This window comes from Xyrauchen texanus, chromosome 47, assembly GCF_025860055.1.
Source record: "Xyrauchen texanus isolate HMW12.3.18 chromosome 47, RBS_HiC_50CHRs, whole genome shotgun sequence".
Taxonomy (NCBI): Eukaryota; Metazoa; Chordata; class Actinopteri; order Cypriniformes; family Catostomidae; genus Xyrauchen; species Xyrauchen texanus.
In genome coordinates, this window is record NC_068322.1 from 22,447,442 (window position 1) to 22,735,037 (window position 287,596).

General features: G+C 40.7%; 2 protein-coding genes across 3 annotated transcripts; one reads left to right on the forward strand and one right to left on the reverse strand.

Moving 5' to 3' along the window:
• Nucleotides 1-30,603: 30,603 nt before the first annotated feature.
• On the forward strand, nucleotides 30,604-187,268 carry LOC127639212 (IQ motif and SEC7 domain-containing protein 3-like). Its single transcript, XM_052121121.1, has 15 exons — nucleotides 30,604-30,659; nucleotides 39,889-39,903; nucleotides 85,702-85,753; nucleotides 104,032-104,895; nucleotides 105,019-105,254; nucleotides 123,129-123,290; nucleotides 146,663-146,785; nucleotides 147,882-148,048; nucleotides 152,487-152,626; nucleotides 161,323-161,448; nucleotides 165,778-165,877; nucleotides 167,703-167,864; nucleotides 180,903-180,995; nucleotides 182,231-182,277; nucleotides 186,749-187,268. Exons 1-15 carry the CDS (start codon nucleotides 30,619-30,621, stop codon nucleotides 187,214-187,216), a joined length of 2,796 nt encoding a protein of 931 aa, XP_051977081.1. The 5' UTR covers nucleotides 30,604-30,618; the 3' UTR covers nucleotides 187,217-187,268.
• Nucleotides 187,269-205,675: 18,407 nt separating this feature from the next.
• On the reverse strand, nucleotides 205,676-232,542 carry slc6a1l (solute carrier family 6 member 1, like). 2 transcript variants are annotated; one of them, XM_052120848.1, is made up of 15 exons: nucleotides 232,215-232,542; nucleotides 230,402-230,749; nucleotides 227,125-227,256; nucleotides 226,767-226,861; nucleotides 224,885-224,994; nucleotides 224,519-224,651; nucleotides 221,272-221,406; nucleotides 219,836-219,939; nucleotides 219,405-219,529; nucleotides 219,088-219,200; nucleotides 211,995-212,126; nucleotides 211,756-211,858; nucleotides 211,380-211,480; nucleotides 211,118-211,285; nucleotides 205,676-209,973 (listed from the first exon to the last, which is right to left on the reverse strand). In XM_052120848.1, exons 2-15 carry the CDS (start codon nucleotides 230,637-230,639, stop codon nucleotides 209,872-209,874), a joined length of 1,791 nt encoding a protein of 596 aa, XP_051976808.1. In that variant the 5' UTR covers nucleotides 230,640-230,749; nucleotides 232,215-232,542; the 3' UTR covers nucleotides 205,676-209,871. The 2 variants fall into 2 exon arrangements, with proteins under 2 accessions (XP_051976808.1, XP_051976806.1); XM_052120846.1 differs by having other exon boundaries at nucleotides 226,767-226,867.
• Nucleotides 232,543-287,596: the final 55,054 nt, after the last annotated feature.

Genomic DNA, 287,596 nt, shown 5'->3' on the forward strand with positions numbered 1-287,596 from the left:
TTATCCCTGCTCACCCCCTTCATTGCTGCTTGACTTCGACGAACTTGAGCACTTGATAAAACATTTTTAAAAGAAATTTTTTTTTTGACATCTGGACAAACAGCTGTATTACCTTTTCATGATTTATAATTAGAAACAAAATTTTAGCCGGCTTTTGCCACATCCCAAATCGAAGCACTTTGAAGGTAGATGAAGAATCCTTCTTACATAGTGGAGACTACAAGCTTAGCCTAAATTAGCATAACATGGCGGTCCCATAAACTTTCTATGGTCGGTACGCTGGTAGGAGACAAGAGGCTGTTTTTTAATGGATGTCTATGTAGGAGATGCTTCATTACACTGAATAAACTACTTTTGTGAGGAAACAGCTCATCATTTAATGAATTGACAGCCTGTACACTAATCTTCAGCATGTTTTGCACTAAACAATCCTTTTGGAATTAACTGTGTGTGAAGTTAACTACAATAAAATTGGTGTTTTAAAAGAGAAGACATGGAAAATCCTGTGACAAGAAGGTGCCAGTAGACTACACTCCACATTCGTTTGTATGGTATCCGCAATCAGTGACTTAACACACTAGTTGACCGTTACACTCTCTCCAATGTTAAAAAAAGGAGGTTGTAATATCTGTATAGAAGACCTGTTTAAAAAAATGGAAATTATGGGCTAGCCCATCGGCACATTTAAAGAGAGCACAGGTTTAGAGTCTTCACAGTGTTTGGAAGCTGTTTGAATATGCAGCCTCAATGATGCTTGCTCATAATGTCTGTATTAAAATACTCATAAATGCTAATTCTCTCTAATGATATGTGAATGGATAAATGGAAACAAATAAGTCCCGATGCGTGGGCTGCCAAGTGAAACACTGAATGTTGCAGGAAAGTGTTTATCATGGTCTCCATTGCTGCATCCCTCCAGCAAATCAGTGATTGTTCTTCTACTTCTTCCTCTTTTTCTTCTCTTTTATGGTGGTTGGCAAAACAAGCTAAATTTGCCCTTACCGCAATTGAGTCTAGAAGGGATCCTGTTATGTATAGTCTAAATATGTGTAACTACGCTCATCAGTTAACTAGGTTTATCAAAAGAATGACATATAAAGTTCAAGATCAGTTCAAGATGGCTAGACAGCATGCTCATAAACAACATAAGCGTTAATAATATAGTATTAAGAAGATAGCAACCAAGATACCAAGTAGTGATGTACTTCAGGAATCGAGAATGGACGGCAAGCGCTCCTTGTTGCTGCCTGTTCTGCAGACTGCAGAATTTCCAGTCAAATTCTATAGAAAAATGCAAACAAATCTGTCCCCACTCAAGATATACATCCACTGAGGTGCAGATGCAATTTTTGTTAATTAAAATATATAAAGTGGCATATGGGCTTATTAGAACCCTAAACCTCTTATGCATAGGGCGAATTAGTCACCGCTAGGCCACCCAGTCAGACTCTTACTATCGGTGCTGATTGATGTACTGCTTCACTGATTTATAATATCGCATGAGCGACATTAACACACATAGAGATAAAGTTCTCAAATGTATTAAGTGAAATATGTATATTAGAGCTCGAATTGATCATCACGAATGACTATTTCTCAAAACAGACAGTTAAAAATAATCTTTTACAAGTACTCATCATTGCTGTGCGACAAACGGCATTTATAATCTGTAGAATTGTATAATCTTATGAGATTGACGAAAGAGTGATCCCTGCACCCATGCTAGTTTTTGATGCTCTTTGCAGGTGATGGCCAAGTAAACTATGAGGCAATGTTCACACAGGCAGGAAAAATTATTATTTGGCCTATCTAATTCAAATCTGTTTAGGTCTGCACAGAACAAACACACATAAAATCTGACCCTGAGCCAAACCACATTCATAGGTGGTTTAGAATCTGATAAAAATAGATTTTTGTTAATGGTTGTTTATGTTGACAGGTTGTCAATCAGCTTTTACAACAAGCAGACATACTGCATTTTAAATGGCATACATGATGTCTTCACAGGACATTTAGAATGGAAAACGTCATAGTTACTGATGTAACCTCCTTTCCCTGAGATGAGTTGACACTAGGGGTTCACTTCTGGGAGCCCAGACATCTCTGATCTTTGAGAAAAGGCATATGAGAATTGGCTTGTGGAATTTGCACGCCACTCTCGGACATACGGGTATAAAATGAGTGCCGCTTGCAAACACACACTCACTGAGGAGCCGAGCTAAAGACCTGGCCATTTCAGCGGTTGGTTCAGTGTTGTGGCAAGAGGGACACAACGTCTCTGTAACGGTATTCAATGGAAAGGAGGAGGCGAGAACTGGCTTTTCAATATAAATAATATTTTAATGAGAAACTTAAAAGACAACATAAACACACATGACGGACATGTCCGCTAACAATCTCTCTCTCCCGCACGACACCCTGCAGTCGACCTTTATACCTCAGAGGCTTGATTAGCCTAATACGGGACCGGGTGTGTATGAGCACGACCCGGCACCGCCCTCCGCCCTGCCACATTCCTCCCTCGTTCTCTCAGGGGAGGGAGGGAAACAGAAATAATTAAAATGAGGGGTACTTCCTGTAACAGTGTAGTACCCCCCCAAAACACTGTAAAATTTAAAAGAGGGTAAAGGCCAACGCAGAGCAACAGTGAGAGAGAGAGAGAGAGAGAGAGACGAAAAAAAAAAAAACCTTGCTAGTTCTCCGATACGCCGCAGCTTGTTCCTCGGCCACTCCTCCACCCTCTATCGGACGACAGCCGCGCCTCTCCGGGCGGATCAGAGGCAGTCCTCCAGCCCCTGGCGGACGGAACGCCCCGCCGCGTTCTCGGGGAACAGAAGGGGTCTCCCCCGCCCCTGGCAGCGGTTCTCTTGCTCCAGGCGGTCGGCAGTGAGCCCCTCAGAGGCTTGATTAGCCTAATACGGGACCGGGTGTGTATGATCACGACCCGGCCCCGCCCTCCACCCTGCCACTGTCTCGTTCCCTCCATCAGGGAATGGAGGTTACATCAGTAACCATGATGTTCCTTATCTGTCTCTCACTCGATGTTGTGTCGATGAGTTGACACTAGGGGTCCCAATGGAAAACGGCACAAGAACTGAACCGAGTTACGCAGACTGGCGGTGCGAGACGGGCAGAAATCTGTGTGCCTCGTAGCCAGCGTAGCAAGCCGTCGTGTAACTACCCCCAACACACTGGCAGGCATGAAGCGGTCCCCTACACCTTAGGGAGCGGCTAACTGCTCAGAAGTTTAAAGTCTGGCTGGCCCAGCCGTAGCCTTCTCTCTATTGTTCTCCCCAAAATAGTAATGAAATCGTTCAGCTGGGGGCCATATAAGGTCCATGTTGGGGGGTGTCCCTCCAAAGAGGAGGACACCGTGGAGACCACACCTGGCCCCGAGGGGGGGGGGTATTCTAAGTGGAATAAACACACGGTCTTACCGGATCGGAGCAGAAGCACGTCATGCAGAGCGGCGCCATGGTAGATCCTACCGAAGGAGGGGAGGTGATACTACAAACACGGTGACCAAGGACAGAGGGCCCTCTGCCCAAGGAAGATGCGGTTTACTAGCGGGGAAAACATTTGACAGAATATACATCACATGGGCTTACCTAAGGAGACAACCAGCACCTGTGGAGCACTTAATTCAGTACGGGGTCCTAAGTGACGCATGTACTTAGCAGCGGGGCTAAGGGGGAACGCCACTGGGAAAAGTGCGCACATCTTCGCCTCAAGGGAGGGGAAAGCCAATATGCACAAGCATTACACCTGGGCAGCTAACAAACGGGACGAAACTGGCTCAACCCTGAGGTTATAAAACCTGGCAAAAGTGTTAGGTGCTCTACAGATGTCTGCTAGAGAGGAGCTACGGGACAACGCCCAAGAAGCCGCAACACCCCTGGTAGAATGGGCCTGCAGGCCAGCAGGGGGCGGCACATGCCGGGCATCGTATGCCATAGTGATATCCAGTGGCACTGTAGGCTCAGTCGTGAGTGACGTCGTAAACCCAAAGGCCCTATACATCATGACAAAGTTTGAGTCACTATCTCACAACAATCAGTTAAAATTTTCACATACATATTGCATTTAGAAATGCATTTTTTTCTGTCTAATTAATGCAAAAGCAGTTTGGGGAAAGCACTAAATCTAATGGTAAAGAAATAAAAACAAAATTATATAGAAATGAAAAATATTTTGCCCTATATGTCCCAAAGCTTGGTCTCTTTCGATTCCTTAGGTCATACAGTGGACAATGATAGCAATTTTTCATTGGTCGGCCTTCCATCAGTCATGTTGGTAACATTTTTGATGGCACCAAACAAAACTTGTGCAGGGAATCTAAACTTGAGACCATGCCCTGGTTGTTAAGTGAGACTATTGCCTGGTTATACTGGATTGTTAGTGTTTAGCGATTAGAGTAGGTTAGGGTTAGCTAAGGTTTAGTAATAGTGGTTAGGGTCAGGGTTAGTAAATAAGATGTTGGTTATTGCACTGAAAAAACCATTGAGGGTTTTCAACCCTTAATTTCTCTGAATTCGTGTTTTCCAGTCAATACCATTTTATACTGTCCCTCACTTTCTTAGCTCAACCATTTTGTTTCACCTCTTTCCCCTTCCCCATTCTTTTCCTCCATTCCACTAACATTAGATTTGTTTTTCATAGAAACATAATTTGTGTTCCCCTGCATAATCCCATCCTCTCTCAGATGACAACTGCGTGCGTTTGCCTGTTTTTCTTTCTCCAGAAAAGGTTGAATGCTCATTATCACCAAGAATTCTGAAGTCTCACTGCTTTCAGCATGAAAAAATTTAAATAGAGACAACAAATTTAAAGAGCTGTGTGCACCCCACATTCTTGACAGAAGAGTGAACCAGTGGCATGAGTAGGAAGCCTTCACATCCAGAGCCATAACATCATAATTTGCCTTGCATCGGTATTGCATGTGGTTGGTCTCAGTGTGTGTAGGTGCTCAGGTCTTTTGTGAATGCAAGGTGGTGTTTAGAGCTGACAGTGATTTCAAAAAATGTTTGATGTGTTCCTCTATCAAAGTCCTTGTATGTTCTGGAACAGCATTGCAATACAATTTGATTTTAGGATTAGGCTTAAGGCTGCGGTTGAGTCTAGAACAACATTCTTATAAACCTACAATTCCCCTCTACCTTTAGGGGTAGGGATTAGTGGAGGTTAGGGATAGGATTAGGACCAAGGGTCAAAGTTTGGATTATTAGAATAGTCCAGTTAACTCCTGTTGGAAGATGCTATAACTGCTGGTGTTGGGGGTTTTATCAAAATTTTTATCAACATATAATTTCATTTATAATACCCACTAAATATAGAGGTTTTTATTGGAGTTTGGTTTAGGGATAGAGTTTGGACTGTTTGTTTTATGTTCGTTTGACAGTAATCTTGTTCAAGGACAACAAAATATCCAGGAACATCTAGGAAGTGTTTAAAGCCCCAGATTAGAGTGTAAATCGTTTCTAAACTGTACTAAGGACACGTAAATAAAGACACGGTGGTGTAAAGGCATAAACCTTTTGACTTATACACTGTCCTGAATTTTTTAAGTATAAACGCCCAAACTTTTGGTCCTTTCTCGCCCCAGTCCTGTTTTGCTTGTGTTGTGGGGAGAGTGCAGAAATGTCTGAGAGCATTCCAGCCTTGCTGCAGATAAAAATCTTTCAAGGAGGCTTAGTGCATTAATACTGAATGAGTTAAAGTTTGTGTTTGCATTTATTTGTGTCGGTTTGTGAATTTTAGAGATGGAGCTAAGTTTTTTAAGTTGATCCCCAAAGGACTATCCAAACGCTACGTCTATTTTTTTTTTTACTAAATAATCCACTTTATGGACTGAGTAACATGCCTTATGCATCATTTTCTGTTCAACAGGACAAATTTAGCTATGAATGTTTTCACTACAGCAGACGTATTTAACGGACAATTTCACATTAGAGATTTTGGTGCGAACATAGGTCAGTTTGATGTGAGAGTTCAGTTTGTTTGGTTGATGTGAAGGCTCATTTCTGAACTCAGGTAGGCACCGGTCTTCTTGAAAATTATCGTTTGGGTTTTCACAATTGGAACGAACTAAGTCTGTCAATCGAACAAGTTTTAATCTAATTAATTACATAATATGTATTAATCAAATAAAGCGCAAATAATCACATATCGATATTTGCTGAGAAAGGCTCCAAAATAAAGATATTTCATACTTAATATAATTAATACATAATCATTCAAAGAATGATTCATATAAACTATGTAATTATAAACATAATAAATCAGATTATTCTGACATTACATTATTGTGGCAAATGAGTCTAGCATTGATTAGACACTACAAAGTGTTGTTAGAAGTCAATAGATTGTTTTTTTTATTCCCATATACTTTAACTTAAGTCTGAGACTGACAACCCGCACATCTTATCACATGGCTTGTTGAGCGCATTGCCACGGAGACATAGCACAGGTGGTGGCTTCATAGCATCCACCGTGGCATCCACGCTCAACTCACCATGCGCCCCACCAAGAACAAACAACATTATAGCGACCACGAGGAGGTTACCCCATGTGACTCTACCCTCCCTAGCAACCGGGCCAATTTGGTTGCTTAGGAGACCAGGCTGGAGTCACTCAGCACACCCTGGGATTCAAACTAGTGAACTGCAGGGGTGGTAGTCAGTGTCTTTACCACTGAGCTACCCAGGCCCCCAATCCGCACTACTTTTAATCTATGGTCTATGTACATATGCTTCAGATGGACCTTTTGGAGCATCTCATTGGTTTTCAGCATCATAAATACCACATTTTTAGGATGGTGTGTCATGTTAAAAAAGTAGATGAAAGAGTCTTGAGATCCCTGCATTCTGTTGTCCCTCATCCAGCAGTCAAGCGTCCTGTGAGACCGACTCTCATTCTGTGGCTTTGCTGCTTGTGAGGTTTGTTGAGGCGTGCTGGCTGTCCCCAGCTGATGCAGCTTGCAAAAACATGTACTTCAAGCTTTAATTGCTCCAATGGTGGGAAAATACTTACTTGTACATTATAACAGAATTTATGTACGGGTCGGTATCGTTTATTTGCTTAGCATGTTAAAAAATGCATTTTGGAGATTAATAAATATTTAATAGGAATGTCATAAAATATCGATATTTGATCAGCACATTATTTTCTCAATACGTTTTTGAGGTATCATGTATTAACATTTAAGTTAGAAGACAGCTTTGTGTGCTTTCCAATTCACAGTCAGTTGGCCTTCCGTTTAATGTAGTCTGGTTTAATAGCTTTGGGAGACCACAAGGGGTTGGTATGACATTTATCGTATATCTGTCACCCTAACATTTTTATATCTGGTGTTTTGATTAGTGTTTCATTGTGGGTAATGTTATGGAAGATAAACAAATAGGATAGTTTTGGGGAAAGGGGAAAAGTTGTGAAGTTTGTAATCATTTCGGATTATGGCTTGATGGAGCTGGCCATTACCTGAATAAATAACAGTGTGTAAAATGTGCAAGGCAGAATGTCTATATTCTGGGAACACAACTAATCAAATATCCCATATGAACAGATATCATGGTGAATGGCAGGGATGTCCAGTGAAAGGCAGTAAACTGGTACGACCTACATACAATTGCAAATGCTTTGATTCAATTGATTTGCCACAGGCCAAAAAGCTTACAAATTTTTGTTGTTAAGTTATAGTCAGAGATATGCAGCTGCTTAAAGTGGCGGAGAGTCCCTTTTTGAAACATGTTAGAGGAAAAGTTACCCTGCCTTTCAAATTTTACTAGTGTTGTGTTGAGAAATATGTATAAAGAGACAAAGACTATTGTGCATACGCAGCTTGAGAAGGCAGAGGGCATCGCTCTTACCACCAACTCATGGACCTCATGAGCTACCACTGACTACTGTTAAACCATTGCAGTAGATTTAGGGGTTCAGTGTAGCAATGAGTTGCCCTATTTATATCTGACAAAAATGCATAGATAGATAGATAGATAGATAGATAGATAGATAGATAGATAGATAGATAGATAGATAGATAGATAGATAGATAGATAGATAGATAGATAGATAGATAGATGTAGATAATCATCAGGAAACTTTCAGATTATTGATTTGTGAAAAAAGTATCAATCACAAGCCTAATATTTAAAATTACGATATCAGAAGCTGGGGGTAGATTAAGCCTCGGATATAAATGTGTTGGCCTACTGGAGCTTCATACATTAGTTTCATGAGGAATTAGGGGCTTAACCTTGCAAGGTGGGTGGAATGTTCTGATTGGAGATCAGATATTGTGATATTGTTTAATCTGGAATACTAATGCAGGTCATCAAGCCTGCCATGAGCTCACATAAGAATGACCACATCATAGAGGACAAAAATTATGTTTATGTTGAAAAGAGTTGAGTGAAAATGTAAGTGGTGCCTGCTCGTGCAAACTTTCTTTCTTTCAAGGCCCTGATCTTAAAGATGATATGTGTAATTCAAAAGTTAAAAGTTCAAATAAGTTATCCTATCCCAGTTTAATATGCTGTTACTAATACTAGGTTAATTTCCCGTTTGTTTCAAGTCAAGTGTTTTTTTATTGTCGTTCAACCATATACAGTTAGTACAGTACACAGTGAAATGAGACAACGTTCCTCGAGGACCATGGTGTTACATAAAACAACATAGGACAGACTAAATAACATACCTATATAAAGTGCACATTCAAACATGTGCAAAAAGTACGGGACAGTACAATAAATAAAAAAAACGTACAGGACAATAGGCACAGTGAGAGACAGTGCAGCACTGACCAGTACACAGTAGTGCAAAAAGTTTCTAAAAATGCCAAATGTAAACATAACATACTATGAGATGAGTGTTCTGTGCACATAGCAGTTATTGAGGTAGCAGCCAGGTATAAAGTGACAATAATTAAAGTGCAACTCAGGACACGTGTGTGTGTGTGTGTGTGTGTGTGTGTGTCATTCCAGTCTCTGAGTATTGAGGAGTCTGATGGCTTGGGGGAAGAAGCTGTTACACAGTCTGGCCGTGAGGTCCTGAATGCTTCGGTACCTCTTGCCAGACGGCTGGAGGGTGAAGAGTTTGTGTGAGGGGTGTGTGGGGTCATCCACAATGCTGGTTGCTTTCTGGGTGCAGTGTTTTATATAAATGTCTTTGATGGAGGGAAGAGAGACCCCGATGATCTTCTCAGCTGTCCTCACTATCCTCTAAAGTCGGATATAGTCCAGTTTATTGTCCAGGGAGCAAACATTTGAGAGCAGGATAGATGGGAGAGCCGGCCGGCTAGGGTTTGTTTTTAGCCTAGCATGGACCCCCGGCCTCTTGCTGCGCTTTCGTTTCCTCACACACCGCTTACGACGTCCCCTCCCCCGGGCACGGCATTAGGCGATGCAGAGGAGTTAGCGTAGTAACTCCTGCAGATCATCATGCAGCTTGGTTGTTGCATGAATCTTATATTTTAACAGTGTCTGGCGATGGTAGATACGAACACCAGTTGCTCTGATGTCAATGTGCCGTAAAAGACGGGCTTAGTGACAAAAATAGCACCATTTTGGATCCGGAGTGGCTGCTGCGTGCTACCGCACCGCCATCTTGCATCATCTTGCATCCTGACCAGGACTGCCTTTCCCAGAAGCATCAAAGCTTAAGTTGATCATAGAGACTATTTGCGCCAATGGATTCTATGCTCTACTTAGGCTTACAATGCTTTTGGGAAATGCAGCTCAGACCGACACTGCAACATTAACTCAACCAATGGCATGAGTTTAGGGATTATGTGATTGTCTGACTAGTAGAGGATAGGGGGTGTTTAGGAAACCTGTTTGTAAACAGAGAGGGATTCGATTCATCATTTTATAACTAGCCTGGAACATTCTTGAACCCTCATTTTTTACAAAACAGTATAATGCCTAGTCTCCTGCCCTATGGCTTCAAAATCATTTAAAATATACATTGTAAATAAATATGATCTTTTTGTGTAATTTTTTCATTCATAAACTAAAAGTATTTTATTTCCTTTTCACAGTTAGCAAAATTTGTCTAGCACATGACCAGAGGTTGAGCTAGAAATATCTTCATCCGTCACAGCTGGAAAATGTCCGTCATGATCTATTTTTATCCGTCATACTTCATTTCAATTAATTTTATAAGTAGCCTACTACATTCAGGGGCATAACATCCATTATAATGGCATATACAGTACATCACAATGGATAGGCATTAATTATATATATATATTCCTCCCCAAGCTCAAGTCAGAAACCAAGGAGTTCTAGGGGAAAGTTCTACCTGTCAATCAACCATGCTAAAACAAGATTATTTAAACTTTGCAAGTTACAAGAGGCTTAAAAAGGAAATTAAATTCCGATCGGAAATGTTTTAAATGTACATACTGTACATACTTGCACAAGTTCATGGAAAGTTTTCAGCGTGCTTGATATCACAATAAAGTGTCACGGATAAGAAGCACACACATACTCCTCTAAAATAACTGACAGTTCTGATCTAAATGTCTGATTAAATGCAAGTAATTTGCAGAAACGATGCGAACCGCTTTTTTCATTTTGTTATTATACTTTTTGTGCTTTAATCTAATAAAGTAACATACTAATCATGCAGTAACACACTAACGTAATGACTGATTTATGCAAAAGAGACGCGTATTACCAGGTGTTAATGGTGGTGGTGCCTGTTAATAGACATCTCAATGCCAGGCAATAAACAGAGCACACACACACTCAGTGGGAGTGTGTGAAAGACACAGTGAAGTCAAAACTGATGGTTAAAATGTTTTTCTTATTACATCATTTAAAATTATCCATCAATATTTGAAAAAATTGGTAAATGACAGAGAATCTTTGGTAAACGCAACCCCTGCACATGACTGCATGCGTTTAGACTTTTTAATCTTCACTCTTATGCAAACCATCGGAGATGGCATGCACTCCTCAGAGTCACAAAGAGGCATTTCTACTCCATGTTCTCAGTTGCATTACTCTCCAAAATGAAATGCAGCAGTGTGAAGCAAATATCAGAAACCTGCAATTGTTGTCTTAAGGACCTATTTCTACTTGATCTAACCCTAAAAACACTTGTTTGTGTAACCCCTGTGGTGGTATTAGATGGTAATACTATGCTACTTACTGTAGATGCCTACCATGGTAGAGAAATTCATGGACCATGGTATTTACTCCAAGGTACCATGGGAAATGTCCAAAAACCCATGGTAGAACCAATAGTAGTTTGTATATTAAAATTAAATAAATTTTTGAATAAATATCATTTTATTTCATTTTGACTAAATTTGAGTTATGCCATTGACTGTCTGGAAAAGGGTGATATCTATTTATCCTCATAGTCTGGATTGCTTAGACATTTAGACCCTACACTCAACACAAACACACACATACACACACATCGATCCCACTCACCAGGCCTAATCCTCTGTGAAATGGGTTTAAACACACTCTAAGACGCAAGTGTGTGTGTGTGTCCATGTGTGTTTTTGAGTGAATCAACCAAAACCTTTGTAATCCCCACTGATTTATTATGTGAATTTCCATTTCATCTTTGATTACAAAATGCTCGACTCCAGCTCGGCTACCTGTCGCTGTTGTGAGGGTAAGTGAGGACCCAAAAGCGAATTAACAAAAGGAGTCTTTTAATGTAGGTTCAAGTTGCCAATAATGAAAAACATAAATCTCTCCTTGAGAGAATAAAAGTGAACATAAACAACCCACAGAGTGGGCGATGCAAAAAACAGAAAACTTCTTAATACGCTGAGAGGCGAAACAATGTAGCAGCCGAGGGTAGCAGTGAGCGGCAACTGGCTGTAGGTCTCCCCAGGGTTGACAAGGGTCGAGGAAGCAATAGTGGTAGTCCGCTTCTCTGCAGCGCCAGGCGAGCTGGACAGAATACAAATAACGGGTGTTAGGAGTGAACAGGTAGTTATGTGAGGCGGATGCCTACAGGACAGGACTGGACAGCGACAAACCCGGACAGAGCATGTATTCCTAGGAGAGAGAAACTCAAGTGAGAATTCGAGAAAGGAAGCAGCGAAAACAGAGAAAGAAGTAGAGAAGACAATCAGAGGAAAACGGGAACAGGTGGGAAGAAAATTAGCGGAGTATTCAGGGAAGATAGGGAACAGCTGGAGAAGGAGAGAAGAGGGAAAGGAGAGGTAATGAAAGAGGGCAGCAGAGGGCTGACAGAGTAAAGAGAAAGAACAGGGACAAGACATACCATGACAAAACATAACACGACATAACAGTACCCCCCTCAACGAGCCTCCAGGTGCTCCCGAGGAAGAACCCTGGCGGCTCCGGAGGAAATCATCGATGAGCGAGCGGTCCAGCACGTCCCGAGAGAGAACCCAACTTCTCTCCTCGGACCGTATCCCTCCCAGTCAACCAGATACTGAAGCCCACGACCCGAGAACGATATCCAGGATCCTCGCGGACCCTGTAGATTGGAGCGCCCTTAACCAGAATAGGGGAAACAGAATGAGTGGAAGAACGCACAGCGGGTTTAATGCAAGAGACATGGAAGACCGGGTGAATGCGCCAGAGGTGGCGGGAAGGAGGAGTCGTACCGCAACGGGCTGATGATTTGAGAGATACTGAACGGACCGATGAAGCGGGGTCAATTTACTGAGGCGGATTTGAGGGAAGGTTGAGAGTGGAGAGCCATACCTTCTGGCAGCGGCAATATCGAGGGCTCTTAGTTCTACGCTTGTTGGCAGCTCTCACGGTCTGATCTCTATAGCGGCAAAGGGCAGACCGCACACCCTCCAAGTGCGCTCGCAACGTTGGACAAAAGCTTGGGTGGACGGAACGCAGGAATCGGTGAGTTGGGACGAGAAGAGCGGGGTTGGTACCGAGGCTACACTGAAAGGGAGACAAACCGGTGGCGGACGAAGGCAACGAGTTGTGGGCGTACTCGCCCAGGGAGGTTCTCGGACCAGGACGCGGGATTGCGGAACGAAAGACTGCGCAAAATGCGACCAACAGTCTGATTGGCCCGTTCGGCTTGACCGTTAGATTGAGGGTGGAAGCCGGACGAGACTGACGGAAGCACCAATCAAACGACAAAACTCCTTCCAAAACTGAGACGTGAATTGCAGACCTCTGTCGGAGACGATGTCGGATGGGAGGCCATGAATTCTGAAAATATTCTCGACGATGATTTGCGCCGTCTCCTTAACAGAGGGAAGTTTGGCGAGGGAATAAAATGAGCCGCTTTAGAAAACCGGTCGATGACCGTGAGAATAACGGTCTTACCCGCCCGACCGAAGGAGCCCGGTAACAAAGTCTAAGGTGATGTGCGACCAAGGTCGAGAGGGGATGGGGAGCGGTCTGAGAAGTCCAGAAGGAGGAGAGTTCCCAGACTTAGTCTGCGCGCAAAGCGGAGCAAGCAGCCACGAAGCGACGCATGTCACGCTTCCGAGAGGGCCACCAAAAGCGCTGGCGAATGGAAGCAAGCGTGCCCCGAACGCCGGGGTGACCAGCCAGCTTGGCTGAGTGGGCCCACTGAAGAACGGCCAGGCGAGTGGGGACAGGGACAAAAAGAAGGTGTTTGGGGCAGGTGCGTGGCGTGGGCGCTGGCGAGTGCTTGTTTAACCTGCCTCTCAATACCCCAGACAGCCGATCCGAGGATGCGTCCCTCAGGGAGAATCCCCTCGGGATCCGCGAGGACTTCTGAGGAATTAAAGAGGCGCGATAACGCATCAGGCTTGGTGTTCTTGGAGCCAGGGCAGTAAGAAATAATAAATTCAAAACGGGCGAAAAACAGGGCCCAACGGGACTGACGGGCGTTAAGACGCTTGGCGGAACAAATATACTCAAGGTTTCTATGGTCGGTCCAAACGACAAACGGAACGGTAGCGCCCTCCAACCACTGGCGCCACTCGCCTAGAGCTAAGCGGATGGCGAGCAGCTCGCGGTCTCCCACATCATAGTTACATTCAGACGGCGATAAGCGATGAGAAAAGTACGCGCAAGGGTGGACCCTGTCGTCAGTGGAGGAGCGCTGAGAAAGGATGGCTCCCACGCCTACCTCGGACGCGTCAACCTCGACGATGAACTGTCTAGAGAAGTCGGGAGTAACGAGGATGGGCGTGGACGTAAAACGGTTCTTGAGAAGATCAAAAGCCCTCTGGGCGGAAACGGACCATTCAAAACGCGTCTTGACAGACGTAAGGGCAGTCGGGGGGAGGCCACTTGACTGAAATTACGGATGAAACGTCGATAGAAATTAGCGAAACCGAGAAAGCGCTGCAGCTCGATGCGTGATTTAGGTACGGGCCAATTAATAACCGCTTGGACCTTAGCGGGGTCCATTCTGATACCCTCTTCAGAGATGATAGTGCCGAGAAAAGTAACAGAGGAGGCATGAAAAGTACACTTCTCAGCCTTCACGTAAAGGCGGTTCTCTAACAGGCGCTGAAGAATGCGGCGAACATGCTGGACGTGAACTTGAAGTGATGGCGAAAAAATCAGGATATCGTCGAGGTAAACGAAAACAAAGATGTTCAACATATCTCTCAGGATGTCATTAATTAACGCCTGAAAGACAGCCGGGCGTTAACGAGGCCGAACGGGAGAACCCGATATTCAAAGTGTCCTAGCGGAGTGTTAAAAGCCGCTTTCCACTCGTCCCCTCCCTAATCGCGAACGAGATGGTAAGCGTTACGAAGGTCCAACTTAGTAAAAAACTTGGCTCCCTGCAGGATCTCGAAGGCCGATGACATAAGAGGAAGCGGATAATGATTCTTAACTGTTATGTCATTCAGCCCTCGATAATCAACGCAGGGGCGCAAGGATCCGTCCTTCTTCTGAACAAAAAAAAAACCTGCTCCGGCAAGCGAGGAGGAGGGAACGATAGTACCGGCAGCGAGAGAAACAGATAAATAATCCTCTAGGGCCTTACGTTCAGGAGCCGACAGCGAGTAAAGTCTACAAGGTGCGGCGGAAGAGAAGTGGCCCGGGACCGACAGAACACCGCCCGCAGATCGTGATACTCCCCAGGCACTCCCGTCAAATCACCAGGATCCTCCTGTGAAGAAGAGACAGAGGAAAGGGGGGGAACAGCAGACATTAAACAATTCACATGACACGACACGTTCCAAGAAAGGATGGTATTCCTAGACCAATTAATAGTGGGGTTATGCAGAACTAGCCAGGGATGGCCTAAAACTATAGGGGTGAAAGGGGACTGAAAAATAAAAAAAGAAATAGTCTCGTTATGATTACCAGAAACAGTGAGAGTTAAAGGTAGCGTTTCACGCTGAACCTTGGGAGGGGAACTACAGTCTAAAGCAAACAGGGCCGTGGGCTCATCTAACCTCTTTAGAGGGATATCATGCTCTCGTGCCCAAGTCTCGTCCATAAAGCAGCCCTCGGCCCCAGAGTCAATCAAAGCGCTACAGGAGGCAGAAGCGCCGGGCCAACGGAGATGGACAGGTAGGGTAGTGCAAGACCTCGAAGGAGAGACCATAGTAGTAGGCTCACCAGTAGCTCTCCCTTTACTGGTGAGCACTGGCTTTACCGGGCAAGAGGAAACAAAGTGGACAGCAGAACCGCAGTAGAGACAGAGGCGCTTGATAATTCTTCGCTCCCTCTCCTTAGCGGATATGCGGATGCCCCCAGCTGCATGGGCTCGGAAGCCACGGTGCCGGAGGAGGATGGTAGCACTGAGAAGGGGAAATAGTGGTAAAGCGAAGTCCTTTCCACGAGTCCGTGAAGCAGGTCGAGCCTTCTCTCAATCCGGATGGCGAGCTCAATCACAGAGTCAACACTCGAGGGAACCTCTCGGGAGAGAATCTCATCCTTAACCTCTGCGCAGAGTCCCTCTAAAAAACGAGCGAGTAAGGCCGGCTCGTTCCAATCACAGGAGGCAGCAAGGGTGCGAAACTCAATGGAGTAATCGGTGACGGATCGCATACCCTGACGAAGTGAAGACAAGACCCGTGAAGCTTCCTCACCGAAAACAGAGTGGTCGAAGACCCTTATCATCTCCTCCTTAAAGTCCGAATAACGGTTGGTGCATTCAGCCTCTGCCTCCCAGATCGCTGTTCCCCACTCGCGAGCCCGTCCGGAAAGGAGAGATATCACATAGGCGATGCGTGCTCTGCACTGGGAGTAAGTAGAGGGCTGAAGAGAAAACACAACGTCACACTGAGTGAGGAACGCGCAGCATTCAGTAGGCTCGCCAGCGAAGCACGGGGGGGTTATTAATCCTGGGTTCAGGTGAGCCGGAGGGTCGTGAAACGGTGGCTGAGTCGAGGCGAAGAAGGTGTATCTGCTTGGTGAGATCGGTGACCTGAACAGCCAGGGCTTCGACGGCATGACGCGCAGCAGAGAGCTCCTCTTCGTGTCTGCCCAACATAGCTCCCTGGAACTTGACAGCCAAGTGGAATGGATCAGGAGTCGCTGGGTCCATCTTGGTCGAATTCTTCTGTTGTGAGGGTAAGTGAGGACCCAAAAGCGAATTAACAAAAGGAGTCTTTTAATGTAGGTTCAAGTTGCCAATAATGAAAAACATAAATCTCTCCTTGAGAGAATAAAAGTGAACATAAACAACCCGCAGAGTGGGCGATGCAAAAACAGAAAACTTCTTAATACGCTGAGAGGCTGAAACAATGTAGCAGCCGAGGGTAGCAGTGAGCTGCAACTGGCTGTAGGTCTCCCCAGGGTTGACAAGGGTCGAGGAAGCAATAGTGGTAGTCCGCTTCTCGCAGCGCCAGGCTGAGCTGGACAGAATACAAATAACGGGTGTTAGGAGTGAACAGGTAGTTATGTGAGGCGGATGCCTACAGGACAGGACTGGACAGCTGACAAACCGGACAGAGCATGTATTCCTAGGAGAGAGAAACTCAAGTGAGAATTCGAGAAAGGAAGCAGCGAAAACAGAGAAAGAAGTAGAGAAGACAATCAGAGGAAAACGGGAACAGGTGGGAAGAGAATTAGCGGAGTATTCAGGGAAGATAGGGAACAGCTGGAGAAGGAGAGAAGAGGGAAAGGAGAGGTAACGAAAGAGGGCAGCAGAGGGCGACAGAGTAAAGAGAAAGAACAGGGACAAGACATACCATGACAAAACATAACACGACATAACAGTTGCTTGATCTTCATATTTAGCGGTGATAGCTAAGGCTGAATGGTATGACGGTATATACTGTGCAGAGGTTTAAAAGTGGCAACCAGTAAATAGTTTGCTATTCCACTTATATCACAGTATATATCCATGGTGAGATTTTTACAAATCCACCGCCAAACAGAGCACTATAGCCTTCTGTACAAACTGTGTCACAAATGGGCAGTTTAGTTTTTCCGCAGGTACAGTAGTTTAAACATATTCCACTCAAGTTTGATATTGTGCGTAGATGCGTTTCAAAATGTTTCAGATTGCAATTTATAACACAACACAAATATGCGTTGCATTCTCAATGTTGCTACTAGAGGTGCTATAGTGAGATTAGTGTGAACTGTCCGCTTCTACTGTGAGTTTTCTCTTTCATGTCAACTACTGTCATGGATGGAGCAACAGTTCGAAGAGAATACTGAAGATCAAGTAAGTGAAAATGTATATTTTTATAGCAACTTACCTGAACAGGAACATATCTAGTTAAATGGTTGTGGCAGGGCAGAGGGCTGGGCCGGACGTGATTATACACACCCGGTCCCTTATCAGGCTAATTAAGCATCAGAGAGGGATAAAGGCCGATTGCGGGCAGTGGTGCTGGAGAGAGAGATCGTTTATGGACATGTCCGTCATGTGTGTGTTTTGTCTTTTGTTTAAGTTTATTATTAAAATATTATTTATATTGCCAAGCCGGTTCTCGCCTCCTCATTTCCATTGAACTGATTACACTGGTGCCGAAATCCGGGAAGGAGGAGAGTCGCGGAGTCCTCGATACTGCTTTCCATCCGGTGGGAGCACCGCTGCCTTCCGCCGGGGGAGGGAGTAGCCCGACCGCCCGGACGTGGTGAATGGCCGGCGTCCGCAAAGAGAGTGGGTATTGGACTCCCCGACCGCCTGGAGCGATGGAGCTGCTGCCAGGGGCGTAGGAGTGCCCTGCCATCCCCCAGAAACGCGGAGGGGTCGACCGAAGACCGCCGTACATGAGGGGAGGTAGGGCCGCTGCCAGGGGCGGAGGAGTGTCACCAGGAGTCGCCGTGGGTCGTGGGTCTGACTCCGGTCCGTCCGGGGAGGAGTGGCTGTCATTCGCCTGAGAGGGTGGAGGAGTGATCGAGGACCATGCGACGGTGTATCAGAGAACCGGCGAGTACGTTTTTTTTCATCTCTCTCTCTCTCTCTCTCACTGTTTTTCCCTCTCGTTTAAATGTTACAGTGTTTTTTGGGGGTACTACATTGTTACAGGAAGTACCCCCAGTATTTAATTATTTATGTTTCCCTCCCCTTGTGCCCTCCCTCGTCCTGCCGGCAGACGGGGCAAAAGGCACGCCCCTCCCTAGGGAAAGGGGGATTTATGTCATGCTAGGGGCTCCCCTGCCTGAGAGAAGGAGGGAGGAATGTGGCAGGGTGGAGGGTGGGGCCGGGTCGTGATTATACACACCCGGTCCCTTATCAGGCTAATTAAGCCTCCGAGAGGGATAAAGGACGATTGCGGGCGGTTGTGTGGGAGAGAGAGATTGTTTATGGACATGTCCGTCATGTGTGTGTTTGTCTTTTATTGAAATTTCTCATTAAACTATTATTTATATATAATTTATATTGTCAAGCCGGTTCTTGCCTCCTCCTTTCCATTGAACTGCGTTACAATGGCACAGACGTTTGAAGGTAACTCCATTGCCCCCTTGAGTACTGAGGTTTTTTACGCATGAACGCACATTAAGCATGTTCAGCCGGAACACGCGCTAGTAATTTGCATCTGCATACGCGTACTTGCGGTAAGTATGTCTCTGGCCTTAACTTCTAGATATAACTTAAATCTAACTGATATGCCATCACAGATGGCAGTTACAGTATTTAAAGGTGGCTTCAAATGTTGCTCATCTAGCCAGTTTTTGAATGAATTATTGTTTTAAGTCATTTGTTTTTAACAAATGTCATATGATGTAAAGCTGTATCTGCACTGGTGCCATACTTGTTATTTGTGATGAATAAAATTAACTTTGGTTTGGATCCATTAAGGTCCAAATAGAAAGATAAAAAATTCAGTCGTTTTCATTTGTAAAGCATTTGACTAGATTTTGGCTTATGGTTATATAATCTACAATATTTTAGGGTTGATCCCCAGTACAATAAACTTTGTGATACCATTATCATTATATAGAGTTATTCATACCATGATATGACATTTTGGTCATACCGCCAAACCTTTGTGATAGCTAACGTCACAAAAAATAGCATTTTTTCATTTTATAGTTAGACAGTCACTCAAACCATCAAACTGTTGATTGAATGGACATATCACCATCAAACCAGCCATTTATTTATTCACTGTGAATACAAAGGGAAAGAAACAATAAGATGCACCCCATTGCAGAAATAGCCATTGGGCATTTTAGAGGCTGTACGTGTGTTAGAATGTGGAAACAGATTGCATTTTACTTAACATTATACTTTAACATTATAAAAAAAACCTTGTCTTCAACTACACAAACTTGGGACTAATGCTGTGTTTATGCAATTTAAAATTATAAATTTCTTCCCCTGCTGTCAAAAACATTCTTTCATCTTTCTAAAAGCCTCAGGCTTTCCTTTGAGATGCCTTTGAAACATTCGATTTAATTCAAAATCCGACTATGATTTGATCAGTTTGATCTGCATATCTTTAAACAGAACTAGACTTTTATATTTTCTGAATAAAATATGTGGCTTTAGCAAGCACCACAAACTTTAAGGTCTTTTGGAGTGTTCATTTACAGCCAGTTGTGTTTTTAAGGTCATTGATTTTCATACATGCCTAACCGGTTTTATTTGCACAGCTGTCAATTCACTGGCCATTGAGTCGATATGTTTCCTTTATTCTAAGTCATTATCCGTGTCAACACAGCAGTTAGATTTGCTCTAGTAATCCACTGCCTTTTGAGGCCCAGTGTGTTTATTGCATGACCTAATAAAATCCAGAGTCAAGTCATATCCATGAATGAAAACACATTTAATTGGGCCATTAACAATCATAATTAATTAGCTACTGTCCTTTTATGCCCACTACCTTGTATTGCCCACAAAGATACCATGTCTTTCCCAAAACCTATTGAGCTGCCTTGCTGTCTATAGTCTACACAGGAAAGTGCCTTCTAAGGCAGAATCTTACTTTAAATGAAACCTTATAAGTGACTGATTAGGAATGCTGTAGATATGCAACCACTTTGCACGTCATAGAAACAATGCTACTTCTGTATGTTGTGTCACTCAAGCACATGATAACATCCAAAGATTACGTAAGTTAAAATGTTTCCAGAGTGTTGTTTTGGTGGTGTGTAGCAACGTTTTCCATGTGAGAATGAGCTTTTAAGTTTTTTCTAAAAGTTGCTCATCCACACTGAAACATATATGAAAATGCTTAAATCCCCTTCCCTATCTGTCATTCACTCGACGTTTTGTCCATGTAGTGACACTAAGGGTTGCTCTTGGGAGCCCCAATCACTGATCTTTGAGAAAAGGCGAGTTGGCGAGTGGAATTTGCATACCACTCCCCCAGACATACGGGTATAAAAGGAGTTGGCGCACAACCACTCATTCAGATTTTTTCTTCAGAGCCGAGCGGTTGATTCACAGAGAGCTGAATTCCACTGCCGGTCCATTCAGCTCACTAAGAAGCTTATGCTGTTAGATATACAGTGCATTTCAGTGGCTTTCTGTCCCTCTGCACGATTGATGTTCACCCCAGAGGACGCCCCTGGGTGCTTTGACAGCTAAAAGAGTATATATTCTTGCAAATAAAAGAGTATGTTTCCTCTAAAAGAGCGCACACTGAAGGATAGCGTCTTTTAAAATATGTTTTATTCAAGTCTCTAGCATGTCCTAGATATCCTAACGGTCATCTACTGATCTCCTTAAGTTGCCATTGTATTCAAAATGAATCACAACAAATTGCTCAGAAAAGTTAAAGGGCTGAAGTAAAGGAAGAGAGATAATCTGTCTAACAAATGGGATTTCTAGCCCCTATATGTCCAAAGTTCACAGAGCTAAAATAACATAACCTTTACTGACTCAGCCATATGACATCTTGAGTAATACTACTTTCTAATGCTGTGCCAGAGTTTGTTTTAATTTATGATGACACCCTCATCATACCATCACACCATATCTGAAGATGATGCACAATCGAAGTGGCACTCTCTTTGTGTTTCATATTATTGAGGAAAGCGGGGCGTGAGTTGGATTTAAATTGAAATGGCCAGTTTTCCTTCATTGTCCTTTTATTTTAGCATTGAAAATGTTAACATCTTGAGTGGAAAAATAAATAAATCTGCTGAGCCTGAGTGGAATGGCACCATTATTTATAATTCAGGTCAGCCACTAAAACTTTAGAAGAGGGTTTCTCCAGTTTATATAACACTACAAAACTAATTCTCATCTACAGTGTATGTGGTATAAGATATTGCCTTGTAAGTGTACGCACCCCAATACTGTACGTGCGGCATTCACATTGTGGGATCTCTGGATGTTATGTGCAGATATTTGTCAAAAATAGATCTTGTTTTTTTAGGCTCATTTAACACACCATTGCGCAGCAGAAAACAGGACAGTCCCCTGTGACATTGAGAAGGCAGTTGCACTGCTACCCGTCTAAAAAAAAGCTGTTTTAGGACACGTCCCTGTCTATTTGGCATACCACTGGCATACTAAGTATAGTCTGCATTGATCCGGCCTGGTGCCTTTATTATTTGTACAGTAGGTATTCATATGTAACATTTAAAAATAATTACAAATATATTTTTTGGGGGCCTGCATGCTCAGTGAGTAAAGACGCTGACTATCACCACTGGAGTACGCCAGTTCGAATCCCAGGGCTTGCTGAGTGATTCCAGTCAGGTCTCCTAAGCAACCAAATTGGCCCGTTGCTTGGGAGGGTAGAGTCACGTGGGGTAACCTCCTCATGGTCGCTATAATGTGGTTCGCTCTCGGTGGGGTGTGTTGTGAGTCGTGCGTGGATGCTGCGGTGGATGGCATGAAGCCTCCACACGTGCTTTCTCTGCGGCCACATGATTAGATGCGTGGACTGACGGTTTTAGACGTGGAGGCAACTAAGATTTGTCCACCGCCACCTGGATTGAGGCGAGTCACTACACCACCACAAGTACTTGGAGTGCATTGGGAATTGGGCATTCCAAATTGGGGAGAAAAAGAGAAAAAGTATATATATATATATATATATATATATATATATATATATATATTGTTTTTATAAATGGTGAATAGTAAATGTTTTTACATATTTACAACTTTAGAAACATATTTTTTTAATAAAAAGTGTTGTTTTATAAAATCCTTTATATAATAAATATAATTTATAATAAAATGTTTTACTAATTTATAGATATTTTAGATCCCTTAACCCGACTCCTACACCAACCATACCTCTTCTCAACATTATAAAAAGCATCACAGACAAATAATTTTAAATATAATAATTTTATTACAATACGATATATATGTATATATATATATATATATATTTTTTTTTTTTTTTTTTTTGTGTTTTTTGGAGCAACTAATTCCACCCTAATCTCTGAACATAAAACTACCCATTTCTTTATGACATAACAGGCAGATAAATTTAACCACAACAAATTACAAAATAAAATAAAAAAATATAATAAATAAATAAAAAAAATAGCAAAAAATAAATAAATGTAAGCGCAGCGTAGTTCTAGCGGGAAGACTAGCAGCTGTACATCATCGCACCATTAGCTGGGTAATTCTCAGCCAATCACATGTAAGCCATTGCTTTATAAGTCTGCTCACAATCTATCACATTGCTGTTTCAGTGTGCTAACACGGCAACCTCCACTACCCCACCACCACCAGTTGAATCCCGTCCTGCATGGGGGTAGTCTCCTCACCCCTGCCTCCTATCTCCAGCAGGATATGACAATTCCGAGTACAACTTCTTCGGAACGCCAGTCATAACATCTATGCCAAATAGAGACATTACATTCTGTTTTATATTTTCATCAAATAAATGTAATCTTAAATTAAAGTCTACGAGTCTTCCTGATAGAAGTGCTTTTGTGTGTATTTTATGGTTATGTTTCATGTGTCCTAAAAAAAACATTGCATCCAATAGCAAACAATATAAAATTAAATGATGAATTAATGTCTAAATTATTACATAATTTTTATTTTAGCATTTTAAAATGTATTTTATTCGTTAAATTGATTATCTTTAGTTGAATATAGCACCAAATCTCACACAACAGAACGAACACAGTTCACCTAATTTGACATTATAATGGTTATACTGCCAATTGTGTTAAATAAACGTAATGGCTTTGAACATTTAATTAAAGTCATTGATTATAAATACAATAAAATCAGCTGATTAATTCCATTAACTCAATATTCATGGACTCAGTAAGGATTCAAAAACATTTGTATGGTCTCTACAGTTTTTATTACAAAAAATGACTTATGTTTTAGATTCTGTCAATACATCAATATTGTACATTTGTGTGCTAGCGTATCAGCTTAATTTCCAGCATTGTATTCTATTATGTGCAGGAAATGACACTGTGGTGGAAATTTTCATGACTTTAAGAAAATAATGACAAAAATGACATACATTTCCTGTGACGCATGTACATACACTGTCTGCAACACTGTTAGAAGACAACAAGTCTTTTAAATATATATATATTGGAAAATTGACTTTTTTTTACGAGACTTCACATTCTAAGTCCACAGTGCTAAAAGTGCCCAAAGTTAAAGAAACACCAACATATATAAGATTAAGATTCAACTTTATTGTCATTGTGAAGAGTACAGGTTCAGAGCCAATGACATGCAGTTGTTTTCGCATATCCCAACTAAGCTGGGGTCAGAGCGCAGGGTCAGCCACGAACAGCACCCCTGGAGCAGATAGGGTCAAGGGCCTTGCTCAAGGGCCCAACAGTGGTATCTTGATGGTGCTGGGGCTTGAGCCCCCAACCTTTCGGTCAGTAACCCAGAGCCTTAACCGCTGAGCTACCACTGGCAAAGCTACACTGGTTTTATCAGACGACTGTATATTGCTGATATATTGATCAATTCCGAATGTTTCAATTTCTCTCTTTCTTTATTTCTGACAGGAACCAGACGGTCCTGCATCAGTTCTGCTGTCCCGCCCCGGACGCCCCAGAGTCTGACTCCCAGGCGTGTGTACCCAGGTAGGCCAAATATTCTGTTGCCACAGCTAAGACTGTGCTTTTCTGGTTTCCGATGGTGCTATGCAACGCAACTGCCCTAGTTACACCCGTCTTGAAGTGGTTGTGAGTCTTTTCAAAACTTTTCTCCCTGAATTTAGCTCCCATTACTGCACACTGTTCAACTGTAACCTTGACAGAGGAATGACTGATCCTTTTCTTATTAATCAGGCTAAATTACAAAGAAAATCTTAACTAATGTTTCACTGCCATGTTTGTGATTAAAATATGTTCCCCTCAGTTGGCTCAGGAAGGGTAATGTCTTATTCTGTTAGCGTAGCCTTGTGTACTCGAGTATTATGATAAGTATCTTGCTACGTGATGATCACACAAATCAAGCAACTAGAGATCCTCATCTCTGGCCAGCACTTTAGTAAATTAAAGTGCATTTATGGAGGCAAAGATACAAAAAAGGGCTTTTTTTAATACTGCAATATAATAATTATGAATTTGAATCAAGAAATACTTCAATTATAATTACACATTCAAGATCAATCTACAAGCCTTCTAACAGGTTCAGAAATTAAAGCCATTATAAAATACAAAGGGCTCTAAATGTCTGAGACCACACTGTAAATCTGGGATTTTAAATATAATCTTTTAGCATAATATAAGTAAAAACATTTTTGTTTATGTTTTTGCAGTTTTTTTAAGTCTCTAATTAAATAAGCAAATGTGGAGCATTGACCATGTTAACTTCTTTATAATAAAGGTCAGATTTCCTTGCTTCCACTGAAGCACATAAGATGCTTTTTGTAACATTCTCAAATCTACTGGGATAACATGACTACTGGGATAGTCATTTAAACAAGTATTATAATTCATGAATGTGGAGTTATAACAACATGAATAAAAAGGGGGAATTTCCTGCAGTACTTTCCAAACAGTGCACATTTAACTTGCATGATTTAAATGCTTAATAATTATAATTATTTATATTAATAAAAACATATACATGGTTTAATTCCTGATTCATGTCACAAGCAGCAAAAATAAAAAACAAACAAAAAAACATATATATATATATATATATATATATATATATATATATATATATATATATATATATATATATAATTTTACTAATTAAAAATATACAAATGGGTAATATTTTATTTTTATCCCCTTTCCCCAATTTGGAATGCCCAATTCCCACTACTTAGTAGATCCTCGTGGTGGTGCAGTTATTCACCTCAATCCGATTGGCGGAGGACAAGTCTCAGTTGCCTCCTCTTTTGAGAACCGTCAATCCGCGCATCTTATCACGTGACTCGTTGTGCACGACACCACAGAGACTCACAGCATGTGGAGGCTCATGCTATTCTCCGCGATCCACGACAACTTACCACTTGCCCCATTGAGAGCGAGAACCACTAATCATGACCCTCCCTAGCAACCGGGCCAATATGGTTGCTTAGGAAACCTGGCTGGAGTCACTCAGCACACCCTGAATTCAAACTCGTGACTCCAGGGGTGATAGTCAGAGTCGATACTCATTGAGCTACCCAGGCCCACGATGTTATACATTCTTAATAACTACACTTACTCATACTTTTATTAATCAAGAACATAAATTCACTTATTTATGATTAGTCACAATCAGCAAAAAAAAAAAAAAAAGAAATAAATAAATAAAGGTTTATTATACTTAGATTAAAAGAAGGGATTGTAATCTCACTATAATAGAAGGGTTTACTAATGTTGAATACTCGCTATTAAGAATTTATAACACGTGAGATAAAATGGCTCAATATTTGGCAGATATTGCATAAAAGACGCCCTTTTATGCATGTTGTTATAACCACAATTCAATTATGTTATAAATGCTTATTAAATACAATAAATCACACTTATGCTAATCAAAACATACCGTAAATGCCCTTATTTATAATTAATAACACAATCAGCAAAAAAGAAAAAATTAAAAGAAAAAAAGGTTATTATAGTGAGATTAAAAGTACTATTCACTATTCACTATAATAGAAGGGTATTACTATTGTTCGATACGTGCTATTAAGCAGTTATAACATGTGAGGTAAAATGGCTCACAATTGGGCAGGTTTTGCATAAAAGTAGCCATTTCTGTTTTAACTGCAAATCAATTATATTATAAATGCTGAATAAATTCACTCATTAACACTTATATTAATCAAAAACGTAATGGCCCTTATTCATGATTTATGTCACAAGCAGCAAAAATATATCATTAAAGTGATAATAAAGGAGCTATTATAATCTCACTATTATAGTGAGTGTTATTAATCATTTATAACATGTGATCCAAATTGACTCACCATTTGGCAGACATTGCTTGAAAGTCACCCTTTTATGCATGTAATTATAACCGCATATAAATGATTTATAAACGTATTAGTCATCGATGAACACCTTAACGATTAACTAGTTCTAAACGTTATGTTTCTAATTAGGAGGATGGTATCATTTGTAATGGAAAAAAAAAATATTAGAAAAATTCTAAATGCAAGCATTGTTCCTAGTGGTCTTAGACATTTGGACCCTACTGCATGATCAGTCTACATTATTTTCCCACATTCTTCTTATATAAATTTTAAAATAAAGATGTTTATTTTAAGACATTCTAACCCATTTAATTCCTGCTGTTGTGCAGTTTTACAATTTGGCTTGAATTGGTATGAAGACATCAATAGTTATTAAGGAAAGCGGTCCATGTTGTGTAGATCTTGGCTTTTGCAAAGGCTGGGCTATATCGAAAGGGATGGATTGCAGAAGAGATGAGCACAGCAACTAAAGCAACCAAGTATTGATAAATGCCTTTCTTCCTGTAGCACTGGCCTATGTTAGCGAGTTTGGAGAACCGTACTTGCCAACTGAGAAGCCACTAAATCACAGTTTGAATGCCACAGAGGACAGAAGGTATCGAATTAGACCCTAGAAAGAGCTCTAATGGCTCCTACACACTACACAACTGTCTGTCTTGTCACTGAATTTGTGGTGTTTTCAAATTATACGAGGAATCTGCGATGGAGGTGAACACATTACAAGACATTTCACTACTGATCCAGATATTTAACATTTTAGATATCTCGCTGAAATCGGCGACGTGTCGGCGCTTCTCTCAAATTGCGTCTTTTATAGTTCATATAGTTCATATATTGCGATCTTCGCTCACGGGAGCGAGCCCTGATTTGCCCACGATTTCAGGCTTTTGTCAGCGATCTCCACAAAACTGTCGGCGAGCAAAATCGGCCTTAAAATCATATAGTGTAAACTCGGCATTAAGCGAAGGAAAGAAGAATGATCACACCTCTCCTGTGGTCAGGGTTGGGGAGTAATGAAATACATGTAAAGGGATTACGTATTTAAAATACAAAATATAATTAACTATTCCACTACAGTTACAATTTAAATTATTAGTATTTAGAATACAGTTACATTCAAAAGTATTTTGATTACTGAAGAGATTACTTTGCATTTTATTGTCATTTGTTTCATTTAATATTTAGTCCTTTCAGATGGAAAACATTTATACATATAAACGATGTGATCAAAATCACATAAACATATACAGAGTGTGTTTAGTTACCTGAAAAGCGAGAAGCAATCTGATCATATCTGAGTAGCTCTAGGCCACAGAGAAGCAAACCACTTCAGACAGGACAGTGACGGCAGTCCACGGGTTGCTGGTTGCAGTTTGTTTGCTTTGAGTTGTTGAGTCGTTGTTTTCTGTTGTCTGTTTCTGTTGTCACTTTTGACTGTTTGTCAATGAGTCAATGTTCATGCTACCCATCGCACTGCTGCATTCACAAGCACCAGTTTATTCATGTCATATTCTGCTCACTCATAATTCACTGTCTGTGTTATAAATGTTATTAATGATGTTATTACAATGTAATAGCATCTGCATTGTGTAATAACAGATCAACTCTCGTAATGCTCATTCTCACACATGGCTCATTAAACCTCAAGAGCAAAACAAATCTCTGATTTTCCAGTGAAGCCACTTTATGCAATATAAACAACATTTTTCATCAGTCATAGCTAGCTTTGAGGGGATAATAGCTGTGATGTTATAGCTGCATGCTAACAACGCTGTAGAGTAGCGGCTTCTTGTTGTATTTCTGCTGTTTTTACACACTCCTGAAATAATCAGTTATGACACAGTCAAGCAAGCTCTCTTACATTTATATTTACTGCATATTAAATGTATGTTAGACACTTTTTGTCTATTCGGTGCATTTAAGGTGTACATTTTATCAGCACATGTGTTCCTTAGGCATTGAACCCATGACCATGCCATGCTAGCGCTATGCTCCACCAGTTGAGCCACAGGAACAGAATTAAAAGAAGAAAATAGCAAGACAATACACCTTGGGGATGTTAAATGTAGCATTGCCTTGACACTATTACTCATTTGAGGTGTGTGAAAATCGGTTTGTTTCATTAAAGGGGCTGTCAGACTACACTTGCTACTCCTTTCTCTCCAATTCAAACACTTCCAAACATGGAAGAACGGAAATACAAGCTAATGCAAAGAAATTCTGCACTAAAATGCAGAGGAAAGTGCAAGTTTAGTGAACTCTGACATGGTGAATTTCAGTTCAGTTCATCCGGATGATGAGAAGAGATGTGACCAATAGAAGTTCGAAACTTCGCACACTGACCACTTGGCTCCATTCAAAGGATACATATTTCAAAGCTCCATGTTTTTGTTGGTGCTAAAAAGTGAGGAGACTGTATATTCCAACATTTTGAATCTAACATAATTGTGATTTATTATTTGTTAAAATCCGAATTTTTCTGTGACATCATATCCTTGTCCGTTGTGATGTCCGCAATAATTTTGTATGGTGTAATCGGGATTTAATGCAAATGGAAGGTTTGGTTGTTGGGGAGGTTGTTGGTCATTATCGTAATGTTGATGAGGTTCTTGTGATCACAAGCCAATAAAGCCAACAAACAAAGCCAGCACACTGTCATTCAAGAAAAGTTTCTAAATTTTTTCCAAAATCCCTAAACAAGGATCAACATTAACTATATCTCCAAGAGCTTTCAAGCTACAATCACCAAACACAAGGAGTTTGATTGGACACACATCCTTGGGTTTCATCAACAGATGATATAAGGAAGTGTTTTTAGATATTGTCCAACTTGTACGAAAATATACAACTTTTAATCCCAAAGAGACCAACCAATCAGCAAATAGAGTTTCAAACTGATGCAAAACAGGCATCAGATTTTAGGCAACCTACTATCCAACACTTCAATTCAAATGACTAATGTATGTCAATAACCTCGCTTCACTTGTCTTGTTCCAACCCCGATGTTTTCTTCCTACCTAAAAAAACAAACAACAAGTCCAGGTATATGTTTGGGGTTAAACTTGGATAAATCATTATTAGGGTTAACATTGTTCATTGGTTTGTTACATTTCTCTATGGGAGTAAAAGTCATCGATTTTTGTTCAAGCCAACTCAATTTCTTACAATTTTGCCATCTCGTACTATTATTACAACTTGTCATGAGATCGGGATGGCCGTATCAGAACAGGCCTGCAACCAAATTTTGTGTGAATGAGTGATCTGGGGCATGACAATGCGGACAAAAAAATCTAATAAAAAATCAAATGATCTCAAAGGTCATTCCATTTCTTTCAAGCCTCTTTCAAAGTGTCAAATATTGAGAAACGTTTGCTTTGTTTTTGTTATTTCAGAGATATTAACCATAATGCATTTTCCTGGTGAAACGGACACTATCACCTTATAACCGCGTCTGAATACAACACCATTTTACTTGCTTTTGGCACCCCCAGCTGGACATTTCAATGGCAACCTGCAGCCAAACGTGTTATACAACACATAGATTTTGAATAGCAAAAAATTTTGTCATGTTCACAAAAATTTTATGAGTCCAGGCTGTGAAATTTGAATTAATTTCCTCAGTGGCCAAAGTTGAAAGGTTTGTTGAACGTATGACCACCTTTGAGCTTAGATTCTGGTTGAAATGTCCACCAAGTGGTGCCAAAAGAGAGTTGTATTTTTGGCTGTAAATGATCTAGTACAGCTAACATGGATGCATATTTTATTTACCATTCACAAACCCCAACCCTAAATCTATCCATCAGTGGGGAAAAAATGCACCCTCTGAATTGCTCTTATGTAAACAAGATTACTTCATGGTTTCCGTGGCACCAGAACACATATCTCTGAGGCTGCTCAAGCAATGTGCAATCAGTAGCACCACAGGACAAGGTAAAATCATGAATATTTATGTAAAAATGTCTGAGGGTGGAAGGCAATTGTCAGTAATTTAGCAGAATAGGGTTGATTTCAGAACATTCATTAGCAACATTTCCATTTCCTGTTAGATCATGTTGTATTTGCAAATACATTTGCACATTTATTGTTTCAGTTTAGTTTTTTTTGTAAACTTCTATTTTGTTTCAGTTAACTAACATAGTTTTTTCCATTGATAGTTTTCATAAAAATGTAATAACCTTTAAAAACAATTAATAAAATGATAATATCTTTGAATAAAGGATTTTATAATTTTTTTCTTAGATTTTTTTTGATTCACTAACTCCACCCACTATTGCAAATGACACTTAAGTACAAATAGCGTATTACTTCTGTAATAACAAAAATGTTCTCTTCAGTATACTTCAGTAGTCACTAGAACACCGGGGGTCATACACTGGAAAATGGTCAAATTTATTGTACAACCACTTTAAAACAAAGCTTAAGCATTCCTATCAACCCCAATCCCTTATTTTCTTACCCCAATACGATGCAATTGGTCAGTCTAACAAATCCCACAGAGTGAAATATCATATAAGGTCACACACAGTGAATATTTCTATACACATCCACTACAAACTGTCACAATATTTGGAAAGTTAACATTCACTAAGCAGTGCACACACAATAAACACACACACACACACACACACACACACACACACACACACACACACACACACACACACACACAGTAAGAATAAGTAATGTAAAGAAGGGAAAGAAAGAGGTACAATATCAGTGCACTCACATGACTTTTATGACAAAAAAAATTATAAAAAAAACAAACACATACACAAAAGGAAAAACTCAAGGAGATCAAATGAAATGAAATTGAATTGATTAATTAAATTACATGAAATTAAATTTGACGAAGTGAAGAGATCACCTGAACAAGTCTTTCAGTGACTCAGCAACAGTTTGCCAGCTACAGAGGGTTTTTCCAATCGCACCATTAACTCGAGCAGTAGACAATTCTAAATAAATCACAAAAACAATTTGAGGATCCAACGTTTAACATAAAGCGAATGAGGGGGTTTCCATCAAATTACAATTGTCTTTTAGCAGCTGTGAGGCCAGCTAGTACTATACGCTTATGCAGATTGTTGATGTTTAACTCAATTTGCTTATTCAATATCAAGACGGGGACAGTTACAGGCAACATTGCTGAAACAAATCAGATAATCTGGATGCTACCTCAGTCCAAAACCAAGCATCTGGTGGACATTCCCACATCATGTTTAAGAAAGTTCCTGGGACCTTCAGAGCGTATAGGGTACAAGTGGGATTGTTTATTCTTTTCATAATATGGAGCTTGCAAGGGGTTAAAAATATCACAGAACTAAAGAAATGAAGTCGGGGCAAAATATTCATTTTAACAATAGAGATACGGGCCTGTAGAGAGTTGGGTAGGTTAGCCCAACTGTCCAGATTTCTGTTGATGTTCTTGCATACTTCGGAAAAGTTGTGCATTACAATACGGTTCATAGAGGGAAAAATGTGTATCCCAAGATACTTAAAATGCCAGACAACGGGAATATTGGTTGGAAACTGCAACGTGTTAGCAGATTCATTTAAAGATATAAGGGCAGATGTAGACCAGTTGACCTTGTAACCAGATAGATGGCCAGACACTTCACAAAGAGATAGCAGATTAGGAATAGACTGTATTGGATTTTCCATGAAAACCAAGACATCGTCAGCATATAATGCCACATGGTAGGAAGTATCGTGAGCAGAAATAGATTGTATCATAGTGGATTGTCGAATCATCTGGGCTAGAAGTTCAAAAATAGCTGGACTAAGAGGGCACCCCTGTCGAGAAGAATTAGTGATAGGAAATGGAAAGTAGTTGTCCTGTGAGTTCTAATGCTGTGGGGTTAGAGGAAAGGACCCTAATTATATGTATAAAACCTTTACAGAAACCCATGTTTTTCAGAATGGACCAAATAAATACCACTCCATTCTGTAAAAAGAATGGGACAGCACTTCTGAGGAGCCTTAGCACCTCCTGTCGCATTGATAACTGAGATTGTCAGTTGCCAGTCTAGACTTAATAAATCCTGTCCGATCACAATGGACTAAAAATGGCATGAAATCCTGAATGTGTCAGGAAAGAACCTTAGGATAATTCTTAAAAACAGAATTTAACAGACTTGAGGGCATATAGTTTGCACATTCTAGATCTTTATCTTTCTTAAAAAGTAGGGATATCAGGGCAGTATTGACATCTCCAGAAGCGCTGCCTTTTTCAAATGAAGCTGTTTAAGGACCTAATTTATTCTAGAATACAACATAAAACTCTGGAGGTATCCCATTTAAACCAGTGCTCTTTCAATTCCTCTAAAGAAATAGGGTTATCAAGAAGAGTGGAATCACCTGCTGCCAGCCTGTCATCTGCTGCCAACTCTGACTTGTATAAATTAGAATAAAAGACACGAAATGTCTCATTTATTTGTTTGGGTTTAGATGTATTTTTGCTTGTTGAAGATTTACTGGAGGGGATATCTGCAAAATGTTCAATCATCCTGATTTTTCATAGCCAACAGACGACTGGGTCTGGATCCATGGATTTAGTATTGCTGCCTAATTCTGTGGACAACTGTTATTTGTGGAGAGTTATTTGTAGAATGGAATTTAGTCTAGTAAAGTCTGCTTCAACAGCTTTTGCATAAATTGGAGCAAAACAGAGTGGCATTGCTCCTTTTACAACCTCCCAAAATATTCTGGGGTCCTCAACTGAGCCTATATTAAACAAAAAAAAACTCCTCTAACTGAGTGAGGAATTGTGACCTATAGTCATCGTTCACCAATAGGGTGGTATTGAAGCACCACCTAGTGGCCCACTTGAATAAACAACCCAGAGTAGCACAAAACTGTACTCCGTTGTGACCCGAAAGAGCTATTAGCAATAACACAGCATGATACGTTTTCTGAAAAAGTAGGGGAGACGAAAAAGAAAATCTATCCATGAAAAAGATTTGGGTCTGGATGAGGAAAATGTGTAGTCTTTTGTAGTGGGATTAAAGACTGCCATAAATCTACAAGACTCACATATTTAGCCCAAGATTGTAAAGCGGCAATAGTCAATTCCTGCTCCCTGGAAGCAGTTGAACTTGAATTATCGTAATTTACATCCCATACTGTGTTCATATCTGCTCCTACTACAAATGAATATTCAGTAAATTCTAACATCCTGTGTGTTAATGTATCATAGAAACATTTATCAAATGTATTTGGTGCATAAATAGATACAAGAGCAACCTTTATGCTGTATAATTCCACTTTAGCAATCACAATCCTGCCTGCCCCATCCACCCATATATGCAACACATTCATTTCAAGGTTGCATCTGCAAACAATGGCCACCCCTTTGGTTTTGGTTCCAGCCGTGCAGGAAGCAATAGTATGGTAACATTTATTAGCGATATGCCCAGAATCTTTATTCATCAAATGAGTTTCTTGCAAAAGCAAAAGATCAATTTTATTTAGCCGGAGCAAAGATAAGACGCTGTCCATTTATGCGGTGCGTTCAACCCATTGCAATTCCACACAAGAATAGATAGTTCAGCCATGATCATCATGCACTGTTCTCACGGCAACCCCCAACAATCTAAATACGACAATAAATTGCCAACAGCCAGATTCACTGAAGTTGCATATAGGGTGCCTAAAGTATAAGAAAATTACACTTTCCTCGCCAGACATTGCTAAGCGCTGTGAGCATTTCAAATAGTTTGACAAAAACATTACAAAGACCAACATGTTTCCCTGGTAACACAAATACATCAATAATGCAATTTTTTTTTTACAATACAATACCTAAATGACTGAAAAGATAAATAAAACAAACATTCAAATCATATTGATCTGTGATCATTTATGGGTATGGGGCAGCAAAGACTAAATTCCAACCCAGCCACTAAACAGATTAACAAAACCGTTGATATCAAACTTTAATATCAAAAATTCTAATTTAGATAAGTGACGAAGGGCTTTATCTCACCAGCATGAGAAAATATCAATAGGTCAAAAACTAAGCACCAAACTGCATTCCTTACCATTGTTCTAGAACCATGACTGGCAAAACTGAGGACAGGTAACTATGTGAATTTATTAGTGCTGTGCTGGAACAATATTAGACATATAATCGCCACTTGACAGCTTAAATAAATGCATGTGGTGTGAATAAATTGCAATAAGAAGTACACCAAAATGATCCAAGTTCGAAGGTAGACAACACAGTCATGCCATTAAATGATTGCAACTGAAAAACAAATGATTTGTAGATTAAACTAGAACATAGGCTTGTTAATCCAAAGAACAATATATGTACGAAGCAACTTAGTCCAATTAATGCAATAAACCAGATAAATGAGTCCAGAACAGCATGAAAACAAAATGAGACAACATGAAGTTGGTGGCTTACGTGGCGCAATGTCCTCTTGAGATGCAACGCACAGATCTGCTTCAGTCCAGATAGTCCATACCATCCGATTATGTAGCACTAGATCAAGTAAATGAGCAATAGGGTGAATCTTGGCCAGGCCAAAGTTTTAAAAAGACCTGATGAGGTGCTATTCATCCAATTCAGCATGCATACCTTCAGTTCCCAACGGTGTTCCACCATCTGCAGTTGGCGAAAGGAGCAGCACTGCCGGTAGTATATGGAGGAATTCCTCATCATCTCCAGTAGACTCGAACGACTCAACTCAACCATCAACCTTAATCTTCTTAATGGTGGGGTACATCAGGAAAAATGTCACCCCTTGGCTCGAGCGCTATCCACTGCCTGAGAGAAGGCTAGGGAGCGTTTAAATGTGTAGCTGATATAACCAGGCGAATATCTCACCCTCTGACCATCAACAGTGAGAGAATTTTTCCTAGCAGCACAAAGAATGGCTGGTGAATGGGTGGTGAACCGGAGGATATTCAAAATCATTGTGCAGGTGTTCACTCGCTTCTTGTTATCATTATACACTCGATGAGTGTGCATTATTTCGCCCTGGAGGTTGCCAAGGGAAGGGAGCCACTTAGGGAGTGACTTTGTCAGGAATTGGATGGCACTAGACCCTTCCAGACCTTCTGTCAAGCCTGTGATGCGAGTGTTGCACCTTAGGCTCCTGTCCTCCATGTCCACTAGCTTAAGCTGCATCTGTTGTAACATCGTATCTTGGCTAGCTTGCAACTTCGAATTGTCCTTGATTTCCGATGTATTTTAACCATCTCCACATTTATGGTGCCAATGCTCTCAGACGAGGTCATTAAATGCATCTGGATAGCACATAATTAGTGTTACAAAAAGTACCGGTACTTCAGGACCAAGTCAATACTAAAATAAAAAAGAAGTAACGATACCAGTATCGGTAGTACCGAGCACCGATTCAATCCGGTTCCAGCATACAGTAGACTGACACGCGACAGCTTCAAAATGCTCATTTTGAGTGCGTGCTCTGTTACTTCTTACACTGAAATGGACAATTTATCAAATTCTAATTATGACATGTCCTAGCGTGATTAATTAAACCGCTAAAGTCTGCAATGGTTGTGTGATAGAGATGCGTACTTTGAATGAATGTATAAATCCGACCGCTTGTCCACTGGAAACTCCACAGACATTGAGAATAATTCACGTTGTATCAGATGACAAAGCAGAGCACTAATCTACAGTGAATCACGCAGCATGTAAACTACATATTTATATAATTAAATCACAACATTTGTGCTTTAATCTCAACTCAACTTTATTTTTATAGCATTTAAAACAACAGAGTTCACCAAAGTGCTTCAGAGTAATACAATTTAAAACATAACATTCTTAAATGACAATTAAATGACATTTAAAAATGTACTTCATACATAAACATTAGTAATCTAAATCACACTATACAAAAACTCCAAAACTGTGTCCTACATTTCATTTGTCAGACTCAAATGCCAGAGTAAAGAGATGAGATTTCAGACGTGACTTAAAAGTCTCTGTGTCGCAAACTGTTGATCTGGAAAGTGAAGATTCCGGCAAAAAAAATACAGCTCATAAAAAAAGCACGTTTCAAAATATAAGCTAGAGCCCTAAAATTGAAGAAATTGTCACAGAAATATATTAAAACTGTATAGTTAAATGTAATATTTACTGTAATGTTAAATAATAATAATTAAGCACTATATCACAAGTAAGACTGCTGTTGAATAAAATTTTGTTTAAAAGTTCTATTTTATCTTGTTAAAAGTTTTAAGAATTAATTGACACCATTTTGATTATGAAATTAAATTAAACTCTAAAACATGGAGTTCTGGAAAATAATAATAATAACAAAAAGGAAAACAGGATTTGGTAAAGAATAAAACCGGTTTCACTAGGGCGCTACTTGAAACTCTTGAGCAATGCGTCCTTGATTGAGAAACACTTGAAGGAAACATGCATTTCTTTTCATTTATTATATACATTGAAATGTACATTTTTAAATGGGCTATATGGGTGTGTTTAATAGCACATTTTCATATTAGCATATTTATGAAATTGGTATCGAAAACCATGAAATTTCACTGGTATCGGTACAATTTCCATTCTGTATCTTTTCCCATCTGTTGAAGCTGGTCAAAGCTTGATTCAAGGTACTCACGCTGCCTCTCCAACACTGACTCTACAATGGCTTCCATTTCCTTTGCTCTTCGAAGCATTAGACAAGGACTTTTTGTTCGATTCAGCCATCCTGTCCAAAAGGAGCTAAATTTAACTAAATTAATAAAAAGAGGGTTGTTTCAATGGAAATGACCGACCAAATAAACAGTACTGGGTGAGGAGAATCTATCTATGCACCCATCTTATCCAGCTGATCACATGGTCCGATCATTCATTTCAATGCTCACATCCCAACACAAAGAGGTTTCACCCAAACAAAGAGCATGTGGGACAGAGGACAGAACAACTCCCATTAACCACACCTCTAATACATAGTGTTCACTTCGTTTAAATGAATAGAAGTCACAATAACACCCTAGACATACAATACCATTGTTCAGGAGCTAACCATTGCATCTCTGGTCTCACACGCTCTGCACAGCATTCAATCTAAAGCAGATCTTTGGAGGTTTTCATACCTTCTGGTCTGTGTCACAGGACAACAGACAACCAAAGCTGCAAATAATATCTTTTGCTGTTTTTATTCTGTGTAAATTACATCTTCCATTTTTTAAGTCAGTTTAAATAGACAGCTTGTACCATGGATGAAAGCATGAAAACACTTTCAAACTGAATAAATTCCAGCTACTTACATTGCAACCGATTGAAGGTTAGAAAATAAAGTACATCAGTCAGCACAATTGAAGACACACTGGCAAGCCCCCATTTGCAACTTGTTAATGCTAGACTGAGTTTGTTTATGCCTCAGCGTGCAAGATAAATCAATCTAAATATTACATGTGAATGACTGCTAAATTTATGATACTTTTAGTAGTACACTTGGATATGGATGGCCTCAAAGCTAACAGACATCCAATTTTGATTTCATGGGGTCTATCATGGGTGGTGAAGGCACCTAACATTAAAGCAGTTTGTCTTTTATAATGATATGGTCAGGTGTGCAAATGAAACAGAGCAATTATGCAGCAATTTTGCAGCAATAAAGGTCACCTTTCAGGAGCTGTGAAATGGCCACTCAAGACACAAAGGTTAATGAACACACAAATGCACCTGTAATTACAACCCCAAATGTTAATTATTCTTAATGACTGTCTCCTAAATTTCATTCACTTTCATTTTCTGTCTGACCCTCTCTCACTCGGCTCACAGTCTCAGAATGATTTTGCATGTTGCCGCTATCCAGTGACCTTGCTGGCTTGTCGTGCTGTTGTCATGGGAACAGAAACCACTGTGGGAAGATGTGCAGACATGTCTACTTTTGCAGACAGGCTTTAAAATAAGAGACAATCTCAGGTGTGTGTGTGTGTGTGTGTGTGTGTGTGTGTGTGTGTGTTTGTGTTTTAGAAAGTGAGAAATAGTCTTCTTGAGTCAATGCTTTGAAATATATGCTCACTTTATCCTGTTTCAACAGCAGTTTTGGTTGTAATCTGATTACAATTTAATTAGTTACAGTAATCTAATTAGATTTAAGTAAAAGTAGTTTAACACATAACATTTTAAATTCTTCAATTACTGACTTTCAATGGAGTTAGCTACTTTTAAGGACATCATTGCGATAACATATATTCCAAAGAAAATGTTATTTCTGTAAAACATGAATTATGTTAATATGTACATCTGTTTGCGTTTCTGTGACAACTGAAGGGTGTGCGCCCCCAGAGTATTCATCGTAAGGGACCATGATGCATTGTCAGCTTACTTAAGCTAACATCATATAAAGCAACAACAAAACAGTCTCAAAGCACTAGTAAAATGCATGAATGTGCATGGATTTGTTTGGAACTGTACATCGAACAAAAGGAAAACAAAAAATAAAGTCCAATGATAATATGAGATTCAACTTTTATAACAAAAGCAAATGAATGAACTGATAAAATTGTCAATTACACTACTGCTTGAACATTCAAAGGAACTTCTCTAGAGTGGGTTATGTTGGGTTGCCAAATGTCCCATATTAGCCAGGATGTCCCACATTTTGGCGGAAATGACGATGCACCCTCCTTCCCATGGGTGGACGGCGAAAAGTCCCGTATTGAAGGCTTTGTGTCCCATATTGAAGCAAAATAATTAGTCAAGGGGGAACCCTTGCTGAAGGGGAAAATTGCTTATCGTGTGGCAAAAATTGGCAACCCTAACTGTAGGTGCATGTTACATCATTTGTCCAGTCTTTGTACGAAGAATATGCACACACATGGGTATGAATATGATATATCAATCTGCTTACAATATAGGGGTCAGGAATTCATGCATCACCTTGCAGTCGCAATGCATTAGTGCATTATCTATGCCTCAAATCTGCCTAAAACAGTTCACGTCTGAACAACCTAACCCTTGAATTACCCTGGATTCAAAATGCACTATTTCTTTAAAAGTCACATTTAAGCAAAAGAGTGTTGTACTGAATGTCAGCTTTGCTTTGATTTGGCTGTAGGCACGAGGCCACATGTTTGATATTGCTTGTATAAAGTTCTAGTTAACAGTTCTTCAAACAAGAAGTTCATATCAAGTCACTGATATTTTATACACATTAGGGCCAGCTACATTGGTTATTTTTGCTCTGCCAATTAAAATATATTGACTTTAAAAAAAGGGGCAAGGGTTTAAGGTTAGTGTTAAAGTTTAAGGGTTTGTAAAGAGTTTTACAATGACAAATAAGTGATTTACTAATCTTTATAAATATTTATGCAGAGTTATGGCAACATGCATATATAGGACAACTTTATGCAGTACTTGCCTTAGTGAGCATTTTAAACATACATGTTGTAAATATTTAATAAATACACTTATTCATTCTGAAATTATTTAGAATCATAAAATGCCAATATTGAGGTTTTATACAGTTCTAGCGAACAGTTTAATAAACAAGAAGACAATTAAAATATATCCAAATTAAAAAATAGGCAAGGGTTTCAGGTTAGCGTTAAAAGTTATGTGTTTATAAAGAGGTTCATTTATGACTAGGACTGTCAATGCAAAGACGCGAATGAAGTGAATGGTGCGGAAGTTTACATTTTTCAACTCGAGTGGAAAATCCGCCTGACACGTTGTCGCGAAAGCCTCTCAGCGTTGAGATTGTCCGGATGTCACTGACGTACTACCGACATAGTATGGAAAAATTTATGAAAAAATTGTAGCGGTGTGTGGGCACCCAGAATTGTATGACACAACGTCATACATGTACCGAGAGTGGACGAAAAAAGACATCGCTCGGGGGAAAGTGAGCAAGAAAGTTGGACTACCAGGTAAGTTCTGAAAATATGCGCGTCTACTTGAATCCAGCTATTGATTTTATTTTACTATGAACCAAGTCGTAGAAGCCCCTCTTCCTGTCCATTTCAGGAAGAGAAGAGGGAATACTCGTGCAGACGCGAGTTTAAACACACATTTATAATCCAGCGGTCAAACTCGCGTGAGCAAAGCAAGGTGAAATTTTTCTGTGCGTTGTATGTGAACGCACCATAAGCATCAACGTACACATGTCAGAAGCTCACTGTTGGAGTGCCTCACTTTGATTGTTTCGCATCATAAACATACAATTTTTTGGTTGCTGTGTCAAGGTAAAACGTAGTTTGAAACTTAGAAAAACATATCTTGAGATCCCTGCATTCGGGTTTGTGCTCCATTAAGCTGTATTTGAAAGCAAGAATGGGTTCTTCTCATCTTTTGCTGTCACTAGTGTCAAGCAAGCCTGAGTGTGTTTTGTTCTCTGTACAGCTGCGTATTCCCCATACAGCTGGAGTTTTGCTTACTGCCCCCTGCTGAAAACAGGAGGTAGTTCAAGCTTGAATTGCTCAAATGGTAGGAATATTCCTTATCACGGTCCAGAAACATGATTAAATGCGTTAATTGTTTTAACACATTGATCTTGTATAATTAATCACACTGAATTAACGCATCAAATCGACACTCCTACTAATAAGTGAATTACAATTAATTGTAAATCATTTATGTGGAGTTATAGCAACATGCCTAAAAGGGCTGTGAGCATTTTAACTTACATGTTATAAATACTTAATAAATAAATGTATTCATACATAAAATGCCCTTAATCATGATTTATATCAAAATATAGCATAACAGACTACTGTTGAAGATGAAGAATGGTGCTTCTTGAGTGGTGTCCCAACTTACCTAGTCCTGGTTACCTTAGGTCCTCTGCAAAAATGCTTTTCAGGTCTTCAATTAAGCCTGATGACCATTAAACTATGCTGAACTTTATTTAATTAGGTTTCTAATGTTGGCAACTCCACTTTAAATTAAACTACAATTATTTTAATAAGTTAGTGATGCTGAATAAGTGTTATTTAGCATGTGAGGTAAAATGGCTCAATATTTGACAAGTATTGCATAAAAATATCCCTGTATGCATGGTGTTATAACTAAATATATTGGATTTATAATGCATTTTTAAATTAATTATTAGTCCTTAATGAACCTCTTTATAATCCCTTAAGATAGGGAACATAAATGTAAAGTGTTACCACACAATACACTGTTGAAATTCTATGTACGAACACAGACAGGCAAATTGATACACACAGAGAAACGTTCCAGTACGAAACGCTGCTTGTCAAATGAAATTAGTGGATTGGAAACTGTTTTATGAATCACAGAAAATAATGTTTGATGAAAACTTTCATAGATGATTTTTCATCATGCTGTTAAATTGGTCTGATGGTGTACTAAGAAATGTCAATTCACTCTAACACACTTATAACCATGCTGATGAAAAAGCAAGTTACTTTGCCAACACCCTTATCTGACTGCTTAGCGTATGCATACTAACTGCATTCATATACTTTCACTGATGGGAAAATGCACCTGGGAAGCAATAGCTATTTCTAAAGAGCCCTTGATAAATCTTCAACTCTCATTGAGTTTAAAGATCTGCATTAAAATGTCAAATACTGCTAAACACACAGAGGGCAGGTGCTCACCTGCAATGCAGCACAGTGTTTGGAAGCATTTCAAATGCCATTATGATGCAGAGGGAGTGCACTTAAAAATATAAGTGTTTGTTTGGGCTAATGGTGCACTTGGAAGCATTTCCACAAGTCTCAAAAAAACTTTTGTTACCACTTAACCAAAGTGTCCTCTAAATGAACGTCTGACCTTCCCAGTTATTTTTAGTCAGATATATGGTGGTATTTCAGTGCTACTGAATAAGAATTCCATAATGAATAAGAATAGCCGATAAAGAGTGTTGAGATGAGGGACAGAAAGAGACAGTAAAAGAAAAAAGAGAGATAGCCTATCCTAATATTTCTGCATTTTCAGTGTTAAATTGGGTCCCTTGAGAAGTCTCATGAGGGGAGGTGAAGATAATGAGGAGGAGACCTTTTACCGCGGTGAAGCGTCCTTTGACTAAAGCTCAGTTTTGGTCACCAAGCTGCCTGATTCGACTGCAGGTTTACACTTTACACCTGACACACTTGTCCATTCTGTTTTGTATCTGTGATATATTATAACAGCATGCATAAAAGCAATACTTGACAAAAAGTGAGACAGTTTACCTCACGTGTTATAAATGCTTAATAACACTTATCCAAAATAAGTAACCTTAGATGAGAAGTTATTAAATCAGAAATCACATGACAAGTGTTCCTCATCCCTTAACATAGTAGGGTATAAACTCTATGTAAAATCATAAAAATAACTTTTGGACTGAGGAAAGATGTTGTGAATAAATAGACGATAATGAAGAATTTATGGTTTGTCTATATTTTCCAAGCAATCGCTGGCATTTTTATTGGTTTGATGCCTGTAAAAGCCTGCTGTTTGCTATAGGCTGCATATTATTTAAATATTTTGATTTCTGCTTCATTCTATGAATGGAATCCACATGAGATGAGTAAAAGAAGCTGTTATAACCACTCAATGATAATTGAAACTAACATATATGTAGTGTGTTCTGTTTAATATGTATTGTTTACATGCTGCTGTCATGGAGCTAAGCTAATGCTAGCATGCTAACCTTCACAATAATATGCACCCGTTACCCTCTGTTATTTCATTTTATGATGTTTTTTTTAAAGAAAAACATTTGATGCAACAACAAAGATGAGGGTTGGATGCCAATACAGGTGTTACTATGGCAGATATATAGTCAATTGGAAGAATTTAGACTAAAGAATACAAATTAGAGGCACATCATGTGGCTCACAAACTACAGACAAACACATGAATGGAGCAGCATTTATGTGTGCATTTGACTACATTTCATTACTTTTGTTAACTTCATTTTGTAAATCTAAAAAAAAGAAGCATGGCATGGTCTTAAATAATGTTCAATGAAGCTCTTGAGTTTTAAAGTTATCATCTTCTATACTATAAACAATTTGTCTTTATGACTTAATTCTGACTTAATTGTCTTCTGTCAAAACAGACCACAGTTGTGAATGTAATGCAAAGAGGTGATGTAATACAGCCATTAATATTGAGTATGTCCAATTCAGGCCTGAGCTCAGAAAATAGGGGCAGTGTGAGGTCAATAATGAATTGGGGCATTTTTACTCAGTACTCAAAATACAGATACAGATACTCAGTACTCAAAAAAGCAATTGTGAGATGAAAAATGCAATTGCTGAAGCAACCACATCATTTTGTTGTGCTTCTATGACACTTTCGGCTTATGTGTCGACTGGCACCCAAGTCCTTTACATCGCAAGTGCAACGCTCTATCAGTGCACTATTTTATGACATTTCTACAAGCTTATAAATGTAGTTTATTATATCATGCAAATATAAAAAACATTTCACCTTACAAATCATGCACTACAGTAAAAGTGTTAAGATGCCATTAGATAGCAATGTGTGAGGAACAGGATGAAAAGTGCTTATGTACTAATAATCTGGTGTTTTACTCATGAACTGCCTCAATATGTACAGCGAGCCATGTAAAAATTATTTTGAAAAAATGTAGGTACGTATATAATGCGATTCTGTGAGAACAGGTCGACTGTATTGCTGTACTGTATTGCATCCTCTTGACTGTGAGTGGCATCCATGAACTACAGTTTGTCAGGCATGTTTGCCATCTGCCCCACAGTATGTATGGCACATTTGCAGATTGTTTGGAGAAGTGCTATTGTCCCCTCCTTTGCAAACTCATGCCAGATTGCACCAGGCTGATACATGAGAAATGGATTTAAATGGGCTCGTCTGAATCCTTCCTCTTAGGACAGGATCTAGAAACAGGCACTGAATGATAAACTAAATCCTCCAAGTCTCTGCAAACAACAGAAGTCTGTAATACAGCAGCAAATATTCTAGGACCCTCTGTGAGTACAAATTGAATTGGAAATGAGAAATAATTCTCAGAGGAGAAACTGATAGACATGGAAATGTAGAGCTGACAGGAATGTTGTGTGAATGTGCCAGTTAAGAGCTGCTATGAAACCATCAATCAAATAAGAGGAAGGGGAAATGACACACGATACAATTCGCTGCACTAGAGAGATGTACTCTGAAGGTTGTTGTTGAACATGGTTATTGGTTCATTAGAGCTCCTTGCACAAAAATAAATTAAAGTTCCTTTTTCTCATTTACTTTAAGTTCTGACCAGATGTTGTACTACAAATTATCATTATTTGAGGTGCAGTTGAAGGTGTAGTTGATGGTATTTTCCCATCTGTACTGTGCTATATTGAAACAGAATATTCAAAAGGAAAAAACATAGGGTTAGACTTGATTTAAATAAATATTTTAAACCTCACAAAGCTGAGGATCTTAGCTTTCCAATGACCCCTAGATTAAGCTTCTAGTCCACTCAGAGGCCGAGATTTTTGATGAATAATTGAGGAAGGTGCATTGGATCACTAAATAGACTGAATGCCTATGGCCCTATAGCACATGGCAAGTGCTTAGGTACATTAGAGCACCATGTTAATTTCAGACCTGTGTATTGTGATGGAAGGTGATAGAGGAAAATATGTTTTCCCTAGTTCTTGCTGCCATCTAGTGGAATGAACTAACATTTTTTTGCAGGGACAAATAGCAAAAAGAGTCTGAATCACAGACTTTCAAAGACAGGATGAAAAGTGTATGTTCATAAGATTGTAAACATATTCAATATTATTTATGAATTAATAGAATTTTTTTCTTTCTTTCCTTCTTTCTTTCTTTCTTTTGCTCAATCTGTACTATGAGACCAATATTTTGCAATTTGTACACCAGATATGTGCCCGAAGCCGAATACCTTTTTCGGAAAGGACCGATTAATGACTTTAAAATGAATTACAAATTAATCCGAATAATAGAAAAAATATTTGGAAGACTGATCATCCAATGAGCACAGGCATAAAGCAATTTTTTAAATAAACATATAGATAATTACAAAGCAATATTGAGTCTATGAATCCAATGTTACTACAGTGTAAACCTTAAGAATGAAAATGCACATGGTGATTTGAAGTTCAGATCGGATTGCCGCATTCTCGACTCCGTTTGCCGTCTCTGTAAATTTTGTGTGTTTTAGGAATCTAAGCTTGTAAAGAGTATTAACTATATCATTCACATTTTCTACTTCTTAAAATGTCTGATCACATTAACAACAAATGTTTCAGACGAACCAACCTGAGCGTGATGTTTAATTCCTGACCAAAGAAGTGATGATTTTATAGTGGAGCTCGACTGTAAATTGATCACATTTATATCCACATTAAGGTAATTATCTGGTTAATCCTTTATTCCAAAAATGTGTGAAGAGGTTTAAATACTTAAATACACAGAGTGTAAATCTATTCAGAATTTTCCTGCACATAGTGGATTACAAAATTCCCCTATTTTCCACTATTCCGCTACATTTATTCCACTGCATTTCTATTATTCTGCACATGTAATTTAACTAATTATTTATGTCCTCCACATATATGTGAACACAAAATAAGCCTCAAGTTTATCCTAACACTTTGTGATAGAGATTTACAGTGGTTCAGTTTGTAGGCTATATTAATTTATTCAAATTTATTTTAATATTCATATTTTTATTTAACATATTCACAAAACAAATTGTGTTTTACATTTTACAATTGCTTCACACCTCGTGCCTCCAGAATAGCATTGTTACTTGCACACTGCACAGACATGAAAGAAAGTGTCCGAAATACCAGGAGAAACCACAGTTAACAAGTTGTGGAGTTTGTGGTTTCAACAGTTTATGTAGCCTACAGCTTCATCTGGTGAGACAAAAATAAAGAAAATATCAATAATATAATTAAATAATAATAATAATAATAATAATAATAATAATAATAATATATATAATTGTTTTAAATAATAATAATAATAATTAATAATTATATAATAATAATAATTATTATTATTGTATTATTATTATTATTATTATTAATAATAATAATAATAATAAATATTATTATTTATAATAATACTATTATTATTATTAATAATAATAATAATTACTAATAATAATAATAATTATTATTATTATTATTAATAGTATTATTAGTATTAATAATAATAATAATATTTCTATTTAAGTACTTAAATATTTAAAGGCATACTTTATGTACAGAAGCTATGTCCTAAATGTAATTGATTTACATTTTTAAATCAGGTTTGACGCATTTCCGGTTTAAAACATCCGGTTCTATCCGAATACAGATAGCCTACAGTTATAGATAATTTTGACATAGTAACAGATACAGATAATGGCGTTGTTGCACACCCCTATTGTCCACTGTATGCAGACAATTCAATTTAGGTGTGAAAAATGCAGGCGGGAGCCAAAATATGCCGCAGAGCTTAAGAGTTAAGATGTGTATGAAGAAAGTGAATAGAATTGATTTGGATTTCCTGTTGACTTTATTCAAAACCACATCAAAGCTTTTTATCAACTTTATTTATATAACGCACAATCTGTGATGCATTTGAAATTTTGGGAGTCTCATGTTCATACAACGAATTGCTTTAATTATACCTCCTTGTTTTATTTCACAAATGCTATTTCTGTTAAATGTGACATCTCTCTTTTGTATGCTGATGACTTGCTTTAGTTAGATCACCTCGACATGTGTTATTTAAACAGAAATCTGAAATTATGCTCGTGATGCAGGAGTGTCACCGTACAGATATTCATGGTCGCTGTCCTTTTTTTCACAGTATAACACACCAATCGGATTTCAAACCCTGTAATAAAATGTTAGTCACTGTGAAATCTGCCAAGCGCATCTGCTTTAATAGACACAGTGCGCAGCTGATTTGTCGACTAAATCATGAGTCAGTCTTCATCAAAGATGCTCCAGCATGTGTTGATTTGATGTCACTTACTCGTTGTCCTGTCTTTGTTGTATGTGCATGTCAGCTGTTTGAACGTGTCACTTCATATACTGTCACAAGGAGATGGTTGCCAATGTGATGAGATGCTACAAGCCTGAATATGCCAGTTAAGAGACGTGAATTACAATTGTTATATTCTAGATGGAGTGTCTCTACAGAAAATAACTAAGAACGTGTGTAAGCAAGAAAGCTGAATCTTTACAGTAATGAAATGCTGTTTGAAAGATGTTTGTTCACATTGGCTAGGGATTTCAGATCGCTTGGGATCTTTGGTTTTTAAGCACATTCTAAGTGCAAATGAAATTATTCCACTCAATTTGTTTCTCAAACTGCACACACAATTTGGACTGGATAGAAATACAATGCACAATAACTTGGTCTCATAGGATCATTTTTGCACATTTATTTTTACGTGGCTCGTTGTTCGTATCACATCTGTTTCCTGCGGTATCTTAACCTTTTGTTCTATTTCATTAAATAAAATTTCTTCATCCTTTTGAGTTCTTTTTCATGCTTTTTCATCATCCTTTTTCCGATGCTTTTATATTGCTGTTTGTAGATTTCCAAATTCCCTGTTGTGCCATTTCTCTCTTTCTTATTATTCGTTCATCCATTTATTGCCTACTCTCTCTCTCTCTCTCTCTCTCTCTCTCTCTCTCTCTCTCTCTCTCCATCTCTGTGAGCACACACAGTGTGTGATTTGTGATTTGCTCACAGCTGATTGGATTGTGGTTTATGTGCTCTCAGATGAATGTGCCACCTGTGTGTGAGAATCGTGAAATTAATGGAACAGTTCAACCACAAATGGAACCTCTTTCATTATTTGCTTACTTTTATGTTGTTACAAACACATATTTTTTGTAAATCTTTAAGCATTTTTGTGCAACTTTCTTAAGCACTATAAAAGCACCATGAGAGTAGTCCACACAACTCATGCACAATATTCTGTGTTTTCATATTTGCTTAATGTGTGGAACAGACCGAATTTAAATTAATTTAAATCATTATTCAGGGATAACCTTCCACTCCGCTGTAGCTCTACAATTGACTACAAAAGTGAAATGGACTGCCAAAATGGCTTGATGAAATGCCCATGCAAGGTATCACATAATTTTCACATCATTAATTTGCATTTTTGTTAATAACTTTGGAACAGGAAGGGCAAGAATAAAAAATAATTTTTCCTCTGAATCATCACTACCCCCAAAATAATTTTTATTTCAATTTCCACAAGAAAATATTTCTACCACCTAGGCCATTTTTCCAATTTACACGGAATATGGTACACATCATTTACAGATCCTTCTGACAAAAACTGGTTCAAAGAATTGTATTCCTTTTTATTCCAGCAGATATGACCCAATACATTGTTTGGGTCTAAACAATAACTACTAATATGACTCTTGTGTCATATGTACAAGATACATATTGTACATATGCACAAAACATAGGCACACAATGACGGTCTCAGGACAAATTCATCAATTTCTATTGGTCAACAGAAAAAAAGGGCATGAAATTAAATTATTTCAACTGTGATAAGAGAGATGAAATATGCACTACCAATTTTTCCCAGTAGATGGAGCACCAAGATGAAAAATCCTTGTAAATTCTCTTTTGACTTTTGTTTTTGCTCTTGTATTGTGGTGAAATGTTTAAAACAACAGGAAACATCAACAACTATCAAACAACAGCAGGGCCACATTTTATTTGTATTAATTAACTAATTAATTAATTAATTTATTATTCAGTTGTCCTGGATTCTGTGTTTTATTCAGTGTCATGGTTTAAAATAATAATATCAAATGAATATGCAAAACTTTGCCAATTTCACAACAGTTTGTTGTGTACAGTAATGAATTGATTTCTCAAATAAAGTGATTCAATAATCCAAAATATACTCTTCCTCTCATAATAATAAGTATAGTCTAATGACTAAAATATAATCAATATCAGTTTGTCAACAGGAAATCAAAATGATCAACAGTGAATGACAGATGATGGATGTACTACTGATTTTCTCCACTAAAGGGAGACACAAGATAAGAAATCCTTGTAAATCTTGTTTGACTTTGTGTTTTTGCTCCAACTAAGTAACGCATAAAAATTATATGAAAAATAAATATATATGTAGCAATATTAGGGCCCAAAGAAATCTGTTTTACTTTTTTCCCAAATTCAGTTTTCTTGATTTAATGCTCCTGTTTTCTGTTTTATTCAATTTAATAATCAAAAATAATTTCAAATGAATACTCAACACTAAAAAACTTTAATAATACATTAACAACTGATTTAAAAAATATATATAACTATTCAAAATAACTTTTTGATTAAATATACAGTAAATAATTAAAATTATAACAGAATAATTTTTTCTCTAAAAAAGTGGTTCAATAATCCAAAATATATACCTCTTCTTCTTTTCTTCATTTAACACATTGTGAATACCACATTAGGTCTATACACTTAAACACAAACTAGTATTTACCACCACAACAACAATAATAACAACAATAATAATAATGATAATAATAATAATAATTAGAAGAAGAATTAGGGCTGTCGATTTAACGCGTTAATTCAGTGCGATACATTTTACAAAAAATAACATGTTAAAAAAATGTACGCAATTAATCGGAATTAATAAGGAATATTCCTGAGAAATGCAAGCTTGTAGTACCACCTGTTTACTCCAGAGGACAGTAAGTGAAATTTCAGCTGTATGAGCAACGCACAGTTTATACAGTGAAGAAAACACTTCAGTAGGCAGAACAACACAAACATGCGTTACGATCTTGTGTTCAAAACACTTGAAGGAGTGCAAATCCGATCTAAGGGATCTCAAGATGTGTTTAAAGATTGAGTATTAAACTATATTTAACTTGAAACAGTGAACTATGTATGTTTATGATGCGACACACCCGAGATGCTACACAAGCCTCTTAAACAAGCCCTCATAATAAATCTCCAACTGATTGACAAATTCACTTGTGAAATGGATTGGTGTAAACTGTATGCCAATGATTGACTTATGATCAATAATATGGTAGTAAACAATACATTGTATTCTAAAGCCACTTTTTGTATTGTCTTATTAATGATTTACTCTTCTGCCACAAGAATGTAATGCATTTTAATTATCTGAAAATTTTGTATTTTATATATATATATATATATCATTTTTAAACATTTAAAGATAAATATGTATAATTATATATTGATATAAATAAGTATAATAATTTTATATTGAGTTATTGTTATATGAGGGGCTTTCTCAGCAAATATTTGTATATGCGATTAATCGTGATTAATTAATCGTGACACCATGTAATTAATTCGATTAAAACATTTTATCAATTGACAGCCCTAATAATAATAAATTAAACATGGGTTTAGTAGCTGTTAATATTTTTTTGTTGTATGTGAATTTAAATGTTATTTATGTCCTTTGGTTAAATATTGAGCTGGAATGCACTTTATGATTTATTTTGTATTCCTGAGTTTAATTAATTAAGGGTAAAATATGCATCAAATAGTTACTGGTATACGTAAATGTATATGACTGAAACTGCAAGTGAAACTATGGTAGCTGTATTAAATTTCTTTTTCTTTTAATCATTCACTATTGAAACTGCAATGTTGAATGTTTTCCATTTGAATGAGTTATCCAATCGTAATTATGACTTGAGGAGGCATTCATGTGCATCTTCTGAGTTGGAAATGCGTATTTCTAGTTTCGAGTAGGAAACTCAGAAATTCCAATAGCATAGGAAGGCAGCATAAATCAAGCTCTCTTTGTTGGATTTATAAGAGAAGACCTTGAGAGTATTTTGATTATCTTTATTTATTTAATCCTTTTTGTGAAGGACAGCATTTTCATTTGGACTATTGGACTCACTAGGCCATATAGGGACTATCTGATATGTCAAAGTTTTTGTGTCTGGCTGTGAAATGTTTCAGTTTGATAATATAATGTATATGTTTAATCTGTCTGCACTATTCCAGAATATCTGAATCTTTGCAGTAACTATTGTGAGTATGTGCAAGCCTAAGACAATTTGTTACAGATGGTTGCTCATACTGATAATGCTGTGAAATTAATAATATCATTCAAATTAAGTGCATTTTATAATTTGCAGTACAACTTCCTGAATAGTATTTCATACACAAAATTAATATGTCTGACACTGATAATGTTAGGGGTCAGCAGTAGTGTAGTCTAGGGCATATGCAGGCATGTGCTATATGCCCACCTATCTTTCTTGTGATTTTATGTTTGCCCACTTAAAATAAGTGATGATACGTATGGCCAGCAGAACAAAAAGAAGTGATGCTGCAGCACCATTGAGTGAATTGTGTGTGTGTGTGTGTATATATATATATATATATATATATATACACACACACATATATATTAAATATATATATTTAAGTGTACAGAGATTCTCTCTAAATGCTAACTGAGCAGCGGTAGGCAGGAGCGCAACTGATGGCACGAGCAGGACAGACAGTCGACAGTTGCTAACCAATCATATTTTCCATTTCAGTAAGGGGTGGGACATTTCCAGTGTCTAATACTGTTGCACAAGCAATTTATATATATATATATATATTTATCCTATGCAATTAAACTTTGTGAAAATAGAGTGCTAGTTTTTCATGCTCTTTGCAGATGATGGACAGCTGTTTGTTTTGTTTTGTTGTTTTGTGCATTTTACTGCTATCAGTCGTGCCTTTTTATTGTGATATAAAATCGAATTATTAATGTATTTATTTATTAATTTGTGTTATTATAAAGTATCACTAATTTTCATAGAAAGCAACATTAATGAGACCTATTCATTTGAAAACTTAACATCAAGATCACATACCATGGTTTTTAATATGTACTGTATAAATTTCACATTAATTCACAGAATGCCCACTTCTTCAGACACTTCTACACTATTGGGGATCAGGTTGAGTCAACACTTGATTCTACATCTCATACAGTAGGTGGTGCAGGGTCCTACAGTAAACAAACAAAAAAATGACACATTTTTGGTTTAACTTCTGAAGTACATGTCACAGACATGAGAAAAGTTCCTCACCTCATTGTAATCGTTGGCTCAAGCAGAACAAAATGTTTATCTCAATTTATGTCATAAAACATTTTCTGCCGTATTTAATTTTTTGTAAAACCTACTTTTTCGAAATAGTCCTAGGATTTTCGCCTGATAAGAACCAAACCAGTGCAGAAAGATTATCTGGAGTCCCTAGTCATGCCAAAACATAAGAAGTGGGCATGGACACATTACTTAAATGGTTATAACTCTTTTTTTTTTTTTTATCCCCTTTTCTCCCAATTTGGAATGCCCAATTCCCAATACTTAGTAGGTCCTCGTGGTGGTGCAGTTACTCACCTCAATCTGGGTGGTGGAGGACAGGTCTCAGTTGCCTCCACTTCTGAGACAGTCATTCAGCGCATCTTATCACGTGACTCGTTGTGCACGACACCACAGAAACTCACAGCATGTGGAGGCTCATGCTATTGCCGCGATCCACACACAACTTACCACTTGCCACATTGAGAGCGAGAACCACTAATCGTGACCCTCCCTAGCAACCGGGCCAATCTGGTTGCTTAGGAAACCTGGCTGGAGTCACTCAGCACACCCTGAATTCAAACTCGTGACTCCAGGGGTGATAGTCAGTGTCAATACTCTTTGAGCTACCCAGGCCCACGATGTTATACATTCTTAATAACTACACTTACTCATACATTTATTAATCAAGAACATAAATTCACTTATTCATGATTAGTCACAATCAGCAAAAAAAAAAAAAAGGAAATAAATAAATAAAAGTTTATTATAATGAGATTAAAAGAAGGGATTGTAATCTCACTATAATAGAAGGGTTTACTAATGTTGAATACTTGCTATTAAGAATTTATAACACGTGAGATAAAATGGCTCAATATTTGGCAGATATTGCATAAAAGACGCCCTTTTATGCATATTGTTATAACCGCAATTCAATTATGTTATAAATGCTTATTAAATACAATAAATCACACTTATGCTAATCAAAACATACCGTAAATGCCCTTATTTATAATTAATAACACAATCAGCAAAAAAGAAAAAAATTGAAAAGAAAAAAAGGTTATTATAGTGAGATTAAAAGTACTATTCACTATTCACTATAATAGAAGGGTTTACTATTGTTCAATACGTGCTATTAAGCAGTTATAACATGTGAGGTAAAATGGCTCACAATTGGGCAGGTTTTGCATAAAAGTAGCCATTTCTGTTTTAACTGCAAATCAATTATATTATAAATGCTGAATAAATTCACTCATTAACACTTATATTAATCAAAAACATAACAGCCCTTATTCATGATTTATGACACCACGGATATTCACAGCACGGGAGGTTCACGCTACTCTCCACAATCCATGACAACTTACCACGCACCCCATTGAGAGAGACTCTTAAACGAAATGAGATAAGTGTCTTTGTCAAGGTGCTATTAAGGTCTTTAAGGACAGTCACATACCTTGAAAAATTGACTAAGGCCGCCATTGACTAATCAATTTCTAATCTAGCTGTAGTAAACATAATAAATAAATAAATTTAAAAAACTTACCTGGGTTGGTTTGTCTTCAACAGGTGTTGAGATTTTGGAATTGCAGCAAATCATTGTCCTTGCCCTAAACAGACATGACAAAAATAGCTATTAATAATGGTTTAAAAAGCATCCTAGGTGGCAACTCCTGAAGCTGGTTGAGAGAATGCCCAGACTGCACAGAGCTGTAATCTAGGGGGCTTTCACACTTGGTTCGATTCCCTGTTCCGAACCCGAGTTCGATTGCTGCCCCCTCCCCCTGCCCCCGATGGACTGTGTTCACATTATATATTTGTATCCGAACCGCGGTACGCTTGCGTCATCAAGCTGCAGCTGGTGCGTAATCGTGTTGCTTGATAACCGCGAAATGAAAAGGCGTCAAAATTCAATGAATAGACTTGCTCGGTTCACATTTGTTCTTTTTTAACCTTTGATTTTGTTTTCAACATGAAGATACAGAAACACACTTGCGTCTGTCTGCCGCAAAAATACTGAAATCGTTGAAAAGACAGCAGGCTGTCCGCCGAAGACAATTTTTGCGAAGGCAAGCAGAAATCATCTCTCTGCTTGCAGTGCGTGTGCGTGTGCGTCAATCCCGCTTTTCGTCAAGGTAAGTGTATACACACGCACGAAAGTAAACCCTTTCCGCTCATTTTGAAAGCGACGCGTGTGAGACTGACGACCACATTATACGTCATCAATAGCGGTTCACTTCCGCGGTTTGGTTCGATTGCGTTCATATCAGCAGCGAACCGTACTGGAGTTCACATGAACCGTACCCCAGACCACCTTTTTAAGCGGACCCGAGTACGGTTCGCGGGTGCGCACCCGAGTTCGGAAGACAGCGTTCACATCATCCAAACGAACCGAACTCTGACGTCATTCGAACCGGGGTGCGCACCAAAAGTGCTAGTGTGAAAGCCCCCCTAGACAAAGACCACAACAGAACTCCCATACATCAGTTAGTGTTATTACACAGTTTTGATGACTTAAGTTTGATCCTAAAATATGGAAAATAATAATAATAAAGAATAACTTTTGACTTATAGTTTGTGATATAAAAGTAAGTCTGAGATTTTGACCACAATGCACACACAGTACCTGCATAGGTCTATACATAAAATGGCAAACTACTGAAGTTAGTGTTTACATCCCATAAGGTTAGGGTGAAATGTTCCTTAAATTTATAGCTACAGACATTTTCACATTGAAATCTATTTGATCTAAGCTCTGGTATAACTTGTTGCCACAAAGATGCTCAGGAGGATGACCACTGTCAATGTCCTATTGTACGTCATGGCTTCAAAACTCCAGTCAACTCCACTTCACTCACAAGAATATTCCTTTAATATTTTTCTTTGTTCTCTAACCTCTTGTGTCCAGGTTTACACTGCTATGCACTTGCCGTTGGTCTTTTTCAAAAGCACTGAAATTCTTTTTTAATTTCTCCCATATGGACTCACTTCACCAGTCTTAAGAATAAAGCAATACATGTTTAATCTGGATCTGCAACTGTATTTCTGTCTTTAACAATCTCTCACACATTCTCTCTCGCCCCTGTCGCAGCTCTCCTCCTTTTGTTTCCTAAGCAGTGTGACGCTGTTGCATTTTATTTATTTTTGTATAATTTCTTATTATTCTCCTGCATCTGAACATGCTGACTTCCTGCCTTATTATTCATATTACTTTACTGATTACATCATTGGAAAAGCAATCACATTACTAATTACTTCTATGTTACTTTCTAAAATAATTTTCGCATAAACCTTTTTGTTTTTACCGGTCGACAAATTCAAAATAATGTTTATACATTTTCTTCACTCGCATTTCAATTTCATTTCATATTTCCATCAAACTGAGCAAACATAAAAAAATAATAATAAATAAATAATAACATAAATCTTAGATATTTTCAGTTTAATTAAATTAATGTATTAATTAATTTTCTTTTCATCTGATTTTGTTAAAGGTTATACAATTCAATTGAATGTGAAAATAATAATAATAATAAAAAGAAATGGCTTACATTTTTTTTGTCTTTTTGTTTTTGTTTTGTTCTTTGTCGCACACACGTCTTACTCACTGCACTACATGTCTCACCCTTCTCCCTTTAATGTTTTAAATGTATTATACGTAATATGTATTTTAGAAATGTGCAATCCAAGCAATGTGATGAAAAGTTTCAACTGAAATGAAAGTCAATGTCTGTAATGTGCTTATAAGAATTTAAAGCTGCACTGCTCTCTAGCGACATCTGTGCTTGAAAGGTAAAATTGCAAGGAATTTGCGGAAAAATACATTATTATTCGAGTTATAAGTAAGACTTCATTATCTTTACATTATTAATCTTGTTAATTAAAAATTCTGTTGACGAAAGGTTTTTAGATTTTGTCAACAATAACGAAGATGATACAAAAAAGGTACATCATTAAGATTATTAAATGATTTTATTAAAGGGGTCATATAATGGTACATGCACTTTTTCAAGTTGATTGTACTGAAATGTGTGTTGGCTGTGCCTGTACACAACCATCCTATTATGATAAAAATCCATCCAGTGTTTTTGTTTTAATCTCCTTATATATTTTCCCCTGCCTCAAATCGAGCCGTTCGACCGTGTGACGTCACACGGACGGACGCCCCTCCCAGGATTGTTGATTGACAGCAGTGTTTCAACACAGACCCGCCCTCGCTCGTGAGCGAGGCTAGCTTTCAATCATAGTCCGTCATCATTGCTGATACACTGGAGCAGAATGGCCCCTAAGCGATTGTGGTGTTGTGTTCTTCGGTGTAATAACGAACACAGCAGTCATTTTGATGTTCCTAAATCTGAACCGCTGAAGACGCAGTGGCTGAGTTTTGTTTACGATGGGAATATTCCCCACGAGCAATGTCAATGCGTTCATGTTTGCGCGAATCATTTTTCACCAGACTGCTTTATAAACGAGGGTCAGTATAAAGCTGGTTTTGCTAAGAAGCTGCTGCTGAAAAAAGATTCGGTACCAACTATTTATATTCCCTCTGCACCTCCAGAAGAAGTAAGTGTAACGTTTTATTAACCTTTATATTAATCTTTGCAAATCGCTTGCACGCTTCACAATGAATGTGGCTAATGTTTACACTCAGGGTACATTTACGGCATGTTTTCCATAACGTTACGACGTTCTCAATATAATTCATAATCCCACGTTTATAATGAACAACGCGTTATGGTTATTGTGTTATTAAAAACTGTGTACGCAGGTGTTACAGTTAACATGGTAATACTAAGTTACACCTGGTTTACTTGTATGTTACTGATTAAGAAGTAATGACAAAAAAAAAAAACAGTTATACGGAGAATAACTCCAGAACGGAGGGGCGGGGTGACAAAAGCTCATTATCATTTAAAGTCATATGCACTGAGACGGCGTGATGAAAACAGAGCTGTTTTTGAGCAGGTAAAATTAGTGTTTTCTTAAAATACTAATGAGAATTTTTAATAAAAGTATATTACAAAGTTTTCATTTAGACCCTAAAGATTCATATTAACTTGTACAAAAAATGGCATTATACGACCCCTTTAAAGCATAAATAAACAGAAAATATATTACATATGGATGAATTTAATCCATTAAGCCAGTGTGTTCGGATAATTCTCTGCTTGAGCTGCGTGAATTGAACTGGCTAACACCGGCAAAATGAATCGCTTTAAAATGGGGAAAATACCTCATTTAAACGCATCCTATTTATACATGAGATTTATCAGTATGTCCACAACATTTATGAAGCAACTTACATCTGCACAACGAAATGAATGAACACGTGAACAAATTAAATGATGCGCTAGTCAGAATAATCGTAATTTGCGTTGTGAATTAACTGTTTCCGTAAAAAACACGTTACACACAAAGTAATATCCTTTCATGGAAAATGAATAATTCTCTAAAGCATGAATAATTCAGAGTACAGTATTCTAACTTCTAAAAGCTAATACTTAAGTATATTCATTATTATGTGTTTACTTTTATATATAGACACATTTTTGTCCATTTTGCATGTCATCATCAAGTAGGCTAAACAATATTACATTCTTGACCTTTTCATGTTATGTCATTTTTGAAAAACTGACTAAAATGAATGGATATAACATGACAAAATTTGGACTATTTTTAAAGGAATTTTCTGACAAAAGATTAAAACTCACTAAAAAATAAACAGCAGTGAAACTGTAGGCTATGCCTAATAACACTGTAAACTAAAAACACAAAACAAGCAATAATGGGGATAAAATATACTTTATTAAACATTTAAATAATATGTACAAAAAGTCAATTTCAGAAGTCATACATTAGTAAACATGCACAGTAACGTCCCCTGACAACAAATCGTGATCAGTAAATGTTCAATTCATAAAAGCATGACAACCCTACCGACAACATACTGTATCCAATTCCAAGCATTATAGCAGGTAAACAACTTCGCCAAAAGGATAACAGATAAACATTCATCCAGACTGCAGCGATGTCATCCTCATCACACGTGACAGCCGGCACCTTTTTTCTGTGTTTACGCACCTGATGTCATGACCTGATGTCATGATGCAAAGAAGAACAACCATAAACCAGCGATTTCGCACCAAATCCGACCAGACAGCTCAAAATACAAATTATTTTTATAGGCTCACCGAAATGAATCGGGGTAAGAACATTGTTTTGAACACTGATTGTTTATGTACTTTTGTCAATAATGTCAACTTTTTCATTTTGTAACCAAAAAATCTTACATAGTACAGCTTTAAAATGTGAATCTATTTTTAATCTTATTCTACCAAAAAAGTAATTAGATTACAGTAATTAGACTGTATTCAGATTACACCCTACACTGATTAGAGCTTGACAGACATGATCACCTATTTATGTTACAAAAAATGAGAATATGGGTTGGAATGACAGAATTATAATCTTTAAGTAAACTATTCCTTTAAACCATTAAAAATAGCTAAATAGGGGCCTGGGTAACTCCCCTGTGTGCTGGCTATCACCACTGGAGTTTGCTAGTTCAAATCCAGGGCATGCTGAGTGACTCAAGCCAGGTCTCCTAAGAAACCAAATTGGCCCGGTTAATAGGGAGGGTAGAGTCACATGGAGTAACCTCCTCGTGGGCTCTATAATGTGGTTCGCTCTTGGTGGGGTGCGTGGTAAGTTGTGCGTGGATGCCACGGTGGATGGCGTGAAGCCTCCACATGCACTATGTCTCCGTGGCGACACGCTCAACAAGCCACGTGATAAGATGCGCGGAATGACGGTCTCAGATATGGAGGCAGCTGAGATTCGTCCTCCGCCACCCAGGATTGAGGCGAGTCACTACTCCACCACAAGCACTTATAAGCACATGGGGAATTGGGCATTCCAAATTGGGGAAAAAGGAAAAAATAATAATAGCTAAATATACAATACAAATAATAATACAACAAATCCTGTTCAGATGACCATTTCCCAACCATGCTAATAATACAAGTTCAAAATTAGTGAAATTCAAGGAGCTCATCTTTATTTGGAGAAGAAAAACAGGAGGTTAGAAATGATGCTTAGACCTTTCTCTCCTCCTGACTCATAATGATACTGTCAAATCAGGTTTCCGGTCCTCTGCTCTCCCCCGCAGAAGCGGCCAACTTCCTCCCTCCCTCAGTGTGTGAGGGCAGTAAAAATAGCCCAGCATGGTTGTGTTTACTGGGATGCACTGTAAATGAACAAATGTTGATTAAAAATGAATATAGTCGTTTTTAAAGCAATGCTTAATTTTCCTACAATTCCATGTTTAAGGGATAGTTCACCCAAAAATGAACATTCTGCCATTGTTTACTCACCCTCATGTCATTACAAACCAGAATTAAGTTGTTTAAAAAACTTCTGAGCCGCTCTTTTAAGTAGACAGTGACCAGTGGCTGACAAGCTCCAAAAAAGGACAAATAGCACCATAAAAGGATCCTAAAAGTAGTACATGCGATTTGTGCAGTATATTCCAAGTCTTTTGAAGCCATACATTATGTGTGAGGAACAGACTGAAATTCCCATATTTGCACTTTTTTTTTATTTTCAAACTTGACAATTCCAGACACGTCACATTAGGCTTCACGTCAATGACATCAAATACTATTTGGTTCTCGTGACCAGTTGTGATATGACGACTTTATAAATGTGCACGCGTGAGTCAATTTGGCTTCAGCGAGGATAAAACCATATTTTAAAAGTTAGTTTCTTTTGTGTCAGATGAAAGCTGTGGGTGAGTTGTAAATATTTCCAGTTCTCACTTTCTTTGTTGAAAAGTCTTAATGATTTTCAGTTCTCTGGAGCGGTTTGAGAACTCTAGAGAGGTTCAAGTTGTGCCACCTTCCTAGCTTTTTGGATAATTTATTTTATTTTTAGCTCATAATCCATAAAAAGCCCATTTAGCTGCAAATCTTGTGTTATTTACAAATGGGTTTTTGAAATCGTGTCTGCTGTGCACCTGCTCTGGCTCAGTTCGACCTTCACAGGGCCAAAACTGGCTGAATCATGCAGTCCAACAACCAAACGGCGAAATGTCTTATGTATGCCAGATCTAATAATTTAATTTAACCTTTCAATTATTTAATTACATTATTCAAAGTACATCCTTCATTTTATTTGTTGCCAAAAAACATTTCAGATCATAAGCAATTTGACAATAACACTGCAACATTATAAGGACTAGGGAGTAGAATCTAGAGTTTGGTCTCATGAAAATAACGTGACTGTGGCGACATTTTTGCGAAATGATAATTCATCCAGTTCTGTGGTGAAATGTCCACTGTGTGGCACTAAAAGCAAGTAATGTTTTCTCCTAAACAGATGAAACCTACCTCCCTACCCTAAACCTTAACCTTAACCTAAACCTAACCGATAGTGTCAGAAAAGCAAAAGTGAGAAGAAAAACACAATTGCTGAAACAACCACAGCTGGGTTTCTCAAAAGCATCAGAAGCTTAAGTTGATCGTAGAGACCATTTGCACTAATGGTTTCTATGATCTACTTAGGCTTAATGATACTTTTGGGAAATGCAGCCTATGTTATTTTGTGGTGTTTCTGTGACACTTTTGGCTCACATGCTTTTCAGTTGATCTACCGCGCTCTAGTGCTGTCACTGTGCATTTTAATGATGACTTCAGACCAATCTTGCACTAAAAAAGGCTAGATGCAGCGCCACAAATACAATTTAACAGATCCAGAATGACACGCTGAATACACAACAAAGCATGGTGAAACATCTAGCACTTAAATAGAAAACAAAAGGGTAAATGGACGGTTGCAAAAGCATTTGGTGTGAACATCCTTTAAGGTGGAGATCTTTTGCGGTTGCGTCTTGCTGTCTTATCAACATTTCTCAGATAAAGCAATGTGTTTTGTAAATGCTTTTTCAGGAAAAGTGTTTAATTTGGAAATGTGTGTCTCGAGATCTTCACGTTCTGTTCCATTCTGTTGTGCTGTTTGAACAGCCCCTGGGCTCATCGTTTGAGCACTGCTATCTGGAAATATTACTACCATACATATGACTGTATTGAATGAAAAACACTGTGTTATCGCCGCTATTATTAAGCTTGAGCTTGAGGTAGTACTGCTGCACCAGTGTAACACCATGCCATCATAGAACTGTCTATTGAAGCAGTTTTACCTATACTTTTGACTTAATATTTTAAAGTATAAACCAATTAAAAAATGTAATTTGTATTTGTATTTTTATTTATGCTAATTCGTTTAAAATGTAATGCTCTTTTTGAACAGCCTGGGATGCTCTTAACAATATTTGACACAATGCTGTATGGGTTAAATACTGTATGTATTCATTGCGCCCTCTTGTGGACTAAGGAAACAATGTCAATTTAAAAATAAAATAAAGACTTTAAGACTTTTAAAATTCATATTTAAGGTAAAATTAAGAATTTTGTTTTTCAGCCCAGTTGACAGCCCTACCATTGTAGAAATGTAGTTGGTTATGTAAGGCAAACATTAAAATGTATTGCCTTACAAGTCATGAGCGAAAAGTCACTAGTCTGTAAATAACAGCAATATGTTCGGCGGATATTTATTTTATTTTCCTCAATCAATTCCTTTTTTCTTGCCCTGTCAGCTTGCTGTAGTTATCCTGAACCAGAGCGCTGATGGCAACACTTCAGCACACTCATTACCAATGCAGCTCGTCTCATTCACACATCATGTGTTATCAGTCAGGTCAAGGGCTTGACCCCCATTCATCTAACCAAGGACCGACCTTCTAATGACATATCTTATGTTCCTCTTTTTCTTTCTCTTACACTTGCACAGGACACTGTATTAGCATGAACCAGTGAGATGGACACGGGTTGATAAAGAAAGAGGTTTGCAGTTGTCGCACAACTAACAAGGCCTCATTAAAGGAACAGTTCACCCTAACAAAAAAGAAAATTCTACATTGTTTACTCACCTTCATGTTGATTCAAACCTGTATGACCTTCTTTCTTCCATGGTATACAATTGGAGATTTTTAGCATAACGTTAGAGACTGACAGCTTTAGTCACATTCACTTTCATTGGTATAAAAATAATAATACATTTGAATAAACTGATAATTTTGGCTAACATTCACCTCCTTAACATTCCACAGCAGAAAGTCAAAGAGGTTTGAAACAACATGAGGGGGAGCAAATGATGGCAGGATTTCATTTTTGCTTAAACTATCCCTTATATATGACACGTTCGCTTGAACAGGTCATCCTCAAGATATATGGGTGCCAACAGCAAGAATACAGTTTCTGTACATCTCATTTGTCTTGTGTCTTATGTTAAGCAATTTGTGTATCGGAGAAAGCTTTGTTAGCATCATAGTTACAAGTTCAAAAATGGAAAGAAACATTAGACACAGAAAGTTCCGTCAGTTTCTAGATTTATTCTTTGGCACATTTCTCTTGACAAGGCAGAATTTTACGTTGTCATTACGTTATAAGAGTTGCTTGAACCTTAACTCTTGTTTGCATTGTGGAGCATTTGTGAATATCCTTTGAACATATTAATAATTACAATAAGATTTTAAATTTTTTTAAGCTAATGTGAATGGGCATGCATATGCTCCCTTACAAAAAATCCAGAGTTCTGGTATTGATGGGTCGTTCATGAACGTTTCGTTCATTTTGAGTTTACAGTAGTCCCAGAGAGTGATTCATTCCTGTTTGTTCCTGCATGCGCAAAATTCGTGAAGAAATAATGTATCTCTCATGTCAATACCCCTTTAAAAACACCCCCACAAATTTCCCTCTTGCATGGGTGGTGAATGAATTCCCTTTGAGCAAGGTCATCACTTGTAAATATTCATTCCCTTTGGCCATGGCTTTAAAAATATATCCCCCAGTAGTAAGGAATGATGTTCAAAAGTAATCTATCCACACGACGAATTACTGATGACATCAGCACTTTTCGCCAATAACCACTCGGAGAACTCACTTTCTGGATCTCTGGTGTGTTTCAAAGACGGTTTATTACATCATAATTCCACTGGGAATATGAATTACTCATTGCATTCTCATGACCACTGGCTATCTTTTTGTCTTTCTGCTTTTAAAGCACAATCTCTCTTTATTTCCATCTCCCTTTACTCTAGTTGCATACTTTTCTGCAAGGATGCAATATGTCCATTCCACAGATCAGAAAAATTAACTTCGGTAAAGAGAGATTGCTCAATGCATTCTTGATTTTTTTTCTGACTTTTTTCTTTTGTGCACCTTTCCAGGCATTTTTGATTATTGGATACAGAATTTTAAAAAGCATTTGATTTAGTACAATTTGCTTATGAATCAGACAAACTGATTTGTAAGCTGTTTCGACTTAAAACGAACGATTCTCTCACAAATCAGACATCACTTGTGAACAAGTTTTAGGGGACGCTCAAAACGAACATGTTTTTCCAACAATCTGCACAGTTTTTGATTGATTTTATGTAAACAGGCATACTGGCCGGACATCTTTGACTCATGTGTTTTTTTTCAGCATCACACGATACAGCTGTGTGTTTTTTTTAAACACTGGGCCCTGTTTTAAGAGTCCTAGCACTATGCATAAAATCATACATGCAAAGTCAAAGATCATGGCCATAATATTTTGGTATTTTCGTACAAGCGTTCATTAAGTCTAGGCGCAAGTGGGTTTGGCGAAATTGTGCACAAAGTGCTTATGGGCTGGATGAAGTACATTTTAATTTGGAGGTGCTTCTCTGGTTACTGCAGCATCTGCATCCTATTATATAGTCCATTCCTTCAAGCTCCAGTGATATAAACAAAGACAGTACTCTACAAACAATACCCCATAATGACAACGTGAAAGAAGTTTGTTTGAAATCTTTGCAAAATTATTAAAAATAAAAAACAAAACAAATCACATTTACATAATTATACACAGCCTTTGCTCAATACTTGGTTGAAGCACCTTTGGCACCAATTACGGCCTCAAGTATTTTTGTGTATGATGCTACAAGCTTGGCATACCTATATTTGGGCAGTTTCTCCCATTCTTCTTTGCAGGACCTCTCAAGATCCATCAGGTTGGATGGGGAGTGTCGGTGCACAGCCATTTTCAGATCTCTCCAGAGATGTTCAATAGGGTTCAAGTCTGGGCTCTGGCTGGGCCACTCAAGAACATTCACAGAGTTGTCCCGTAGCTACTCCTTTGTTATCTTGACTGTGTGCTTAGGGTCGTTGTCCTGTTTGAGATGAACCTTCACCCCAGTCTGAGGTCCAGAGTGCTCTGGAGCAGGTTTTCATCAAGGACGTCTTTGTACATTGCTGCATTCATCTTTCCCTCGATCCTGACTAGTCTCCCAGTTCCTGCACTGAAAAACACCCCCACAACATGATGCTGCCACCACCATGCTTCACTCTAGGGATGGTATTGGCCAGGTGATGACGCTTGCCATTCAGGCCAAAGAGTTCAATATTTTTTTCATCAGACCAGAGAATTTAGTTTCTCATGGTCTGAGAGTCCTTTAGGTGCATTTTGGCAAACTTCAGACGGGCTGTCATGTGCCTTTTACTGATGAGTGGCTTCCGTCTGTCCACTCTACCATACAGGCCTGATTGGTGGAGTGCTGCAGAGATGGTTGTTCTTCTGGAAGGTTCTCCTCTCTCCACAGAGAAACGCTAGAGCTCTGTCATTGTGACAATAAGGTTCTTGGTCACCTCCCTGACTAAGGCCCTTCTCCCCCGTTCACTCAGTTTGGCCGGGCAGCGAGCTCTGGGAAGACTCCTGGTGCTTCCAAACTTCTTCCATTTATGGATGATGGAGGCCGCTATGCTCATTGGGATCTTAAATGCTGCAGACATTTTTCTCTACCCTTCCCCAGATCTGTGCTTCGATACAATCCTGTCTTGGATGTCTACAGACAATTCCTTGGACTTCATGGCTTGGTTTGTGCTCTGACATACACTGATAACTGTGGGACCTTATATAGACAGGTGTGTGCCTTTGCAAATCATGTCCAATCAACTGAATTTACCACAGGTGTACTCCAATCAAGTTGTAGAAACATATCCAGGATGATCAGTGGAAACAGGATGCACCTGTGCTCAATTTTGAGTGTCATGGCAAAGGCTGTGAATACTTATGTATATGTGATTTGTTTTGTTTTTTATTTTTAATAATTTTGCAAAGATTTCAAACAAACTTCTTTCACGTTGTCATTATGGGGTATTGTTTGTAGAATTTTGAGGAAAGTAATGAATTTAATCCATTTTGGAATAAGGCAGTAACATAACAAAATGTGGAAAAAGTGAAGAGCTGTGAATACTTTCTGGATGCACTGTATGTGATATTATAGAGTTTGGACATTAACTTTTTTACCACCTCCTGGTGGAATTTCCAAACTGCAAATGTAGGAACTGAATTTAGGCTTTGCGCTGAAAACAAATCTGCTTTTGAAATGTCCTAACCCTGAACAATGTTTCTCAGGAAAAAAGAAATTGCTCTTTGCGCCACTTCATTAACATACAATGCACAGCAAGACGTTGCACACTGTTGAAGTGCATAGTGCTGTGCTTTGCACGCTCATGGAAATAGTGCCCTCTGTGTTAAGTTAAAGAATATCAACTTTTAAAAACAGATATCGAGACACATTTGTGTTGTTTTATTTGTTGTGCTGTTTTTTTTTTTTTTAGCACAAGAACCCCTTTTTTTACACAATAGCAATATCTTTTAATATCAATATCAAATTTTATTAATTTCAATGACTTTTCCTGGGCTGGAAATCAAAACATTTTAAATCTATAATTTTCCAGGTCTTCCATGACCGTGGCAACTCTGTCAATGGAACACTAATGGAGATGTAAAAAAAAAAAGCTATTTTTCTCCCCAGGCACTTGAGCTGAATCTGTGACAGTGTGGAGGCTGAGAGAGCAGCAGGGAGTCACACACATGCAGAAACACATGCACGAGCAAAACACACACCCCTCAAAGTGCAGGAACATAAACATCTCCCACACACTCACTAATGATGCCTGCATTCTGTCGCAGTAGTTATCCAGCTGGGTACTTTGCTAGTTTTAAACCTCTAACATTTCACATCTAGTGTCTTGTATTAGGGGCCATTCACACAGGATATGTTCTTGCATTCAGAACAACTAAACACAATGGAATTAAATGCAAGTGTCTTGAAACACACATTCCAAACTACTTTGAACTTGACACGTTGTTTAAAAAACGCAGTGCTTAAAGATGACAAAGATATCTGTCTGCAGCATACTGTTTGTACAAAATGTTTTAATTGAAATGTGAAAATGTGTCCTGTTTGAACGGCCCCTAAAAGAGCATCTGCTCTCTCTCTCTCTCTCTCTCTCTCTCTCTCTCTCTCTCTCTCTCTCTCTCTCATTTTGTGGAACCAGTACAGTGTTTTATATTTTATTTTTATTTCCTTAGAAAAGAAAAGGTTACTGCTGAACTAGTGCCTTCTCAGGACAAAACGTACTTGGTAACTTTTCGCCATGCAAAATTATAAGCTTGGGCATAATGAATGTGTAAATATGGGATGGGGGGTTCCATCAAGAATTTCATTGGTGGGATAGGAAGGTGGATCAAAAGGCACCCCATATAGGAGATCTTCATTTCGGCCAAAATACAACATGTCCTGGTTAAAGGGACAGTTGCCAACACTGGGGAACCGCTTTTTTTAATGGCCAAATTCCTTTAAATATTACCCCTGATCCTAATTATGAGGTTACAGCCTTCCAAAATACCAATAGTTATTTTTTGTTACTAATTCTATAGCACATCAAGTTTGGAATTCTGATAATTTGATAGATAACGTCATGGTTACTGACGTAACCTCTGTTCCCTGATGGAGGGAACGAGATGTTGTATCGATGAGTTGACACTAGGGGTCACACTTGGGAGCTCAGACATCTCTGATCTTTGAGAAAAGACCAATGAGAATTGCCGTGTGGGATTTGCATGCCACTCCCCCTGTCATATGGGTATAAAAGGAGTGTCGCTTGCAAACACACACTCAGGTTATGCACTGAGGAGCCGAGCCAAAGACCTGGCCATTTCAGCGGTTGGTTCAGTGTTGTGGTAAGAGGGACACAACGTCTCGTTCCCTTCATCAGTGAAAGGAGGTTGCATCAGTAACCGTGACATTCCCTATCTGTCACCTACTCAACATTGTGTTGATGAGTTGACACTAGGGGTCCCAATAGAAAACGCCACAAGAGCTGAACCGGGTTACACTGACTGGCGGTGCGAGACAGGCAGAACGCAGCAAGCCTGATGGTAACTACCCACGTAACTACCCCCAACACACTGGCAGGCATGAAGCGGTCCCCTACACCTCGGGGAGCGGCTAACTGCTCAGAAGTTTAAGGACTGGCTGGCCCAGCCGTAGCCTTCTCTCTATTGTTCTCCCCAAAAAAGGAACAAATCGTTCAGCTGGGGGCCATATAAGGTCCACGTTGGGGGGGTCCGAGAGGTCTTACCGGGTCGGAGCGGAAGCACGTTGTGCGGAGCAGCACCGTTGTAGGAGTTACTACAAACACGGTGACCAAGGACAGAGGGCCCTTTGCCTAAGGAAGACGCGGTTTACCAGCGGGAAAAAATTTTGCGGAAATATACATCACATGGGGTTACCTAATGAGACAACCAGCACATGTGGAGCACTTACCTCAGTACGGGGGCATAAGTGATGCTCGTACTGGGGTAGCGGCGAGCCTCTCCAAAGACTTTTTGCGTATACAGCTGGGAAAAGAGCACATGTCTTCACCTCAAGGGAGGGGAAAGGAGCTATGTGCAAGCGGTACTCCTGACCAGCTGACCCGAACGTACCTGTTTGTGTCACCTGATAACACACGGGATGATACTGGCTCAACTCTGAGGTTATAGAACCTCATAAAGGTGTTAGGTGTTGCCCAGGCAGCAGCTCTACAGATGTCTGCTAGAGAGGCGCTGAGGAACAACGCCCAAGCAGCTGCTATGCTACTGGTAGAGAGGGCTCGCTGGGCATGGTATGCCATAGTAATAGCATCCATGTCCCAATGAGCGATCCTCTGTTTGGAGACAGTGCTTCCTTTCCGCTGTCCAGCCAAGCAGACAAGAGCTGCTTGGAACTTCTAAAGCTCTGTGTCCAAGTAGACGCGAAGAGCACGCACCGGACACGGCAATGCCAAGGCTTGGTCTGCCTCCTCCTGGGGCAGCACTTTCAGGTTCACCCCCTGATCTCTGAAAGGGGTCATGAGAAACTTGGGCACGTAAGGAGAGCGCCTTTAACTCAGCTGACTCAAGGGGCTCTAAGGGAGATCTCCGAAGGCCCCGAAGGACCACGGAAAGGTCCCATGAGGGAACGAGGCACGACCTGGGGGGGGGGTTTAACCCCCTCGCAAATCACAGGAACTAGAGGATCAAGTCATGCTTCCCGAAATACTTACCTTCTACTGCATTGTGATGTGCCGATGTAGCAGCTACACACATTGAAGTTGAAAGGGGACAGCCGTCCCTCCAACCTCTCCTGCAGAAAGGAAAACACTGATCAGACTGTGCATCTCTGGGGGTCTTTGCATCGGGAAGAACACATCCAAGGGCCAGCCATGGATATTCCAGAGGTCTGGTTGCGGGTGCCAGATGGTGCCCCGTCCCTGAGAAAGAAGGTCCTTCCTAAAGGGATTTCGCCAGGGGGGGATTTCGCATTAGGTCTGAGAAACAAGTCCAGGGGGGGCCATTGAGGTGCCACTAGAAGGATCTGCTCCTTGCACAACGTCTGTGCAAGTAGGCTCACTTGGGGAAAACACACTCTTGCGTTGCCTCATGGGCCAGCTGGGTGTCATGTCATCTGTGCCGAGGGGAGCTTCGGCCAGAGAGTACCAGAGCGGAGAGTGAGAGTATTCTGAGGAAGCAAACCGGACTACTTGTGCTAGGCTGAATCGACTCCAGATCAGCTGGACCACCTGAGGGTGGAGTCTCCACTCTCCCCTGAGCGTGACCTGGCACGACTATTCATCTGCTGTGCTGTTGAGTTGGCCCGGGATGTGAGTGGCTTGCAGCGACTTGAGCCGCAGCTGACTGCAGAGGAGGAGACGACAGGCGAGTTGTGACATTCGACGAGTGACACATGCTTGCCCCTGCAATAGCCTCCTCTACAGCAATAGCCTTCTCAGGGTAAGTAGAACCGTCAACAACTCGAGGCAGTTGATGTGCTAATGCAGTCGCGGGGCTGGTCCAAGTGCACATTGTGCCCTAGACACACTGGGAGGCATCTCTCCTAGGGGAACTCCTGCCCGTAGGGATGCTAGGTCTGGCTAGGGGCTGAACAGACGGCAACAAGCTTGTGTGACGAGAATGCGGTGCGTGCCTTGGTGCCATGTTTGTCTCTCGATTCGGTTCTGAGGCCAGTGCTGAGGTGGCATGATCCGTCCACAAGGCAGTACCCAACACGAGAGGCAGCGATAGTGGTTGTGGGAAGCGGAGAGGTAACAGGATAAACACACATAAACGAAGAGGCTTCTTGAAAAAGACGCTTTCGTTTGCGCCACTTTTTTAGAGGAAAATCTACTCTTTTATTTGTGTGTATATTTATAAGAAGCTCTGCTCAGTTGCCGAAGTGCCCAGGGATGTTTACTCAGCACAACTATTGTGTGTGAGGGGGAGAACCGCTGTAATGCGCCGTAGATCCAACAGCCTTTCAGAGAGAGAGATGAATGGAACAGCAGGAGGAATTCAGCTCTGTGAATGTGTCCGCTCGGCTCTGAAGAAGAAATCTGAGTGTGTGTTTGCAAGCGACACTCCTTTTATACCCGTATGTATAAAATGCAAAACCCCACACGCCTTTTCTCAAAGTTCAGAGATGTCTGGGCTCCCAAGATTGACCCCTAGTGTCAACTCATCGACACAATGTCAAGTGAGTGACAGATAGAGTACATTCTTTGGGAATCATACGTTTTAGTGTGCCTTGTTTATATATTGATATAAACCATACATTATATATTGAAAAGGCATTAATGTCCCATGACATTTCTCTTTCAACCCTGATACATTCAAAATGTTACAGTGTTGAAGATCAGTGCAAAAATGGCTAATATTGGCCGTAACTGGTAAATATCATGACACCACAAAACATAATGTGTCAGTATTCTAGTGATTTGTCAAGAACAATATATTTCATGTCAAAAAAAAAATGGAACCTTATAATAGAACAAAAGATGGATTTGTGCATGAAGTAAAAGTAGGGTGAAGAAATTGGGGAAAGGAATAAGAATCGAGGTGATAGAAACAGGAAAAAAGAAAATCATAGTGAAAGGAGAACGTTTTGACACTTTGCTGAGAATGGGTCAGAAGTGAGAAAAAAAGGCGATGGGGATGTTGAAGGTGATGACAAAAGACACTCTAGATTTCATCTAAGTTTTACTGAAGCTTCAACTTACAAAAATAGAAGGTACTTTGCTTGCTTTTACTGCCATTGTGCTTTCTCTAAATTTCTTTGTTTTAAAATGTAGTGAGCTGACTACAGAAGCAGCTTTTTAAGGCACCATAGGCACACTCCTAAGATACCTCATTTAGGGCAAAATGTAAGAATGCATAGCATGTATACTTCTCAGAAAAGACATTGCCAGGATACATTGCAACAAGCTTGGTGAAAAAATAAATCCAAGATGGCTGATGAAGCGAGAAAAAATGTCAAATAAATGTACCTTTAAATGTAGCATTAGCTTAGCAACATGCTTACATTACAATCTATTGTGAATCTCTCGTAGACAACACTATTTGTATGATGTGTCAAGTTTCTGCCTATGTAGAGCACTAAAAGTCTGTAAATTATAAGGTACCATGACAATAAGTGTGATCCCTTAGAAGGCAGCTGCCTAGGCAGTGAACAGCAGTGTTGTGAAAGGTACTTTGAAACTGTAGCTTCTTTAGATATAATTAATAACTTGAAGTATTTAAACTACAGTTAAGCCACTCTTAATTTTGTAGCTACACTACAGTCTACTAACAAAAAGTAGCTAATTTAAATACACTATTTAAATAGTTGTATTTATTTATTTAAACTGTATATAACAATCGGGTGATATTTCTGAGCATATGGGGGCCCTAAACCAAATCCTACTTGTAGGCCCCCACCGCCAGAGCCCACATCTCCCCGACCCCGGATCCAGGCCCACCTAAGAATGACACCACAATATAGTCTCAAATCTGAATATATTAACTAGACAAAATGCTATGATTACAATGGGACACAACTGCATAATGTTAGATAACTATTTGTTTCAGTTTAAGGCATGACAAAGAACCACTCTATCCTTGCAGTTACGTTCTCCATTCCCTCTCAGGCCACAAGGGGGCCCTCTCCCTTAAAAATTGAGAGTTCACTGCAAACTTGTGGCAAAGTGTCCATTGTTGCCAAAAGTTTGTTTTCGTAAGGGTTTATCAAATGGGGTGACAATATCAAATTGAACATAAATCTATACTTAAAATACATAAACTACAAAACACCCTATTTTATTTAACTGATGTAGTGACAAACAGCTGCAATACACTAATAATAATAAATAATGAATTACAAATAGGAAAGATTCATTGAAATGAACCATCTGAAAAAAAACAAACCCATTTCAGATTTCCCAAAGCGAAATAAAACAGAATCGCTTTTTTAACTTGTTCGATTACATGAACTATCCGAAAGAACAGATTAACTTCAAAGTTTTGGATTTTTTAGCGCTACATGAGAGAGCGAGAGCGAGAGAGAGAGAAAGAGAGAGAGAGAGAGAGGCTCCATTGCTGCATTCACAATACGATTTAACAAATAGTGTTTTGTGAAGCTACAGCTCCAATCATTGGAAAATGGAGCTTGTAACTTTAAACGTGACACTATTTTGAAAATAGCTCAACTATTGCTAGTTTAATACTCCCCAACACTGGTAAGAAGCGACACAGCTCATAGAACACAGCTAAAATCTATATCTCTGTTGTTGTTTATTGTCCCACATGGCACTTGTCTTTCTGTGCCATCTCACCTGGAATGTGTTTGCGCGCTCTTTGGTTCTTATGTTTTGTGTTATGATTTCCCAGTAGCCCCGTATCTCCTCACCTCTGTATGGCAGCTCTCACATTCTCTCACACCCCTTCCATCGCTCTTTGTTTGTTCACTGTTTTACAAAAAAAAATAGTTTGTAAATATATCATGTAAATAAACTGTTAAAAATTTGTCATTTGAGAGCAATGCGGCTGCACTCAATAAAAAACAATGCAAATACAGCGGGCACTCTGTGTTTTTAGCATCATCTATTTTTATTCCTTTGCTGTGCTACCTGCTGAGGGGAAGCTTTATTTCAACATTAATAATTTACAGCTTCCACTGCACGGAACTTTCGGATAAAATGGATTCTACTTACACATCATCTCCAATCACTTAAAATAGCTCTGAACAGCAATGTGTGTTGGTGTATAGAGCAGAGTTTCTCTTTTAAGAAAACAAGAAATCTAAATTGTCCCTGTTTACTTTATTATGCTGCCCTCTAGCACACCCAGTACACTCCAAGTAGGCAGTTATTACCCAGATAGTACACATGGATCTCTGAGAGGTCTGATTTAGATCTTTTCATCTGGAAAGCACATTTTAAATAACATCTTCTAAACATCTTAAAAAGGTCAGATTAACAAACATTCTAAATCAAAACGTCTCAAAGACATCTGATGAATGTCTTATTGGCATCCGAACGGAAACATTTTATAGACGTAAAGGGATTCATGGAAAGTAGGAGCCGAGAACTGGCTTGACAATATAAATAATAGTTTTAATATAAAACTGAAACAAAAAAACAAACACACAAATGTGTCAGGCAGCTGCCCGTAAATCTCTCTCTCTCTTTCTCTCTGTCTCTCTCTCACTGCAGCTTCCAGTTGACCTTTATCCCTCTCTGAGGCTTGATTAGCCTGATACGCTCTTAAACAGATATCTCGGAGATGTACGTGTGCCACTTCGTGGTTCCGGGCATTGATAATCGGTGGTATATGCCTCTGTTTGAGCTATCAGTCTACAATATTTCAACTTAAAAAAAACAATTGTGCTAAGAAGTGTAATTTCAGGTGAAAAACTACACTACCCATAGTCCTGAAGAGACAGATCCACCAATCAGAGAATGACAGCCAACAAGGCATGTCAAAAGAGCACTGCAGCATCCGTCCAATTCCATGACGCATTGCAAGTTACGTAAATTAGTCTGTCTCTCTATAATATCAAACTACGTATATATTTGTTTAAATCAGAATATTTTGCAGTTCATTAAAACGTTTTGTTTCTATACTTACAATTAACAAATCAATAGTTTTACATTTTTCCATTGTTTTTCATTTGCAACGCTTCATGGGATTCTAGTTCACTCCCTCATGAAAGACGATAAGTATATATTCTTTTATCTAACCCTAACTGATTTTCAAATACCTTTTTGCTTCTAATCAAAGTTTGTAATGTTGTGATTCTCCTTGGTGCTGGTTCCCCTTCTGTCGCTCTCTCCACGTTGTGTCGGAGAAGCGACACTAGGGGTCTCTCTTGAGCGCCGATATTCACCTCTGAACTATGAAAAAAGGCCAATGAGAGTTGGCAACCAGTATTTGCATGTCCGTCCCGGACATACGGGTATTTAAGCGGCGCAAATACGGGAGTTCATTCAGAAAATTTCTTCGGAGCCGATGGTCGTGTTTGCAGACTGCTGCGTTTTACACACCGAGTTCCTGCTATCCTCTGCTGCATGCTGTTGGATTCTACGGCGCACAACAGCGGCTTTCTCCTGTTTGCACGGCTGTGCACTTCCTGCCCCTGAGCGCATCGACAGTTGCAGATAAGAAAGATCTCTCACGAGTTCTTTCATTCATAAAAGAGTGATTTTATTTAAAAGAGTAATTTCCTCTAAAAGAGCAAAAAACACAGCAGCGTTGAATGTCCTTTTAAGGACGCGTCTTTATAAAGATGCCTTTCCGCCTCTGTGTTGTTCCTGGATGCGGTAGAGTACTCTCCGCTTCCGATGGCCACAGGCGTTGTCTCGTGTGTCTGGGCAGTGATCACACTGAGGCTGCGTTTGTGGATGGTTCATGTTCTCATTGCGAGAACATGACCATGACTAACGTTAGCGATCGCGGCTTGCTTACAACCGTAAGCAAGCCACTCCAGCCACCCCACGTCGCTCCTTCTTCCCACGGGATTGAGGACGATGCGGCTGGCGATGGAGGCGATCCGGGGATGGCAGCGGGTGCAGCTCGCCGGTGCGCCCCTCGGACCACCCGCGCCCCGGCACGCTCGTTGACTCACGTCCCCGCTCCAGGTGGCGGCGACTCGCCTCACAGCCAGTCTGCCTACCCTCTTGCGATGGAAGCAGATGAGTTCGCCGCGACATTGGAGGGCGTGGGCTCTGATGCTGAGGGCTCCTCTGGGCTGCCGCCTTCGGGCTTGCACGCCCAGGAGGAGGCCGACGCACAGATGTCCGATATGCTATCCTGGGCAGCCAACAGCGTGGGCCTGGATTGGAACCCTCCATCCTCCCCACAGCCATCACGACTGGACGATTGGTTCTTGGGCGTGGGGCACCGCTCACAGCCTCGCCACCCCCGGTTCCTTTCTTCCCGGAGGTGCATGATGAGCTGACGTCTTCGTGGAGAGCACCCCTGTCCACTCGTCGCACCGCCACCTGCTCATCCGCCCTCGCCACCCTCGACGGCGGAGCGTGCCACGGGTACACGGAGATCCCCCAGGTGGATAGAGCTGTTGCGCTCCACTTATGTCCTGGAAGCACTACCACCTGGTGGGGCCGCCCTGTACTCCCTTCCCGGTCCTGTAGAGCAACATCCTCGCTCACCGCGAAGGCCTACAGCGCTACCGGACCCGCCGCTTCCGCCCTGCATGCCATGGCTCTCCTGCAGGTCCACCAAGCCAAGGCACTTCGCAACATGCACGGGGGTGGCCCTGATCCCAACATGCTGCAGGAACTGCGCTCAGCGACCGACCTCGCCCTGAGAGCGACGAAGGTCACAGCGCAGGTGTGGTGAAGAAGCAGACGGAGGCCATTTCACACATCATGCCGAGCCGCAAGCTTGCCGCCACGCCCCAGGCCCCACCTGCTCGCCGAGGGCGTCCTCCCGCAGCCAGAAGACCTTCTGCTCCGCCCCAACCTGGGCCCAGCTCTCAGCCCCGGCGTCGAGCAAACCAGCAGGAAGCATACGACCCCTGCCTCACGGACCGCTTCGAGGACCCGGAAGGCTCCCAAGCGTCCCTGAGACAGCGGACCCAGAGGACAAGAAGTTAGCTCCGGAGGTGGTAAGACCACTCCGTCCCCCGGTGGAGGGCCGGGAGGAGAATCTTTTGTTTTTTCTTTTGTTTGGGGCTGCGGTACCCAAATTCTCAATAAAAGAGCTATTTCCTTTACCTCTGGGTCACATGGCCCGCAAATGCCGTTCTCACGGCACTGTGCTTTCAGGCCTCAACAGTCTCGGCACCCAGGATGCGGTGCTCCCGCCCTCAGCCCCACGACTGTTCCCCGGCCGGCCGGTTCAGACGAGCCCAGAGGACGCCAGCATCAGACCTCCTCCTCAGTCACGAACCCGCCCCCTGCCGGGTGCGCGGAACAAGGTAAGTGCTTTGAGTTTATTCTCAGCACCAGAGCCTCGGGACGCCACAGCGCCTCCCGACGGCGCGTTACCTGTTCTGCACCGCTGCAAGCCCCGCCGGGTACATCCAAAATACTCGCCCCTTGGTGCCCCTAGCACGGAGCTTAGAGGCATGGCTTTCACTGCCCAGCTCGTCCACGGTGGCTGCACTGGACCATCCGACTCGGTTACGCTAATTCAGTTTGCCAGGTCTCCGCCCCCTTCGTTGGCGTTCGTTCCTCTGCAGTGCACAGCTGAACATGCCCACTCCCTGCGCTGAGGAAATCGCCTCCCTTCTAATCAAGGATGCGATAGAGCCTGTCCCTCCGACCAAAGCGAAGAAGGGTTTCTACAGCCCTTACGTCGTTGTACCCAAGAAAGGCGCGCATACGACCGATCTTGGACCTCGCGAGTTTTCAATCGGACCTTGTCCAAACTCCCATTCAAAATGCTTACCCAGAAACAAATTCTATCTGGCGTCCGGCATCTAGATTGGTTCGCAGTGGTAGACCTGAAGGACGCGTACTTCCACGTCTCAATTCGCCCTCGACATCGACCCTTTCTACGGTTTGTGTTCGACGGCCAGGCGTATCAGTACAAGGTCCTCCCCTTCGGCCTGTCTCTGTCCCCTCGCGTCTTCACGAAGGTCGCAGAGGCGGCTCTTGCCCGCTACGAGGAGCGGGCATACGCATACTCAATTACCTCGACGATTGGCTCATTTTGGCCTCCTCGCAGGAATTACTATGCGCACACAGAGACCAGGTGCTCGAGCACCTCGGCCGCTTAGGGTTTCAGGTCAACTGGGAAAAGAGCAAGCTCACCCGGTCCGGAGCATCTCTTTTCTTGGTTTGGAGTTAGACTCAGTCTCAATGACAGCACGTCTCTCCAACGAGCAGTGTGCTCAGTCAGTGCTGGAATGCCTCGCTTCTTCGAACCAGGCACCGTGGTCCCTCTGAAACGTTTCCAACGGCTCCTGGGGCATATGGCATCCTCACGGCGGCGCGCCACTGGGGTTGATGCATATGAGACCACTTCAGCATTGGCTCCGGACTCGAGTCCCGAGATGAGCGTGGCGCCACGGCACGCACGGCGTGGAAGTTACCCCCGCCTGCTGCCAAACCTTCAAACCCTGGACAGACCTCTGCTTTCTACAGGCAGGAGTACCAGTACGTGCCTTACGTACACAGAGCACCAGACGCTCTGAGCAGCTCTTCGTCTGCTTTGGGGGACAGCAGAAAGGGAATGCTGTCTCCAAGCAGAGACTCGCCCACTGGGTTGTCGACGTCATTTCCCTGGCTTATCACACCCAGGCCGTGCCCCCCCTTTGCGGGTCCGAGCCCACTCCACCAGGAGTGTTGCGTCCTCGTGAGCACTGGCTAGGGGCATTGCCCTAGCAGACATTTGTAGAGCAGCGGGCTGGGCAACACCTAACACTTTTGCGAGATTCTACAATCTCCGAAGTTGAGTCAGTATCGTCCCGTGTTCTCTCAGGTACCGAGCCCGTGAGAACTCGGTGGCACGCCCACGATCTGACCGGGTGAATCGCTTGCACCCAGCGCTCTTCCCCTAACCAGGGAAACAGTGCGCCTTCTTTCCCAGGAGATCCCAGGTTTGGGACACTGGTTGACTCCTCCCTAGCCCTCGTGGGTCGCAGTTCTGCAGAGGAACTCGCCGACCCAAACCACTGCGGGTACCACTAGCTACCCTGTACTGGTATAGGTGCCCCACAGGTAAGGCCTCCTGTTCGGACTCCCCCTGTGTGTAAAACCACGGTTCTGTCCCCTCACGAGAGTTGACTCCGTGTTTTCCTTAGGCAGTTACAGCTGCCTCAGGTGCCGTGCTGTATGCTTCCCCCCTCTGCGAGGCTGGATCTACCACCGCACTACTGTTCCGTATAAGACCTAAGTATAGGCCATGCGATGTATTTGCCACTCAAAATTTGCCTCCCCTCCGGGTAGGTGTGGCCTCCAGAGGGTCTTCTCCGCCCTAATAAGGGCTAAGACCCCCTTCCCTCAATGCGTGTAAGGGCCCCGGCCGTAGTTGCTCTATGCGAGAAACATATAGAGAAAAGAGGCCCAGCCAGGCTGGCCCGTGGTCCCTCTGAAACGTTTCCAACGGCTCCTGGGGCATATGGCATCCTCCGCGGCGGCCGCGCCACTGGGGTTGATGCATATGAGACCACTTCAGCATTGGCTCCAGACTCGAGTCCCGAGATGAGCGTGGCGCCACGGCACGCACGGCGTGGAAGTTACCCCGCCTGCTGCCAAACCTTCAAACCCTGGACAGACCTCTGCTTTCTACAGGCAGGAGTACCCTTGCAGCAGGTGTCCCGTCGTGTTCTGGTTACAACCGACGCCTCCAAATTGGGTTGGGGCGCCGTGTGCAACGGGCACGCAGCCGCAGGCCTGTAGAACCGAGGCCCGTTGCGCTGGCACATCAACTGCCTAGAGCTGCTGGCCGTTTTTCTTGCCCTGAAGAAATTTCTTCCGTTGATTCGTGGCAAGCATGTCCTAGTAAGGACAGACAGCACCACGGTGGTGGCCTACATAAACCGCCAAGGCAGAGTACGCTCCCTCCACATGTCACAGCTCGCCCGTCGTCTCCTCCTTTGTAGTCAGCAGCGAATGGAGTCACTGCGCGCCACTCACATCCCCGGCAACCTCAATGTGATAGCGGACGCGCTGTCAAGGCAAAACTTGCCCGGCGGAGAGTGGAGGCTCCACCCCCAATCGGTCCAGCTGATTTGGGACAGGTTTGGCAAGGCCCAGGTAGACCTGTTTGCCTCCCAGGAAACCTCCCACTGTCCGCTCTGGTATGCTCTCACAGAGGCTCCCCTTGGGACAGATGCTCTGGCGCACAGGTCTGGGTCTGGTCCCTGGACGGGACGTGAAGGATCTAGCCGGCCTACCTTCGGCCGTCATAGACACTATTAACCAAGCCAGAGCCCCTTCGACCAGGCATCTTTACGCCCTGAAGTGGCGTCTGTTCGCGGACTGGTGTTCTTCCCGAGCCAAAGACCCGCAGAAGTGTGCAGTTAGGTCAGTGCTCGTGTTTCTTCAGGAGAGGCTGGAGAGGAGGCTGTCCCCCTCCACCCTCAAGGTGTATGTTGCCGCTATCGCGGCCCACCACGACACGGTAGATGGCAAGTCTCTTGGTAAGCACGACTTAATCGTCAGGTTCCTAAAAGGTGCCCGGAGGATGACTCCCTCCCGGCCTAACCGGTTTCCCTCCTGGGATCTCTCGGTCGTCCTTATGGGACTCTGGAGACCCCCCTTCGAGCCGCTTGACTCAGTTGGACTCAGGGCCCTCTCTCTCAAGACCGCCTTGCTAATCGCGCTTGCTTCCATCAAGAGGGTCGGGGAACTGCATGCGTTCTCTGTTAGCGACGCTTGCGTGGAGTTCAGTCTGGCGGACACTTTCGTGATCCTAAGACCGCAACGGGCTACGTGCCCAAGGTTCCTACCACACCCTTCAGGGATCAGGTGGTGAACCTGCAAGCGCTTCCCCGGAAGGAGGCAGACCCAGCCCTTTCACTGCTGTGTCCAGTACGTGCCTTACGTACACAGAGCACCAGACGCTCTGAGCAGCTCTTCGTCTGCTTTGGGGGACAGCAGAAAGGGAATGCTGTCTCCAAGCAGAGACTCGCCCACTGGGTTGTCGACGTCATTTCCCTGGCTTATCACACCCAGGCCGTGCCCCCCCTTTGCGGGTCCGAGCCCACTCCACCAGGAGTGTTGCGTCCTCGTGAGCACTGGCTAGGGGCATTGCCCTAGCAGACATTTGTAGAGCAGCGGGCTGGGCAACACCTAACACTTTTGCGAGATTCTACAATCTCCGAGTTGAGTCAGTATCGTCCCGTGTTCTCTCTGGTACCGAGCCCGTAGAACTCGGTGGCACGTCCACGATCTGACCAGGTGAATCGGTTGCACCCAGCGCCCTTCCCCCTAACCAGGGGAAACAGTGCGCCTTCTTTCCCAGGAGATCCCAGGTTTGGGACACTGGTTGACTCCTCCCTAGCCCTCGTGGGTCGCAGTTCTGCGGAGGAACTCGCCGACCCAAACCACTGCGGGTACCACTAGCTACCCTGTACTGGTATAGGTGCTCCACAGGTAAGGCCTCCTGTTCGGACTCCCCCTGTGTGTAAAACCACGGTTCTGTCCCCTCACGAGAGTTGACTCCGTGTTTTCCTTAGGCAGTTACAGCTGCCTCAGGTGCCGTGCTGTATGCTTCCCCCCTCTGCGAGGCTGGATCTACCACCGCACTACTGTTCCGTATAAGACCTAAGTATAGGCCATGCGATGTATTTGCCACTCAAAATTTGCCTCCCCTCCCGGGTAGGTGTGGCCTCCGCAGGGTCTTCTCCGCCCTAATAAGGGCTAAGACCCCCTTCCCTCAATGCGTGTAAGGGCCCCGGCCGTAGTTGCTCTATGCGAGAAACATATAGAGAAAAGAGGCCCAGCCAGGCTGGCCCGTTCCCATGTTGGCGGCCGTCACCTTGTTCCCCCCTCCAGGGTAATGATAAGGAATCCTGATGGCTTAAATGGGGCATTGGGGAAGGGTACGTGCAGCCTGATACAGTTGGTTGTTCTGCACGTAGGAATACCTGCTCGCTCCTGTATCAGCGGATCACGCATCACGGCTCAGCGCATGGCTCTTTTAAGTGGACCCCTAGTGTCGCTTCTCTGACACAACGTGAAGAGAGCGACAGAAGGGGAACGTCTAGGTTACGTATGTAACCTCCGTTCCCCGATGGAGGGAACGAGAGGTTGTGTCTCCCCTGCCACGTCGCTGAGCCGAGCCCCTGTTGTGGCCGGACCATTTCCGGCTCCTCAGAAAAATCCTGAATGAACTCCCGTATTTGCGCCGCTTAAATACCCGTATGTCCGGGGGCAAATACTGGTTGCCAACTCTCATTGGCCTTTTTTCATAGTTCAGAGGTGAATATCGGCGCTCAAGAGAGACCCCTAATGTCGCTTCTCTGACACAACGTCTCGTTCCCTCCATCGGGGAACGGAGGTTACATACGTAACCTAGACGTTTGGTTCATGTCTTAGAACTCTTTAATGAAGGTGAAGATTTTTAATGCAAATTTTATGAAATCTTTATAAAAAATAAATAAATAAAAAATTAATGGAAAAATACTTCCTGAACCAAGACCACTGCAGAAGTTGGAGGGCACTGTTGCACTCTATGACGAAATGTCACAAATTCAAGTTGGAAAGAAAATCCGAAATAATTCTTTAATCTTTCTAATCTTTAAAAAGCAAACAATCTGACAAACGCACGCATTTCGTTTTACTTAACCTATGTGATTTATTTACTGACGTAACTTGTCTTATTGTGCACACCTCATCAGTGCATGTGATTCTAAGATTTTTTTTATTTATTTTTTTTGGAGTTCAAGTCCTCCTAGAAAGTTCTTAAGTTTGGAAGTCATAAATATGATGTGATGCGTGTTCAGTTATTTAAGTTGGAAAGAATTGCCCCATTTTACTATTTCCGCCTTAGTTTTAAACCGATATGCCCCAATTTGGGCATAACGAAAATCCAGAGTTTCCTACTGCTAATTACGACTTTCTGGAGGTGTGCTCAATTTGCGACACTCATGTGCACTTATTTGATATAAACAGGCTTTATAAAGACTTTGGATGAAACAAGTTTCTATTGTCCTATTATAGTTGGAGAAGTGGATCTGTGTTGCAATATAAGTCTACATACCTGCTAATATATAACATATATGACGAATACTGCATTACTGAGCCTGAAAGACTGTTTTTTCTCTTATTCTGAGGGTGAATGGATTAGCAGTATTTTCTACCTGAACTCTAGTATTACTCTGTCAAGCTCTCTTCTTTTCTCTTTTATTCCTCCAATCCTTTAACCCCCTTGGGAATATCCAGTGTGCGCGTGCCGTGCTGCATATGTGCCCTGTAATGTTCTGATTTCATGCTCACTGACTCCTGTCTTATCGCCCTAGTCATTTCTGGAAGGAGCTGATCTTTATCGCTCCTTTCAATCCCGCCAGAGATGCCAAAAATGCTTAAAATAAGATACAGGCACTTCTAAAACAGCAAGCTATGTGCAAACATTGGACATTGTGTTTTATTTTTTCCCAGTTTTTCTAGGTTTATTCTTTCATACAAGCTTGTCAACCCCTCTCATGTCTGGGTAAGAAGGTTTTGATCAGGGTTTCTCTTTATTCTCTCTTGTGTGCACCAGGCAAGCCATTAAATCTTGCCATTTTGTGTAAGGCTGAGATTAAGAACAGTTTGCTTGGATCTTTTTTAGCCTGAGAAACCAAAATAGCTCTGTTCTAAAATGCAGTGAACTGCCTTGCTGTCTACTCTCTACATAGGGAGTGTCTTCAAAGCAACATTCAAACCCAAATGAAACCTCATAAGTGACTGATTTGAAACGTTCTTTCTGGGTAGCTACCATGTACCACACAAATAGAGCTCCTAATGTATTGTGCACTTCACATGCAAATTTTACATGGGATTCCTGGAGAGTTTAATGTTAGCATGTTGCTACTTTAACAACGCAAGATGAATTGTAATTAAATGGAACCATTTTCAATAATTGTTGGTATTATGTAGACTATGTAGATTTTTTGGGTGTCAAGCACTCTTCAGATGTGACTCACAATGGATTCCAAAAGAGTTTGATGTTAGCATGTTGCTACACTGATATTACAATACTCTATTCAGCATAAAAATACATAGCACACAAAGACTTTGGGTAAAATCTTAAAGCCTATCCAAAGTTAAATCTGATTCCATCCATGATCTGCAGATTTTTTGCTTTTCTTGTCCCCATAGCCATGCCATCTGGATGGGAAGATAATTGAGTTTCGCTGCTTCATGCATAAATTGATGCCGCAGACCCTTTTAAAAGCCTGTCTGTGAGCAAAACTCTGTCTATGACCTGTCCAGGTCCACCAGCACTCTGATATTAGACTGTGCTTAGACAAATGCATACAGGCCCTGAGTGCGTCTAATGCATCTGAGTGGCTTACATACCGCACATACACCTAGGCTATGTTCAGAATAACATACTGCCATATTAGTCTTAATGTTGCCACAGTATATAGTTGTTATAAAACAGGCAACGTAATGAGGTCATGTGAAAGCAATGTAGCATACAAATGGAATAATGGCTACAGTTACGCTTAATAGTTTTAAAATAGCTTACTGCATACACTGTGCAGTACTCAGTAAGTAGTAACCTTGAACTCCATTCTGAACATAGCTATAACATGACACTATCACTCCTTTAAATCCTGTTGGTGACACCAACAAGATGAAATAAGATGAAAACAAGATGCAGTCACTACTCAGACTGCAAACATGGGTCAATGTGTTTTATTTTCCCAGTATCGGTTGAAGTGCAGTATTCAGGAAGTAGAAACATTCTATTCCATTCTGAACATAGCCAATCACACACTCACTATTCTAAAAATTCTAAAAAAGATAGATAGATAGAGAGAGAGAGAGAGAGCGAGAGAGAGAGAGAGAGAGAGAGAGAATGAGTGTGGGTAGAGGACACAAGGGAATGCATGGGTAGAACACCAAGAACTAAATAGAGAGGTGGAAAATAATGGAGAGAATGATCTAAATTGACATGGTGAAGGACAGACGCTAAAACAGACAGGGTAATCCATGGTCCCTTACTAATAACAGCCTCCCAACTGTAAAGGAAAACAAAAGCACCCACTGTCATCTACATCCCCAAAGACTCAACAGAAAGGCGATTGACCTGCGGGACACCCACTCAGCCCCTGTGGTGCGGTAGCTCCCTCATGGGGTTATGAGTCTATTATATGCTTTTTCAAAGCTGTCTATATAAACACTAGAAACACTAGGTGAAATAAACTCAAGAGGCACTACAACAATCATGATTTTTATTATAGCTCATTGTTAGGTGGTATATTTAAATGTTTGAATTAAATAACCAACAACAGTTATTGTACAAGCTTGATGAAACACAATCAAATTGTTTGAGCATTGCACTAAAGCAAAAGACCAGGGTACGAGTCCTGAAGAGCACATGAATCGACACGTGAGCCGAAAGTGTCATATAAGCACCTTGAATTGACGTGGCAGCTTCTGCAATTGTGCTTTTCATCTCACATTTGCTTTTATGACACCATCGGTTAGATTTAAGTATAAGGTTTTGGTCTCGGGAGGTAGGTAGGTAGGTTTAATTGATTTAAAACTCGATAGAGCACCTTGAAAATTGTTTCTGTTTGTTGCATACAGCCAGCTAAAAACAAAATGTGCTCTGATTAATAATGGCAAGTTGGCAAGATATGATCAAGTTTATAAACCGCCAGATTTAAACTTTCTAAATCATAGAAATACAGAAATATATAATCACCTAATAGGATAGATTGTTAGATTTCCCAGAATAACCATCAGTTCAAACGGTGCTGGTGCATGTTTCGCCAAAATTTCACCCTTCTTGCAAACGTTCATGCAGAACATCTTAGTTTGTGGGTCTGTCTCAGTGGAGGGGCCCAAAAGATTTACTGAATGCAACTGAATTAGGCTGAAAAACTACATAGGCACTTTTTACCACAGAGCATGCAGAACAGCACTTGTGAACTGCTGTGAAGAGCTGCAAAATGTACCACACTGATGTACTACACAGCTGCATGATTGTGTCTTCTATCTGTGTGTCACATGTCAGGTGTCGCAAGTCACTGTGTGTCTCACCCTTCCCTTCTGGTTGTCGGGTAACTCTATGGGGTCCATCCTGGAATGGACAGTAGGGGCTACTGACCCCTGACAATCACTTCTTCTCTTTCTCTTTGCCCCAAAGGGCACAGTTGATGAGAGAAAAGTGAGGGAGAGATTGATGTTGACCCATTTCTGGGCCACACCAACCCCCCCCTGAGCTGGAGGACAAGGTCAAATGGTGCCCAGGCTGCAGGCTGACTCTTCGTTTTCTCCTCCTTTCCGCAGTGAAGAGCCACTCCCCCCTTCCCCGATTGCGACACCATCACCTGGGGAGTTCACAACTGCTGCATCGACTAGGGAAACTGCTGCCAGCCCTGCTCAGCCGGAGGTGAAAGTTGAACCTCAGATTGTAGGGAGAGCCATAACACCGTCTGTCGATGGAGGAGGAGATGATCAAGGTGAAGCACAGGAGATTGTGGAGGTGGAGAAGGAAGAGGTGAAAGTGCAAGAAATGGCCGAGAAGGAAGAAGAACTGCAGGTGCAACCACCACAACAACTGCAACAGGAGCAAAAGAAGGAGATAGAGGAGCAAGAGAGAGAAACCTCAAATACGGGAGCCGCAGGAAGGAGACCGAGCTTGCATCACACAGCTTCACCAATCAGAGTGCAGAGGAATGGAGCATGCAGTCACTCCACCACGTCCGACTATGAACTCTCACTCGACCTCAAAAACAAGCAGGTAGGGAGCAAGGCAGTGTGGGATTGTGGTCTTGGGGAAATGTGAGTGAGTCTTTCAGGCTCATGGGGATTGGTGGCTGGTGTGTTTCCGATGGTTGCTTTTTTTGTGTGTGTGTGTGTGTGTGTTTGAGGTTAAGTTGGACTTTACCTCAAGGTCCAAAAGGATGCTGGAACTTGGTGGAGTTCATCATTCATTTTCATCTCATACACATCCATCACCATCTCCATCAGCTTTCTAACATTTCACTAGGCCTACATGGAATCTGTGCCGATTGTGGTGTAAAATCTGCAGAATTCTAGTTTTAAAGACAAAATTTGAGTTTTGTGGCTTTTCTTTACTACGGCTGTTGACTTCACACTTTAATTCATTCTGACTAATTATAAAACATACAACATAAAAAAAACACAATTATTCATGCCCCCTTACCATACATAAGTTCCTAATATGGTCTTTTTTTCTGGAGCAATTCAAGCTTGAAGTGCCACCTTTATATTTTTGTGAATGCTGTCTGCAGGGGGCTGTAAGTGCAAACTCAGCTCTACAGGCAACAACTCGAAAGCTAATCAAATACACCTGGAGACACACAGTGTGTTTTGTTTTTTTTTAGTTTCATCTACATTAACTACATTTTGCTTGACACATCGTTATGAAAGTGCAGCGTTAATGACTAGAAAAGATGAAAACTATGCAAATATAATCGGTTGACAGCCCTAATCTATATACTAGTGTACTCATAAAAGTTGACATAGGAAATAATAGGAAACACATCAACACAAACTTTTCTTGTCAAGGGATTTCATAGAGTTTTTAAATATGGTAGCATGTTTAAAAATGAGCTGAGAATGCTAGATTTTTTTATTGGTAGCTGTAAGCAGCATCAAAGTAGCCACAACATGCAATGAACAAATATGCAGAGGAGAAATTCGAGAGATTCACAGATTCCATGCAGCCCTACCTATCAGTCTTATTTTGATGTGTAGGAACTGGAAAGATGTTTTATATGTACACATAATGCAATCATGACAGGAACTGATACTTCAATCTAATTAAAAATCAGCTAATTTGCCCAATATCTGCTGTGTGTTTTTATGCTTATGAGTGTATTGTGCTGTTAGCTTAGCAACATGCTAATGTCAAACTCTATTCAAATCAATTGTGAGTCCAGTCTCCCTAGTGCTTTACATAAGGAGCGCAATTTGTGTGAAGTACAGAGGACAAAATTACATGTGAGGTTTAAAAACAGTTAGGATGCAGTCTAAGTAGGCAGTTGTATGCTAAGCAGCTCACTGGGTTTTGGAACAGAGGGATATGTCAGGCTTCAGTTAGAGCACAGACATGCTTCTTTAGTTTAAAGACAGAACACGCAGGCAGACTCCTTCAGAAGCAGAAGGTTCCTGGGAAAGGTACATAGTGATGTTGGAGAGAAAGGGACTGAGATGACAGAGATAGAAAGGGCAAGAGCGGCAGAAAGGGAGATGGATGGTGGTGGAGAAAAGGTTGTGTTGTCATGGTAACAAAGAGGCAGCCTAAAATCCCCATGCCTCATTTTTTCTAATTTTGTTGCTGAGTGTTCATATTGCAGATTGGATTCCCATTCTCCCCTATTGTTTTTGCTCAGATGATTTATCTAATAGGGTTATGTTTGCATTACAGAATGACTAACAGTGATCTGTTCTGCTTTTAATATAACTAAAGGCCTTACACAATCAAATTGCTTAAAACCTGTTTTAAAGTGCAATTCAGTAACTCTTACGATTTTTTTTTAAACTAAAGATAAAAAAAATGATTAGAGCTCTATCTGGTTTATTTATACAGTATATATACTGTAAAAAAAATAAATAAAAAAATAAAAAAAAAATATATATATATATATATATATAGTGGCCAGTGTGTAAACCTGTCATTTGACAGCGTGTATTGCAGAAAGATTTGCTCCTTTTAACAATGATGCTCATATGGATTGGTGGAGAGTCAGCTCAGACAATGCTTAGACATTATATAGAAATGTATTGATCTAATATTAAATTATGGATCTCTGTAATTGCAGAGCATGCCTTATTATTCTTTATTTTAGTGAAACAATTTTCACAGTAAATAGTCCACAGTAGTGTCATGGCTATTTGGACTTGTACCTTGGTAATACCATGGTAGTCTTTGAATTACCTTGGGGTACCATGTAACACTATACTAAACTGACTATGGTATATATCAAAGAACGATGGTATTATCATCTGATGTGGTCACTGTTCAATGGAAAAGCCACTGTTCTATTTTTTTATTATAATAGGTCAGAATGCCTCTATTTTTAATATGATCTAATGCTACACAAACACATGAATATCACATGACACTTTAGTTTAAATAGAAATGATACAATTCAGGAATTAGATATATTAGGTTAATTTTGCACCAGATATACAGTATCATTATTTAACCTAAACAAATCAGCTATACATAATACAGAGATTAACCATCCAATCCACTCTGTCAAATCCCATGCTTGATGCAAATGCAGTTCTTCTTGAAGTCATAGGTTCAAATGGTATTTTTTCAGGTAGGAACAGGATCTAGAATAGCTCTGACATCACAGAGATTTAAGTTATGATATAAATAGGGTTGCAGAAGTAAAAGTCAGATTTGCTTTCTTCCTATATAAATAGATTTCAGTCTGATTTCAACTAAATTTTTTAATGAAATGTGTATAATTGTTGAATTCCTGGTGAAGAAATACTGTACACTACCCATAATGCTGAAGAGAGCTCCACCAATCAGAGCTCTTTTCAGATCGCTGAAACGAGAAAAGCGTCAAAAAAGCTCAGCAGTGAACAGACAATCTCATGAGCATTGTGGATGATGTAATTGAGTCAAATTTTCTACACTCTTTAAACAACTAATCCATTTGTATGTATTTGAATATTTTGCAGTGTATTTGAATATTTTGCAGTGTATTTGAATATTTGAGTATTAGTTTACACTTTTAGTAACACTTTTACAGCACTTAATCATTTTAATGTTAATTTCATAATATACATTTCTAAAATTAAAAGGTGTAAACGTTAGCATTAGTTGATGCATTATGAACTAATTATGAACAATTCTAATAATTATTTAACAAAATATGATCTAATAAAATAAGATGAAATGCTATAAAATCAAATCAAATAAATGCTGTAAAAATAGTGCTTGTTTTTAAAGGCATTTAATAATGATACAAAATAAAACTTTTGAAAAGTGTTACTCTTATAACCCTTATGCTCTCTTCAATTTTTTTACCTAATTTGGTGTTCCCGGTCAAAAATGACCGGCCTGTTAAAAATTGCTTATAAATCTCTCATTTTTGGTACATTATCTCAAAAATATCGTTTTCTTTGAATTAAGAATTAAGAATTAAGAATTTGAATTAAAATTAAGAATTTGAATTAAGTTTTTTTATTTCTGTTTGGAACTTACTGATCATAGGACCTCCTTGACCTGAGCTTTTGCACGTAATTTTTGAGTGAAAAAATTATTTTGTGGTTAATTTTATTTTAAATATATTAAATATTACCGGCCTATTAAAATAGCTTATAAAACTCTCATTATGCTATATTATCACCAAATATTGGATTAAATCTTTTTTCAACTTGTTTTCTTTTAATTACAACAGGTCTTGTATTTCTTTTTGGAACTTATTGATCACAGGCCTCATTGACTGCGCTTATGCACCTCATTTATTTTGACTAAATTAAATACCATAAGAAAACATCTGTGCTATAAAAATTATAGACTAGTATGTTTTAATTTTTCACAGGGAATTTAGCTTTGAATAATTTTTATTATGTAAAGGAAAAAAAAATGTCTGTTCCTATTCTAAAATATCTGACCATTGAAAATGAATGGGGAAGATCACAAAAAAACAAGACTTTTATTTTGAAATGATCCAGGGCAAGTGGTCTAGTGTGATGATCAAGGATGTGATCAAGAGTCTCTTGCACTGAGAACCGCTTGGCCATTGTGCTGCCACAAAGTGAATGATGAGCAAGGCCGTAGGAGGCTTTATGTACCTTAGCTGTGTGAAAGCTAAACATTAGCCGCTTTTCCACTATCGGGCCAAATGATGGTGTGCTAGAATGTACCAAGGCCAGTTCCATTGTCTGTCACTTCCAGGGCTTCATTGTGCCTCCTCCGGATTTTCTCTGGGCCAAAGGCCTATGTGTGCACAGTGCAAATCCATTAAAACACACAATTGATAAAGCGGTGCCCAAAGAAATTACTTTCCATCGTTCGGTGAACTTTCATAGATGGTGTGTTGGGACATCGTCCCGCTGTTAGTGGAGAGACCACTCGGGACATCATGGCAGTTACAGCCGATGAGTTGTTATCGCAAATGTATCTTGCTAGCTAGCTAATATTTATATTCTATATAAACTTGATATTCTTGATAACTAGATAACATGATACCTCAGCTTGAGCTTCCCTTTTGCTTGTGAAATGGGTGAGGGGTGTGACGTTGGCACCAGCTATTTGCCCCGGCTGGCCAGTTCATAGCCCTGTCTCGCACTGACCCAATAGTGGAAAAACGGCTAATAATCTGCTTCTTTGTGAAAGCATGAAAATTCCAAAACACATTGTAACAATATTTTGTCTGAAATGTGTGATGAAACAATGATCATGAAAGAAAGATTCTATTGGAGAGTGGTCACTGTGGGGCAAAGAAAGTGTGTGTGTGTGTGTGTGTGTGTGTGTGTGTGTTATTTGCTTAATAACACATTAGTGGGGGCCTGGGTAGTTCAGCGAGTAAAGACTCTGACTATCACCCCTGGAAACCAGGGCGTGTTGAATGACTCCATCCAGGTCTCCAAAGCAAAGCAAGGTCTCGTGGTCGCTATAATGTGGTTCTCGCTCTCGGTGGGGCATGTGGTGAGTTGTCCTTGGATGACGTGGAGAATAGCACGAAGCCTCCACACTCGCTAGGTCTCCGCGGTAACACACACAAGGAGCCACGTGATAAGATGTGCGGATTGACGGTCTCAGACGCGCAGAGGCAACTGAGATTCGTCCTCCACCACCCAGATTGAGGCGACTCACTACGCCACCAGGAGGACTTAGAGCGGATTGGGAATTGGGCATTCCAAATTGGGGAGAAAAGGGGAGAAAAATGACGCATCAGTAATGTGAACTTGAATGTGTGTCAGATAATGTGACTGAAGGAAGGAGCTACTGATTGGCTTACTCGTTTATGTATCTGCTGGTCATTAAGTGCTAGTAGTTATTATTGATTTAACTTTATTCCATCTTGATGTATTTCAATGAGTTTTGTATGGGTCTTCCTACATTATCATTGACAATGCACATGTGTGAATGAGTTTATGTATCTCAACATCTATGAGAATGCTTGTGTGCACATAAATAGTTGTTCATTGAAATCTGTACTGAAATCAATATTTTGACATAAACGTGGCTGCAGTGTGACTCACTATGTTACGTATCGTTGCTTTTGCCTTACATAGACGTGTATGTACATAACAGTGTTTGTGGATGAGAAGTTGAGTATATGCATTTACTCGCACAAATCTGTGTGTGTCTGCATTATGCCATTGATCTTCTGTCTGCAGAGGTGTGAAATCTCTCCAGAGGCAGATAAGAGGGTAGAGCCTGACACTGCGGATTACTACTAGACAATACTAGTGCTGTAGATTTATCCAAAACCACTCCAGATGCACAAAAAAATAAAAAAGATAAATAGAAAATGTACAACACAAACACAGAAACATTAAGATACTACTTTTGTATTGTGCAATATTAAACTTTTGTTTTATTTTAGGATTGTTTTCTCTTTTGAATTACATTTTTGATGACGAGGCATTAAAAACTTTATTTAATTAAAGCTATAGTATCACATTCAGATCCTAAACCATTTGATCTCAGTCAGAGCTGCATTATGGGATTATGGACTGGGCAAATGGGGCCAATGCCCTGGGGCCTACCACTGTCAGGAACCACCATGAACTAAATGCAACAATTTATGAAAAACAAAAAGGATACAGAAAAACTTAACACAGTAATTTTTATTATTATTATTATTTTCTTTTTATGTATTTATTTTTGCTTGTGTTTCATGAATATGGCCCATTGATTGTAAAAACAAAAATAAAAATTTGACAAAATACAAGCCCGAAATATGCTTACTTTCGGGACTATTTCGGGACTCTTATTTTGAAATGACAGAGACTTGGCTCTGTTACAATGCTCTAGATTTAAGTATTCACAGAATTAAGCTTTTTATAGCCTATAAATTCACCAGATTTTGTGTCTATGTATTTCACCAGATGAGGTTTTTAGTATTATTATTCAAAAGATATGAAGTTGGAGACACAACTTATGTGCTGAGTGGTCACGTTTTCAGATTTCAATCACATTTTTTATTTTTATTATTTTTATTTATCTAATCAAAATGACCAATTTAGCCTTTAAGTGAGGATAAATATTTGAATGAATATTATAAGTCAGTTTATATAATTATAGACTCCTCCAGCACCAGCCACAGAGGAACACAAAGGAATAATAATAATAATCATAAAAAATAAATTAAACTAGTGGCATTTATCGACTTAATTTTATAGATTTTTACAGATAACCAATAGTTCCAAAAAGCAACTATCGGCACAGATTAATCATAAAACCGCCCGTGGAGCGGAGGGGGGCGGGGCCGGTCGAAATATTGCGCGCCGGTCCCGAATCGGCCTGATGAGGCGCGCGAGGGATAAAGGCGACTGGTGACGATGGTTCGAGAGAGAGAGAGAGAAATACAGGCATGTCCGTCATGTGTGTGTTTGTGTATGCTTTTGGTTTAAGTTCTCATTAAATATAATTTATATTGACAAGCCGGTTCTCGCCTCCTCCTTGCCCATCATTAACTGTTTTACATTGGGGCCAAAACCCGGGAAGGAGGAGGGATGCCCTTCGCAGAGTCCTCGACACTGCCGTCCACCCTGGGGAGCGCCGCTGCCATCTTCCGGGTGACGGAGTAACCCGACCGCCCAGATGCGGGGAACGGCCGTCGTCCGCGGGGCAAATGGGGACTGGATAACCCGACTGCCTGGAACGAGGGAGCCGCTGCCGGGGGCGGAGGAGTGCCCTGCCGTCTCCAGAAACGCGGAGGGGTCGAGGGAGACCGCCGTCCGCGAGGGCAGGAGGGAAGAAACTCTCCAAACGCCCGGAGCGGTAGAGCCGCTGCCAGGGGCGGAGGAGTGTCCCCATTTGCTGCCAGAAAAGCAGAGGCGTGTTCTGCCCGCTGGGGGTCGGAGGTTTGACTCCGGTTCGCCCGGGGTTGGAGCGGCTGTCGTCCGCCTGAGTGTGGAGGAGTGTTCGAGGACCACGTGACGGTACATCAGAGAACTGGTGAGTGAGCTTTTCTCTCTCTCTCTCTCTCTCTCTGTCGCACCGTGTTGGCCTTTTCCCTCGCCTATTTTGTTTTTGTTGTTGTTGTCTTCCCCTCCTGTCTCCTCCCAGGGCGAGGAAGGCGGGGATGACCACGCGGGACGCAAGATACACCCCGCCCCAGGTATAGGGGGGATGTACATCATGCCGGTGGCACCCCGGCCTGAGATAATGCCGGGAGGAGTGTGGAGCGGAGGGGGTCGGGGCCGGTCGGAATATCGCACGCCCGGTCCCCAATCGGCCTGTTGAGGCGCGCGAGGGATAAAGGCGACCGGTGACGATGGTTAGAGAGAGAGAGAATTACGGGCATGTCCGTCATGTGTGTGTTTGTGTATGCTTTTGGTTTAAGTTCTCATTAAATATAATTTATATTGACAAGCCGGTTCTCGCCTCCTCCTTGCCCATCGTTAACTGTTTTACACCGCCTTTTACCTCTAATGCAAAGGCTTTTCGTGTTTATGTATGTACATGCAGGAAGTCTATACAATCAGTAGATTTTACTGTTTTATAGGAGTTCTTATTAGGAATATGCTGACAGGCCATCCTCACAACCCTTTCAAAATAATTCTTTACCTCTCACATTTGGCTTTCTCAAGTGCTCTGGAGACTTCGAGAAAGACAGGGCATTGGTCTTAGAACAGATCATTGTTTATTAAAACACAAGTGTGTTACAAGGGGCATTGGAATGAGCTTCCTCTTAAACCGGTGGCACAGTGCTCTCTTCTGTGTCCTTTATTGTTGTTGTTCATATAATACGACATGACCCAGGTACATGGGTGGACTGGCCATCGGGAGAACCGGGACTTTTCCTGATTGTTCGGCCGCGAAACTGGGCCGAATGGGCCGCAATATGCAGAAAAGGACAGCGACACAATCAGCAACTTTTGGGCCAGATTTTCTCCCCCCATTCAATAACTTTTGGGCCAGTGTCTATGTAAAATCCCGGGCCGATTTCTCTTCCCAGTCCACTGGAATCTTGCATAAAAGCCAAGGCAGACTGTGCGATATGAACGGTCTTTTATGTCAGACTGTACGATATACTGTACATCTTAGATTGACAATGTTGGCTGGGTGATCAATCATGTTGTGTTACGACTTCCTCATCAGCATGCAAATTAAAATGGTACCACACAAACCCAAACAAGCTCGGAGTGCTTGTAGTCATGACATGGCTGGGTGTAAGAGGGAATTTATGGTTAACTCATGGTAATTCCTGTACAATAATTTTAATACAAACATGAAGGGATGCTAAATATCAAGATATTATATTGCTATCATACAGACTAGCTAATATAAAAATATTAACCAAGTCTGTTTATTTAACATTAATCAATTAAGTGCAATTAATTAATTATATATATATATATATATATTTTATAAATAAATGATAATTTCCAACCAATGGAGCAGTTCAAGCTTGAAGTGCCCCCTCCATTTTTTTCATAGTCAGCTGAAGAACAGCTAAATGAAGTACATTGCAGGAGTATCAAGATGGGTTTTTTACAGTTTCAGACTGCATGTAACTTCACATAATGTCCTAAAAGTGCAGTGTTTAAGGCTTGTGACACTGAAAACCAGTGAAATGTGACACAAACACAGTGACAGGTCTGGACTGGTAATCTGGCATACCGGGCATTTTCCTGGTGGGCCGACGCACTTTGAGGCCTATCAGCATGTTGGCCATCCGGACGGTGGGTCGGCAGCGAAACATGCTGAATTGGCCGTGATAGGCTCAAATGAGCCATCATGTTATGCAGAACGGACCACAAAACGGCACCGCGATATGCAGAAAAGGACAGCGAACACAACCCACTCAATAACTTTCCATGATTCAGTTCTAAAATCCACGGCCCATTTCTCTTCCCAGTCCAGCCCTGCACAGTGCCACTCCGAAAGCATCCAGCTAACGCATGTTTATTGATGGAACCCAAAAACGTGTCCTGTACAAACAGCCTAAGTTAAACAGACACCAAGATTTATTGCAAAGACATTTAATTGGCTGTTGGTGAACTTGTGAGACAAAGCAATAAAAAAAAAAAAGTTCTTGCAATTTGTGAAATTTTTATAAAATGGCAAAACTCTGGTATAAATAATACAGTGTTCTCTGGGATTTACCTTTACCACTGTGAGATGCCCACACTAATGAAAGATGGGTATTTGTTAGAAATGGGTCCATATTTCAGCCTACCGGTTTATAAATAGAACTAATCCTCATCCCCTCACAAAACTTTTTGACAGACTTTTCTTGGCAGCGACACACAGGAAAAAGTTTGAAGTGTTTACTTGCACTCTCGTCTCTGAACTGCTGATGTTTGACAAAAAAACAAATAAACTGTGGATTAGCAAGTTTGAAGACTGGGTGCTGAGAACAGTGTAAATAGATCCTATCTTACGTTCCCTCTCCAGTCTTTGTTACAGTATACACTAATATGTTTTGCCAGCATGAGATTAATACTTTGAGAAGTGGGCAGATAAAACTCATCCAATGAAGCTCAGTCAGTATATATCTAATTTTGTATATCTAAAGTGTTGTAAGCAGTTTTTTAATACCACCCATAATATGTCCCTATTACCAGACAGTTATCTTGGCAATAGTTGTCCTGAGAAATCTGTCACTGACAGCCCTAGGCTATGTAAACAGTAAAAAGAGCCAGGGGAGTGACCTTTTTAGCCAATCAGAAATTATCTCTGCCTTTATATTATTTTGTACTTTCAGCTTTGTTGACATCGTGTTGGCTGACATGTCTTTGGAAGGTGAGGTTTTGGAAAGAAAGTGTGTGGTTGAAGTTATCAAAATGATAGAAGTTCCCAAAATGTCTTGAACCACTTAGAGCACATTTTGTTAGAATTTTCATAACCACATGTCAGTTTTTTTGTTCAGAAAATGTCATTATTAAGTGTGGTTTCTATTGTTTTTTGTTAACTTACTATGAAAGAAATTACAGATCAACGTTTGAAGATTTCCCATAGTGTTCTCTTTCTTGGATCTTTTTAACAATCTATGGCTGCCTAAATGGCTCAGAAGGTGTCCAGTGTTGGGTGCCATTAACACATTACATTTCACAATCCATAACTAATTCTATAAATGTATAATTTTATGATTTTAAATGAAATTAATTTATAAGCAACTATTTTATTTTAGCAGACTTGCAAAAATGTCCCTCAGGAAATGTACATCTTCCCAGCAAATGTTTCTTTTTCATTACATTTCCAAACATAAATCATGAACACGCCTCATCCAGTCAGGTTTAAGAGGCGAAACTGTCCTGACTGACAAGGCTGTTGAGCTGAGCAAAATCCCATGAGACGTGATCCACTGTCAGCAGTCAGCTCCCACAGAGTGTGCCTGAGTGCTGATAATCTGGCTTTAGACATGATCTCTCAGAGGCTGATGGCTCCACAGATAACCTATACTGCACCTCTTCTGTGTGATTGCCTCCTTATGCTAATGAAGGCGTGCCTAACCCCCCAATAAGACCTTTGATTATCCTGTCTTACGCTGATGGCCTCATAAATATGTATCCTTGAGACACAAATCAATGCAAAGGAGAGAGTAATGTCAAGCATGTGATAGAATGCAGCTAAGACCAACTGAGCTAATGAGTTGCATTTACAGAGTAACCTTTTCTAGTGGGTGCCCTTTGATTACAATGTGAGATGTGTTTTCAGATTGTATAGTTATCGGGAAGACAGGCAGGCTTGAGTGAAGTTTAAGATGCCATTTATTTGCTAAATGTAAAACAGGAAGTAATGTCTCTCTCTTTGGCTTAGGCCCCGTCCGGCGGTCCGAGGGAGTTGTACCCGTAACCGTCATGTCCTGCTGGAGATAGGAGGCAGGGGCAGTTGAGCCCCCGTGCGGGACAGGGCTCAACCGGTGGTGGTGGGGTGGTGGAGGTTGCCTGTGTTAGCACACTGAAACAGCAATGTGATAGAATGTGAGCAGATTTATAAAGCGATGGCTTACATGCGATTGGCTAGGAATTACCCAGCTAATGATGTGATGATGTACAGCTGCTAGTCTTCCCGCTAGAACTACGCTGCGCTTCCATATGTGTGAAGCAGAGAATATAAGGATTGCTGCAGACAGGGCTGGACTGGTAATCTGGCATACCGGGCATTTTCCCCGGTGGGCCGATGCACTTTGGGGCCATTCAGGGGCAGACTGTCCATCGGAAGAATTGAGTGGGCCGGTGGGTCAAATAAGCTAAAATGAGCCAACGCGCTATGCATAACGGACCACAAAATAGGGCCGAAATATGCAGAAAAGGACAGCGAAAAGGACTTAAAATCCTGCCTTCCATTTAAAAGAGCCAATCACATTTTTGATAGACACCAGCCTGAAAAACAATTATTTTGTTATTTATTTTACCATGTGCTTTGAGCTAAACAAGAACACTTTATGACACCATAGTTGTCAGAGTTTATTGCTGATTTTTGTTGTTGAAGCTTAATCTTGACAAACAGTTTTGGAGATTTCTCTCATTCCCCATTCAAGTAGATAGGAGCTGACTGGGGGTGTTGCCAATTTGGCTTCTGAGGAAGTGATTGTGCAACAGGGACCAAATTGAACAGACTACCCCAAAAAACTTAATCCAGCCAATAGAATAGTTTAAGGTTTCAAGGGGAGTAGGATATTGCCGATGTGCTAAGATTTCCCTTGACACCAAACTCCATCGCTATTCTTGTAAAGTGGATGTAGATTGTTACATAGTGCTGTCTTGTTTTAGTATGTTTGAAATGTAATTTTGAGATGGGATGGTGAAGAACTGAGCTTGGACTGAGTGCTGATCCAGCTGTCAATTTGGATTTGTCTGAGCTGAGTTGACAGAGAGTGGTGTCATCGCGAGACCCCCTTTCCTTTACGGCTGCAGTGGTTCCGGAATGATCTCTCTCCCTGGCGCCGCTAAGTGAAGTGATCAGAAACAGACCTGACAGCTGGCTAATGTGTGGATTTGCAGCAGGACTGCATTTGTTATGCGTATTCTCTCTTTTTCTTGTGCTCATCCCCAGTTTAATGCCTCCTCTCTAATACACACTCATTTCTCTATTCATTATGTTCTAGCCACACCTCAGGGTTATATAGATCACAACTATATTTGTCTGTTCTGTCTATTTTTCTTGTATTCTTGTTGCCTCCTCTCTATGTAATTTAACTGGTTAGGACCCTATGCAATCCATTTTATTTAATATTTATCCTCCAAATTTTATTTAATCCTTTTTTGTCTTCTTCTGAATTCCGTGTTTCAAAGTTTAATTACATTTTATCATAAAAAAATAACAATAAAAACAAACTGACTGATTACATTAATTCATAAAAATGTAATAAAATGAAAACAGATCAATTAGTTTTCAACATACCATTGCATTATTTTTATGTAGTGCTCCTATACAGATTGGACCAGCTTGGACCCACTAATGATTAGCTTGGATGAGCTGATGACCAACTTGGGTTAGCAAATGACCAACTTAGACCAGCTAATGGCACCTTGGACCAGCTAATGGCCAGTTAAGTATCAACTTGGACAAGCTAATGACTAACTTGGATGAGCTAATGATTAGCTCTGGCCAGCTAATGACCAGCTTGGGTCAGCAAATGACCATATTTGACCAGCTAATAGCCATATTTCACCATCTACCATCTTACAAAACACAGTTTTGTGTGCAAAGCTCCATTTTCTGTTGGGGAAGGCCACCATTGGTCTCTAATTCCTTGATTTCAAATTCAGGGTGTGGAGCTTGTGTAGCTCTAGGACAACCTTATGTAATTGGCACTATTTTGTCACTTTAGGGTACACATTTACTTTTGAAGAGAGGCAGCATTGCTGTATGTCTACACTAATGGAAAATCATAGGCTTAAAAACAGTTAGAGTGGGAGCAGTTCTGAAATCAGCTGGCTGACTGTTCCAAAACTATGGGCCAGCAAAAGCAAAGGCTCAATCACCTCTATGCTTTAATGCTTAGATGTGGGAATGTAGAGTAATCCATGGTTGTGAACCATTTGGCATAGGGTGGGCAGCTCATAGCTCTCTCTGATAAGAAACTCACCTTACCTTTCCAAGGGTTCTGGAACTGAATAGCACTGAATGTCAGAGAGATTGTGCTATGTGAAAAAGTGGTTACATCCTGAAACAAAACCTGTAGTAAACAAAAATGGATCCATGGCTATATAACCTCTTTTCTGAGACCCCATCTTGTGTATTAATTCTGGTTGAGAGGCTCATACAGGCCTTGTTTGATTGCAACAATGATGCCATTTTAGGGTTTAAATAGAATTTTGATGCAGCATTGCTGTTTATATGAACCAATGGAAAAGATGATGAATATTCAACTATCTAGAGGGGCAGAGATCGGCAGCATTCCCTGCTCATAGCTCTATCTGATAAGAAACTCACTGTAGCTTGGAGCCCAAGCCCTATTCAGAGACAACTTAATATTCCCCAGACAAAACCTGTCTTTCTCACCTAGTCTGAAACAAATGTAGATTGCAGAGATTAGATGGCTTTTCAGTATTATTCAAACTTCTCTCTGGGAGTTTGAATATTTTCAAATGATTCAGATTGCATCAGCTCAGTCGCTCTTATCACATGTATGTGATTTTATGTGATGGTATTGTAATGGACTCTAATCTAAGCTCACCCAGGAAAGGGCATGACCACTGACAGCTGATGGGTGCACAAAGGGAAAGGAGGTACAATTCAGCTTTGGGTATCAGCTGGGAGCTTGTAATTATCTTTCAAACCTTTCCAGACAGAATTCGTGACTGACAGAGCAAATTATTGCTCTTGTCAGCTTGGAAGGCAAAGTTGAGGCTACAGATGGACAATACAGGTCAGAGATACTCATAGATGGTCTGGAAAATGATTATAATTTCCTAATCTGACTCTCTGTGATAAGAAGTGAATGTAAAATAATATCTATATTAACAGAACAATCTTTTTCAAACTCCTTAACCCAATATTCTGTTCATTTCTAAAGATCTTGTAGCATTTATGAATATATGATTCCGTTCTTGAATATTCAACATAAAATCACAAAACCGGGAAAGGCTAGAATGGGCATCAAAACTTTCCCAGTCTGATTTTTTTTTTTTAAATATGAGAGTAATACATTAGCAGGGACAGTGTTGTAAATGTAATTTGCAATCGTATTTGCTAATGAAAATGTGCTTTAGATTCCACTGTCTGTCAGACAATGGTTATTGGCAGAGAGAGCCAGATGACTTGAAGAAAATGACTGTGCCTAATATGCTCTTAATAGAAGGAAGCCGCTAAATGTGTAAATGGTCATTTCAGCTTAACAAGGTGCCAGACAAAGGCAAATCTTTTCTGACCGCATGGGTATGCAAAATACAATAATTTATGAAAGCAATAGTAGAAAATGACTTTCTTTTTGAGTTTCAGCCGTACAGCTACCACAGTTTGTCCTTGTACAAGAAACACTAGAAAAGTGAAAGACCCTCCTCTGAGATAAAGCTTCATGATCTGAAGGATGTGTGTGAAGCTACAGTATATTGAACTTTTGGCATGTGTGTTATAGTACAGGATCTTCTTGATATACTGAGTCAAAGATTATTATTGTTTCAAATAGGGGTGTGCCGCAAAGCCATTATCTGTATCTGTTCATATGACAAAATGATCTGTATCTGTCTCTGTATTCAAATAGAACCAGATGTGGGCGGGGCTTAAACTAAATGAAATGTGTCAAAACTAAATGAAACTCCAATTTTTATGTTACTCTTACATTTATAGTTTCTATAATAAAACATACCTTGTAAATGCCTTTTCATAATAATAGCATAATAATTATTATTATTGTAGGCTACAAAATATTGTTATTATTTTTTCTTAACAGATGAAGCTGAATTTGTAGGATATATTATCTTTGGAATATGTTAACTGTGGTTTCTCCTGGTATTTCTGATATTAATATCTTCTGAGACAGTATTTTCGTTAATGTCTGTGCGTGTATAATATTACTTTGGGGGCAGGAGGTGTCAAGCAAAATGTAAAATATCAAGCACATATTTTGCAGTGAATATTAAATACAAATTAAAACATTAAAAGCTATTAAAATAAATGATTTATTAAAATAAAAGTTTATTTGTTGAGCATATTTTAAAGCAACCAAAATTGACCAAATATACAGTACAGTATAATATACAGGGCAATAAAATCAAACAAATAATGGACAAGTTAAAAAACAAACAAACAAAGGAAAACACACAAGCCAAGTTATCAAGGCAAGTTAAAAGCCAATGAAAAGAGGTGGGTTTTTAACTTAGACCTAAAACAGGTAGAGTGGGAGCAGTTCTGAAATCAGCTGGCTGACTATTGAAGAGCTATGGGCCAGTAAAAGCAAAGGCTCAATCACCTCTATGCTTTAATTTAGATGTGAGAACGTAGAGTAATCCATGGTCCCCAGATCTTAGGGAGCGAGTAGACATGTGGGGATGCAGCAAATTTGAAAGGTAAACAGGCGCTTGGTTGTTTAGAGATTTGTAAACAAATGGTACCATTTTAAAATCAATTCTGTATCTGACAGGTAGTCAATATAGTAAGATTAAAATTGTGGTGATATGCTCATATTTGTGTCTGTTCATTAAAAATCTGGCTGCAGCATTTTGGACCGATTGAAGACGTTTGAGGGCAGATTGATTGATTCCAATGTAAAGGGAATTGCAGTAGTCTAAACGAGACGAGATGAACACATTAATTACTTTTTCCAGGTTTCTCATAGAGAGAAAAGTTTTGACTCTGGCATATAATCATAAGTGAAAGAAACGTCTAGGTTACTGTTGTAACCTCCATTACCTGATGGAGGGAACGAGACGTTGTGTCGAGTGAACCGGCTCTTGGGGACTTTCTCGAAGGCCTTGGTGACCTCTGAACTTGAGAAAAGGCCAATGAGAATTTGGCATACAGAATTTACATGTCCCTCCCCCGGACATACAGGTATAAAGTGAGGGAATTGTGCATCTGATCATTCAGGTTTTGCACTGAGGAGCTGAGAATAAGGTTTTGGACATAGCAGTGGCTCGGTTCAGCATCGTGGCTGGGGGGACACAACGACTCATTCCCTCCATCAGGGAACGGAGGTTACAACAGTAACCTAGACGTTCCCCGTCTGTCGCTCACTTTGACGTTGTGTCGAGTGAAGCGACACTAGGGGTCCCTATTCAATTACACCATGCGCTGAACCGTGTACGTGTGCTGCTGATGCAGGTGCGGACAGGCAGTTGCGTGCCAAAGCGACAGGCTGCATCAAACTGCACCTACCCTTCCCCAACGCCCCATAAAACCATCATAACCTTCTGGTTCCCGGCACCCCGAAGGGGGGGGGACAAGGCGACGTGCCAAGCATGGGAGCAAGCCACGCCAGCCGGGGCCATCTTAACGCTATCACACGCATTGGGGAAGGCGTTCTTTTCCAACTCCTATTCTTTCAGGGGGAAAAGATAAGTCTGGGGGGAGGTAAAGAGTGGCGAAATAGCACATGATATATTAAAAGGCTCAAGAGTACCTAACTTGAGGTTACATGAGTGATTACTGTTGTTAGAGCAGAGTAAAATAACTTCTGTTTTATTCCCGTTTAACATTAAAAAATGTTGTGTCAGTCAATCTTTCAGTTCTTTTAAACAGCATAGAAAGCATAGGAGCCAGATATTTCAGTTTCTTAATTTACATTTTACATCCGAATATATGAATTCTCTATGGAGCATTTAAATCTTTATGGGGCATTTTAACATTTATTTTCAGAATAAAGTCTTAACCAGATAATTTCCTTAATTACTAATGTGGATATAAATGTTGTCAAATTTAAGAGATGGATATACAAGCTCCGACGTGAAATCACTTCAGTTCAGGAATTTGACATTGTGCTCAGGTTTAGGCTATAAATGAATACATGGGAATCACATGGGAATCATGTGATACATTAACATACATATTTAAATAAGTGGAAAGTGTACATGATCTCATATCTTAATTAATGTTTAACTCCAGATGCACACAATTAACAGAGACCGCAATGAGTCGAGATCACACCGTGTACATTTTCATTCATAAGGTTTACATTTTAGAAATACTGGCTGCATAGATTCATAAATTCTTTGCAATTTTTTATGTTTATTTAAAATATCCCTTTATCCTTGTGCCTCTTGGATAAAGTGATATTTTAAAGTCATTTTTGTGCCTTTTCAAATACGTTATTCAGCTTCAGGAACATCCCTAGTGTATATGATGATGTATCTTAAATATTGTTACATTTGACAAGCTCCAGATATGCACAATTAACGGAAACTGCAAACTGAGTCGAAACTTCGGGCATCCGATCTGAAATCACACCGTGAGCATTTTCATTCATTAGGTTTACACATTAGAAATATTGGCTTTATAGATTTATAAATTCATTGTATTTTGGATATGTTTATTAAAAATGTCACTTTATCCTTGTGCTTCTTGATCAGTCTATTATTTTTTTATTATTTGAATGAATCCGTTATTCGTTTTGAAGTCATTAGTCATGCCTTTCCGAATAAGGTATTTGGCTTAGGGCACATCCCTAATTTCAAATAACTCAAAACTTGCATTTCAAGTGATAAAAGTCATGTTTAATTTATTCCAGAACTTAGTATGCGGTCTTGTTAAATTAATTTGACATGCACTGTTGACCATTAGAACTTGGAGCCTATTCAGAGATCAGGAGATTGGAAAATTGGTTTGTCTCAGCATGATTTTTAGTTATTTGTGGTTAGTTTTATTATTGATTTGATTTCATGTTCTACCATGCTTTTATTGTCTGTATTTGCTAGTGTTTGCCATAGTGTTGCCTTATCTTACCTTGTTCTCTTTCCTTGCAGATCGAAATGTTAGAACACAAATATGGGGGCCACCTCATCTCACGTCGTGCCGCCTGCAAAATCCAGACGGCCTTCCGCCAGTACCAGCTCAGCAAAAACTTTGAGAAGATCCGTAACTCCCTCCTTGAGAGTCGCTTGCCACACCGTATTTCCCTGCGAAAGGTGCGTGTGCAAAATACAGAGGGAATTTCAGCTGAACGGGCCCTGGCCCAAGGCTGCAATCTGCCGAGTATTCCGCTTGTCCGATCTCCATCCTTGCCAACCACAGTGGGCGGTACACTCACAGACCTGGAGGATTCCTTCAATGAGCAAGTCCAGTCTCTTGCCAAATCAATTGATGATGCTCTCAGTAACTGGAGCATGGAGACAATGTGTTCCCTCCAAGAAGGTGGTACCTACCAATTTAGCTCAGAGTCCTTCAGTACAGCTGGTGACAAAATTGGGGTAGCAGGGAAAGTCCGTGAAGGTGGCCCCATGGACCCTGCTTCACTCCAGAGTGGAATTGGCCAAGCAGACAACTCTGAGAACACAGCCCGGAGTGCCAGCAAGCTGATGATGGCCTTCCGGGACGTGACAGTTCAGATTGACAGCCAAAACTTTTGCATGTCGTCTACCGTTATGGAATCTTCCACTTCAGTCTCTCTCAGTAATTGTGTCCAGCAAGAGGCCATGGTTAATGAGAGCCCACCACAACCTCCAGTTAGTGAGGCAAAGGAACAACCTCCACAAGGGCAACCACCACCACCACCTCCCCAGGATCCAACTCCACCACCTCTAGAGCTGGATGCTGAGGAGGTGCCTGATGGTGACTTCCCGGCCCCTCCACCAAGTGAGGAGGAGCTTTGGGAGGAGCCACCACTTCTGGTGCTGGAGAAAAAGGAAGCTCCAGAACCTGCAATTCTGGCACAAACAGCAATAATCTCTGATACCTTGTCTTCACAAGGGGTTGCAGAGACACCGGTCACCCCTACCATTGAGGTTCTAGAGGCTAAGTGCATTGAGTTGGACACAGCGGATAATAGCTCAGAGCAGATGAGTAGCAGCAGTACATCCACATCTGCCCGCTCAGCTTCGGAGGTCTCGCCCAAAGAGCCTCTGCAGGCCATGATCCTAAGCTTGCCCCGCTACCACTGCGAGAACCCAACCAGCTGCAAATCTCCAACCCTCTCCACTGACGTAATGCGAAAACGCCTGTACCGTATTGGTCTCAACCTCTTCAACATGTGAGTACCCTGAGAGCCTCTTGTCTCAATTTACTGTAAAAGGGCCCTTTGGCCCCAGGAGAAGGGTTGCCTGTTATGGTTACAACACTCTTTACATCATACTTGTTTAAATGGACTAATTCAGATATTTTAGGCAATACAATTATTTTTTTCTGTCATTTAATGAAGCTCTTCTCACCTACCACTAATATAGCCGCATTAGGGTTACTCTTCAAAACCTAAACATTTCTCTCTCTCTTCACCTCTATCTCTCTCTCTTGCTTTCTTTTCTCAATCCTGTCATCCTATCCTGTCTCCAGCTGTGGCTAACACCCCTTCCCTGATGCCTGTCACCTTGAGTTTGTCTGACCCTATAAATAGCACTGATTGTAGTCTCACTCCCTTTATCTAATCTCATCTCACTCCATTACACACATGCAGACAGTTTAGTCTTTGTAATCTAAGCAAATTTAGCATACTGCAATAATGTCACAATGTGGTGTTTGGGTATAATTGTGTGTGTGTGTGTGTGTGTGTGTGTGTGTGTGTGTGTGTGTGTGTGAGAGAGAGAGAGAGTGATAATAGAGAGAGATAAAAAAATGGAAATCGGTAGGTGGGCAAAGGTGAGAGGACAAATGTGTCCATACATATCTTATTATTCTTCAGCTTCTGCTATTTAAGAGAGCCTATAGTAACTCCAGAAATCAAAAGCGAAACAAAAGCGAATCAAACCTTGTTGATGCAGCGAACCATTTGTATGTAATTCAAAGAATTTGATGGTAAAGCCTGATTTTTACTATGGAAGAAGGCATTTTTATCCTTGGACAAACTAAAGCACCCTAGGCGAAAGAATCAGGCATTTAAAAATTAGTTAGTTAAGGGTGATGTCATGGTGTTTAACGTACTGTTCTAGCCATGGAAGTGTTTGTTTTACTAGTTTTATTAAAGTTGTCAGGGAGCCCTTGGCGACAAGTTATTTGATCCGAGTTCATAAAAACTCCAATCTCTCTCCACGCATTTGTCATCGCCATGCTATTTTTGTGGAGTTCGTGCTGATAATCAGACAAAAAAGTAATCTTTGAGAGATTAGCTTTAAAGTTATCCATTTTAACGATAGTAACCTTGGTAACAACTCCTCAGGTGGCACGCGTGATTGTAAAAAAAAAAACATTTCACGTCCAAACCACACCCCCGATTAGTTTTAACCAATCATCAACGCTCTTCAACCAGCCGAGTTCTCCTAGGTCAAGAATTTCAGAGATGTGCATGAACAGGAGATATGAACACATTAGCAGAGCAAAAATATCACTGTGTTTCATCAGCATTTGTAGGTGAACTAAGCAAGCCTGTTCGCCCAGTAAGTATAAAATAGCCTTGAGGATGCAAACATGAACTGAGCCTGTACCTTCGCCAATGTTTAACTTGTATAAGACTTAAAATTTTGACTTTTATGAGACTTGAATTGATTGCAAGAGCATACATTCAAGCAACTCCTTATAGGTTATATAGGTTTATAGGTTCAAGCATACAGAGCTCCACTACTGGTCTAAATGTCATAAGACTAGTCAAGGATCACTATTACTTTGGAATAACTTTGGCAAAAATCAAGCTAAATGTCCTAATATTCCTTTATGTTTGCAGAATATTATGATTATAAATGTTTCCAAGTTTGCTATACGCCTTTCCGATTTTTGGTGTTTGTATTAGCACAAAACGTTGTAGGTATCATTTTTACAATGCGCTGAGAATAAGTTTGTCCAGGGATAAAAATGCCTTCTTCTAGTGGCCAGTGGTGGCTCAGCGGCCTCTGGGTTACTGACCGAAAGGTCGGGGGTTCAAGCCCCAGCACTGCCAAGATATCACTGTTGGGCCCTTGAGCAAGGCCCTTGACCCTATCTGCTCCAGGGGCATTGTTCATGGCTGACCCTACGCTCTGACCCCAGCTTAGTTGGGATATGCAAAAACAATAGCATTTCATTGGTTCTGTACCTGTACTCTGCAGAATGACAATAAAGTTGAATCTTAATCTTAATAACACATTATATGGTATAATAAGTTTAATATATAACACACAATATAAAATGTAACACATAGCCTCAGAACTATTCTCAGAAATCTGATAAACAGATAAATCAAGTAGTCAAAATGAGTTTCTTCCAGTTAAGATTAGTCGCTAAAATTAAGCCCTTAATTTGTAACACGGAGGACCTGGAAAAGATAGTTCTTGCATTTATTTTCTCAAGATTGGACTATGGTAATGCATTGTACTATGGTGTTCAACACAAAAGCTTAAACAGATTGGAATTAATCCAAAATGCGGCCGCTAGACTCTTGACAGGCACTCGAAAAAATGAGCATATTACTCCTGTATTAAGAGAACTACATTGGTTGCCGGTTTTCTACAGGATTAATTTTAAGATACTTTTATTGGTTTTTAAAGCACTACATGGCATTGCTCCGACATATATAGCTGATCTAATCCAGGTGAATAAACCAAAGAGAGCATTGCGCTCCGAATCATTGAATCTCTTGGTAGTCCCGCGCACGTACAGGAAAATGAGTGGAGGCTGCTCCTTTGCAGCGGCTGCTCCCAGGCTGTGGAATAATTTACCTCATTATATCAGGGAATGTTCCTCTCTTACAGAGTTTAAACGACATTTAAAAACTTATTTTTTCACTTTGGCGTTTTGATCATACATGAGTATTGTGCTAGTGGTGTAATAGTTTATTATTGACGCCGCTTAGATTTTGAGGTGTCTGTGACAATGTTTAGAATTTAATTGTGATTTTATGATTGTTATCTTATCCTATGTACAGCATTGTGGTGAACTTCTGTTGTGTTAATATGTGCTTTATAAATAAATTGAACATTGAACATTGAACTATTCAAAATCCCACCTAAAATCACATTCAGGGATGTTAGGATCGACAAAATAAATCTATTTGAACCTAAACATGTGCCATTGGTGTGCTTGGCCCAGCAATTGCTGCTTGCAGGTATGTTCATTATAGTAGGTTGTTTTATTTTACTAAGGTCTGTTCCTGTTTCCTGCATCATTTCCTGTTATATCCAATTATACATAGAAACAGTTCCAGTCCACGGTGCATTTTTCTTTTATCTAAATATCTTCTACTAATATTCCTAATGCTCATTTCACAGAAACATGATTTGAAACTCTATTTGTTTTTCATATTTTATTTTTAAAACAAGACCAATTTACTCTTTTATTTCCACATAATTCATTTTATAAGGATTAGATAACATCAAGATCATGTCGGTTTTAAATCTAGGAACATAATTCATTCAGAAATTCATGCATGACTGCAAATGGCAATCTCCCTGAAGGCTTTTGAATATTGTGTTTGTGCCACACCCCCAAAAATAGTGGCGTAAATAAGATCAAAAGGTTTTTAAAGCTTATGAAAAATGTAAGATCCATCCAATTTAAAATCCAACAATTTTCCCGCTTATCATATGTAGGGTTTCAGGGGATGTTAGAGCCTATAGATAGAAAAATATTCATGCTTATTCATGTTGTATTGTTTTGCCTCATATCCTTTATCTCTTTCTCACTTTCTTTACCTTTTTCCTCTTTTCAAATCACTGATAATAACATAGTGAAAATGAAAATCTTGTAACTCTCACTATTCTATCCCCCACATACACCATCCCTCCAAGGACATCCATCTGCAAAACTGAAGAAATGCAGCTCTACTTTACAAATCCTATCGGCTTTATTTCTGTAGTGCTCAACGCTGTGCATTAAAATTCTGCTCCTGCACGTCTATTCTCCATATTCAGCCATGAGTAGCTAAGGAAGAGTTTAAGCGCTCTCTGTATGCAAACATCACAGAGGTGCATGAAGGGAAAGGTTGAAATGTTGAATGTGCAGGGGAAAGTGCATGTGTCATATATGCTACAGATTTAAAGGGCAGCAATATGCTTCTAGCAACATTGAAGAAAAAAGGTATGTGATGTCATATTTAACAAAATCTAGCAAAAGAAAAAAAATCTAAATGACAATAAAAACACCATACAAGTAGTAGTCCATATGATTTGCTATAGATTACACGTCTTGTTGAGAGTTTGATGATTCTTCATGTTACAAATTATATTATCTTTTATTTTCTAGTACCATTCGTATTTAAAGAATAATAAAGATCTTGCTTCAGTAATTGAAGAATTAAATGAGTTTTATCCTTAGTTCTGTATTCATTCCACATGACCTGGCAGAGGGACTTCAATGCCTGTCATTTGTAATTCCTTTAAAGTGTGAGCCGTAATCAGAAGATAGAGGGCCTAATTAAAAGTTCCTCATCAACTAGGAAAGGCCATCAAGGGAACATGGCTTTAAAAAGTTAGAAGCTTATTCAGATGAAGCACTGCTTTTCTGTAGGCTATTAAATCATCTTAGATCTCCATGTACCGGGCTCTGTTTATTTTCCCTTTCATTGCTGTTTCCAAGGTGAAACACATTGTTCCTACCTTTTAATGAATGCTTTTTGTACTGGAAGCAATTGTGCACATACAATAGCACAGATGAATAAAGGAGTAGAAGATGCAAGAATCTGAGTCACGAGCAACTGGCACTTAAAAACATTCTTCAGATTTACAGACAGCATTCGACAGTGTGTATCTGACATGGTACCATGTGTAACTGACAAATAGGCTCACATCTATATATAGCATCTTTATATCCATCTTGCGAAAGGAGAGGTGGTAATCTACTTATTTATTTTCCACCTTCTTCATGTAAAATCTTCTTTATACTGCATTGACGGCAACAGTATTCAAGGGACAAGGCACAGAAAGGATTCATCTGTTTCATAAGGGTTGAGTGAAAGTGTGTGTGCTTGTTTATGATTCAGCTGGGAGAGATACTGGCTGTCAAACTGAGTGGGAGGCTGTTTATTTTCCTTCAGATTTCCTTTAAATAAAGGAGAGTACAGTGAGAATTTTTAACATATGGTTAAATCCCTCAAATGACTCAGCAGAGGGATAGTTCACCCAAAAACTATTTCAGTTATTCGGGGTTTTGAGGGTTAATTTTAAAGTGTATTACACTACAGATTACAGAATGTGGAATATCTGATCTGGAATATCTCATGCTTCTGTGTCGACCATTCTGGCTGCCGAGGGAATTCACAGCGGCCATCATCACAGCTGTGTACATCCCCCCCACAAGCCGACACAGACCGGGCACTCAGGGAACTGTATGGGTGTATAAGTGAGCAGGAAACCGCGCACCCTGAGGCTGCGTTCATTGTTGCCGGGGACTTTAACAAAGCCAACTTCAAAACAATCGCTCCAAAATACCACCAACACATAAAGTTCAACACACAAGGGGACCGGGTTTTAGATCATTGTTACTCTCCTTTCCGGGAAGGCTACAAATCCCTCCCCCGCCCCCCATTTGGCAAATCGGACCATTCTTCCGTTCTACTTCCACCTGCTTACAAGCAGAAGCTGAAACGGGAAGCACCCACCCTCAGAACGATCCAGTGCTGGTCGGACCAATCAGACTCTGCGCTACAAGACTGTTTTGATCACGCGGACTGGGAGATGTTCCGGTCCGCCTCTGATGACGACATCGAGGTTTACGCTGACAGCGTAACGTGTTTCATCAGGAAGTGCGTAGAGGACGTTGTTCCGACCAAAACTATACGGATATACCCCAACCAGAAACCATGGGTTAACGGCGATGTTCGCGCGGCACTCACTGCGCGGACCTCCGCTTTTAATTCTTCTAACACGGAGGAGCGTAAACAAGCCAGTTATGCCCTCCGTAACACTATCAGTACAGCCAAACGCCAGTACAGGCACAAACTTGAAGGTCAGTTCAACACAACTGACTCCAGAAGTATGTGGCAGGGAATTAACACAATCACGGACTACAAACGGAATAAAGTCTCCGCCATGAACACCGCTGCATCTCTCCCGGACGAACTTAATACATTTTATGCTCGTTTCGAGGACAACACCACCACCCTTGCGGAGAGAGCACTCGCGGCTGACGCTACAGAGGTTGATTCACTCTCCGTCTCTGTTGTGGATGTAACCCGATCATTCTGACGGGTGAACATCCGTAAAGCCGCGGGTCCAGACGGCATTCCGGGCCGCGTCATCAGAGTCGCGCGAACCAACTGACTGGTGTTTTTACGGACATTTTCAATCTGTCCCTCTCCCTGTCTGTAGTCCCCACATGCTTCAAAACATCAACCATTGTGCCTGTACCAAAGCAAGCTATTATCACTTGCTTAAATGACTGGCGTCCTGTTGCTCTGACCCCCATCATCAGCAAATGCTTCGAGAGGTTAATCAGAGATCACATCTGCTCTGTTCTGCCCCCCTCTTTGGACCCATTGCAGTTTGTCTACCGCAACAACCGCTCCACCGATGATGCCATTGCATCTACAATACACACTCTCTCCCATCTGGAAAAAAGGAACACATATGTGAGAATGCTGTTTGTAGACTACAGCTCAGCATTCAACACCATAGTGCCCTCCAAGCTTGATGAGAAACTCCGGGCTCTGGGCTTAAACAGCTCACTGTGCAGCTGGATCCTGGATTTCCTGTCAGGCAGACGTCAGGTGGTTAGAATGGGCAGCAACACCTCGTCATCACTGACCCTCAACACTGGAGCCCCGCAGGGCTGTGTTCTCAGCCCACTCCTGTATTCCCTGTACACACATGACTGTGTGGCAACACATAGCTCCAATGCCATCATTAAGTTTGCTGACGATACGACGGTGGATCACTGACAATGATGAAAGAGCCTACAGAGAGGAGGTGCACACTCTGACACGGTGGTGTCAAGAGCACAACCTCTCCCTCAACGTCAGTAAAACCAAGGAGCTTGTTGTGGACTTCAGGAAGAAAGACGGAGAACACAGCCCCATCACCATCAATGGAGCACCGGTGGAGAGAGTCAGCAGCTTCAAGTTCCTCGGTGTCCACATTACTGAGGAACTCACATGGTCCGTCCACACTGAGGCCGTTGTGAAGAAGGCTCACCAGCGCCTCTTCTTCCTGAGACGGCTGAGGAAGTTTGGAATGAACCACCACATCCTCACACGGTTCTACACCAGTACTGTAGAGAGCATCCTGACTGGCTGCATCACCGCCTGGTACGGCAATAGCACCGCGCACAACTGCAAAGCCCTGCAAAGGGTGGTGCGAACTGCCAGGAACATCATCGGAGTTGAGCTTCCCTCCCTCCAGGACATATATACCAGGCGGTGTGTGAAAAAAGCTCGGAGGATCATCAGAGACTCCAGCCACCCGAGTCATGGTCTGTTCTCACTGCTACCATCAGGCAGGCGGTATCGCAGCATCAGGACCCGCACCAGCCGACTACATGATAGCTTTTTCCCCCAAGTAATCAGACTGTTGAACACTTGATCTATCAGGATCAATAATTAGCACTGCACTTTATTAATCTATAATCTCACACTGGACTGTCAACATATTCTCCTCAATATACATTTCATATACTCCTTACTTATTGTATTGCATATTGTGTATTCTATATTGTGTGTATTGTATATAATTATTGTGTTGTGTAAGTGTGTGTACATTTGATATGTAAATTGTGTTGTGTAAGTATGTTGTTTACTGTAATTGGTATATGTCTCGTCACTGTCATGACTGCTATGTTGCTCGGAACTGCACACAAGAATTTCACCTACTGTTGCACTTGTGTACATGGTAGTGTGACAATAAAGTGATTTGATTTGATTTGATTTGACAACAAGGAAAAGGCATTTTTATTGAACGCCCCTGTGTCGCAGTCTGGTCTGTTTGGTGATTCCAAACGGTAGTAGAAAAGTTCAGCGCAGTGAAACAGCAAACTGCTTCATTCCAGCAGATGCTTCCTCTTTGTGAAAGAGAGAAGCCTGCTACAGCTCCGGTGCTTTCACGTTCATCGTACATTCGTACATTTCCCCCATCAAGGGCACACACACGAAGTCATTTGGAGGTTGGCACAGCTCCTTTCAAATGGTCAGTAGGACATCAGAAGTGAGCCTGATGAGCTTGTGATGAAACGAAGGGTGAGCCCCCATTCAGCGGATGAACCGTTCAAACGTATCAGTTTCTGTCTGATACGGTGGCTATAAGCACACTTCAGGATGACAGTTATTTATGCCTAAACACAAGAAAGGCAAAAACATTGTTAAACCCCGTTCAATCAACCACAATGTTAGTGGAGCAAATGCTCCCCTCCACTTTGCGGCCGATTGCACGGTAGCCCCCAAAAAGAAGCCAACAGCACCATCTTGTGGTTAACCATTGCACTACAATAGAGAATCATGCATCCGTCTGCCCATTTAATGCCATGGCAGCAGTTACAAGGCTTTTCGAATTAGGTAATTCGGATGATAAATCATTGTTATTGGCCTTTATAGAGTCCTTTCAACAGAGGTTTCTGTTCAGGAAGCTCTGGTTTTGATTCAGGAAATTCACTCTCTCTTGCAAAAAGGGGAATATAAGAGGTTCCCCCTGCATAGAATCTTTTTTTTTTACAGCCTCTATTTCCTTGTCCCAAAAAAAGATTGCTAATTGCGTCTTGTTCTGGATCTGAGGCATTTAAATTTCACTCTAATGAAAGGCAGTTTCAGAATGTTGACACTCCAGCCGGGGGACTGGTTTTGACAATAAATTTGAAGGAGGTTTATTTCCACATTGAAATTATGCCGAAGCACAGACATTTTCTCAGGTTTGCTTTTGGGGGCAAAGAGAACCAGTTTTGCATCCTGCCGTTCGGACTTGTGTTAGCAAGTACGTAGTTCGTTCACAAAATGCAAGGAAAGCCTCGCCATATTTTTGGTGGATGGTAGGGGTCTCCCTCGCCCCTGGCAGCGGTAACCGCTCCAGGTGGTTTGTTTGGAGCTGCTCCTCCCCTCCCAGTCGGCGGCTGCTCCGTGGCTGGGCTACTCCGTCCTCCGGTGGATGGCCGCGACTGCTCCATTGGGGTGGATGGTAGTGGCGAGAACTTCCCTACGGCGCATCCCTCGTCCTTCCTGGATTTCGGCACCAGTGCAAAGGGATTAATGGAAAGGAGGAGGCGAGAACCTGTTTGACATAAAGGTGAATAAAGTTTCTATTGGAAGACATTCCTTTGTCTCTCGTTTTATGTGCGGAGCACGCAGGCTTAGATCTTTTTATCCTGCCCTTGTCCCTTTATGGGATTTATCTATGGTGTTAGAGTCGCTCTCGGCTGCTCCGTTTGAGCCTTTAACATCAGTATTTGATACATTTCTGACTCTTAAAACAGCCCTGTTATTTGCATTGGCATCTTTTAAGAGGGTTGGTGATTTGCATGCCCTGTCAATCAGTGCTGTCTGTCATGCTAAGACCTCTTTTGGGCTATTTTCCTAAAGTCATCTGTACATCCTTTCACTTGCAAATTATTAATTTGCAGTCCTTTTCACCTCCCCCATTTGAGTCGGAGGAGCACAAGAGGCTAATATGGGCTCTGCAGGTTTATATTGACTGTACTAGCCAATGGCTTAAGTCAGAGAAGTTGTTTGTGTGCTTTGGTGGCTGCAACATGGGTGTTTCGGTGTCCAAAAAAGACTATCCCATTGGATTGTAAATGCGATTTCGAGTGCTTATGAGGCATGTGGTTTGCCTTCACCTCCAGGTATTCCAGCCCATTCCACAAGGAGCATGGCATCCTCATGGGCATTGGCTAGAGGTGTGTCCTTGGAAGATATTTGCATGGCAGCAGGATGGTCCTCTCTGCATACTTTTGTTAGATTTTATAACTCGGAAGAGGTTTGTATTTCTTTTTTTCTCCCATTTTCTCCCCAATTTGGAAGTCCTTGTTGGGAATAGTGACTCACCTGTGACATGGCTATCAGTTGATAAATCGTGATTGTATACAGGCTTCAGAGCTTGTGAGATAACTGTCATATTCCCAACTGTGTCATTACGCAAAGTTTTGTTCCCTCTCAGGGACCAAGGTTGCGTTCGTAACCGAGACATTAGCATTTCTCACATACACATACTTTGTTTTAAAAAAAAAAACAATCTGAATTTCATTTGTCAAAGCATTTATAACTGTTTTCTGCTAAGATGTATAAACAAGCTCCCAAGGTTAAGTTCCTCAATGTCATCAAATCCACCTTTTTCACAGTGTCAAATCGCCCACTGTCTGCTGTATGAAAGTAGCTCAGGTAGCACAGATAGACCTCTGAGATGTCTAAGAGTGTTTAATCTGGGAAGCATCACATTCTAATTAAATCAAAGACATCAGATGAATGTCCTTTTGACACCCAAGAGGAAATGTCTTATAGACGTATCGCAGATGAACAAACAATCTCACATGTGTTCTCATAAAGTGTTTCACTGCCATTTAAAGACTCTTCAGATTGCATCATTTATATGGATTAAAGTTTTCAGACTGAATAGACTAAATATTAAATGAAACAAATGACAATAAATGCAAAGAAATCTCTTTTTGAATGTAACAGTATTCTGATTACCAACGATTTATAACTGTTACTGTAATGGAATACAGAATACTAATATTTGGTATTTTAAATACATAACAACATTACATGTATTCCATTACTCCCCAACCCTGCATTTATTTCATATATGATTTAAAACTCTGCTAGATCACATATATCTCTGTTTACGAGCTACTTTTAATATTATCAAAGAAAGTGAAGCAAAAATAAACTAGTCTCTCCCATACCCACACCTCATCATTTCAAACACCCTGGCAGATAAGGATAAGCCTATTTTTAATCAAATTGATGTTTTGCTTCAAGAGAGTGAGAGAAAGAGAGAGGGCTGTCATTAGTTCCATCAGGTAATTTTTTGCAGGGTAATACCTGTGACAGCTCACGCTGAATCAAAAGCAGCCGTGTGTGAGCTGTGGGATGAGATGCTAGCCTCAAATCTGAGTTTGGATTAACAGAGCAATTTGAAGACTGGAATTTGCTTGGAATTTACCTAAACAGGTCATTAAGATAGGAGGGGGACTACGGTGCCTCAGTATTTGCCAGTGTGGGATAGAGGACAAATGGGGGACACTGGGGCTTGAACGGAGGATGGGTTGGTAAATGGAGTGAGTATACCAGCCTAAATTGAGTTTTCACCTGCCTCGTGAACAGAATAAGAATGTTTCTTTTTCCCAAAGAGAGAAAAACAAACCAGCTGGATAGATGAGAAAAGGTCAAAGAATGGAGTGTGTAGCTCTGTTTCAAAACCTATTGAGCTGTCTGTAGAGACATGCATTATAAAGTCTTTTTCAGAAGGTAGGCACTTATTTATGCTGCATCCTACCAAAGTATACTTTGGTTTTAACGCAAATGCTGAGCGACTACATACCTCTGAATGCTAGCCCTTCAAAGTACACTTGATTTGACTGCACGCATACACGGGCAGTTGGCGCATGCATGCTATGACTGCTATGAGATACTGGACTATTTGTCTTCATGTTTTTAGACCCATAAATGTCTTTATTTTATATTCCTTCAGATTCGAGTTATACAAATTCAGGTATCTCCTGACCTTCTCACACGCGCTCTTGACGTGCACATCCACTGTTGTTATCTCCTGATGTTTACTAGCGATTACATCTTCTAGCTCTTTTTCATGAAAGCAATGGCTCAACTGTGAGTGTTGTCACCAATTTGGGTCACACATCCTGTACATCTCACTGAAGTATACTTTGGGCTTAAGATACAATGTATAGATACAGGGACATGCACAGACATTTTGAGGGGCAGCGGCTCTAAAGCATTTTTATACAACTTGTATTTAAGAAGTTTGTACAGAGAAGTTTGGTTCATAATAATAATATGAGTAAATAATAATAATACTGTTGGTACATTAATTATTGAGCCAATATGAAATAAGAATAAAATGTCTGACTATGCAAACTTACATAAACAGATGGTAAGACAATGATTTTAATCAAATGGTAGATTTGCATATCATCATTTACTGAAGCAATAATTGAAATTGAAATCTGTCATCTATACAGGCAGATTTGATCTTTAAATCAAAACTTTAAGGACAAATAATGATCATGAGTAAAGGTGCATTACAGTATAGCCTATACCTTTCCAAGTGTTCCAAGTGTGTGTTTCACAGTGTTCATGATATATCAGAATTGGGATAGAAGAAAAAAACAAAAACAATGAACTTATTTTGCTGATAGATACATGCAATTCTTAAATTCGTAAGAAATCCAAACTAAACATTCTTACTTTAAAGTGCCGTTTGTTTCCTCAGTCACGTTTGCCGCGAATGTGCGAGTGTAATCTGAGATATTCTCTTATTGGGTATTATTATAGTCATAGTAGCTGATCATTTGCTTACAAAGTAGCTTTGAAGTTTCCTCATTTCTATTATTAAGCATAAAAAAAACAGTTATTTAATTTGGGTTGCATTTGAGGGGCACCTCAGCAAAAGGGCAGGGGCTCGAGCCCATAAAGCCACCCCCTCTGCACGTGCCTGTTTTGGACAAAATCTAAGGTAGCACCCATGTATCCTTCACAGAGATTGCAAAGCCAGAGAAAAATAAATCCAAGATGACAGAAAAAGTGAGAGTAATGTAGATTATAAATATAATTCATTCAATATCAAAAAATAGTAGTAACTTATTTAAATCTAATAAAAAATGTTATGATTTAATGATGTGTGTGTGCTTATATATATATATATATATATATATATATATACAGTATACTGTATTCCAGTGCGAGCTTGTGCTTTTACGTCCAGGCCTTCAGTGTGATTCATGCCATTAAGAAAACAGTTTCACAATGAATAAGACCCTGTATGCCATATATTATGTGGCAGTCAACTAATAATACCAATTGACATTTTAAAAACGCATCCACGCACGAAAGCCAGAACCAAGGAGGTCTAATACCAAGAAAAAGATCTCTAATAATATTTGCGATTTAAATTTTGCTTGCAATAAATTTAGTTTCGTCAGGGTACACGGTTACTTTTCAAAACTTGATCCGACACTGAACGCTCAAGCAACCTAATTTACACTTAGAAAACTCCTGATGTTGCTATAACAATGCAAAAAGCACTTACCAATTTACTTGAAGTGAAAATCAGTCCTCATTTCCTGTTTAATGAATCACACGGTCATGCAGAACATCTCTGGTTTTTAAATCTATAAGGATCTCTTTCTCAACGGCAATAACAACAGCAAGATCTCGTCTCTTCGCTTTCAAATAACATACATCACTTAAAGAGTGATTGCGTCACTCAAGGCCAGCTAGAAGGCCTTGACCGTGAAAAATCCTAAAGACCACACCCACCAAGAACAAATAAATCAATCTGATTGGCTGATGAATCTGACTTTAGTCTCTCATTCATTTGCACTGTTGAGGGATTCTGTGGAAATTCTGAAGGCCTGATGGGGTGGAGCTCAGACTCTCGCGCTGCCTCCAACATGTGATTTGTGAAACAGTTGTCACACTTTGCTCGTAAGCATCAAGGAATAAATTCTGACTGGATACACTTTTTTTTTTGATATTCATTTGTAGATGAATTAGGAGTGGAAAGTGATTAAAAATACAAAGGCAAAACGGTTGACTGGTCTTAGTTAAGAAAACCTGGTTTTATGTATGTATGGATTTTTATTTTCTTGGATGGTTTTGGTTCAAGCCATGTCTCTCTCTCTCTCTCTCTCTCTCTCTCTCTCTCTCTCTCTCTCTCTGCGTGCATGTGTGTGTGTGTGTGTGTGTGTGTGTGTGTGTGTGTGTGTGTGTGTGTGTGTGTTTTAAGGTGGATCTTTGCTTCTGTTTGTGTGTATTTACATTAGTGTTTGTAAGGTGAGGATACTAAAAAGCCTCCAAAAAGCCCTGCTCTTCCTCTCTTGTAAGTGTCATGTTTTATGCAGGGCTTGTGCCTGCAGTTCTGTCTCTCCCTCCTACAAAACCAAAATAGAATCGAGAGCACAGTTGTTAGTTGAGTGTCACGTGAACTTTACATGTAATATAACCAAAGCTCTTTTTTTCTCTCTTTTATAGGGTAAGATGGGGTAAGATGCCCCCCTTAGGAATAATGTGCATTTATTTAAAATTGTAATATATTCTGATATACGTTTATACAGGAGCAAGATGCGTCTTACCCCAGGGTAAACTTGTCCCAGGGGTCATTTGATTTTTAAAGACTGTATAAAATACATCTGATATTATTTTCAGTAATGTATTTTTTATATTATTTATAGTGATGTATTTTTGATGTTATATATATATATATTCAGGATTTATATTTATATTGAGATTTTCAGATTATTATTGATAGTTACATTTATATATTCTGATTTATTGCTATATATTCATGATTTCTACCTATATTTGTATTTTCAACTAAATATTCAGGGTTTATAACTTTATAATCAGATTTTTAGCTGCCCATTCAGAGATACTTTTACAGTATATTAGGTGTCATATGTACTAATATTAAATACATACAAGACTAAGTATTTACTGTGTAACTACATGTTGTTCTACTAAATGCTCAAATTTGCTGCTACTGATGTTGTGGTATGGATAGGTTTTTGAGTAAGGGTAGAGTTAGGGCTAGGATTAGGGGGTCAGTGTACATTGTATCAAATGGTTAAGTACATAGCAGTTAAGGCCACCTAAAATAAAATGGTTCCAACATCTCCCTGTGGCAGATTATCATGAAAGGAGTTTTAATCTCACACAATCACACAGACACCTCCCCATTCCACACAAGTGAAGCAGACATAAATAACCTCTATTTTTCCATTCAGTGTCTTATCAATAACTACAATGTGAAAGCTCCCCTGCCTGACGACAGTAAAAGAGGTGAAGTGGGACTGAAATAAACTTCTAGGCTGTACTTTATAGAGTTGCATTATTCACTCTGTCAGCATTCTCGATTCCACATCTTTGCCCCTGGGGGGACAAAGTATATGGATTTATTGTAGAGGCCAGTAAACTTTCATTCATCCCTATGTTGATAGAAACCCTGGTTTCCCTAACTGCATTCCACAATCTCCCTATTTCACTCTCTTTCCTATTCATTACTGTGATTTACTCCTCATAATAAATGTGTGGCCCCTGCTGACACAGTCAAGCTTTACTGAAGGGTACATGATGTAGTCATGAACAGCCTGTTTGTTAGTTACATTAAAAGACCTGCCACTTTATTGTATTTAAGAGATCTGAAATGACATATGGTTCTTTGATATGTGGTTCCGAAGGCTAATTTTATTTTGTCGGTTTATCAGGAAAAAGCAGCATGACAATATCTTGTGGTGGTTTATTGAAACTTGTTCAAGGACCCATAGATCAAGTATGCATACTGCCTCTAGTCTATGTCTGCCAAAGGATGTGAGCGATGCGGAGAGGGAGCGGAGTGAGAAGTGGCGTTTACATTTAAATTTTAAAGTGCATGGATACAAAAATAGTCATATGTAATACCATTTGAAAGCTTAGAATCTGAACTTTTCTCAGAACTCCAGCACTTTTGCATTTATATTACATACAAAAACAATTTAAGACCTGAAAACCTCTGCGTCACATATATATATACAGTATATATAAAGCTCTGGAAAAGAAAATAAGAAACCACTGCAAAATGATCAGTTTCTCTGGATTTACTATTTAAAGGTATGTGTTTGAGTAAAATGAAAATGTTTGTTTTATTCTATAAAGTACTTGCAACAATTATCCTAAATTACAAATAGAAGTATTGTTATTTAGAGCATTTATTTACAGAAAATGACAACTGATCAAAATAACAATAAAGATGCAGTGTTTTCAGACCTCAAATTATGCAAAGAAACAAAAAAAACAAGTTCATAATGTTTTAACTTATGAAGAGTTCAGAAATCAATATTTAGTGGAATAATCCTGATTTTCAATCACAGCTTTCATGCATATTGGCATGTTCTCCACCAGTCTTTCACATTGCTGTTGGGTGACATTTGGCCACTCCTGGCACAAAAATTGAAGCAGCTCAGCTTTGTTTATGGTTTGTGGACATCCATCTTCCTCTTGATCACATTCCAGAGGTTTTCAATGGGGTTCAGGTCTAGAGACTGGGCTGGCCATGACAGGGTCTTGATCTGATGGTCTTCCATCCACACCTTGATTGACCTGGCTGTGTGGCATTGAGCATTGTCCTGCTGTAAAAAACAATCCTCAGTGTTGGGGAACATGGTCAGAGCAGAAGGAAGCAAGTTTTCTTCCAGGATAACCTTGTACTTGGCTTGATCCTTCACAAAGACAAATCTGCCCGATTCCAGCCTTGATGTAGCACCCCCAGATCATCACCGGTCCTCCACCTGGTCATCTAATGGTTAGACGGAGACCTGGAGAGGCCTTCAAGCCACAGTGTGAAATTTGGTGGAGGATCGGTGATGATCTGTGGGCAATGTGAAAGACTGGTGGAGAACATGCCAAGATGCATGAAAACTGTGATTGAAAATCAGGGTTATTCCACTAAATATTGATATCTGAACTTTTCCTGAATTAAAACATTAGTATTGTGTTGTTTAAAAATTAATATGAATTTCTTTTCATTATTCGAGGTCTGAAAACACTGCATCTTTATTGTTAGTCGACTAGTTGTAATTTTCTGTAAATAAATGCTATAAATGACAATACTTTTATTTTGAAGAAATGTTGTCAGTACTTTATAGAATAAAACACAGATTTTCATTTTACTCAGACACATACCTATAAATAGTAAAAAACTAAGGCAGTGGTCTCTAATTTTTTTCCAGAGTGTGTGTGTGTGTATATATATATATATATATATATATATATATATATATATATATATATATATATATATATATATATATATATATATATATATATTTATTTCTATCAGGAAGACACGCAGGCTTGAGTGAAGTTTGAGATGCCATTTATTTGATAGATGTAAAACAGGAGGTGATGTCTCTCGCTTTGGCGTAGGCCCCGTCCGGCAGTCCGAGGGAGTTGTACCCGGAACCATCATGTCCTGCCGGAGATAGGAGGCAGGGGCGAGGAGCCTACCCCCGTGCGGGACAGGGCTCAACTGGTGGTGGTGGGGTGGTGGAGGTTGCATGTGTTAGCACACTGAAACAGCAATGTGATAGATTGTGAGCGGACTTATAAAGCAATGGCTTACGTGCGATTGGCTAGGAATTACCCAGCTAATGATGTGATGATGTACGCCTGCTCGTCTTCCCGCTAGAACTACGCTCCACTACCATATACTGTATATAACAGAGCCTGAATCACAGGCTTTCAAAGTCAGGATGAAAATAAATTAATGTGTGTTTATCTTAGGATTGTAAGCATATACTGTATAATATCATTTATGAATTATTGGAAAATGGTAAGGTTTATTGTGAAATTATACTAATGTTGTTTTAAAATGCAGATGGCTGCCAAATATGCAGCAGAGTTTAAGAGATATGGTACTAATTCTATAAAACTCTATACTAATTTGTGCTTTGAGTTCCAAGTTGCATTCACAAAACCCAAATGATATTCTCCCATGAATCATGATACAGCATAATGTGTAATGATCCTTAACAAATGTCATTATTTCATGGAAATTAAATAGTGATGTTGTGATCACTCAAGTGCTTGAAGCCGCTGAACTGCAGCATGCTCTGTATACGTGTATGTGGCCTTGGCTTTCCCTACATTACAGTAATTCCACAGGCTTCATTGATCACCATAATTGTTTATTGGCTCTCAAGTTTCTACAGTTGCTTAGACTGATGTAACTCATTTTTGCTTGTTATCTGGCTAATGCTGTTACCCAGTTTAATATGAATGTATTTTCATGTCTTATGTTGTTGAGAGCTCTAATAGCAAATATCTCTCTCTTTCCCTCCTCTTTTCATCCTACTACATTTCTTTCAATTAATCAAACAGAAATCCAGACAAAGGCCTCCAGTTTCTCATCTCACGTGGTTTCATTCCGGATACGCCCATCGGTGTAGCTCACTTTCTGCTCCAGAGGAAGGGGCTGAGCCGGCAGATGATTGGCGAGTTTCTTGGCAACAGCAAGAAGCCCTTCAACAGAGATGTGTTAGAGTGAGTATATAACAATCATATTATCAGAATCCATAAATACAATCAGGAAGGACTCTCTTCCAGCCAATAAGGGAAAACAAATCATATTTACCATAGTTACCCCATCATTTCTATTGGGACAACAAAACATTTTCCAAAAGAAAAACACTCTAAAACATTTGAGTGTGGTTTTTTGCGCTTCAAATAAACCAAAATCCAGGACTGGATTTCAGTTAGCCAAAACCAAAACTCCACTGGCTGGCCTTCCTCACACGTTATACTTTATTTAAGGACCCGATAGCAGTGGCGGAACACAAACGATTGCCTCGCATCAGGTCAGATTATAACCTTGCGCACCCTGGGAGCAGTGCACACTTATTCGTTACATGCGATACATGTCCCAGGCACAATACATACGGGAGCAGATTTTACTGTACGGAGAATGAAGATTTCACCCGGTGATCCAGTTGTGCAAGAGATAGGGGCAAGCTGTCATATTTGTTCAAATACCTCAAAAAACTCACTGACTTTCATCTGAAACACTGTCATAAGTAAAACCTCCTGAGTAAGACCCAGTATGTGCACAATAGAAACTGAAGCATCTGGCCATTCAGCAAACTGAAGCCAGGTATACTTGTGGAGACTGAATGGCAGCCAGAGAAAATAATAGCTTTGAGATTTTCAGCAAATTAAACTTCAGCATTCAATATGTTTTATATCTGTATGTATAGTGTCTAGTAATGCATTGGTAATGTACATATGTGTATATATATATATATATATATATATATATATATATATATATATATATATATATATATATATATATACAGTATATATACATACACTGGCGGACAAAGGTTTGGAATAATGCTCTTATGGAAATAAATTGTAACTTTTTTTGACCAAATTGGCGTTCAACTGATCACAATTTATAGTCAGGACATTAATAACATGAACATGTACTATTGCAGTTTTAAAAAAAAAAGTTCTCTTCTGAGTTCTCATAAAAAAATCCTCCATGTGCAGCAATGACAGCTTTGCAGATCCTTAACATTCCAGCTGTCAGTTTATCCAGATACTCGGGTGACATTTCACCCCACACTTCTTGTAGCACTTGCCATAGATGTGTCTGTCTTTTCGGACACTTCTCACACACCTTACAGTCTAGATGATCTCACAAATCTCAATGGGGTTAAGCTCCGTAACACTCTTTTCCAATTATCTGCTGTCCAATATCTGTGTTTCTTTGCCTGTTTCTTTGTTTCTTTGTTGTACATGAAACTGGTGTTGAGCAGGTAGAATTCAATGAAGCTGTCAGCTGAGGACATGTGAGGCGTCTATTTCTCAAACTAGAGACTCTGATGTACTTATCCTCTTGTTTAGTTGTACATCTGGTCTTCCACATCTCTTTCTGTCCTTGTTAGAAACAGCTGTCCTTTGTCTTTGAAGACTGTAGTGTACACCTTTGTATGAAATCATCGTTTTCTTTGCAAATTTCAAGCATTGTATAGCCTTCATTGGTGCTGTTTTTTTACATCATTAATGTCCTGACTATACTTTGTGATCAAATGAATGCTACTTTGGTGAATTAAAGTACCAATTTTGTTCTGAAATAACAAAAATCTGTACATTATTCCAAACTTTTGGCAACCAGTGTGTGTGTATATATACAGTATATATATATATATATATATATATATATGTATACACTGGCTTGAAATTGCCAATAAAAACTGAAGATTTACTGTATATACAGTGGGTACGGAAAGTATTCAGAACCCCTTACATTTTTCACTCTTTGTTATATTGCAGCCATTTGCTAAAATCATTTCAGTTCATTTTTTTTCCTCATTATTGTACACACAGCACCCCTTATTGACAGAAAAACACAGAATTGTTGACATTTTTGCACATTTATTAAAAAAGAAAAACTGAAATATCACTTGGTCCTAAGTATTCAGACCCTTTGCTGTGACACTCATATATTTAACTCAGGTGCTGTCCATTTCTTCTGATCATCCTTGAGATGGTTCTACACCTTCAATTGAGTCCAGCTGTGTTTGATTATACTGATTGGACTTGATTAGGAAAGCCACACACCTGTCTATATAAGACCTTACAGCTCACAGTGCATGTAAGAGCAAATGAGAATCATGAGGTCAAAGGAACTGCTTGAAGAGCTCAGAGACAGAATTGTGGCAAGGCACAGATCTGGCCAAGGTTACAAAAAAATTTCTGCTGCCCTTAATGTTCATAAGAGCACAGTGGCCTCCATAATTCTTAAATGGAAGACGTTTGGGACGACCAGAACCCTTCCTAGAGCTGGCCGTCCGGCCAAACTGAGCTATCGGGGGAGAAGAGCCTTGGTGAGAGAGGTAAAGTAGAACCCAAAGATCACTCGGGATGCAGTCGGGAGATGGGAGAAAGTTGTAGTAAGTCAACCATCACTGCAGCCATCCACCAGTCGGGACTTTATGGCAGAGTGGCCCGACGGAAGCCTCTCCTCAGTGCAAGACACATGAAAGCCTGCATGGAGTTTGCTAAAAAACACCTGAAGGACTCCAAGATGGTGATAAATAAGATTCTCTGGTCTGATGAGACCAAGATAGAACTTTTTGGCCTGAATTCTAAGCGGTATGTGTGGAGAAAACCAGGCACTGCTCATCACCTGTCCAATACAGTCTCAACAGTGAAGCATGGTGGTGGCAGCATCATGCTGTGGGGGTGTTTTTCAGCTGCAGGGACAGGACGACTGGTTGCAATCGAGGGAAAGATGAATGCGGCCAAGTACAGGGATATCCTGGACGAAAACCTTCTCCAGAGTGCTCTGGACCTCAGACTGGGCCGAAGGTTCACCTTCCAACAAGACAATGACCCTAAGCACACCGCTAAAATAATGAAGGATTGGCTTCACAACAACTCCGTGACTGTTCTTGAATGGCCCAGCCAGAGCCCTGACTTAAACCCAATTGAGCATCTCTGGAGAGACCTGAAAATGGCTGTCCACCAACGTTTACCATCCAACCTGACAGAACTGGAGAGGATCTGCAAGGAGGAATGGCAGAGGATACCCAAATCCAGATGTGTAAAACTTGTTGCATCTTTCCCAAAAAGACTCATGGCTGTATTACATCAAAAGGGTGCTTCTACTAAATACTGAACAAAGGGTCTGAATACTTAGGACCATGTGATATTTCAGTTTTTCTTTTTTAATAAATGTGCAAAAATGTCAACAATTCTGTGTTTTTCTGTCAATTTGGGGTGCTGTGTGTACAATAATGAGGAAAAGAAAATGAACTTAAATGATTTTAGCAAATGGCTGCAATATAACAAAGAGTGAAAAATTTAAGGGGTTCTGAATACTTTCCGTACCCACTGTAAATATACTCTGTGTGTGTGTATATATATATATATATATATATATATACACAGTATATTGGCACTGCGGCTATTTCAAGCTACTTTTCCCCATAGGAAATAAAATGAATGGGTATTGTAACTATGAAACAGGGATTTGTTTTCCCTCATGCTCTACCATGATCTCAGTATATGACTTTACCTATGGCTTCAAACAAGACAGAGAGATTATTGTAGATGAATATGAGAGATGAGAATTTATTTTTGTGTGAAAGAAAAAGAGAGAATATTTACACTATAAAATGAAAGTTTTTGTTCATGTCCCTGTGGATTGGAGAGCCGTGGCATCTTTTAATGAGATCTCCCCTGGCTGCTGAGCTCCTGCAGTAAAACTGCAGAGCTTTGCACTTGGAAAGGATACACTCTGGAGACCTCTTAGCAGAATCTGTGTGTGTGTGTGCGTGCATGCGTGCACGCGTGCAGTACATGAGATTTCTTAAATATTTCATTTCCCTTTGTAGTTCCAAAGTTTGGATACTCTTCGCAAGCCCTGCACAAACTTTAAGGTTGCTCACGTGAAATAAAATAGTAAATACACTGTAAAACATGATAGCCCCATTAAGTTAACTTATTTCTTATCTTTAACTCCAATTATCCAAGTTTTGGATACTGAGCTTGAGCTTGAGGATGTTTATAAGTTTTCAAAAAATGTAACTTAAAGTAATCCATTGACTTGACTACTTGTGGGTTTTGTCTGGGTTTTCAATGTTCATTTAACTCATGTCTGTAAGTTATAAGTTGAAGGGGGAGGAGTAGGAAGGGTGATACTGAGCAGGACATACAGTGTGAATACAGAATTGCTGAGTGATCTGGCGTAGCTGAATTTCTGTTGAGTAACACAAAGGCGGCGAGGATGTGAGCTTTTTTATTTTTTTATTTGTGATGATAATATGTAATAACGTTGCCACTTTCTTGCGTGGTGAAAATTGACTGCACCAGTTCTGTAAAACATTGGAGAAATCTGTATATTATTTTGATTAAATTAATGTTTTTACAGCCAGTCTTTATTAGAACATGTTGTCCTACTAGGAATTAATTCCCAAGCCAATGTTACAGCTTGTGTAACATTGTTCTTGTTAAAATACATTTGATATTTTTTAGCAGATAAGTTGTACGTTCATTCAGTGTAAACAAGGAAACTGGCAAACTTAATATCAAGCTGTTATTAGTCAAGATGAGAAATACATTTATGTATGTAAGGAGCAGGCTCACAACCACTCATTCAGATTTGTTCTTCAGAGCAGAACGGTTTTCATTCATTGAATTCCACTGCTGTTCCATTCACCTCTGCGTATGCTGTTGGATATACGGTACATTTCAGCGGTTTCTCCCCCTCGTGCACGGAGAAGTGCAAAGAACGCCCCTGGGCACTTCGACGGCTAAAAAGAGAGAGTATACTCTAAAAGAATGGGACTGACAGAGAGCGTCTTTTTAAAGATGCCTTTCTGTCTGTGTATATTTTCTGGTTGCAGTCATCACCTCTCTGCTTCTGAAGACCACGATCACTAATGAAGTGGGTTCCCCACCTTCGTGCGCCCAGCTGCGGCACACACACACTCATGCTCAGATGGTTGTGATGAGTCACGAGAACATTCACCCTCTGCCCCAGTCACTGACCGGTCCTACGGTCAGCACGTGGAGCAAGGTAAGTGCTTTGACGTTTCTCTCAGCACAGCCACAAGCCTGGGATGCGAGGCTCCTTGACGTGGCAACTCCTGCTCTGCCCCGTTGCTAGACCTACCCACAGGTACGTCAGACACGATTGTCCCCTTGATGCCCCTCGCTTGGAGCTTGGAGGCATGGCTAGCACTCTCCAATCCATCGCGCTGGCTGTCCAGCATGATCCGACTTGTCTATGCGATTCAGTTTGCCAGGTGCCCGCCCGGGTTCAGTGGCATCCGCTTCACCTCTGTGAGGGGCGAGAACACCACTGCCCTACATGTGGAGATTGCGGTCCTTCTGCAGAAGGACGCGATAGAGCCTGTCCCTCCAGCCAAGGTGAAGAAGGGGTTCTACAGCCTCTACTTCATTGTGCCAAAGAAAAGCGGTGGGTTGCGGCCAATCTTGGACCTGCGAGTGCTGAACCGGGCCTTGTACAGACTCGCGTTCAAGATGCTGATTCAGAAGTGCATTCTGTCATGTGTCCAGCACCAAGATTAGTTTGCGGCAGTAGACCTGAAGGACGCGTACTTCCACATCTAAGTTTTACATCGGCACATTTTTGTGGTTCGCCTTCGAGGGCATATTAGAACATGGTCCTCCCCTTCGGTCTGTCCCTGTCACCTTGTGTCTTAATGAAAGCTCCCTCTCAAGACATGTTGTGCGAGCTCAGGGACCTGGCGCCTTTTTGGCCCACACAGACTGGGTTCTCAGAGCTCACGCTCCTCGCGGCAGCCCCTCCCTGGCAATTTCCCCTGAGGGAGGACCTCTAGGTCTGGCCCCTGGATGGGACGTGGAAGACCTAAGTGGTCTACCACCAGTCACTCAGGCCAGCGCTCCCTCTACAAGGCACCTGTATGTCTTGAAGTGCCATTTGTTAACAAATTGGTGTTCTTCCTGAGGTGAAGACCCCAGAGATTTGCAGTCGGGTCGGTGCTTTCCTTCCTGCAGGAAGTAAGTCTGTTAGGAAGCACAACCTCATCTTCAGATTCCTTAGAGGCACGAGGAGGATGAATCCTCCTAGACCGCGCCTCATTGCCTCGTGGGATCTCTCTGCGTGTCCGGTGAGTGCTTTTTGCATCTACTTGGACTGCATGCAGAGCTTTAGAAGCTCTGAGCAGCTCTTTGTCTACTTTTAAGTGGAAACAGAGGTTTGAACAGTGGAAAGGGAGGCCTCTTATCAAACAGAGGATCGCCCACTGGGTTGTGGATGCCATCACTTTGGTGTACCAGGCCCAGGACCTGCCGCTCCATTGGGACTATGAGTATACTCCACTAGGAGTGTGGTGGCCTCCTGGACCTTGACCTATGGCACCTCTCTAGCAGACATCTGTAGCACAGCGGGCTGGGCAACATAAGATTTTATAATATCCAGGATGAGCCAGATTCGTCCGGTGTGTTGTCAGGTACGAACAGGTAAGTATGCGGGGCAGCTGGCCGGGTGTACCGCTTGCGTACAGAGCCTTTCCACTCCCGGAGGGGAAGACGTGTGCTTTTCCCCCCATACGAGTTCACGAGTCGGTGAACCCTGGATGTCTTCCTCCTCAGTCCTTTGGCAGGCGAATTTGGCTGAGAAATTCAATGCCAGCTCAGTACGTGCGCTAGTATGCCCTGTACTGGGGTAGGTGCTCCACATGTGCTGCTTGCCCATGGGTAACCTGGTGTGATGTATGTTTCCCTGTTGGTAAATCTGCATGTTCCTTGGGCAGAACTCCCTCTGCCACTGATCGCTGTGTTTGTAGAGCTCCTCCCCCTTCGGGTATGACCTACCACGTGACTTCTTGCACATGCAATTCTGCCGGTCTGCCGGTCTGCCTGCACCTGCACCACCAGTCCACATAACACAGTTCAGCTGGTTGTGGCATTTCGTATAGGGATCCCTAGTGTCTCTACATCGGCACAACGTCGAGTGAGTGACAGACAGGGAATGTCTTGCTTACTGTCATAACATCCATTCCCTGATGGACCCTGTCTCGGCTCCTCAGCGCAAAACCTGAATGAATGGGTATGTCCGGGGGAGTGGAATGCAAATTTGGCCTTTTCTCAAAGATCAGATGTGTTTGGGGCTCCCAAGAGCGACCCCAAGTGTCACTAGATCGACACAAAGTCTCGTTCCCTCCATCAAGGAAAGGATTATCTTCATGTTTCATTTACTCATGTTTTTAAGGCAGCAGGTGAACTTTCGTTTCTAAGTTTAACCAACATGAAATGTTTTACAGTGTAGAATAAAGAGAGAGATAGAGGCAAAGACTTAACTTAATGGTCCAAGCTTAACCTTGAAAGTAAAAATGCACAAAAAATCATAAACAAGATAGCTAACACCACAACATGTTACCAATATGCATCAGTAGAATTCACAAGACTTAGGATTCAGATGTGGTTTTCATGGCAGCTTTGCAGTTTAAAGATGGCTTCATGTTCCTTGTTAATTCTTATCATCTAATGTATGTTTTTTAGGACTTGTAAATTAAGAACTTTGGAGGACACATGTCTTAGTGGGGCCTTTTCCTCACAGGGCCTGGGACAACCTTCCTGGCCCCCTGATGATGGGAAAAAGATGTATTCCATAAGATACAGTCTAGTGCTTCCCTATTTAAGCATATTAAACCAGTCCATTGCTGGTATGTTCAAGAAAAGTTCCTGGATCCTCTTTCTAGTGCCCTTTGTCTACAAAAAAAACAAACATTTAGTTTAGTGAAAAAAAGAAACACGACATGAGTATCTCTTGCTTACCCATACAGAAATCAGATAAATGTCCATATATGAATATAGTATATATTAACATATTTGCAATTCCACTATTTGTTTTTACATATATTCTGAAGTACATGTGCAAACATGAAGTGACAAACATGTTTTTTCCTTTTTCTTTTCTTTTCTTTTCTTTTCTATATATATATATATATATATATATATATATATATATATATATATATATATATATATATATATATATTATGTTGTATAATATATATATATACACTCACCTAAAGGATTATTAGGAACACCTGTTCAATTTCTCATTAATGCAATTATCTAATCAACCAATCACATGGCAGTTGCTTCAATGCATTTAGGGGTGTGGTCCTGGTCAAGACAATCTCCTGAACTCCAAACTGAATGTCAGAATGGGAAAGAAAGGTGATTTAAGCAATTTTGAGCGTGGCATGTTTGTTGGTGCCAGACGGGCCGGTCTGAGTATTTCACAATCTGCTCAGTTACTGGGATTTTCACGCACAACCATTTCTAGGGTTTACAAAGAATGGTGTGAAAAGGGAAAAACATCCAGTATGCGGCAGTCCTATGGGCGAAAATGCCTTGTTTGATGCTAGAGGTCAGAGGAGAATGGGCCGACTGATTCAAGCTGATAGAAGAGCAACTTTGCCTGAAATAACCAGTCGTTACAACCGAGGTATGCAGCAAAGCATTTGTGAAGCCACAACACGCACAACCTTGAGGCGGATGGGCTACAACAGCAGAAGACCCCACCGGGTACCACTCATCTCCACTACAAATAGGAAAAAGAGGCTACAATTTGCAAGAGCTCATCAAAATTGGACAGTTGAAGACTGGAAAAATGTTGCCTGGTCTGATGAGTCTCGATTTCTGTTGAGACATTCAGATGGTAGAGTCAGAATTTGGCGTAAACAGAATGAGAACATGGATCCATCATGCCTTGTTACCACTGTGCAGGCTGGTGGTGGTGGTGTAATGGTGTGGAGGATGTTTTCTTGGCACACTTTAGGCCCCTTAGTGCCAATTGGGCATCGTTTAAATGCCACGGCCTACCTGAGCATTGTTTCTGACCATGTCCATCCCTTTATGGCCACCATGTACCCATCCTCTGATGGCTACTTCCAGCAGGATAATGCACCATGTCACAAAGCTCAAATCATTTCAAATTGGTTTCTTGAACATGACAATGAGTTCACTGTACTAAAATGGCCCCCACAGTCACCAGATCTCAACCCAATAGAGCATCTTTGGGATGTGGTGGAACGGGAGCTTCGTGCCCTGGATGTGCATCCCACAAATCTCCATCAACTGCAAGATGCTATCCTATCAATATGGGCCAACATTTCTAAAGAATGCTTTCAGCACCTTGTTGAATCAATGCCACGTAGAATTAAGGCAGTTCTGAAGGCAAAAGGGGGTCAAACACAGTATTAGTATGGTGTTCCTAATAATCCTTTAGGTGAGTGTATATATGTTGTATGGACAAGTACACAATTTTGTTTCAGTGAAAACCATACATGAACCAGACTAATTATAATATGAATTCGGAAGTAGTAGGTGAATGTTCTGCTGCTAAAATAGGTTGGTACTTACTGAAATTCAAACTACAGCCCCCAGTCGTTGAAGCTAGAAGTGTTGTTGAATGTATGAGCACGTGTCAGCTCCAGTTTCCATGTAAAAATGTCAAAAGCGAGTAGCATTTTTAAATGATATTATGCAGTCAACAGGTTGTAAATTATGTAATGCAGTCAACAGGAATGCATAGCCTAACCGTTATTGGAGTACAAATTAAAATCTTGGGTGAAAATGGAACATTGGAAACAAATATGTTCACACCCGAATCGATGCAAAATGGTGGGGGATGATGCTTGACTGTAATTCAGCTGAAAGGGGTTCATTTCAGAGTACATGGACTTTCAGAATTAACATGTCTATTTCCTTTGTGATCATGTTGCATGAACATACATATTTGACATTTTATTTACATGTATAGCCATATTTAATATTTCTGGATGGCTATAATATCATGTTAAAACATTCTGTACAGCCAGGTCATCTAACATCTTCTGAGCCCACCATGTTTGATGATTCCTTTGTCATCAGCCAATTCAGCCCTCTCCTTCGATGGCACATCTTAGTGATTCCTGTTGCCATTAGGGCAGATTTTATTAAAGTAGGTGGAATTAATAGGTTGAAAAAAACAAGGGCTAATTTATTTATTTTTTCCAGAAAATTGTTCCAGATTGTTAATTTAACATATACGTTGGACATTTTTCAACCCCCCAACAAAAACAATCTCACTGTTGTTCACGATCTGATGTTGGCAGGAATGCACGTATGATCATTTGTGTAGCAACCAATTGCTATTATACGATTGTCAACCTTTTGAGTTGGCAATTATCCAATATATGCTATACATCCTAAACTGCCTCTGTTTTGTGCCAGTTAAGTCTGGTTCGCAAGGCAATCGGTTCACATAGACTCTTAGAGCAGGGGTATTCAATTGATGTTCCAAGAGGTCCGGTCTCTATATTTCCTTCCCAGCAAAGGTCCGGACAATAAATTACATGGTCAGTAGCTATGAACTGACATAAGGAATACTTAATACATTTTATGAAATAGTTATTATAAATGTACAAGTTGGCAGCAATACTGTTGTACTGTAAAAAAAAAAAAAAAAATCATAAAGTCAAAACAGCCTCTTCAAAATTAGGCAAGGATTAGGACATTGGGGCCTTAGAGACAAAGCCAAAGCAGTGGGGTTTGGGGGATATCTTAACTAAAGATTAAAATATTTCAATTAGTTCATCAATCGAGTGCACTTTGATAAGAATATTAAAAGATAAAATAAAATTTTTTTTAAGCTGAATGACAACAGTCCAGTAGTTGTGTTTGAATATTTTTAGATAATCAATGGGCATAGGAGGCCTTGTGACTAAGAAAAAATATTGTTTGGGGGTTGAGGGGTATCCCCTGAGAGAAAATGTGGAATATATAAAGTCTTAATGGACCATTTTTAAATTTCCCTTAAAGTAAAAATCTACCAATAACAAACAATGTACACCACAACAGTAAAGCTTAAAATACTGTTAGCGCAATTTAAGCAGGACTGTAAATGGAATATAAATATCAAATAATGTAAATGTTCTCATGAGAACTCCACTATACTAGTATATTTTTGGTTGTTTTTTTCTTGTCATCTATGTCAGAAATCTTTGATTCATTTTCACAAAAATAATCTGTTTGCGAAAGACTTGAAACATGCTGATTATAATAAAGGTAATTTTAGATAAAAAAATATATATATATATATATATATATATATATATATAGTTTAATGGCGCTGGAAGCACGTTGTCCTGTCACTTACCTGGTTTAGCTCAATGGTTGGATTAATTTCAGACACATGAAGTTGAATTCGCTTTGCTTCACTTTATTCATTCTTGTTTTCTGCTGTGTGTTTAAGCAAAATAAGCCAGTATCTATATTGCTGCTCGCTGTATTTCTCTACTACGGTCTACTGTCGATAAAATAACCACGTCTGCAAATCTGCATGTGGCGCCTAATGTCTAGCAATGCACACTTAGTGCAACAGGGTATATATGAAGCATGTCCTGTAATAGAGAAAACTATTAGAGGATACAGTGCTGAAAGATCAGTGCAATCGTATCGGTTACCTAACGTAACCTCGGTTCTCTCTAGATGAGGGAACGAGTATTGCGTAAGCTAGCTTACGCTACGGGAAAGATTCATCTTTTCTGAGATATTGAAGCCAAAAAATTTTCCTTAATTTTTGTATCCATTGTCAACGCAGTGCGGCAGCTGCAGACCTTGAGCGGGCTAGCTAGCGAGCTCATAGGTTGCTCTGCGGCAACTGCTGCAGCCTATAGACGAGCTTGGGCGAACTCGCATCCAATGAGAGGCGTCCGCGCGCTCACTGCATCAAAGCCCGCCAAAATGGGCATGACTTGAGTGCATATAAGTGTAGTTCGTAGGCTGGAACCCTGGTTTTCATTGACTGAAGCGAAAAGTCGCTCGTGGCGCGAGCACGGCCGGCTACGCAATACTCGTTCCCTCATCTAGAGAGAACCGAGGTTACGTTAGGTAACCGATACGTTCTCTTACGAGAGGTTCTCTCGTATTGCGTAAGCTAGCTTACGCTATGGGAACCCATTGTCAACGCCTTGCGTGCCAAGCATCCACTTTATGAGCCCCAGGGAATTAAGGGGGGACCCGGGGGAGCCCTTATGAGTGGGGAAATAATATTTGGCCGGCAAGAATGCGGGTCATTGATTGTGTAATACATAAGCACACAGTGGGAAGGGAACGACAGAGCGGCGGTGCCGGTCTGTGTGGAATGTGTCCCATCAGTGCAGCTCACCAGGGGAGCTGTAGCGTATTAAACCGCTAGTAGTTTTGCCTGCAGAGCGGGCACTTCCATATTGTAAAATCTGACAAAGGTGGAGGGGGAAGTCCATCCCGCTGCCACACATATGTCGTGAATGGAAATCCCGCTGGACCATGCCCACGAGGATGCCATGCCTCTAGTGGAGTGAGCCCTAATGCCCAACGGGCATGGCAGGTCTTTTGACGCGTATGCAGCAGCAATAGCGTCCACTATCCATCTAGATAGTGTCTGTTTCGAGGCGGCGAGACCTTTGGTGCGCCCTCAGAACGAAACGAAAAGCTGCTCAGAGCGTCTGAAAGCGGCGGAGCGCGCAGTATACAATCTCAGTGCTCTGACCGGGCAAAGGAGATTGGCGTCGCGTTCGCTATCGGGTGCTGGCAGCGCCGATAAGGAAATGACCTGTGCTCTGAAAGGAGTACCGATCACCTTCGGAACATAGCCGTGTCTAGGCTTTAAAATGACCTTGGAGTCACTTGGTCCAAACTCAAGACACGCAGCGCTGACAGACAGCGCGTGAAGGTCTCCCACACGTTTGACTGATGACAGGGCAGTCAGAAAAACGGTTTTGAGTGAAAGGTATTTCAAATCCACGGATTGAAGTGGTTCGAAAGGGGGCTTTCATAGTTTCGAGAACTATAGAAAGATCCCAGATAGGAACCAATGGGGGCGCGGGGTTCATCCTTCTAGCTCCCCTGAGGAAGCGGATGACCAGCTCGTTTTTACCCCATGACTGGCCGTGCAGGGGTTCAGCGAACGCCGCAACGGCCGCCACATACACTTTGAGCGTGGATGGGGATCTGCCCTTATCCAGCAGCTCTTGAAGAAATACGAGCAGCGACGACACCCCACATGTCCGCGGGTCCAGGTCTCTGTCGGTGCACCATTTTGAGAACACAGACCATTTTGACACATAGAGTCTTCTCGTGGAAGGGGCTCTAGCGTGTATGATGGTGTTTATTACTCCTTCTGGCAGAGCGACGGGTAGTCGTTGATCACCCACGCATGCAGCGCCCAGCGCTCTGGGTGGGGATGCCAGATTGTGCCACGAGCTTGAGAGAGGAGATCTGCTCTCACTGGGATGGGCCACGGCGCTGTCAGAGATAGCTGCGTAAGCTCCGGGAACCATGTCTGATTCTCCCAACGCGGGGCTATGAGGAGCACCGAGCGACGCGTTTCCCTGATCCTCTGCATTACCTGTGGCAATAGCGAGACAGGAGGGAAGGCGTAAAGCTGGCGTCTGGGCCAGTCCTGGGCCAGCGCGTCCTCGCTTTTCGAGAAAAATATTGGGCAGTGAGAGTTCTTTTGGACGCTAAAGAGGTCTATCTCTGCTCTGCCGAATAGGTGCCATAACATCTGGACTGTTTGAGCATGCAGGGACCATTCCCTGGGGAATATTGTCTCTGGACAGTCTGTCCGGGCCGTCGCTCAGGTGGCCTGGCACGTGCGTCGCCCTCAGCGAGCGCAGGTGGCACTGGGACCAACTCAGTATGCGTTTCGTCAGATGGAATAGGTTCCTGGATCTGACACCGCCCTGACAGTTTAGGTAGTATACCACAGATCTGTTGTCCGAACGGACCAGGACGTGGTGACCCTGAATGACCGGGAGAAATCGCACAAGCGCGTACTCGACCGCTATCATTTCCAGACAATTTATGTGAAGGAGCTTTTCCTGAACTGACCATAGGCCGAAAACCGGAGAGCCCTCACAGACCGCGCCCCAACCGGTGTTGGACGCGTCTGTCGAGATGACTTTTCAGCGAGATACAGCTCCCATTGTCACTCCCCACTGATACCATTCGGCCACTGTCCAGGGCTGCAGAGCTGAAATACAGGTCTGAGTCACCTTGATGGGCTGGCGGCCTGTGGCCCAAGCCCAGCGAGACGCGCGGGTGTTTAGCCAATGCTGAAGCGGGCGCATGTGCAGTAAACCCAGCTGAAGTACTGCTGCGGCTGAGGCCATGTAACCTAGCACTCTCTGGAATTTCTTCAGAGGCGTGAGGCTGTTCATCTGAAAAGATGCGGCTAGTCGCTGAACACGGCGCGCGCGCGCTGTGTAGATAAGCGAGCCGTCATTGCCACGGAGTCTAGTTCTATTCCAAGGAAGAAAATTGTCTGACTGGGCTGTAGTGAGCTCTTGGTCCAGTTGACTGCAAGACCCAAACTGTTCAGATGGCTGAGGAGAACTGCTCTGTGAGACAGAAGCTCCATATGTGACTGTGCCATAATCAGCCAGTCGTCCAAATAGTTCAAAATTCGCAAACCCTGACTCTGCAGGGGTGCGAGCGCCGCATCCATGTACTTCATGAAAGTACGGGGTGCTAAGGACAGGCCGAACGGAAGGACGGTGTATTGATAAACCTGGCCGTCGAAGGCGAATCTCAAGAATGGCCTGTGACGGGGATTTATCTGAATCTGAAAGTATGCATCTTTCAGATCGAGAGAAATAAACCAGTCCCCTGGCGCACATGCGCGAGGAGTTTCCTGATTGTAAGCATTTTGAACGGTCTTTTGCAAGCACCTTGTTCAAAACCCTGAGATCTAATATGGGTCTGAGGCCGCCGTCTTTCTTGGGAACAAGAAAATAACGGCTGTAAAGCCCCGACTCGCTCAGAGAGGGTGGCACTTTCTCTATGGCCCTTTTGCACAGAAGGCTTGCTATTTGTGAACGAAGCATGCACGCTGCTTCCGTGTTCACAGTGGTTTCGAGCCGCGCTCTGAAGCGAGGAGGGCTGCGATCGAACTGTAGCAAATAGCCCTGTTGTATTGTGCTTAACACCCACTTGGATATCCCTGGAATAGCTTCCCACGCTTTGAAGCGTAACGCTAGAGGGTGAATGGCCAATTCGCTCTGATTGCCGCACACAGAGCGCTGAACAAAATGTGTGAGCGCGTTTAGTGTGTTTATGCATGATTGCTTGCAGACAGCATGAACAGGCTGTTTTGTGAGTGACTTCCCGATTGGAATGAATGGGGAAAGAGTCACATCTGTTACGTGATGCGCAAGCATAGTCATGGGCACGGGACTTACACACAGAGGAATGTTTGCTGGCCGTGTAACAGAGCGGGCAGAGAATGGGCACGCGCACGTATTCGTGGGTGCATTTATTGACTAGCGCTCGAGCGGTTCATAACCGCTTTATGTGAGCGTGCTCTGGTGGGGACACGAGACATGCAGTGCTTGTGTGTAGAGGTGAATACTGGATTGTGGGCACATTTTCTACACATAGGGCTGGTCGTGTGACAGAGCGGCCAGAGAATGGGCGCGCGCACACATTTGTGGGCGCCTTCATTGACTCTGACGCTCGAGCGGTTCGTAGCTGCTTTATGAGAGCGTGCTCTGATAGGGGCACGGGATGTGTTATGCTTGTGTGTAGGGGTGAGCACTGGGTTGTGGGCACATTTTCTACACATAAGACATTTTTGCTCTTTACAAGATTTATTTGGGTCGCCGTGAAAACGGCGTTTGAGTGCAGGCAAGCGGGCAGTGTCACCGGCTTGTTGGTTGCTAAATTCACCACTGCAGTAGCCTGAGAGAAGGGGACTGACAGGGGGCGAAGCTTTGACGGTGGTCCGGCCGTGGCAGGACTGAGCCGTCGTTTGTTCAACACAGTTACGAAGACTTCGGCTGCTCGGGTTTCAGCGTTACCTTAGATCGAGGCCCGCGGGGGGGCGGCAGTCTGTGGCGGCTGTCTGAGCGCGATCGAGGGCGGCCGCCCTGTCGACGCTGAGAAGTCTGAGTTTGTTGAACTGGGCGCTGTGAAGAGGCTCGTGCAGGAGGCTGATCACGTGAGCGGCCTGCAGAGGAGCTAGCGCGACGCAGCAGGAAGAGGTTCATGGCTTGGGTGGTTTTCTGGACTTCTGAGAAGCGGTCAACAATGCCACTCACCGCGGAGCCGAAGAGACCGGTCGGAGAGAGAGCGGTGCGTTGAGGAACGTGGAGCGCTCTGCTTCTCCCATGTCGGCTAGTGTTAGCCACAAGTGTCTCTCGGTCACAGTCAGCGAGGCCATGCACTTCCCTAGAGCTTGGGCTGCAGCTTTGGTAGCGCGAAGGGCGAGGTCTGTCGCGCTTCGTAGATCAGTAACAGCCTCTGGGTGCCTGCCTTTCTCATCCCACTCCCGAAGAAGGTCTGCTTGTAGGATCTGTAAAACGGCCATTGAGTGCAGAGCAGATGCGGCTTGGCTGGAGGCGGAATAGGCGCGGCCAACATAGGCGGAAGTCGCTCTGCAGGCCTTAGACGGGAGCACAGGCTTGGAACGCCATCTCGCGGAGGGCAGACAAAGGTGTGCTGCTACCGAGTCCTAGACCGGGGGGATGGAGGAGTATCCTCTCTCAGTGGCGCCGTCCACCGACGCGAGAGAGGTGGAGACGTGGGAACGGGACCTGGCTGAAAAAGGAGCGTTCCTCGAATTTGTAAGCTCCGTGTGTAATTCCGGCAGGAAGGGAGCGGCCCGGGCCGCGGGTGTAGAGCGGCGATGGCTTTGAAGAAAGCAGCCGTCAAGACTGTTGGGTGCCTGCTCAGGGGGCGGTGACCACTCGAGCCCGAGGCGGTCGACGGCCTGTGTGAGGAGGCGTGTTAACTCCCCTTCGAAGAGATGAAAATCAGGGTTCCAGCCTACGAACTACGCTTATATGCACTCAAGTCACGCCCATTTTGGCGGGCTTTGATGCAGTGAGCGCGCGGACGCCTCTCATTGGATGCGAGTTCGCCCAAGCTCGTCTATAGGCTGCAGCAGCTGCCGCAGAGCAACCTATGAGCTCGCTAGCTAGCCCGCTCAAGGTCTGCAGCTGCCGCACTGCGTTGACAATGGATACAAAAATTAAGGATAATTTTTTGGCTTCAATATCTCAGAAAAGATGAATCTTTCCCGTAGCGTAAGCTAGCTTACGCAATACGAGAGAACCTCTCGTAAGAGAACTGTTGTTTTGTCACAATGATCACTTGAAGTGCAGGAACATTGAGATGGGTCAGCCGATGTCAAGATGTCTCGCGGTTAGGATGGAACCAAGCCAGGGTCCGGACCCAGACAGTGATCCGCTAATTGGTGACCGCTGCCTTAGAGCATCACTCTAAACACCAAATATTCTATGTTTTCTGAATAATGAAGTATATTAAATAAATACTGGTCTGCAAAAATAAAAGCTTGCTCTTGGCAAGCATTTTATAATCATTGCTTAGAAGCACTATCGGCCTCAAATTGTTAGCACATTTTTAGTCTTCCTTCAGAAGTTGAGAGTGGACTGCATACTGATAACCTTATTTGATGTATTTGGGAGCTTTGTTACTTACTTGTAGAACCATTAAATTTATTTTTACAATTACTCCCCTGAAAGTTTTATAATGCTCTGGTAATCAATCAATCCCTGATGCTTTGCCCAACAGATCCACAAAAGCTTGAATTTTGGCAAAGGTCAAGGTGTGTGTTAGCTTAGTATTACAATGTCAATAAAAAAAAACTGGGGATTTGTTTGTGAAAAAAAAAGTAATAAAGGAGACATCCATAGTAAAACATGGTGTTAGAAAACAGTAGATTCCCATGTATACTTATTTTAAACGACTTGTTGTAGGCTTTCGTTTTTATCTTGAGAGTATTTGATGCTTGCCTTATTGCCGTTATTTAACCTTAACTGTTTTTGCTGTGACAACTCATTCAAGATGCTGTCCTTACGTGCCTTTAATACTGATGCAACAAACACTCTCCAAGTTCAAGCATAGCTTTAGTTCATGCAGGTCATGTGAGTCAAGCCCACAATCAGCTGACGCTTAGCTGATCATGGTGTCTACCAATATAATTCAGACGCTTATCAAATCGGTCCTATTTTAGTCATTCCATTTATTTATTCCTTTGCTGCTTTTCTATTGCATGGATACAAGCTGTACTTAAAACCTTCCTCCATCCTCAGCTCCACCTCTTGTGAGCTTTGCTTTAGTTTTTCTCTATATCTGTCTTATGTTCTGTGCTCTAAGAATATGACTGTTTGCCAGTTTGGAATTTCTATCTTTAATGTGTTATTGCTCCTTGTTCTTGATTTTTTAACGTAACATACAGTATTTGAAATTCTTTAAGTGTCCATTTAATCTATTATGCAATGAAGTTTTGTAACACGTTGCACTTTCAGAATGTTTAAATAATGGAACAATGTTGTAATAATTCTGCTAGATCTGTTCTGTCACCCCTGGGGGTTTTATTCACTGCTCTCCCTGCTCTGTCTATGCATGGCAACATGGATGTGCGGAGAGTTTGCCCAGAATAGAAGCATACCACCAACACCAAAGCCATATACATTTAACATTTATACATTTTGTAGATGTTTTCAAAGCATTTAAAGTATAGCCTTCATTTTATTCAATGAGTTCTAATTTACGTGGAGTTGTCCAGTGGCATTAGTAATTGCAGTTTAGCTCAACATTCAACTCCGGAAGTATGCAGCCTGGATAATGCCATCTGGATAATGACATCTCTCAGTTCTAGCAAAATTTTTTAACCCAATAAAGTTATCCTGTAAAAGTTGTCCAATTTATCGGTTTTGCCAATAATTAGTGTGATAGTAGTTTAGAAACATTTAGAAACATTATTAAAAGTGTCATGAAATGCTCTTTTTTTTATAGTTTCATTGCCTCCCCTGAGGTTCACTGATAATGTTAGTAAAGCTTTTTTTTTTCAATATATGATAATTTTCCACCCTGTCTCTGACCATCTTTCTGAAAAGATAGATTTTTGCCTCAGCTCCTCCTTTCAATGTAAACAGCTGCTCGAATTCAGCCATTTTTTAAACTAAATCGGAAGAGAATAACAAGCACCAAAACATTAGAAATGTAAATGTCACTGTTTTCACATAATGCACATCCAACACATTGCAGCCGAATATATTACACAATTCATCTCAAGCACAGCTGTTAACACTCACACCCGGTCTACACCGGACGCTATAATCAATGATGCTGTCTACCATGGAAGCGTCCATTGCAGCACGTCACTCCAGCAGTAAGCAAACCGGTGTCCCATTCCATTTTGTGCTTGCACTACTACTGCCAACAACACAAAGAAAAGTTTTAGAAAGTTTGTGTTGATGCGCCTGAAGTAGACAGCCTCAAGCCTTTGCGTCACGTCAATGGATGCGCCCGGTGTAGAGAGCACATCAGCATCATACAAAATCATGACATATTAATGAAATGAAACATCAATGAATGGAACCATTTACTTAAGTTTTGATTGGGTCCAATAGTGATATTAACTGCCCCGTATCCTTCAGTGACAATTCCATGGCAAAGACTCATTTTATGAATTCTTCACAAGAGGCACATATACGGTTTATCATCCTGCACATCAAAACAAATCAAAATGTCCAAAGACGTCCATCTAGTGCGTGTTTATATACACCAACAATTAAAAATAGCGCTGAGGAGGAGCCACAGCAGCTGATGAAACTCATCTTCTCTTCAGAGTTGAAACTTGACACCCTGTCATTTAAAAGTGTGCCAGAGAGATGACATCAGTAAAAGACGTCTGTGTAGTACATGTTTGTATACAATAATAATTCAAAATAGTCCAGATTGGTCCCCTTTCATGTTCAGGAGTAGTTATGCTGAGTTAACACTACTAGATGTTAAGCCCGATTTTCACTTGCCAACTGTTTTGTGGAGATTGTCGACAAAAGACGAAATCATAGGCAAATCAGAGCTCGCTCCCGTGAGCGACGATTGCAGTGTATTAATTATCAAAAACATGATCTGAGAGAAGCGCAGACACGTCGCTGATGTCAGCGAGATGTCTAGCATGTTAAATATCTGGACCTGTCTGCGATTGTATCTGTTTTGACTGAATACAATTGCAGCGTTGACCTACAGCCAATGACATATCAAGAAACGGGGCACGGGACGTTTCAGTGGGAGTCCTGATGTACCTGCAACAAAACATTAACTAGCATGGCTTCGGTATCAAGAAAGTCTCATTGGACCAAAGAAATGGAGGAAAAATGTGTGGAAAATTGGCAGGAGCACCAGATTTTATGTTTCTTCTGAACTGTACCACAACCGAGTGGAGAAAGAGAAGAGTTGGAGAGAATTTGCCAATTCTCTTGGATAGTCAGGTACGCAAATAGGTAGATTTTTAAGTAGGAGCTATTTTTTCATATTGTAACATACACTTATTCTGAAATGTATAACATTTGCATTTGTATCATGCATTTGTTTTCGTATATCGTATCACTTCTCGCGTGTACTCTGTTGTGAAATGTAATTTGGAGTCCAGGCAGAGTTGTCGGGGATTCGTCAATAGTGAAATGTTTTGTAATGTGTTCACCCCTGCCACTGATTCCTCATGTAATTTGAAAGCCTTACGTCTTCCATGACACATCATAATGAGTACCCCAAGTGACAAAGGGAAGTCGCGGAAGTAGAGAATGGGGCATTTTATAATTATAATTCTATTTTATAATAATTTATAAACATATTATCATTTTGTTGCCGAGCATCAGCAGGCCTTTCAGCTTAAGGATTCTGACAGTCAAAGGCCTTGAGGCCTTGAAACCATTGGCCTGGGCCTACATCGATCCTTGGGAACAAGCTGTAATTTGAAGTGGAGTACAACATGGAGGAAGCATACATTGGTAAGAAAAGTACCAGCCACATCTAGCCTACTAGCCATGTGGTGCAGGGAGACTTGGACAAGCATAGTGAGTTAAAACTGTTGCTATGATTTTCAGTCCCAGATTCAACATTTCCTAATCACCGGTAGCTTTAGTGCTCTGGATATGAATGCTTCGGGTCTCTGGATCCCCATCCCACCTGGTGTGGTTTGGCACAGTGGTCAGGAGCGCTCTTGTAAGGAGTGAGGAGTAATTGCTATAGTGCCCTAGAGTGAAGCACTTAACCTAAGGTTGATCCAATGGCATTGTCACTGTAAAAAGTGTATGTTGCAGGAATGGCACCAGAGCCTTTTTTAACAAGCCCCAGTGAGCCTAAGACATGTGCTAACCAGCTCTATGGGGATGTCCACCCCCTATTTTCTCCACCCAGCTTTTGTTGTGGCTTTGATGTCCCATCCTTTTTGAAGTCAGACTAGTGAGTTACTACATTTGCAAAGTAGTAAGTGAAAGAATAATGTTTTTTTCTCAGTACTGTAGTTTTAGGGTATGTAACAGTTTTGTAGTCAACTCACTAGATCTTGAGTCTGAGTCCAGTCTGAGTCCTCGCTGTTCAAGTCCGTGTCCAAGTCTAAGTCACCAATATTGTGTCCGAGTCGAGTCCATGTTGAGTCGCCAATAACTGCATACACATCTGAGTTACATTGTATTGTTTTATAAGTATTGACATTTTAAATGTATTGATACACACACACACACAAGTCCGAGTCATTAGTGTTCAAGTCTGAGGCCAGTCACGAGTCATCAATATCGTGACTCGAGTCCGAGTCCTGGACTCGAGTACTACAACACTGGTTTGTACTAGATTAATGTAATTACTACTCAAATGTGCTGTGCCTTTCACATATCATCCATATTTTCTCGCAGTACAATTTGCACATGTACACAACTATAGTTATAGCTATAGACACTAATGTTCAGAAATTCGAAAATCAAACATTTAAAATGTAAAGATTTTAACTTAAATGTGATACCAAATACAAGAACAAACTGACGAGGAAGGGTGCTTCCATTTCTGGACTGAAGCTTGATTTAATGAAGGCAATAGGTTTTAACAAAATTTTACCAAGCTAAATCTCAGCACACTTCCTCCATTCCTAAGCCTACTGAGCTGTCTTATCTTCTAAAGCCACACCCACAATATATACCTTTTTTTAAACTCTGTTTTCAGTTTCATTAAGTTATCATTTTCCAATTTAGCGGTAATGGGAAGCATTTTCGAAACACTTTGAAACCTGCAGACTTTGACCCTTGAGACACTGGTATGGTATCCATTAAGGCAGCACAATTGATTGAAGCTAAAATCATGATATGGCTTTGCTTGATTACTAAATAATAAAGCTGGGGTTTATATCATCTGCATTGAATGCTCCAGTCAATGATACATGATTGAGTGGCGCCCTCTAGCTGGTGTGTGCAGCACATGCCGAGCAGCGCAGCAATATTAGATAATATTTATCATATTACAAATCAAATCGTCATGTCTCGTTTTGCCGGATGGTGAAAGACAAATTTGATGGCTCCCAGTTTACTATAACCAACCAAAACATGACTGAATGTCAAACCATACTTTCCTTACAACCACGATGACTGCACGCATTCCAGCCAATCAGAATTGAGTATTCGAATAGACCATGGTATAAATGCCTTCAATAGCAGCATTGCAGTGCTAAAAACTCATGTGGTAGGGTCATATATGGACTGTGGCATTTCAGGTCAGCTTTGCCCCAGTACATTTGGTACATTTGCCCAGTGGAGGCTGGATACAAAAATGTGCGTTTTAGCTACACGCAGAGGAAGAATGCTTGGGCTTTTTACAGCATGGAAAATGTTGTAGTCCTGTGCTGTTCACTTTATGAGTAAGTGGCACTCTAGTGTGCACTCTTGCCTTGCAAACCACAGAGTGATGATGATGATGATGAGATAGAGATGAAGGGTAAAGCAGGGAAATTATGCAAACGTTAATTCCTTTGGCAGTGAGTTTAATTTGGTTAAATAAAAGGTCTGAGTATACAGTAATGTAGTGATGTTACTTTGAAATATTGGTTCGACAATATTGTTTTAGCCTGATCTTTGTTTTTATTCCTATTTCTGTACCAGACTGTGAATAAATTAATGCGTGTATTTTTTGTAGGTTCACATATTTAATTTTGTCATTTTTTTATTTTGTGCATATGTGTGCAATGTGCATAAGAAACTATTTAAGATTAAAGAACATTTAAAATGTGTAAATACAGTATATTAAAGGGATATATGTATATATACATATACATACATACACACACACACCAACTGTTTTGTTGAGGTTTTGTCACTCTAACTGTTTTGTAAAAGGCTTAAATCATCCATGAGGAATATCTGCTGAAATATAATAGACATCTTGCCTGCTCCATCTGAATTTGTGTTAATGTTCAGGTTCACTTCACAAGCGTCTGGTGTCAATGTACAATTTCTGCTTCATTTGCGTTGTGTGTCTGTTAACTGTCCCATATTTTACAGTATTCTTTCTCTGCTCCTTTTCAATAGCTGTGTGGTGGATGAGATGGATTTTTCGGGGATGGAGTTGGATGAGGCTCTGAGGAAGTTCCAGTCTCATATCCGCGTGCAAGGTGAAGCACAGAAAGTGGAAAGACTGATAGAGGCATTCAGGTGAGACCCCAGACACTTTTACACTCTCTTACACAGACACACATTTACGCTCCAGCCACCATCATGGGAGGGAGAAGATAAGAGCAGGGGCTGATGGGACACCTATGCTCATGAATGATAGTTTTTTTTGGATCACTGATGTATTGAAGAATGCAAAGTTGATCTGAATGCTCTCCATAAATAAATTGTATTGTAAGACAGCATATCTGCATTGAATTGAAGTGGAAGAAATAGGCTACTGTGGACTGCTTTACTAATGGTTTCTACCTGGGCTGTGTTTCCCAAAAGCATTGCAAGCTTAAATTGATCAAAGAGACCATTTAATCTGAAAATCACATCTCAAGATTCCCATATTCTGTTTCAAAAAGGAATTGGAAAAACAGTCATTGTTTTCAGACAGGTTTCCCAAATACTCCCTTTATCTTCAATTGGTCAGATAATAGATATCCCAACCCCAGTACAGTCATTTCCTTGACAATGGCCTAATAATCCAAATAATGATCTTCAATTGTTGCTATTCATACTGTATGCAATGCTATCCATTATTCTAATTATGAAATATCCAGCAGCTGCAGCTTGCAATGTGTAGGGTGATGGCAAAATATGCCTTTGTTTGCAGCGCTGTAAATAATAGTGCTGCTTGTTATCCGTATGCTGTGTGCATGTGTGTGTGTGTGCGTTATACACATCTGCATCAGTCTGTGAGACACTGGTTTATAAATAACGTTGGTTGCATAACACAACCCAGCCTTTCCCTACATGTCTCTCCCACGTCACCTTTGATATTTCACTTAGTTAAAAACAAAGAGTGAGGCACAGAATAACTCATTATAGTCATTCATACATAACATTTCTGAAGAACAACATCAGCAGTATTTTACTGAAAGAACAAGACTCCTGATATTGCTGTTGTACATGAAAGTGCCTTTTTTTTAACACATTAATAACCTGATTAAACATGTGTGTGATACAAACACAGGTGCAAATTACTCATTGTTGATTATGAAAGCTTAGCAACAGATTTGAGTATTTCAAATAAATGTGTTAAATATACACTTCTGTTGTGTTTCTGTCTTTTTATTCCTGTTTTTGCCAGTCAGCGTTACTGTATGTGCAATCCGGACATCGTGCAGCAGTTCCACAATCCAGATACCATCTTCATCCTCGCATTTGCCATCATCCTCCTCAACACAGACATGTACAGCCCCAACATCAAACCCGACCGCAAGATGATGCTGGAAGACTTCATCCGCAACCTGAGAGGTGAGATAGGATGGAACTCAAAGGTGTCTGAACACAAGAGGAAAGAAAATATGTATTCATTAATTACTGCAATATACTGCAAAAACAAGAAATATTGGTTACATTTGAACATCAATTGTGACTTAATTTAAACAAACCATGATCAATATATGCAACTAGTTTTTTTTATTATTGATTAATTAGGATTTCTTCAAGTTTCATAATTTAGGAAAATGTACAATTTATTTTGTTTGTTTTGTTTTTCTCCTTCATATTACAATTCTGAGGCACGGCAATTATTCTAATTAGTCAGATGGAGAATTTATTTCAAGTTTAAAACGCCCATAAAATCAATTGCAATTACAGTATACACTCACATGTTATGCAATTATTGAACTGTCTGCAAGACTAAACTAGTGAAATTCTTTAAACATTCTATTCTTCTTGTTCTTCTTCAAGTGTACTATTTTGGTTTAGTGAAAATATAATTTTTGGAAGGAATCACCCACTGATCTACATTGTTAGATTGTTAGATTACGACAGTTACATCGTCACAATATATGCATACTGAATCCTGATTGGTTATTTTTTGCATTCTGACTTGTTACTGGTCTCAGAAGTACACTGCAAAGACATATGCTTTGCCATTTTCGAGTGTGATAACAATGGCAAAGCGGCTATGAGACTGCACTTCTTTTACACAAAACTAAAGCCTAAAACCAACATTTACCATAGTTACTGAGATTAAGTGAGTTTAGGCTGGTCATGTGATCCTAACCTGCCAGCCCCCATGAGGAGACAGATTGCACCATTTGCTGTGCGTCATTGAAGCGGGCGGTCTTTGCAGAGCACTTTTGCTGCACATTGTTAGCCACGATTCTCTTATTGGTTTCTTTTCAGGATCATGGGAAGTAGGATGTGCCCAAACCTGAATACCTTATTCGGAAAGACACAAATAATGACTTCAAAACAAATAACGGATTAATTTGTATAATAGAAACTATATTTGTTTGACTGATTATCCAAGAAGCACAAGGATAAAGCAACATTTTAAATAAACATATCCAGAATTACAAAGAAATGGTGAGTCTGTAAAGTAAATATTAGAGCCTACTATAGTATAAAACGTATGAATGAAAATGCACACGGTGTGATTTCAGATCGGATGGGCGCAGTCTCGGCTGTGCAGTCTCCATTAATTGTGCGCATTGAGCTTGTCAAGTGAAACATTAACTAAGACACTACAACATATATGCTACATTTTCCACCCCTTAAAATGTCTATATTAATGTATCACACGATTCACACTTAATGATCTCCATGTATTAATTTATAAACCAACCTGAGCACAATGTTAGATTCCTGACCTGAGGTGATGGTTAGTATCTGGTTAAGACTTTATTCCAAAAAAGTAAAAATGCTCCATTCTGTAGGTTGAAATGCTCCGTAAAGTGTACATCTACTGTATACAGAATAGTCCTGCTCATGTGATACAATGAAACTGAAACATGCTCAATTACCCCCCCCCCCCAAACTGTACTAAATTTGAAAATGATCATTCTTTATTATATAACATTATAGAAACATTATTAGTATACTATTTTTATTCTTTTCCCACTATTTTTCTAATTCTGTACATGTATTTTAACTAAATAATTACTGTGTGTCCTGCACATGTTAATATATGTGCACAATCAGCCTTGAGTGTACAAATCCTGATATATTTATGGGACATTCACCTATTTGTTGGCTATATTGATTTATTTGAATTTCTTATAATGTTTGTATTTAATGTTCACATACAAAATGTGTGCTTGACATTTCACAATTGTTTGACACCTTGTGCCTCAGTAAACAACATATTCTACAGTTCATGAGCCTACATATTCAGCTTCATCTGGTAAGAAAATAAAATATTAAATAATAATATAATAAAATAATATGGTCAGTCAGCTGAGGTGGTTTGGGCATCTGGTAAGGATTCCCCCTGGCCGCCTCCCTAGGGAGGTGTTTCAGGCACGTCCAGCTGGGAGGAGGCCTCGGGGAAGACCCAGGACTAGGTGGAGAGATTACATCTCCACACTGGCCTGGGAACGCCTCGGGGTCCCCCAGTCAGAGCTGGTTAATGTGGCTCGGGATAGGGAAGTTTGGGGCCCCCTGCTGGAGCAGCTGCCCCCGCGACCCGACTTCGGATAAGCGGTTGAAGATGGATGGATGGATGGATAATAAAATAATAATAGCACATTAATAATAATAATATTCATAGTAATAATAATTAGTATTATTATTAATAGGCATGTACAAGGCATATTTTATATATAGAACTATACATGTAATAGAGTTCCATTTAAAAAAAGTTTAATTTAGTTTTGTCACACTTCTGGTTTAAGCCCCACCCACATTCAGTTCTATCCGTTATGATAATTTTATCCTAGATGTGTAACAGATACACAGGTAACAGATCATTTTGCAAAAGTAACAGATACAGATACACATAATGGCAGCGCTGCACATCCCTAAAAGGTAGTGTAATTCTTCACCAGAAATTATGAAACGTGATTTTTGTAGTTGAAAAAACGAAATGACTGATGGCTCCAACAGAAGCATATAGCATCGATTAATAACCTCAGAGCTCACGTTAGATCTATCTTTAATGGTCAAATTATCGTTAAACAATTTACTCGCTTATGGAAAATGCTGGTTTTGTGCTGAAATACCACATGCAAAAGTGACACAAATCTATTGAATCTAAAAAAAAGGAGCAGAGACAGGGGAAGTCAAATTAGTTTGGAAAGATATAGAGCTAAAAAGTGTCAATTAACGTACACACAGAAGAACAAGTTTGAATAGATCTGTTGTACTCTGGAGAAAAGGGAAGAATAAAAGTCAGCACAAGAAAACACAATATACTTCAATTCCATTTCTCTTTCTCATTCCCTCTGATTTTGCACAAAATCTCCTGATGTTTTTATGAGTCTTTAAGTGCCATATAAAGAGCCGGTCACACAGGACACATTTATATATACAGTATATAAGCAATATCACACAAGCAAGAGTGTGATATGGCGTACATCAGCACTGCTGTGATTCGGCCGTGCTAATTTATGTAATCACAGCAGCGCTGATTTAGGGCCATATAGCACGATTGCGAGTGTGATATTGCTTATATACTGTTCAATGAACAAGTACATTTGAAAAAATTTTGAAAAACTGAGTATGGTCATAAAAACGCATTTGTGCATGGAACTACTTCCTTACGCGACAGATCAGAATCTGTTGTTGCTGGTTCAAAACAAATGATGCGAACAAGCCTTCATTTGTAATTAAAAAATGTGACTTCAGAAATAGTATCACGGCTTGTGCTGTTTCTAACAAGTTATAGGATAAACAAGGATGGATGGATGTGTGTGTGTGTGTGTGTGTGTGAGAGAGAGAGAGAGAGAGAGAGAGAGAGAGAGTGAGAGATGGAGTGTGTGTGATCACTTGTTGCCACTCCCAAGCAGAGATGCTGTCAGCTTTCTGAAGATCAGCTTTCTCCGTGGAAAAATAGCATCCAAGTGGGGGTATTTCTCCCTATTTCGAGGTAGCCGTTGCACAAGAGTCGATCACTATAGAAACCACAATGTCCTCCGCCATTTTAAACAGCACTCATTGTGTAATTAATCAGTCTGTTGTGTCTCTCAGCTGTGATGAGCCGTAATGCTGAAGTTCGTTTAAAGCCGTTTAAAGCTATTTCCTAGCTTTAGTAGTGTAGTAGTAATACATGCGATCACGAAGAGTTGTTGTATGAAAACAGCTGACGTGGCTTCACTTCAGGTCACCTAACTGGCTTATATTATACATAAAAATTATCTTTGCCACGACCTGCTGGCTAACATATGTAATGTAAAACAAAAGACAAAAAGCTACTGCTCTTAACACATATGCACACATTAGAACGGCACGAACACAAGTGGAGTGATACACACACATAAGCATCAGAGTGCAGTCAGACCATCAGTGCTCATGGAACGTCTCTCATCAATCAGATTCAAGGACCAAAACTAACTCTGTTGTATGTGTGTATGTATATGTGTATATATATATATATATATATATATATATATAATTATTATTATTAATTACAGTATATCAGTCGATCACTAATCTAATTATCGATAAAGGGGTGTTTATGGTGGCTTTGGCCTTGAAAAAAAAATCCTTTGGAAATTGTTTACATGTAAATGGATGTTGAATTGCTTGTTGATACATTATGTGTTTTAATGGGTACACTGCAATGGAATTAGATTCGTCTACATGTTCCGAGTTGGTTTTAGGTGTAATGCTGTTGCACAATGGAGGGATCATTTGAAAGTCATACAGATGGACTGTGTGACCGGATTAATACTTCTACTATATATTTATTACTTTTAATTCATATCACACCATACATTCTTATCTATTCTCATTATATATTCAGGAGTTGATGATGGGGCTGATATTCCTCGGGACATGGTGGTTGGAATCTATGAACGAATTCAACTGAGGGAGCTACGCTCGAATGAAGACCATGTCACTTATGTCACCAAGGTTGAGCAAAGCATTATAGGAATGAAAACAGTGAGTCCACATTTTTTTGGAGCTCTTCTCTAATATAATTTTTTTATTTTTTTATTTATGCATGTCTCATTTTTATGCAACCACTAAAGATATATAAATTATATAATATTTATATAAATAATTATAAATATATATGTATTATTCATTTTAATTTTAAAATTCCAATTGGTGACACCAGTGGTGCATAAATTACACATTTTATTATTAAATTATATATATATATTTTTTCTAAATGGCATTATTAGTCAAACAAAAGTTTTAGTAACACACATCCTGGCTAATTCAACAACTGTGTTAAGCAAGATTATAATTACAATTTTCTGTCTTTATGATGACTCACAGTTCACATAAGCTATTTGGGGATTATATATTAGACCATGTGTCAATCTTTATATATGAATAACCTTAGGTCTTAAATACTTCTCCAAAAGGCTGCTGCTTACCCTCATTCACACACATACACACACACACACACATGAATTCATGCAGTGGAGTAATGTAATAATTCATGGGGCCGTGGTGATTCAGTGTAGGTCATGCCTGTAGCATTACTGCCATTCCTCATTACACCAACAGCAGCAGTAAAAAACCTTGCAGCTTATTCATTTACCTCATCTCTGAACCACACACAACCACTGTTTCCTACCAGAACATCATACCATACACTTTAACACTATTCGTACATCTAGAATTGCAACATTATTTTCATAACTGTACATAACCCTACCTTGCACTTATATTAACACTTGCACATGTACATACACCATTCAGATTTTTTTTGTATGCCTAGTTATACTCTTACCTTGTTTTATATTCTGTCTCACTGTAATGTTCTGCGTGCACTTGCTTGTGTACGTGAGCACACTCAGCAATAAAGCTCATTCTGATTCTGTTTCTTATGTATGCCATATGTCAGGTTTCTATACACAAGAACCCATATGAAAGCAAGTCATAACTCATCAAGAGTCTCTTTTAAGAAAGAAAAAGCAAACAAGTAGCAAAACTAAACACAAAAGCCGAGACAGAGGTCAAAACAGTCTGAAAACCAAAAGTCCCATGAGAAGGAGAAAACTCCAAATAAAAAATAAAAATGTACAAATAAACTGGGAAACAAAACCGATGGGGACAGAACAAAGGTTTGTATCAATATGTTTCAGGATTTGTTTCACGTTGATAAATTCAAACCAATCCAATCAGGCTTAATTGGTACCATGATGCAGCTCATCAACTTTCTCTTTCAACTCAGGCTTCAATCCTGACTTTAAGTTTAGATTACCAGCTCGTGCACATGAATGATGTGCACAACCAATCTTGTGAGAGAACACGATTCACTTCTCGTGAGAGACTCAGCGGGATTTACCTCTCTGCTGAAAGCTGATGGTTATGAAAATCAGAATTTAAATTCATTTAAACTGTGCACAAGACATTGTTTTAAAATATATATATAAAAATTAAATGCATTGCTGAAAAATTCAGCATGAAGTCATTAAGACTTAAAACACATGATTTACACCGTACAAGAGATAACCGTAAAATGATGAAGCAATTTACACAACTAGAAGAAACAGCGGCTGCTACAAGAGCTCAAGAGGACAAATTCTTAATGTGATGTTTTATATATATATATAACAGCTGGTTTATCAATGCATAAGTGAATTCATATGCCCATAACAAGAACACACAGGCTTATTAATTTTAAAAACTTAAATTTAATTAAAATATAAAAGCTTTTATATTTATTTGAATTGAAAATGTATATCATTCATAATCATTCACCTATTAGTGTGACGAGGCAGGCAAAGAATTAGAATCTAAGTGCAGCTTTATTAAAAAACAAGAAATCACAGAGTAAAGAAAAGCACAGGGAACCTAGCACAGGGAACCTAGCACAGGGAACCTAGCACAGGGAACCTAGCACAGGGAACCTAGCACAGGGAACCTAGCACAGGGAACCTAGCACAGGGAACCTAGCACAGGGCATAACATGCAAGAACTGACAAGTAAACTGGGGGAAACAAGGGCTTAAATACACAAGGAAACAAACAAGGGAACGAGGAACACCTGGGGAAACAATCAGGGAATGAGAAATAATCAGGAAGAACCAATCATAAAATTAAACTACAAAGAACTACAAAAACCTAACAGGAAACAGGAAATAAACAAGAACTTCAACATAAAAGCACAAAAACAAAAGACAACAGGAAATATGTGACAATTAGTATATCCCTGTTAAAGCAGCACATTTAAATCAATAGATAATATTTATATTAATAGTACTTTTGGATTTGGTTAGAAAAAATAAAACCGTAAAATTAAGAAAGATAGAGTTAATTTACAAGAAATTGCTAAAGATCCTGATTTCATGCCAAATATATTAGATAATACATGCAAGTTTTGGGCAGATGGAGATCTACCAATTAAAAATTGACAAACAGAATTTGCATGTCCTGCCCCCAGACATACTGATATAAAGGTGGGGATCGTGCATCTGTTCAGTCAGATTCTTTCTTCGGAGCCGAGTGGTTGTGTGATCAGCGTGAGGTGAAATTCACTACTGTTCCACTCATCTCTAGTGCATTGCTGTTGGATACTACGGCGCATTACCAGCAGCTTTCTCCCTTCTCTGCACGCCCCTGGGCGCTTCGACAGCGTTCCTAAAAGAGCAAATAATCCTCTAAAAGAGTACTATTTTCTCTAAAAGTGTAAACACATTGGTGTTGAATGTCTTTTTAAAGACGCGTCTTTTTCAAGATGCCTTTCCGCCTTTGTGTTGTTCCTGGATGCAGCAGATATCTCTCTGCTTCTGACGGCCATAGGTGTTGCCTCGTGTGTCTGGGTCACGATCACACCTAGGCAGCATTTGTGGATTGTCCGTGTACTCATTGGGAGAACTTGACCATGGCATCGTTGCGGTCGCGGCTTTCCTTCCTTAAAGGGAACACCACTCCAGCTGTTGCTCCTTCTTCCCACGGGATTGAGGACGACCTGGCTGGCGATGGAGGTGATTTTGGGAGTTTGGCGGGTGTGGTTTCACCGGGTAAATCCCCACGAACCACCCGCCCCCCAGCACGCTCGATTTCTTCCATCCGGGCTCGACGTGAGACCGGCTCGCCTCATGGCCAGTCTGATGTCTCCACTGGCGCAATGGAGCAAGATGATGATGTTGCTGCTGCAACGTCTGACGCAGAGGACTCAACTGGGTTGAGGTCTGCCTGCCCAGTTTGAGGCTGATGCACAGATGTCCAATATGCTTTCCCGGGCCGTCATGAGCGCAGGGCTGGACTTGAATCCTCCGTCCGTGATTCTGATGTGCTGCAGGAACTGCGCTCAGCTACTGACCTCGCATTCTGGGCTACTAAGGTCAAAGCGTGGGCACTCGGACAGGCGATGGCCACCCTTGTGGTCCAGGAACGACATCTGTGGCTGAACTTGGTCGAGATGCAGGAGACTGACAAAGCCTGCTTTGACTCAATGCCCCCATCTTCCAGTTTGGTCTATTCGGCGACACCATTGAAGACGTTGCCCAGCAGTTTTCAGCAGTGAAAAAGTAGATGGAGGCCATTCAACACCTCATGCCTCGGCACCGTACTACACCTAGCTGAGCCCCGTCTGCTTACCGAGGACGTCCCCCTGCGGTAACAAGGAACCAACAGATAGCTCCAACTCAACCAGGACCCAGCTCTCAGCCCCAGCGTAGAGCTACCCGCAGGAAGCGGATGCCCCTGTCTCACAAACCTCTTCAAGGATCCTGAAAGCTCCAAAGCGTTCCAGAGACGGACCACCCAAGGTACGAGATGTTCGCACAGGAGCTGGTAGCCAGACCACTCCTACCCCCGGTGGAGGACCGGGAGGAAAATCCTTGTTTTAATTTGCAACTCCCCCTTCGGGCTGTGGTACCCACATTGTCAATAAGAGAGCAATTTCCTCATTCCTTGGGTCACCTAGCCGGTGCTCACAAACACCGTTCTCATGGCGCCCCGGCATTAAACTCTTACAGTCAAAGTGTCACTATGGACCCCTCCACACCCACAACTGTACAACATACACAACCCCGGCTGGCTGCCTCACTAGGACCTCCTCCTCAGTCACTAACCCTCCCCCTGCTGGGTACGTGGAGCAAGGCAAGTGCTTTGAGACTTTTCTCAGCACACATGCCTCAGGAAGCAACTTTGCCTCCTGACGCAACACAACCTACTCCCCACCGCTGCAAATCCCCACCAGGTATGTCAAAATCCCCCTCGCAGCAGCAGACTAGGCAGGCACCTCTTGGCGGCCAGCAGCAGATGGGCCAGGCACATCCCGGTGGTCAGCAGTGGACAGACCAGGTGCCTCCTGGTGGTCAGGAGCATATGGGCCGGGCGCCTCCTACCGGTCAGTGGCAAGTGTGGATAATTCTAGTGGGGCAACTTTGGAGCTTCCCTTCATTCTTTGATGATGCCTTGCCTACACTGGACCAACCAGCAGGACAGATGAGGACTGGGAGGTGGGACCATCAGAGATGAAGTCCCATTTACTATGTATGAACTCCATCTTTAACTGGCAACATGGTCGACCACCTTGCAGAAGGTCAAACATTTCTTATCGGCCAGCAAGTCCCAATCAAAAAGCTCATCGAGTCCAGCAAGGAAGAGTTGTATGATGCTGTCCTCGCTAAACCCTAGCCCTTGGACTGCATCAAGGAGCAAAGGGGCTGTCAGGGTTTTAGTCTGAAGAACCAAAATGCAGACATGCTCAAAATCTTTATTAAGAAAGAAGTATGTAAACAAAATACAAACAAAATACTAAAAGCCTGGACAGAATTCAAAACAGGCTGTAAACCAAAAATTCCATGAGAGGGAAAAATCAACACTAGAACCAAAAGACTAAGCAGATAAACAAAATAAATGAAACAGAGAATAAACCAGACCAACAGGGAACACTCAAACAAACTGGAGGGAAATAAGAGGAAGAGTCTAACACATGATAGAACACACAAGGGGAATTTAAAAGAGGGGAAAATCAAGAGGGTAAACGAGGAAGGCAGGTGTTGAGAATAAACTCATAATCAGGAGGAGGTGGTGTAGGCACAGGGAACAGGCAGGAGAGCACTTGGGAGAGATACAATTATAAACAGAAAGTACAATAAACAAGGATGTCAGGATCCTGCCATTAAGGTGATAAAAAAGACCAAACAGAGATGGCTGGATCCTGACAATATAATGCTACAACATCCAAAATTATATGTTGTTAGGGCCACATCCACACTAATCCATTTTCATTTAAAAACTCAGTTTCCAGCTTTCTAATGTTATCATATTAAGTGATAACCTAGAGCGTTTTAAAAACACTCAATTTTCAGTGAAGGAAAAAGCTGTTCTAGTATGGTTACGAGGCACAAACGTAGCTACTTTAATGGTGTGAATATGACCTAACAGTAGCTATCATTACTTATGGTGCATTCACGTCATGTCAGGAATTACTGTTATTACAAGATTACAGAGATTCTACGTCTGTGCTCTCTCTGAAATTATTTGTTGCTATGGCAATACTCAAAGCCAAAACGTACAGATGTATGGCTTTGATGTTGATTACAGCAAAATAATCATAGAAATTTAATAATTCATTAATTCAGCTACAGTTTTACTAAATGTTTAAGAAAACTCTCCATGTGGCTATAAAAACTGTCATATCAAACTAATATATTAAATATTTGTCACTACCTTTAACTGTTAAGGCTACTGCCATTTTGGTTCTTTTTACATGACGTAACGACTGTCAAGTTATTGCTGTAATAGAATTTTGAGTTTACAACATGTAACATTTTTACAAGCCGTTATCTTGTAATTTCAGTATTTCCGACATGACATGAATGCATCATAAGCCTGCAAAAACACACTGTGGAGATTTCCTTGATTCTTGTTTCCATGGTGACAGCTACTTCTCTAGTTGATGGATCTTCAGGATTATGATAAATGTAGTTCTTCACTGGAAACTTGGCAATTAAATAAAAAATTTTAAACTATGTTGGCTCTTGGAATTTTACAGAAGCATACAGTATACTTACACTTAACCTCAAAGCTCATGGTAGGTTTGTCTTGAAAGTTTTCTATGTTATCGCTACAAATCCAGATTGATCTCATATGAAATTGGAAACAGTGGGTTGACTTCTCTTTAGCTAAAATCAGTCTGTGCTTAATGCAATTTGAAACAATGCCCTCAGTGGCCAAAGTGGTAAGTATTGTTGGGTGTATGGGCATGTGTGGGCTCCATTTTTGAGGTGAAATGTCCACTGGGGGACACTAAAAGCGAGTGGTTTTCAGCACTACAAGCTGTAATACAATCCCTAAATCTAAACCTAACCATCGGTGGAGTAAAAATGGTTTGGGGGACAATTGCAACCTTCATGCTCTTTACTGATTATGCAAATGCAATTACTTCCTGGTTTAAATGTGGGATGTGAACCCGGATATCCCATGCTGCTGACACAACACACTTCCAGTCATGCCACAAGGGAGGGTAAACACATTTGATCAGTTGCAAAAATGTGTGATCGCTTGTCAGTAAGTTGGCATAATGTGTCCAATCCTAGGGTACTGGAAATCTCAGAAATAACATGCCAAATTCCTGTGCGATCATGTTGACAAATCAGTTCCTCTATGGAAATTTTGAATGGGATTTTTACTTCTGGAACCAAACTCTGATGTTCTGTTCACCATGTTTACACAATCATAACATTGACAATCTTGTTTCATTGCTGTAATATATGACAATATTGCAGCTAATGGACCAATTTCAGTCCAACTTAATTTCAAAAGTGAATGCTGATAGTGATCAGAAACAGATTTTTATTAGCAGAAATGATACCCAACAAAGTTACTATCAACCTTTACTTTGTATTTTGCATTGTATCATAGCTACCATATAGTGGCTTACTAAAGCTATTGTCAACTATGTGTTGGATGCACTGTATTCTAAATGATAAAACCCCTGGGTGGTATGAATTAGAGTTAGACTGATCCCTATGTCAAAACTTGCTCAAATATAATAAGTTTAAGGTTTTGGATTCTCTTAGGTCATTTAAATCATCCTGTCCCTCTGTTTTATCAGTCTACATCTCTTTCGCTCTCTCTCTGTCCCACCATCAGATTTATGAGAACACCTTGCTGCTGTCATTAAAAGCATTTTATTGTCTAGTAGAGGACAATGCCTTAATCTAGAAATGGATGCAGTGATGCAGTGCGTGTGGTAAGATTAAGTGATCAGCTGAAATGTGCAGTTTGTATAACAGTCATAAATCTTCCCCTGAGTTTTGAATCAGAGATGATTGCATTATTGGGTGTATGCATTGTATGTCCCCATGACCTGTACACAGTGGTAATCTAATCAACAAAATTAATGAAAGGTTTGTTGGCAAAGGATTTTATTTATTATTTTGTGTGTGTGTGTGTGTGTGTGTGTGTGTGTGTGTGTGTGTGTGTGTGTGTGTGTGTGTGTGTGTGTGTGTGTGTGTGTGTGTGTGTGTGGCAATTTTAATAAAGACCAGATGACAAAAGATACATCATGATGATAATCAAGCGGTTTTAATTTTTATTAGTTATTAATGGTGGTCTTTGTAGTTGCTAAGTGGACACTAAGGTGTTCTGATTGTTTGCTAGGTGGTTGTTTTGGTTCTGTTTGGTTGTTAATTTTATGGGTGTTCTTTGTGGTTGCTAAGGTGTCCTGGTTGGTTGCCAAGTTTATGGGTAGTCGCTAGGTTGTTACTAAGGTTCTGGATAGGCGCAAGGTGGTTACTATAGTATTCTGACTGGTTGCTTGGTGATTGCTAAGGTGTTATGGGTGGTTGCTATCTGGTTGCTAAGGTTCTGGGTGGTTGCTATGTGGTGGCTTGGATGTTCTGAGTAGTTGCTAGGCGGTTGCTAATGTTTTCTGGTTGTTTGTTAGGTGATGCCTTTGGTTCGCTAGGTAGGTGCTAATGTTTTGGCTGATTGCTAGGTGGTTACTAATGTGCTGCTAGTTGGTTGCTAAGGTTCTATGTGGTTGCTAAGGTATCCTGGTTGGTTGCTAAGGTTATAGGTGGTTGCATTTGCATTGCTTACTGAAGTCAAATTAGCCCTAACCTCATGCCCCTGTAATATATTGGTACCTAGATATCAGCCAGGCCTTTTATTTTAAGTAGATCCATGGCATTAGGCAGAAATCGTAAGTCTGATCATGCAGTAAACCAATTGCTCACTTAACCTAAAAAAACTAAAAACACATAGTTTGATATATCATTTGTCCATACAAGTTACATACCGAAGTTGCATTTTCTTACGATATTAGTCTTGTTTTCCAGTCAAAATGTTGAAACATCCTTAAAACAAGATAAGTGTACAAACTTGCGGCAAACTGTTTATTGCTGCCAAAGGTTTGCTGCAGGTTCACCACTACTGGTGAAGAGGTGCAAACTTTTGGCCAACATTTCCTGTTAATCACATGCTCATTTGCATGTACAAATAATGAGTGGTAAGTTTGCGACTAGTTTGACAGAAATCTAGATTTTTTTGTAAGGGTATGTTTAAAACATGAAAATAGGCAATTAGTTGTAAAAGCACCACTTACAAATTACTAAATATTAACTAAAAATGACTGAATGTCTTTCTGACCCAGATGAGGTAATTTCAGCAGTATCTTTTCTCACTTTTTAATTAAAATCCCTACAATCTGTCTATCCAAAGGTTCTATCAGTGCCTCACAGAAGACTGGTGTGCTGCAGTCGACTGTTTGAAGTGACTGACATCAACAAAGCCCAGAAGCAAGCAGCTCACCAGAGAGAGGTCTTCCTCTTCAACGACCTACTTGTGGTAATTACAAATCACATTTCATTACTCAGAATCTCTCTTTACGTTGTATTTTTGTCATTTATTCTTATCTGGTCCAATAGAGTTTGATGTCAGTATGTTGCTAATTTAACAATGCAGTATTAGAAGCATAAAGCCCAAAGTATACTCCAGTCAAACGCGCCATCAGTGCTCGAGCACTGAGCGCGCACAGACAGATTTTTCTAATTGTGCATCTTTGAACACACATTTGAATGTGCATGAACCTGGAATTATGTGCATTAATTTGTGGGTCCAAAAGGTGGCAACACTCACATTTGAGCCATTGCTGTTATGAAGACGCTCTAGAAGAAGATGTAATTGCTTGTAAACAACAAGAGACAAAGTTAAAAATGTCAACAGTTGATGTTGGAGCATCAACAGAGGTCTGGAGATACATTACCTGTAATTGTATAACTCGAGTCTGAAGGACTATAAAAACATCTTTATAGGTCTAAACTCCTGAAGAGAAATAGTCCCTTGTCTGGTACAGGCGTAGTGTGCATGCACTAATGGCCGGTGTTTGCGCACCATCAAATAGAGTACACTTTGCAGGCTCACGTTCGACTATATGGAGACGCTGAGAGTTTGCGTTAAAATTGAAGTATTCTTTGGGCTTAACAAATACATTTCTGTAGTAAACAGTAAAAAAAATTACGCACAATTTTTACATTTGATAAAATAACAGCTTTTGTTTGCAAAATACAGTTTTAAATGCTCATTATTGCAACATTTGCATAACGTGCATTTTTTCACATACAGTACCTGAAACGTTTACTGCACAGTATGTAGAAAGCAGTACTCTAATGTTCCATTCCTAATATAGCTGTAACATTGGGTTTTTGGAGAGGAAGAGTGGAGACACAGGAGTAGATACTTTCAACCTTTTAATTATAAATGCTGGAATGGAACAAAACAATAAAAGCTAAACATCACAAACCATTAAATGTAACACTTCAAGGACTGACAATCGAATGAACGAAACTAGAGGGTATTTATACACAAGGAGCTAAATGAGGGAATGGAATACAGGTGAGGATGATGAGGAGCAATGACAAAGACGGATGTGGAGGGTAGGATGACGCAGAATGTGAAGGATCCAAGGAGGACGATCAGGAGGAGGAGCTATGGGAGAGAGACCTGATGAGTCAAAGGTTCACAGGACAGAGGTAGCGCTGAAGGCTCGGAGGACCAAGGCAGAGCTGGGTGATCTGAGGACAGAGGCGGAGCTGGTGTGACTAAGGACTGAGGTGGAGCCATAGGGAAGGAGGTCCCCGGTGAAGCTGGAGCTTCGGAGTGCAGAAGCATATCTGGAGTTTTTGAAAGTTGAGGTGGAGCCAGGTGACCGACTGACTAAGGCAGAGCTGGAGGGACGAGGGACCCCGGGAAAGCCGATTGGCTGAAGTACCATGGTGGAGCTAAAGGGACATAGAGACGAGGTGGGACAGAGGGAACGAAGGGCCATGGCAGAGTCCAGGGCTGGGAGGTTCTAGGTGGAGTTGTAGGGTTTGAGGTTCCCCTTGACCATGGTTTCGCAGGGAGCGAAGGTCGATCCAGTGACATGGGAGGAGCCGGCTGACCATGAGTAGGAAGTGTCCGGAGTGGAGCCAGTGGAGGAGGAAGGACCAGGGTACTGGATGGAACAAGGGTGTCCATTATGCTTGCTGGAACAAGCGGAGGATGAAGGCAAGTCCAGGTCTATTAACTTTGCGAGAGCTGGCTCAGGGGTGGACGAGGCTACAGGTGCTGGCTCTGGGATGATCGAGGCTACAGGCATGGGCGTTATCTCGTTAACCGTGGCAGGTGTGGGCACTGGCTCATTAACAGTGGCGGGTGTGGGCACTGGCTCGTTAACCGTGGCAGGCGTGGGCACTGGCTCGTTAACCATGGCAGGCTTGGAGGGAGGAGCCGTGGGAGGTGTGGAGGGAGGAGCCGTGGGAGGCGAGGAGCTGTGGAACAAGAGGAAGACTGGAGGGAGTCCACTGTGGGAGGAGATTCAAAGTCTTCATCCTCCGCACCCACAATGAAAGGTGAGCCGCAGAGCCACCTCCACGTAGTCGGCAATCATCCAGTGAGGACCCGACGGAGGCATCAGCTCCTTCAATGCACTAATCAGGCCAGCCCTGAAGAAACTCACTAGAGCCTGGTCATCATTGTGCACCAAATTCGAGAGATACTCACGCACGTGATAGTCAACTGTACGGCCTCCTTGCTCGAGGAGGAGGATTGCTCCTGCAGGCGGTAGATCCATTTAGTTCAGTCAGTACTTCTGTACCGTTGGGTTCTTGGAGGAAGAGAGGAGATGCAGGAGTAGATACTTTCAATCTTTTAATTATAAATGCTGGAGTGGAACAAACGCTGGAGTGGAACATAACAATAAAGCTAAACATTACAACAAACCATTAAACGTAACACTTCAAGGTAGAGGTCTTCACAGGTCCGAAAATGTATGCCTGAACACGAAGAGATCTGGAAATTTGCTATCCGGAACCGACACAGACCCGTCTATTATTTGAAAGTTTGGACCCGGACCCGTGCAGAACCGAGAAATGCCATAAATGTACTACCCGGAACCGACTTGGACCCGTCTAATATTTGAAATCTGGACACGGTCCCAGCCGTGACACACAGTCCCGATTGAACCTGATTGGCACAGATCCGTTGTGAAAATAAAACTTTGTGTCTTACCTAATGTAACGTTAGTAGCCTTCTTTCCTGTACCTAACCATGACGCATACAATCCATCCTCCTTGCCAAGAAAGTTGGTATAATAACATCAACGTTGTTCCTCTCTTGCTGATTGAAAGAGCTTGTATAATCCACTCATTATTTCAGCTTCAAAAGTCCAATTGTGGTCACGGTGGCGGATGACAAATGCAACTTTGCTGCTTTGCAGTTTTTTTGTATCTCGCATAATATGATAAAATCCAATATTTGCCCTTTTGAACTATAACGATAATAATAACGATTGCTCGTTCAATGCCATGGCCGCTGACATTAGCATTACTAATCGGGATCAGGTGAACCTGTGAAGACCTCTACTTCAAGGACTGACAATTGAATGAACAAAACTAGAGGGTATTTATACACAAGGAGCTAAATGAGGGAATGGAATAAAGGTGAGGATGATGAGGAGCAGTGAACTATGGGAGATGTAGTCCGGGGGAAATGGCAATAGCCATATGGCAATAGTCATATGTCTCACAAACCCCTAGAGCTCCTTTATTTTAATAGTTTTGGTCCTGAACGGGAATTTTCCAAGCAGTCTAAATGTCACTATGGCTCATCAAAGCCTGTAATTTTCACAACTGTCCATTGTGGCACCTGGCATAAGCGCTGCATCCCCTACAGTGTAACATTTCAGATTGTGTTATTTGTGTTTTTATATTTCTAACACAGCAGTAATTGCAGCAATTTCTCTGTCACAATAGAAATCAGAACAACTAATTCTCTGCTCCTTGTGTTGTTGTGTTGTCGGCCATAGTATATAAAGTAAGTAAAAATGAGTTCAATAATTAAGGTCCTCGCTTGCCCATACTGCTCATAGAATTTGGTCAAAGCCACAAAGTACAGCCTATGAAATTTATCAAAGATTAAATGTCTATTATAATTAATGCAGGCATTAGGCTGACTGGAAATCTATCACAGTGATGTATTAAATTGTTCTCATAATTACAAGTGCTCATTTTAATCTGGCCTTAAAAGGGGAAGAGAAAACCACAGAACAAATTTTTCCCATCACAATTAGAGGTGAAACTCTGTAAAAAAATAAAAATGCAGATGACTTTCAAAATTTCATTGTGCGTTAAATAGAAAACTGGGAAATATGAACGCAGGAATATGAATTCCAAATAACAATATCAGATAATTAAAAAAGTTATTTTGTTGTTATTGATTGGTTTTCTAATTCGCTTAGAGAGTTTTTGATATTAATTGTGTTGATAAAAAAGATTGATTATGATTATTTTTCTTCTTCAAAAAGGTTCCTGCTTCTGTAGATTTATGGCAGAATGAAATATAGATTCAGTATCGTGGCATTGTGAGTAAACCAGCGGGGAAGTGTGATGAATAGACTCGTAACTCAACACTAATCTGTTCGGCCTTCTTTTCCTCATGTACACTCACATGCATACAAGCTTACAGTTTAACTCTTCCTTTCACTGAAGAAATAAAAAAGAAAAAATTGCTTGTTTTAAGAGTTTCAAACTATTTTATACCCTAATCTTGGAAAGTGTTGTGTAGAAAGGAGACAACTCAATCTTACACCAATATTAATCTTTGACTGTGATCTAATAGTTTCTCTTTTCTCCACAGATTTTGAAACTGTGTCCAAAGAAGAAGAGTTCAGCTGCCTACACTTTCTGCAAGGCTGTGGGTCTGCTGGGCATGCAGTTCCACTTGTTCGAGAATGAATGTAAGTACGAATGTATATTTTTCTATCGATAGACACTGAAATGTACAATATCATATACTGACAGCTTCTAAAGCATAAACCCTTATACGTATGATGTAGAGACGTACAAATCATACAAATCCTCTGAAGACTAGTCAGAACAAGCATTTTTAAAACCTTTACTCTGACTTATAAGTAAATTATGAAGAAAATTTGAAAGACGTTTACAATATCGGGGGCAGCTGTGGCTCAGTTGGTAGAGCGGGTCGGCTACTAATCACAGGGTTGATGGTTTGAATCCCGGCCCACATAACTCCACATGCTGAAGTGTCCTTGGGCAAGACACTGAACCCCAAGTTGCTCCCAATGGCAGGCTAGCACCTTACATAGCAGCTCTGCCACCATTTGTGTATGAATGTGTGTATGAATGGGTGAATGAGTCACAGTGTAAAGCACTTTGAATAACATTAAGGTTAAAAAAGGTGCTATATAAGTGCAGACTATTTACCATATTAAATGTCTTTTTATATCCAGATTGGACTTTTCAAACAAGTAATGTCATTTGCACTCTTTGTATGGCTGAACGATGAGATTTATAAACATTTGTATGTCTCGAATTTTGTAAATGTCTTTATATTTTAGATGCTGTCCATTGTTGTTATTGTGCATTGTAGTTTGTATCAAGAAACAAAAACTATGGATACCTATGAATGCCAAAGAAATCACATTCATTTAGACTAGCTAGAGACAGGTCCAAATTGTCCAAATTCCTGTACTTTCAGAGTAGCTACTGCATTTGATGGATGATAAGTTAGTTTCCGAAGTACGATCTTTAGGTGTGCAAGTTTAATAGAAAAAGATTCCTGGACATACTACATCTGGGAATGTGGGCATTGACCTTTTACTCTGGTGTTCTTTAATAAATGTTTATTCAGCATTTTGAAACTGATGGCTCCTCACATTTCAGAATCTCAGCAAATGCAGTAGTTCATCCGGGAATTGTGCATCCTACTCTTTTGACATACAGCGTTTTTCATATAGGAAAGAAGCAAGCTTATTTCGCAGTGGAGCTAGACTATTATGGTTCTTTCAAACACCCACCTCACTAATTTACCTCCAACAAAGGGAATATCAAATGATAAATGAAGAAGGTGGCAGGCATTGAAAAAAACCCTATCATTTTCCAATTAAGGTAACCACAAGCATCTCGTCTTCACTCTCTCTCTCTCTCTCTCTCTCTCTCTCTCTCTCTCTCTCTCTCTCTCTATCTCTCTCTCTCTCTCATAGACATTGCATTTGTTTATTTCCATATCACTGAACAAATGCCTGAGGTATCATTTGCTGAGGTAGACCTAGGGGCTGTTCATACAGGATGCATTCATGCATTCATGCATTCCATCTGTGCTTTTAAAATCTTTGTTAATGTACACATCTATCAGATGGACATCTTTGGCTGTTGTGTTACTTCACACTGTTTTTCAGCATAGTTCATATTTTAAAGACATGTCTTGAGACCCCTGCTTTATGTAAAAGAAAATGCGCTCCATCTAGCTCTTTCTTCAAAGCAAATATCCTGTTTGAACGGCTACTTAATTATTCTGTGCTGCCTACTAGTTGTTTGGCACACTAATTAACATGTTAAATTGACAAGCTTAATTATAATACTTTTATATTAATTCCTTTTGTGTTCCATGGAAGAAAGAAAGTCATATGGGTTTGTAATGACATGAGGGTAAGTAAAAGAGAAGACATTTTAATTTTAAAGTGAACTGTCCCTTGAAATTACATTACTTTAAGCATTACGACTTACTTGCATTACATTGTTCCCTGTTATTTTCTATTACAGACTATCCTCATGCAATCACTATCTTATCTCCATGTTCGGGGTCTGATAAGAAGCAGGTGTTGAATTTCTGTGCTCAGAACGCTGAGGAACTGCTGAAGTTCGTAGAGGACCTGAAAGAGTCCATCGCTGAGGTGTCTGAGATGGAGCAGATACGTATTGAATGTGAGTGCTGCATTAGTGTGTCAAAATATTATGTAACTCTGTTAAACATGCTACATTAAATGTGCAACATTTAGGCTCAAAACTAATGCTTATAGCTATGAAGCTCGATTTCACTTGTTGCATTGCAATTTATAACGGAGGCCTTTGAATTCTCAGTGTTGCTATATAAATGCTGCAGGGCCGCTATGATGGGCATTGTCTTCTTCTACGGTCAGTTGTCTCTTTTACATTTATTACTGTTATGAAAGAGCAACGGTAACAGTTTGAAGAGTATCTTGCTGAGCAAGTTAATTAAACTGTTGACATTTATAAATACCTGAATAATAACAAATCCATTTTAATTCAAATACAAATTTGAATGTAACTCCATCACCCCCTTGAGTATTGAGATGTGTTACCTCCACAGCAACTCAAATTCGAAGGAACTCACTGTGCCTTTCAAAAAGTACAAAAACCTGGTGCGTAGGCCATATATATCGACAATCCATATTCTTCAAGATGCTTCAAGTATGGCTGCTGCGCTGCGAGATCCATCCCAATATTGCATTTTTTTGTTTGTTTTGTATACAATGCTTGTGTTTTTTGCCTTGGATGTCGTCTACCTTACTGTCTACGATAGACAAACTCTTTTGAACATTGGTTGTTCAATAGCAGACCGAAAACCGGACTTTAAATACCTCCAACAAATGGAGGTATTTGGTTGTTCAATAGCAGACCGAAAACCGGACTTTAAATACCTAAATTCTGACCCGCTATTTTCAAACACGACAGCGGAGCCCTTTGTCTGGGCTGCCTGGTCGCGGAACCTCAGATGGAAAAGGGGAAGAAGATCCAGCGTTCTCGTCAGACTATGACGTTGCGCAAATCGACCCCCACCACCCAGCATTCTAATGGCAAATGTTCTGTCTCTGGACAAAAATCTCTGCGAGCTGAGAGCGTGGATTTGTTTCGAACGAGAGATGAGGGACTGCTGCATTATCTGCCTTACAGAAACTTGGATGTCTGCGGGGAGATTTCAGACTCAGCCTTCGAACCTGTTGAGTTCTCTGTGCACCGAGCGGACAGAGTGAAAGACCTCTTAGGTAAAAGCAGAGGCGGTGGTGTATGTTTTATGATCATCAAATCATGTTGTGATCAGAGGAACATATATTCTATCAAGTCTTTCTGCTGTCCTGATCTCGAATTTCTCCTGCTTCTGTGTCGACGATTCTGGTTACCGAGGGAATTCACAGCGGTCATAATCACAGGTGTGTACTTCCCCCGCAAGCCGACACAGACCGGGCACTCAAGGAACTGTATGGGAGTATAAGTGAACAGGAAACCGTGCACCCTAAGGCCGCGTTCATTGTGATCGGGGACTTTAATCAAGCCAACTTCAAGTCAATCTCATCAAAATATTTCCAACACATCAGTTGCAACACTCCCCCACCCACCATTTGGCAAATTCCATTCTCCTTCTGCCCGCTTACAGGCAGAAACTGAAACAGGAAGTGCCCACCCTCACAACGATCCAGTGCTGGTCAGACCAATCAGAGTGTATACAGGACTGTTTTGATCATATGGACTGGGAGATGTTCAGGTTCCGCCTCTGACGACTACATCAAGGTCTACGCAGACACTGTAACATGTTACATCAGGAAGTGCATAGATTATGTAGAACTGACCAAAACAATACGGATCTACCCTAACCAGAAACCGTGGATTAATAGCGATGCTCTTGTGGCACTTAATCTGTGGACCTCCTTTTAATTCCGGGAATGTGGAGGAGCATAAACAAACCAGTTATGCCCTCCGCAAAACTATTGGAGAGGCCAAACGCCAGTACAGGGACAAGATTGAAGGACAGTTCAACACCACCAACTCTAGAAGCATGTGGCAGGGAATTAATATCAGCACGGATTTACAAGTTAATAAAAACTCAGCCACATACATCGCTGCCTCTGTCCCGGATGAGCTTAATACTTTTTATGTTCGTTTTGAGGGAAATAACACCGCCCTCACAGAGAGAGCTCTCGCAACCGAAGCTACAGTGGTTAGTTCACTCTCCATCTCTGTAGCGAATGTAACCCGATCCTTCTGATGGGTGAATATCCATAAAGCCGTGGGTCCAGATGGCATTCCGGGGCGCATCACCAGAGCGTGCGTGAATAACTGGCTGGTGTTTTTAGGGACATTTTCAATCTTTCCCTCTCCTTGTCTGTGGTACCCGCATGCTTTAAAATGCCCACCATTGTGCCTGTACCAAAGCAACTCAAAATCACTTGCTTAAATGACTGGCGTCCTGTTGCTCTGACCCACATCATCAGCAAATGCTTTGAGAGGCTAATCAGAGATTACATTTGCTCTGTGCTGCCTGCCTCACTGGACTCACTGCAGTTTGCATACCGCAACAACTGCTCCACTGATGATGCCATCTACACACTACACACTGCTCTCTCCCACCTGGAAAAAAGGAACACATATGTGACCGATCACGGAAAGTAGGGACACAAGTCGGTTTTGGGGCATTTTGAGTTATTCACAGATTCTGAAAGTGTAGTCTCCAAGCTTTCCAACGATTTGTAACACATGGAAATCTGACAATATTTGGAGAAGTTGTGGCCATTTGAAGGTAGGCACTCAAAAAAGCTAAAAGGGGAGAAAACGGCCTCAAAAGATTGTGCAGTTCTCACCTCTCTCTGCTGCTGGGAGTGACAATAGGGCTCATTTACATCTCATTTAGATAAGCCATACCCCTGTAAAGCTCCCCCTGTAAACATGGACTAAACATGAGATAACGTGTAACGTGTTCTTAGAATGAACAAAAAACGACAAACTTTGATGTTTATGGAAACTCACCCCATAAGAAACAGAAAAGTATTCTTGCAGATCTCGTTGCCTCCAATGAAATAAGTCGTTCGGGCACACTTTCTCTTTGTCGGGTCTTCTTTGTGGATGTAACCATCTCCGAAGTTTGCACTGTGCGCCTGTTTGCCTCTAAATGTCCAATAATTCGCATGACGCCAGTCCGATACATTCTTCCTCGCCTTCATCTTCGCTCAGTTGTAGATTAGGGATATTATTCAGTCTTATCATGCCACTTTCATCGCCGCTCAGATCGTCTTCAGAATCAGTGAACGCTTGTTCATAAGCATCCGGCTTGTCGAAGAAGTACTTCAAAACATTTTCGTTGTAACGCCACGGTTCAGCTCGTCTCGCGACATTCTTTGCGGCGCCCATCTTCATTGAATTTTGATATCAGATAGAGCCGGCTAGAGCGCTGCATAATAAGTAGCCACGCTGTTAGGGGCGGGGGCAAAAGCCGGCGGCTATTCAGTACGGAAATACACACAGACAATGACACGCCCCTACTGCATGCTAGAATCTCCGAAAAACAAGCCGATTTCAACCTCAAAATGTACGCTTTTAAATATACCAATACTGTTATCTCAAACATGGAGAGGCTTCTTCATGATCTCAACTAACAGATTCTGCAAAAAAGCGGAAATCACCAATTTTGGAAAAAAACACTTGTTTCTCATTTTGCTCACAAGTTGTGCTGCCGACTTGTGTCACTGGTTTCCGTGACGGGTCACATATGTGAGAATGCAGTTTGTAGACTACAGCTCAGCATTCAACACCAAAGTGACCTCCAAGCTTGATGTGAAACTCCTGGCTCTGGGCTTAAACAGCTCACTGTGCAGCTGGATCCTGGACTTCCTGTCAAGTAGACGCCACAACATCTCCTCATCACTGACCCACAACACTGGAGCCCCACAGGGCTGTGTTCTCAGCCCACTCCTGTATTCCCTATACACGTGACTGTGTAGCAACGTGTATTGCCTGATACGGCAACCGTATCAGCATCACCCGCAAAGCCCTGCAAAGGGTGGTGTGAACTGCCAGACACATCATCTGAGATGAGCTTCCCTCCCTTCAGGACATCTACACCAGGCAGTGTGTGTAAAAAGCTTGGAGGATCATCCGAGACTCCAGCCACCCAATATTGTTATAAACATTAAAATAATGTTTATTATAATTGTCCTACTGCTATGTTGGAACTGCACCAAAGACTTTCACCCAATGTTGCACTTATGTATATGGTTGATTGAATATAAAGGGATTTGATTTGATTTTATATGCAAAAAGAAGCCTTCACACTATTATACATGCATCACTATATGCAAGATAAGTATCATTTTACTGAAGGTGAGCAAACGTTTCAGTCACATGTGAACTTCCTCAGTGCTTGATTGCCATCCCAAACATAGGAGACATTTTAAGTCATACAAGTCACATGGTAACATGGTCACATGAAACAACATGGTAATCAAACTCCCACAATACATACCAACTGTATACCAATTATACACAAAGACAATATCATAATTCACAATGATTGTTAAAATATATAAAAATCATTTATAATCATAGTTTCCCAACATTCCAATGCCCAACAATTCAAAGAAAGCAAGATAGTTGATTTTATTAATTTTGCCCTTTTGGTGGTACACAGTCCATATAGTAAATCCACTTAGCTTCACATTGCAAGACTCTCTTTTCCATGTCACCACCTCTCCTTAGTCATGTCAGCTTCTGTACACCACTAAACTTCAAATCAGTTAAATTGTGTTTGGCATCAACAAAATGTCTAGCCACTGGAGAGTGAATATCCACCCTCCTTACCGCACTCCTGTGCTCGTTGATGCAGATTTTGAATTGACGATTGGTCTTACCAATGAATTGGAAGCCATATGTATATGTAATAAGTTAGATAACAAATGTAGATGAGCAAGTGATGGTCTATTTGATTCTGTACATCTGCTGTGTTGTACTGCTTTGGAAAGAGTCTGTTTTAGTAGCATTGTTATATTCCTAACAGGTCCTGCATGGAAAGAAACATGTTGAGTGATCCATTGTACTGTATTTTCAATCCTTTAAAGAGGTGTCAGAGTTGATCAACTGATCCCTAATGTTATGACCTCTGTAGTAGGTGAACTACCAATGTCATCTATGGCGAGGGACAACTTTGCTGTCTCTATTGCTTTGTCCAACCATTGGTGGGGATGTCCTCTCTGAAGAAACTAGTTATACATCTTTTCTGCCTCCTCCTCAAAGTCATTGTCGTTTGTGCATATTCACCTAATATGAAGAAACTGACTAAATGGAAGCCCTTTCTTCAGGGGCGTATGATGAAACATTTTTGCATGGAGAATACTGTTGCAGTCCGTGGGTTGTCTATACAGTGGGGTGTACAGTGTGCTACCACTAACAGAGACATACGTGTCTAGAAAATTAATTTTGGAAACACTCACTTCTATATTAAATTTGATGGTAGGGACAAGGTTAGTCAAATAATTCACAAAATGTTCTAATTCCACATCTTCTACTGTCCAAAACAAGAAGATATTTTCAATGTACAATTTATAAAAAATAAGATAGTGTGATAAAGGATTATTGTTATACTATAATTATACTATAGTATTATAGTAAACTATAATTTTTAGTAAGAACATGTTCTGCCATATCAACCAGGAAATATGGAGGTATAGGATCACATGTCTGATTTAAAAAATATCTCATGGCTGCAAGAATGTGGAACATTGGTGTATAAACCACATCCAAGGTAACAAGTTTTATCTTGCTGTCAGTTTCCTCATATAATGATTTCATTCAATGTTGGTACTGTATGTATTGTGGGAGTCTGATTGTCATGTTGTGTCATGTGACCATGTTACCATGTGACTTGTATGACTTAAAATGGCTCCTGTGTTTGTTATGGCAACCAAAGTTTGCTCACCTCCACAGTAACGCAAGAGCACACATTATAGTTAGTGCATCAGGGCCAAATGTGTGCAATGTATTGGCTTTTGCAGCAAAAAAGATTTTTGATCCAAATTTGAGATTATCATATGCAAGTGCAAATTATAGGATACAGAGGATACGCAATTTCTAGATTGCTTCTGTGTTATGGGTGGTTGCTAAGTGGTTGCTTACTGGTCCAAGTCAAAAGTGTCCACCTGTCAAAGTCTCTGTGATATTCAGGGCCCATATTTACAAAGATTTTATCTTACCACTAAGAGTTCTCCAAAGAGCTTCTAGCTAGGAGATATTGCTTAAAAGCTATTCAAAAACTGCTAAGAGCAAGTTTTAGTAAGGAAATATTAAGATAAGAGTAAGACGGAGTTGACCTCGTTGCTATGGATGATGTGACATTTATGAGCATGCCCTTTTAAATGTGATTGGTAGAAAGGGAAGAGCTATTCGTCAGCAAATTCCTCATAGACAGAAAGCGGGATACATATAACAAAATATGTATCCTGCTATATATATATATATATATATATATATATATATATATATACATATATATATATACACTGGTGGCCAAATGTTTGGCATAATGTACAGATTTGGCTGTTTCTGAAGGAAAGTGGTACTTTATTTCACCAAAGTGGCATTCATCTGATCACAAAATCTAGACAGCAGCATCACCCCAACACCTTATCCTTGAGTAATCATGCTAAATTGATCATTTGGTCCTAGAAAATCACTTGTCATTATATCTAACACAGTTGAAATCTATTTGGTTCATTAAATGAAGCTTAACATTGTCTATGTGTTTGTTTTTGAAATGCCACAGTATGCAATATACTGACATGTCTTAAGATCAATATTAGGTCAAAAATGGCAAAAAAGAAACAGAAGCGAGCTGAACCCGTCATTCAATCTTGTACAATGCTTGAAATTGCCCCCAAAAATTATTTAATACAAATATGTACACTACAGTCTTCAAAGACAAAGGACAACTGTCTCTAACAAGGACAGAAAGAGATGTGGAAGTAATTATTCCTGTTTTTAATGTCTTGACTATACATTGTGATCAGTTGAATGCCACTTTGGTGAATAAAAGTACCAAGGTCTTTCCATAAGAGCAAAATCTGTACATTATTCCAAACTTATATACAGTATATAAAGTGTATAAGATAGATAGATAGACAGACAGACAGACCTCTCCTCAACAAGCCTCATGATTTCAGGTATCAATACAGTCAGTAACATAGTATAGGATGAATTGTGTGCCAAAGTTTATGCTTATGTTTAGAGGATTGTTCAAAGTATGAGCAATAGTAATTGTGCCCCAGCAAGTGCAGTACCACAATCCAGCAACCCAACAGCACTTGCAGCTGCAGCATCTTATATCATAATTAAGTATAAAAACAGTACATTTCTGTATTTCTCTTGTATTTACATTTAATGGTCTCAAATCTTCTGTATTTTATTTACACAGTGTGTCAATATGTATAATGTGTGTATGTTTCCTCTCCTTATATGTCTGTCCTGTAGGACCCTCAAAGACATGTTTGAAATATTTTTACAATGCAGTCAGGCTTCCACATATCCTCTAAAATAACAAAGAAAGAATGACCGGGAAAAAGGAAGAGTTCTTGAAACACATCTTAAGGTTTTCACGAGAGAGAGAGAGAGAGAGAGACAGAGAGGAAGAAAGGAAGACAGACAGAAAGAGAGAGGGCTGAGTGCATGTGAACATCAAAGCACGTATTCTGCTGAGGCCAGTTGGTGTTCATTACAAACTGTGATAGAGAGCGCAAGGGACTATGGGAAGTCTTGTGCTGTGTTTGTATCTGTGTCAGCAGTTTCAGCGAGGAGGTAAGCACCTTTACAGTCTTTCAAGAATACAGCTGTATCCCTCTCTCTCTCTCTCTCTCTCTCTCTCATCTTTTCCTCATGTTGAGCTGAAAGCTGTCATCTAAAAGCTATACATATTTTTTTCCTTAGAAAATAAACTCTCTTTTCCTCCCTTACAATTCAGATGTGAATGAGTTTCTACATTAATACTTTGAACAGCATTCAGTGTATTTGTCTATTGTAAAAAATGAATAATATCAGCCCTTGCAAAAACTGTTTATTTGTGTCAAATTCGCAGTTACTTTCAAAACTGTATGGTATGCTAACTCTGTGGTAAAAGTATGCAGCTTCCCATCGGTTGTTGTGAATGTTTGGCAACAAGTGGACAGTTGGCCAATTCTGGCTAGCAGTTCTGCTCAGAACCTTTGGCAAATATCTGCCACTTCTGGCGAATGGTTTTTTGGTGAACATTTGGAAAATATCAGTCACTACTGGCAAACCTTTGGCAAATCCCTGCCTTAACTTGCAAACATTTCTATTGTGAACCTTCTCTAAAGTAGTTCTAATGTCAACCTCCAGCATAAAATCTGCCACTTCCGTCAAATAGATTTTCTTTGCAAACCTTTGGCAAATATCTGCCACTACTGGCAAACAGTTATGTTGTGAACATTCGATAAGTATCTGCCTCAACTGGCAAATAGATCTCCTTGCAAACCTTTGGCAAATATCTGCCACTACTGGCAAACAGTTTTGTGGTGAACTTTCAGTAAATATCTGCCACTACTGGCAAACAGTTTTGTGGTGAACTTTCAGTAAATATCTGCCACTACTGGCAAACAGTTTTGTGGTGAACTTTCAGTAAATATCTGCCACTACTGGCAAACGGTTTTGTTGCGATATTGGCAAATATTTCTGTAGTGATCCTTTGTAAAATATCTGGTACTACTGGCAGACAGTTCTGCTGAGAACCGTCATCAAATATCTGCTTCTTTGGCAAACAGTTCTAATGTTAACCTTTGGCAAATACCTGCCTCAAATGGATAAAGATCTATTGTGAACCTTAAATATCTGCCTCAACTGGGAAACTGTTCTTTTGTGAACCTTCAGTCAATCTGCCACTACTGGCAAACAGTTATGTTGTGACCATTCTCCAAATATCTGCCACTACTTACAGACAGTTCTGCTGAGAAGCTTTGTCAAATATCTGCCAACTCTGGAAAACTGTTCTGTTGTGAAGCTTCAGCTAATATTTGCCACTATTGTCAAATGGTTGTTTTGTGAACTTTTGTGTTCCAGCTAACAGTTCTCTTGTGAACCTTTGGCAAATTGCTGCCTCAACTGGAAAATAGTTCTGTTGTGAACCTTCAGCAAATATCTACCACTTCTGGCTAAAGGTACTTTGGCAAATATTTGCCAAATATCTTTAACTACTGGCAAACAGTTCTGTGGTGAACTTTCAGCAAATATCTGCCACTACTGGCAGACAGCACTTTTGCTAACCTTGGCGAAATGCTTACCAATACTGGCAAACAGTTCTGTTGTGAACCTTTGGCAATTATCTGCTTCAACCGGCAAACCGCTCTGTGGTGAACATTTAGTAAATATCTGCCACTATTGGCAGAATGCTATGTTGTGAAAGTTAAATATCTGCCTCAAATGGCAAACAGTTCTGTGGTGAATCTTCTGCTAATTTTGCCGCAACTGGCAAACAATTCTATGTTGAACCTTCGGTCAATCTGTCACTATTGTCAAACATTTCCGTTGTGAACATTTGTCAAAAATATGCCTCGTCTGGCAAACAGTTCTATTGTGAACCTTCAACAACTGTCTGACTCAACTGGCAAACAGTTCTATTGTGAACCTTTGATCAATCTGCCACTAATGGCAAACAGTTCTGTTGTGACCATTCTCCAAATATCTACCACTACTGATAGTTCTGCCGAGAACTTTTGCAAAATATCTGCCAGCACTGGAAAACCATTCTGTTGTGAAGTTTCAGCTAATATCTGCCAATTCTGGTGACATTTTTTAAACTTATTTTGTGAATTTTTGGCAAATATCTACCACTTCTAGCTTACAGTTCTCTTGTGAACCTTTGGCAAATAGCTGCCTCAACTGGAAAACAGTTCTGTTGTGAATTTTTGGCAAATATCGGTCACTTCTGGCTAAAGGTACTTTCTTAAAAATATCTGTCACTACTGGCAAAAAGTTCTGTGGTGAACTTTCAGCAAATATCTGCCATTACTGGCAAACAGTTCTTTGAAAACCTTTGGAAAAGATCTGTCACTACTGGCAAAATGTTCTGTTGTTAATCATCAGCAAATATCTACCACTAATGGCAAACAGTTCTGTTGTGAACCTTTGGCAAATATCTACTTCAACTGGCATCAGTTCTGTTGTAAACCTTCTGCAGATATCTACCACTTGGCAACAGTTCTTTGGTTAACTAATGGCAAATATAAATTATATATTTAAAATGGTATTAATATTGGATTTGTTTGCCACATCAAAGTCAGTATGCTGTAACCAACATAAAGAAAGCCGATAGATGTTTGACTTGAACTGCATTTTGCCTTACCGATCAGCAAGATTTGTCAGTTGCAGTCAGGGGAGGAGTTGAAAAGAGATCCATCAATCCGTCGTGTGCTGAACCTACATCAGTCACAGCAGATAATATGATGTGTGTTTTCTTTATTTCAGATGAAGTGGAATTCAGATTTTTGAATTTTACATAAAATAACCAGAAACATTATTCATTTGAAAAGGTTATGTGCTGCTTAATACAGTGCCTGCTGTCTGTACAAGAAGAAAGTTAAATAAAAGCCTGTATTATTTTATTACCAATAAAGTTGTCAGTATTTTTAATCATTATGATTTTTTTATGAATAAACATGTTATTACTATAATAAACGTAATATAACATGATATAAGCTAAATGTACTGTTATAAAAACACAGATTTGTGAGAGCTTTCGCCGAACTGGAGGTGCCAGAATAAACATCTTGTAATGGCATACTACTCTTACGGTTTCTGCCATTGATTAATATAACAGAAGTAGTAAGAGTAGTATGTGAAGTAGGCCATCACAAACTCAAACACAAGTCACCATTGTCACGTTGTGAGTCTAACCAATCTCAAATAGGCTGCTGCTGCGCCAGTCGGCTGGTCTGGAATCGCTCTCGCAGTACTTTGATGGCATACGTTATGGTGATGCGGTGGTGGCGCCGTCTCAAGTCATACAAAATTTCGAACCAACATGCACTGCTTCAAGTACTGGCGCCGATCGCTCTGTACAGTGCTGCATGAAGTCAAACACACCTATTTTGTTGTCATGTGACAAGAAAACAATAAAATGGGAAATTTTTGACTGTTTCTTGAGTCTCTTTAAAATATCTGTTAATTTGACCTTTTTATGACATGGCAAGGTTAGTTCAGTTCAAATATGAAATGGTAACCACCCCAAGAAAACTTAATGATATAGATGTCAAAAAATGTGCAAACACTCACTTTAAACTTGATGGTAACATCTCTTGACAATACCATCATCAATCAAAAAGTGCTCAGACATGGATGAAACCAACACAAAAACAAAGACTAACAAAAATTGTGTAATCTATTTATATATTTAGTTTTTGTAAGCAATTGCAAAATGAATGCAGGTTTTCTCTTTTGCTTCGCATTAATGTCCGCATGTCTTCTTCATTCTCAGGACTTTAATAAAAGACAATATGACATTTGTATCCTCCTTTTATCCTCTGATTTACTACAGCAATATGTAAGGAATAACTGTCGATGGACCGTTGTATTGTTTAAAAATAATGCACACCTGAGGTGGTAATGCAGTCACAACGGGCTGAAATCAATTATTCCATTTATAGAGTTACCACACCTTAAGACATTGTTCAGGGTTTTAGCTCAAGACATTTTATGGTTTTCATCCCTAAAATGCTCTTATGAGAGGAACTATTTCTTTCACCACGGATTCAGCGTCCTGCTTTTAAATACTGTCCGTGCCTTCGTTGCTAATTCGAATATGTCACTTCAGAACTAGCAAACGGGGATTTCGAGGCTTGCGCTGCTTCACTGGAGAACTTACTGGAGTAACACATTAGTGCATTTGTGTGTGCGTGTGTGTTTGTGTGAGCGTGTGTGTGTGTGTGTGAGTTAGTGTTTGAGTTTTTATTTGAGGGATCGAAAGAGAGAAACTGAGAAAATGAGATATCTCGCTTCTGAGATTACCTTTTTTGTTGAAGCTCTCGTCAAAAGTAACATCGCTTCAAATTCGCCAAAATGTGTGTCGCCATATTCCCGTTATAAACCTTAATAAAGAAAAATGTCATCCCCACTAAGATGATGGAGTGCGCTGACACGACGACTCTGTTTTTCTCTCACGAGTATGGTTGGGCCTTAAGTGTGTGCGTTACGTGTATATTGTGTGTCCACGAGTGTGTGAGTGTGTGTGTGAGAGGGGGAGCATGAGGGTTTTTCACACAAATATTTCAGATAATATATAAACTGTTGTGTATTGATCAAGTGTATCTTCATTTGCCTTTATTTCTAATTCGAAAAAGTCATGTTAGAACTAGCAACGGAGTGTGTGTGTGTGTGTGTGTGTGTGTGTGTGTGTGTGTGTGTATGTGTGAGCGTGTATTTATCACTTTGTGGGGACCAAATGTCCCCATAAGGATAGTAAAACCCGAAATTTTTGACCTTGTGGGGACATTTTGTTGGTCCCCATGAGGAAAACATCTTATAAATCATACTAAATTATGTTTTTTGAAAAGGTAAAAATGCAGAAAGTTTTCTGTGAGGGTTAGGTTTAGGGGTAGGGTTAGGTTTAGGGAATAGAATATAAAGTTTGTACAGTATAAAAACCATTATGTCTATGGAAAGTCCCCATAAAACATGGAAACACAACATGTGTGTGTGTGTGTGTGTGTGTGTGTGTGTGTGTGTGTGTGTGTGTGTGTGTGTGTGTGTGTGTGTTTGTGTGCTCGTGTGTGAATGTATGTGTGTGTATAATAACTGGATGATTGGTTGTTATAAATTATTTTTGCTGTGAAAAGATTTTTATCTAGTATAGTCCTTTCTTATGGCGTTATTAAATCAGGTGGCATATTTTCTTTAAAAGGAAAGAGTCCTAATGTTCATCCAGAGCCTTTTTATAGTTCTCCCTTAAGAGGAAGAAGCTATTTTGTGGTGTGATTAGAAATGACAGGCAATTATCATCAAGGTGGTGATTTGAAGCTCTGTTGTGTATAGGCGGAAGGAACATGGAATTTTGTGGCATTTTGTGCATAGCTATTTGCATGAGCCTGTTAGAGAGTGCTTGTATGTGTGTGTCTGTGTACAAGCATTTGTGGCATCATATCCCTCTGTCTCTCTCGCTCTATGTATGTGTGTTTGTAGGGGAGTTGGAGAAGCAACAGGGAGCCAAAACTCACTCCATCAAGAACAATGGGACTCAGCTTGAGTTGAGGGGCAGGCAAGGTTCTCCTTCAGGTACTTTACAGCACACACCACACACATTCACCTGTTGAATTTCATATTCTTAACATTCAGCATATATTACCTGATAATGGAGAATTTGAATACACTTGCTTGAAGTCAGGGGTGGAGCCAGGAGTTTTTCAAAGGGGTGGCCATTCAGGGGCAAGCAATCAGTCTGTGGTGATACAGAAATGTTCGGGCAGCATTTTTATATCGTCGGACTGTGGGGTGGGGGGGTTTGAGTGGATACAATGACACCCGGGATGGAGAGGTTTGGCAACCTTGGTGTGCACACATGTTACGTTTGTACATTTGTACAGAGATGATTTCACCTCTAAAGAACTAAATTGTGCCAAAAAATTACCAAAACAATGACTAAAACAGCAATTACAAGTGGGGTGGCCAATGGGGTGGCCAGGCCCCTAGCTCCACCACTGCTTGAAGTCGCAAATACAGGAAACAGTACCTCTGTTCCAATCCTCAGTAAGATAAACCAAAGAATCAACCATTTAAAAACCATATTGGTCCACCACTAATCTCAATAAAGTGGGAGGCCTGCATCTATGAAAATCAAACTAATGTATTGTTTAGTTTTTTTGTTTGATGTGTATTTGTATGTGCACTTCGCTTGAGGAGTGTCATTTGTATGTATGCAGAGTTGCTACATAAAGAGAAGCTGTCTTGGAAGGTACAGTGGCTGCTTAGACAGCAAGGCAGTTCACCAGGTTTCCAAAGAGAGTTAGGAAATGCAATTACATGTGTTCTCCATCTTTGGTTTCTACTGACAGGGATGGAGAAGGCATTGTCATTTTAGAGTTGTTTTGTTGGATTTTTTGGCAATCTGGCGGTCTTCGGTTAGATAGTGACAAGCACACATCAAAGTCATACAAAAACGAATCTGGTGATAAAGAACATGTCTACTGAGCTCATTAATGTCCACTGTCTCCAGAATTCAGTCCAAAAGAACTTTCATAGATTGTTTCTTGTATAGTGCATGTATATAGTGCAATATTTTTTTATCCTCACCCATGAATGGATAAATCTCAAGAATATGTCTGGGTCATCTTAAAAATATGTTAATATGTTAGGGGGGGTTAAATGTGACCTAGCATTTTTTCGTTAGATTCAACCATTGTTCCCCTTTGTTGCTTATGAAAAAAAAAAATCTACTTTCAAGCTTATGTAACCAAAATTATTATCTTGCCCTGTATATATAGTACACATCTTTTAATCTTTTCTTTACCTAGGCAAACAGGAAATGAACACATCACAGAGTGGACACAATGCAGTAGAGGTAAGAGCTAAGTGTTCACACAGGTAAGTCCCTCCAGACCCCTAGAAACATCCGTCAAGCAAACTGCATAGATGACAGCTCATACAACATAAAGTCAGTGAAAGTTAACAAAAGCCATATGTTCCCACTGCAATAAAAATGCAGCATCCTCAGCCAAATGACCTTCCATTTCCCCTAAAGTCATTCTTAATAGTATTGCCACCACAGCAAAGTCAACAGCATTCACCTAGAAGTCAAACTCATCTGTACACTGCTGCCCCTCCTGTTAAATTAACAGTGCAGTGTGGAGGAGAATTTCAAGAGCGCAACCGACACGTTTCATGGAACAAAGTCCCAGATATTTACACATTTGCGTGCATTAGTTTGAGTGTAGGAAAAAAACAATCAGCAGCTCTAAAAAGAGATAGAAATATTTATACTTTCTGGAAATGCTAAATAGAGCTGCTTTTTATCCACCATAAATGTATCCACCTAAAACAGTAGTCCAGTATAACTTAGACAGAATTATAATTTATTGCTCAAATAGCACTTTTTTGTGTGCAGAAGAATTAATGTAAGCTTCACATGTTTGCTTTTAAACCTTTTAAGTGCATGTCCCCGACCCTGTGACCCAAAATGGCCTAACAGGTAAAGTGTGACCTCAATCTGGACCCAAAATCACTTGGAAACTTCTTGCAAAACTGGATGATGAACGATCGTGTGTGGGTGCACGAACAAAACAAGTTACCTTAAAATCAAAGCATTAATAATTTAGTATATCATTTACATTAATTATGAATAATTTGTATTTGTCATTTGCAATTTTCATTAATTACAAACCTGAACCCAATAAAAACTTTTATGTTATACATGAAAAACGGCCACAAACCCAGCCTGAAACCAGACATCTGAGTTTCAGAGTTCAATGTTTCCACTGTGGCAACCACAGTTAACTCTAACATTAATGTGATGTAGCACCCTCACCTCTCTGCAGGGGTATGAAAGACACCCTACTTAAAATACATTACCAGAGGGTCGTGTGAATAGCATCCTGACATTACAACGTCTCATGTGCATGTGAGGTAACTTAAGGCAAACCACACCGGCAAACAAGCACTGGGCCAGTACATTTTATTCAAATAGACACACTTCTGCTGTGCGACAAGACAGCTTTCATTAATAGTTAGTCATATCTCCACAAGCCCTCTAGTTATGATCTCATTACCACATATTAGAAACCAAAATAGTACTCACTCATTGTAAAATGTAGTTTAGTTGAAGTTGCGGCAAAGCAGTTAGCTCACAGATATATAAATTCAGGACGCAAAATGAACACTCAATCCTCAAATGCAAGTAAAAATAGGTGAATTGGCTTTGGCGAGGAAATAAAATGGAGCAACTTGCAGGTTGGTGATTTTTTGGGAATCGCAACATAATGCATGGTTTCATTTGCACTGCAAGAATGCTAATCTGACCTGTATGGGTGGTAAATGATTTCAATGCACTAGTTGTGGTTGTTGAAAGCGTTAATTTTAAATAAGAGTGGTTTGCCTCATAGAGGTTTTGTCTGGCAGGCAGGTTCCCATATCTGCTACCATTAGATGTAGCACATTAGTGACTTTCTTGTAGTCTGCATGATCAGAGTGGCAGCAACTTCCTGTCTGGCACTGCAAAACCTCACCTTAATCATGCCACATGTAAATGTCAGCACCCTGCAAAGCCCTAAAGGCCACAGGACTGTCAGAACACATTGCAGACAGCAGAGGGGTCAGTGGAAACGCCAGCTTTTTCCTGGAGGAACGAGGGACACACAGAAATTGAGGAAACATGGTGCCTAACCAGTATAGACTAGCTGAGCCACCTGTCAATGTAGACATGAGCAGAACTTCTTAATACACTTTAAAACATGTTCAGGCTTTTATACATGGCAGTGATTGGCACGTGTTAGCTTGGCATGGGATGTAAGGTTGAGATGGACATGCCTTGAAATGAGTGAACACTGAAAAGTGTTCCAAGATGGACAGAAACGTTTGAAAAGAGAATTCAGAAATGCAAGCTAGAGCTCAGTTGTGTTGGAGGGTTTTCACATTTATACAGAATGCATTTAGTAGTTCTAAGGCAATTTGCCATGTGATCCATTTTTCTAGCTCTTTGCACTGGATCCTTCTCAAGAGATAAGCATTTAAAAAGCTGTCAAATATTATAAATCCAATTTAGAGTATGCGCACATTTTTGTGCAAACTAAACCAAATGGAAATGGGACTTCCCATCGCTACACTGAACCCCTTTTTTATAACCTTCAGCTTTTCAAGGGCTACAGTAAAATATAGTGAAATATATATCAAATAAATCAAACTTACAAATATTAAGATTCTGCAAGATTCATTATGTGGACATTTTACCCATTAATTTTTGACCCTATTTTCCAGTTCAACTGCTAAGTTTACTCTTTATAGTCATGAGCATCCTTATGAGCATCTGTATCTTTGCCTGACCTGCACGGAGAACCCACATATTTGTGATAATCGTCAGTTATCACCAACCATTTCTTATCCTTTTTCAGCTGAAATTGCCCATCCGCTAATACTCTCAAGCAGAGTGTTGCGCTGTCAGTTATTTTTTACTTTATCTCCAACGCTCAGGGAGATTTATTCATAAGAGTTTGATGCCCTTGCTTTAGCCCTCAACCCAACCTTTCAGAGCCGACATATATCCTGAGTCCACTTAGAATGAACTCGCATTTTGAACTGTGTACTGAAGTTCAGTTACCTTGCAAAATTCATCAGTCCCAGAGGCAATGGAAGTGTCCTGCTGAGAATTTTGGAGAATTGCCTTTATTAGAGGTCAGGAAACAGCTAGAGTAGAGTCAAAGAGAGTTGTTTGTAACAGAATGGAGTGCAAGTCCAGGAAAACTCTTCTTGTGAGCTAGATTTGTACATTGTCTGAAGATGAACAGGTGCTTGATTATGCAAATCCTAGGTTACCTGTGATTCCTTGGTAGTGTCCTAGTAGCCCAGTTCAAAAGAGTCCAATCCTAAGACAGTGGCACAAAACATTGTATCCAGCACATGCAACCCACAGTTGCAGTACCCAAAGGGGAGTGAAGAAACAACGGCAAAACCTGTCTGTAAAGGTATTCAATGGAAAGGAGGAGGCGAGAACCGGCTTGACGATATAAATCATATTTTAATGAGAAACTTAAAAGACAACATAAACACACATGACGGACATGTCCGCTAACGATCTCTCTCTTCTGCACGGCCCTCTGCAGTCAGCCTTTAAACCTCACAGAGGTATAATTAGCCTAATACGGGACCGGGTGTGTAGGATCACAACCCGGCCCTCCGCCCTGCCACACTGTCCTTTTCAGATGGTGGCATGTTAAAGGGAGACCCTGCCCAAGTTAAGGGGGTAACAAAATTTGGGACTTGAAATTGCATAAACTCCATAAGTAGGAAGCTGCTCCATTGTGCCAAGATATTGATCGGGTCCCAATGTTATCATCCAACAAGCAAAAATCAGAAGTACGATCCTTAAAGTCCCGTTCACACACAGAGTGACTTCTGGCGACACGAACTGCAGTGACAATTAGCAACAGAGATCGCCATGGTGAGCGACAAGACAAAGTTGAGAAAATGTCAACTTTATGCAAATTCCGAGTGACATTCGCGAGTGACTACCAATGAGAGTAAAGACAGCGGAGCTCACATCACCCGTCTGCTGTGAGTGAGTGAGTGAGATAATGGAGTTGAATGTAGGCAAGTGCTGGCAAGATGGAAAATTTAAGTTTCTATGAGAATTGTAAAATTTAGAGGAAATAGAACTGATTCCTTACCAAATTGCAATATATGTTTTACCGGCAGTATAAACTTGTATCATAATTTCCATAGCTACTATGGCCAAATGTGCAGTCCACCAATAACAGTAAAGCAACAGCAGTAGGAACGCCCACCAGTGACATAGATCACAGAGTCTAGCGACACCAAGCGACAATGCCATTTGCAGTGTGACCGAGGCTTTAGAAAATGAATAGCATAACCACATGTTGGAGCAACATTACTAGTGATGCTTGCCCTTGGCATGTATTTGGATGTATTTTGCTTGTAGATGTCCCTTTTCCATTGTTTAACTTCCTGTTAAACCTGTTCCACCCCTACTTGTCCCCTTTCTCTTTGAATCGTTCTGCATTCCCTCTTCCCATTATGGAATAGTGGTTTCCAAGGGAGACACAAGGGCCCTCGGTGTTCTCTTATTTACCACACACCTTAGAGACACAAACGCACATGGTCCCCAATCCCTTCCACTCCTTGATCCCCATTTTAGCTTCCCAAACTTTGTCTCGAAAGACACAGAGCGAACCCCTTGTGCCCACGTTCACACGCAACACCTTGCACATGTCTGTTGTCATGTGTTATCACCAGAGGGCTGATGGCGGTAGAAGGAGGACAGTCTTATAACATATAATGCTATCTCTGACTGTTTTCTAAACTAGGTGTCAATTCACAACAGGCTTCAGACGTACCAGCTCAGCACAGCGCTGCCGAGCCCTGAGAGTGCCGCCATACTCAACCACCAGAGGGAGCTCTTCCAACAGCCGCCATTGCAATGCGCCAGCCCCACAATCTCACATGCCCACCAGCCTGTGGCCCTGGCCGACATACGACCCGACACGCTAATTCAGTGCCAGCAAATCGTCAAGGTCATCGTCTTGGACAAAGGTGGTCATGGTCGATTGGAGGCATTCCTCAGCCAGAGTCCCACTCATCACCAGCTCATCCAATCTGTTGTCTCCACGCCAGTACGTTCACCGAATGGAGGAGGCAACCAGGGTGGGAATGACAGTTCACAGCCCCCTCTACCTCCACCACCCCCACCATATAACCACCCTCATCAGTATATACCCCCAGATCCGCGCCTAGGGCTACAGAGGACCCCTAGTGGCTCTCGTATCCTGATTTAGAGTTCAAACCAACTTAGTTTTAAGAACTAATAAACACTCCAGGCGCACTTTTTGACAGTATTTATCTACAGTATGTATATATACATGAAAGAAGTATAAAAAATATATATATATATATATATATCTATATGCATAAGTTAACGGACATGAAGATGCACTGATCAGCCACTACATTAAAACCATCTCCCTAATATTGTGTAGGTCCCCCTCGTGCCACCAAAACAGTACCAACCTGCATCTCAGAATAAAATTCTGTGATGATATTCTTCTCACCATAATTGTACAGAGCGGTTATCTGAGTTATAGTAGACTTTAGCAGTTCAAACCAGTCTGACCATTCTCTGTTGACCTCTCTCATCATTTCTGAAGAACTGCAGCTCACTGGACGTTTTATTGGTACCATTCTGAGTAAATTCTAGAGACTGTTGTGTGTTAAAATCCCAGGAGATCAGCAGTTACAGAAATACTCAATCCAGCCCATCTGGCACCAACAATCATCCATGTGATTATCAAAACAGCCAATAGTTTTGCAGCAGTGCAGTTCATAAAATCATGCAGATACAGGTCAAGAGCTTCAGTTAATGTTCACATCAATCTTCAGAATGGGGAAATAATGTAATCTCAGTGATTTGGAGCGTGTCATGATTGTTGGTGCCAGATGGGCTGGTTGTGCGTGGCAGTTATGTGGACGAAAATACCTTTTTGATGAGAGAATAGCCAGAGTGGTTCAAACTGACAAAGTCTACGGTAATTCAGATAACCGCTCTGTACAATTGTGATGAGAAGAATATCATCTCAGAACGTTATGCTGAGATGCGAGTTGGCGCTGTTTTGGCAGAACAAGGGGGACCTACACAATATTAGGTAGGTGGTTTTAATGTTGTGGCTGATCGTGTATGTACTTTATTGACTTTATTGACAGATATGTGAAATAACCAATAAGAAAATAAGATTGACTAAACTGGTGTGCATTTTGAAATGTTATGTAGTTTTAACAAATTTCTATAATGGTTTTTGTCTTTCTGAACACACTGAGGTTACATTGTTGAGTACTTATTCTTGAAAGGAATTCTCTGGTGCATTTTGTTATAGACAAAATGATTTCACAACAATTACACAGCCATCAGCATTTGTTTCTATTCTACTTACACTTTTGCTTTTGTCTGGGAGCTGGTCCTGTCTGTAAAATCACCATTTTGGCTTTTACTATCCTTCTGATCTGTCTATTTATGAACGATGTGTGTGTGTATGCCTTTGATTGGAAAATGGTATAAGTGCCAAATTGAGGACACCTCCCACCGTGGACTTTTGCCCTCTTGAATGCTTAGGGCTAGAGCAAACATTTGTGCTTTTAACAACAATCATTTAGATTCCCTGCAGGTACACAAAGAACATTTTTAAATGCTTTTAAGCTGTGTTGTTAGCCACAAACTCTTACCCACTTCTTATGTGGACAGTGTTGTAATCCTTTAAAATGTGAATTACTTCCATATCACCTGTCTTTGAAAATGTCATTATGACACTCCTTTTGTACATCACTCCTTTAGCCAATATGTGTGTAAATTGAGAATAAGTGTCAAGGCCCTTTCACGTGACTAGTCAACATTCCCCAATGCTACAGCTACAGTTTTACTCCAGCGTTGTTTCGTGCAGGTCAAAAGTTGTAACACACCGCTTAAAATTCAAACAGATTCAACTTTGACTTTGTTTTCTGACCTTCTGTATATGAAGTACACCTATTGATTCCAAGACAAATCGCACCATGAACATGGCAAAGATGGAAGACATCTAAACACAATAAGTATCCAAATACATTGAGTTGCATGGCACAGTGCTGAAGGCATATCTTGACCAGGGGTGCACAATATATCATGATCATTTTGGAACTCGCCAGCATTACAGTTTTTATTTATTATTATTATTAGTAGTAGTTGTTGTAGTATTATCGATATGTGTCTGATTGGGACAATATTGGATGTAGATAATATAGTTGTTTCCCCCATTCAAACATTGTACATTTTTATGCTGTTTCAATAGTCAGTTGATTAAAATGTTGTTTTAATAGAATTAATCACATGACATGGCGATTAACTAATTAAATGAATTCCAATTAATCACATATATAAATATTTGCTGAGAAAGGCCACCATATACAGATAATGAAATATAAATAAGACATAATAATTAAAGTAATGTTGCATTGTTACTTACTTATTTTTTATTTTTATTTTTTTTGCTTTTTGTCAGATCCCTGAATTCTGTTGTGCTTTGTCTAGCTTACAAGAATGGGTCCTGTGAGACTGGCTCTCATTCTGTGACTGCAGTGCTTGTGAGGTTTGTTGTGGTGCGCTGACTGCCCTATACTGACGTGGCTGGTAAAAATATTTACTTTAAAATGATATGAACTTCAAGTTTGAATTTCTCAGAAGGTGGGAAAATATGTGCTTTTATTACAGAATTTATGTATGGGTCAGGAGGAATTATTATTTGCATGATTATTCTTTAATAGAATGAATCGCACCATATTAAAAAGCCCTTAATATTAAAAATTGCATAGCTAATTTCACTTGGTGTGATTTCATTTTGTGGCAAAACAGTATAAATGTATATTATTGGCCATCATATCGGTAATTGGCCAAAAAAAAAAAGAAAAGGTATCAGGCCAAAATGTAGATATTAGTTCCACAAATGACTTAATTCTTTCTGTAATTAATTAATCAAATACAGTGACTCTGTTTTTTTCTCACTGTTTAATAACTGCTTTCTTACTACCTGCCTAGCCCCCCTCGTAAAATTGACCCTTTTGGATGCAATATGCAGCACTTTTTATGTGCCGGTCAACGCAGTGCATAATGCATGTGATGAAGGTGCATTGAACCACAGTCATGTGAAAGGACCTTTACACCATGTCCTAACCAGATGCAATGGTAAAGCATCTAATGATAAAAGCTATCTTTTTCATGTAATTCAAGTGTTTGTCCAGCCGCAAACATGACAAACGATGAGCGAAAGGATAATTTTGTCAATCGTTTGGTTTCTATTTTGTAGATTTACTCTGATTAGCCACAATCACCATGAAATCTCCGGCTCCACCTTAAATTTCAAATACGTACCGATTGGCTGTGATTGTGTCACATCATACAGCGATTTTGTGTTTAGTGTGGACTGACAAATTGTTGCGGGAAACTTTGCACCTGGTTAGCACACGGTTTTTGTGCCTGGCATTTTATTATGGCTCAATGTCTAAAAAGAGCCAATCACAGCAAGTTTTGGCTTATTTTTTGCAGCGTCTATTGTTCTCACGCTCAGGAATTTCAGAGATTACCTGAAAGAAGACTGAGACCATTTAATGCTTTATCTTGGACTTTATGTAGCAGCTTGAAACAGATAAGGCCCTTGTGATGACGGTGCCAGCAACCATCTTTGGACACATTAATTGCTTGTCTTATGTTTTACGAATTTATCAAAATATGACAGAATGTTGCATCCCTGTCATCATGTGACTCAGACAATGTACCATGCTCCCTCTAGAAAAATCATACTCAAGTAAATGTACTGTTACGTCCCAACTTTTTGTGTGAATGGATTAAAAGTACCAGTCCTAAAAACTACTCAAGTAAAAGTAAAAGAGTAGCTCATTTAAAAGTACTCATGAGTTCCTGGCTGTTTGCCAGAAAAAATATAGGTATCTTATAGGTATAAATATAGGTATTTTTGGCCGCCAACTTTTAAAATACATCACTTATCTAAGAAAAACACTTCATGAATCTGATTCCAAAATAATAAAGGAGCTACACGATTCCAGAAATGAAAAGATAAAAAGTTATTTTCAATACACTGATCACCATTTTACTACGTAATGTATCATTAAATTATATTTAAATCAATTTATGTGTAGGGTCTAAAATGCCCTTAATGCCGACCAAGCGAGTAAATATTGTGTATAAAACATGTTCAATGCAAGGAATGCCAAAAATAGAAGCTGGGTCACTTGGCACATCAGCTCCGCACAATAGAGGAGGTAGAGCAGGGGTGGGAAAAGTTATTTTGTACAAGGGTCAAATTGGGATTTAAAGGAATAATTCACCCAAATTATCTCATCATTTACTCACACTTATGCCATCCTGGATGTGTATGACTTTATTTCTTCAGCAGAACATAAATTAAGATTTTTAGAAGAATATCTCAGATCAATATTTAAGTCCATTTTTACTATACATTCTCCTCCCTCCTCAGTCAATCACCACTTTAACTTTCACATTCTTCTTCTTGTGTTTTTGGTGATTCACATTCTTCATGCAAACCGCCATCTACTGGGAATGGAGAAGAATTTCTAGTAAAAAGGACTTAAATATTGATTTGTTTCCCACACCTGTCATATCAATTCTGAAGTCATGGATTTAACCACTGGAGTCATATGGATTACTTTTATGCTGCCTTTAGGTGCTTTTTGGAGCGTCAACATTTATGCATCCATTCACTTGCATTGTATGGACCTACAGAGCTGAAATATTCTTCTAAAATCATAATTTGTGTTCTGCTGAAGAAAGAAAGTCAGACACTTCTGGGATGGCATGAGGGTGAGTAAATGATAAGAGAATTTTCATTTTTGGGTGAAATATCCCTTTAAGTAGCACATGGGGGGCCGCATTGTACTCCTTTTGAGGTACAATGTTCAACATTTATTTAGTTCTTGTATCTTTTAAGCCCAGAAATAGATGTGTTCTCATTCTAATGCATGATGCACAATGTTTCGTTTTCATTGTTGATGGGTTTTCGAACGGGGAGACCGCCAAACTGGATTGCGCAACCTTAAAGCCCAAGGCCCCTCGGGCATTGGTCCCATTGGCCCGGTCAGTAATCCATCCCTGCCACTGTTTACATTCACTTTAGACATAACTGACTGCGCTTACATTAATGCATCACCAAGATGGGCATTGGCAGAATTATAGTGTATTTGATAATTTAGGCACGTGCGTTTATGAACACACACTAGCTGCATTAGCCGCCTGTCAATCAAACAGTATGCAGCTACAGATGCCTGGAAATAAATGTCAATCTTTTATATTTTATCTAGATCAACCAACCAGTGGTGGTCGGCTAAATATAGAAAATGACTCAAAAGTTTATCATCGATATCGCGGACATCTCTTCTTTTTTCAGATAAACATCAAGATTGTTTTATTGCATAGCCCTATTGATAACATTGTCTTAATCTCTCACATTAACTCAATAATCTCAGTGATAGATAGATCATTTATAGTCTATAGACACATAAAATTTAGAAACATAGATAAGTTTCTTCAAATTAGAGGCAGGATTAATGCTGATAGCTGGCTTGAGCAAGTTAAACTCACATGACACGATCAAGCAATTGGTCTTTTCACTGCGAAAAGCCCTTTCAGGTGTTGAACTGCTGTTTGAGGCATCCTCCACATCCATAAAAGTTGCCGCCCGATCTACAGCTGCCGTTCACATTTTTTATTGACGGGAGTCACGAGACTCTTGTAGCCAATTGCGTTGATGGATAAAAATTAAATCAGGAAGGGAAGTAGAGAACACAGACAAAGGGAAATAGTGCATTAAAAGTACAGTTACAGTATTCAAGTAAAAGTATCCCACTTTTAAACTACTTAAAAAAGTACAATTTCTGGAGATCAATACTCACAAACAATATAAATGCTCAAGAGACACATCTTCAGCACTAACTAATTCTCCTAGAACTTTTGTTTGAACCTTTTCAAGAGCCAAGTGACACTTGAAACATTGATTGAGATGCACACTGTTGGCACAAAAACACTTTAATCTGATTGTCTGTCTGATTTTATCAGCTAAATGGAAAACCAGAGGTTTTGTGTATCCTTGTTCTGCTTGTATGTATCATATGCCATATATTAGCATATAAATCAGCAATGAATTAGCTCTGGTAAATGTTAACTAAACACAATCATGCCATTTCTGAGAAAGGTTGTCATCTGCATAATCTCAAGAGTCAACATGAAACAGCATTCACAACCCATTTTACTTCTGTAATGTGACATATTTTCAAGTGAAACAGGATGTTCAATGAGGGGAAAAAAAAAAGAGTAGGACTTGATTTTATTTGTTGTGAATTAATTGGATCCTGAAAAGTTGCCATTACGTACCAGAATGTGTACATAAAGAGAACTACTCCCCTCCTCAAACAACATCAGCACCCAATATTAAGGAAGCTTTTGACCGGGACGTGGAGGCTGAAGGGAGAGTTCACTCTTATGCACATTATATCCCAATAGTAATGGTTCTTTTTGGAATCTATTACATAGCCAGACCATTGACAAAAACATATCTTTAAAAGATTTGATACCTGGCAAATCCAGTGATAATTCCATCCTCAACACCGCTTTTAGTATTAACTCAGAACCTTGTGAACACAACTCTGTTTACTCATTGGCTTATCAAAAATCCCTGTGAGCTTTTACTTAAGAAAGTTGACATCAACTGAAAATGAAGGTAATTTAAAGGAAAATAAGACCAAGTCTAATGAAGTAAACTTGATCAATGTTCATTTCATGTTGACTTTAAGTTGTAGTAGGCTATATTAATCTTAACACCATTGACGTATCATTGTTGTGTCCTACTTCCTCTTTTTTCTTATATGATTGCGTGTTTGTTTCATAATTACATTGCTGCTGTTTGGAACTCCCAATTCAATCTTCTCTTTCTATTGTCACTGTTGTTATTTACGTACACAATGATGATTTCAGATGACAGATGCTGGTTGTGTTTGGTGTCTGTTCATTACTGTTGCACAATCAGAGTTCATTCATCATGGACATCAGCAAATCAATTTCCCTCTTCGTACTCCATCCTCCAAAATAAACAAGTCGCCCAGACTCTCATCAATGAGCGTCTTCTTTCTCTCACATCTTTTCATGTTCAAAAAAGGACAAAAAGCACCATAAAAGTAGTCCAAACAAAGATGTCAAACCTGACGATGCTTTAAAGCCACAAGGGTTCCTAGACTCTTTTTTTCAGCCGCCCTAAATTTGATCCCATCACAAATCTTTTTGGTGAATGGATTTAAAATCTCAAGACAGAGAAACATTATCTGGAGTAAATTCACTAAACTAAAATGTGAAATGTATTGCCGCTATAGGTTTTGTGGTGTTAGATATAACTTTAAACTATAGAAGTTGCAAAATTATTGATTTAATGAGCTATAAAAAAAAAAAAAGAATAAAGGAATGATTAGGACAGAGGAAGCATATTGCCAATAAATGGATGGTTACGATAATATACTGAAGTGTTTATTACAGAAAATAACAATATTCTGAATGAATTAGCTATAGCTTGAATAAAAACACATTTAAAAAATGTATTTAAAAAAAATACAGTACATGACATGTGCACATCTCATAAGCTGAGCCCCCCTTGAAATCCTAAAATCACCCCTGTTCAAAGCAATGCTTCAATGTGCAATTTTTGTAGGCAGACACAAATTATATTTCATGTGATTGAGAATAACGATTTAAATTTCTTTAAATTTCAATTTGTTATGCAATGTGTTTCTTTTCTATGAGTTTGCATTTTCTCTTTCTATTTTCAGATTTGATCTAACCAAACAGAAAAGCCTTGAATTAAAGTCCTTTTTTGATGCTAATGCTAACCCCGTTGTAGCCTGAAGTTGAAAGGGCTGTTGCATTGAGTCATGCCAGAATGATCATATTTACAAGATGAGTACAATGTTGTAATTATCAATGGGAAACTCTGAAATTGTTTTGAGCTCCTGTTTATGTTGCAGGTCTATATTACCAGTACATGGAGAGAGCTAGCCATTAGCGGTCTCATTCATCTCAACAGCAATTGTTTGGCTAGTGCCAAGTCCATTTCATGCTTTTAAAAGTCCTATATCTATATGTTGCTTTGACAAATATGTATTCTGTCGGAATGTTTTTTCTTGATAGGCTATCAAACAGCCTTTTCGCCCACATAATGGTATAGTAAGGGATGGATTAGCCACCTGGCTGATTGGGCCATTGCCCAGGAGCCTCTAAACCCAAAGTGCCCGAACTCTAAATTAATTATTTATTTATATATATATTTTTCTTTTGAGATATCTATTATAAACCCATGTTAATGTCAGCCTTATGTGAAATACTCTTTATTCAACTGAATGCATGCTGGACTACAGCAGTGCCAGCACAGGCGCTGCATGCATTAGATGTTAAATTATAAAGAGAAAGATGTCTTAAAATTTGTGCACGGTAACATTGTAATATTTAGTTAACCGCGGGAGTTCTCAAATGTTATTGTGTTATTTGTCGGGACTCAGGAATAAAGAACATTTATTACCATGGATGCATCAAACACAATCTCAGATTAGCAAGGGAATAAAGTGCACAGTGAGCTATGAGTCTAAATAGCACAATACATAGATCTTCAAATAATAACGTCTCGGGTTACATGTGTAACCCTTGTTCCCTGAAAAAAGCGGAACGAGATGCTGCACTGCTAAGCGCTACGGGGAACAACTCTAGCTGTGAACCGAGCTGAAATAGTGTGTGTAACACGTCAATGAACATTGACTGGAATTTATAGCCTCGGATGATGTAATCATTAGATGCACCTGTGGCCAGGCTATAAATGGATACGTCACCAGGTGTCGTCAGATACTTCTTTTTGAAGAGCACTCCTGGGACGTCCCAGTGCGGCAAAGCAGCGCAGCATCTCGTTCTGCTTTTTTCAGGGAACAAGGGTTACACATGTAACCCGAGACGTTCCCTTTACAAAAAGCTTCACTTTGATGCTGTGCTTCTAAGCGCTACGGGGAACGCAATACCCACGCCGCCGCACTTGGGGCTGTCCGGACACCTACGGTTGTGCAGTGTACTCACAAAAACGCGAGAGGGCTCAGACATGAGCTTGAGATGTCGACTCAAGGGCATAAGAGCCCGGAGTAGCATAAACATCTAAACCATTAAATTTTGATGAATGTGTGCGGAGAGGACCAGCCTGCCGCATCACAAACTTGTTCAGGCATGAGCTGAGATGTCGACTCAAGGGCATAAGAGCCCGGAGTAGCAAAGCATCTAACCCATTCGATGAATGTGTGCGAAGAGAACCCGATCGCAACACAAACTTGTCATAAAAACTGATGAATGTGAGCGGAGAGGACCAGCCTGCCGCATCACAAACTTGTTCAGGCATGAGCTGAGATGTCGACTCAAGGGCATAAGAGCCCGGAGTAGCAAAGCATCTAACCCATAAAGTTCGATGAATGTGTGCGAAGATAACCCTATCACAACACAAACTTGTCATAAAAACTGATGAATGTGAGCGGAGAGGACCAGCCTGCCATATCACAAACTTGTTTAGGCATGGGCTGAGATGTCGACTCAAGGGCATAAGAGTCCGGAGTAGCAAAGCATCTAGCCCATAAAGTTTGATGAATGTGTGCGAAGAGAACCCTATCGCAACACAAACTTGTCATAAAAACTGATGAATGTGAGCGGAGAGGACCAGCCTGCCGCATCACAAACTTGTCCAGACATGAGCTTGAGATGTCGACTCAAGGGCATAAGAGCCCGGAGTGCAGAACATCCAAACTAAAAAAGTCCAATGAATGTGTGCGGAGAGGACAACCTGCCGCATCACAAACTTGTTTAGGCATAGGCTGAGATGTCGACTCAAGGACATAAGAGTCCGGAGTAGCAAAGCATCTAGCCCATAAAGTTCGATGAATGTGTGCGAAGAGAACCCTATCGCAACACAAACTTGTCATAAAAACTGATGAATGTGAGTGGAGAGGACCAGCCTGCCGCATCACAAACTTGTCCAGACATGAGCTTGAGATGTCGACTCAAGGGCATAAGAGCCCGGAGTGCAGAACATCCAAACTAAAGAAGTCCAATGAATGTGTGCGGAAACGACAACCTGCCGCATCACAAACTTGCTGCAGAGGGAGACCTCTAGCCAAAGTTTTAGAGGAGGAGAGCCCTCTGGTAGAGTGCGCCCTGAAACCTACTGGCGAAGCTTGACCGCGCGCCTCGTAGGACCGGGCAATAATGAGGATGCCACTTTGAGGGCACCCCACCCACCAAGCCGTGGCAAACCGCAGTGGCCACATAGAACCTGGCAGTGGCGAGGCAAGTGCCCGCTGACAGTTCTTTCTACAGAAAATCCAGAACTGAAGCAAACTGGCAGTTAGCTGGTTCTGTAATAAGAACTTTAGTAGAAGGAAACTCATGCAGGCGCATTTGCGTTACTATGTTCAGCCCCTCCCGAGGGGGAGGGGGGGACTGGGCGACTCTGGGAGAAGTAGAGGAGACATTGCGCTATCAACAGAGGCGAAGAGGTCCTCTTCTGCCCTGTAAAATCTACCTCATTTGGTACCCTTAGGGGCCAGACATGAAAGGTTTCACAATTCTGGCCAAGGATGAGAAGGTCCTCCCTGTTCGGAATCGCCCAAGGTGAGCCGTCGAGGAGAGGAATTAGCTCCGAGAAACATATCCTGTTCGGCCAGCGCAGCGCCATTAATAGGAGGCAAGACCCTTGCTGGTGAACATCGCCAAGACTCCCGGGAGCAGAGAAACCGGGGAAAGAAATGCATACAGACGCATTCTGGGTCATGTATGTGTCTTAACGTCCAGACCCAAGGGGGCTGGGTGATTTCAGGGAGAAGGAGAGGAGACATTGCGCTATTCATAGAGGCGAAGAGGTCCTCTTCTGCCCTAAGATCTCACCCAAACTTGTTCCAAGTGGAAAAACCCCGGCATTTAAAAAGGTCTCGATAACCTCAGGAGAGAGCCCTGTGTCCTTCAGTTGGTACCCTTAGGGGCCAAACATGAAAGATTCCACAATTTGGGGCAGGGATGAAATATTGCCCTGTGCCTGAGATAGAAGATCCTTCCTCTTCGGAATCGCCCAAGGCGAGCCGTCGAGGGAAGAGATTAGCTCCGAGAACCAAGCCCTGTTTGGCCAGCGCGGTGCTAGCAGTAAGAGGCAAAAACCCTTGCTGGCGAACTCTGGGCAACTACTACCTTAGGGTGGAGTTCTTAACTCCCCGTTGGTATTTTCTGTCTGGACCGTAAATCTGCTCCCATATACGGGCATCCAGGGATATAACTGACCTGAGTGACAGGAGCTTGCCCTGGGCCCTAAGGAGAACCCAACGTGTCAGAAATACAGCTGACAAGAACGTGGGTCTCCTTGATGATTTATGTAAGAGGCTACCGCTGTATTGTCCACCCACACCAAGACATGGCAGCCTCAGGAGGAGGTATTTCAGGGCCAGAAATACAGCCATCAACCCGAGACAGTGACTGTGACAACCGAGCTGACGACCCTCCTATCCCCTTAAGCTGGACGACCACTTAAGGCCGCTACCCCGCCCATCAGGGAGGCATCTGTCGTTAGCAGCCTGCGACAACAAGACGCACCTAGAGTGGGACCCAAGGCAGAAAACCGGGGTCTGAACCACATAGAAAGGGAACGAAGCCTGAGGCGCGTAACCCTATTTAGCCTAGGGGTTTTGGCCCTTGGAACAAATCCCCTGGCTTTTGGCCACAACAAAAACGGTCTCATGAGCAGAAGGTCCAGAGGGATCACCGTGGACGCGTTCGCCCTGAGACCTGGAAATCGTTGATACTGATAACAGTGCAACCTTGACCTAGCCTGACTTTGCTCAGGGTGATCTGAATGGATTCAATACTAGCGGGAGACAATTGTGCCCGCATTGTGATTGAACTCCATACGATGCCCCGATAGACAGTGTTCTGAGTGGGAGAGAGGACGCTTTTCTTGGCATTGAGCCTCAACCCCAGAGAAACAGATGAGCTAAGACGATGTCCCTGTGCTGAACTGCCAGTTCCTGGAACTGCGCTAGGATCAGCCAGTCGTCTACATAATTCAAAATGCAGATGCCCCGGAGTCGCAAGGAGCCAGCGCTACATCATGCATTGTGAATGTGCGGGTAAAAAGGGCTAGGCTGAGTGAAAGAACCTGACCCTGGAAGACTTCGCCAGGGTCAGGTTGAGAGTTGTCGGGTGTTTCGCGTCCTGAATAAAATGCAGGAACAGCGAAAACACCCAATTTTGACGGAAGCCTCTGCAACCCGAAACACCAAGAGGTGGCGGGAATGGAGGGGCTTCGAGGGGGTACCGGGAGGGGTAGCTCCGTCCCGAGGGGAGCTACCCCCTAATCTTGGCGGAAGACCATCAGGGTTTTCTCTTACTAGAAATGATAGCCCTGAGGTCTTGCTTCGGGGGCTGGCGAGGGAGGCGAGACTGTCCCCAATCCCTGGGAGGAGTAGCACGACTCGCCACGCTTTGCTTTTGAGCCTCCGTTCAGACAGGACTGAGGCTTGCTCGTCAAGCGCAGAACCCACACTCAGGTCGTCCGGGAGGTCATTCTGGTACGCCTGTAAAACAGCATGGTGTGCAGAGCAGCACCAGCCTGACCTGCTGCTTGATAAGCCCTTCCCACTAAAGTGGAGGTTGTCCTACAAGGCGGACGGAAAGCTCGGAGGCGGGAAGAGAATCACGATCCTCCTCATGATCCGAAGAAGCGTCAGAACGTGCTTCGAGATCATGTGAAGGACCAGCTGGGTTTGAGGAGAGTGAGAGAAAGGGATCAACCCATCTCTTGCTCCTCAGCCAAATCCATGCAAGAGCCCCACGAGCGATCTTTATATATATTTTTTTTTTCGTGAGTGCTGACTCCCGGAAGCAAGCGAGGCGAGCACGAAGCACTCTGCCTGTTAAAACAAATCGCAGTGCTCGCACCCGCCCTGCTGCAACGCGAGAGCAGCGTGCTGTTACCCCCAAACAAACAGAGCAAAAACTGATGTGTGTCCTCTTCAGCTATAGAGCAAGAAGAGGGGAACACGCACCGTTTGCGGCTTTCAGTCATTCTCTCTTTTTTCTTTCTTTTTTTTTTTTTTAGAAATATATATATATATATATATATATATATATATATATATATATATATATAATATTTTCTAAACAGAAGAGAGAAGAAAAAGAGAACAAAAAGAACAACGTTCACTGCACACTGCCTAACTGATTCTAACTCCTAACAGAGGAAAGAAAGTTTTGACAGGGTTTGTGAAACACACAGAAACAGAATCGCTCTGAAAAAAGAGTTTCTGACGACACCTGGTGACGTATCCATTTATAGCCTGGCCACAGGTGCATCTAATGATTACATCAACCGAGGCTATAAATTCCAGTCAATGTTCATTGACGTGTTACACAAACTATTTCAGCTCGGTTCACAGCTAGAGTTGTTCCCCGTAGCGCTTAGCAGCGCAGCATCAAAGTGAAGCTTTTTGTAAAGGGAACATGACATTAAAGTCGAACAAAAATAATTTCTGTCACTGCCTGCAACATACAGTAGTAGGCCTATTCTTAATAAATGGAAAATGCGTAATACTGCCTGGGCAGGTTCACTTTCCATGAGGCAGCGAAAGCTACTGTTTATAGGACTTCTTCTGGATGCTTTAATATTAAAATGATACAGCATTTAACTTGTGTAATTATTGTCTGCACACCAGAGCAAAAGGGGAAAAAACATAGGCTCACCATATATCAAGTGCTGAAACTTTGCCAGGTCAAAAACGATCTGGAATCATGTGTAACAATCACTTCAAGCTTTGCAACCTGAACTTCATCAGAATGATGATTTGTGACACCAGCGCTGAAAAAGCTTGATGCAGCTCAACAAATGATGAAAAAGAACACTGGAGTCTCGAGATGTGTTATAAGTTATTTTATCATTTCTCACAGTGTCTAAAACAATGTGACGGTCCTGCACAACAAATTGTGAAACAGAACGCAGGTGTCTTGAGATGCATTTATACATATTAAAGTTATTTTATACTTAACAGTCTAAAAATATGCAATGTTCCTGCACGATAAGCTGTAAAAATGAGTTGTGGGTGGCACAACGATCAAAGACGTCCATCCAGTGCGGGTTTACATCGTCTAGAAACAATTTTACATTCTAAAAACAATGTGTGAACGGCCCATAACTCATCGTATAGCCTGCTTGAAAAACTGACCTGAACCTGGCCCAAAACCTGTAGGATAGTCAGGCTCTGCCAGACTCAGATCAGGTTGAAGACCTCTACACAAGTTTAGACTAACCAAATAGTGAATTTTAATACAGGCGCGGGAACTTCCCTATTAACAATGCATGATTTTGGATCGGTTTATAATTAAAAAGTTAATATAATTGGCCATGTCAGACATTGCTCCAAACTTTTTTCCATCAATTTGAAAAATCCAACCAAAACTGCCAAGCGTCCTGTAGCGCAAGTTGAACGTAGTTACGTCATGGGGGGCCTCCATGGTGTACTGGTCCAAGGGCCTCTAGGTTCTGAATCCGTCCTTGGGTATAGTTCTGGCCATGGGCAGCACTAGCAGTGGACTATCAAGGCTTAAGCCATGAATACTTTCAGTCAATCCTTGATTGTTGTATCATCTTGTCAGAAGTACCAGTGCTTCGGTGTCAAGTTGATACTAAAATATGAATATGTTTCAATATTAAGCGCTATATACTGTACATTAATGATACCAGTCTTTCTACAATATTGATAACACCAAATACAGACTCAGTATAGTAACCATGCACTAATTTGTTGGTGGCTGCTTTCCAGCTCTTCTAGGTATGTGCAATTACGGCTGTGTATGAGCGATCAAAATGTCTTAGTGAGATATTGGAAACTGTGTTGAGTTGGTCCATCCAGATGCAATAAGCACCAAAAATTTTGATACAAAAAAATCTAGAAAGTTTCATAGATATTTAACCCTAAAAACAAAGATTAATAAATACAAATACAATTGAGGAATTTGCAAATGTTAAGAAGCAAGCCGGACATTTGCATGTTTTGGAAATCTTTTATTAAGTTAAGATGCTCTAAACATTGCAAATCTATCAACTATTTTTCTCCCTATCAGGACCTATATTAGCCTATTTACAGTCTGCTGTCTTCTAAACTAGCTCTAAACTGAACAAAAACAATAAAATGTATCAAAACTGTCATTTGTGCACATTGTGCTCTGAACTACGTAAAAATTAAAAGGGATGAAATGTGATTTAAATCACATTGTTAAGTGCATGTTAAAGGCACACAACTTCTGATCTTTGAGCGCATCTGAGGCTGAGACAAGTTAGTAGGTTCTTTTAGTTTTAATTTCAGTAATATTTAAAGATTTTTAAATGACACCTCACAGATTTAACATTTAATTATTTATTATAAATTGTACTATATCACAATATTTCTTCAAATATTGGGCCATATGTATTCACAGAGGTCTGGGCTAATGCTGCGTTCCATTCAAAGTCGGATGTGGGATATTCCTACTTAATATTTCCAATCGCCAACCATAAAGGCTTCCATTGCTAGATGCTCGGAGGATGACATGTAAGAAAACAAAACAGCAATGCTGTAATTCTATAGCCAGTTTTGAGTTACTCTAAAAAAGTAATTAACTACTAACTACTAATTACATCTTATACAGCATAATTACATTACTGTACTAATTACACTGTCTAAAACGTAATTGCATTACTTATTACTAATTACTTTCTAAAACCCTTATCAACCTCAAACAGATGAAAAATACCAGGATAGACATGAAATTATTCTTTTAATTCTTTCATATAAAATCAAATAAATTATTCATGAACAGGCAAAAGAATGTAAGGGTACGGTAGCATTACATTAGAAAACATACATTTTAACATTAGACATACATTTCAATTCTAAATTCACTATTATTTTATATAAAACTGTTCTAGAGTCTATACAGTATTTAACACAATTACATCAGAAGTAACTGTAATTGAATTACTAAAAAAATAAGAGTAATCACTTTACTTTTTTCAATGAAAAAGTAATTTCATTACAGTAATTAATTACTTAGTAATGCATTACACCCAACACTGGCTAAATGAATAGTTTACCTAAAAATGAAAATTCTCTCATCAATGGTCTCCATTTACTTGCCTTGTGAGAACCAACAGAGCTGAAATATTCTTTTAAAAATCTTCATTTGTGTTCTGCAGAAGACAGAACGTCATGTACGTATTGGAAGGCATGAGGGTGAGTAAATTAAAGTAAGTTAAATTAAAATAAGCTTTAATATCATGTAATGTAGGAACTTTGTCTCATTGATCAGTTGATACTATTTAATAATAGTGAATGTTTATTAGTAACTTTGTTCATCTCTGTGGATGCTGACATGTTTGTGTGACATCACAGACCAGCATCCCAGTGAATTCAGAGTTGAAAGTTTCTGCACAAGTTTCCAAGTTGGAAGTCTGACTTCGAGTGGCGTTCTGTTGCACTTTTCCTAGTATTAAGTTGTAATTCCCGACTTTCCGAGTTGAATGGAATGCAGCATAAGCTCTAAATATCCACTGACCCTAGGACCACCACTGTTTCTTAATAATGCCAACTCTTCTACGTATATTCTGTGACTTTTATTGTTTCTGGATTGTGCATTATAATTTGCAGGATTTTTACAAAAAGTGCGATTGCCATAATATAATGCCCATTTGTTTTATGTCCGTAATGCAAGTTCTTTTCCCAATCTAAACTTGTCTAGACTGAAAATTGTATGATGTCTGGACTCTCTGCAGAGGTTAATGAGTATACATACAAATGGTTCAATGCGTACTGCAATGAGTACTTTATATATTGTAGTAAGGGTGTAGTTGAGTGTCCGTCCAGGGAGAGGGGTAGAATTCATCCCTGGGTGACAATTAGGTCTAACAGCTGTTTCTTGTTGCAGTAATTCGGGAAGAGCGATAAGAGGAGCCCACGCCAGAGCCCAGAGAGAGAGAGACAGAGAGAGAGAGAGAGAGAGAGTGCTATACAGCTAAATCCCCTCACTTCTACAATGTCCAGTCCTATTACATATATACAGTATCTCACAAAAGTGATATTTGATTATACCTTTTCATGTGACAACACTGAAGAAATGACACCTTGCTACAATGTAAAGTAGTGAGTGTACAGCTTGTATAACAGTGTAAATTTGCTGTCCCCTCAAAATAACTCAACACACAGCCATTAATGTCTAAACCGCTGGCAACAAATGTGAGTTCACCCCTAATTGAAAATGTCCAAACTGGGCCAAAAGTGTCAATATTTTGTGTGGCCACCATTATTTTCCAGCACTGCTTTAACCCTCTTGGACATGGAGTTCACCAGAGCTTCCCAGGTTGCCACTAGAGTCCTCTTCCACTCCTCCAACATCACGGAGCTGGTGGATGTTAGAGACCTTGTGCTCCTCCACCTTCCGTTTGAGGATGCCCCACAGATGCTCAATAGGGTTTAGGTCTGGAGACATGCTTGGCCAGTCCATCACCTTCACCCTCAGCTTCTTTAGCAAGGCAGTGGTCGTCTTGGAGGTGTGTTTGGGGTTGTTATCATGCTGGAATGCTGCCCTGTGGCCCAGTCTCCAAAGGGAGGGGATCATGCTCTACTTCAGTATGTCACAGTACATGTTGGCATTCATGGTTCCCTCAATGAAGTATAGCTCCCCAGTGCCGGCAGCACTCATGCAGCCCCAGACCATGACACTCCCACCAACACACTTGTCTTTGTACTCCTCGCCTGGTTTCCGCCACACATGCTTGACACCATCTGAACCAAATAAGTTTATCTTGGTCTCATCCAGACCACAGGACATGGTTCCAGTAATCCATGTCCTTAGTCTGCTTGTCTTCAGCAAACTGTTTGTGCGCTTTCTTTTGCATCATCTGTAGAAGAGGCTTCCTTCTGCAGACCAATTTGATGCAGTGTGCGGCGTATAATCTGAGCACTGACAGGCTGACCCCCCACCCCTTCAACCTCTGCATCAATGCTGGCAGCACTCATACATCTATTTCCCAAAGAAAACCTCTGGATATGACGCTGAGCACGTGCACTCAACTTCTTTGGTTGACCATGGCGAGGCCTGTTCTGAGTGGAACCTGTCCTGTTAAACCGCTGTATGGTCTTGGCCACCGTGCTACAGCTCAGTGTCAGGATCTTGGCAATCTTCTTATAGCCTAGGTCATCTTTATGTAGAGCAACAATTCTTTTTTTTAGATCCTCAGAGAGTTCTTTGCCATGAGGTGCCATGTTGAACTTCCAGTGACCAGTATGAGGGAGTGTGAGAGCGATGACACCAAATTTAACACACCTGCTCCCCATTCACACCTGACACCTTGTAACACACCTAGTGTTACCTTGTAACACTAACAAGTCACATGACATCGGGGAGGGAAAATGGCTACTTGGGCCCAATTTGGACATTTTCACTTAGGGGTGTACTCACTTTTGTTGCCAGCGGTTTAGACATTAATGGCTGTGTGTTGAGTTATTTTGAGGGGACAGTAAATTGACACTGATATACAAGCTGTACACTCACTACTTTACATTGTAGCAAAGTGTAATTTCTTCAGTGTTGTCACATGAAAAGATATAATCACAGCACAACGGATCAACTTATCAAAGAGACGTACAGTGAGATATGTACTGCCAGAGCTGCTCTCCTCGCAGATGTAAGGTTAAAATATATTGCCATCAAAACATTTGACAAAACCCATGACAACTCAAGGATCACCAAAGACATCTTATTCTGTTTCACTCGTGCTTGTGTATAATAAAAAAGCTGTTGTCAGAGGGAGAAATATAAAAGTTTCGCTATTTCACTATTGAGATGCGAATACTGAGAATGTTTCTCTGATGCATGGGACTGTTCACTCCGTGTGTGTTGCAAGCTGGTGTGGTGCTGAAATGTTTTGTTCTTGTATCCAGTATTCTTATTGATGATAATATTGGGATTTTGGCGATAATATAAAGATTTTAACTAATACCCATGTAAAGAACTTCACAGGAAGAGGGCAGGAAAACACAGGGAAGCAGGTTTCACCAGACACAGGTAAGGCTCTTTACTTGCCAACTTCCTGGTTTACAGTTTCACAAAGTTCATCAGTTTCACAATAACAACTCATTAGCTTCCAACTTCTGGACTCAGACTCTCTCTCTCTCTCTGCTGGTGGCGTTATAAAAAAATAATTACGTTTTTATCAATATTATTAAATAAAAATTTGAATTCAGCTAACAAAATCTTTAAAAGCACATTGCATTAGCTGTGTATAGATTACCCACAATGAGGAAATTGAATAAGGGGTTGAACATTGTGAGTACGTATTTGTAATCCAGCCCCTTGCTAGAAATGAGAAAAATGTTGGCCCTTGCCACCTTCAAAGTCGTCTTATCCCTGATGTATATTATAGTCTGCTTGATTATTTAATATTTATAATATGTAATATTTTTTATAATCTCGCAAAACTGTCTTAGTCATATTTCAACCAAGAGGAAAAAAACACTGAACAAGTAGTTCAGGATAAAGAAAAGAAAGGCTATTTTTAAGTTTTTAGTCAATTGTGTTTCCATTTTCATGATCATTAAATACATATTGATACACCCAATCTTCAGCAGCCTGTAACACCATGCAAGTATAATACTCATTATTGCAATGCAACATAAATAAATAAATATTTTCTTTGTAAAATGCGAATTCACGGTAGTATTTGTTGTACTACATTTATTTATTTGTTTTATTTTAAACCACAAAAAGGGTTACAAGTGTAAGCAGAGAGTGCGGGTACTAGACTGGCCTGCCTGCAGTCCTGACCTGTCTCCATTTGAGAATGTGTGGTGCATTATGATTCGCAAAATACGGCAACGAAGGCCAGAAGACCTGCATAATGGATGAATGGGGGAAAATTCAGCTGGCTAAACATACAAACTTGTGTCTTCAGAGCCTAAATGCTTAATACGGGTTATTAGAACAATGTGTTTGTGTGTACTGTCAATGTAGCACAGGGTGAATTTAATTTACTAATTTATTTGTATTTATTTTTTTCATTCATTTTTTTATTCAGATTCGTTTTATTCTGCATTAAAGTTGTTTAATATAACATGAATTCATGTAACAAGTGTGGGGGGAAATGCACTTGACTGACATGAAAATGCAAATATGTCAGATTGCAAAAAATCTCAATGAACAAGGCTTCATTTGTCTTATGTTTGGGGTGAAATATAACCCAAATGTTTTTTTAAGGGCTTTCAGTTATTTTGTGTTTCTCAGTGGGTGGATAATCTTGACAATGTGAACATTGTGCTGATGAATCATTTTCAACAGTGCTGTACTCAAATCAGTTCATTTTTTACCTTTATTTAATTTGAAACCCATCAAGAAAATGTCTAGTAAGAATAAAAACAAATAAAATCATCAAAATAAAAGTTATCTTTGTTGCTTTGGCAGCACTTTACACTGGCCTTGTTCAATCAGACACCGTATTTAATTTAATGATAATAAAAAGGCTGAGAGTTTTATATTCTTAAGGGCCTAGTTCATGTCTAATTTCCACAACACGTTTTTCAGAATGTATTGTCTTTTGGTCATTTTGAATGTTTCATTGGCTGAACGACTGAGTGATTGCCAATTGAACTGTATGAAAAACCATCCATCTTTCCTTCACAGCCTTGTTTTCATTTAATTTAATATATGGCAGCTACTCTGACCTAAAGTCTATTACAGTGTATGTAACACATAATATGTAAATATAATTAATTACAATAGTAATAGTAATAGTACTAACAAAGTGTATTTACAAGCAGACCCACAACATATTACATTATTAATTGCAACTTATTCATTAGTACTTATTATTATATACACTTTAACTGTAACATAATGTAAATGGAGACTGTGGCTTTAATGAAGCAAAACAAATAGAATTGATGGTTTGGTCAAGCTTTTTTCTGCATTTTCTCGACTTTCTTTTCATCATTGTTCACTCACTTAAAATAGTACTGCCACAAAACATTACAGCAGTTTAGAGCAATATACAGAAATATATTTGTTTCTTTTGATGATGTAAACCATATTAAAGTAGTGTTATTTAAATGTTTAAAATAAACACAGTAGCCCCAAAAAGTAATGGGACACTTAAAGGAATAGTTCACCCAAAGGAATACTCACCTCATGCCATCCCAGATGTGTATGACTTTCTTTCATCTGCTGAACACAAATTAAGATTTTTAGTACAAATTTCAGCTCCGTAGGTCCATACAATGCAAGTGAATAGGTGGCAACATTTTTAAGCTCCAAAATCATTTTAAGGGCAACATAAAAGTACTCCAGACAACTCTGGTGATTAAATCCAAGTCTTCTGAAGTGATATGATAGGTGTGGGTGAGAAACAGATCAATATTTAAGTCCTTTTTCCTTCACTTTCACTTTCTCCATGTTTTGTTTTTGGTGATTCACATTCTTCATGCAAATCGCCCCCTACTGGGCCGGGAGGAGAATTTATGATAAAACAAATGACTTAAATATTGATCTGTTTCTCACCCACACCTATCATATAGTGTCTGAACGCATGGATTTAACACCTGATTACTTTTCTGCTCCCTTAATGTGGATTTTAGAGCGTCAAAATGTTGGCACCCATTCACTTGCATTGTATGGACCTACATAGCTGAGATATTCTAAACATATCGATTTGTGTTCTGCAGAAGAAAGTCATACACATCTGCGATGCCAGTGAGTAAATCATGAGAGAATTTACATTTTTGGGTGGACTATCCATTTAAGGCACACTTAAAATGTAAGAATGTCATTGCATTTGAAAAAATATAAAACAACAAGTAAACAAATTATGCTTTTTTTAGCAAATACATTTGCCATATTGCAATTACTTTTAAAACAGGTTCTCAAATGTGTTCAAGCAGAATAACCACAGGTGTAGTTCTTCACATTAAAAGTCCACTAACCATTGTCTTATTTTGTTAAAATCTTTCTTTACAATAAATGCCACTTGGTGTGTATGTATTGACATTTATACTTTAAGTTTGGCTTAAGCGTCCAAATATGTTTTGGGCTACATAGTTATTGGAGGAAAAAAAAAACTCCTCTCACTTACAAATACATTTGGGTTATACTGAATTATTTGAGCTTGTAAGCTTATTTAGCTGTCAAGTAATAGATTTGTAAAACAATTACATGTCACAGTTATGTATTGATATCTCCATTCATACTGTACATGCTTGCAATGTTCATACAGTAAACATAACGTGTTCCTCTTTCCTGTTCTTATAAACATTCATTATTTTCCTGCACGCATATAGTAGTAATGAAGGGTTCCTGTTGTAATTTGAGTTGAAAACAAGGCCGAGTAATAGGCTCTCAAAATAAGCCATTATAAAATATATGTTGACATTGACCAGACTATCCCATTTAAGACAAACTCTCACTCCCCAATTGGTATCTGAGGTCAGAAGTCTGAGGAATTTAATGCAGGAATGCAGCATGGGCTTCTTTATATGTGTCAATGAATGGCCTACAAACTGCCTGGATCACATCTAGATTTATACCAACACCCAATGACACAGGATTAGGAGACCTATTGTGCTCAAGGCAACTTCAGAGAGGGATGTACTTAGAAATGGAAGGAATAAACATGTCAGATAAATGTGTGTGCGTGGTTCACTTCATTCTGTTTTGTACTTTTATTCTCCAGCATATAAAGATGGATGGAATAGAGGAATAGTACATTTCTTCTCATCACTGTCTTTAATGCCAATTGTACAGGAGGAGATGATGTCAAACAGAAGCTTCACTCATACTTCCTGTCTGTGAGTGTTGTGTGAGATCGTTGGCATCTGGGGTTTTGAGCTCAGAAGGTTTGGTCATCTTGTGCCAGCGCTAGAGGAAAAATAACAAAATGATATCACATTACCATGACTAATGGAAATAATACGTATAAGAATAACCTCAGAATCTCTTCATCAGGAAGGAAGCACAGTAGGACATTTAGAACTTTTAGGACATCTAGACGGTAAGAAAAAGGTTTGACAGAAGTTTGGAAAGAAAATGGGTAGACAGGCAGAAAAAGAAGGAAATTCAGAATGTTCAGGTAGTTCAAAAGTTTATTTGGAAGTTAGGAGAGAAGTTTAAAAGGAAGGAAGGGCAGTAGGAAGTTTAGAGGAAAGGAAGGAAAGAAAAGGTTAGGAGGAAAGTTCTTAAGTTGGGAAGTTCAGAAAGTAGAAGGGAAATAAAAACACGATGGAAGGAAAGGTAGCAAGGTCAAAAGTTAATTTGGAGTATTCAGAAGGAAATAAGGACAGTAGGAAGTTTATAATGAGGTAGTTTAGAAGGAAGGACTGGAAGAATAAAGGTTCAAAGAAGGTTCGGAAAGAATAAGGGAAAGGTAGACAGGAAGGAAAGAAGTCTAGTATTAAGGTAGGAAGATCAGAAGTAATCTTTTGGAAGTTTGGAAAGAAGTTTAAAAGGACAGAAGGAAGGAAGGAAGGATGGTTAGAAAAAGGAATGTTCGGAAGGTATGGAGTTCAGAAAGATGAAGGGAAAGCAAAGCAGTAAGGAAGGAAATTCAGAACAGAAGGAAGTATGATAAGACAAAAGGTTAAAGGAGGGGATAAATGAAGGTAGGAAGTTCATAAAGAATAAGGGAAAGATAGGTAGAAAATAGGGAAGTTTGGAAGTTCAAAAGTTTATTTGGATGTTCGGGTAGAAGTTTAAAAGGAAGTTTTGAAGGAAGGACAGTAGGAAGTTTGATGTAAGTACAGTAGAACATTTAGAAGGAAGGACATAATAAATGATGTATGAATCACTTCAGTGGAGGGAAGTTCTGAAAGAAGACGGGAAAGAAAGGCAGAAGTTTGGAAAGAAGGTAGGTAGTTCAATGTTAATAGGTTCTCTGGGAAGCTTAAAAGAAGGTTTGTGAGGAATAATACTTTCAAGGAAATCCCATAGGAATGAAAAAAGGCCAATATGACAAAGAGAAAATTGTTGGGGAGATGTGAAACACTAAAACCACAAGAAGTCTTGCCTGTCGGATGCTGCCTTTGGAGGTGAAGAACATAAAGATGACATATCCGGGTATGAGAATCATGGAAGAGAGGGACATTAACCAGCCGATGCCCTGACCCCAGGCTGGGTACACATACTTCCCCAGTGTCAGAGGAGTCATTTCAATGGCACTGAATGTGAAAACCCCCTGCAAACCGGAGACAGAGGACAAATCATGAATATACGGATTAAATATGTAGTGTTTGATGTTTAGGTGTACAACAAGCAGGTGAAGCACTTACCAAACAGATTGTTGGAGTAAAGTATATCCAGCATTGTTTCCAAAAGCCACACGGCCGATAACCAATCATGTCTTCAATATTTCCGTAGAATTTGTCTGCCCCTGCAGAGCATATAGAGGTAATGGGTATCTGTTTACACCATTACCAAATGGATAGGTGTATTTCATTACATTAACTATGGAGATGTTTCCCAAAGTCGGTCAATACTTTTTTGGTTTTGTTTTATCAATTCAAATCCCCCCCCAAAAAATGTCTTCTTGAAATGTAGGTGGTGCTATATTTCTTTAAAATAAATGCCACTGGTTTGTCATAGGATCAAATGCATACATACATTTTGGGGCCTCTGTATATTTAGTGTCGTTATTGGGCTATGTACCGTAAAACCAGGAAATGGAGATTGTCTCAAAGAAGACCAGGAAAAGCAAACACATTCCACTGGCTGAGTAGTAGTCAAACAATTTGAACACGTACAAGCCGCCCTGAAAAGACACACACACACGCACGTACACACACATATGCACACACACACACACACCACACTGATATTAGAACTGAAAATAAAATCTTCACACATCTAACAGAATAGCATAGATATTTTCAGAGGATCATCTCTACCTGTGTGATGTTGGAGAAGCCGATGATGAAGGATATTATGCAGACAATGAGGATAAAGAGTTTCTTCCTCTTCCTCAGTACTGTGGGGTACTCGTCCATCAGAGCGGTTATGAAGCCTTCCACTGTACAAAACTAGCACACAGGTATAATTGTACATGTACACAAACTATTTAAAATGTTTATATGTGTAAATGTCAATGTTATACATTTAATGATGTTCAAAAACTATTTGTCGATTTTTGTGTCTTTTTGATCTGTTTTGATTCTGTGAAAAGTTTTGCAAACCATGGCGGAGCAATTCAAAGCTTTGTTACAGTACAGTTTTCAAAACACTTTATTGAAATCAGATTGTAATTAAGGACGAGTATTTGCTTTAGTAACTGACTAGTTATGGACTTGTTTGGCATTATAAGGAATTGATTAGGCCTTTATGGGCTGAATCCTTATTCTTGCCTTTTATCCCATTTAAATGTTTCTTTTCCTAACAATTCAATTGTTACCAATAGCTATTACTGTGCAAATGACATCCTTTATAAGTTCTCAGCACACTATCTGCATGTGCAGTTATAGGAGTATAATAAATACGGAATTCATATTTTAAAAAAGGGCATTCAAAAGAGCTGAAATGTTAACTCAGCTTCATCACAATACAAAAGTGTTATTCTAAATGTTTAGCCTTTATATGAGGATGGAAAGTAGAAACGTTATTTCTTATTTCTCCCCAATTTTAGAATCCCTATTCCCACCTACTTACTAGGTCCTCGTGGTGGTGCGGTTACTCACCACAATCCGGGAGGCGAGGACAAGTCTCATTTGCCTCCACTTCTGAGACCGTCAATCCGCACATCTTATCATGTGGTTCGCTGTGCACGATACCACAGAGACTCACAGAATGTGGAGGCTCATGCTAATCTCTGCAATCCACGCACAACGTACCACATGCCTGTAATGACACGCCAACTCAAGAGCTTGAGATGAACCCAAATGTGGGAGTTTATTATACTGGACACAGGGAAAGCAGGTAAGCAAGTGAGGTAAGTATTCAGATACAGTACAAAGTCTTAGGAGACAGGGTCACAGGTGAGTCACATTTATAAACTGAGGAACGGTTTAGTATATCAAACACAAATATTTTTAGAGTTCTCAAAGTCACATTTCCTGAACACTCAGAGAGGCTCGTAGTATAACAGGTAAGTTTCAAACAGTTAAGTAGATATGCAGTCAACTCGGGTTTCACACATGTCACTTATCTTGCACGTCTGGAGCAGACCATAGACAGGTGACATTAACACAGGTGAGTAGAAACGCCATGTTCTCAGAGTCGTGTATATCCAGAACAGGTCACTGACAATCAGGTAAGTAAAACAGAGAAGCAGTATTCCACTGCAGTAGAGCAAGAGGGAAGTCCAAGGTACCTTTCAACAAGGCCAGGCACTGACTGAGTGTGAGAGTGAGACTTTAGTGCAAGTCTTAACGAGGTGATGATAAGCTGCAGGTGTGGGTGATAAAATCTCTGGCAAGTGAGAGCGAATGACTGACGGTGAGGAAGAGCCCATGCGCACGTGACAACGCCCTATGGCGAGCGAGAAACACTAATCGTGAGCACAAGGAGGTTACCTCATGTGACTCTAACCTCCCTAGCAACCAGGAGACCTGGCTGGGGTCACTCAGCACACCCTGGATTCGATCTCGTGACTCCAGGGGTGATAGTCAACATCAATACTCACGAGCTACCCAGGACCCCGAAACATTATTATTTCTTACAGTTTGCGTTATAAATCAGTTGTTGCTATATTTCTCCATTTTTAAAGACTAAACATTATATACACATATAAACTGCAGTTTTTAGCTAAAGAGTAAAAAAAAAAAAAAAAAAAAAAATGTAAAGTGGCTATAAGGCATGAATAAGAAATTGGCCAATAAAGGCCTTATGAATACCTTATAATTCCAAACAAGTCCATCTCTAGACACTTACAAGTGCAATTATTAGTCCTTAATAACTTTATAACTTCTGATCCTTAAAATAAAGTTTTAATAAAACTGTTTATCAAAAGAGATATCTTCCTTTCTTCTTTTTAGAATAGGCAACAGAAAAATAAAAGAATAATTAAACTAAATATCCACAGCCACACTCTTTGACTCTTCTAACTAAAATAATAAAAGGATAAAAAAGGAAAATAGACATGTACATTAAATGCAAATATATATTTTTATAATAATAATATAGCACTAACGTTCAATATATATATATATCTCAAACATCTAGAATAACTGCTGTCTCCGCTTTTGTATATAGACTATAAACACACAGTATATGTACACTGATACAAAGAAGTTGCTGTTTTTAGTGTGACATTTGCACCACAGATCACTGTCAGTGGGTCACAAAACACAATTCATTTACATTTAGTTTATTTTTAACTGCTTAAGAAAATCGTCTCAGGTTACGAATTGTAACCCTTGTTCCCTGAGAAAAGCGGAACGAGTTGCTGCGCTGAGAAAAGCTCTTTGGGAACAATCCTACATGTTTGTGACCAGCTGAAATATGTGTGTAACACGTCAATGAACATTGACCGGAATTTATAGCCTCGGTTGGTGTAATCATTCGATGCACCTGTTACCGGGCTATAAATGGACGCGCCACCAGCATGTCGTCAGATATTTTTTCTGAAGAGCAGTCCTGGGGCATCCCAGTGCGGCAAAGAAGCGCAGCATCTCGTTCCGCTTTTTTCAGGGAACAAGTTCCCTTTACAAAAAGCTTCACTAGGATGCTGCGCTGAGAAAAGCGCTTTGGGAACGAGAACACCCACGCCGCTGCACTGAGGCTGTCCGGACCCCTACAGTTGTGAAGTGTGCTCACAAGAAAGCGAGAGGTCTCAGACAAGAGCTTGAAATTTCGACTCAAGGACATAAGAGCCCAGAGTGGCATGAACATACAAACTATAAAATCTGATGAATGTTTGTGGAGAGGACCAGCCTGCCGCATCACAAACTTTCTGCAGAGGGAACCCTCTAGCCAAGGCTTTAGGGGAGGTGACCCCTCTGATGGAGTGAGCCCTGATACCTGCTGGCGAAGGTTGACTGCGTGCCTCGTAGGCCAGGGTAACAGCATCCCTCACCCAATGCGACATAGTCTGCTTGGTGGCGGCCGCCCTCTTGTTACGGCCCCCATGGGAGCAGAAAGCTTCAAGAGTGACCTGATGTAATGTCAAAAAAGGCACCTTAGGAAGGTAGTCAGGATGAGGGTGCAAAATTGCTTTAGCCATACCTGGGGCAAATTCTAAACAGGCCGGCAAAACAGACCGGCAAAACAGACAGAGCCTGTAGATCCCCAATCCTCTTTAGAGAGGTTATCGCCATAAGAAATACCATCTTGAGAGTCAGAAGTCTGTCAGACACTGACTCTAGAGGTTCAAAGGGGGTCTCAACCAGACCCTCCAGGACTATTGCCAAGTCCCAAGAAGGAGTCCTCCTCCTAACAGGAGGCCTCAGTCGCATGGCTCCACGAATGAAGCGAGTAGAGGATGCCTCCTCAAAGGCACCCCGTCCATCAAGGCGTGGCAAGCCAAAATGGCGGCCACATAAACCCTGAGAGTAGCGGGGCATAGGCCTGCTGACAGTTTTTCCTGCAGAAAGTCCAGAACTGAAACAATCTGGCAGTTAACTGGATCTGCACCATGTGAACTGCACCATCTTTCAAAGACACCCCACTTATTGGCATAGATTCTTCTAGTGGAGGGAACCCTAGCACTTCGAATGGTCTCGATAACCTCAGGTGAAAGCCCTGTGTCCCTCAGTTGGTACCCTTCAGGGGCCAAACATGAAGTTTCCACAATTCGGGCCAGGGATGAAATATTGTCCCCTGTGCCTGAGACAGAAGGTCCCTCCTGTTCGGAATCACCCCAAGGCGAGCTGTTGAGGAGAGATATTAACTCCGAGAACCATACCCTGTTCGGCCAGTGCAGCGCTATCAGTAAGAGGCAAGACCCTTGCTGGCGAACTCTGGCCAAGACTCCCGGGAGCAGAGAAACAGGGGGAAAATGCATACAGACGCATTCCGGGCCATGTATGCGCCATCGCGTCCAGACCCAGGGGGCTGGATGACTCAGGGAGAAACTCGCAGCGCGTAACCCTTATTTGCCCTAGGGTACTGGCCCTTGGATGAAATCCCCTGGCTTTAGCCACAGCTGAAATGGTCTCATATGGAGAAGGCCCAAAGGGATCACCGTGAACGCAGATGCCATGAGACCTAGAATTTGTTGATACTGGTGAACAGTGCAACCTTGACCTAGCCTGAGTTTGCTCAGGGTGTTCTGAATGGACGTGATACGAGCAGGAGACAACTGTCCCCGCATCGTAATCGAATTCCATATAACCCCCAGATAGGTGATTTCCCAGGTGGGAGAGAGTACGCTCTTTGACGTTGAGTCTCAGACCCGGAGAAACCAGATGAGCTAAGACAATATCCCTGTGCTGAACTGCCAGTTCTTGGAACTGTGCTAAGATAAGCCAGTCGTCTATGTAATTCAGAATGAGGATGCCCCGGAGTCGCGAATGAGCCAGTGCTGCATTCATGCATTTCATGAATGTGCGGGTTAATAGGGCTAGGCTGAATGGAAGAACCTGATACCGGAAGGCTTCGCCCCGAAAGTGAACCTCAGGAACTTCCTGTGCTGTGGCAGAATTTCTGTATGAAGAAATGCGTCCATGAGATCGATGGTGACCAGCCAAACGTGATGTTGGGCTTGTGACACGATCGTTTTGATAGTTAGCATCTTGGACTTGAACACCCTGACTGGGCAGTTCAAGCTTGAAGATCTAAGGTCGGACGCAACCCCCCACCCTTCTTGGGAACCAGGAAGTATTCACTGTAATAACCTGACTCTTTCTCTGGAAGGGGAACATGTTCAATGGCCCCTAGACCGAGAGATTTCGCAGTTCTTTCCACAGTAGAAATGCCTGCTCTGATTTACGGTAGTGGGGACCACGCCGTTGAAACAAGGAGGGAGGCGAGCTAATTGAATTCTGTAGCCCTTTTATACTGTTCTTAGGACCCACATAGAAGTATCTGGCAGAAGTTTTCACGCTGCCAGGTACTCTGATATGGTATTAATTTAAGACATCCTGTTGAGGGGGTGTTGAGTGTTCCGCATCCTGGATTAAGGCAGGAAGCAACGGTACACCCAACTCTTTGTTGGAAGCCTCTGTCACCCGAAACACCAAAGGCGGCGGGAGTGAAGAAGTTTCATGAGGGTATCAGGAGGGCCGAAGTGGATGGTACACGCGCCCCGTCCCGAGGGGAACTACCCCCACAAGGCTGGGTACAAGACCTTCAGGGTTTCTTTCTTTTAGAAATCACGACCCTGAGGTCCTGCTTGGGGGGCTGCTGAGGGTGACGAGCCTGTCCCCAGTCCTTATGAGGGGGAGCACGACTCGCCACACTCTGTTTCTAAGCCTAGAGTCGGGGCGGGACTGGACTGGGTGGCTGACGGCCCTGCCTCCTGAGTGCGGCAAGGAAAAAACTGTCCAAAGGCTTCCTCGTGGCTTTTCGCCTCCTGGAATCTGGAGATAATCGTATTCATGGCGTCTCCAAAGAGACTAGAAGGCGAAACTGGGGCATCAAGTAAGAAAACTCTGTACTTATCCCTGATGCCCGAAAGGTTAAGCCATAAATGCCTCTCCGTGCTGACTAAAGCGGACATAGACCGGGCAATAGCACGGGCTGTCTGCTTGTTTGCACAGAGAGATAAATCTGTGGCCCGATGAAGTCCAGAGAAGGCTTCTTTGTCAAGCGTTGCACCCGCACTCAGGTCTTTTAGTAGGTCAGCCTGGTAAGCCTGTAATACAGCCATTGTGTGCAGAGCAGCACCAGCCTGACCTGCTGCTTGATAAGCCCTCCCCACTTAAGTGGAGGTCATCCTACAAGGCTTTGTGGGGAGAGAGGGCTTTTTAAAAGACGATGCCGAACCCGGCGAGAGATATCCCGCAAGCGTCTCTTCGACTGGTGGCATCATTGCATACCCCCGTGTCTCAGCACCCACGATAGTCGAGTATAAAGACGTCGAGGGTACGTGAACACGGGAAGTATATGGGTTCCTCCATGAGTGAGAAAGCTCATCATGGAGGTCATCAAGTCCTCGAGTAATTTCTCAGCCGCTTTATTATTATGCATGAAATGTACAGAGTTTCAGCACCCCCCTCGTGAAACGAAGAGGCGCTGAGGCGCGCTTCAGCCTTACGAGAGGGATCAGCTGGATCTGGGGAGAGAGCGAGCGATAGGGATGGACCCGTCTCTCGCTCCTCAGCCAGATATATGCGAGAGCCCCACGTTGAAAGATTGGCGCTGACCCCCGGAAGTAAGCGAGGTGAGCGCGAAGCATTTCACCCAAAAGTAGGTCGCAATGTGCACACCCACCCTGTCCCAACACGAGAGCAGCATGCTCTTCCCCGAAACAAACAAAACAAAACTGATGCGTGTCCCTGACAGTCATAGAACGTTGACAGGGAAACACGCATCGTTTGCTTTGCTTCTCCGACATTTTTCCACCTTTTTCTTTTTTTTATATATATATATATATATATAGAGAGAGAGAGAGAGAGAGAGAGAGAGAGAGAGAGAGAGAGAGAGGGAAAGGAGAAAAGGTTCACTGCGCACTGCCTAACAAATTCTAAATCCTAGCAGATGAAAGAAAGTTTCTGACAGGCTTGTAAGACACACACACAGAGAATGCTCTGAAGAAAAGGATCTGATGATACGCTGGTGGCGCGACCATTTAAAGCCCGGTCACAGGTGCATCGAATGATTACACCAACCGAGGCTATAAATTCCGGTCAATGTTCATTGACGTGATTCACACATATTTCAGCTGGTCACAAACATGTAGGATTGTTCCCAAAGCGCTTTTCTCAGCGCAGCATCCTAGTGAAGCTTTTTGTAAAGGGAACACTATCCTCTGAAATTTATCAAGAAATAATGGTGCAATGGTGTCAAATGTTGTACTGCTTATTCTAACTTACTGTAAATCTTAGTCATGTTCACAGCTGGTCTGTAACATTTTGCATAGAATCACCAGTATTTTTGTATGTGTAGTACCTGACTGTCCAATCCCAGCATCATCAGCATGGAGAAGAAGAGGATGGCCCAGAGTGAAGACATGGGCAGCTGGGTGACGGCCTGAGGATAGGCTAGAAATGCCAAACCTGGGCCTGTTATGAAACCACAAACACCATCAAACATCAATATTACCAACATGACCAACATGTCCATCCTCATCCCCTCTCACGGTCCGAAACTTTACAACTCTTTGCAAAAGAAATTCAGTTGTCTCACATCATTGCAATGCCATCACAATTTTCCAATTTGAAAAGGTCTACTAAATATATAAAAAAAGTATCTGTGGACATAATGACCTGAGGCTGCCAGTTCTTCAATGGGCCTCTTTGTAATGTACGACATGAAGCCCACAATGGAAAATATGACAATCCCAGCAAACATACTGGTGCAGGAGTTAATACAGCACACGATGATTGAATCTCTACAAAATAAACAAGTATCTGGTCAATCAACTCACATTTTCAAACTTCAAATAATGGCAAAATTCACTGTAAAAATCAAATGAAGATTTTTTATTATTATTATTATTAATTTTCACATTTGTGACATTGATCTGAAAATGTAACAAGTTTGGTCATTTATCACTCATGCATTATGTACTTCTCTGCACCACCAACTCTGTGGTTAAAAATGGTTACTGATTTTCATCCCAGCAAACTTCAAGTTTATTATCAAGTTTAGACGACAGTCTTTTCTGTACATCTGGACAGATGTGAGTAGTTCTAACCTGTAGACATTGTTGTTGTATGAGTTGTAGCTGCCCAGAGCAATGAGCGAACCTAAACCCAGACCATATGAGAAGAAGATTTGAGTGGCAGCATCCAACCACACCTGAAAATAAACACAGAGTGTCTTCAGACAAAAAATGGACTAAAATATCCGAAACCTGTAATTTGCTGCATTCATGGGCAGTTTACAGTGGTAGGAAGGCATCAATGCATGTCCGAATCACAAGATGCCTCCGTCTGGTCAACTTTTGCAGGCATAGATGCATATTTCACTGCCTATGAAATCTCACTATCCCCTGTGTTCAATTTGGTGGAAAGAATAACAATGGTGTCTGGTTTATTTATGTTCTTTTCCCCCATTTTTCAACGTATCATTCCATAAATTTAGAAGCGTAAGCATTGTAGTCATTAAGTAAGCTCTAGAGATAACCAAGCAAATATTTAAAGGAATACAGTAGTTCACCCCTAAATGAAAATTCCCCTCATGCAGGTGTGCATGATTTTCTTTCTTCAGGAGAACACAAAGATTTAAAAACAATTATCTCATCTCTGTTGGTCCATTCAATGCAAGTGAAAGGTTGCCAGAATTTTGAAGGTTCAAAAAAACAGCAGCATAAAAGTAATCTACATGACACTAATGGTTAAATCCATGTCTTCATAAGTGATACTATAGGTGTAGATGAGAAACAGATGAATATTTAAGTAATTTTTAACTATAAATTGTCCTCCCTGGCCAGTAGGTGGTGATATGCATGAAGAATGTAAATCACCAAAAACAAAAGAAGAATGTGAAAGTGAAAGTGGAGATTTATAGTTTAAAAAAAGACTTACATATCTGTTTCTCCCCCACAACTATCATATCACTTCTGAAGGCGTGGTTTAAAATACAGTAAAGCCACATTACTTTTATGCTGCCTTTATGTGTGCTTTTTGGACCTTCAAATTTGTGGCCACCATTCACTTGCATTGTATGGACCTACAGAGCTGAGATATTCTTCTAAAAATCTTCATTTGTGTTCTGCTGAAGAAAGAATGTCACGCATATCAGGGATGGCATGAGGGTGAGTAAATGATGAGAGAATTTTCATTTTTGGGTGAACTATCTCTTTAAATCTGTCTTGATTAAATTTGTAAATGATTAGAAGCGACAATGAGTGCAAAATAAAATACTCTCAGAGGAAAAAGGTACTAAACTAAACTATATATATATATATATATATATACACATATATATTCAAAATGAATAAATATGGCCATTGTACCTTAAAACGTATTGTTCGATGATAACTAACAAAAAACTGCTTATTCCAAAGAAACGACAATGCAAGAAAACCGTTTATGGCACTTACATGATCTTAAACATAATCAGTGTAAGATCACTCATGTAAACATGCTAAACCTGATTCATTGGAAGACGATGATAATAGAGTAATACCTCAGACTGTAAAAGCTTGTTAAAGTTAGGGGTGATGTAGAAGAGGATGCCATCTCTCGCTCCGGGGAGAGTGACTCCTCGGAAGAACAAAATGAAGAGCATGAAGTAAGGATAAGTAGCTGAGAAATACACCACCTGTAGAAGACAAGACACAAGTAAAGACAAAGACACAGAGAGGTATAGAGTAAATCATTTTAAAGGATGTGTAGAGGACAACATAATGAACTCGTTAGTGAAATGCCTTCATGTGTTTAATGTTTGTGAGGAACATAATGTGTGCTTTGTAGGATAATGATTGTCCTTAATTAGTGATGTCCATCAAGGCTGTAGATTGCTGGAAAAGCATTTGTCCTCCAGTGCAGGACATTAAAATGCAATTATCCTCAGAGAACAGGGAGAAAAAGAGCATTTTTCTCTCTTTAGGAAAAAAGAATGACTTGACTCAAACTTGACACATTCACTGGCAAATCTCTTTCAAGTTCAAGTTCACCTAAAAATAAATATATTTACTGTTATTTGTTTTCAAATACGTATTCCTTTATTTCTTGCGTACAACATAAAGGGAGAAATTTAGAGAAATGTAATTTCAAGATTTAAGGAAAATGCAAAAGCACCATAAAAGTGTTGTAAAAGTAGTTAATATGACTTGTGCTTCATTAATATCCTGTAAGTCTTCTGAAGATATACAGCAGCATTGTGAGAGGAACAAACCCAAATTTACATTATTTTATTATACATAATTTTTAAACATTATTTTACAACATTCAATGATAACGGATGTTGTCATCCGTCCTTGCACTCCTTGGCAAGCTCATGTGACGATGTCTGAATCACGAACGAATAATTCTTTACAATCAGATCTTTTCAATGCACCTGTTGATCCATTTTCACAAAACCAAACAAAAAACATTTCTTGAGAAGCAGAATGATATTAAGATAATGTTTTCAGAGAAATCTAATCAAATCTGGTGGGGCTTATGCTTGAAAAAAATTGGTGATGTAAGAAAAATAAACTTGTTTTCCCTTTGAAGCAAGTTTTTATTTTATTTTTACTCTTTTGGCAATTCGTTTTTGTTTATGCAGGAGCATACACATTACTTAATTTTTTCATATTGCATCTGAAGGAAATGTATCTTGTTTTATAATGTTTAGAAATTTTTAATGGAAAACAAAACAAAAATATAGTAATTTTTTCCGGTCTGTTCCTCATAAAAAGCTATTGTTCTTCAGAAGAAATGGAATACAGCAACATAGTCAAATGAACCACATTATGAAACGGTATGCTACTTTTGTATTCTTCTTGAATCTCAAAAAACCCTCGGTCACCATTCATTCAAATTGCATTAAAAAAGACATAAACATAATCAAACTGTTTCCCTTTGTGTTACAAGAAAGACAGAAATGTATTTGTGTTTGGGACAACTTGAGGGTGAATAAAGTATTACAGAAATGTGAATGGAGTAATTTGCTTTTCAGTGCCTAAAAATGATAAGAAAAATTATGAGAAGGAGAATCCAAAAGTATGTGTGTGTTTGTGTGTGTGAATGAATGAGGTCAAAGAGAAGGCATAAATCAAGAAAATACTGTTCAGTAAGTATGCAAAAATATGGGGTGCTGAGCAGAGAAAGTGCAATTACATTAGCTATGCAATGCAACAATTTCATGTACTGTAGACCAGTGGTTCTCAAATGGTTCTGCTTTAGGACTCAGATTATAATGTGTTTGATGTTGTTGTTGTTCCCCGTCTGTCGCTCACTTCGAAGTTGTGTCGAAGAAGCGACACTAGGGGGTCTCTCTTGAGAGCCTGTTGCATCTCTGAACTTTGAGAAAACAGAATTTGCATGTCCTGCCCCTGGACATACGGGTATAAAGGGAGGGAAATGCGTCTGTTTCATTCAGAAATTTTCTTCGGAGCCGACCGGTTGTGTGAGCAGCGTGCTGTGCACCCCAATTGGTTTTCCTCTCATCTCTGATCAGTGTATGCTGTTGGATCAACGGCGCATATCAGCGGCTAATCTCCTTCTCTGCACAGCAGTGCAGCTTTGCCCCTGGGCGCTTCGACAGCGCTAGCAAAAGAGACTTTTTCACTAAAAGAGTATTTCTCTAAAAGAGCAATACACAGCGGCGTTGAATGTCCTTTTCAGGACGCGTCTTTATAAAGATGCCTTTCCGCCCTTGTGTAGTTCCTGGATGCGGTAGAGTGCTCTCCGCTCCTGATGGTCACAGGCGCTGCCTCGTGTGTCTGGGCCGCGATCACACCTAGGCAGCGTTTGTGGATGGTTCGTGTTCTCACTGCGAGAATCTTACCATGGCAACGTTGCGGCTTTCCTTCCTAAGAAGGAACGCCACTCTAGCCGCCCCTCGCGTTGCTCCTTCTTCCCACGGGATTGAGGACGACCCAGCTGGCGTTGGAGGCGATTTGGGGTTGCCAGTGGGCTCGGTTTTGCCGGGTATGTCCCCACGAACCACCCGCCCCCCGACATGCTCGTTGACTTCCATCCGGGCTCGAGGCAACAGCGGCTCGCCTCACGGCCAGCCTGCTTATCCTCTTGAGCCCCCCGAGCTGGACCAGTTCGCCGCTGCATCGGAGAGTGGTCCGGCGTCTGATGCATATGACTCGACCGGGCTGCCACCTTCGGGCCAGCACGTTCAGTCTGAGGCTGATGCCGAGATGTCCGACATGGTTTACCGGGCCGCCGTCAGCGTGGGGCTGGACTGGAACCCTCCGTCCTCCCCACAGCCTTCGCGGCTGGATGATTGGTTCCTCGGGTCTGCGCGCCGCTCACAGCTGCACCCTCCCTGGTTCCTTTCTTCCCGGATGTGCATGATGGGCTGACGAGTTTGTGGAGGTCACCAATCACCGCCCGTCATCGTGCCATCATCAGGTACACGACGGTCCCTCAGGTGGACAGAGCGGTTGCGATCCACCTATGTCCTGAGAACGCACCACCAGGCGGGATCGCCCTGTGCTCCCCTCCAGGGCCTGTAGGATGAGGTGTTACTTGCATAGTTTTATTCAAGCTAGCCAATTTAAGTTTATGGTTTCTTTGACACCAACCACAAAAGATATAGGAAGCATATTCTCCACCCTTTTAAAAGTTCATCCCATAAAATCCTATATGGCTAGTTGCATGTATTCATTTGAATTCAGAATAGTATGTTCTCTCCTGTTTGTGACCTGATCAGAACGGACCACCAATTGAGGTACACTAATACAGAGGATTAGAGAGAATATCAGCAGTCACACCTTCCCTGTCCACTCCACTCCTTTCCAGATTGAGAAATATACAAGGATCCAGGACAATGCCAGAGTCCCGACCAATGGCCAGCGCAATTCTCCTGGCTCCTCCAAACCATTCGTTAACTGATGCATGTTTCTCCTATTGTGGAAACAAAGGTCTGTTAGATACTTTTTATCATTGATTGGTTACTGATTGGTTAGGATTTCATAGGGAAAGCTATTTTATTTCTTTAGTGCTTATTTTAAGCTTTTTGTATTCATTAAAATATAAAGACAACAGGAAATGCTGGGAAACAAGATCAGTGTGAGTAAAATTGTTAATTGTGGAGGTGAACTATTCCTCTATTATAATCTCTATTTCTGTAAACTCACTCCCAGAACTCAGTGACAGTGCTGGTTAGGTTGGTGGTATCCGTCAGACTGTAGTTGGAAAAGCAGCGCTCAGTATTCCAAGGGTTATCACACGTTTGCCATGGCAGCTCCTAAGGAGAATTAAATCCAACAAGAGAGAAGGCTCGCACACAATGTCCATAGAAAAAAATCTTACAGGAATTTATTAAGAGCCAAAAAGTGCAAAAGTGCAGAAACAAAACATTTTCAATTTCCTTGTCATTAGTTTCCAAATAACAACAGACTTAAAAAAAAAAATGTCATAGACAGACATTGTGTCTTTACATGGTATACTAGCATTCACACATATTGCACAAGATCATACATATCTGGAGATATAATCAAGAAAGTACACAAATTAGAAGCTAATAACAGGTTTCCCATTGAATCATAATACTAAAAACATTATATTAAAGTACCAGTACATATATGCAAAATATTCAGAACCCAGGGAAAAATTATTATATGCATATAAATTAGCTAATAAGGAGAGAAAGGAAAGGAATTTGAATTCAGTGAAGATATGGAATGGATCATAAAAGATCTAGATTTTTACATTTTCTGGAAGTCAATGTGAGTTGTGTTTGCTCATTCAAAATTCACTGCTATGATGCTAGGATATTGAGGGTTGTTGCCAGGGGATTGCTATGTTGTTGTTAAGGTGCTCTAAGTGGTTTAAGCATGTTGCTGTGTGGTTGCTTGGATGTTCTGGGTGGTTGCTAGGACAATACCATGCAGTTGTTTAGGTCTTCTGAGTAGTATTCACCTTGTTGCACAGTATACAGTATAGGTGTTCTGAGTGATTTCTTGGGCATTGCTAAGCTGCTGTGTTCTTGGTTCTTACCTGGGTGTTGCTTGGGTGATCTGCATTGTTGCCAGGGGACTGCTATGTGGTTGTTTGTGTGTTCAGAGTGATTGCTAGGGCATTTCTAGGTGGTTGCTAGGGTGTTCTAGGTGGTCGTTATGATGTTACAATGCAGTTGCTAATGTGCTCTGAGTGGTTTTCAGCTTGTTGCTTTATGGTTGCTAAGGTGTTGCCTGGATGGTTTCAAGGGTGTTCTGGCTTAGTGGCCCAATTCAAAGTTTCTATGATATTCTGGTCCCTAGACAGGATCCCTTTTTCAATGTAAATGTAATAAAATCAGATAATAGAAAAAAAAAGCAAATTGATTAAATCAATGGAAGGCAAATCAAATTCATAAAAAGGGAACACAATGCATTCAAAAAACAAAGGCTGGTTTTGTTTCAGGGTCCCTCTGCACTTCTTTAAAGAGTAAAGCCCTTATTCCCATGGCACAGTGTGAAGAACTAAACTTCACTCTACACAAAACAGAGGCGGTTATTATTTCTGTGGAGCCTTTTAAAACACTCTCCAGAGCACAGACAGAAACTCAAAGAGCTTAAGGGGGTCAGAGGGGAGGAGAGAGATCGACAGAAACAGGGAGAAGAGAGAAATCAAACGTAGGAGCAATTCTGTGCAGACTTGGAGAAATCCTTTGAAAAGCAGCAACAAGTATAGCTGAACTTGCATGGCCAAATAAAGATATGGATGGTAAAAAAATAACACTTATTTGACCCCAATTGTTTTAAATATATCATATATCAGACATATTAAGTAACTAAACATCAGTTTTAGAGATTCTGAAATGGTGAAATATCTACAGATCTTCAACAGATCAAAAGATATACCGCAGCAAACATGGCATTGAAAATCCCATTATGTTATTGTGATGTGCTATTGTGCCATCTGGATTGATTTAGATAGACTGTTTGATAAAATAACATGTTTTTCTTGTTGGTTTTTTACAGGACTGCTGTATGGTACAAATTATTTTTTTCTTTTATTTTTTTGAATATGACTCACCGCTCTAAAAGAGCTGAAGAGATAGTAGAGAGCCCACGCAATGATGATGATGTAGTAGATGTTGAGCCAGAAGGACAAAACCACAGCGGCCAGACCTACACCTGACACACGAGGAGTTTAAGAGTCAAACCTCTAATGATACACCACAAATCGGAAACATTGTGATGGTAGGCAGAATGTTTGAATGCACATTCAGGTTTTCTGACATTAGGTTGGTGTATATGTCTTTAGAAAGCGAGTTTTGGAATGAGGGCATGTTGTAAAGTTATAAAAATGACAAAACAGCTTACAGCACCTTTAAATGTAGTGGATAGGAATAGGAATTCCCAAGTAATTGGCTCAAAAACATATTTCTCACCTTTCATCATGGGAATTAGTTTCCATACTCCAAGGCCCCCCACTGACGTAAACTGTCCTAGCGACGTCTCCAGCAGAAACAGCGGGATACCAGCAAACACCAGAGTAGTGAAATATGGGATCAGAAATGCTCCTAATGACACAATATCACACAAATTTAATTTGGTTCTTGCATTTACACTTTGTGGACAGTATTTTACTGCTAAGAATGTACACTGAAAACATGGCAAACTCTCCATTATGCTGTAATATCTTAACCTGTAGTTACACCTCCCAACCACCAGAGGTCCTCATAAATTATCATGCGTACAGTCTCAGGTGTTGTAGCTTCCCTTCAAAAATGTTGGCTACACCTGGAAACTGATAAACACTGCCTTTGCTTGCTATTTAAATATTTTGGAAGGCATCAAGGAATGCTAAAATCCAATTTAGCGTCACTTCCTGTCTGCTAAGTTGCCTTCATTTGTTCTTTTTTCTGAAGCCTTTGAAATGCAAAGATCCTGTGTGTGTATCCGGTAGTTGGTTGAAAGAATATAAATGTTGACAAATGAGTGGCTGAAGTAGTACTTAGTCACATTTTTATTCTTGTGTCAACTTATGACTCAATTTCTAGTGAAAACTAAGCATTGTTGTTTCTAAATAATACTCACTCGAATTTGTTATAGACCAGGGGTCAGCAAAAAATGGCATGTGTGCCAGCATTGGCACACAGAGGGGTAATCACTGGCAAGCCTGCAACGGCGAGAGAAGAGTAGACTATTTTATTTATATAAATTCCACACCTGCATTCCAATCTAAAAGTGAAAAGTGAAGCGATGCCGACTCGAGATGCATGAATGGCTTGCACATGCTCCACGAGTCTGTTTGGTATACTGCAGTCTCATCACATTTGTACTTTTTTTTAGCATCCCATTCGCTCATGAAAAATTGCTGCGTGATCATGAGGAAGGATAGCATCGAAATGTAGATTGGAATGTTGGTGCAAAAAACCTCAATAAAAGTAAAATAGCCTGCTTATCTCTCTCTGTTGCTGTTGTTTGCTAGTGATTACCCCTCTGTATGATTTTGAAAAATGTATGACATAATATAAGAAATATTTAAAATTCCACACAATTTCATGATCAGTAATCAGTTAAATAGATTTGTGACATTAACTGTGTTAACTCATTCTGAACAAAAGGACTGGTTTTCTTTCATTAAAGCACTTTCATAAGATGTTCTGTGAAAATTCACATGCAGGATCAAGATTATATCATAATCATCGGTTTTGTACACATTTTTCACTGAAACTGTTTAGTCCACAAGTGGACCACAAAAACTCAAACTTCGCAAAATATCATACATGACCATGTTTTTTTGTTTTTTTTACAGATATTGACAGACCTATCTTTCGGATTTAGTGGTTGTCTAGGTGGCCTAGGTTCTGCAAAACTCTCTTAAGATTTACCCTGACCCTATCCCAACCCTATCACATGGTAGCAGCAGATGCATTCTCAAGACAATTTCTCCAGCAATAGTGTCACCATCTAGATCAAGGTTACTCAAAAACCACTTTCCTGCAGAGTTTAACTCCAACTAATTTAACACACCTCAACCAGTTAATCAAGGTCAAATTGGGTTTTCTTGAAAAGTAGAACGCATTTTTGCACAGCTGCAGTATCTTGGCGTGATTGTCTTTATGTTACTGAAAATGTATTTATTAATACATTCAAAATTCAAATCATTCAAGATGCACTGATGAAGTATGTGACAGTTATGGTTTATTTAAACCGCAAAGGTGAAACATGAATGAAAACTGTGTGAGATGTGAAGGGGAGGAATTTATGCATACGTCAGGTGCTTCGACCAAAAAATCTCCGCATAGTATGCTTATTGATGGCGGACATCAATCAGTTTCCAGGTCACAGGCTTGAGGACAGAGGAGCGAGGAAACGAGGATGCACAATTTAGGAAATGAGAAGCACACTGAGTAACCCTGATCCTAGACCATTTTTCTCAACCCTGTTCTTGGAGGCTCACCAACAGTATATGTTTTCAGTATCACTTTAATCTAACACACCTGATTAAATTATCAGCAAATAATAGAGACTCCAATACCTAAAATGGATACATTAGATCAGTACGACATCCAATCTGCATACTGTTGGTGTGCATCCAGGAACAGGGTTGAGAAACACTGCCCTAGACATTACCAGAAATATTAAAAAAAGTGAAAAATCTCCTTAAAAACTTTCTGTGGGATGTGGCCCTTTTCTGTTTTCAATGCCCATACCTGAACCCCACTAAACACCTTTTGGATGAATTACCCAATATCATTACCTAAAAACTGATGCTCTTGTGCCTGAATGTGAGCAAATCCGTGCAGCCATTTTACAACAACTAATGAAAAGCCTACCAAGAAGAGTGGAAGCTGTTATAACAGCAAAGGGAGGATCAGCTCCCTACTAATGCCAACTGTTTTGAATTTAATTGTTCAAAGAGTACAATACAGTATGAAGGGGATGTTTGGGTTTCCACATACTTTTGGCCATATAGTGTATACATCGGACTGAGTGCTTAAGTTAAATTCTAAATGTAAAACACATGCAAGTTGGGATGATCTGTGAAGCTCTTCAAATCTGTGCAAACACTGCATTTCTCAATCCTAACCACCCATAATCTCGTTCTTATGTGCTGATATAGAGCCTGCCTCTCTCACCCAAGATATTCCAGGCTCATGGTTTCAGTGACCATAAATTTGACAAGTAGGACATGTTGCTGGATCAACATTTTTTGTTGGCCCTGGAACACCATTCCCATCAAGCTATCAAAATCCTAACCAAGATCTAAAATACCTGGAGAGAGCCATCTATTAGCATTCTTATTCATCTCAATAGCAGATGATTAGCTGGTGCATAATAAACCAAACATAAACCAGCCCCCAAAATATTTTGGTGAGAATGCATAGCTACTTTTGAATCTCTTTTTAACTTTTTGAAAAGAGGCTAACTGTACCATGTTATCCAACCAAACCTTATGTTAGGTGATAACTGGTCATAACTTTTGCTCTTAACCCTATCCTTAAACCTAACCTTAAAACAAACCATTTACTAACCCTGAAATTAGGGAACTACTAGATTGATAAAATGCTGTTCTAACCTCAACCTAAGACCAATTGTAACCCTGACCCTAAAAGCTAATCTAAAATCAGAATGTTGAACTTCATATTGTATTTGGTTATACCAAGGTACAGTAAGTATCAATGTATAATCAATTTGTTCTGACTGTTTAAATCTTACCTCCACCATTCTTTCCACACAGGTATGGGAACCTCCACACATTCCCCAGCCCAATGGCATATCCAACGCAGGACAGCAAGAAGTCAAACTTGCCCTTCCATGATCCTCTGTCTGGTATATTATTATTCTTCTCATCTTCTACAGGGACACTATTGTGGTCCAGGTCCTCAAATGGCACCGCCTGCTTCACATCCGATGGGGAGTTGAGGTCCACCGTGCTCTGGCCGGTCTTCCCCATCACAGGAACACCGTCACACCACAGACTGATAATAATCCACTTCAGTCCAGTGCTTAGATACTGTCTTTAAATTTTAGACTGTCCACCCCCAATACAGTATTTCAGATGAGCTTTAAAGGACAAGGGACATTAGAAAATAGTTCATTTTCAAGTACAAGGTTAAATCAAGGCTTAAAGTTTAAAGTACATGGCTTTGAGGTTAATTTTAATATAGGCTAATGACTTGTCATCACATTATCTGGTTTTTACAATGACCTTGAATATACAGACTGACCTCACTATGAATTCAGCAACAGTAGGTCAACAGTTCTTGAGGTAAATTAGGTCTTTGAATTTTTGCTTGCCAAAAATGTAAAGCACTGTCCCAGTGGCCGAAGCTAAGTGTTTTAAAATGACTAGGCATGTGTGAACTCCAGTTTCTGGGAGACGTTTCCACAAAGGGGGCGCCAAAAGCGAGTTGTCAATGATGTAATACAGTGAATAGGAAGGCATACTTTATAAACTCTTCTTCCTAACCCATACCCCAACCCTAAACCTAACCATCAGTGGAGAATAAATGTAGTCTTAAAGGGAAACTAGAACCTCAAATTATGCTCACCACTGATTAACACACTTAAACTGATGCAAAAATGTCTGATGGGAGAATGGGGTCAATGTCAAGGTACTGGAACATTCAATAGCAACATATAAACTTGGTTCATGTTGGAATATATACAGTGTTACCAAAAAGTGTTGGGACGGTTGGGTCAATTTTAAATAAGTCTGAATATAACTGCATGTTTTCAATATTTAAACATTACAAAATTGTGTCCTTCCATAATAAATGACGTTTGTTTCGATATTTTGTTATATAATGCAATGCCATTCAGACACTTTTAAGTGTGGCTAAAGTGTCTAAATAAATTTTTCATGGTATACTTTTTTACAGTCTTTACAATATAAAGGTAATTGCAATTTAACTCATGCAATTTCAGATCAATCAATCCATTAATAATTTCACCTTATTATTTATAACGTCTCACTCAATGTTTATGGTTTATCATTAATTAAAGTGATGTATACTCAAAATTCTTGCTTGATAAACCATCAGTCTTCTGCGGACAAATGATAGTTCAAGAGAATAATTTCTTGACAGACATGCCAAATTATCAAATTTACTTAATGAAAGCAGTAATTCTTATAAGTGTCCTACTAATGTGTCTAATTCATCAATTTTTCAATAGCTGTTTCCCCAGCCTACATGTTAATACAGCACAGAACCACCCTCTGATACCCTTGCCTAAATGTTTTCTTTTAAATAACAGTCATTTTACACTCAGAAGATGAGCAATGACTGTTTACTTCAGAAAACAGAAAGAGAATATCATCAAATCATGGTAATTGACATCAAGCAATTAAATCTGAGTTTCAGGCTTCAAGAGATCCTTTACTGTTTTAAAGCTTTGAGCTACAGAAGAAATCGAACACAGTTACGTTTCTTGTGCAAGGTTTGCATCAGTAGACTGTGGGTTTCCCATCACATTAAATTCTTATGATTGCAACTTCAAGGGAGAATTAGAAGCAACAGAACCATACCTCTTATATGTTATGATCCTTCTCCTGCCTTCATGTGAGTTGAGGAACCACCAGCTTCAGTTTAGCTTATCCACAAGTGACACCAGTCTAGATTTTAACTGTTGGACCATGCCAACCACCCAAAGCGTTCATTCACATCAGAACTAAAAGAAACTGACCCAATGTCCCAGTTAGGGTAAAACGTATCACTTCTGTTTCTGGAGGGGCCCTCTATCCTATGTTAATCCTGTGGTTGGTATTGATCTGCAGATAATAAACTTCGACCTGTTGTTTGATATGATTATCGCTTCACCACACTGAGTGCCCGAGGCTACCAAACAAGAGTCGATTGCCGTGTTCCGGAATTGAGAATCAGTATTTTGTTGTGTGGGTATTGGGTGTGTGTCAGTGCATGCTTGTGTGTGCAACGATCCGTATGCCAGTTTGGTTGCCATGGAATATCCCCTTAGAAGAGTCCTCCGTTCTAGCAGTGAAAGGGCTTTGGATTTAAAAATGAAGCAGGCACACTGCCTAAAATACAGACAGCATGAAGTTCTTCAAATATGAGCCCAACAGCATCACTTAAAACAAATGAAACCCGTTCCATTATAATGGATATATTTTAAATAATTAGCAGTGTTTGCTAATGGTGTTTGCCATATACCATTGCGTATACTGTACTTTGGGATGTGAATAAACCCCTAACCTAAAGAATTAGTTTTGGGCATGTAACTCGTCCTGCATTGTTTGTGCAATGGACATGGATGATACTTTAAATCATGTCATCTGTCTGGAAGAGGTGTGTTATTACTTGTTTAACTGATCTGGTGATAAAAAATATGGGGGAAAAAAAATCCCATATAGTAGATGTACATGGAAGTCATGTTTAGATTCTGGGTGGCATCATTGTATACATTTGTGAATGCCGAAGTTTCAAACGTAGGGTTAGATATTCATTTAAATCACTAACTAAGTATGAGAAATAGTATTAGTGCTTGCCCTAGCAAACAACAACACACGTTAAAAACATGGGGAAATGAATATGGAAAAACCTGAATCTGTCCTGAATTGGCTGTCCACCAAGGGTCTATATCAATTGAGTTACAATTTTCCATGACAGAGATGGGAGAAAATATGAGATACAAGAATGCATTAGATAACAAAAGCATGCACACCTCATCAATATGTGACGTTCCGAGGCATGGAAAGAAGAAAACCTTAAAATATTCACATCTTTAAGGCATGTGAGGAACTTTACATTCTTAGGGAAGACTTTGAATAAATGTAACCTTTTGGCCTGAATGCTAAGCAGTATAATGTAAAATGTCTTTATGAGTCATTCCATCCATATATTTTTATGCAAATTTTGGGATATCTCATGAAAAATTCTGGATGGAAACACCAAAAAGTGGATAAAATCTCCAAAATGTGCAAAAAAATGTAGGTGTATAAATGTTTTATTTGGTAAGAAGACAGGTGCATAAACTAAAGTACAATGGACACACATTTACTAAATATAATCCTATAGAATTATAGAATTGCATCAAAAAAGTAATGTAACTTTGCCTTAACAAGCTCAGAGAGAATTTCAGCAATATCACTGCATAGAATCTCAAATGTCTCTTAGGTCATTGTAAAATGTCTTTCGTTTCCATTTATGTTTTGCACCAATTTCCCCCGGAAGTGACGATTGTTCTTTTGAACACCTGGAATGGAAATTTTGCTTTATACGCAAATCATTTTAGTGAAATTCAGATTTTCCGCACAAATTAAATGTATAAAATTGGATGGAAACTTTACTAGTTATATACAGTACCTTGTTAACTCATTTGGATATCTCTGAGCAGACTCTCACATGTTTTTTCACTCTTGTTTGAGTGAGAAATCTGATGGCACAGGCCTGATGTTGCCACCGATGCCAGCGCAACATCTTTCCAAGCCTTCCATTGAATGGTGAGGGACCTCAGAATTCCATGTGGCCTTTTGACAGAATTGGACAGCTCTCATAATAGCAGTTCGCAACTTCACAAAAGCACCTCTGCTATGAGTAATAATTGGGATACTGACCAAGAACACTGTCATGACCCCCATTTCTTTGAAGTGTACCTCACGTCTCGGTATCTAACATGTGTGAAGCACAGCTCTCAACAATCACTTACTGGGCATATGGAAAATGGATTTGGATGTAAAAATATGTATCATGTGAAGCCAAAACAGTAACCCTTTGTTTTAAAACTGGACACTCAGTTAATGGCTTAAAGGCCAAATATGTTTTTCTTTAAATTTACTGAAATGACAAGTAGAGAGGCTTTTTCATGTCTATTTGCATTGTAAAAGAGCTGCATGCATCAAAACTAAACCTCTTGGTGCAAAGTGTTGGCTAATATATAATGACATTGTTTATGAACAGATCATAGGCTAGAAAAACAAAGTCAATTTCTTTATTTGTGTTGAATTTTGCCTTTATTGGGGCAGGTAGAAGAGAAAAATGGAGAGTGTGAACGGGGAAGTGACCCGAGCTGGATTCAAATTGATGTCTGTCTCACAAGGTTCACCAAGGGATGTGCAAAATGTGTCATTTAAGAATAGGCTCCCTTTTAATAATTGACCACACCCCACAAAACATTTAACAGACAGAGGGAGAAAATACTTAAATATAGCAACAAGTGGCAATTATTGTGGTCCAAGCAGTTTGGAAAACAGAGAAAATCAGATCTGTCAGGGGCAAAGGCATTTCATTACTAAGTTATCTAGTTGTTTGGTATTCTGTCTGCTATCTAGAGTTTTGAGAAAAAATGACTTTTTCGAAGTCTTTCTAGTGTAACCTGTCCTTCTCGACCCACTCCAAATGGGATTCGAACCGGTGTTATGGGAGGCGGGTGTGCAAAAGGCTAATTTATATTTATTTATTTACAGGCTTTGTTTGTTCACCTACAAATGATGACAAAATGTAGTGATGTTTATGTTCTGCTAATGTGTTAGATTGGTGATATTTCTCCTGTTCGCGCATCTCTGAACTTCTTGAACTAAGAGAACTCTGCTGGTCAAGGAGTGTTGATGATTTGTTAAAACTAATTGTGGGTGTGGTTTGGTAGTGACATTTTTTAATTTACAATCATGCGTGCCAGCTGAGGAGTTGTTATCTAGGTTACTGTCATTAAAATGGATAACTTTGAAGCCCATCTCTCAGAGATTGTGCAGACGTATACTTTTTTACATGATATGCAGCACAAACTCTACAAAGGCAGTGCGGCCTCGACAAATGAGTGGAGAGAGACTGGAGTTTTGAGTTTTAAAAGTGGACCCTTATCGGATTTCCCTGCCAGATGGCTAATCATTTAGTAGAAAGTATTTTATATGCAAATATTGTACATCATTATGAAAACATATATTTTGATGGATAAAAATATCCTGAATATGGATGCACAGGCTTTGCATATGTAGTTCCAAGCAGAAGGGTTGGAGAGTATAAATGTGCAACAGATCATTAGGCAGTGTTTACAGTAGACATGATGCCAGTGATTTGGGCAATAGAGTGGGTAGAGAAGTTTCTACCAGAAATAGTGGTTTAATATAATAGTTCTCTGATTTGGAAAATGTCCTTCAATTTATTAAAACATTACACCTCTAAAAGTAGGCAGGATTTGGTATATGAAATTATACAAATGCAACCATGGATAGCTGACTACGTTATTTTTTTACATGGGCCAGCACATATGGGGATTGAGGAAAATGAAGTAGGTGATTATGTAGCTAAAAGAGCTTTAAAAATGGAGAGGGTAGATGTAGAAGTGCCAGTGAGCAAGATGGAAAGGAAAAATCTAATCACAAAGGTACTGGTGCAAAAATGGCAAGAGGGGTGGGATACTGAGTCCAAAATAAACAATTTTATGAAATACAGTGTAAGTAAAGTAAACATAAAGATGGAAACTGTAGGTATTGTATGGAGAATGTGAAGCATGTTATTCTGCAATGTAGGCAATATAGAAGGGAAAGAGAATCACTAAAAGAAAAACAAATTCAGCAAACGTGAGTGTCAGTGGATATATTCGATGACCTACAATGTTCATTTGCTCAGTTCGTCATTTGTCTTGAGTGAAAAGTTTAAAATCAAAATCCTAGTTTTAGTGCATTACAATGTCAACAGCAAACCAGAGGTTATTTGTATTAGGTTTGTCATTTGCTGCAATCGTTAAGTGACAGGCACAGAATTGGAGTTGTCAGAGTTGGTTTTCATCATTCGTTGTGTGCTGTCCTCACAATCAATAGAGGCTAATTACAGTTTCACAATGAACCTACAAGACCCATGGTGACAACACAAACAGATTACACAGTTAACACACTGCTTTACAGATGAGGAAATGTTGTTAACACATTACCAAACAGATCAGTTTGCTGAAAAATATAATGGTTTTCCCAGTAATAAAAATTCTGTCATTCCCATGTTTGTCCGCAGTATCAAATATACATTCCTCTTAACTGTCTTACTTCATTTACAGCTAAAAACAGCACACTTTTGGCACACATCTGTGGACATTTCACCCAGCCACTGGAGGACACACATGCCCATACATTAAACAACACTTCCATTTTCATCCACTGGGGGCAGTAGTTAGAATATATATATATATATATATATATATATATATATATATATATATATATATATATACACTGTATATATAAATTAACTTAGCAATATAATAACTTGTATTTTGTATTTTAAATACGTAATCCCGTTACATGTATTCGATTACTCCCCAACCCTGACTCTGTGGACATTTTACTGAAGCTCATACATGTACATGCAAGCTCTGGCTACTGGGGGTCATTGGTTTGATTTCACCAGACAAACTTTCGTCCATGCATTAATTAGTCAACTTATTTAAGTGGAGACCGTTTTCCCAAGTTTTGCTTGTCAACATTTAGAGACTGTGTTTAGTGCCTTATTGTGGATGTGTGGTAATTCAAGTCACGCCAGGAGGTGTATTTAATCAATGCTGAGGATATTGAGCTGCAAGGGTCCATGCAGCTGACTGGCATGTATAGATAGCAGGCTAACATTGAGGAATTTCATCGTTTAATGCAGTGACAGTGGCCATACATCTACTTCCCAAGACCTGCAGAGAGAAAGACAGAGTTTGTGTTTGAGAAACTAGACAGGTTTGTATGATTTGTCTCAGTCATTGCAGCAATTTTGCACCTTCAGCTAAATGTTCCTCTTCAGAGACTTGTTGAGAGGAATTACAATTTCTTGCCATATTTTAAGACCAAGTATGTTCTCAGCTGTGGAAAGAGCATTGTGTCCCCATGTGTGTTTTTAAACGTTCCTTTCGCTGGAGAGTTTAGTCATAAAAATTGCATCAGCTGTACAGTGCATATTTCTGAGGATTTAGATCCAGATCAGTACATCTTTGATAATCATATTCTGGTATTTTCTTTTTTATTAAGTTCTGAATTGACTCTCATAGGACATATAAGTCAGCAATTTAGGAGTATCTACTCTCGATTCATGCTAAGCACAGGAAACCAATGACAAACCCATCAGGCAGCCAGGTAGACATATGGGCTGCTTGTAGATAGTTAGGATTAGATTTGTCCACAGATGGCCATTTTGTGACATTGCAAATTTTGCTAATGGATTCAGGGAGAAACGCTTGCATGGCTCCAGACTGAACATCATTTAAAGGAGCAATATGTAACATTGACAACAAGCATTTCTCTGTCAATGTTAGCTAGATGTATTGCTGGCTTCCATGGCTGCAGCAAACTGTGTTTGCCTGCTAATTTGTGTCGAAATACTAATGGGAAATGGGCAGTGGGCGGGATCACACAGGCCAAAACACAAACAGAAATTCCGGCCCAGAATGGACATTTCAAAGTAGAATATACTGGCTGTAGCATTGTCTTCGGAAAAGTCAGTATTTCAACTTAGCATGTTTCCAAAATCTCTGATAAAATATTATGATAATTTTATGCTTTAGTACAGTAAATACACTGCCGTTCAAAAGTATGGGGCCACTTACTCATTCCTTATCATAATTTTTTCTTCCGATTTTATACAGAAAATAACAGAAATAGAATTATGGGATTTATGTTGTGACTAAAAAATAAAAAAAAAATTCAAAACTGTGTTATATTTTAGTATCTTTATAGTAGCCACCCTTTGCTTAGAATTTTCAGAAATGTACTCTTGGCATTTTCTCAACCAACTTCATGAGGTATCACCCTGGGATGATTTTTAAACAGTATTTTCCCATTTATGCTGGGCACTAATTGGATGCTTTTCTTTATTATTCGGTCCAAGTCCTGTTGAATTTTTTTAAGTAAAATTATAGTTTTGTAATTAAATAAATATGTTGGTACAATTATATTTTTGTCTACAAAACTACTTTCAAACATTTAAGCAAACGACTTCATATAAAAAGGTTTTTTTGTGACATTGCAAAATTTTGTAAAACATGCCTGCGTGCCGCGGCGTCCTGCTCGTCTCGGGACTCGAGTCTGGAGCCAGTGCTGAAGTGATCTCATATGCATCAACCCCAGCGGCGCGACTGCCACGGAGGGCGCCATATGCCCCAGGAGCCTTTGGAAAAGTTTTAAAGGGATCGCAGTGCCTGGCCTGTAGGCGGCGAGGCATACCAGCACTGACTGCGCGCGCTCGTTGGTGAGGTGAGCTTACATTGAGTCTAACTCCATGCCGAGAAAAGAGATGCTCTGAACCGAGGCGAGCTTGCTCTTTTCCCAGTTGACCGGAAGCCCTATGCGGCTGAGGTGCCTGAGCACCTGGTCCCTGTGGGCGCATAGTAACTCTCGGGAGTGGGCCAGGATGAGCCAGTCGTCGAGGTGGTTGAGTATGCGGATGCCGGCTTCTCCAAGCAGGGCAAGGGCTGCCTCTGCGACATTCGTAAAGACACGAGGGGACAGGGACCTTTCTTGGGTACGATGAAGTAAGGGCTGTAGAAACCCTTCTTCATCTCGGTTGGAGGGACAGGCTCTATCGCGTCTTTGAGTAAGAGGGTCGCGATTTCCACCGTGTACTGCGGTAAAGCGGGGCTCTGGCAAACTCAATTGCGTAAACGAGTCGGATGGTGCTGGCCAACCAGCGTGACAGGTTGGGAAGTGAAAGCCACGCATCCAAGCTCTAGACTAGCTCTCAGTACCCTTAACAGCGGGGCTGCTAAGGGTTATAACGCAATTTCTCAGACTGGAGACGAGCACTCGCAGCCAGGGCCTCGCAAACGTGCCCACCAATCCCCTCACCCACCCCCCGCTTTCACGAGTCCGGCTCCACCACATATACCACATCCCCGGCCAGCCGGTTGTGATGAGTCTCGAGGACAGCCAAAAAGGCCCTTCTTCTCAGTCGCTGACTTGCCCTACGCTGGGTACGTCACATCAAAGAAGTGCGACAACGCCGTGCGAAAATCACAGTGCTTCTGCAGAAGGAACCTTGGACCTGCAAGTTCTGAACTGGGCCTTGCACAGACTCCCATTCAAGATACTGATGCAAAAGTGCATTTTGCTTGCATCCGTCATCAAGATTGGTTTGTGGTGGTAGACCTGAAGGACGCGTAAACCTCGACACAGACCCTTCCAACGGTTTGCTTTCGACGGCTGGGCGTATCTGTACAATGTCCTCCCCTTCTACCTGTCCCTGTCCCCTCACGTCTCCACAAAAGTCGCAGAGGGAGCTCTTGCCCTGTTTAGGGAAGTGGGCATCCACATACTACCTTGACGACTCGCTGATTCTAGCTCACTCGCGAGAGTTGCTGTGTCCACACAGGGACCTTGTGCTCACACACCTCAGCCGTCGAGGGCTTCGGGTCAACCTGGAAAAGAGCAAGCTCTCCTTGGTTCAGAGCATCTCTTTTCTCAGCTTGGATTTAGACTCAGTCTCAATGAGTTCAGTTGGTGCTGAACTGCCTGAAGTCATTCAAAGGCTCCTGGGGCATATGGCATCCTCGTCAGTGGTCACGCCGCTCGGGTTGATATATGTGAGACTGCTTCAGCACCGGCTTCAGACTCAAGTCCCGAGGTGGGCATGGTGCCGCACACTTCGCGTGGCCATCACGCCGCACTGCCGCCACTTGTTCAGCCCTTGCGTTTATGCAGGCAAAAATCCTACAGCTAGTGTCCAGGTGTGTCGTGGTTACGATAGACACCTCCAAGTTAGGCTGGGGCACCGTGTGTAATGGGCACTCAGCTACTGGCTCCTGGACAGGACCGCAACTGTGTTGGCACATCAACTGCCTCGAGTTGCTGGCAGTACTGCTCACCCTGCGGAGGCTATTCTCGTGGATCCAGGGCAAGCACGTGTTGGTCCGGATGGACAATATGGCAACGGTAGCATATATAAATTTCCAAGGCAGCTTATAGTCCTTATAGCCCATTAGTCCTTGATGAAAAGCAATGTGTGCTGGCCATGGTAGATTACAGTGTAACATGTGTCCACTGTCAATGTGACGACAGATGTTTCTTCTGGTTCTTAAAGCCATTGTTTTATGCATCTGTGTTAAAGTTCTTCACATGGTGGACTAAACTCTTGAAAAATCATAGTTTTCCATTCGTCACCCCTTGATTGGTCAATTTCAGGTACATTGTAAAATCGGCTCGTACACACGCATGAATTTTTCAACATGTTTAAAAGTGATCAGGAGGTCATAAGTTGGTCGTAAACTGGTCGTTAGCTGCTCAGCACATGCCTCTCACATGATGTGAACCGCGACCACAGGAGCACTAGCGTTTTCACACAATTTCTCTCGACAGGAAAGAGTCAGTCGGGAGCTTGCACAACAGCCTATACACAGCCTAAAGGCTCTATTACATTTTCTTTTTTCTCTCCCCAATTTGGAATGCCCAATTCCCAATGTGCTCTATGTGCTCATGGTGTCATAGTGACTCCCCTCAGAGGACGAATCTCAGTTGCCCCCATGTCTGAGACCGTCAACCCGCGTATCTTATCACATGGCTTGTTGACATGCCATCAACGGCGCACCATCAACACACAACTCAACATGCGCCACACCGAGAGCAAGAACCACATTACAGTGACCATGCAGAGGTTACCCCAAGTGACTCTATCCTCCCTAGCAACCTGGCCAATTTGGTTGCTTAGGAGACCTGACTTAAGTCACTCAGCATAACCTGGATTCAAACTTGTGACTCCAGGGGTGTAGTCAGCATCTTTCCTCGCTAAGTTTCCCACTGCATGTGCTAGCTAGCAAGCATGTTAGGAAATGTCCCATGTGTGTTGCATCAGTAACATGACATCACATTTTTTACTGATTGTTATTAGCCCTTTACTGTCAATAATACTCTTTTGAAAACACAATGAGCATAACAGGAAGGTCTGATGTAAGATTATGGCATTATGACATCTTTGTATACTAACACTATGCACTGCTTCTTGAGAACCTAGACAAAGCAAACTAAGAAAAATGTATCCAAGGAATTGTTTTTTTTTATGAATACTGTATGTAGTGGCTTTTTCCTATAAGCCAGGGCCAGGTGGTAAGATGTTCTTTACACATAGTTTGGAATAAACAATGTCCACACATCGATATCCATTTCAACTGCTATGTTGGCTATTTAATGAAATATATATATATATATCTTACAGAGTGTAACACATGATGCTCTATGTTAAGAATCGTATGTTCCCGCCACCTGTCTCCTGATACAACCCACGGGAAGTTTAAATACCATATTTAATTAACAGGTGACCATACCCACACCACAGGTGCACACTGCCATCTAGTGGTTTGAACAATCATTACATTTGGCTCCTACACTGCATGTTAAACAGAGGTATTTATTAATGTCTTGATGCAACCTCCTGCTTCCATTTTTTCAAATAAACTTCACTCAATATGTCAATGCCATCATAAACCAACAAATATATATGTATATTTGTAACATTATAAATAAGATAATAATCCTATTTTGCATATCACACAATTATCAAATACAGTAATATTTTTGTTTTTCTGGTGCTGCAAGCTACTCCTAAGAATCACATTAAATGTGGGACATTTTCTAAATTTCCTTTACAATTTATTCACAGGTTGGCTTATATATATATATATATATATATATACCTAGCCTTTGAATTAGCCACGCCCCCTCATTCCAAAATCCCACCCTCCAAAGATTATTTTGAGACCAAAACCGAGCAAAAGAGCAGCATTATTTGTTCCTGTGGCTGTCAAATTCAACAGTGGCACAATAGCGCCCTCAACTGACAAACATTATGAATCACAGCCTCAATTATCTGCTTCAAATGAGAACAAGCAAAATGATTGACAGTTGAAAAGCGTCAATATCCGTGGTTCATGGACACATCTTTGTTTGCTGTTTACAAAGTCTACAGCTGTCACAGAGACTGGTGAGATATCTCAGGACATTGATTTAATTCATATCTTTAAGGGAGTAGGACAATTTTTTGCATAATTTACATGAAAAAAATTGCGTACAGTACCTTTAAGAGTTGTGTCTATTTGCTTCAACATGTGATCATTTTAATCACAATTCAGTGATTTACGTTGTTTCTTAACTAGTTAACCTTCCACAAGCTCATGTATTCCTTGAGTCCTTATAAAAGTCATACATTCATACAAGTGAACAAAGATATTTACAGAATGGAGTTACTTGAGTTCAAATGTTTTTGTATTAGCACCATCAATAAACGCTGGACGATAAATATCTCAACCCTGATTCCTTATCCAGAATACAATGATGTATCAATATGTTGGTCATTTATCCTCGGTCCCCTAGAGTAAACCACTTCCTTAAGCCCGCCCTCTTGTGCAGTGACAGGCAGTAAAAGACCTTAAGGGCAACACATGAAATCATCTGTTAATTGAATGTCCCTTCAGATTACATGGATAAGAGACGCACATGCCACCACACAATGATTGACTGGAATGTAAAGCAACTCCAAGGGCTGGATTCATGATGTCACAAACATTCATTTTTCATTTATTTAACATGTATGCAAAATCTTCATGGTTGCGTAGTTTTTTTTTTATTATTATTGACTATTTTTATATTTCAAATGTATTAAATATTTTTTAGATGTTGCTAAAAGCACACTGAAAGGTATTGTTGGAAAAAGACCTGACATTCTGTTTGGTAATGGATTAGCAAATAATAACATATTAATGTTATTAACAAATTGGGAGAGCAAATAATAACATAGCAAAAAACAAAACACAATATAATATAAATATATACACTAAACAAAGTTTTTTCCATTTGAGAAGTCTTTCAAGACAAAAATAAAATGAATATAACATAATTTACCTTCGAGGGACATAAAAGAACAAAATATTTGAATGTAATTGGATGATTAGAATATAGGATGAACAAAAAATATCTAATAAAAACGTCATTGTGTACAGAGGTCTACGGTATACTACACCACCTTGTACAGAAGTGGGATATAAAAAGTGTTATAGACAAGAAGTACATCTAGTTATAGACATAATAGATAAATAGGTGTGGTACTAAATAGTGCTACAGTTGTTTATAGACACCAAATACACCAATATCACAGAATTCGTATTTTTGACCATTTGTTTCTACAAAATCATCAACATGAAAGTCAGATAAGTAAATGTAAACTGCTCAAGACATTTATATGAACTAACATGAACTGTGAATTCTACAGTACGAACATGCTGAAACTGATAAGCAAATAACAAAAATGGTTTGTACTCTATCCAATGCTAATTCCAAAGCTTGAAATATGGCCAGTTTGCTTTCAAAAACCTTTCTAAAAATATTTTTTTACTTTAAAAGGAATTAATTAAAATATCCCTTGCTTGTGAAAGATTTTTTAAGCTGATAAATTCAAAGGCACTAATAATAGAATTTTAATTCTTGAATATTAAGCTGAAGAATCTTCTTAGAGTGGATATATTTTCCCAACAGTATTTAATGGTTGTTTGCTGACTCATGTGAATGTGAAACATTTATTATGAATAAAGTTGAATGCACACTGTTGGATTTTTGCCACTATTTTGAAAATGCATGCCACAGTGAATAAGTTTCTCTCGTGCACTAATGAATATGCAATTGATGTAAAAATAAATTATATATATATATATAATATAGTATATATAGTTTTTAAGATTTAAAGTGAGTCACTATACATTTTTCTTTCATATTCTGCATATGAAAGAAAGACATACACATTTGTTAAGACATGAGGGTGAATAAGTTATGACAGAATTATTTTTTGGGTAAACTATTTTTAAGAATATTTCTGCTAGCATAAACAATGTGTTATAGCGGATTGTCTGACATAAAAGACTGTTGGTTTTGTACAGTCTGCATCAAGCTTTTCCAAAGATCTCATTTGGGTTCATATTGTGCAATCTGAAAAACAAGCAAAAAGGTCAGCATATCTGAGCACTGTACAGTATACTGACTTAACATAGTCAAATGACTCTAACCAACTAAGAAAATAATTTTTAATTATTTAATAAAAGTGTATATTTGACACCCTGATTGACATTTTCCTTTACATTAAAAGGAGGAGGAGGTGTTGCTACAATTTATGGTGATGTTTTTGGTGTTACTCAGAGGTCAGGATACAAGTTTAACTAAACACCATAATCATACGCTAGAATTAATTCTATCACATGGAGTCGAAGTTAATTAATAATAGCTTCAATAATAATCTTCCAGATCTGTCTCAAATACTTAGTATGCAAAAAAGTTCAGAAGAAATTCAGTCACAGAAGCTCCCAGGTCTTCATATTTGAACAAACTTATAGAAAATAACCACAATAATCCTAGGTGTTTATTCAGTACCATTGGCTAAGTTGACAAGAAACAAAGCTTCAGCTCAGTAGTAATAACTTTATGAATTTCTGCACTTATAAAATTGAAACCATAAGAAACAAAATTACAATTATGCAACCATCTCCTACAGCACCTCAGAAGACAGTGTCTCATAGTTTTCCCTATGAGCGACTTCAGCCCTTTGCTGCTATAGGTCAGGAAGAGCTAACAAAACTTATTAAAGCATCAAAAGCTACAACATGTATGTTAAGCTCCTGAAAGAGGTGATTCCTGTAGTCTCAGAACTTCTTAATATTATTAACACCTTGATATCCTTAGGGCATGTCCCAAGAAACTTTAAGTTGGTTGTTTTCAAAACCCTTATAGATAAATCACAGCTTGATCCTGTAGAGTTGTGCTAGTTATAGACTTATCTCAAATCTCCAATTTATGTCTAAAATACTAGAAAAGGTAGTGTCCTCCCAACTATGTTCATTTTTCATAGTAAAGAGACTGCACTTATCAGAGTTACAAATTACTTGCTCTTATCATCTTATCATGGCTGCATTTCTCTTCTAGTGCTTTTAGATCTTAGTGCTGCCTTTGACACCATAGATCAGAACTTTTGTCGAAGTTAATCTGCAAGCCAACCTCTTCTAGCCTTTGACGAACAGCTTGGAGGTACTTATCATGGACCTCCTGAGAATTATCAAACATTATAATGTCGTCCAAGTAATTCTTTACACCTTTCAGCTCCCTTAGAACCTGGAAGGCTGACGGTGCTGAAGCCAGTCCAAATGTAACTCGAGTGAAACGGATAAGGCCGTTGTGCGTTATGAAAGCAGTCAGATTACAACTGTCAGGATGGAGAGGCAGCTGGTGGTAAGCAGAACTCAGATCAATTTGACTGTGTGACAGGGCGGAGGGCGGGCCGGGTCTTGATGCTACACACCCGGCCCCTAATCAGGCTAATTAAGCATCAGAGAGGGATAAAGGCCGACTGGAGACTGCAGTGGGACAGAGAGAGAGATTAACGGGCAGCTGTCCGACACCTTTGTGGGTTTGTCTTTTTGTTTATTTCTTCATTAAACTATTATTTATATTGTCAAGCCGGTTCTCACCTCATCCTTTCCCATTAATTCCTTTGTAGACTGTAATGTGTAGCACCTGCATGTTCTGTAAACAAATCCTCAATGTGAGGTAATGGTTTCCGAACCATAATCACACACTTATTTGTCTACACAAAGTCTAATGTGTTCATCATGCTTACGTACCACCACCAACAGACAAACCCATTCTGAAGCATCAACTTGTTCAATTATGCCCACTGTAAGGAGATGATTAAGCTCAGTGGACACCTCCTTGCAGATGCTGAGAGGCAAGTGTCTCAATTTTTGACGTACTGGCATCACTGTTGAATTAACTTGCACTTTGTGGATGAATGCTTTCACACATCCAAGCTGAGTAGCAGATACAAGTGACACTGTGTACACAGGATTTGTGGAATGCTCAGTCATATGAAGAGGTGCAGGTGAGATTTCACATTAATTGTCTATGTGTTTTACTTCTCCGTTTACAATGTCCAGGTTCAGCAGTCTAATTAAATCTAACCCTAGCAAGGGAGATCCCACATTCACTACATAAAAAGTAGCAGGGACTACGTTGTCTTTCACTGATACACCAGCTAATGCTGAAAAGCAGCCAATAACTGGTAGGTTCTCTTTTGCATAAGTGACTAGTTTGAATTTGGGCTTACACAGTGTGCACTTGGAAAAGTGTTTCTTATACACAGCTTCTGAAATCATGGAAACTGATGCGCCCCTATCTACAACCAGTTGTAACTTATGTTAATTAACTCCTGGTGCTTCAATATTCACCTCACAGGTGAACTTATCATTAATTGTAGTATATTGTTTACCATTATCCAAGCAGAGCACAGTTACATCTGGAACTACCACTTCTTTTACTTCACTCACCGCTGCTTTACACACTTTAGCAACACCAGTCGCTGTTTGTTTTTGATCCTCCAATTGTCTCTGAGTAGCCTGTGACAGCTTAGTTGAGCGTGCGCCCTTCCCCCTCTGCCATACTTAGTATCCATACTAATGGCTTGTACATTGACTTCATGGCAGTAGAAGTGGAATTACAGAGTAAAGATAAATTTTTAACTGCAGCTTCCACTTGACATGTGATTATAATCGCTTTCTCTAGAGTGAGGTCGTCCTCCAACAGTAATTTGTCCTTTACTGCAGTCAACGATGCAACGACGCACTGATCACAGAGCATTTCACTCTCTGATTACCCAAATGCACATGGGGCTGCTGACTCTCTTAAAGCAGCAACATATTGCGTAATAGTCTCATCCGCTCTTTGCAACGTTGTCTGAACATCTGTCGGCATGTTATTATGTTAATTTTAGGCTTAATGTTTTTTTGAAGTGCAGCCATTGCTACCAAGTAGTACCTTGGTCTGGCAGAGTATAAAACAGGTGCTGGCCTTCAGTCCCCAAGCAATGCAGCAAGATCACCCTCTCTGTGCCTGCGACCATGCATCTCCGGTTGCCTGGAGGACTATTATGTAATTATGAAAGACTTTCTGCCATGTTTCAAATGGAATCGGTGGCTCCCCACTACCAGAAAGAAATGGGGGCGGGCTCAGCACTTAAGCGCTCATCCTCATTGCCAATTGGTCTTATCTTCACCCTTTCACAGAACCCACTACATGCGGTGTACAGCTCAACCACCCATTCATTCTTCTTCTTCTCAGCATTGCTTAACACAATTTACCCTCTAGAGCCCCTAGGGGTGCAGTTCAACATTACATGTATTATAGTAAGCAATTTCTATGAATTGAACATCAAGTACTGTATTCTTCTCAACACACAACACTTGTTTTAGGTCCTTTTTACCCAATCACTACCACTTTTTCTGTGTAAATGAGGAACTGTCTGATCAAGCTAAATTTAAGTATGGAGTGTCACAGGGATTAGTTTTAGGGCCTCTATTTTTCTCTTTACAGAATATGTACTTTCCCTTGGAGACATTGTCAGGAACTGTGGAATTAGTTTTCACTTACGCCGATGATACTCAACTTTATATTTACACGAAACCTGACAAAATTTGGATGGCAAGAAATATCCTTCTACTCAATTCTGACAAAACAGAGGTATTCATTTTTGGAACAAAACCTCTAAAGACAGATAAAGTCCAAAATAATTTGACTCTCAATTAATGTACTTTTACGTTGTCTTCTACAGCGAAGAACTTTTGTGTTATATTTGATTGCTATTTGTCATTTGAAAATCCAGTGTGTGTTGAATAGTATTCTTCCACCTCAGAAATGTTGCAATGTTATGCTCTCTGTTTCTATTGCTAAAAAACGAATTCATGCATTCATGACCTGAAGACTAAATTATTGCAATGCATTACTGGAAGGATATCCTGCAGATTCAGAAAATGAACTTCAGTTGGTTAAAAATGCAGCACATAGAGTGCTGACTACAACAAACAAATGGATGGATGGATGGATGGATGGATGGATGGATGGATGGATGGATGGATGGATGGATGGATGGATGGATGGATGGATGGATGGATGACTGGCCAATGACTGGATAGATGATTCGTGGATGGATGATTGGCGGATGGAAGGATGATTAGCTGACTGGCTGGATAGATGATTGGAGGATGGATGATTGGCAGATTGGTGGATGGATTGCTAAATGGATGGATCGCTGGATGGATTGCTGGTTGGATTGCTGGTTGGATGTATAAATGGATGGATGATTGCCAAATGGATTGGCAGCTTGGTGTATGGATTGCTGGATGGATGATTGCCAAATGGATCCGCAGCTTGGTGTATGGATTGCGGATGGATGGATGGATGGGTGATTGGCAAATGGTTGGATGGATGGGATGTTCTAACCTTTCTTAAAGAGATGAGCAGGAAGATTGGAATGCATATCATAGGAATAAGTGTTAGCAGAGGTGCAACTCCGTAACTCCAGCCTAGCACAAATTCATCATCAGACATCGCAGTTTTACAACAGAGTGGTCAATGGAAGAGAGAGAGAGATAGACAGAAGTATGACAAGTGGAAACATTATGTCTGATTTTTTAGAATGTCTGTTCTTGAACAATATAATAACTCACTGCACAGAGGAAGGGTGTAATGAAGAGCCAGCAATACTTAAGCACAGGAAATAGTGTGTATCCTATCATACCCTCGATGTTGTCATTGAAACGGCTGGCACCTGCAAACAGTCATTTGCATGACAATGTTGTTTACTTGTCTGCCAATTTGAAAATGTATTGCATAGTCACTGCATTTTGTACACAGTACTGTTATTTTGTATGACTACATTTTAATTGCAGGATTTGTTTTTGAAATATTCACTGGAATCAACTGTATTAGTTTAAGAATATTGCCCTACAAGGCCAAAATGCAATAACTACACAATAAAAGAAAAAAAAAAAAAAGGCTTTGATTTTTTAAATTGCCAATATGTGAATTCCAAAACATTACATTTTCTCAGAATTGAAGTATAGTGGAGCAAAATGTGTAGTTACTGTGTTTATGAATTACAATTTCACAGTGTAATGACATGAGTAAGTATAATGGAGGGAACGAGGCGTTGTGTCGAAGAAGCGACACTAGGGGTCTCTCTTGAGCGCCGAATATGCCTCTGATCTATGAAAAAAGGCCAATGAGAAGTTGGCAGCCATTATTTGCATACCCCGCCCCCGGACATATGGGTATAAAAGCGGGAAATACGTCAAGTTCATTCAGGATTTTTCTGAGGAGACGGAAATGGTCTGGCCACCACAGTGGTTCGGCTCAGCGATGTGACCGGGAGGACACAACGTCTCGTTCCCTCCATCAGGGAACGGAGGTTACATTCGTAACCTAGATGTTCCCCGTCTGTCGCTCACTTCGACGTTGTGTCGAAGAAGCAACACTAGGGGTCCAATTTAAATCACACCATGCTCTGAGCCGTGTACTTGTACTGCTGACACAGGAGCAGGCAGGTATTTTACGTGTAAAGGCGACCAGCTATGTCAGACTGCACGTACCTTTCCCCATTTTTATAAAGGCATCTTTATAAAAACGCATCCTGAATAGGACGTTCAACGCCGCTGTGTAATGCTCTTTTAGAGGAATATACTCTTTTATAGAGAAAATCACTCTTTTAAATAAACTCTTTTAAGTTTTTGAGCTGTCGAAGCGCCCAGGGGCAAACTGCACTGCCGTGCAGAGAAGAGTTGTGTTGTGCTTCTTCGACACAACGTCGAAGTGAGCGACAGACGGAGAACTAGGAATTAAATGTATTTAAAGGCCCCATGAAAAGTTTTGGGGTGGCCCATTTTCACTTATCGATCTATATCTTCCAAATGTAAAGTCCAAACTTAATGAAACATGGTAAACTTAGACATGAAGACATTTTGAAGACGCACATTCATTTTTGTACACTTATCTCCTAGGGGGCGCTATAACTAACCACTATAACTCCATAAACGTTTCATCAAGGAAGTCTTCTTTTGGTGCAATCGCTAACATTACCTTAAAATAGCGATTCGACAAATCAACAAAAATGGCTGCCAGCAGCCATGTACATTTCAGCTCCTAATAGTTTAAATTACGAATTAGTGAAGGACAAAAAACTTTGTATCCACAACCTAGGTGTCTACAAGAAGCTTAATATTAGATTATGTGAAAATTTACCACAAGCAGGGATGCCACTCCCTATACGAATATTACAAATTCTGCATTGGGCACCAACTCCCTAGTGGGTCACTATAAACTCTTCCAAAACTCTTCCACTACAAAAGGAGCTGTCCATAATTTATGTAATACATGTCATCTATTGGTTTTCTGATGTTTTTAGGTCGCATTCTGGGAATGTTCTGTCTCTTACCATAGATCCACGCAATTACAACAGTCTCAAAGCAAGCGATAAAGAGCAAGTTTGTTCCACTGTAACCATAAGTGTCTATATATCTATCTATCCTGATCATTTCTAATTTATTTCATATTCTTTTCTCTCTTTACCTTCGTGATGAATGGCAGACCCAGTAAGAACAAGATGACAGCGAGCGTTTGGCCAAAACCAAAAGCTCTCGACGCTTCCGTAGCTTTTCAGGCAAAAGATCTGTGAGGGCTGTGGCTAAACTCTCCACACACACAAACTGAATAACATATGGAAATATGCATAATTTACTGAAATCTGAGGAAAGACTCTTAACAAAATGTTATATACAGCATTTGCACTACCAATCCAAAGTTTGGACACATATGACTGAATTTCTTTATCTCGTGAAAAACCTTAAACTTTCTTAAAACCTTTTGATCTAAAGGCTTACGCTTAAATGTCTATGTATGAATTTCAGTAGTGTCCAACTTTTGACATGTAATCTTTACTGTATGATAAAGACATACACAGCAACACATTGAATATATGGACCTGGCTGTCGAGACCCAGCAAGAGTACCATCAGAAAGAAGAGAAAAGACCAGAACTGAGGTCCAGGTAAAAGAGAAAGAGCTCTAGGATATGCAATAAATGCTAATCCAGGACCTGCAATCAAGATTAAAACAAATCACCTTGTACTTTACACTAACATTCTTCTTCTTTTTATTACTGTAATATTGCATTACCTTGCTTTTAAATGCAAATCTCTCAAGAAAAAAAGAATGTAATTTCTTATTATACATTTATAAATTAAAGACATACTTTTATGTCCAGGGAAACATTCATACACAAACCTCAAAAGTTGGCCTAAGATGCTCTCTTGTGGTTGATAGCAACATTACAAGTTATAATGATGCCCTAATGATGGTATGTGGTATATATTTTGCAGCTCCAACTATAACATATCTAAAGAGCTTGTGTTGGTGAGAATATGTATTGAGATTAACTATAATTATATTAACCTGAAACCCATATGATTGGACATAAACCCTAGAATGGAGAAAACCACAAACCCAGCAAAGATGCTGGTGGAGATGTTCAGAATGCAAATGTGGCAGGGCGGAGGGCGGGGCCGGGTCGTGATCCTACACACCCGGTCCCGTATTAGGCTAATTATGCCTCCGTGAGGTTTAAAGGTATACTGCAGAGGGCTGTGCGGGAGAGAGAGATCGTTAGCGGACATGTCCGTCATGTGTGTTTGTGTTGTCTTTTAAGTTTTCCATTAAACTATGGTTTATATCGTCAAGCCGGTTCTCGCCTCCTCCTTTCCCATCCTTTAACTGTTTTACAGCAGAGTACTATAAAGTCTCTGTGGATCACAGAATGAAGACACAATAATACATGACAAATTACAGATGAATGAGACGTGTGTGGAAGTAAAAAGAACAGTTCACCCCAAAATTAACATTCTGTCATAATTTATTCACAGTTATGTTGTTTGAAACAAGTATGACATTTTTTCTGCAGTGGAACACAAAGCGAGAATTAAAAAACTTTCACACTGCTCTCTTGAAAGTGGATGGGGATCTGGGGCTGTCAAGTACCATAAAACTAGTCTTATACGACTAAGTCTTCTGAAGCTATATAATAGCTTTGACTTAAATCTCATTATTCACAGTAAATAGTGTGACACTCTTCCAAGCCCTGGAAATGTATCTCTGTGGTATGGTAAAGAGGAGAGTTGTCCCCTCTTCGAGGACCCAAGAGCAAATCTGCAGCACATGTTGGCTGGGTACAAGACTGCCTTAGCACAAGGATGGTACAGGATTGACAGCATTTAATGCATATTGTTGATTACTACCAAAAATCATTTCTGCTAGTTTTTTTTTTAAAAGAGTAAAAATCAGGGTTAGAGTAAGGAAGTAAACGGTGACAGATTTTGGAGGCTTTAAAGGCTGAAATATAAAAAATAAAAAAACATTGTTGAACCACTAAAAATATATTACATAAAAAACAACATATATATATATATATATATATATATATATATATATATATATATATATATATCCTGTCAAGTCTATCATACATTTTTAGGATGTGGTTGTGGATTTAACCAGGGTTCCGTCTCATGACCTGAGAGCAGCGTTCAGCAAGTCTTGGGCCACATTGCTCCCTCCTCATCAACTGTATGACTGTGCCATCGACCTGCTTCCCGGCACTTCTCAGCCTAGATGTCTGCTTTATTGACTCTGGGCTCCTCTCGGCTCTGTGATAAGCATATTAAGGAAAATAATTTTCCCTTTCCCATCCCCATGCGGGGTGGGATTCCTCTTCATGGAGAAGGACAGTTTGATACATCCCTGCATAGATTATCAGGGGCTTGACATCAAGTAAAGAATCACTATCCTTTGCCAATGATATCTTGAGCTTTTAAACTCTTGCAGGGAGCAGCGTCTTTACGAAGTTGGACTTGCTCAATGCTTATAACCTAGTGCACATGAGGGAGGGTGATGAGTGGAAGATGGCTTTTAATACACCTATGGGCCATTTTGAACACTTGGTGATGCCCTTTGGCCTTGCCAACACCCCGACTGTCTTCCAGGGGCTCTTTAATGATGTGCTTAGAGACGATCAGTTCATATTCATTGACCTTGATAACATTTTTCTCCTTCTCCCAGAATGTCAAGGACCATGTCTAGCATGTTAGGAGGGTGCTCCAGCATCTGTTAGAGAATCAGCCATTTCTGAGTGACCAAACCAAGATTCCCACAAGGCCTTGCACATAGTGGTTCACTAACTTCTATAGACAAGTCTATAGACAGAATCTTACTTCCACCAAGACAGAGTTTTGTTACTGAGCAGGCCTAGTCTGCCCTCCAAAATTTAAAGTGGTGTTTCATTTTGGCACTCATTCTCATTAACCCTGATCTGACCCATCAGTTTGTGGAGGAGGTTGATGTGGCGAGGTGGCTGCTCGCGCGGTACTTTCCCAGCACTCATCCTTGGATGGGAAATGCATTGCTGTGCCTTATTTTCTCATTGTCTGTGGAACAGATCTTGGATGCCGGAAATAGGGAGTTATTGACTGTCCGGTTGGTGTTGGGGGAAATGGCACCACTGGTTAGTGCCTTTTGTGGTATGGACCGACCACAAGAACCTCAAATACATCCATGCCACTAAACTCTTCATTTCTAGACAGACTCGCTGGGCACTCTTCTTTGGGCAGTTTGATTTGATTATTTCTTACTGCCCTAGTTTCAAAAGTATCTATTAGTGGTTAAAATAAGTAAATTAAGTAAGTGTTGTGGGTCATTCAGTGAGGAGTATCGCAGTCTGGCTGGAAGCTTATGGCAGGTAATTTTGCTGAACTCCATCCATGCTTCAGACACTGGCTCATAAAGAATTCCATTTCTTTAAATTTGCACCACTTCATCCTTTCTGAATCTGTCTTAGTAGACTGAAGTGAAGTCTGGCTGGCACATGCTGCAGTTGGTCATCATCACCATGTTAACAGGCCAAAGTTTTGTAATCGTAATGAGTGCAATGGATTATAGAGTGATAGGTCACTTAAGCAAGACCATTCAAAGTTTTGTAAGTAATTAACATAATTTAAAATTAATAGGAATTTAACAGGTAGCTGATAAAATGGGGCTGATATGATCATATTTTTCGTTCTAGCACTCTCGCTGCTGCATTTTGTACCAACTGAAGTTTATTTATTAAACCTACAGGACATCCACCTAGTAATGCATTACAATAATCTAGTCTTGAGGTCATGAACTCATTAATTCGTTTTTCAGCATCAGAAACAGATGAACAGCATGTGTTGTAATTTAGCAATATTTCTGAGGTGGAAGAAGGCAGTTCTACAAATATTGGAAATGTGTTTTTCAAACGTTAAATTGCTATCAAATATAACACCTAAATATTTTGCTATAGAAGCTGACGTTACAGTACATCCATCAAGAGTCAGATTATATATTAGTGTCTTAATTTTTAAGGTTTTTGTTTAAATTATTATTACTTCTGTTTTATCTGAATTAAGTAGAAGGACATTTCATGCCATTCACTCTTTGATATAATTTAATTGGGAAAATTGTGAAATTTCTTTGGGTTTTGAAAAAATACAAAGTTGGGTATCGTCAGCGTAACAGTGAAAACGAATTATATGGTTCCTGATAATGTCTCCCAGGGGGAGCATACTGTATATAGGGAGCAAAGCAGAGGCACATAACTTATCTCTCTGGCACTCCATACTTAACTTTAAATTGATCTGACAGTTCCTCATTTACACAGACAAAGTCGTAGCGGCCAGAGAAATAGGACCTAAACCAAGCCTGTCCACCAGTGCCAAAATAATTCTCAAGCCTATCCAAGATAATGTCATGATGTATGGTGTCAAAGGCAGCACTAAGATCTAAAAGCACTTGAAAAGATATGCAGCTGCAATCAGATGATAAGAGCAAGTAATTTGTAACTCAGATAAGTGCAGTCTCTGTACTATGATGGGGCCTAAATCCTGACTGAAATTCTTTTTATAGTTGGGAGGACACTACGTTTTCTAGTATTTTCGACATAAATGGTATATTTGAAATCATTCTATAACTAGCCAATTCTCCTGGATCAAGCTGTGGTTTCTTGATAAGCAGTTTGATAACTGTCTATTTAAAGTTTCTTGGGACAAGCCCTAAGATGATGAGTTAATTTTATCAAGAAAAGATTCTGAGATTACCTCCATAGAAACACTTCTTTTAGGAATTTATTCGGTATTGGATATAACATACATGTTGTTGATTTTAATGTTTTGATCATTTTTGTTAGCTCTTATTGACCTATACCAGTGACGGATTGAAGTTGCTCATAGGGAATCATTTTAGTCTTATGGGGTGCTATGCAAATTTGTTTCTGATGATTTCAATTTTATCAGTAAAAAAATTCATAAAGTCATTATTACTATGCTGCGATGAAATATCTGGTTTAATACTGAATAAACACCCAGGATTTTTGTGGTTATTTTCTATGAGTAGGCTCAAATATGTAGACCTGTCAGCTGTTAGAACCTGTCTGTATTTAGAGACACTATCCTTCCATGCACCGCAAAATACCTCTAATTTTGTATTATTCCAATTACGCTCCATTTTCTCTTGAGAGCATGAGTGTGATCATTGTACCATGGTGAACTTTTTTAATCTAAGGGGGGCGACACTACCTAGAGTGCTAGAGAAAAGAGTGTATCCATATTTTCTGTGACAACATAAAGTTCTTGTGAACTTTTTGGCGTACTGAGTATTTGAGACAAGTCAGGAAGATTAATAGTGAAGCTATCTTTAGTGGTTGAACAAATAGCTCTACCTAAACGGTAAAATTGCATAGATTGAGTTACCTTTGCTAAACGCAGCATACAAGAGACAAGGTAATAATCTGAGATATCATCGCTCTTAGGCAGAATTTCGATATTATCAACATCAATTCCATATGACAAAATTAGATCTAGCGTATGATTTTAGTGATGGGTTGGACCTGTCACATTTTGTCTAACCCCAATAGAGTGGAGAATATAGATAAGTGCTAATTCCAGTGTATCATTTTTGTTATCTGTGTGAATGTTTAATTTACTGACGATTAAAACTCTATCCACAGCAGCCACTAGATCTGAAAGAAAATCTGCATCTCAATTAAATTCTCAAAAGAATTTAGAATATGGCCCTTGTGGTCTATATATTGTTGCAAGTACAAAAGACAACAAAGATGTTTTATTTATATCTGACGATGTCACATTAGGCATTATCAGTTCAAAAGAATTAAACTTATATCCAGACCTTTGATTAACACTGAAAATATCACTGTAAATTGTAGCAACTCCTCCTCCTCAACCTTTCAGATGAGCCTCATGTTTATAACAATAACCTGATGGAGTAGACTCATTTAAGCTAATATATTCATCTGTTTTAATACAGGTTTCAATCAAACAGAGCGGATCCAAACTATGATCTGTAATATTTTAATTTACAATTAGTGATTTGGATGAAAGCAATCTAATGAATAGTAGCCCTACCTTTATATGATGTTTATATGTGGTCTCAAGGCAGCTAGCAGACGTTCAGATTAGCCAGTTTGTCTGCTTTCTAACCTAGGCCATTGTTAGTAAAATACTATCACTATCAAGACTATGAGCCATATTACTAGAGAGAAGAGCGGCATCCTGGAGACCATCTCTCTTTAGAAGGTCAGGTCTTCCCCTAAAACTCTTCCAATTGTTTCTGAATTCTATGCTATACTCTGGACACTACTCAGACATCCAGCCATTCAGTGACAGTAATCTACTATAAACATCGTCACCACGATGAGCCGTGAGGAGGTCAGAGCATATTACAGTGTCTGACATCGTTTTTGTTCACACACCTCTTTAACATTAGTTTTTGATCAGCGGGGGTTTGAGATCGATGTGAATCCCTCATGTAATTGTTGTGGTGGTTCCTGATCACCAGTGGTTAGAGATCAACACAATGATCTATGTAAAAAAGGCATGCGGTAAAGCACAACGTTTAATTACGATAAAAGTGGAAAGGCTGGTGTGCGCATCCACATGACCAATTTTTAAGGTAAATTACTAATGATAAACTTAATAATAGTTTGAAAAATAACTAATTATTTTAATTGTATCAGTAATTGTGGAACAATGACTCAAAACATCTAAGGAAAGGGGTATGCTTCATAGTATCCAAGATAAAATTAGAAACTAGGCATAAAATAGAGGTCCACCTTGTTTCACCAAGGTCCACCAACATGGGAATTTCTGGCCTCACCAGTGGCACAACTCCTAATGTATGGGGTCTCAATGTTATTCAAACTATGTTTAACTTGACACAGCTGACACAGCTAAAACACTGTTTATGAGCAGCGCAAACAAAGTGAGACACTCCAAAAATGTCCATTCTGATGCATATGTTCATTGATGTTTCCTTAGAAAAGCCCTTATATGAGTCTACTATAGACAGTTTGATGAATTAAATCGCAAAATCGATTGTTGATGACCATTGATTATAAATAAACAATATATTGCCCTCTAAAGCCAGTTTTTTAATTGCCTAATGCTCAGTGCCTTACTCTTTAGCCACAATAATAATTAAGTAATGTATTTTCAATATCTGAATTATTATACAGTTGTAAATATTATATATGGTATTTATAATGACTTAATCATTATGAATTACATTTATTTTTATATTCTCAGCATATACTGTATGTCCAGCACCTCATACTTTTGTGGGTTTTAGTTTAGAAAACTGCACAAACTATGAGTGGTGGTGGTGTAGTGGTCTAGAGCACATAACTGTAATCTGGTAATCAGAAGGTCGCTGGTTCGATCCCCACAGCCCCCACCATTGTGTCCTTGAGCACGACACTTAACTCCAGGTTGCTCCGGGGGGATTGTCCCTGTAATAAGTGCACTGTAAGTTGCTTTGGATAAAAGCTTCTGCCAAATGCATAAATGTAAATGTAACTATAAACATGTTGTTCTCATTGATTTCTCCGGTTCTGTGGTTCAGACCAGATTTCCTAACATCCTTTGTCTACATGATGATTAAAGGTCTCCGTCTCGCAGATGCTGGATGTTTTTCATGTTTTCCCACCCTTTGTAAGGGTAAGGGTTATCTGACTTAAAGTCCAGGATTTAGGATGAACATATGAATGTTACAAAGTTATGTGAGTTCTTAAGATATTACAAGACAGTTTTGACTGCCACCAAAGCAATTTCTATTAGTGGGAATGAAAGAATGTATTTGATTGTGATTCTTGTATCTTATATATATCATAAAGGCCAATTATAAATAAAGGTATTACATAATGATAAAAGGTAGTTTAAGATTGAATGTTATAATCTACAAGACAATCTTAAAATCATACGGACTGCCAAAATGTTCTGAATGTTTCAGCATGTTGCCAAAGAGTTGCTTGTCCATTTCTTTGTGGTTGCTTGGGCATTCCTCAACCTGGCCTCACAGAATAACCTTACCTTACCTACATCTTTACAAAATGTTTGTACATATTGCATCAGTTTCCTGGTGAAATGAACACTAGAGGCAGTACAACAGCAATGACTTTTATTCACTTTCACACAAATCACAAGTAAAATGGTAGAATATCATCTCATAAATACGTTATTTTTGCTGTGTTCTTCACAAATTGCTATCTTATGACATCAAAACACTTTTACTATAGTGCATAACATGTAAAGCGACACATTTTAACATTTCCATTACATAATCAAATACATTTACTGATCAAGCCTGATTATATTTGTCCGGGAGTTCAACTGATATATATTTGGATTTGTGATTCAAAGGACCAAGGTACGAATCGTGCAAAAAGTGCCATAGAAGCAAACTTATACGTTTGCTTTAGCAATTGCTTTTTTTTAATCTCACATTTGCTTTTTATGACTCTATCATTTAGATTTAGGTTTAGGGTAGTGAGGCTGGTTTTGTTGATTTAAAACTCAATTGAGCATGAACCATATAATCCTCATCTGTTTGGGAGAACATTTAACTTACTTTTAGCACTACACAGTGGACATTTGAACTCAGAACTGCCGCAGTACAGGAAATGAACCTGTAATAACATTCTACAAAAATGCAGCCACAGTCACGTCATTATGAGATCGGGCAGGTATTCCTAGTTGGTTGCTAACATGGTTCTTATTGCATTGTTTTGTAGTTGCTAGAGTGTTCTGCTGGTTGCTAGGCCATTGCTTACAGCCAATACTCTTGTTCCGGTGAAATGACTTTAAAGGGCGACCATCCAGATTCATTGTGAGAACTGGTAAAAGAAAGATAAAAATAGATTGAGCGTACGGAAGCTTTTCAAGTGACCTCTTTTCAAACAAATCATCCAGTGAGCGGCAGTTCTGTGGATGGAAATGTCTTGTTGATGAGAGAGGTCAACGGAGAATGGTCAGACTGGTTTGAGCTGACAGAAGGCTACAGTAATTCAGATATCCGCTCTGTACAATTGTAGTGAGAAGAATATCATATCAGAATGCTATTCTGAGATGTGGGTTGGTGCTGTTTGGTGGCATGAGGGGGACCTTCACAATATTAGGCAGGTGGTTTTAATGTTGTGGCTGATCAGTGTATATTTAGGCCACATTCAAGTTTGAAATCTCAGTTTATAGTTTCCTAACGTCATAATTTTCCAAAGTATGTGGTAATGGATGACATTTTGGTAGAAGAAAACGTAATTCTAGTGTGGATGAGAGGCTTAAATGCAACATTTTCAAACAAAAACATATTAGTGTGGATGTGGCATCAGATAACTGATTTAAAGAATATTCCCATTCCTTCCGATTTCCGATTTCAGAGACTACTAAGCGCTTGTTCGAATTGCAGATGATAAGGATAACCGTATAACTAGATTTTTACGTTTTCAAAGAAAATGTGTGCAAAGCTTTAACTTGCAAAACTCTCAGCCACAATGCTAGGCAACAATCTTTTACTTAAATTCAGTTCTTTCAGATAAACTCAATTTTAAAAGTTGATTGAAATATCTAATGTAGAAAATATTGACATTACATAAAAAATCAATAAAGTCAACTTTAATGCCATTTAAGTTAGAGCAATGTAAAAGGGTTCGGGAAAGGAGGAAGCGGGAACCAAATTAACAATAAACGACTTTAATGAGACCCTTACGTAAAACTGAAACATAACAGCGCACACACAGAGGACATGTGCGTGTCTCTCTCTCTCTCTCTCCCTCTGGCGTCCCTGGCTCCTCCTTTATCCCTCTCCCACTGATTGGTCAACACATCTCCAGGCATGCATCTTCCCTCCACGGCTACGCCCTCCTCCTCTTCATCTTCATAAGCAACTTAAATGTTTTAACAGTGAGCACACACAATGTCAATTTGGTGGTGAAAATAGAACTTACAGGCTTCTATGCATGCTCAGTTTGATCTGATGCTCAATCCTTAGGAGGCCATTTGTGGCAGAAAAAAATGCTTTGCAGCTGGTTGCTTTACTATTTTTAGTTTACTCAACTTTTTTTATTTTGAACAGTATTGGAGGTTGTTGGCACGTTGTTATGCAGTTGCTAAGCTTTTGTAGGTGGCTGCTAGAATGCTACTCATTGGTCAATAGGTGGATGCTTACTGAGTCACCCAAGACAAAAACGCACAAACTCAAATCATAAGTCTGATCACTTAAAAAATGTATAGCAATTTTTGGAAATCCCCTGTAACACACTACTGTAAGTATGAACAACTGCAATAGTCAGGGATCGAGTTGGAGGGGGTGTGCAAGGTGATTGCATCCCCCTTGTTGCAAGAAATAACAAAAGGCTTCCCCTTGTAAAACCACCACACCCCTTACCATCCCCTTCAGATTTATGGCGTCATGTATTACTTAAAAATAATCATGCAAGTAAAATATTTCATTTTCCACATTTGATAAATAGCAGACTTTAAATAACGATGATTTGCTGGTCAGAATTAGATTTCAACATGTGTAAAGTTGCCAGATATCTACAGTATAGGTGTAATTTGAACAGTTAGGACATACTCTACCAGGGTGATGCTTAAGACATGCAATCTAGCAACCAAGAGCATGCGAGCTCTTGCTCCACTGCGAAAAGACACTAGTTTTCTGAAAACACTGGCAGGTATGTCAGAGTTTAGCGATGGGTTGACTTGTCCTTCCTAGTGTTCACATGAAACTTACGCCACTGAATGCAATATTATGTTCTTGTGTCCTATGGGTCAATGAAGTGACGCTCATATTTGTCCAGATCTATTAAATTAAAAATACATAAAAAATGCAATTCTTACAAAGTTTTCTTGAATACACATCATCTATCATGAACATTTTTCAATTGCTGAGTTTAAAGTCATATTGATATTTTTTTCTAAGGTTAAAGTTAAAAATGTCATGTAAACGTTTTTAAATCTCATTAAAAGCTGAAATTCCTGAAAAAAGAAATGTTGGCATGACAAGTGCTGAATAATCTTTTATTGTTATTTCTTTAAAAAAATATGCAGTGAAACAATTGTGTTTTAAAATATAATTAAAAACGCTTTTGTCCACCAAATCAAAGTCATTGAGTGTAACCAACATGCAGGTTGTTATTTTGTTGTTTATGTTGACCATAAAACAGAGCGGACACCTTTAGACCCTCAAGACTGAGCGTGAAGTTTTAAGAAACATCTGATATTTATTTTGACATTTTAATGAAAAGGTACATTTTGTTCATGTGGTCTAACCCTGAGAAAACTTGATTTTTTTTTCTCAAAAATTCGAAATAATTATATATTTAAAAATTTTACTTTGACAAATGTATTCTATAGATCAAACAACTTAATATGATCAAATATAAATTCGGTAAAATGTTTGACTGGTGTATATCATAAAAATAATAATAATTATTATTACTTCAGGCAATATCTTAACGTCTTTTGTTCACATGTAATTAAGATGCTTGAATTTAATTGAATATGCTCTAATGTGAATGTGAATTCATTGTCTTTTTTATTCCAAAGGAAAAATAAGTTTGTCTTTGTCATATTCTATCAAAATGTAATATAAAAAGTAATAAAGTAACATAATAATAAAACATGTTTTTATCAAGATGTGTTAATGAGCTTTTCTTCCTGGCTCCATTCTGGTAAATAAAGGCCACTTTTCATGATCCCCAATTCCCAATGAATACAATCAAGTCAAGTCAATTTTATTTGTGTAGCGCTTTTTACAACACACATTGTTTCAAAGCAGCTTTACAGAAAATTATACATCAACTGAAGATTAAACTGTAATATCTATAATGTCTTAGAATTATCAATGTGTATGACTGTGAATTGTGTTAATAAGTAATTAAATAGTAATTGTATTAATAACCCCAGTGAGCAAGCCGAAGTCGACGGTGTCAAGGAACACAAAACTCCATAAGATGTAGATTAATGGAGAAAAATAACACTGGGAGAAACCAGACTTACTGTGGGGCCAGTTCCCCTCTGACTAAACATCATGAATATAATGACAATATTAATTAATTATGTATGTGGTTGTCCAGCCACTTATCAAGAAAACAAATCTAGATCCTGCAGATCCAAAAACAATTCCGGCCTATCTCCAAGTTGCCATTTATATCCAAATTATTAGAAAAGATGATTTATACACAGCTTTCCTCTTATTTAATAAAAAATAGGTTTTTGATAGATTCCACTAAGTATTTAGGTCTGGATAGCACTGAATCAGCTCTTCTTAGGGTAGCAAATTACATTTTATTGAAGTTGGATACTTTTGGATCCCAGTGCAGCATTTGATACAATAGATTATAACATCCTTATTGAATGCTTAAGGTTGCATGTTGGAATCCAGGGAAATGCTTTAAGTTGGTTTTCCTCATACTTTAATAATCTTTTTCTGTAAAAATGGGCAATTTCATGTCATCATCACCTCTGGTAACCTGTGGGGTTCCGCAAGGATCTATTTTAGGACCAGTTTTATTCTCATTATATTGTAACGCTCAGCCTAGCTTATAGGTGATGATACACAAAAAAAAACGGTCTTGACCCCAAGTTTGTATGGTGATGAAGTTTAAAAATAAAAGGCTAGGAAGACAATAATTCGATTTAAACCCAAAGTGTATTTACAATAAGTAGAGAGAAAACATCCAAGTGAATCCAGACATATATATATATACAAATGTACAAAAGACAAACAAGAAAGCAAAAAACAAAAATGATAAATGAAAAGTAGATGAAATGACTATGAGTCCCGTACAATGTCCTGTTTATGTGTGTGTGTGCGTTGAATCGGCCTCACCGGTGGTTGTGTTAAGTCCGTGAGCTCGATGTGAAGCAGCGCTGTTCTGTGACGAAATCCAAAGGTGAAAAATCAACAAAAAGATAATCCCACAGTGTCTTTCTGTGCACAGTCTGTAACAGCCTTGGCGGAGGTTTTTCGCGCGATCGATCGCTTGAGCATCAACGTGTCAGCTCCTGAGCGCCGGTTTCCGGCTCCATTTAAACGGAAGAAAAAAATCACCCAGCTGATTTGGCGTGACGTCAATGGGAATTCCCTGGAGCTTCGCGACAGAACTCTCGCGAGAGTAAAATGGGATATCAACCACTTATATGTTGGCAATAAACACAGGAAGAATAGTTAGACCATAACAGCTGTCTTACAAGCATAATTAGGGTAATTAACAGCGATATAAATATTCATCCCTTATGTGGCTGCGCTACATAATCCCCCAGCCAGCGGCATCGAGGAGAGCGTCCATAATAGCGCTTCAGGTTTACCACATTTAATATATCTGTTCTTTGTGGGTTGCCCCAGCACACAGTGTAATTTATTGGCCCTGTTTTACTTTTTATTTCAGCTGGACCCTCCCACTTGGGCGCTAGCTTGGCAGAGAATTTGTTTGAGGAACTAGAGAGAGGATGAGTTTTAATCCAAACTAGGTCACCCGTTTGAAACTGCGCATTTTTCCTACGGTTATTATAATACCTAGCTTGTTTGGCTTGGCACATCCTCATTCTGTTCCTCACTTCCTCCATCATGATGTTTTGTCGTTCTACCAGGGAATAAGCAGCTTGATCTGGTGAAGGTGGTTGGTGGATAAGGCGTTCCAGTGGTCCTAGAATTTGCCTACCCAGCATGAGCTCTGTAGGAGACTTTCCTGTGGTTTCTTGCTGGGCGGTGTTAATGGCATAGCGAATTCAGGTAGCCACTGGTCCCAGGACTGATGTTGTTGTCCCACATAGGCAGCAATCATAGTTTTTACGGTTCGGTTGATCCTCTCTGTTAGGTTTGCCTGTGGATGATAACTTCGTGGTGAGTTTCTGAACACATCCCCATGTTTTGCACAGATCGCCCAGAAGGCTGGAAGTGAATTGGGGGCCCCTATCGGACACCAGGTATTTGGGTACCCCCAGCAGTGAATATCTCCTCCGCAGAATCTTCACTATTTTCTGGGTCTTACTGTCTCTGAGTGGGAACATTTCTACCCACTTTGTGAAATAATCCACAATGACAAGGAGGTACGTGTTCTGTTTTTTACTGTTGGGGAAGGGTCCCATAAGGTCCACCCCTAACGTGTGTCCCGGTTCTGTGATCAATGTGCTCTGCATCAATCCCGATGGTTTGGTATTGCTGGGCTTGTATTTCTGGCATATTTCACAGGTTTTGATGTATTGGCAGACGTCCTTCGGACGGACGGCCACCATGCCACGTCCAGGATCTTCAGCAGAGTCTTCAACCGTCCAAGATGACCTCCAAGTGGATTATCATGATAGTAATGCATGAAATCAGATGTTAAGGATTGAGGTACTACCAGTTGATATTTCACTCCTTGATTTTTCATAGGAACTCTCGCGGTACCACACCCCTTGGAGGTCTTCAAAGGTGATGGGTTGGTCTTTGACTGTTCGAGGGTTCATGTTAGACTGCAGGTGAGAGATAGTATCATCCAAACTTTGAGCTTTTATTATTTCTTCCAGAGAGTGAGGTAATGTAGATGCATTGTGTGAAGACGTGATCAGGCAAGGAGCATCATCAGCAATAGGTTTCTCCAGGACCGGGACAATGCGTCAGGTCCCTGATTGAGGCAACCTTTCCTGTGATGAACTTGAAAACTGAACTGTTGCAGGCGGAGTGTCCAGCGGGTAAGGCGTGAGGATGTTTTAGGGCAGTTGAGCGCCCAGGCGAGAGCCGCATGGTCCGTGAAGACGTCGAAGGTTCTTCCCTCCAGGTAATGTCTCCACTTTTCAACCGCCCAAACCACTGCTAGACATTCCTTTTCAGAAGTGCTGTAATTTTTCTCTGCTCCAGTTAGGGTCCGTGATGCATAGGCTACCACCTTTTCTCCCTCCTCTGAATGCTGAGTGAGGATGGCACCCATTCCTACCTCACTTGCGTCCGTATGAACCTGGAAGGGTTGGTTAATGTCAGGTTGTATCAACACTGGTGAGTTTTGTAGAGCTTGTACAAGTGCATCCATACTAGACTGACACTCTGGCGTCCACTCCCACTTAACTCCTTTCTTTTTGAGGTGGTTCAATGGGGCAGCAATGTCAGCGAAGTGGGAAATAAACTTATGATACCACCCTGCCAGTCCCAGAAATCGTTGCAAGGCTTTCAGATCTTGTGGTGGGGGAACTCCATAGCGGCTCTGGTCTTCTCTCGGTCAATCTCCACTCCCCTCTCAGAGACTATATGGCCGAGGAATTTGAGCTGTAAGCTTGAAGAAGTGGCATTTCTTCATGTTCAGCGTCAGGTTGGCTTGGGTAAGTCTATGTAGAACCATGTTGAAATGTTCAATGTGTTGTTCTATTGACTTTGAATAGATGATTATGTCGATCAATATACACAAAACAAATTGTCCCCCTCAGATCAGACAGTACTCTCTCCATCAACCGTTGGAAGGTAGCAGCGGCATTTCTGAGCCCATACGGCATTGATTTGAATTGAAATAGCCCCTTGGTTGAGATAAAAGCAGTTTTCTCCTTACTCTGGTCATCCATCTCCACTTGCCAGTACCCAGACTGCAGATCCAAGGAACTAAACCAGGAAGCTCCTTCCAGGGATTCAAGGATAGTACGTGAATCAACGGCATTGGGTAAGCGTCTGGTACTGTCTTGCTGTTCAGCTTCCTGTAATCCACGCAGAACCTGTAAGAGCCATCAGGTTTGGGGACCAGGACTACAGGTGAAGACCAAGGCGAGAAGGATGGTTCAATGATATCATCTCGCAGCATCTGATCTATTTGCTCCTCAATGATCTGCTTCTTAAGAGGAGAAACTCTGTATGCTCGAGATTTGAGAGGTATGTCATCCGATAATGTGATTTTGTGTTGTACTATTGAGGTCTTACCCAGGGTGTTTGAAGTGGTGCGTGGCCAGGCAGAGATCAACTTCATTAACTCCTCCTGATTGTCAGAGTCCCACTCAGTGATCTCGGTGGAAACCGACATGAGTTCGGGAAGTCTACCAGTTGAGGGTAAGGCATAGTATAAATTCAGCTTTGCAGCCATATGAGAAAGAACTGGACCAGGCGGGTTGGCTGGACCTGTTGGAATCTGTGATGGCAAGAAAGGGTAATAAGTGTATCCTTTGTCAGATCTTAACCCATACCTGCCTCGTCCCACTTCCAGGATGGCTCCCGTGGCCCTCAGGAAATCCAGACCAGCAATAAGAGGAAATGCGAGGTGAGTGTCTTTTAGGATATAAGTATCCATACTGCATTCATGGTCATGCCATTGAAACCTAATCCTTTGCAGGTCTCTGGACTGGTGAATTGTTCCGTCTGCCATAATGAACCTCTGTGGGCTGAAGGTAACAACTGATGGAATCTCACCTCTCAACTGTTTCCACAGGTTTTCTTGCATTAAAGTGTAAGTGCTACCGGTGTCTAACACTGCCTTCACTTCTTTGCCATTTACCTTTACAGGCACCACAAGGAGAGATGACACTGGATGGGGTTGAGCTAGTGTTACTCCAGCCAGGTTTTTGTTGAAGGTACGTTCAGCAGATTTCTTGTTGGTCTTTTCTTTGCTGCTCTGAGTTCCCACTTTCTGCCAGTAGTCTTTAGCTCCCATGTAGTCCTTTTCCACCATGGATCCGATTTTCACCAGGTGTTCAACGGAGTTAACTGTTCCCCTCATACACCCGGCGACTCTGGGGTTGATGTTGTTCAGTATACGATTCACTAGCTCCTCTTCAGAGATCTCTGGCTTCCATTTCAGACATAAGGCCCGGTAGTCATAGGCAAAGTCCCTCAGGCGTTGTCGTGGCTGCTGAACCATCGTCCTCAGCTTTTCCTCCACTTCTGAGAGGTAATCGTCTGGGAGAAAAGCAGCCATGAATGCCTTTTGAAGGACCTCCAATCCGTTACCTTGACCTTCTCTGCCTTCCACCAGCTCAGAGCGGGTCCCTTCAGTACCGTACTTAAGGTTCCTAGTAGTTCAGCACAGGGAAGGGGCCGGATCTCCAGGAAGTTCTCACATTGCTCGATGAAGTTGAGCACCTCCGCCATCTCACAGGAGTCTCCAAAAGAAGGGAACTCTATTCGGATAGGCGGACGGGCACAGAATGAGGATGCACCTGCCACTACAGAGGAGGTAAGCACATTAGGATGGTGAGCAAGCACTTGAGGTTGAACAACATAAGTATCATTGATCGATTTATGAGTGGAAATTTTCTCTCTAGATACTAGAGCTGGGGTCAGTGGTTGACTGGACAGTGGAAAAATGGGAGGAATCTGGTGAACAGGCTTGTAATCTGGAGAGTGTGGGAGTGCTAGTGAGCCTCATTTTTCTCATTTGCCTTTCCCATTTTGCATCTCTCCTCAGAAAACAATCTGTTACAGCCTTTTCTAATTTTTCCAGTGCCTTCATGAAGTAATCCTCCAACCCTGCCAAGCTAGAGTCCACAGCTTGCCTAAAGCTTGCTTCCCTATTCAATGTACTGTCCATTGACTGTTTGAAATCTTGTTCCAAAGTATGTAATTTTTGATTTAGAGCCAATAAATTACCTTTACATTGAGTCAAGTCAGTATGCATCAATTGTACCATACCTATATTCAGTATGCTACCTTCATCATCATCATCATCATCAGATTGTTCAGTGTCAGACATGTATAATGAACTAATCATTGAAGTTCTTTCTTCAGGCGGATTACGCCTGGTTACAAATGAACCTGTGGTAAAATCCACCTCTGTTTGTTCAATATCATTTTGGACATTTCCAGATTTCACAGAGTTATCAATATTTTCATCAGGAACTTCCACCAAATCAACATTTGTCACATCCATTTTGCAAATTGTAAAAAGAGAGATAGAGAAAAAAACACACCCCAAACAAACACAATAATAATAATAAAGGGTCCCCGTGACGGGCCACCAATATGGAGCAGCTCAGCCTAGCTTATAGGTGATGATACACAAAAAAAAGCGGTCTTGACCCCAAGTTTGTATGGTGATGAAGTTTAAAAATAAAAGGCTAGGAAGACAATAATTCGATTTAAACCCAAAGTGTATTTACAATAAGTAGAGAGAAAACATCCAAGTGAATCCAGACATATATATATATACAAATGTACAAAAGACAAACAAGAAAGCAAAAAACAAAAATGATAAATGAAAAGTAGATGAAATGACTATGAGTCCCGTACAATGTCCTGTTTATGTGTGTGTGTGCGTTGAATCGGCCTCACCGGTGGTTGTGTTAAGTCCGTGAGCTCGATGTGAAGCAGCGCTGTTCTGTGACGAAATCCAAAGGTGAAAAATCAACAAAAAGATAATCCCACAGTGTCTTTCTGTGCACAGTCTGTAACAGCCTTGGCGGAGGTTTTTGCGCGATCGATCGCTTGAGCATCAACGTGTCGCTCCTGAACGCCGGTTTCCGGCTCCATTTAAACGGAAGAAAAAAAATCACCCAGCTGATTTGGCGTGACGTCAATGGGAATTCCTGGAGCTTAGCGACAGAACTCTCGCGAGTAAAATGGGATATCAACCACTTATATGTTGGCAATAAACACAGGAAGAATAGTTAGACCATAACAGCTGTCTTACAAGCATAATTAGGGTAATTAACAGCGATATAAATATTCATCCCTTATGTGGCTGCGCTACAATATATGCTTCCTTTTGGTACTATTTTTAAGAAATATGCTATTTCATATCATTTTTATTCGACACGCTAATGTACCTCCCTTTGAAGTCAGGTAATGATGTATCTGTTACAACTCTCTGTGAATGTATGAAAGATGTAAAAATCTGGATGATAACAACTTCCTCCAATTAAATGATAATAAAACAGAGGTTATCATTTTTGGCCCTAGTCAAGTCAAGTCAAGTCAAGTGGTTTTTATTGTCGTTTCAACCATATACAGTTAGTACAGTACACAGCAAAACGAGACAACGTTCCTCCAGGACCAAGGTGCTACATAAAAACAACAAAGGACCAACACAGGACCACATGAGACAACACAACGAAATAAAATACCTATATAAAAAAAAACAAAAAACTACATATACCTATATAAAGTGCACGTGCAAACGTGCAAAAAGTACAGGACAGTACAACAAATTTCTGACAATGAACAGGACAATAGACAGTGCAGCGCCGACCAGTACTCAGTAGTGCAAAAAGATGACAGTTTCTAAAAATGTAAACATAACATACTATGAGATAATGTTCTATGCACATAGCAGTTATTGAGGTAGCAGACAGTTATAAAGTGACAGTAATTAAAGTGCAACTCAGGACACGTGTGTGTCAAACCAGTCTCTGAGTATTGAGGAGTCTGATGGCTTGGGGAAGAAGCTGTTACACAGTCTGGCCGTGAGGGCCCGAATGCTTCGGTACCTCTTGCCAGGCGGGAGGAGGGTAAAGAGTTTGTGTGAGGGGTGTGTGGGGTCTTCCACAATGCTGGTTGCTTCTGGGATACAGTGTTTTTTGTAAATGTCTTTGATGGAGGGAAGAGAGACCCCAATGATCATCTCAGCTGTCCTCACTATCCTCTGCAGGGCTTTGCGGTCCGAAGCGGTGCAAGTCCCAAACCAGGCAGTGATGCAGCTGCTCAGGATGCTCTCAATAGTCCCTCTATAGAATGTAGTGAGGATGGGGGTTGGGAGATGTGCTTTCCTCAGCCTTCGAAGAAAGTAGAGACGCTGCTGGGCTTTCTTGGTGATAGAGCTGGTGTTGAGGGACCAGGTGAGGTTCTCCGCCAAGTGAACACCAAGGAATTTGGTGCTTTTAACGATCTCCACAGAGGAGCCGTCGATGTTCAGCGGAGTGTGTTCACCTTGTGCTCTCCTAAAGTCAACAATCATCTCTTTTGTTTTGTCGACATTCAGGGACAGGTTGTTGGCTCTACACCAGTTCGTCAGCCGCTGCACCTCCTCTCTGTATGCTGACTCGTCGTTCTTGCTGATGAGACCCACCACGGTTGTGTCATCGGCGAACTTGATGATGTGATTCGAGCTCTGCATTGCTGCACAGTCGTGAGTCAGCAGAGTGAACAGCAGTGGACTGAGCACACAGCCCTGGGGGGCCCCAGTGCTCAGTGTGGTGGTGGTGGAGATGCTGTTCCCGATCCGGACTGACTGAGGTCTCCCAGTCAGGAAGTCCAGGATCCAGTTGCAGAGGGAGGTGTCCAGGCCCAGCAGGTTCAGCTTTCCAATCAGGTGCTGGGGAATGATTGTGTTGAATGCTGAGCTGAAATCTATGAACAGCATTCGAGCGTATGAGTCCTTATTGTCTAGGTGGGTGAGGGCCAGATGGAGGGTTGTGGTGATGGCATCGTCCGTTGAGCGGTTTGAACGATCACGCAAACTGCAGTGGGTCTAGTGAGGGCGGCTGGGTCTTAATCTGCCTCATGGCGAGCCTCTCGAAGCACTTCATGATGATGGGTGTAAGTGCGACGGGGCGGTAGTCATTGAGGCAGGACACTGAAGACTTCTTTGGCATGGGGATGATGGTGGTGGCCTTGAAGCACGTTGGAGCGACAGCGCTGCTCAGAGAGATGTTGAAGATGTCGGTAAGAACATCTGCTAGCTGGTCTGCACATCCTCTGAGCACTCTGCCAGGAATGTTGTCTGGTCCAGCAGCCTTCCGTGGGTTGACTCTACGTAGAGTTTTCCTCACATATGCCGTGGTAAGACAGAGCACCTGGTCGATTGGGAGGAGGGGTGGACTTCCTCGCCATCACGTCGTTCTGCACTTCAAACCGGCGTAGAAGTCGTTCAGCGCATCTGGAAGGGAGGCATCTTTGTCACAGGCAACTGATGTTGTCCTGTAGTTGGTGATGGCCTGGATGCCCTGCCACATGCGCGCGTGTCACCGCTGTCCTGGAAGTGACTGGATTCTCTGGGCGTGTCGCGCTTTGCCTCTCTGATTGCCCGTGACAGTTTGGCCCTAGCTGTTCTTAGGGCTGCCTTATCGCCTGCTCTGAAGGCGAGTCTCGGGACCTCAGCAGCGTCGCACCTCCGCAGTCATCCACGGCTTCTGGTTGGGCGTGTGGTGATGGTCTTGAGAAAATGACATCATCAATGCACTTGCTGATGTAGCTGGTCACTGATGCTGTGTATTCCTCCAAGTTGGTAGAATCGCCATATGTTGCAGCCTCCTGAACATGTGCCAGTCAGTACACTCAAAACAGTCCTGAAGAGCAGAGATGGCTCCTGCTGGCCAGGTTTTCACCTGCTTCTGAAGCGGTTTTGTGCGTCTGACGAGCGGTCTGTATGCTGGAATTAACATAACAGAGATGTGGTCTGAGTAGCCGAGGTGGGGCGGGGCTCCGCCGTGCAGCGCCTGGGATGTTTGTGTAAACAAGATCAAGCGCGTTAAGCCCCTCTCGTTGCAAAGTCCACATACTGATGGAATTTAGGGAGCACTGTCTTGAGATTTGCATGGTTGAAATCTCCGCGACAATAAACAGTCCGTCGGGGTGAGCGTTCTGCAGTTCAGCTCAAAGCCCCATACAGTTCACAGAGCGTTTCCTTAGCGATAGCGCTGGGGAATGTAAACTCGGTTATGCAAACAGTGGTGAATTCCGTGGTAGATAAAAAGGTCTGCATCTAACAGTCACAAGCTCCAACAGCGATGAACAGTAACTAGAGACTAGCATAGAGTTCTTGCACCATTCCGTGTTGATGTAAACACACACATAATTAGTTGTGTAAATAATTATACAGAAGGTCTAGGCCCATTTTCATCTAATTTGTGTGCCTATATCAAAATTCTGGGTTTTATTTTTGACTCGGGGTTAAAATTTGATAAGCAGATATAGTCTGTGGTAAAGAACAGCTTCTTTCAATTGAGAAATATTGCCAAACTTAAAACTTTCTTATCATTTAATGATTTGGAGTAAGTGGTTCATGCTTTTATTTCATCACGTCTGTCACGAACCCCGCTCCTCTGCTTCTCCCCGCATCGTCTAGCACACACACGCACACTCCCTCACTCCGCCCCCTTGAGCTTTTCACGCTCTTTTTGCTCGCTCGAGCCCTCACGCCCACTTTGCTCCTACTCGCCCACATGCTCGTAGGCAATCTCCCTTCCTCGAGTTTCTCACGCGCTTCCAATCCCCAGAACATTATGACCACCTGCACTCGCGTCATCTGCACTCCTGCACATTAGTTTCACCTGCACTCGTCTCGTCACCTTTCATTGTTTACACCTGCACCTTCCCCCTATAAATACCACAGCACATCCGTTTCACGGGTGTTGGTTATTGTGTTTAGTTTCCTGTATCTTTGCCCCCCGCTAGTCTCGTCTAGTTCTGACCTCCTCTTGTTTACCCCTTAGCTTGCCAGCTCCCCTTGTTCCCCTGGCTTTGATCCCTCTAGTCCCGTCTAGTTCTTCGCCCTATTGTTAACTGTTTTCCCGGCTTCGACCTCCCCGCTCTCGTTTACCACTCTCGCCCGGATTTGCCCCTTATGATACTTTGATTCCCTGGCTTTTGACCCTACGCTTCCCTCGACAACTCTTCACTGGATTTGCCCTTTGTACTTTTGCCTGCACTGCTTTCTATTAATAAAGCAGTTTCATCCGACATTATGACTGTCTCATCTTGTGTGTGTGTGTTCGCTACAAAATAACCAACCTCACTGTTGACAGTCACAATGCCCCGTGCTAAGGATTCGCACAGCTCACTAGAGCGGAGAAGCACGTCACATTCGGCGCGAGGAGCTACAGTGTGGAGAGATGACCACGCGCTCACGGCCCAGGGGCAGCAGGTATGCGCTATTTCTGATTTGTTTCACCCTATTTCACCTGTGTCTGCCCCTGAGCCCTTTTATGCCTCCAGTGCATTTCTGAGCGCCGTGCACTCTCCACCCCGGAGAGGTTTTATGGCTCTTGGACGCTGACCAAGGGTTTTTTAGCGAGGCAGCGGTTGTGTAACTCATAACCCCGCCCTCGACATTATGGAGCCAGCGCCCCGACTCGTGGGGTTGCCTCAGGGGAGTCAAGCCTTGGAGGTTTATGTTGTGGACTTTTGTGCCCTGGCCAACCAGGTGAATTTTAATGAGGTGGCTCTGAAAACCATTTTTCAACATGGACTGAATGAGCCAGCCTCATCATTCATGCCTGGTGGTCGCTGCTCCCTTAACCTGGCTCAGTTTATTGACCTCGCCCTACTGTACGCTGGTTCCTCGTTTACTGTAGGGGAGGCAGACACTGAACCAGCTTCCATACCACGGCCCCCGTCTTGAAGCCAGACACGGCCCCCGTCTTGAAGCCTGACACGGCCCCAGTCCCGAAGCCTGTCACGGCCCCAGTCCCGAAGCCTGTCACGGCCCCAGTCCCGAAGCCTGTCACTGCCCCAGCCCCGAAGCCTGACACAGCCCTAGCCCTGAAGCCTGACACGGCCCCAGTCCCTAAGCCTGTCACGGCCCCAGTCCTGAAGCCTGTCACGGCCCCAGTCCCGAAGCCTGGCACGGCCCCAGTCCCGAAGCTTGGCACGGCCAGCGAGTCAACGCCCATGCCCGCCACGCCCAACGAGCCAGCGCCCATGCCCGCCACGGCCAACGAGCCAGCGCCCATGCCCGCCACGGCCGGCGAGCCAGCGCCCATGTCTGCCACGGTCAGCGAGCCAGCGCCTGTAGCCTCGACCGCCCCAGAGCCAGCGCCTGTAGCCTGGACCGTCCCCATGGCCACGTCCCCTGTTGGCTGAAGACGTAAGAGAAGGAAGAGGGCCCCTTCTCCCCAGTCTCGTCTTGTGCTCAAGACCGCAGAGGTTCCCTCAGAGTCTTCCACGGCTCTGCGGGTTCTGCTCCGCCCCAGAGTCTTCCACGGCTCTGCGGGTTCTGCTCCGCCCCAGAGTCTTCCACGGATCTGCGGGTTCTGCTCCGCCCCAGAGTCTTCCACGGCTCTGCGGGTTCTGCTCCGCCCCAGAGTCTTCCGCGGCTCTGCCAGCCTCTGCTCGCCCCTCAGAGCCCTCATGGCCTCCGCCTCCACGAGCCTCCCAAGGCTCCTCCTCTTGAGCCTCCCAGAGCTCCGCCTCCTTCCAAGCCTCTCAGGGCTTCTCCTCTAGAGTCTTTCATGGCTCCATCCCTCAAGCCTCTCACGGCTTCGCCTCTCGAGTCTTTCAGGGCTCCTCCTCCCCTCGAGCCTCTCAGGGCTCCGCCCCTCGAGTCTTTCATGGCTCCACCCCTCAAGCCTCTCACGGCTTCGCCTCTCGAGTCTCTCAGGGCCCCCCCCCTCAAGCCTCTCACGGCTTCGCCTCTCGAGTTTCTCAGGGCTCCTCCCCCTCTCAAGCCTCCTAGGGCTTCTCCTCACGAGTCTTTCATGGCTCCACCCCTCAAGCCTCTCAGGGCTTCCCCTCTCGAGTCTCTCAGGGCTCCTCCTCCCCTCGAGCCTCTCAGGGCTCCGTCCCACGAGTCATTTATGGCTCCACCCCTCAAGCCTCTCACGGCTTCGCCTCACGAGTCTTTCATGGCTCCACCCCTCAAGCCTCTCACGGCTTTGCCTCTCGAGTCTCTCAGGGCTCCTCCCCCTCTCAAGCCTCTCAGGGCTTCCCCTCTCGGGCCTCCTATGGCTCCCCCTCCAGAGCCTCCCATGGCTCCACCTCCCGAGCCTCTCACGGCTCTGCTCCCAAAGACTCCAGAGCTTTCTACGGCTCCGCCTCTCGGGCCTCCTACGGCTCCCCCTCCAGAGCCTCCCACGGCTCTACCTCCCGAGCCTCTCACGGCTCTGATCCCAAAGACTCCCGAGCCTCCTACGGCTCCGCCTCTCGAGCCTCCTACGGCTCCGCCTCCCGGGCCTCCTACGGCTCCCCCTCCAGAGCCTCCCACGGCTCCACCTCCTGAGCCTCTCACGGCTCTGATCCCAAAGACTCCAGAGCTTTCTAGAGCTCCGCCCCTCGAGCCTGCTACGGCTCTACCCCGAGACTACAGAGCCTGCCAGGTGCGTCAGCCTCGGGGACCTCCCACGGCGCCACCTCCCTTGGCTCCACCTCCAGAGCCTTCCAGGCCTACCTCAGCTAGAGCAGCCCACGGCGCCACTGTCATTGGCTCCGCCTCCTGAGCCTTCCAGGCCTTCGCCCCTAAAGCCTCCTTCGGCTCCACCTCCAGAGCCTTCCAGGCCTCCGCCTCTAGAGCCTCCTGCGGCACCACCTCCCTCTACCCTGTCTCTTGGGCTCCCCATGGCGCCGCCTCCTCAGCCTCTCAGTACCCGCCTGCCGAGTCTCTCACGGCTCCGTCTTCCAAGGCTCCGTCTCCCAAGTCCTCCACGGCTCCGCCTTTCACGGCTCTTCCCTGGCCCCCTGACCCTGTCCGGTGGCCCCCTGACCTCTCCCTGTCCTGTGGCCTGTTCCCTGGCCTCCTGACCCTGTTCCTGTCCGGTGGTCACCTTCCAGACCCCGGACCCAGTCCCTGTCCTCCAGTCGCCTTCCAGACCCCTGACCCAGTCTCTGCCCTATGGCTGCCCCCTAGATCTCCCGACCACCCGCCTGTCCACTATGTTCCCCCTGACCTTACCTTGAACTGCCCATGGACTGTCTCACTTCCCTTTGTCTGTCCCCCGATCATCCTGCACTGCCTCCCGCGGCCGTCAGGAGCCGTCCTATTCAGAGGGGGGAGTACTGTCACGAACCCCACTCCTCTGCTTCTCCCCACATCGTCTAGCACACACACGCACACTCCCTCACTCCGCCCCTCGAGCTTTTCACGCTCTTTTTGCTCTCTCGAGCCCTCACGCCCACTTTGCTCCTACTCGCTCACATGCTCGTAGGCAATCTCCCTTCCTCGAGTTTCTCATGCGCTTCCAATCCCCAGAACATTATGACCACCTGCACTCGCGTCATCTGCACTCCTGCACATTAGTTTCACCTGCACTCGTCTCGTCACCTTTCATTGTTTACACCTGCACCTTCCCCTATAAATACCACAGCACATCCGTTTCACGGGTGTTGGTTATTGTGTTTAGTTTCCCGTATCTTTGCCCCCCGCTAGTCTCGTCTAGTTCTGACCTCCTCTTGTTTACCCCTTAGCTTGCCAGCTCCCCTTGTTCCTCTGTCTTTGATCCCTCTAGTCCCGTCTAGTTCTTCGCCCTATTGTTAACTGTTTTCCCGGCTTCGACCTCCCGCTCTCGTTTACCACTCTCGCCCGGACTTGCCCCTTACGATACTTTGATTCCCCGGCTTTTGACCCTACGCTTCCCTCGACAACTCTTCACTGGATTTGCCCTTTGTACTTTTGCCTGCACTGCTTTCTATTAATAAAGCAGTTTCATTCGACATTGTGACTGTCTCATCTTGTGTGTGTGTGTGTTCGCTACAACGTCTCGATTATTGTAATGCACTATATCTGTGTATTAATCAACAATCATTATCAAGACTTCAAAGGGTACAGAATGCTGCAGCAAGACTGCTGACAAACACAAGAAAGAGGGATCATATATCCCCTATTCTGGCATCATTGCACTGGCTACCTGTCCAATTTAGAGTGCAATATAAGGTGTTGTTGTATGTTTATAAAGCCTTACACAATCTGACTCCTGATTATATCTCTGAACTTATTGTTATTCATAACTACCATAAATTTCTTAGGTCGATTAACAGCTGCTCCTTGATGTTCCCTGATCACGGTTCAATGCTCTATAATTAGCCAGTTCTCCAGCATCAAGTTGTGGCTTCTTAATAAGCGGTTTGATAACTGCCATATTAAAGTTTCTTAGGACATGTCCTAAAGATAGCGAGGAGTTTCTGAGATTACCTTCATAGAAACACATCTTTTAAGAGCTTGTTGGGTATTGGATATAACATATTGTGGCTTTTGATGTTTTGATAAGTTTTGTTAGCTCTTCATGACTTATGACAGCGAAGGATTGAAGTTGAACATGAGGAAAATTATGAGACACTGTTTTCTGAGGTACTGTGACAGATGATTCCATAATTCCAAATTTAATTCTGAATATTTCAATTTTATTAGTCATTTTAGTCATAGTCATATTAGTCATAGTTTATTAAGTCATTAATCTTGTGCTGTGACGTAATATCTGGTTCTGTTGAGGCTTTATTCCTAACCAATTTAGCCACAGTACTGAATAAACACCAAGGACTGTTGTTGTTATTTTGTATGAGATTGCTTAAATATGCTGACCTGGCAGCTTTTAGTGCCTGTCTGTAGCTATAGTCACTATCCTTCCATGCACCGCGTAATACCTCTACTTTTGTATTCTTCCACTTGCACACCATTTTCCAAGCTGCTCTCTAAAGAGAATGAGTGTGATCATTGTATAATGGTGCAGGGCTTTTTTCTAAATTTTTCGCCACATACAAGAGACGAGGTAATGATCTGAGGTGTCATCACTCTGCGGCAGTATTTCTATAGTATCAACATCAATTCTATATGACAGAATTATATCTAGTGTATGATTATGGCGATGAGTTGGTCCTGTTACATTTTGTCTGACTCCAAGAAAGTTGAGAATATCGATAACTGCTAAACCCAGTGTAACATTTTTATTATATATGTGAATGTTGAAATAACCAACAGTTAAAGCTCTGTCTACAGTAACTACAAGATCTGATAAAAAATTAGCAAATTCTCCCAAGGAAATCAGAATAAGGCCCGGGTGATCTATATACTGTAGCAGTTTTTTTATTTATATCTGACAGTGTCACATTAAGCATTATTAGTTCAAAAGACTTAAATGTGTAAGTCCTCTGAGTAACACCAAAATCTTTACTATAAATTGTAGCAACACCTCCTCCTCGACCCTTCAGATGAGGCTCATATTTATAACAATAACCTGGGGTGTAGATTCCTTTAAACTAACATATTCATCCGGTTTAAGCCATGTTTCAGTCCAAGAAAGCACATCCAAACTATGATCTGTAATAATTTCTATATAAGTGCTTTGGTTAAAAGAGATCTAATGTTTAGTAGCCCTACCTTCATATGATGTTTATCTTAAATTTGTTTTGTTCAGGTTTGAGCTTAATAATTTTTTTTTCTAAATGGTTTAGTGAGAGTATTGTGTTTGGTAGTTCGGGGAACAGACACAGTCTCTATCAGATATCTAGGTGATACAGTCTCTATGTGTTGTAGTTTATGTGCCTGTGTGACATCTCAAGGAAGCTAACAGTCATTCAGATTAACCAGTTTGTCTGCTTCCTGACCTGGGCCCCAGTTATTCAAATCATTAATAAGACTATGAGCCAAATTACTAGAGAGGAGAGCAGCACCTTCCATACAGGGATGGAGTCCATCTCTCTTTAGCAGGTCAGGTCCACCTCAAAAACTCAATTGTCTATAAATCCAATTCTATTCTCAGACACCACTCAGATATCCAGCCATTCAGTGACACTAATCTACTATAAACCTTGTCACCACGATGAGCGGGGAGGGGGTCAGAGCATATTACAGTGTCTGACATCGTTTTTGCAAATTCATACACTTTTTTAACATTATCTCTACTGATTTCTGACTGGTGAATCTCCACAGACATCATTAGTGCCAACATGAATAACAGTTTTAGAAAATCTATTTTAGCATTAGCCAGCACTTGTAAATTTGATCTGATGTCAGATGCTCTGGTACCCAAAATGCATTTAACAATAGTGGCTGTAGTCTCTAATTCCACGCTCCTTAAAATAGAATCACCAATAATTAGGGCTCTTTCAACATGATTCTCAGTGGGTGCATCACTGAGTGGGGAGAATCGATTGGAAACCCTAACAGGAATGGGAGAGTGGTGTCGGTTTGCTGAGCGAGTATGCTGCCAAGAAACCCAAACGGCCTACTGCGGGGGCTCTAGAGCCGGAACCAAAGTGTGTGTGTTTCTCTCTGTACTGCTTGTATCCAAAACAGTATCAACTGGCTTCACTTTCTCACTGACCTCCACTAGCATCAGTCATGTCTCTAACTCATTAACTTTCTCCATCAGCCTGACTAATTCCTTACATTTATCACATGTGAATCCTTCACTGCTGACGAAAGAAGCTATCATAAACATGTGACATGCAATGCAGGAAAAATAACATGAGCTAATACCAAGACTTAAGGCCATTGCACACTGAGTCCGAAATTTTCGTATGCGTTTTTTCGTGTTCATCAGCCTAAAAATTCGTCACGCACAGAAACCTTGCACACTGAGTCCGATGCGTATTTATTAAACCTTTGCGGAAAAAAATGCAAAAAATACAAAATGGATTTGTCAAGCAGTGAGGATGATTTTGTTGCCCTCTCTCTTCTTTAAAAGAGAAAAAGAAAGAGGAAATATTGGGTCTATCCAATCCTGAGATTGCGCCGAGAGGAAGGAGAGTTTCAGCTCCTTATCAAGGAGTTGCGAAATTATCCCGAGCGATTCAAAATTTACCTCAGAATGTCTGTGGAAAAGTTTGATGCTTTGCTAGCAATACTGGAGCCACACATTAAAAAGAAGACTACAAATTTCCGTGAGCCAATCGATCCTGAACAGAGACTGGCAGTATGTCTAAGGTAGCTATCACACACACACACACACACACACACACACACACACACACACACAGCCGGCGGAAGCGCTGGGCAGACAGAACAGCTGTATACAGGTTATATTTTGTACCCTAATAATACAATAGTAATCGAATTGGCTGCTCAATCACACCTAAATCGATCCGAAATTTCGATCTGATTGAAAGGGGAGGTTTATTCCTTTTCTATTCGATCGAGAGAACATACACTTGATCGAATTGAAAACCGAAACTGAAAGGGCTGCGCATATTCAGTGTTTTTGTAATCCGCATATTGTTTTTCATACAGTACTTTGTGCTGCGAGACGAAGTGTATCAACTTGTCAGACGCCATTCTGGATTTTGCCGGTCACTTGTACGGTGGCTCCGATTTGTCAAAAAACCTCTCAAAATGCTGGCTGTGGATGCGAAAAACGCAGAAAATTGAACCCGATCCGAATTTTTTTATTACGGACGAAAGTGTCGGAGGCAGTGTGCAAGCGTGATTGAAATAACGTGAGGTCGAATTTTTTTTTTAACGTGCAAAAATTTCGGATGCGAATTTCGGACTCAGTGTGCAATGGCCTTTACCGCAATTGATTTTTGTTTGTTGTTCCTGAGTGGTGAGGGTTGGAGATCGATGTGAATCCCTCTCGCAATTGTTTGTTGTTATGGTTGTTCTTGATAAGTGGTGCTTTGAGATTGATGCAAAAATCAGTGTAACACAGAGTAGAAAGTGGATGCACGTGGAAAATGCATGCAGTTGAATCGTGATGAGAATAATGCAAGGGGAAAACCTGATGCATGCTGAAACATGGCAGATGTTAAGGATTAAAAGCTGAAAACAGATAGATAAGTGATGATAAAAAAGCTAGCAGGCTACAAACATAGTCTTGAGCTAGGCGCCAGCAGCAACAGATAAAATACACACAGACGAAGCAATAGAAAAGCAGAAAAACACGAAAAACGTGGTAAAATGACAAAGGATAAAACGATGAACAAGAGAATAAGAATAAGCAATGCTAAGCAGGCTAGCAGGCTACAAACACTCGTGCAGTGTGCTGTCAGCAGCAGGAACAGAAAGGAACAATTAAGTCCCACCCTTATGTTCTTGTTGCTCTTTTCACTCAGAAAAAAGTTTGTTGCGAATGTTGTTTCATGTTGTCTTTAACATGAAAAAAGCAACAGAAATCAAGAACAGTGTTTCACATTGACTTAAAGAAGCAGGATATTTGTATCAGCATGTGCTCGGGGAACAGTGATGTGTTGAAGTGAAACAAAAAATGAATTCTAAGTATTGCAGAAGAACACAGTGCTCTATTGATTGTGTTATAAAGTGTGGGCTTCAGCTCTGATATGCTGCCTCTTACCAGTCAAACCCATATCATGGTGTAGGAGTTCAAATCCCCCAGGCCTCATGCCTCTCTCTTGTGTTCTCATTTAGTACTACTTCTTTTCGATACTGATTAAAAAGCATGTTATTTAAGGGTCAATGACATGATTCAAATGTATTTATTTATTTATGTATTTATTTTTGGACAGATTATATAATATAAAAAAAAAATACATTACAAATGCAATTCACATAAAGCAATTACTTAACTATGATGAACACGTTTTCAATTTCTGAGTCAAAACATATTTTGATATTTTGGCTGGGGCAAAAAAGTAAAAGACGTCATGTGGTGTAACCATCAGGAGACAGTAAAAAAAAGTGATTAAAGTGCAGAATCATCTTTCATTATTATTTCTTTTAAAACAGTTATATATGTATATAGTCACTTATATATTGTATTTTATATACGTAATCCTGTAACATGTATTCTGTTACTCCCCAACACTGTGTGTATATAGCCTATATATATATGATTAATAATTGAAAAACTTTTGCCAACAAAATTAAAGTCCAAAATGCAGCTAACCATTTTGTTGTCATGTGAAAAAATTATAATAATGATAATAATAAATAATAATAATAATAACAATAATAATAAAAACAGAGAAGACCTGTTTAGGCCCTCAAGACAGTGAATGTAGTTTTTAAAAATATAATAATTTTTTCAACATTAAATATCAGATATTTTTAGATTTTTGTGAAAAGTCAAATTTTTCGGGTTATTTGGTATAACCTTTGGAAATGCATTAGCGGATCCTGGCATAGGCGATATAGGCAGGGTGAAAGGTGTCCCAAATTGTGCCACCCCGGACCCGACCAGAGCTTGCAAGATCATGATGGGAGAAAGGTGCCTAAAATCGTGCCACCCCGCCCCTGCCCCTGCCCCTGCCCCTGCCCCTGCCCCTGCCCCTGCCCCTGCCCCTGCCCCTGCCCCTGCCCATAGCTCACAATATCGCAATGGGAGAAAGGTGCTCTAAATCGTGCCAACCTGACCCCACACAGGGCTCGCAATATCGTGATGGGAGAAAGGTGCCCAAAATCGCGTTAAGGGAAGGCACCACGTCCGATCTCGCCTAGGGCACCAAGTAAGCCAGAACCTGCACTGTGAAAATGGCAAGTCGCCCATGGTGTAGATAATGGTTAAATATAGAATAACTGTATAATCAAGAGTAAGTGTTTCCACACTTGACTAGTAAGTGTACAGTACATCAGATGCACAGTAATTAAATGGTAAATGAAGGTTTATGACATTTTGCATGCACGCAGTAAACCAGTTAATGTAATTGTGCATAAGGTCCCCCAATCCACACTATTTTGGAATAACAGAGAATAAAAACATTTCCATGGAATGATTGCATCCATTGCATTGCAAATATTAACCCTTCAGAACATAAAAAAATCGCTAAGCTTTAAATAGATCAGCACACACAAATCGTTTTTAGGACTTACCAAAGTTTCAGGACAGCTCCCTTTTGTGCATGAGCGTGTGCGGGACGCGATCAGGAGTGGGAGAGGGCGTGACGTCGCACACAATCATGTGGAGCAGGGGTTTTCAAACTTCTTGATGCCAAGATAGCATAGCGAGGGACCTATCTTCCTAAAATATAACGGAAACTTTATAGCTTCATGCATTTAAATAGTTTGATATTACAAGGACAAAATGAACGTTTTGGCTTTTATATTGTGTACTAAATAATAATAAATGAATTAATGCATTAAAAATATAAATAAACAAATAAAGTAAAACAAGTAAATAATCTATAATCTTTTCTTTGTGTTAAATTTACAGTAGTCTATATCTTTTTTTATTATCTTATTTTCACTATAGAATGATGTAATGTTAAATGTAGATGAAGAGAAACATTTTAAAAATTATTTCAAATGCCTAGGGCCTACTTGTAGCATCTTTTACAATAAATGTTGTTAATAAATGCAGCTTTGCAGTTGAGAACTTGGCCTTACAAACACTTGAGCAAGCTAACGTTTCGAAATATATATTTTTATTTATATGTTTAGACTATTATAAAACTTTATGCCGATTTGTTTTTATTTCTTACAGTTTAAAACTATGGGTGTAAATAGAATAAAATAACCACAATTAATCTCAGCATTCCCAAACAACTTCTTCAAAAATCTTGCGCCCCCTGGGGGTATTTATGAATTATGAAATATGTATTTTAGTAGTATTTTAATCTTGTTTTATTTTCTAATTAATCAATGTCTGTTGGACTTTTTTTGACCTGGATATTATTGTAATAAGGTAACTTCAGTACTATTTTTACTGTTCTCTTTTATATGCAAAATAAATAGGCTAAACTCATACAGTGGCCTACATACATATGTACATACATACTGTAACTTTGGGTATGTGGAGAGGAAGAGGAAGAGCGGAGACGCAGGAGTAAATACTTTAAATCCTTTTATAACAAATGCTGGAGTGGAACAAACAATAACAGGCTAACTTTACACAACGAAACAAAGGATTGACAATCAATGAATAAAACTGGAGGGTATATATATATATATATATATATATATATATATATATATATATATATATATATATACACAAAGGAACTAATGAGGGGATGGAAGACAGGTGAGGATGATGAGGAACAGCTGGAAGTGATGAGGGCAATACACTATGGGAGATGTAGTCTGGGAGAAAACTTCAAAATAAGAGTCTTAAGGAAAACATGAGGGAGACAGACTGTGACATTACCTCCCCCCCCTTCAAAGGGTGACTCCTGGCACCCAAAGACGGATTAGGAGGGTAGGGTGATGCAGAAGGTGTAGAAGGATCCAAGGAGGATGATCAGGAGGCCTGGGGGGCAGCTTCAGGGCTGGGAATGGATAAGGGAGCCTGGGGGGCAGCTTCAGGGCTGGGAATGAATCCGGGGGCCTGGGGAATTGCTTCAGGACTGGGAATGGATCCAGGGGCCTGGGGGGGGCTTCAGGGCTGGGAATGGATCAGTGGTCTGTGCTGTGACTTTCGTGGCTTGCAGTCTGAAGTCCGTAGCAGTGCGGAGCTCTTTGAACATCTGTGGATCATAGCCTTGCTCGTCCATTTGCGTCAGGAGCTTAGCTTTGAAAACTTGGAGCATCGCAATCGTGTGGAGTGCTGAACCATCTTGGCCTGCTGCTGAGCATGCTTTTCTAGCCAGTATGGACATCAATCAACACAACTTGGAAAGATGAATGGGGCATGATTTGGAATCACTGTGCGAGGGAACTGAATAGGTCACAGACCACAGGATGGTGACAGCATTCAATATACACACCTAAAGTGTGATTAGTAATGATTCATTTCCCCACCTGGCGAGGTGTCTGACGTACGAACTGAACTGTGTAGCCGTGAGGACCCACCTTGCATCTGCAGAGCGGGATAACAGGCATGTCGGTTTGCTCACTAGATGAGACTGAGCACAGGTCACCAGTCAATTTTTATTGATTCCATTCAACAAATTAAATAAACATCACAGAAAATGCAGAATCAAATTATATACAATTAAACCCTTCCCCCCGAACACCCTCACCTGACACAAACACTCACCCCACTGGTCATAAATATTTGGAAACAAAAAACAGAAATCACACAATAAATAAATAAATAAAAAGCATTCTATCAAAAAACAATCAAATTGCACACACATATTTAAAACTAGAGATCCCTCTCCAATACACCTCCCTGAAAGCCTTCCAAAAAGAAAAAAGAAAATAATTTACTATCAAATAACCCCAGATTTCCCAGCCTTCTATACATCCCTATACAGCCGCCACCCTCCCCATCTCCGAGCACCACCCGGTGCTCCAACCAACCTCCAACCCCTTAAAATAACCTGTATGGCAATCATGACGCTCGTTAGGATCCAACTCATTATGTGCCCATTTCAATGTCAATGACTACCCATCGCCCAAAATACAGTCTGGGGCAAAGTGAAAGCTGAGTGCCCAATACATCATATATAGAACTCCTGGACCTTAACACACCCCCAAAAAACATGGGTTATGTCTCCATCCTCTGATTGACATTGCCAGCAGGTGAGTGTGCTTTAAGACCAAGTCTATACAATCTAGAGGGGGTCCAATAAAATCGATGTAAAATCTTAAATTGCATAATTTACGTTTTTTAGGATCCTAGCCCACATCCCCCCAAGTTTAGATCTTTCTCCCATAATCTTTTGAGAGAATTAAAAGTTCTGTCCCCAAACTGTGAATTAGCAGGGAGTAATACACTGATGCCTCATTACCCTTCCCAAAAGCAGCAATCTTCACTCCCAGAGTATCTGCCGCACTAGGGTGGTGTGTGCCACTCCCAAAAACAGTGCAGAGTAGGTGACACAGCTGTAAATACTTACATATTTATAGATCTGGGAATGCCAAAATGTTGAACCAAATTTTCAAAAGGTCTCAACACTCCACCCTCATATATGTCACAGAGCGTTTTAACCCCCATCGCAATCCAATCTGACCAACAGAAAGGGGACTAATTGATACATAGTTTTGGGTTCAGCCATATGCTTGAGGCTACATTTAAATAAATATCTGAATTAAACACTCTGGACAATTTTGTCCATATCGAGCATAAATGCAAAATAACGGGGTGTGACTTAATTTCTCCGGTTAGTTTAATCGAAAGGCTTTGCAATGGTGAGATAAGGGCAAGAACTTCCTTTTCAATAAAAATCCAGTGAGGGGCTCTCTCAGGTGGAAGCGACCAATAAGCCAAATATCTGAGACTGAATGCATAATAATAAAACAAAATCTTGGGTAGACCTAACCCACCTTTGTCAATCGGCCTATGTAACTTTTTTGAAATTTAACCTGGGCCGCTTACCTTTCCAAATGAAGGACTTCGCTATGCTATCAAATTCCTTGACATAAGAGAGTGGGACTTCTATAGCGAGAGGAATTTTTGAATTCAATTCATTTTAATAACATTAACCTTCACAATCATCGATAAACGTAATGAAGCCCACCTGCCCACATCGCTCGAAAAACTTTTATTAAGGGATCAAAATTAACTCTGACTAAATCAGACAAATTTCCTGGGAAAAAATTCCTAAATACTTAATGACCTGTTTGGGCCACTGGAAGGCACACGGCTGAAAAGCCGTTACTGGGCAGTATGCTGTCAAAGCCAAAGCTTCTGATTTTGACTTTGTATCCTGAGAACTTGGAAAAGAAAATTAATAATTCTGTGGAGGCAAGGCATAGATCTAGTGGGGTCAGAGACGAACAATAAAATATATCAATGTAAAGCAAAAGCTTATGTGACACACCTCCCGCCACCCCTGGAAAATCATCCTCCTTTCTAATCGCGGCTGCTAATGGTTCCAGGGCAAGACAGAACAATAATGGGGAAAGAGGGCAACCCTGCTGGGTGCCCCTATCCAGAGTAAAATTAGTCTGAAATTAGGTATTGTTTGTACCGCTGCTACAGGGTGTCTGTAAAGTAGCTTAATCCAACCAGTAAAAGTACTTCCGAACATTTCCAAAATCTTAAAAAGATAATCCCATTCTTCAATAGCAAACACCTCTTTGGTGTCAAGTGAGATGGCAGCGACCGGAGATTGATAATTCTCTACTGACCACATGATATTGATGAGATGCCTAATGTTATCAGAAGAGCTACGGCCTTGAATAAACCCCACCTGATCTATATGTATAAGTGATGTCATAACTTTACATAATTGATTAGCCAGAATTTTTGTATATATTTGAAGTATATATTTAGGCTAAATTTAGCATTTCTTAAAAATAAAATTAATTAAATAAATACATAAATTTTATATATATATAAACAAGCGCCCAGGGTAAGTCAATTATGATGAATGATTTTTAGTTTTATTACATTTTTTTCATAAAACCAG

Excerpts from the sequence above, each read along its gene's own strand:
- LOC127639212 (XM_052121121.1), top strand. The coding sequence starts at position 30,619 with ATGAATATTTATGTAAAAATGTCTGAGGGTGGAAGGCAATT. Across the intron at positions 146,786-147,881 it reads AGACTGATAGAGGCATTCAG|TCAGCGTTACTGTATGTGCA; the intron begins GTGAGACCCCAG and ends TGTTTTTGCCAG. Across the intron at positions 161,449-165,777 it reads TCTTCAACGACCTACTTGTG|ATTTTGAAACTGTGTCCAAA; the intron begins GTAATTACAAAT and ends TTTTCTCCACAG.
- slc6a1l (XM_052120846.1), bottom strand. The coding sequence starts at position 230,639 with ATGGGGAAGACCGGCCAGAGCACGGTGGACCTCAACTCCCCATCGGAT. Across the intron at positions 227,257-230,401 it reads GTGTGGAAAGAATGGTGGAG|GAGCATTTCTGATCCCATAT; the intron begins GTAAGATTTAAA and ends TTGTGTCATTAG. Across the intron at positions 221,407-224,518 it reads GAGTGGAGTGGACAGGGAAG|GTGGTGTATTTCTCAGCTAC; the intron begins GTGTGACTGCTG and ends TGTCTTCTACAG.